This window comes from Phalacrocorax aristotelis, chromosome 1, assembly GCF_949628215.1.
Source record: "Phalacrocorax aristotelis chromosome 1, bGulAri2.1, whole genome shotgun sequence".
NCBI classification, from domain to species: Eukaryota; Metazoa; Chordata; class Aves; order Suliformes; family Phalacrocoracidae; genus Phalacrocorax; species Phalacrocorax aristotelis.
In genome coordinates this window covers 97,492,021-97,724,089 of record NC_134276.1, presented here as the reverse complement: position 1 = coordinate 97,724,089, position 232,069 = coordinate 97,492,021, and the positions used below count along the sequence as shown (strand labels likewise).

Sequence of the window (232,069 nt, the reverse complement as noted above, 5' to 3'; positions counted from 1 at the left end):
GCCAAGAGTTAGGCTCTCCAGGGAGGTGAATTCCACACACCCTTAATTTTTTAGGGACCAGATCTCATTCCAGTCTTGAGCCACATTTTCATAGGCTTTGCCACTATGGTAAACATCTGGGAGACATCTGCCATAAAATGAAGGCTGAAACTGTAAACACTTGTATAATCCAATAATGTGTACTTGTCTCGGCAGAGTATTGCCACAGAGTAATTTTGTTTCTGAAGAGAAAGCCTTCAAGACTTTCTCCATCATTAGTCCCTTTGAAAGGAAGAACAGGAATCATTCATGAGATCTGCACTGCCTTCAGACAGACTGTCAGAGAGGAGAGAGTGCCCACTGTTTTGTGCTGAGAAATCCACTCTGGAGCCCTTTATGGCAGGAGGGGAAGAAATTGCTGTTCGACATTCTCAGGCTGCAAAATTGGCTATTGAGGGCCTGAACTCCAACACAGTTGTTTGCCACAAATAGGAAATACTGTATTGCAGTGTAACACCGGGCGCAGGAATTTGCCGTTGACCATTGGCATGCTTAGGGCTTGCATATGATACAGACATTTTTGCTGATTGTTTCGAAGCAGCCATGGTCAATGATGTTAATTTGCCAAGGAGCGTACCATTTATGCTGATAATGATAGGCAGCTCATGTACCTGCCAGGCCCAGGTGGCAACTTTTAGTCTTTGCCCATCTATCTCATGCAGTCTTCATATCTCTTCTGTATCTTATTTAAATATAGAGACAACTAACAACAGTTGTCCTGGAAAAAAACCTTTGCTATCAATCCTACTGGTACCTTGCTGGTTGTATTTCACTATGTGGTGTTGGTAATTTTTATGTAAAAAGTTTTCTCTCCTTCAATCCTTGGATACCAAATTAGGGAAGATGAAAGGTCCACATAAGAAATAATCTGGTATGAAGCATGTATTAAGCTTTCACTTAAGTGAAAGACTGAAATGAGTCCAAAACAACATTCTGGTTTCTGGCCCTCCCTTTCCAGAAGGCCGAATCCAGATTCTGTGGCTTGCACACGATGGCATTGCTCATGGTATGCTAACGGTCTGTAGCCTTAGGTTCTTATTTTCTCCCTTTTACTTTTGCTAGAGTTTTGGGGGGGCCAGGGGCCACCTTGGAATTGCTGTTGTTTGCTGAGAGAATCTTAAGCTGGGTTTATCTTCAGTTCTAGGAAAGAATTAGTTATTATTTGTGTTCCAAGAATAGAACTAATGATTAATTTCCTCTGAATTTTTGTAACTTTGGCTATTTGTTTGAATTGCAGTGCTGGGGGGGGGAGGGGTGTTAGATTTTTTTTTTTTTTTTTAAATAGCCATGGGTGCTAAACCAACAATGTACTAGTAGATGCTAAATATAGCAAACCTAGGATCATCCTGAGACTCCTGATGAAAGTTTGGTGTGAAATCCTAGTCCCACTAATGTCTGCTAATTTCATCCTACTATTATAGTTTTATACTAAGAAGGGAAAACTTTCAGAACTATATAGGTTAGCCATTGCTACTTGTCACAATGGTCAAAGCTACAGTAGTGGGGAGAATTCTCCCCTAATAACACAGGCAAAAGGAAGAGCAAACTAGAAAGGAACTTCCAGCCTGCAACAGAACTAACATCTCTCATACTCCTGAAATCTGCCCTCTATTGTCACTATTTTGCTAATTAGTGAAATGACGCTAACGGGAAAGAAATTACATAGTTTCTGAACTTTCTGAATTTCATTCAGGTTTTTAAAGGTTAATTGAAAGTAGAAAATCTTTTTGTAACCACTGAAGAAAAAGAACAAAATGAAATTACCATTACCCAGGTAACAGGACTAGAAATAGATGCAGAATTAGTCAATTTAGCACGCACTCCCTGAAGCTTGAACTCAAATGCAAATCTGTTCTGTTTCGAGCATAGCAGTGGCCTGACTTCCCTCTGCTTTGTGTGCACATTTCCCCAGGGAATAAGCTGTGTAGCAACATAGCTTTGCCAAGCTGATATCCCTGAGCAGTGGGAGCTGAAGCAAGTGACTCATGACTGCAAGATGATAGCATGTGATGTAAAACACACACAGGACAAACTGCTGAGAGATGCAGTTCATGACTGAGAGGTTTATTCCCACTGCCAGGAAAGGCCTTGTTCTTTTCCAGCTGTGACCATGTTTTATAAAACAAATATACATAGTATGGCATTTCTTATCTGAAATCTATATCAAACAGTTTTCAAGGTTAGATATTAAAAACCAGGCACAGAAGTGTCTGTGAAATCAAATTATTAAATGCAATGAAATAACACCGATTTCTTCACTCTTTCCCCCCAAGTGCCTTAAAAATGAAGCAAAGGCAACATGAAAACATTTGTATGCATTTCTGTAAAGCTGTTATCATGACCACATGCCACGTTGTGCTGTATTGCAGCGTAACTGCTTGCAGCTCCTAGCCCTTTGCTTGCCAGAACAGGGCTTCAGTCTGCTTCTAGAAATACATTGTTGGCAAAGAGGTATGTGTGCTTTCCCTGCTACCTCTTTAATGCTGGTGGATGGTTATTCAAGGACAAAAAGAGGTAATGGGGATTAAATTCCTGATAATAATGAGTAACTTTTCCCCAGTATTAGGGAGTAGATGCTAAGTGCAATAGGACTGGATCCTGAGGGCACGAGGATTAGCGTTCAGGACACAACTGCAAGCTGATCCTAAGGACTGTAGCTCCCTTAGCCAACCGAAGGAGGCCTTCTGCTTCCCTTTCATTAACTTCAACCATTTTGTTAAATGGACACTGGAACCAAAATGTGCAGGCATCAGCACCAACCAAAATACTTGTGTACAGTTGCTGAATTGTACCAGTACAAGGAGTCTTTTAGCTTAGAATTCATGGCAGAGTGGTCTTGCATTTTTTTAAAAAAGAGGTGTATTTTTAGGTTTCTCAAGGAAATGAGGAACAAGAATGCCACGCTATACAGTGCTGTTCAATGGTGACAACTTGTGTCAGTGATAGCATATTTTAAAAAACTTTGTTATCGCTGGCCTGTGTCTCAGCTTGACACCCAGCCCCCTGAGTGTTTTTTGTAGGAGCAGTTCCGTTTACTTCAATAAAACAATTGACGTGAGGATTGCAAGACTGGGCCTGACATCTGCAGGCTGGTACGTTGCATGATCTCCTCCCTGAGGCCCCATTTTGCAAAAAAGCTCAGAATATGTGGAGCTTTGGCAAGTGAGGCATAGAGAACGGGTTCAAGTCAGAGGTGTAAGAGAAGGGATAGCCTACAGTTACTCTGATTGTGTCATCTCTTACTATATAAAATGGCTACCACGCCAGGCTACTCTGGGGTATGGGAAAAACTTAGGTCCCTGTTCTGCAAGTTTCAAAGGCCATGAGAGAAGAGAGCACCCAGCAGTTTGCATGATTGGATCTGGAGTACAGACTTACACGTACCACTTTCATTATTTACTGCCTGATAGGAGGACTGTTTCCCTCAATTCTGTTTAAAGAAGTTGGGGCATCTATGAGTACTGTTCTCTGCATGATAATAGCTAGTGGAGTCAATATGGATTGAAGTCCAACATTTTTTCTGCAGGCTGTTTTTTCACCAATGCTGAGAGTATGTCAGCCTTGCCAGTTTGCAGTTCTATTTCATGATAGGTTTTGGAGAAACAGCACTGATGAGCACTCTTTTTGTGCTAGAGGCAGCAGCCCCTGCTGCCTGTCAAAGGGTTTAGAATGGCCTTTCTAATTCCCCCATGCAGAACAGCTTTGATGGCAAGGTCAGGTTTCAATAATCTCCTTGCTTTTTGCTGAGAAGATGGCTCCTTCTCTGCCATTATTGGCAATTCCTGACACAGTTAATCATTTTAATACAGGCCAAGTGCAAATTTGGTGTGAAACAAGAATAATGGCCCCCTCCTACGTCAAATGCTGCTAATACTTCATTATTACTACTACAATCAGAAATTGGTACTTTACAATCTGTCTTAGCAAACATCCAGCTGACCAGCAGAAATCCATATCTTAAATACAGATGGTCTTGTGGTTGAGGAGTGCACAGTTACAACTCTGTGCTGGTCCTATTCTGCTGCTTTGAAGACTTGTTGAGAAAAGGAGAGGCTACTGATACGACTTTTACATAAGCTTGACCTTTTATTTTCTGTCAATGCCTATGATGATTCAGAGAATCCATATACAGTTTACAAAATCTGATTTAAGACCCTCTTTTTATGCATCTTTTATCAAGCTGAGTGTGTCATATTCTTGGCAGCCCCACAGCTTTTCTGTTGTGCTAATATAGCAAATCTGGCCTTCAGGAGATCTTGGTAGTTAATGCAGCCTGTCCCCCATTCCAAGACCAACTTAAATATAGCTATCAGTATTTATAAAAATCCTTCTTCCATGGTTATGAAAACCAAATAAACTGAAGATAAAAACTCATCAAAGCAAAACTCACCAAAGCAACCTCTTCCTGGCCTTTTCAAAATCTTTTGCATAATGGAGCTAAGCCCTCCGTTATGGACATTAGTTTATTCCCTTCTGCTCTTTCACAGCTCTGCATTGTATCTTTTTGTAGGCTGTTACCAGACCTGAGCTTTCATTAAGCTGAAGAAATAATCTCCTCCTAGGTTGTGTGTCCTGAGCCTGGGATCCTTCTTATGGCCTCTCGCATTGTCCCATTGTTTGATTTTGAATGAAATGCCATTTCAAAAACTTGGCAGTGTTCCACCAGAGACCTACCAGTGCTGAATATGCTGCAAGGATTGCTTCATATGTCTTGCAGACTATATTGTTGTTTTTGCAGACCAAAAGGTGATTATCTTTATTGCAATATTGTGACATTGTTGACCCATGTTAAGCTTGTTATTCACTGTAATCTCACGATTTCTTCATGCATAGGGAGCTGGAATTCCAAAGGGTAACAACATAGACCTAGGAAGGCAGCAGCCTGTGCAACAAATGGCCCATAAAGATGTTTGTCCTGTCTGCCCAGGTGCAAAGAAGGCAGGTAAAGATGTGTATCTTCCTGGGTTGTTGGCTGGCCAACTGTCGTGTGTATTATTTTAAGAGAACAACCCCCCTTCGGAAAGAAGGGGTATGGTATATGTTTAATTGTCATGAATCTGACTCCTTTCTTTTTGATCAAGCACTGTTTCATGTTTTAGTATTTAACCAAAGCTTAGGGATGGGATATCTTGGCCATCAGTGGTTATCCATTTAATCAAGGACAAGCGTTCCTCTCAGAAGGAAATTAAGGAGAGTTGGCAAGAGAAAATAGCCTTAAATTGTCCTTGTGTAACACACAACCATATATGGGTAAAAAAGGCTAGGGTACTTCATCTGTAAAGACCACCAAAGACCCCCAAAGAGAGGAAGGCATGCGCAGAAGAATCTGAAGTGGAGCCAAGAAGAGTGACTTAATGCCATTATGCAACCTATGTAGATTAAAATTAATATATATTAAATAGGCAGAATATGTGTGGACTTATTGTATAAATATAATGAGGTAGCCAGCTTCGATGTGCTTGATTTGTGGAAAACCATGGAGCACCCAGGCTTGCACAACCCTGAAATAAATTAGCAATGTCTCTTCTGAGTGTGTGATTATTGACTCATTGCATGCCGGGCGATGAATCCGTTTTTCAGACATTATTGCCTCAGGTCTGCCACCGGGGTGTATCGCTTTTTGGTGCACTGACAGGCTAAGCAGAGGAGTAGGGGAGATGTGAGGAGAGCAAAGGAGGAACGAGGAACATTTGTGGAAGAAACATTGCCATGTTGATAAACTGTGGTCTTTCTGAATATCCTCCCTCTTGATCAAATTATTATAATCTTCTACTCAAAATTAATGATTTCCAGAAAAAATATTCTGCTCTGACCGAGGAGAACTGGTTTGAGAGGCCAAGTTACCTTAAAGAATAAATCATAAAACTCCATGCACAGCCCAGTGCCAAGGTCAGGAGCTTGAGAAGGTATCATCCCAGCAGTACCACAACAGCAGCTGTAGTAGTAAGCCTACGACAGCTTCTCTGTTGCCTACATTTGATCCAACCTACCCTGCCTTTTTCTTTTATCCTAATGAAGCCTTTTGTCACACACCACATGGCTATTTGCTCTTCAAACAGCCCTAGTAACCCCCAGATTTGGAGGAGTACCTGGGAGTTCATTGTTTTTCAAACAGAATGGTCTTGAGAAGGATAGCATAGCAGAATGCACGATGACTAGGGAGTTGAAGTCTAGCTTCACCTTCTGAAACACACACACTTTTTTGTGAGGAAGGGGCCTGATTTCTTAAAGAATAAATAGGGTAAAATCTGTAAAAAAACACTGCTCAGAAACTGGGTGCTTACTTTTAGATAAGCTGCTTTCTGGAAGGGAAGGAGAATTGTTTTCTGGCCTTTGTTTTGCTTGTGGCAGCTTTTTTAGTGTATAGACATAGGTTCCCCCATATTTTAAAAAATGTTGGGGCTTGATACTGTTGAATCACCCCCTTGCTTACTTTTGGTTGTGTAGGCAGGTTCTACTCCTTAATACATGAAAAAGAGCTCAATTTTTACAGATTAGAGTATAAAGAGAGGCTTCAGATGTTACTCTGGGATAAGCATAAAGATCGCTAGAAGTACTTGCCTTTGTTGGACCTTTCAGAATATTAGGAAGAAGGCAGCAATCCTGCATAGAATGGGTTTCTCCACATGCTTGGAGAAACAGCATGTGTTCCCCTGTAACAAATACTCTTTCACTCTCAGCAGCTGCAAAGGAAGGCGAAGCTCTGCCTTTGTACCCTCCCTGCCTTCCTACATTATTGTCTTGCTGAGGCCTCTGCATTATTGCCCTCGCAGACCTTATTGCTCTCTACAACTACCTGAAAGGAGGTTGTAGGGAGGTGGGTGTTGGTCTCTTCTCCCAAGTAACAAGCAATAGGACAAGAGGAAATGGCCTCAAGTTGCATCAGGGGAGGTTTAGGTTGGATATTAGGAAAAATTTCTTCACTGAAAGGGTCATCAAGCATTGGACCAGGCTGCCCAGGGAAGTGGTTGAGTCACCATCCCTGGAGGTATGTAAATGACATGTAGATGTGGTGCTTAGGGACATGGTTTAGTGGTGGACTTGGCAGTGCTAGGTTAGCGGTTGGACTTGATGATCTTTTCCAACCTCAAGGGTTCCATGATTCTATGATTGCTATCCACGCTGCAGTGTCCTCACTCAGGTGTACAAGCAGCCTGGTATCAGCTGTGCTCTGCCATGTGAGACTTCGTTGAGCCTACTCCTTGCTTTGCCTGTGTGGTCTACTTGTTGCAGGAGTAGCAGCTGTACAAAACCTAAGGGCAAGCATTAATAAATGTATGAGCTGTGCGTTCCTTCTTGGGGGAGGAACTTGCTCCAGTGAGAATGTCAGACATGCTTGGGCAGTTTTTAGAACAGCTGTAAATGCCAGAACACTTCCTGGCATCTTCTTTGGACAGTGTTTCATTATCAGGAAGGAAAAAATAGAGTTGGCCTAGGCACTACAGAGACAAACCATTAATGTCACTACACGATTGTCTTAATTGAGGCCCAGCCCCACCTAACAATGCTGTGGAACCCACAAGATAGATCTTCAGTTATCCCCAAAAGGAACACATGCCAGTATGTACGTATCATATGCTTACATGGTCAAAGTGGAGCATTAAGCCTTATTGCTGGGGAAGGGAAGAAAAGCAGGAAAAAGGACATCTGTATTCCAACAATTGCCCTCCAAGCTAACGAAAGGCTGAAGGAACTTTATTCTTCAGTGTATCAAGAGATACGGAAAACCACAGGATAATAGTACTTCAGCATTTGTTGCATTGAGTTTGTGGAGGCTTCGAAAGCAGCAAAATGGAGGCACAGATGCCTTCCATTCCAAATAACATGCAGTAGCCACTCCCTTGAAAAGCAAAGGACACATACAGCAATTGCTGTTAAATGAAAAACAGTGGTTGGACTTTAGACTGAATGAACAAGCTGTAAGCAGATATCATGTTAACCACTTGCAGTGTGTATCTTGTGCAGGTATGTATTACAGAACAGGCCATGTCCTTTGGATGTGCATCACGGGAGTGGCACATGGATGTGGCAGACAGCTTACTGCATATATACATTTTTCTTTATAGTGTGTGCATTCTGTACTCATTTATTATGATGAGTGTCAGACATAAACAGGGCTGGAAACTTCTGTATGGTTGCCTGCCTTTTCCACGTGAGACCTTACTTTTAGTTGTCTATAATTGCCAGCCTTTGAGTGTTTTCACAGACATTTTCTGTCTCAAGGTCATTTTCGGGTAAGAGAAGGAGGGAGGACAGAGGGAAAGAATATAAGCTAGAAAAATTGAGTCATGTCTAGAAATGAGTCTTACAGAAGATACAGAATATCGCCTTGCTGCATTTTTTGCAACCTTTCTTTTAAAAGATGGTGACATCTTAAGCTTGGATTTCTTATTTGGGGGAAGGCAATGATTTCATGTCAAGAATCTGTATTTTATTCAACTTATGAAAAGCAGCCCCATATGTAACTCAGTTCTGTTAGCTTTGGGGGTAGGGGGGAAGTAATCGTCTGTGCTCTGTTAAGATTTGCTAGTGCTTTAAATTCTTAAAAGTTTTGTCTTATTTAAAGTAGATGTGACCTGCAGGTTGAGGGATGTGGCAGGTGACTCAGTGGAGAAAAGCAGGAAAAGAGCCTGGAGGTGGAGAATGGAGATGGGTAACCAGAAAGCGAGGAAGATCCCACCCCAATATATGCCTCTATCTCTAATTCTTCTGGCTTACCCTGCCTTCCAGACCTGTGTCTCCTTGAGATAACCTCTTCACGTGAAATGCTGTTTTGTAATGTTTTCCCAGACTGCTGTATCTGGAGCATATATGGTGTAGATCATTCATTGTTCTGACCCTGTCTATACTCTATGGAGATGCACCAATTTCTACAATTCAAGAAAATGCCTACATTTATAAGTGATGAGAAACTGTTAGTAGTAAGGCCAGCCTAGAACAAGTCCTAACTTTTGCTACTGGAGTGACAACAGACAAGAGCACAGTATGTTCCCTCATTTTCCAACAGATTACTTATGATGAGGACAACATGCTTTCATGTTGCTGAGAAATAATCACACTGTTTCAAGAGTTGATTTAAAGCTAACCACTAAGAAGAACAAGAGGCATCGGGTATGAATTCTTGTGAAAGGATCTTTGACTGAACCTGTGATGGTCAATAATGACAAATGGCCAGAGGAAGATGAAATTCCCAAACACATTATCAAGTCCTAACTCAGCAGAGTCTTGATGTATTGTAGCACTTGCCAGCCAACACATCTTCTTTTACTCCTTGGCAGCCCTGCGAAGAGGTTTTTTTTGTGTGTGTGTGTGTCAATAACGTACAATTGCACTCACTTCAAAACCTGACTGCAAGGGTGGTGCTCTGTCAGACCGCCTGCAGCTCGGGCCGGCATGCCACTGGGCATGCCATCGGGCATCATGTGGGACTGCCTGTGGCATCCGTGGCTTCATGGTGGGAAGCAGTAGGACTGTCAGGATGTGCGCGTTCTAGTAGACAGAGGGGCAGGTGTGGCAGCACCGTGGTGGCGGAGGAGCAAATGGTGCTTAGCGCACAGGATGGGTGGCATGGGAAGGTTGGGTGGCCGATGCTGTGTGTACTGGCCAACGTTCAGACATACCTATGGGCACTGGAAGTGTGCTTGAGGTACTGGGTGCTGCAGTGCTGTGCAGTGAGGGCAGGAGACAGGCGATGGTGCGGCCAGTGTGACCTGTAAGACCGGGCAAAGTGGGGTCCACGTGCGTGAGCCGTGGGTACCTTGCGCATGGAAGGGGCGTGGGGCCTGGCGCCTGAGAGCGCCAGCGCACACAGGGCAGCAGTCGTAGCGGCCGCCCTGTGCCGGGGAAGAGTGGGCGCCATTGGGGCAGCGCCTCTGTGGGTGCCAACGAGCGTCTCGCCGCAGGGCGGGGTGAGGGGCACGGCCTCTCCGCCGCGGAGGGTGGGCTAAGGGAGGTGGGGGTGTGGGAGCGCTGAGGCGGGGACGGTGGGGCCGCTCTCCCTGCGGGATGGCGCATGTGACAGACAGCAACGGCTCCCGCCGAGCCCGGGAGGGACGGCCGTTGGGGCGCGTGACGGCGTGTGCCGCGTGACGGCGCGGCGGGGGGTGGGGGGGACGGCGTGCAGCAGCCACGGCGGGACCTGCACCGAGCGCGCCGCGGGGAGGGGCGGTTAGCTGCCGCCGGTGCGCGCTGCGCCGCGTTCCGCTGCGGCGGCTGGGCCTCCCCCTCCCCGCCCCTCCCCAGGCAGTGAGACCGGAGGCGGCCATTACGCCTCCGCGCCCACCGCCTGACAGGCTCGGCGCGGCGGCGGGCCCCCGCGCTCCCCGCCCGCGGGGGGGCGGGAGGTGTGTGTGACAGGAGCGCGTGACGGCCGCCGCGCTCCGCCCCCTCCCTCCCCCCCCCCCCCCCGCGATACTGCTCCCGGCGCCGCCACCTCGGCCCCGCGCGGTGCGGGAGGCGCAGCCATGGAGCCGGAGCGCGAGTGCCGGGTGCTCTCCATCCAGAGCCACGTCGTCCGCGGCTACGTGGGCAACAAGGCGGCCACCTTCCCCCTGCAGGTAAGCGGGCGCGGACGGGCCCTCCTCATCCTCCTCCGCTGTTGCTTTAGCGGGGCGGCGAGGGGAGCCGGGCGGGTGGTGTGACTGGCAGGGTGAGTGCCTCCTGCCCAACGGGGGTAAGGTCCGGGGACGGCGGAGAGCAGCCCGCCCGGTCGCCCTTCCCGCCCTCTCCAGCGCCAGAGCGCGGTGCTGGGGTGGGGGGAGCCGGGGGGCAGTGACCGTCCCGGGTCTCTGCGCATCCCGGCCAGACGGTGTGGCTGCGCCTCCCGCTGGCTCCGAGCCGCACGGCACGGTCCGGGGCTCCCGTTAATATCATGTCTTCTCCCTGCTCGCCTGAGGGTGTGTTACGGCGGGCGGACTTGAGGGGGTGAGGGATGAGGGGAGTGCTGCTGGGGGCTTTGCTCGGCCCCACACCGCGGTGCTCCGCGGGCGCCTGTGCCTCTGGCCGAGGCGTGTGCTCCGGCATGGGCCGGGTGTCCGCGCCGCTGGGCTTGGTGGAACGGTGGCCTTGTGCTGGTACAAAGCTAAGCCCTTCTAGTCCTTGTGAGTGGTAGAGCTAGAAAAACCCGCACCCCTCGGTTTCTGAGGGTCTAGGGAAGCCGTCGTAGAGTATAAGGACCACTTAATGACTGCACAAGGCTGGCCCAGAGTAACTAGCTTACATGGCCTGGGGCTTGAGGGCATAATTGAATCTTGGCCGTCGTGGCTTTCATGTGCTGACTTAAGGAGTTACTTGCTAAGGTCTAGCTGACAGTGGGAAAATATTGGCGTGCTTTGGGAAGAGCCTTTGTACATCTCACTATTCTCCCCTGCGAAGTGTCTGTATCCGAAGGGGCTAATCTGGGGCATTACCATCAAGAGGTCTTTGTTCCTTGGCACCCGTGTGGCTGTACAAAGCTTGCTGTCTAAGAATCTCATTGCCAGAACACAGTGTGTTGTAGTATTGGTTATCTCTGTACACACTTGACAAACGATGGTGTAATCTCACTTGACTCAACACGGAGATGGTATATGCTGATAAATGATGCACTTGAGACCAGGCCTGCAACAAGCTAACATCACGCCCCCTTATGCAATTACAATGCAACCAAGTCTCTTGAAAATTAGTGTATGATGAAGGGTGAAGTACATATAAAATCCATGTATTATGGAAAAATCTGTCTATGTGGAGACTCATGACTGAAAGGCGGTCATGATCGGCACGCCAGCTGTCCCTCCTTTCCTAACAGAAAGATCCCTAAACTGTGCTCTTCCCCTCCCCTCCACTTCCCCCAGCTATTTTTGTGGTAGCAGAAGGGCACACAGTGGTACTTACTCCAGAAATCTCCAGGTCTCTTAAACTGTTGTTTTCATTTTAATTCCGTGTCAAAGGTTCTCTCTACTCTTCTGTAACTCAACCTTTCTGTGGCATATGAGCCTATGTGTGGGTGTCTCATAGGACTTGGCAAATCGGTTCCTGTAAAGTGTCTTCTTCCTTGAGTATGATGCTAGAAAGTACTGCTTTAGTTAAACAGTCCTACTGAGGTTGTAGCTGGATTCTCTTTAGGAGGCTATCCCACTCATACTGTGTTCCTCACTGTATAGTGTAACAAGAAGTTACTGGGGTGGGGGGAAAAAGGCTAGTTGGGGAACAACTGAACACCTGTTGTTACAAGCTGCACTTGAAAAGCCTATGTAGGCAACCGTTAATGAGGCTGTGCTTGCTAGAAAGTTACTTAAACTCTGGATTTACTAGAACATCAGATATAACAAGTTGCCACCAAGTGAAACTTTCCTTTTTTTTATGTTTTCTTGAAACAAGGAAAGGAATTACAAACTATTTTTAAAAAATTTATTTAAAAATGAAACCTGATACTAGTCTTGAGGATGGGTGCAAATCTGGCATGCTTACGTTACTTCCCATTCTCTTTTTACTTTAGTGGTCTTAACCAATAATGGTTAAATGAGGCTTCTTTCTGAGCTGATCAGTATTGAGTTTGCAAGGCAAGAGGTATGTAGGTATATATGTGTGTGTGTGTGTGTGTGTGCATGTGAAGTCTGATGGGCTGAAATCCTGCCAGAACAGTTCAGGAATCTGCATTTGGACAGCAGCAGCCAAATAGAAAACCAGATGTGGTTTCACCTGCTGTTTGCAGACTTCTGCATAAACATCAGTCATGTTTGAATGACATTACCTTTGGTGGAAGTCTGTGATGCTATTTATTAGTAATAGCCAATGCAGCACTGTGCACAGCAGAGAACTCTTTAGTGTCTTTTTTTAACCAGTTGGTTTTCCTTTGTCAGGCTTCCATTACACTAAAAGCTAAAGTGTTTAAAAAGTATTTTAAAAGTAGGCGTGTGGAAATACTTTCTCTGTGAAGTATGTGGTAAATGCTTTCTATATAGCAAGCACAGTGAAAGAGAGTTAGACCATATATTAGAGCAGTTACAATAATGGAAGTACTATAGCTGAGTGAGAAATGCTGGAACCCTTTATACCATTTCAGGATAAAATATGCTTAGGTAGTTTGAGATTCTAGATTAACTAATAGGTCTTAGAGGAAATGCGCACCTGGATTTTCCAGGTGGTAAAATGCCAGGAAGTGAACTGTCCTCAGCTGTGCTTTAAATTCTGCCTTGTCAAGAGTTTTAACAGGTTTTACTATCTCTTTAAAAGTTCTGGAGGTGGTTCTGAATTATGTTTAAAATAGTCACAAGTTATTTCACAGTTGTGTAACCTGGACAGCTTTTGGTATCAGGAAATGGTTTAGGATTGTCCAGCCTTTAAAAGAGGAAGAGCAGTAGGGTGTACATTAACTTAGAGGGTTGCCACTGTCAGTCAGATAAATTGTTTTAAAACAGCAAAGAATGTTTCTCCTACTTGACTAATACTTTTTGTGATAGGAAATAAAAATGTATGTCTTCACCATGCCAATTTTAACTTACCTTTCTACATTTAACTTACCTGTCCCACATTCTGGGTAGGTAAAATGTGGCAATAAGTAAAGGGTGCAGTACTGGCAAGCAGAAAGTTACTGTCTTCCTCAAATCACAGAGTGAATACACAAGGGCGAGCTCATTTCCGTTCTGCAGAGGTACTTAATTCTGACCATCAGGAAAATTTTGGTAGGCAGGTGAATTTAAATCTTTAAGATGCATCTACTACGCCCATCATAATATCAGCTCTTATGAATGAATATTTCAGTCTGTATGTTCAGTCCTTTGGGCCTCGATGAGTTTCCAAGAAAGAGGTTTGAAGGTACAGGGAAGGGACAGGAGAAAGTCCCAGCCGATTTCGTCTGACATTTGCCTGCCACTGGACCAGGTTATACTCCTGCCTGAGAGCCAGAAACTGTTGATCTTATCTTATGTGTAGGTAACAATGAGATCCAGAGAGTTTTGTACTTCCTGTTCTTACCTTGTTCGATAATGCTAATGGAATGTGATTATGAGGGGTTATTTTTTGTCTGACGTAACACTCGTAGCATTTGAGAAAATCTTGTCTCTGTTTTGAGTATTTAGTTCTTGACTTCCTTTTATATTTGCTTGCATTGAGGATGGAGCTAAAAGTATGGACAAATAGCATTAATTACTTGGGTCTGGAGAATGAAATTGTCTGCTCTGAATAGGATAAGGATAAGATGGCCTTTTGAAATATGTTCATGATTTTCTTTCTGGGTTTTTTTTTATTCCCTGCTGAATGGAAATAGTTGTTTGTTCAGGTATTAATAAAGGCAGGTGATTCTTATTCTTACGCTAGTCCTCAGTGATTCTCTCCTGCAAAAGAAACAGTAAGTCTACATTTGTAACTCCTCAATTGTAAAAAAAGATGGGGATGCAACTCAGCACAGACAGTAATTTATCTGATATTTAAGGACAGTGCTGAACTGCATTGTTTAAGGCCAAGGGTATGATTTGCTTTCATATGCTGAGACCAAAACCATTGTCAACCTATCTTTAATGATTATCTGCTGCCCTAGCAAAAAAGTTTAAGACTTTTTTTTCTTTCTTTATTCCATTGAACAGTGTGGTCAAGCAGATTAAGTATTGTACAGAAAGAGAGGTAGATAAAGAGTATCTTATTTAAGGTGACTACTTGTTCTGTTTTTCAAAACCTACTTCTATTGTGTTAATTATATGAGTCAGAAGAAGGATGAATCAATCAAAAGTCTTTATAGAATAACAGTAAGAAATGTTCCTGCTGGCTAGCCCTTATTTTCATTACAGATCAAAGGCTGAAAAAGCCTAACCCTTAAAGAATAAATACAATGATAAAATAATATATCTTCTCTTTGTAAAATCCAAAGATTGTCCTAAATTACATATCTGAAACAAGAATTGTGACTCTAGATTCACACTTCAAATGAAGCTTGCGGAAGCATGGTTTTCTTTCTTGCCCCTTTTTGTTCTTATAAGAAAGGTAAACAAGGGACAGATGAGGTTAAACAACAACAACAACAAAAACCTCCTGACCCCTCTTGGGAGGGCTTATTCATAGCTATGTAAACAGCATTTTCCTGTTATTTGGGTGTCAGTATGTGTAGTTGCTGAAGTCTGGTGAATACGATGTGCAAGGCGAGGCCCTGAAAAAGACTTGTAATCCAAAAGGTCCTAACAAGGTGGTTCCTGGCAGTCTGCACTTCTAGGAAAAGGCTTTACCAGAACTTTCCAGAAGTGCTTGTCCAGATTAACCCACCTATGAAGAAAAGGATGGCTCTGATGTACTACGAGAACTTTGAACTTGTGAGAAGATTGTAGGAGATGGACTTTCGACCTGTATGATAAGCCGGGAGGGGAGTAGGACAGGTCTGAGAGAGGACAAGAAAGTAGACAACTCCTAAATAAATAATCTAAATAAAATAAGGGTGGTGGTCACTCTTCCAGCTCTTAACACTGCTTGAAGACAGACTAGACTGAGGCAAAGAACTGGGAAGAATATAGGGATCTCACTTAACAGTAGTAGTTTATGTTTGTGTAGCACTGTAAACTAAGAGATCGTAAATTTCTTTACAAACTTTTTACAGAAAATAGTTTCAATTACTAATGCAAAATAATCAGTTTGGAAAATTAGAGTAATTTCACCCTGCCTAAAAGAAGTGCAGCTAGGACTGCTGATGCACTATGGACTCTAAATTGCAAGACTGAGCAGAGTCTCTAATAAACAGAGAGTGGGACTGATGGGATAGTCATCATCTGAGGTCTAGTCCAAGTGTGTGATAGTCGTACCTCTCACTGTTCCTGCAAATCGTTTAATTGTGGCAACTTATTAAATAAGCTTTTGTCATGAGAATACAGTCATGAAAATACAGAAATGCTGAGGGATGTTCCCACATGGTTCCCACACATTTTTAATATTACAGTTGAAAAGCTGAAAAAAGCATTTTAAGATGCATTAATTTGGTAGTGTGTCTATGGGGCCAGTTGGCCGTCTGCCATTTTAAACTTTTTTAAAAGGAGGTTATAAATATTTACAGTGACTGATGATTATTTGCTGACTTTTTCATGGAACTTTGTGAAAACTGAAACTATGCAGATGCATAGACTGATATTTGATGTAATATTACGGCAGAGTATGTGCCGTAGTGAAGAAATAGTAACCTTTTTTTGGGACCTAAATGTAATCTTTTGATCTAACACATCACAGCAAAGTAGAAAGATTAAGGAGGATCCCATTTGGTGTCTACAAGTGTGTGCAAATGTTTGACTTCAGAGCAAGGAAAACTGCCTTACCCTGTTCCTTTGGAAAAAGAGTCGTCAAGAAACAGCAAATCTTATTAAAGGACTGGGAAACCTTGCCTAAGGGTGGATTTGCACTGTTTGGAGGATATCACATACTCAGAGACTCGGTAGCAAGTGTTTACTTGCTTAAGGCATTTTATTTGTTAGGAAATGGCCTTATGTTCTATCTTTAAGCCTTAAATTTTTTTGATTGTTTGAATTCTTGCAGTTATTTTGTTTTAGTTCTGCTCCAAATGAAACAAGGGAGAGAATATTTTTTTCCTGTATAAACAAAAAGGACAGACAACAGTCATTGCGGATCAGATTCCTGGAAAAAGTGAGCTTTATGTTAAAGTAGTATATTAATATGTACTGAAATAAATTTTTAAAAAAGTATAATTTGAAATAATAAAATGAATCTTTAATTTTAAGTATGAGGATGGCACAAAGATAAACCTGAGAAAAAGAGGTGACATACAAAGCTACGGATATTTCTCTAAATTCTCTCTTTCAGTACTGTTATCTCTGTTCATTTTTTTCTACTTATATCCAAAATTATGGTCACCTTTCCCTGAAGTGCATATTTAGTCATTTTAAATAAGGGATGAAGCTGACTGATCCATGGATGACTGAACATATACCAGGCAGGTATTTTTAGCCTCTTTAGGATGAAAAGATGCAAGTGGAAGTTATTGTGTGGAAAACAGGCTTGAGTTGGTGAAGCAAGGTTAATGTGAGGAGTTGGGCATTGGTCCTGGTACATAAATGTCCATTCTTCTGAAATTACTATGTGTGATAGAGTATGCAGCTGTACAGTAATCTACAGAGGAAAAAAAATGATGAGGGTAAAATTTGAAACATGCCAAGCAGATCCATGCTGATAGATAATACGTGCCCCAACAGAAGCCAGAGTAGTTCATCTCATGGCTTGGCAGCTGTGGGGTAAATTGTCATAGCAAAAAAGTACTACTGAACTGAAATTTGGCTATGTTGAGCTACGTGAATGTTTTTCAGGCCTTTGTTAAGGACTTGTATTTATTGATGCTGATTCATCTTGGATACTTCTGAGCTCCAGTTCCCTTAACATCTGGAACAATCATGCATAGAATCACTAAGGTGGGAAAAGACCTCTAAGATCAAGTCCAACTGTCAACCCAACACCACCATGCTTCCTTAACCATATCCCTAAGCACCACATCTACATGTCTTTTAAATACCTCCAGGGACAGTGACTCAACCACTTCCCTGGGCAGCCTGGTCCAATGCTTGACAACCCTTTCAGTGAAGAAATTTTTCCTAATATCCAACCTAAACCTCCCCTGATGCAACTTGAGGCCATTTCCTCTTGTCCTATTGCTTGTTACTTGGGAGAAGAGACCAACACCCACCTCCCTACAACCTTTCAAGTAGTTGTAGAGAGTGATAAGGTCTCCCCTCAGCCTCTTCTTCTCCAGATTAAACAACCCCAGTTCCCTTGGCCGCTCCTCATAAGACTTGTGCTCTGGTCCCTTCACCAGCTTTGTTGCCCTTCTCTGGACACACTCCACCAACTCATTGTCTTTCTTGCAGTGAGGGGCCCAAAACTGACACAGTATTCGAGGTGCAGCCTCACCAGTGCCGAGTACAGGGGCACGATCACCTCCCTGCTCCTGCTGGCCACACTGTTCCTGATACAAGCCAGGATGCTGTTGGCCTTCTTGGACGCCTGGGCACGCTGCTGGCTCGTGTTCAGCTGACTGTTGACCAGCACCCCCAGGTCCTTTTCAGCTGGGCAAGTGTCCAGCCACTCCTCCCCAAGCCTGTAGTGTTGCACGGGGTTGTTGTGACCCAAGTGCAGGACCCGGCACTGAGCCTTGTTGAACCCCATACCGTTGGCTCCAGCCCCATGACCCAGCCTGTCCAGGTCCCTCTGTAGGGCCTTCCTACCCTTCAGCAGATCAACGTTCCTGCCCAACTTGCTGTTGCCTGCAAACTTACTGAGGGTGTGCTCGATCCCCTCATCTGGATCATTGACAAAAATATTAAACGAGACTGGCCCCAACACTGAGCCCTGGGGAATCCCACTTGTGACCAGCTGCCAACTGGATTTGGCTCCATTCGCCACAAGTCTCTGGGCTCGGCCGTCCAGCCAGTTTTTTCTTCAGTGGAGAGTACACCCATCCAAGCCATGAGAAGCCAGTTTCTCCAGGAGAATGCTGTGGGAAACAGTGTCAAAGGCTTTACTAAAGTCTAGGCAGAAAACATCCACAGCCTTTCTCTTATTCACTAGGTGGGTCACCTGGTCATAGGAGGAGATCAGGTTGGTCAGACAGTGCAGGAGAGGAAACTGTGTTAAGAAAACCTCTTCGGTGGTTCATTTAAAAAGGAGAAAAAAAAAAAAAAAAACCAAAAACCAAACCTCACTTTACTTTCTGTCATCCTATGTAAATTTTAAGTGTATGGACTAGTTTGGGCTGAGTAGAAATCCTTCCATGGTGATTCAACTTCTCTCTCTTGGGAATGCAAAGCACCTCTTGCTAGAGAGATGTGTGGGATTGAGGAGCATGTACTGAAAAATGGTAAGAGTCTCCCCTGTGGCAAAGCAAAAGCTGGAGAGCCACTTTCTGATGCAGTTGTTTCTGAAGAGAAAAGTATCTGGTTTTCCTGACCAGCAAAACCTTTCTAGTCTGATCTTAACTGTTCTCCACACTGCAGCATCCAGTCATGTTTTACTTCTCAGAAGAGGATCTATGTGGAAATCTCAAGCAAGGATGACATAGCTGTCAACGACATTAATAAGTTGAAGGGAGGAACCCATGGCAATCTTCAAGAACAGCATTTGTTAGGTCATCATATTTGAAACTACCAAAGTGAAGTGGTGGTCTGTCCCACAATATCAGAATAAGGCAACATTTTTTCTATTGCTTAACTTGGCAGATTGCTAGCTAATAAAGCCAAATATTTTTTCTTTCATACTCCCCTTAATAGTTATTTATTTATTGTTAACATTAAATTATTTGGTTTCTTCCTGAATTTTACTGTGTTTGTTCATAGCTCCTGTATGTGGTAAGTCTGTCCCCAACTTCAGGAAGACAAAAGAAAAAGAAAATAAGTTTTAATAGAAAAGACTGTTGGCTAAATTATCAAAATTTGATACAGCTTTTACAGAATTATACACCAGAGTTTATGGTCATGTATTTAATAAAGTTTGGCCTAAATCTAATAAATTAAAATATATATGTATTTTTTATGAATCTGTGTATCTTCATGTATTTTACAGTGTTTGCTTTGGGTGATGAGTACTACTGAACAAGTTTAGGCTGAAGGAACACTTTTTCCATGCTTCAAGCTGTTCACTGTGGTTACTCTCACTTTTCTGGCAGAATACAGACCCCGCCTCATAGGGGTGGGCACCGCATTACCTGTTGAAACCATCAGATGGTCTAAGCAGCTAACAGAAATGGAAAAAAATGTTTAAAAAGTAGTTAAAACTGAAGCCAGCAGGGACAGTATTTCCTGCAGCACATTAATTATTTGTTGTTACTGTTTGTGGCCCAGCACAAGCTACAACCTGTGTCACAGCTCATTCCTTTTGTAGTCAGATATTGCTGGTAGCTGGAAGTAACATTGTGCTGCTGCTCATTCATACAACAACCAGACAAATATATGGCAACTTAGTGTTTAAATTTGAGAGATTTTAGTCACCTATCCTCCAGGGTATAGTTTCATGATCTGCTGCCTTCAGTAGCAAAGTCAGCTTGAGAAACTCTTGCTCCCCACCTTACCACCACCAGCTGGTTCTTCCACCTACACTATTTTTCTGTCGACTTTAGCTCTTCAAGGAATGTCATTTTGTGAGGTCATGTGGTAAACTACTGAGAAACCATCCAAGGTTATAAATAACTTGGCAAAGAGGGAAAAGAAGAAAATGTTTATTTACGTTGTGAGTCAATTTCCTCATCCAGTTCCCTACACAGCCCCACAGACAGGTTTTTTTGGCATAACTGAGGTGCCAGAGCAGGAGCAAGCCCCAGGCTCCTGTACCTGGCATCTGCTGAAGGAAGCATTCCTCAAAGTATGCTCTTATCTAAGACATCTGCTTGCTCTGAAGGAATTGGTGAGACATTTAACTGTTCTCTAGGAGCTTCATTCTTTCCTGCGGTGGTCTTGCTGTGATCTTTATATAACATTGCGCCTCTTTCAGGGAGTTGTTTCCTGTTCTGTTTTTACAGGCATCTGTTTTCTTGTTTAACATCTCAAGCCTTTGTAGGAGACTGGGATCCATTCATAGTCTACGTAAGAAGGCCAAATAAAGCATATGTGTTGGATAAAACAAATCGCTTTCTTGTAGGATAACTGTGCCTTAGATGTGCCTAACGTGCTTGCCACACCTTGCTGATGGACTGGTGGTTAGAGAATTAGCTATCCAAAATACAAACAGCAGAGTTAAAAAGAAAATAAAAATCAGAGGAAAAGAATGAGTCCCTTCCAGTTCAGGACATTCTATGATAATGTGTTGTGGGATTCCCCCCACTGCACTGCCCATCTCATTCACTGAGTAATCTGCATCTCCTAATCAAGCATTTGTAAACTTCCTTGCCTAGCACTGTGCATGATTCCAGTTGGCAGGAGTTTGCAGTGACAAGTGCCGTGTCTTTGTCAAATTACATCCAAGTGTAGAAGTAAGCAGCATGAAGATGCGGAATCTGAAATTTTCAGAATTTTCAAAAGAATATGTGAACTGCAACTTCTCCAACTGAAATTAATATCTAAAGTCACTCTTACCTAACAGTAAACAGAGTCTCAGGATGGGGGAAGAATGTATTTCTTGGGTGGAAGGCAGCACCACCTCATTCTCATTTTTTTTTTTTTAATGTTTGCCCTTCAGTGGGAAGAATGAAGGGGGAAGCAGAAGCTGTTATTTCCTTGTCTTTCACTACCTTAGCCTTTACAAATCTGTGTATTGCAGATCCCAGTCCAGATGGAAGCAATGACCACCTGCCCATGGGAATGTTAACAGAGCAGCTATGCCACAAATCTTTTGACTCTGCAGTAGGGTTGATCCTGAACTGGTGTAGTACATGGAGTAACGGCAATGAGCATGTGTGTCTTGCAGGCGTAAGAGGCTGTTTGTTTGAGTAGCAGAACTATGAAAAAATGCTGATGACCTAGAACAAGGAATTCCTTAGTGCTGAACAAAATGGCTTAGAGGGAATTTTGATAAAGGCATGCATTTTATGTCATATTAGTACCTTGCATTGAATAGTTAGCAATGCATACCAGCCTTTCGGGGTGGAAAGTAAAACTGAGTGGCCTGATGGTATTTGTTCTGAAGCATTCCTGTGTCTCCAAGGCTTATTTGGAGGAGCATCTTTAAGGCACTATTATCCTTATCTTGAGTTTGGCCTGATTATGTTTTAGATACATACTTATATTGTAAGCCTTTTCAGAAAAATCAAGAAATAAACTATTTGAGGACAAATTCACTGCAGGCTCAGGCTGTTCTAGTCTTTTCTGTTCAGATGGTCACATTGTTGCAGCTAGATCAGCCCATCTGCAAATCCTCAGTAAGTACCAATTTTGCCAGAGCACTTAAACAAAAATTGCAGTCTGCTCTGGCATGAGAGAGGGGCATTTGTTTTCTGCTCCAGTCTTTAGTATGTTCTCTGTGGTGCCCAGTGCTAAAGTCAGCCTGTAACTCCTGAAAATTGGTATGCAGCTGATCAGAGGAGAAAAGGGAATATCACTCGAGAACAGGCATTAGGCTACCTGAGGTCGTCTTGTCTTGTTTTTGCTGATGTGGGGCTAGTTGTTGTTGGCCACAAGTTCTCAGGCCATAGAGCAACAATGAAGTGTCAAATAAATGTGGCTGCAGTGTATATAAAATATACCAGACTCCTCCACACCTAGCTTCTTCTCCTTTATGTTCTTTTGTAACTGGAAAGCTAATCTGGGAAGGAAAGAAAACAGTTTGAGATGCATGGAGCTTGATTTGAGAGTATAAGAAGTTGAGATGGAAGGTAGGTTCAGGTAGGGAAAGGCACGGTGGTTTGTGGTTCTCCAGGGATATTTTTTTTTAGTGTGAGGGTAAACTGTTCTAATTAGGTAGTTTGTTCGAATATTTTTTTGTGTGTGTATTGTTTGTAAAGTCTTTGTAGAGTGTATTTTGTCAGTTGTTTTTTTTTTAAAAGTATAAAGTTCTCTTGTTTTTAACAAGTATCAGATGCTATCCAAATACTGTTATTTTATATCTGTTATAGCCTTTCCTGTGTTTCCTATGTCTGCCTTTGTCACTGGTAAAATAACTTTTTTTTTTCCCCCCTCAAGGTCATCTGCTGTATTTTTTTTTTTTTATTGGCTGTTTTGTAATTGTCTATTTCTAACCTCAGAATTTGAAGTGGCCCGTTTGGTACCTGACTCCGGATTAATGAATCACCAACAATATCTCCAGTATCTCTGTTCCTAAGCTAGTTTATTTGCTCTTGTATTTTTCTCCTGGCACAGTATCTCCGATATCATAATGATTTTTCTTTGCAGTGCTTTGTCAAATGCTGCAGTAAAATACAGCTATATTATACATACAGAGTTCTCATTATCTACTTCATATGGTTTATTAAAAGCTCAGAAAGAGAAGAAAGAGATTGGGTTAGTCAATAGCAGTTTCAGTTCAGTTTATCAACCCACGCCAGCAATTATGCCTGCTTCACTAATTGCCGGGACATGTCTTTTCTTTTTCCTAACTTCCTTTTCTCAAACTGAATTTGTGTTCTGATTTTCTATACCCAGTAAAATATATGGGTTTTGGTTCAGTATCAGATGGAAGGAGGTGCAAGAGCTGGCACACAGTGACTGAGGTGCAGGCTGCAACTGGGAAATGCTGTTTCTTTCACCCCATCCAAATTAACAGAAATTCTGCCTTTTTAAATATTTCTGTTCCATGTCCAGAAGAATACAGTGGAGCAATGATGTTCACTGGAACTACAGCAATGGCTGGGTAAGATAAAGTTCCAAACTGTAGTACATAAACATCAACACATACATGCAAACCACTTGTAATACAACGGATACACAGAGAGTTCCATGGCCTGATACAGACACTTTCTTACTGGAAAGTATTGCCGCCTTTGCTTAGCAAAAAAACCCCCCAAAAACTCAGTTACCTTGTTTGAAAGGGTAATTTTAAGTGTGGCATTAAAGTTAATTCTGTTAATGACTTTCAGTTAAGCTCATTTTTAATATATCTAAAAAAACCCGGAATGGATGGAATGGTTTTGATTTATGTGATACAGTGATTTTTGTAGACAAATACAGGTATTATTGGCTAATTCAGTATGTGGATTGTACACATGCTCTACTAAAAGTCAGCAGTTTGGGGGCTTACTACAAGATTTCTTGAAAATTCCTCATAAATTATGCCTGTTTAAGTCTCTGTAACCCCCTTTATTTATAAATGTCTTTATGCTATAAAACTTTGTCCTTTGATGCGTCTGTCAGTGTTACATTGCTACAAGAGTAATTTTCCTTATATGGGCCTACCATATGTGTGTCCTGTAAACATCAGTAAAGCCAGCTGGCATCTAAATTTGGATGAGGAGGGAGGTCCTCTGGAAGAAAATATCATATAGTGGGCTTGTCAAGCCTTTGATTGGTTTTGTATTGTTGCCATGTACACTCAGATAAAGGCCCTCTGAAGTTAATCAGTGTGCCTTGTGCAGTTCTGAACAGGGCAACTTTTGCTTTCAGTACCACTATTCTGGTGGGCTACTGTTTAATACTTTTGAGATGCTCTGCCTTTGCATGGGGCATCGGATATGCTCTGTTAGTATACCTGTCTGCCTTTAGGTTCTTTTGTTTGGGCTAGATCCATTTATTTGTCTTATGCCAACTCACCTTGTTGTTGAGTTTCCTTATGTTAACGGTGTTTGTGGAGGCAGAGAAGTAACTGTAATTAGGCAATTATTATGTATGTCAATTAAAATTCATAGCACAGTTAAGATGTTTGTGTTGGGATAAACTTGACTTATTCTTAAGCTTAATAAAAAGTTGTGTGTGTTTATTTGTATTTTGTGTGTGTACATTAGTGATGCAGGATTTGCTCTTAAATATTCTTTTTTTTAAAAAAAATGCTACTGTGTGCTTTAAATTATATAAATCAAAGCACTTCCCCATTACTTGGAAAGCTTGACTGGCTCTTGAAACTGAGGACTTTTCTTCCTTTCTGTAAAGACCCTAGGCTTGTCACATGTTTCCGTTAATTCTAAAAATTAACACTACATTTTGTTTTGTGTATATTGGAAGGTCTCCATAAAAAGCCATTAATTCCTGGAGAAGAACAGTGTGGTTTTTGGGTCTGCTGTAGTTGTCGCAGGAGGAGGTGGCATGGTGTATGTTCTGAAAAACAAAGTACAAGACCACACATATTATACAGTACTGTACAGACCATGGCAGCACACAGGCAGAGTACATATAGTGCAGTATAATTGATTCTGCACAGCATAAATTCCCTAAGCTGTTCTCTGGCAGCTGGGGAAGGACCAGTGTCTTGTTCCTAGCTGTATTCTTACTGTGTGTGAGGAATAGGGCATTGGCTTTTACATCTGAGTTCAAGTGATACTAGTTGAAGCACAATGCTTTGCGAAGTGATGGCATCCTGTCTTTGTCACTGTTTACTGATAATATTGTTTCACATGAGCATAACGCTTGTCCAGTTCACAGGGCTCTGTGAAGACTTATATTTTCAATGCTTTAAGGAGGCAAATGTGTACTATTCGAAACAGCATTTATTTTTCACAACTTCTGTTACTGAAATCTGTAGTACTGCTATGTTTAAGATAGCAGGATGATAGACTCTGTTCTCCAGATGCCTTCCTTCTACTTTAAATGACAGTACAATGGTTAGAAAAGGGTTTGGAAATAAAAATTATCTGGAGGTCAGACTCTGATGATCTCCTTGTGCTTTAGAACTTACATGTCTTGATCAAGAGTGCAGCTCACTGAGAAGTCTTTCAGTGGCACTAACTGCTTATTTTTACCAGGAGGATGAGTGCATACACTAAAAGGTATGAGGGTAATATACCCTTTTAGAACTGGTTTAAAACAACATCCTAATATCTGTCATGGTTCCTTGTTTCTCAGACTTTCTGCAAGGACGTATTTTCTCTGCAGAGACAATCATTCTAAGGTCAGGCAAGAGATTTTAGTGGAGCGTAGGTCAGAGACTAAGCCAGCTTGCAATAAGGACAAGCCTGACCATCACTTCTGAGTGAAAGCAGTGAGATCTGCCTGGGCTTCATGACTTTGTGAATCATTCCACAGTTTAGTCATGGAGTAGGAAAGCAGCTGAAATTAGTGGTTGTTTCTGAAAACATACCTGCATGTTGATCTTGCCCAGTAAAGGAAAATTAATCAGTAACACAGTTGAGTTTACATACCTGAATCCTTGATTTGGAATCCTGCATGTAATTCACTGTGCTGCCTTTTTAGGCTCTCTCTGGATGGTTTTGGTTCACTTGTCTAGTCTGTGTTAACCTTCTTCTCACTATTCTTAATATTTACTGCTACTTTGCTCTAATTCATCTCTCTCTTACCATCCATTGGCACAAAGGACAGGACATACCTGGCTTGGATGGTTCATCCTTTGAATATTAATTGAAAAAGAGTAATCTTTTTTCTATAAACTTATAAAGTGAGTGTCTTCCTACAAAGCAGAAGAGTTGAAGTGCAAGGAAGTTAAGTGTTATAATACAGTGCTGCATTTATTTTGGAGAGAACTACATGCATGAAAGTCAAATCCTCCTTTCAAAAGTGGAGTCTCAAAGATTCCCTTCTGGTGAGCAGAATCTTGTTCCTTCTTTCTTCTTAGCCAGTCCTCTTTTCTTGTCAAACTGTGTTCCCCTTGGCGATAAGCTCACCTTTTAGAGATGTGAACAAACAAATTATATAGCGAGATTTTCACCTGTGGCACATCTGTAACTCGAATCTGAATGTGAAACTCTAATTATGCATACAAGAAATCAGATACCTTGTATTCATAATAAAAGAATTTGTATTAATGATTGGCCGATCTTCATTTGCAACAACCTCTGATATTTTCCCTGGGTTTGTGGTTTACAAAACATTTCGTTTGTGGGCTCACCTGGGGAAATTGGTTTTGATGTGTCCTGCTATGGTAGAGTTAACGTTTTCCAAAATTAAGGACTTTGAAGGAACTGGAGAGTTTGTATGGAGGTCTCAGCTTTGTTTCATGTAATATAGGTAGCAACCTGTGAACACGTATCAGGGTACAAATGCTATGGAAGAAGTGTATGCAGTTTACAAAGTCTGATTTTATACAGTCCATTTTTTTCCTCTTTTCTTTCCCACACTGCTTCCTCCCTGCCCCCCTTACTCTGCCTTTCACTCATTGTTCCGGATTTTTCCTCTAACTTGAGCTGTAGTACTTTCTGGTTTTCGTTTCAGACCTTAAAATGAAATGCCATTGGAGGCAATGCTCAAAGGTGGAAATGTGTACTGACCACATTGCAGAATAGGAAGGTATTTTTAATTGAATTTATTCTTGCAGAACTAGGTCATTGTTCTCTAAGGTTGTCTAAATTAAGTACAAACTCAAACATTCTGGCTAAATTGATCCACTGATCATTTAACAGCAAAGGATGTAACATCTTTACTGACAAAGCTGGCATACTTAATAGTGTAAATATATCATACCACTGATTTTTATCCTTATAATCAGAACTTTGGGATGGGTAGCAGGTGATGCTGAATGACAGGACAAGGGGCAATGGGCACAAACTGGAACACAGGAAGTTCCACCTGAATATGAGGAGAAACTTCTTTCCTGTGAGGGTGCCAGAGCAGTGGCACAGGCTGCCCAGGGAGGCTGTGGAGTCGCCTTCCCTGGAGACATTCAAACCCCATCTGGATGCGTTCCTGTGCCCCCTGCTCTAGCTGTGCTTGCTCAAGCAGGGGGGTTGGATGAGATGATCTCCAGAGGTCCCTTCCAACCGCTACCGTTCTGTGATTCTGTGATACTTTGTGTAACTTTACACATAGAGTTCTAGAGCAGGTGAAGCTGAGCTTTTTGTATGTAGCAGTTTGATCAAATGACAGAGTGACTTGGGCTGGAAGGGGCCTCAGGAGGTCCCCAGTACAGCCTCCTGCTCAAAGCTGGGTCAGCACTAAGTTCAGCGCAGGTTGCTCAGGGCTTTGTCCTCTTGGGTCTTGAAAACCTCCAAGGATAGTGATTCCCCAGCACCTCTCTCAGCCCACTCAAAACCTCTGTTTCTCTAAATATGTCCATATAATGCATTGGAAATTGTTTGTTTTGTTTGTTTCTCATGTTAAGTACCCAGGAAAGCAATAAAACCTAGTTCAGTTCAGTAGTTCATGTAATTCAATTTTTTCTTGCACACTTAGGAGACTTAAGATACTTACATCTTCTTCAAAAATGTTTTTTCCCCCTGAACTGAATACAAGCAAGGAAAAAGGAGAACTTCTTGAGTACTATAAAGAATGTGATACTTTTGAAAATTTACCTTTTCCCTGCAGAAGCATAGTACAGCTGCAATACAAATTTTAAACAGAAGCATTCATTAAGGAAGAATTAAACACAAACAGAAATGTGAAAAGCAGTAACTTTTCACATTTCTCTAAGCATTTATCAGAGTAAATAATTATTAAATTAGAATTTATATTAATATTTACTCTGAGGCTGAGCTAATCTTTGTAGTTAACAGTTTTCAGTCTCAAGTGATGTTAACAATCAAATAACAAATAGGATTAGGAGGTAAAAATGAGTACTTTTATTTGTCTCTGGACCATTGGTACATAATGTAGATTACACAAATATAAAGATTAACAGTCATCAAAACTGAATTTGAGATGTTGCATTTGCTTGGAAAACTTCCTGTTAATTTCTCTGTTGCTACACTCACAATTTTCCATAATGTGGAATAGTTTTCTTTCTCTCGTTTACAATCTGCCCCTGCCCCTTCATATAACCAGCACAACTCAGGCTGTCCTCTTGAAGGAAATGTATGTTTGTAACCTTTCGTTTCTAACAATCTTAGGTACCAGTTCTTCGCGGTGAAGAAATAGCATGTTTCAGTTTTATGTGTGATTGAAATGTTTTCTGGAAGGGAGAGGAGGAGAGACTGTAAATTTTAAACAAAGCTGTAATGTATGCATTAACACAGTGGCAAAGTCCAAAATGTTGCATTTTTAGAGGTGAACCACAACTGAGATCCAGATATATATATATAACCTATATAACCCAAGACATTTTCCATCTGCCTAGGTCTTTGGGTTGTTCTACCAATAATTGGTATCATTTGTAAAATTTGAATCCTGAAGGAGATCCATTTCTTTTGACTTCTTATTTGTGGCTTGGTGGCTGGATATAAGTTCAAATTACTTCCGTGCTGTCAGAAGAACTAGGCTGTTGGTCCAGTTTTCCAAAAAGATCCAACACTTTTAGAGTTTGTCCATGTATTTTGAAGCCTCTTCCTTTCTTGTGTGTTGATTTTTCCCTTGGGCTCTTGCTAGTTCGAAGACACGTATTTTAATAGTTCTGTAGACTAGATGCCTGCACAGGTGATGCACCTTCTCTTTGCAGATCTGGGATAGCACTTTCTGCACCGTGGAAAGAACTGGATGACTTTTGTCCCTTTCCTTCCATTATTTGTGAGGAAGAACTAAGCCAAATTGGATCTCATGCATGATGTTGGAGTATGTGTTTCATGCTAGCTGTTTTTTCAAATGCAGTCTGCTCCAGTGTGTGTATTTTGATTTAATCTTCCAAATATTTTTCTGAAATATGTCATTCAGATGTGCCAGCCATGCCTTCCAACTGCAAAACTCCTCCAGTTTTGATGTTTTGTGATTTATTTTTAGAAATGTGACAGCTCTGTCTCCTTTGCTTGAAGATACTTAAAAAATATGTTGGAATCACCCGTTTTCCTCTGAGACTTCAATCACAGTGAATGTCGCTATATGATGTGATATAGGCAGCTTTAGTTTGGGCCTTAAGAACGTTGTTTGACATGTGCTTAGACTGGAGGCTGAGAGGATGAACTTTCCTTTGTGTAGCGCTTATCATCCTTACCCACACTGGCTACGGGTTTAGATTTGCCCAGGATTTGTAGTTCTGTGGGCAAATGATATTTATACAGAATGACAGCAGAGGGAGAGTGTGGAAACCAGAAATTGTTCTCTACTGGAGGGCCTGTGAGAGACCAGATAATGCAAAATGGGATGACGGTAACGTAGATGATGATGTGTCCCTGGCAGCTGGAGCCCTGGACACTTGCAGAGTATCTGCTGTGACCTGCATTTCCAAAACCAGAGGCAGGAGTATCACCACAGGACTTTCTTTAGGGAGCAGGGGAGGTAACACAGTTATAGACTATTTACAAGCTGGTATAGAGAGGCAATAAATTAAACATTACTGTGCATTTCTTAGTAAGGTCAGTCCTCACACTAACCAAATAGGATGTGAAGGCTTTAGTTCTGACATAGGCAAAACACAACTGGAATGAGGTCCTTCAGTTTATTTACACTGAGGTGCAAGGAACACATGTGTGTACACACACATAAAAATGACAATTCTAACACCCAAAGTTGGGTCATTTTGCAAATGTGGCAGACTGATATGCAGAGAAATTCAAGAAGCAAAGGGAAAGTGGTGCCTCAGTGGGTATAAGGTGAAACTTTCAATATCACAACAAAGGAATTTGTCCCACAGGTGGACCTGGCAAAGTGCTACTTGTGGCTTCTGCTGTATTTTTTGAGCAAAGCGTAGAGACAACTGGGGACTTCAGTGAACCATGATAAACCGTTACCAGCTGGAATTTGTTCGCTGTTGACTGAACGCCACAAAACTACTGTGTAGATGTTGCTTAATATTTCTTTACCATTTCACGTGCAGTCTTTAATGAATTACAGCATTTTGATTGCTCAGAAAATAAGGGAAGGTGTTGAGATGACAATTAACTGGCGTATATGTATGTACTTCAGAAACACGGAGAGGTTTCTTTCTATATGTAGAAAAAAGGTCAGTAACTGGAGTGGAGTGATTTTAAATCCATGAATTAAATAACTTCTTTTAAATGTGTTTCATATCAACAAGTGAGAAACTTGATGTAAATAATTTAGTCTTGTTTTGAATATGTACTTTCTAGTAATTTTCTGAAGGAAAGATTGATTCTTACTGGTTTGTGACACTGGAAGAATTGTTGATATCCAACTAAATGCATAATTTCAGGCGATCTTTGGTACTTTTGTGTGCAAATATGAGAGGTAGACTTTTGTATGATTTATTTGATTCAATATGTTTGCTCTCATCTTCAATTTTCTAGGTCTGTACATGTGAAAATCATGTATTTCTAATTAGGTAGTTAACTTTCACTTAAGATTTATTTAACCTCTGGTTTGGGTAGAATTAATTAAATTTAAAAAAACCTCAGAATCAATGCTTTTAGTTAGCTCTGCCCAAAAATTAAAAATACAAGTATATATTAAAAAGATTTAACAAGATGTCTTTTGAATATAGCTCCCTTTCTAAGCAGGGAAAGTATTTAGCATTCAGTGAATCAGATATGTATGGTCCTTTAGATATGCAGGGATGATAGTTACTAGTACTGTTGTTTAATCCTTGATTGGAGGAGGAAGCTAACATTTCCTTATCCGCTTTAAATGATCAGGTTGTCAAAACGCAAACAAAAATTAAGACACGGTTTTCTCTGTAGCCATAGAAGAGATGATTGCTGTCAAAAGATGCTTTTAGCCATTCAATATACCCTGTTTTCAGGTCATCTTCTGACGATAAAATTCTGAGAGATTTTCAATGCAGTTTGCCTTGGCAGCAAACACATACTGGCTTAACATGACTTCAACGTTCTTTTTGATTATGTTAATACTTTATACTAAGGCCTAGACCTCAGCATCTGTTACTCTCGTTCCAAAAATAGTACTAATTATGGGTTTTAATTGTATTTTGATTTTAAAATGACACTTTGTCTTTTAATTATTCTGTTTCAATAAGAATCTTTGTAAAAGAAAATTCCTGGAAGTAGAGCAACCTTGGCTTATTTTGCGGGTTGAATCAGAACTGGAGAATTGTATTAAATAGGTGTGTTATATCACCGTCACACCCATTTATTCAAAACAAAACTTTAGGGCAAATTTGAAACTGACAGAGTAGACTGACGCCATTAAGTGATTGTTAGGGAGACCTTTAAAGGCTTTTTAGCCTGTTTTGCACTAATGAGAAAGCTCTTTTGCTGAATTTGAGCTGTCCGTGACTATTCCTTGACTATTCAAAGGCACTTTCTTTTTAACCCTCTTTTACCAAGTGTACAGCTACGCTCTTGGAGACAGCTGGGTATCAGGTTAGAGGTGGCCTCCCTTGTATTTTCCCTTCTGCTGGTTGAAGAAGATAAACTGGCCAAAACAAACCAAAAATCCCTAATCCTACCGAAAAGCTGGTTGAGAAATCAAATGATAGCTAGTGCTGGTGGAGACAATAAAGGACTGCTCTTTCTGGTGCCCATCTGCTGGTACAGTGCTTACTGTATTATAAAACAGCCCTGCCTACAAGCAGTTGGGCATGTTGTTCTTCCCTAAAGCACTAGGTGTAAACCCAAATAGCCAGTAAATCATAGGGTGTTCTGTAGTGTCAGGTGTTTAATAGTTGGAGAGATGTGATCTAAATATTGCACAGAAGTGGATTGGTTCGCAGTTGTTGCCAAGACGTTTGAAGGAGATCAGAACCTTTTAAGTCTGTTCACTGCACGGAGGGGAATTGAATATGGGATGACAGTCCTGTTAGAAGCAGTATTCTCATGTATTTCTTTGAAGAGCATGTGCAGACATCAAGGTTAAGGCCATAACAGTATTGCCATGTTCTTGCCCCTTTCATTCCTGGGTCTTGGAAAATAAAATCCACCAAGGTGAAACAAGAAACTGGGGTTAGAGTAGAAGCTGAGATTAATTTTAATTTGATCAGGCTGAGACAACTCACCATTCTGTCTATCATTAACATAAGATTACTTTGCTCTCCGGTTAGGAATGAACAGAAACTTCTATGAATCTAATATATAATAAAATAGTTTGGGTTGGAAGGGACCTTTAAAGCTCACCTTGTCCAACCTCCCTGCAGTGAGCAGGGACATCTTCAACTAGATCAGGTTGCTCAGAGCCCTGTCCAACCTGACCTTGAATGTTTCCCAGGATAGGGCACCTACAACCTCTGTGGGGAACCTGTTCCAGTGTTTCACCACCCTAGTTGTAAAAAATTTCTTCCTTAGATCTAGTCTAAATCTACCCTCCTTTAGTTTAAAACCATTACCCCTTGTCCTGTCACAACAGGTTCTGCTAAGATGTCTGTCCCCATCTTCCCGGTAGTCCCTCTTTAAGTACTAGAAGGCTGCTATAATGTCTTCCCAGAGCCTTCTCTTCTCCAGGCTAAACAACCTCAACTCTCTCAGCCTGTCCTCCGTTCCTCTGATCATTTTTGTGGCACTCCTCTGGACCTGCTCCAACAGTTTCATATCTTCCCTGTGCTGGGGGCTCCAGAGCTGAACGCAGTACTCCAGGTAGGATCTCACCAGAGCAGAGTAGAGAATCACCCCCCTTGACCTGTTGGCCACGCTTTTATTGATGCAGACTGAAAGAAGAGACTTGTTCTGTAGAGACCTGTGTGGAGTTTGAGCTGTAAAATGACAGAAAGGCAGCAGCTGCAGGCAGAAGGAACTACCCGTTGCAGCACATACCTCCATCTTGTAATGGCCCAGGGCTTGAAACAAGGGGCTTATCATTGAACGGCTTTCATGTACGAGTCAAAGTACATGCACAGGGAAAACCTAATGTCTGGCACCATACACTCAGATTTTTAATATATGTGAACAGGTTGCCTTTGTGATGAAAAAGGAGAGGCGTGCATGTCAGTGAAGAACGTGACAGGCAAAAGCTTAGTGTGTTCGTTCCCCCCATCCCCAGCAAATTGCCTGAAAGTGGATCATAAACAGCGATGCATCATTACTATTATCTCCTAGTATGACTCACTGAGCCATATATAGCAGCTCATCTTTTGAGGAGAATTCTTACTCAGAGCAAGTAGGATGTGGAAACAAATATTAAATCTCAGGCTGTTATGTCACTGTAGCTTTAGAGGTTCTTTCGTGGCAGATAAAAATGTCTAAAAATAGCTTGAACGGCAATGCCTGCCTGTCTGTATTAAGCAGGTGTTGCCAGATGAAAATTCCTCATTAGTTTTTTCCTGATTAGTGGTTCTTATTTTCATAATATTTATCTCTTTTGGGCAACAACAATGTGTGTGTTTTATTGCACTAGTGAATTCTTGGATATTTCAGTATTTGGATTGCTGATAAAAGAAGGTAGCAGGTGGCTTTTGGAGCGTGCTTTAGGCTTTTTTTTTTACTTTGTGTTTTTAAGAGATCTCTCCCTTTGCCTAATCATGCCCCAAATTAATTTTCTGTGATTTTTTTTTTCTATTCTCTTTTACTTGTAAAATCCAAATATAGCTCATAATATTGATCTCTTTTAAGATTCTTTTGTCCTCCTTTTAGAAAGATTTAGAAAGATTGCCTTTCTGGAATATGGCATTCTCCCTCATTATTTTGTATTAATTTAGTACCTTGAAATTTAGACTGCTTTTCTTGTAAAGAAAGACTGTGCAAGACTTTCTTCAGGGTTTCAGTGACTGCTGCTGGACCAGCCTCTCCGTCCTTACCCCTAGATGAATGCTAGCCTGAAGATCCAGTGCTCTGTTTTTCTGGTGCTGTTGCCAGTGTCACTTTTATTCCATGTCTACTGCTGTAGTAAAGTACTGCATTGTTTGTTTATGTTGCATGTATGTTGACTCGGCTTTTGCTTTAAAACAATGCTCAAGTTTTTAAAATATGCACTGGAAAATCAGAATCCTTTGTTGTGTTTTGTGATAACATATTGACAAAGCTGTGTTAGTAAAAGAAATATTCCTGTGTTCTGTTACAGGTTTTGGGATTTGAAGTTGATACGGTGAATTCTGTCCAGTTTTCAAACCACACAGGTAAAATTTTACATGTGTCTTCAGATACAGCTCTACAGTCACTCAGCTCTACTTACCACGACAGTGGAAGGGAGATCAGTCTTATGTTTTCACTCACATTTTCAAGATATAGGACAGAAATGTAATTTTCATGTTTTAATTCAAGTCTCACAGAAGTCTTGGGATTAGGATTTGATATGACATGGAAATGTCCTGTTCTGCTGCTTCAGAGTGTGAGTTTCTTTTGTTAGGCAGTAATCTAACTAACTCAGTGAAATAACACAAATACAGCCCTCCTGGTTTCAGCTGGGATAGAGTTAATTTTCTTTCTAGTAGCTGGTATAGTGCTGTGTTTTGGATTTAGGATGAGAATAATGTTGATAACACACCGATGGTTTAGTTGATGCAAAGTAGTGCTTACAGAGAGTCAAGGCCTTTTCTGCTCCTCACCCCACCCCACAAGCAAGCAGGCTGGGGATGCACAATAACCTGGGAGGGAACATGGCCGGGACAGCTGACCCCAGATGATCAAAGGGATCTCCCACACCATATGACATCATGCTCAGCATATAAAGCTGGGGAAAAGCTGGCTGGGGGTTTGCTGCTCAGGAACTGCCTGGGCATTGTTCAGTGGGTGGTGAGCAATTGCATTATGCATCCTGTGTTGTGTATATTCTTTTATCTTCTGTCCTATTGAATTTTCTTTATCTCAACCCATGAGTTTTACCTTTTTTTGCTCCCAGATTCTCTCCCCTGGCCCACTGTGGGAGGAGTGAGCAGAGGGCTGTGTGGTGTTTAGCTGCCTGCCAGGTTAAACCACAACAATGTCTGTCTACAGGCATGCCTGGGAACAGGAGTGTCTTCAGTACTGTTTTCTGTGCAGTATGGCTCTATGACACTTACCAGCCCAAATATCAGAAGAATCCTGAACTAGATGCAGTGATTCATCTCTTAAATGTGCCCACCGAGAAGGCTAGCAGTTACTCTAAAATTACAATCTGGAGGGAGGAAGGGGATGGGGTGTTAATACATGAACGCGATGTGCTCTCATTGTATTTTCAGACTTCCTAACACTCACAGTGCTAGAGGACATTATTTTTCAAAAGAAAGCTGAAATTTATATTTATTCTAGCAATACCTTTCACCCGTAAGGGAGCTCCAAGTGACTTGCTATTTTTGAATCACTAGGGATTCATGTACTGTCATGGTGGTGGCAGGTTGTTTGAGGGGAATCTACTCTAAATAAAAAAATTCTCAGGGTATCTTAAAAAATAAACAAGGAACAAATTTTGATTTTACCATCTTGTAAAACAGCAAAAATTGTTTCTGACAAAGAAAAAAAAGAAAAACCAAAAGTAGAGATAGTTTCCTAGTATCTCACAGGTACAGCTCTATTAATAAACTGCTAAATTTTTGGAATAGAGAGCAGACTGGGAAACCTCTGTCCTCTCTTACTATGTTGAGCTCTGTGCAGCTTTCAAAAGGTTATAAGATGTTCCTATGATGGAAGGAATTTAGCGTCACCCTGGGAAGAAGAAATTAATGTTTCAAAGGTAGCTGGAAAGCCATCACTGCTTGTTGAGAGGCACGAAAGAGGTAATAATTAAACAAGAAGTGGGGGTCTTTCCTGGCTCAGGCAAAAAGCTGCTTATTCTGCTTGTACCCTTTAGCACAGTACAAAGGTTCTCTCATGTTTTTAAAAGACATTTAGATGTGATTTTTGTTTCTTTAATGTATTTAGTTTTGGAGTTAGAGATTTTTCGTTGTTTAGTTTTTGACAGCTAGGTAAAACTGTTGTAATCTTCCAGAAACGAAGCAATTTTTTCACGTGAAATTATTTGGCGCTCAAAATGGATGAGCACCTGTCATTTGTTGGCTTTTGGTTTCAAGATTAAATCAGCTTTATAGGGCATTAAAAGAGCTTAATAGAGTTTTTATTGGACCATAAACTGAATGTTTCTGAAGGTAGGAAAATTACATTACCAATAGGATGACCAGATTCTTAAAGCAGAAAAGAGGGAAGATTTTTTTTTTTAAATAGTATTTCAGCTGGAGAAAGTCCTTCATTCAGGGTTTGGCAGACAATGAAGACAGAAGGAACAAATTAGTGATCTCTGCCCCTCCCACCCCAAAGGCCTAAATGAACATCCCAAAACCATAAATGTCTTGAAGATCACAAGTCTTTAAAATGTTTGGAACTTTTATTTTGTCTCTTGGTGTTTAGGAGTCACATTATCAAGTTTTTTCTAGAATCTTGATTGTCTTAGTAAAGGTATTAAAATATCTCAAAGACTGGTGCACAGCCTCATGACTTTGGGAAGCAGAGCTTTCAGAAAAAAAATCACGATACAGTAAGTACCGACTTCAGCAAGGCTTTTGACACTGTCTCCCAAAACATTCTCATAGACAAACTAAGGAAGTGTGGGTTGGACGAGAGGACAGTAAGGTGAATTTGAGAACTGGCTGAACAACAGAGCTCAGAGGGTCGTGATCAATGGGGCAGAGTCTGGTTGGAGGCCGGTGACTAGCAGTGTTCCCCTGGGATCTGTGCTGGGTCCAGTCCTGTTCAACATATTCATCAATGACCTCGACAAAGGGACAGAGTGTACCCTCAGCAAGTTCACTGGTGATACAGAACAGGGAGGAGTGGCTGATACACCAGAAGGCTGTGCTGCCATCCAGCAAGACCTGGACAGGCTGGAGGGCTGGGCCAAGGGGAACCTGATGAAATTCAACACAAGCAAGTGTAAGGTCCTGCACATGGGGAGGAACAACCCCATGCACCAGTACAGGTTGGGGGCTGACCTGCTGGAAAGTGGCTCTGTTGAGAAGGACCTGGGAGTGCTGGTGGACAGCAAGTTAGCCATGAGCCAGCAATGTGCTCTTGTGGCCAAGAAGGCCAACAGTATCCTGGGATGCATTAAAAGGAGTGTGGCCAGCAGGTCGAGGGAAGTTATCCTCCCCCTCTACTCTGCCCTAGTGAGGCGACATCTGGAGTACTGTGTCCAGTTCTGGGCTCCCCAGTTCAAGAAAGACAAGGAACTACTGGAGAGAGTCCAGCGGAGAGCTATGAAGATGATCGGGGACTGGAGCATCTCCCTTATGAGGAAAGGCTGAGAGACTTGGGTTTGTTTAGCCTGGAGAAGAGACTGAGGGGGGATCTTATCAAAACTTAGTAATATCTGAAGGGTGGGTGTCAAGAGGGTGCAGCCAGACTCTTTTCAGTGGTGCCCAATGGCAGGACAAGGGGCGATGGGCACAAACTGGAACACAGGAAGTTCCACCTGAATATGTGGAAAAATGTCTTTCCTGTGAGGGTGCCAGAGCAGCGGAACAGGCTGCCCAGGGAGGCTGTGGAGTCTCCTTCCCTGGAAATACTCAAACACTGCCTGGACACATTCCTGTGCCCCCTGCTCTAGGTGTGCCTGCTCAAGCAGGGGGTTGGACGAGGTGATCTCCAGGGGTCCCTTCCAACCCCTACCCTTCTGTGATCCTGTGAAGTGTTTGACACTTGCAAGCATGAGTAAAAGGAGGATGTATTTAGAAGTCTTGGTCATTTGGCAGAAAGAAGAAGGAATAGAGATGAAAGGAAGGGCCTGTATTCCCTTTTGTGACCAGTCTAGTTTTCTAACACTGCAGTTTAACCATTAAATTCTTCCTATACTTTCTTAAATAGAAGGGTAGATTCTAAGCCCAGTGGCATGTAGGAACATGTGGTGTCCTCATACAAAGACTTTTCCAAGTTTAAACATTTACACATGCCTCCATACAAACTTGGACTGTACCTGAAAATCAATGTACGTGCAGTCTGTGCCACTGCGGGGATTAATGAACAGAAACTGCTATGCTGGGCTGTGGCCTGTGTCGGGAGCAGTGCAGGAATACACAGGAATCGTATGCTGGATGAACTGAAGAAGATAACTTGATTTTCCCACAAGAGCATAATCTTATGAGAACCCTTTCTGTGATAATCATTAAAGCTGAAGGACAAATTTTTGCTTCAAAACCTGTGAACTCCAGTTTCTAAAAGAATGTGACATACCAGAAGGGGTACAGGTAGCAAAGTATGTGAGGTTTTGGACATCGCTTCTTTCTTTCCCCATCCCTGTCTTTAAACCTGATCTTGTCAGCAAAAGATGCAGAGAGAATTTATGACTAACAGACTTTCTTTGGTGAATCATCATTGCTTTTTTTTTGCCCTCTCTTTAAATCAGTAAGACACCTCAGGCCTATTTCTGCTGACTTCTGCTCAGAAAATTCAGCTTGCTTTAGTCTCTCATAATCCTGAAATTCAGAAAATGTGCTTTAAATCAATCCCCCTAGGAGAACAATTTGTCTTGTTGCTTGGTGAGGAACTTTTATGATTAGAGTGACTCACCCTTGAGTGGCATCATGCTTCATGTACAAATAAAAGAAGCTGTCATGCAATCTATAAAGGTTCTGTGCTTTTTATTCTGTTTTACTGTATTGTTGCAGAAGCATCTCATCTGATGTGCAAAAATAAAAATCTAGATTTTTTTTTATTGTAGCGTTGATTTTTTGGGGTGCATTTTTAATTCTTCAGTGATTTGAATTTTTGTTTTTAATTCATAGGTTAATGGTAAGCATATAATGTGCTGACATTGCCATCAAAATCCTACCTTTGAAACTGCTCCAGAACAAATAGCCTGTTTTTTTTTTTCCTGTTCCTTTTCATTGTTTTAGCAAAGCACTTTTGGACTTCCACTTAGTGGGTGTGTAGTGGGTGGTTGGGTTGGCTGGTGGGTCTAATACATGAGAAGTTATAATTATGTGTTGTTGATGTGATTCTTCATAGTCTACCGCCCATATGCAATCATTCACACCTGTGCAGTGTTGGATAAAAAAAGATCTCCAGTTGTGCCTAACACCAGTAGTATTTTACTCCTACACTGACCAGCTGTAAAAAACCTAGTGGAGAATTTGGTACTGTATTTCTGCTTTTGTTGAAGGCCTCCTGGTAGATGAAGATTAAGTCGTGTTTAGATCAGGTTGTCTGCCCGAGTTTGCATGTGAATTTTTTGGCACAGCTGGGACCAGATTGCCTGCCCATTATATGCCTTAAACACTACATCTTTCTTCCTTTTTCCCATGGAAAATACCTGATTACTGAAGCCACTGGAATAGTTTTGCAGGGAGCACCACCGGAGGAACTCAGACTTCAACAGAATGTTCTGGGTTGGAAAACAAAGAACTCTTACATGCCTTGCTATACTTAAATGGTACCTTTGTTTTTATTTGGGGTTTTTTTTGGAGGGGTGTGTGTGTTTGTGTGTGTGTGTAAGTTGTTGTTTTGTTTTCTTCTAGTATGCCTGGGATTTTTATTCTTTTTCTTTCTTCCTTGTTTATGAAAGTAATTAAGAGACTTATAAATACATTCCAAGTGAGAGAAAAAAGATGTACCAGTGGAGGAAGGCAAGAAAGAAGAGAGTGTAAATTCATCTTGGGTGCAGTATCAGCTGCCTCTTTTAGTTGTGGTTTTGGGATTTTTTTCTTTTCCATACAGATGAACTAAGACATTTCCTTGAAGGCTGAGGAATAAGTTTATCACTTTAGAGGGATAAGTGACAAAAGGCATCGTATCTTAGCTGTTTTTCCTTTCCTTATCTGCTTAAAAGCAAATATATAACATTTAATTGCAATAAAAGGCCATAACACAGATAATCAGAAGGGTTATAAAGATGTTTAAATGTTTATGTTCATCTGTGTGTTTAAAATTATTACTAATCTGGGACACTATTGCAGTGGGTCTGAGCCAAGTGCAGTACTGGAAGGCTGTGTCATAATTTGCAGTGTTCTGTCTGCTCTCTCACTGTAGCACTGAAGGGAATTACTGGGTGGTTTTGTAACCCAAACAAGGAAGACTCAGCTTTCTTCCTCTGTGGAAGATGCAAGCCAAGATCTCACTGCAATATGCAGGATAAAAGAGTAATAATTTGATCCAGCTGCTCTGCCTAACCAGCTCTGTAGTCTCCAAATGGGATGCAGCTGTTTTGCCAAGTACAACCTTGAAACTCACTCCTTAGTTTTCTAGGCTGTGGTTCCTGTATAATGTGTATAAATAGCCAGATACTGTGAGACTTCTGTGCTGTTGAGTGCCACAGTGGAAATATTGCTGCAAGCTAGGAGTTACAGTAAGTAGGCAGTTAAACAGAAGATTTCAAGTTTTCTCTTGCTGTTTTTCAGGTATTCACATTTAGTGGTGTAGGTATAGGGATAACATTTCTAGGAAACTGACCGTCCTTTAGGTCTTGCAACGCAACTTTGGGCCTTCAAATGTGCTCGTTGCTAGCTGAATTCTTATGTCTAGCTGAGGAGGACAGAGATTCCTTATCATCCTTAACTCCAACAACTCATGCTTTTCCCTAAAGCCAATTGGACCTCACATACTGAAGCTTGCTGTTGGCATTCCCTGCTAACTAGTTTTCGGTTCAGGGCTATGCAGTGTTTTTTTGACCACACAGTGTCTATCTGGATTTTTTGCCTTTCAAGGCAGTCTCTCTCCCTCTTCTTGGGACCCCAAGGTATCCATTCTTCAGTTAGTAAAACCCTTTTTGAACATCAGTAACTGGCTTTTTCTTCTGTCCCTCTACAGAAGCTGCTTTTTGGTTCTATATTCCACCAGGAGAGTAGGATAAATGCAGGGTTGTGGGATTTGCCCCTTGTTCATCATGTTACATGAAGTTACCCTGGGAAAAGGGCTTATGGTGGTTTCTATCTTGCTGCCAGTTTCAATTTTGTTTGTTTCTTCTTACTTGAACGTAATTCAACTCCTAGTGCAATCACAGATTTCTGCAGATCCAGTGAAGTCATGGTCCTTTTCCTTCTGTCTGAAAAGCCAGGGCTTCTGTGAGAGCTTCCCTAGTTTTTTTTTTTCGCTCCAGCTATCATGTGATTAGACTTTAGGCTGTATTACGTATATTACCAGGTGGTAAAAAGGATCTTCTAGATACCCTTGGAACTCATTGCTACAGAGTTTGAACAATGTCCCTGCCCCATGTGAGCTAAGCTGGGCTGCTACCTAACATTTTGTTTCCATATTTAGTTCCTTCCCTCGGTGGAGGATCGGTGTGACATGGACCCTGTACATTGCCTGTTTAGGACAGCTTGACATAAGAAGGTGAACTTTTAGTTAGATAGTGGATGTGCAGGGTCCCTCTGTAGGAATGACTCCCAAGAGTATCTAGATTGTCTGGACAATCTTTCATAGCTATTTTAACGGCCAGGTGTAAGATGAATGACTGCTCTTTTGCCAGCTGACCTTGATTCTGCGTGAAAACTGCACTCAGTTTCTTTGGTGGGCTTAATGGAATAAAAAGGAGTCTGATCTGTCCCTAGTTGGACTGGCTTTGCAGTGCTAATAGTAGTAGAGATTTGGGGAGGAGGAGAGGGCAGATTAATTCTCTCTGAAGCTGCAGATGTGACAGAAGAAACATCTGCATATGTGTCAAATAAGCCAAATACTTGAGTTAGTTGTAGTCAAGGGTTCCTCATATACTTGGGTCTAGACATGTGCCTGGGTGTTAGGTGTTGCCATTTTGACTATCACTACGTTCAGCAGTGGAACTACAGCCCTAATATATGGGAATCCCTCACTTCAGCCACTTCTTCACAGATACTTTTTAAAAAACATTTGCTAGGGAGAGAAGGGTAGTGACTGATGTGAGTCAGTCCCCCAGCCAGCTGGCAGTGAGAAGTGTTTTAGAGGCTAGGCTTTCGTGAGCTAAGGAGAACAAAATGATCCATCTGCTCACCCTACTGTGGGTGTATTTGCATTCATAAGAAGGAAAACTGAAAAATGTGCTTATCCTAGGCTCTAGGCATCTTTTGGCAGTTACTTTAATGTTTAGAGTGATAATCAAAACCAACAGTTTTTATCACAGGATTTTCTAAGAGCAGAAGTTAAACAAAATAGCATTGTCTTCACACAGGGGTGGTGTGGAAGAAGATACCTCATTTAACATTTCACTTTTCCTGATTCCAGTTAATAAAAAGATAATCTTTTTAACAAACTCTGTATTTATGGAGGTTGGAAGAGTTCAACTGTGGGTGCTTCACCTAATATCCTGGAGTAAGCCCCGTTCTTCTGTACAAGGGAGTGGTGGCTGCCATCTAGATGGGCAGGCTTGTATGACAAGGTGTAAGGTGCATTTACATTTTTCAACAAATATTTAGAGTTTGTCCAGGAAGACTTTTTCCCCCCTTGAAATTGGCTGCTGTGGACCTTGGTCCATTGTTTGCTGAAATCAGTTCAGCTTCTCCCAAGTAACTTCGCCTTCTAGCCGCTTCTCAGCAAGAATATTAGCATGTAATTCTTAGAGGTCATTCAAGGAGAAAAGTGTATGGATATTACTTGTCTGTCTGTAGTATCCTTCTGATAGTCATTTGCCTCTTCCAGGATCCTTGGCATTAAAACTGTGCTATTTTTGGAAGAAAATCTGTCAGATGGCATCGTATGTTTAAAGAGCATCCATGACAATGTTCTGCTGAGGTCACTGGATTTGTTATGTGCAGGTTCCAGTGTCTGATGGTGCTGCATGCCTGTGTCCAGACAGATCTACCAGCCTGTTTAAGCTTGTCATCTAGCCTACAGTGAAGTCTAAAACATGTATGTCCCCCACAGGAAAGGGATAGCTGTACAGGCTCCATGGGAAAACTTGCAGGAGCTTGTGTGTGTTCTGCTTGATTTGCTGACAAATGGACAGTCTCAGACTCCAGTGTAGTCACTCTAGTTCCTCTGGGAAACAGAGGTCCTAAGAAGTTGTTGAGCATGTTAAGTGTTCTGCTGACAGCAGCTTTCATTCAGCAATAACGTTTTACAGAAGAGGAGGTGGAAATGCTTTCTGGTGCTAATATCTGATACGATCCCTCCAAGTGTATAGTCTTTGTGATTCTGAATAGAAAATCTAGCTCTTGAAAAACTATCTGACATTTACTTTGCAGGTTATGCCCACTGGAAGGGTCAGGTGTTAAATTCAGATGAACTTCATGAACTGTATGAAGGACTTAAGCTGAACGAGGTCAACCGGTACGATTATGTACTCACAGGTAAGAAGAGCTTGTTGCGTGGGAGTTCCCATGAAATGTAGACAAAGTAAAGAAATATAAATCATATCCCTCCTTATTCCAAATTAAGCAATTACCTTTTCCCTGCTTTGATTCCTCCTGCAATTTCATCTGTGTGTTATAGTCTCAACTGCCCATTCTGTTTAGTTTGAAACAGCCAGTGTTCTCCAGCCTGAAAGTTGTAATTGGGTGGGTAAATTGATCCCCTTGTATAGTTCACAGACTTGTACAAGCTTGATTAATGTTTTGGGAGTGCCTCTGCTGAAAAAAGGATGAGGAACATCAGAGTATTATTTTCAAATGTATTATGAAGACATGAGTTTAACCTTTTCTCCTAAATTTGCAGTACTGGCACTCTGCGGTACTGTAGCATGATTTTATACACTGTTATCTGTCCTTCTTTTTTCTCCTTTAAGGGGTAGTGCTTTGGATACAGAGCAAAGTATAAGCAGGGTAGGCTTTTGGTTTCGACTGTCATGTCTCTGGATTCTTTTGCTCTTGTTACTCTGTAGGTCCTCTGAGTGGATACAGTTCTGCGGGACCTACAGAGTGTTCCTTTGCTTGCCATTAGTGTTTATAAATATAGGCAAAGGGAACTTCTTGTAGGATGCTTTATAGAAAGGAAGGATTCTATGTGCAGTTTTTATTAAAAACTGTTTCTCACCCAGTTCCTGTTTCCCAAGTGTAGATTACTGATAGGGTTTCACCTCAGTAAAAGCTCTGCATCTGGTTTAGGTTACAGTATCAATTTTTTTATAACAGTGGACAGTCGCTTTTTAAAGGTAAACAGAAATGTATTGCCAGATTTGATTGCTTTCATGGCTTCCACATGTAGGAAAGTGCTTTATATACAGGGAAAAACTGGAGACTTCAAGTAGCAGTCATTCCGGCTTGAAGGGTGTGGCATGTCTGAAGAGTTACTGTCAGTTACTTCTCAGGGAATATCTCCAGAGTAAAGGAGACTGAATAGAAAATAGATTGAACTAAGGTTAAGGAATTAATTTCAGCATAAATGGGTTCTTTGTGATTGAGAAATAGAAAAACTTGCTGCTTTTCCTTGAAAGAACTCACACAGGGGACATTCCCAGGAAAAGCACACTGTGTTGTAGGAGTTTTCAGGAGGTGTTAGTATGCAAAATTTGTAAATAAAGTTTGAGTATTCTTTCAGCTGAAATGTTGCTTTTTTATTTTACTTTCCATTCTTGGAAGAGGCCCCAACTGCTTTCTTATCACTGTCTTGTACTGGCAAAGTGGATGTAAGAGGTTAAAGAAGGTAGAAGGAAAAATAGAAATCTTCAGCAAAAAGCAATTTTGGAGGTTTTTAATAATTTATTAATACGCCTTTTAAAATAGGATAGATTTGTGGGTAGATGGTCAGTGGGTGGTTCATTTTCAAAAATCTCGTTCAGCGTAGGCATTTTCAGTAAGGACAGAAGGAAGGCATGGGTAGAAATGGCACTAATTTCTTAAGATTTAATAACACTGTCAGTGTTTCAGTGTTCAGTTGCACTGTGGCTGAACATAAAATTCATTTATTTTCATTTAGGGCCAAGAGACGGATTTTTCTCTTCCAGTAGGAATAGCCATTCACTATAGTGCACAACTGTCTGTGTGCCTCCAACAACCTGGATATGATTATTCAAACACTGACCGCAAATGAATTTGCCAACAGATGGGATTTGACTGTAATTATATGTCTGACTGTAGATATATTGGCTGAGGAAATTATTATCTTTAGGCTGATTATACAAAATAACATTTCATTAACTTTTGTGACTGTTAGTTACTTGTAGATCATGACATATTTCTTTCATTTACAGTAAAACACTCAAGGTAAGAAAGAAACTCCAATTCAGTGTAATTTTTTGGAAACACCTCTGTTAATAATGTTAATCATACTTGGTATTTTTTTTCAGCCAGCCTACCATCACAGGTCATTTTGAACAAAAACCTTTACTTGTCTTTTTTGACTGATTGTAATAATTTCATAGACATAAGAAAAAGCATTTTGGCCAAAATTCTTGGAAACTTTTTCCATTTCTCTGCAACATCTAAGAATTGATCAATTTTGTGAGGTTTTAAAAAAAAAAAAATAAAATCTCCAAAATGTGTTTTAATATTTCAGTGGAGTGGGCATTTCCAAGCTGAAGGTTTGAAGAAGCTACCTTGCTAAAAATAGTACTATTAAAAGAACTAAAATAAATTAAAATTAAATTATTAATTAATAAATGTTGTAAATAAAGTCAATGCATAAAATAAATATACAGCTAAAGAAACATCTATAAAATAAAGTAACAATTAAATAAGAATATTGTGGTGCTAGCATTGTGATTATGGCCTTAACATATAATAAAACTTATTTCCAATTTATTTCACTGCTAAGCCTGAAAGTATGAATTTTAATGGTGCATTGGCCATTGCTCTAAAATATTCAACATTAATTCTCCATTGCATTAATGTGTTGGACTGTATCAGCACCAACATTAATAATAAAAAAACCTGCTTCAAACCAGAGTATGAGAGAAGTATATGGAATTTAAAATATTTCTTATAGTAATGATTCATACTGCTGTGTTGAAGAAAAGGAATGTTTTTTCCTTTCAGCCTGACTTTTTTGTATATATGTTCAAGCATTTTGAAGTTTTACGAGCCCTTCACATATAACATACTTAGTAAATGGATTTTTAAGGTTATATTTGTAGTTGTGCAAGCAGAGTCTGTATTTGTCTTCCACTTGCTATTCCTGAATGAAATACTAAAACGCCTTTGTTCTAAAAATGCGTTGTTGCAAAGGATGAGAAGTATGCAAAAAAAAAAAGCATTCATGAAAATACACTTCAAAATTGTCTTTTTTTTCCCTCCCAAAGGGTATACAAGAGACACGTCATTTCTTGCAATGGTGGTGGATATTGTCCAGGAGTTGAAGCAACAGAATTCTAACCTAGTATATGGTAAGGATGTGTATTATAATCCTTTTTGCTTCATCGTTGCATATGCCCATCACTTTCACGTTTTGGGAAGAAAACGCTGCTCTGATGCTACCCAGCATTTCACAACGATCTTGTGTTCTGATCTGGCTAGGACCAGCTGAGGCTGCAGTGGAGTTTCGCTTCAGCATTGCTTAAGTGTTGAGAGAATTGTTTTTTTTATCTGTCTAATTTTATGCCTTTCAGTATGTTTCTTGCATTATGCCGTCCAAAGGAGAATGTCCCTTGAGGACTGATTGTCTGTATCAAAGGCAGGCTTGTAAAATCCCTGCCGGCTGCTGCTGGTTGTTCAGAGATGTAGGCTGTAAGTGCCTTCATCCAGGTAAAGCCTCTCCTGGATTTCCAAGTCAGTCAAAAGCAGGGTAGACACTCCTGTGTTGCCCTAGCGTGGTTTCATGTTACATCCCAGAAGCAGTGTCTTACTGTACCTTACATGCTTTATAATTTAGCTTAAACTCCAAGAAGTTTTTAACTCTGCCCTCTGCTAAGATAACTTAGGAGCACTCAAAGAGCAACAGACTCTATTAACATGTCATGTCAGGCTTCAACCTGTGAGAAAAGATTCTCCTTTTTCCTTCTGAACTCTCTTAGTGTTCAGAACTTTTGAACATAACCAGCATAGGTGTGAATTGGGGAAAACATTTAGAGTGACAGGGCAAAGTCCAGGGATTTAGTGGAACAAAAAGCTGTGAATGATGGTTTGAGCCCATCATCTTCACATTCAGTGAACTGTGTGGTCAGGAAACATCTAGGATGGTTCACAGGATTTGCAAGGTGTAATATGGCAGAGTGTGATATCTGACTTAAAATTAACAAAACACAGTTCTCATTTAGAAAAATGTAGCAGAGATATCTTCACGAGCTCGGATTTTGTTGCTTTTTAGCCTTTTTTAACACTGTTGCATTGTCAGATTCTCCAGGGCCTTGTACTAGAATGTGAAAGGTAAAAGAATGTTGGAGTGTGAGCAGAAAGCAACATCTAGCTGTGTAGAATAGGAAGGAAGTGGTCAGATGGTGGGAACACAGCTAGGCTTCTAAGGTCCTTTATTTTTAAATAAATAGATTATAAAGTAAGGAAAATACTTTTAAAATGTAAAACAAATTACCTTCTTTTTAATCACAGAAACTTCCTTAAATACTGATTATACATTGTTTTGATACCTTTGGTTTTCTATTTCTTTTTTATCTTGCTAGAAGCTCTTCTAACACAATGAACAATGTTCCTTTTTAAAGTACAAGGCTAGGCTGTTTCCATCCTCACTTTGAAATTGAGGGCACTTGGAGTATGTGTTAATACTGCTAATGATTCAGAACCTGTGCCAAATGTGGGTCAATATTATTACAGCAAGTATGAGTTTATGTACTTTGGCATGGATTTTCTTCGTGTTTCATTATAATACGCATAACTTTTTTATGGGTACACACAGCGTTTTGGGTGTGTACGTTTGGCATGTATCCTATGCTAAAGTAAAATTAGGACTCTTCTCACAGCTGTTAGCTTCTCCCATGTTTATTCCCCACCATGCTACTGTTCCAGAGTTTTGGTTTGGGGAGTGAAGGATCTCTGCGTTTTCCATAACTCCCCTTTACTCCCAGCAGCCAGACCCTCTCATCCTCATCACCTGCAGACATAACAACATGGAATTGGATAGGAGAGGGTGACTACAAGCTTCTGACAATGGTTTAAGACACACAGCCTACTCTTTCAGAATTGGCAGCCACCAGTTATGAATTTCGGGTTGAGTGTGCTGCAAGAGCTGTGGGAGTATATAAGTTATCAGGTGCTTCGTGCTGTTATGTAGCCACTGCTGTTACCTAAAACTTTTCCCTTCTACCAGGGTCTCTAACTGTACCCCATTTCTAAAGCTAGGTTTATTCTGTTACAGTATGCGATCCAGTGATGGGTGACAAGTGGAATGGAGAAGGCTCTATGGTTAGTACTTACCTCTTTGGATTCTCTGTATAGTGAATATTTGCTATATAAAGATGTATAAAGATTTATTAATTTTTAAACACCAAAACTAATCTACTTTACCGAAGTGTGGCTTTGGATCCCAACATCGAGTACGTTTGTACATTAATTTCCTCTGTTTAAATGAGTGTAGTATCTGGGAAGAATGATGGCTGCATAGCCCTGGGATTAATTCTAACACTCTGCTGAGACAGCAGGTGGAATATGGACCCTGTCCGCAGGAAAATATCCCCCTGCTCCCCCTCCTTGTCTCACTGGAGTTCCCTCATCATCTGTCAGAGTTCTGTTTTGTCTGGTAGCCTGGCTGGCATTGTCAGTGATTGTGTGAATTGACATACCACTCAAACCTAAATTAAGATTACTTATTTCATGTGAGATCCAACAGCTGTTAGGCATTGGGCTGTGATCGGTGACAGAAAGATTCTGTGTGCCAATACCAGACTGCATGCTGACAAAGAAACATTCCCTCTTGATCACGACTAGCAAATAATTTCAGTAAAAATGCAATGTGGGAAGACATCAGTAATAATGGCATTTTATGTTTTCTTCTGCCTTAGCTAGTCATGCACTATGAATTCCTCTTTGTCTGTGTACCTTTTTACAGTTTACCTGCTCATAAAACATCATATGAACTAGCACTTAGTAATCAATTTGCCATTGCTTTTGTGTTCTATTCTTTCATTTTATGTCTATTGTAATACTTAACTGTCCTCGGCTTTTTCTAACAAGGCAGAGAATCTAGCAGCTGTCAGGTCATTTTGCAAAGCTTTAGCTCTTGGGAGAAGTCATAACCATGGGCCTACCTGTGTCTTTTGCGTGAAGGACAAGGTAGATGGAAGAGGAGAATATTTAACGTGCAACCCACCAACTCATTCCTGCCATAAGTAATAAAATAATTATTTAAAATGCCTTGGTTTAGACATGACCTAGTCTTGCATTTCTGTCCAAAGGTGGAGCCCCTGTGCCATCATCGCTTCACCATGGCTGCATGAGTGAGCTCAGTATCAGTTCATACTGATGTTCATACTGGGTGTTCTGGTCGTACCTGGTGGTCAACACTGTGGTGGGGTTGTACCTGTTGCTGATACAATTGGAATGGGAGACAGTAACACATGGGCACACGTATACATGCACCCTGTCCTGTGTAGCTTCTGAGACTAACAGAGAAAACAAAACAAGGACATAAGGGGGATGAATCCTGATTTAACAAATGGGGTTCTGTCAAAGAGTATCAGCTACTAGTAAACAGTGAACTTTTAATAAAGGTTTTGTTAAACTGAGTTACAGCAGGACTCAGGAAGGTGAGGTGACCCCTCTACCTATCTAACCCAAACTCCTAGCTGAGCTCCAGTGTGTGCCAAAACAGCTGATGCTTTTCAGCTTTGAGTCTGAAGAATGTACAGGGTGGTGAGCTCGTGTTACGTCTTAGTGTGTCATCTGCTTAGACAACCAGTCTCGCGTTGCTGATGGGCCGTATTTAGCTAACGAAAACAGGGTGGAGATGGAACAAACAGGCAGAAAGGGAAGCATTGGCCCTCATTACTTGAAGAGCTGATTCTGCAGGCAGCAAAGTGTGCTAGGATTTTGTTAGGCTTGGGCGCAACACAAGCAAAATACTTTTAATGTCCTTATCGGAGCTGCTTTATAGATTAAGTTGTACCAAACAAATTACAAATCTGATTCCCATTCAGGCATATTGATGTACAGCACACCCTAGAAATGCTGCACTGAAAGGAGGCGGCAAAATAATGCATAGCATGGATGTTACTTGTTCCTAAGCCCCCCAGTGTAATACAATGTGGGCACACACTGCTGCAGCAAAGGGCACCTGCACTGCCAGTACAACAAACAACTAGTTTGTTTTGGAGGTAAGGGCATGAGAAAGGGTTCCCCGTGTTGGGACGCTGTATTTCCTAATGTTGTTGTGTCACCTTGGTGAGAGGGAACCCAAAGGTTCTTCAGCCAGGAACCACTTCCTTTTAATGCTGCCAGTTTAGGCCTGTCTGCTTAGCGGTGCTTCCCATGGCCTCCAGTGAAAGAAGGGCTGTTGGTTGTGCTGTCAGCAGCCTGAGGATGCACTAGCGCTTTAGTTACTGCTCCATAACAGTACACTGGGAGCTGTCAGGTTACACCATGACAGCATGAATGGTGGTTGAGGGAAGGAGGGTTGCAGACCCACATGTCAGATGCTGCTGACATTTGATACTGTTTTTTCTCCCCCAGTATGTGCCCAAGGATCTCCTCCCAGTCTACAGGGACAAAGTTGTACCAGTTGCTGATATAATTACACCTAACCAGTTTGAAGCTGAGTAAGTACTTGTTTTCTTTTATAGCCTAATAAACTTGGGGATAAAAGCAGGGGAGACTGATACCTATTCTTTTATGTGACACAATACAAGGCCGTATGTATATATGTCTTGGGTTTTGTTTTTTAGCTGTGACTTTCAAGTGGTGCTTTGCAGCAAAACTCCAACTGTTCCATACTGAAACCAATAAAAAATCTGGGAGTTATGTGAGGAAACAATTTCTCTTGTTTTCACCAGTCTCTCATTTTTATGATTACTTATTGTTGTCTCCAGAGGCCTGTATCTAGGGCAGGTTATAAAAATACCTCACTTCCCTTCCCCATCCTTACCCATTTGTAGGAAAATTTTTATACGTCAGAATATTAAAACTGAAATTGTTTGACTCAAACTCCCAAAATTAGATTCAGAAATACTACCATGGCAAAATCAAATGCCTCCTGCCCATCCCATCTACATAGCTGTGGCTCTTTGTTCAGGAGTTTATCTGTTGTGATACGTCACAGGCTGTCCTCCTAAGGGGAGGGAGCAGCTACATGGGAGATGGAGAGAAGACACTTGTGAGGGAATTTTATGATACAGGGATCTCTACAGGAGGCTGGTGTGAGTCTGCTTCAGAAGCACTGTGTATCTGTGTACATAACTTTCAAAGACAGTGGTCTGGTACAGCAGACCATGCAGCTACAAACAGTTTAGGCCTGTATGGTGCAGTCCAAGCTTTCTTCCTTTCAAAGAGTAAACAAAGCAGTCATTGCCTAGAGAACTTGTGCTCTTCTAAGATTTCTGTTTCATTCTCAGGTTACTCACAGGCAGGAAGATTCACACAGAAAAAGAAGCTTTAGAGGTAAGTAGGTAGGGGGTAGGATGTGTAAGATCTCTTTCTGTATTCCTGCCTGCACTTTGGCGTCTATCCGTTCTCTCCATTTATCATTAAAGCTTGTGCACTCCCCGCACAGAACACTTCCTGTTCTAGTGCCAGACTCCTGAAGAAACTTCCCAAAAGAACTACAGATAAAGGCATTACAGGGGTGATGGGTAGGTCTCTGCAAGCTTGTTTTCCTTAAGTGTAAGAAGGGTAGCAGCAGCACACATGGCAAGTAACCACACTCTTGTCAGTGCTGTGGGAATCCACTGGTTGCTGTGAAAACGCCGGGTGACACGGGGCATTAGAAACCTGCATGAGTCGCTCCCTCTGCTGTCTACATGTGAGTCGTGCAACAGCCATGCTAAGTTTCAGGACAGCCGTTTCTCATTCTCCCATACAGACTGTAAGGAAGACAGCTTACAAGCAAACTCTTACAAGGACTGGTTGAATACACTCTGAATCTCTTCCTGACAGTGTTTGCTGCTTCTTTGTTTCTCTTCCTTAAATTGACTCAAATGGGATGAAAACTTGGTAGCAAAAGGATAGATGAGAAACCAGACTGGGAGTGATGGCCTTCAGGTACTTCCTGGTGAAAGATGGACAAGTCCACAGCACTGATAGCTGCTGTCATCTCCACAAAGAGATAATAGATGGTCCTGCGTTGAGGTGTAAGGATTTACCCTTTTACACAAACTGAAGAAAATAAAAAGCTGCAGGGCTTGGTGATGAAGACAAAATCAGAATATGGTTTTATTGGTGTCTTGAGAAGAGCTGAGCTCTTTGTTTTATTGACTCATCAAGTGCTTTCCTAATGGACTGATATTATTTCTTCCAGTGTGGTTTTGAACTTCAAAGGAACACAAAATCTTTAAACAGCAGCTGCAGTGGCACCCCAGAGAGTAGCTGGGGTCTGTCAGCCCAAATGTTTGTTGGTTTTTTTTTGTTTTTTCCTCCAGCAACGTCATGCAACATGGGTTGATTACCATCTCTTCATGGCAGGAAGCAGCTCCAAAGATTTCAACTCTTAATTCCTCCCCCTTCTCCCTGCTCCCCAAGTCTTATGTTACCCCACTGTGCTGGGCGAGGGTGACAAACTGTGCTTCATGCCACTAGCTGCTAACTAGAACTCAGTTTTTCTATTCTCATCCTCACCTTGAGAACAACACTGTTAGCTGAGCAGCCATTAGTTTTAGGTTTGCATATTTCAGCTGCAAACAGGAGTTGGATGTGCTAAACAATTTTACAAGGCAGTTTTCTGACAGTGTCTGATTTGAGTGATAGCTCATCCTTGTGACAGGTTTTAAAAAATCTTGTTCTAAAGAGATGGAATTATACTTAGGAATGGAAACATTTTAAAAATAGTTGCTTGCAGGATGTTATGTTTTAATCTGTCTGTCTCCCCAGCTGCATGTCATATATTGGTCTATCTTTCTGAGTAATAATCCATGCTGGAATTTGTCCCCTTTGGAGGTGGTAGGAATTCTGGCATTGATTTCCATGGTGACATGTTTTCATTCATTTCTTTAGCAAGACTAGTGACAACAGTATTGTCTCCAAACATAAAATTAGATATGACCTAGGACTTAGCCCCTTTACATTAATATAACAACTGGAAATACTGGTGATTAGGTTCTTGGTGAATTGTGACTGAGAAAAAAAACTGAGTTTAATGTTACTTCACAGGTTGATTATGTCAGCATATGCTGGTGGACTTGCTGCTGCTTTAAAACCCAACTGATGTCTGTGCAAAGAGGTCAGACAGTTGAGGAAACTTGGAAGCTTAGAGAAGAAAGAAAAGCAATAGAGAATTAAAATATAGCAGAAATAAATCCTTATCATTCAGCTGTTCGTGGGTTGTAGCTAGCCTGAGAGAATTTTTAGTTAAACTCCTCTGGGAATATTAATATTTTATCTGTGTTTTATGCTAAACTCATTATTGAAGTCATTCATTCTTCTGTGAAATGAAAATCACTTCTGTAGTAACCAGTTGTGATATCAGAAGCACAGTATTAATGAGTTTAAGTGAGCAAACAGAGTGGAAATACAGCTGCAAAGGTACATAATTTAGAGGTGTAATTTGGGGCTCGAAACAGAATGAGAACAGAAGATTGAGACAGACGCACGTGTGCCTCTGATTCAGCTCTTTAATTCTTTATTTTTGCTAACTTTTAAAGTTAGCAAACATTATCTTATGATAATATGTTCTGAAAACACAATGCAGGCAAAAATTCTGATCACAGCTGAAACAGAGTATTCTTTCCAGAGGAGCATCCAAAGATAACACAAACACAGGTGCTTGTATGTTTTAACAAGTGTGTATGTTTAAATACAGAAGTTTTGATTCCCCTATTTCAAATTAATTCCCCTAAATCAAGTTAATTCTTGGAGCAGAAGCTGTTTCTTCTTTTTACAAAAGATGCCAAAATAAGGTGCTTGTCAAAAATCCTCGGTACTATGAATGATGCAAGGTTTAATCAACACACATTGCAGTCACTAATTCCTGGCTTTTTGCACACGGAAAGGTAATGGACATGCTTCATGCCATGGGACCAGAGACTGTGGTGATCACAAGCTCAGATCTACAGGCACCTCTAGGAAACGACTACCTAATTGCTCTGGGAAGCCACAGAAAAAGTGAGTCATGAACTCCTTCATTAAACTTTCTTTTAACCTGTTCCATGCTTTCAGTTACTTTTTTAAGAAGGAGTTTCATCAGACACATCTGTAGTGCATGGAAGGAGCTTAGATCCTTAAGTGAGCTTCGCTACAGTAATATCAGAGAGCAGTAAGAATGGGGCTGCTCCATGAAGGAAGAGACCTGGGAGCTGAGCGTGATCATAGCACGGACAGAGCACTGCCCTCACCAACAGGGCACAGGGCCATAGTATCTGAATAAGGTGAGCAGAACAAGGGTGGTGATGGCAGAGAGGTGCCATTGACAGTCCAGTGATCATCAGAGAAAGGTGAGATAAGCCAGGTGTGAGATTGATCTGGAAAATCCAATCAGTAAATCACAACAGCAGGGCTGTACACAGGTACACCTACAACATAGCTCCTGCTTGCACCCGGGCCTGAACTTCTGTGCAGCTGCTGGGCAAGTGGGCAGAGGGTGTGTGGATGGAGGGTGTCCTAGGTGAGTTTGATCAGCACTGTTGAAGCCTCTAGTAGTGGCCCTGACAAGTAGTAGTGGTATGAAACAGGAACTTGAATGTTTTGAAAGCTTTTATGAAAAGTTACACTGTCCTGCTAGCAGACTGTTCCTCCCCTGATAGGTTGTAAAATGTCCTGCTTCTTCTTTATATCCCTTTCTATACCATCACCAAGATTCACAGTGTGTTTGGACTGTCACAGGACGTTTTTAGCTGAGAAGGGCATAGCTATGTGGGATGGTATATGATCTCATTTTCTTGTTCATCTAAGGGATATAAATGTAAGCATCACATTCTGGACTGCTGAGAGACCAAAAAAGCTTTGATATTTAAAACAGATTCCACTAAGAATCACTCAGGTGGTCTTAGCACTCAGTACATGCCAGGTTTGGAATAAGTCTGGTCACTCCAGTGGTGATTACAATATGGCACGTGGATCAGAGATTCTCTGCTCACGTTTACAGCTGCTCTTCTGCCTCCATACAAGCTAGAGATACTCTAGATTATGGTTTGGGATGTTCCATCTAGGATCAGTAGTCTCCATAAATATGCGGTTTCCTGAGCAAGCTGCTGTTGCTGTCTAAATGAAAATAGGTGGCTCTCAAGCCTTCATGAAAATGAAGGTGCTAGCTACCTGCTCTCTCCTAAGTGAAGTACGTACAGTATTTAAGTTGTAAATGCTATCCCAACTTGGCAAAGTTTTGAAAGGTTGCACCTTTTTACAAGAGCTGGTACAAAGTTTACAATACTTGTTAGCATCTTTACATTCCAAACAACAAAATAATTCAAACCTGGCGATCACTTTTAAATTATAGTAAATGCTGTTGTATTAATTGCTGGGTCTGTTATGTAACTGTCTGTCTGTGTTGTAGCTGCAGCAGATGGTACCAAGATGACACAAAGAATTCGAGTGGAGTCTCCTAAAGTGGATGCTGTCTTTGTTGGAACAGGAGACTTGTTTGCTGCTATGCTTTTGGCGTGGACACATAAGCATCCAAACAACTTGAAGGTGTGGGAGAAGTTATTTGTTTCTCTGCAAGTTTAGACTGTTTCTTTTTTTTATAAATTAGTTTTAATCTATTGACATTATTTAAAGACTGTCTTTTGGTTTGGCTTTTTTCCCTCATCTCAGAGGAAAAAAGGCTGAATTTCCCTTTTGCCAAAATATTTTAGCTTGTACAACTTCAGACAGTCGCATTTCAGTTACATGGATTTTGTAATTTTACGAAATAAGATGTTCTCCTCTCTAGAGAGAGAGAGACTGTGTGCATTTTTGTAATAAATTATTTTCTGTGCTTATTTTGAAGTGAGGGTAAAAAATGTTATCAGATCTATTTTTCTGTTTCTTTCCCTTTAGCACATAGTCCTCGATATGGGTGTATGGTTTCTAATACCCATTTTGGGAGAATTAAGAGAGTCTAAAATTTTTTTTCGCAAACTCTACATTACATAGTTGTGATCTGTTTGCATTGTTAGTCATGTTTGTCTCTTAATAGCAGTGTTTTTGGAATAATAATATTAAACTAGGCAACTGAAACTTTACTAAAATGTGAATATATTGTGTTAATGCAGGTGGCGTGTGAAAAGACTGTGTCAGCCATGCAACATGTTCTGCAAAGGACCATTAAGAGTGCAAAAGGTAATTCATTCAAATGTTGTTCCCTTGTTCTGTTTGGATTTGCATCAGAAGAAACATTCACAGAATCACAGGTTGGAAGGGACCTCAGGGATCATCTAGTCCAACCTTTCTAGGAAGAGCACAGTATAGACAAGGCGGCCCAGCACCCTGTCCAGGTGACTCTTGAAAGTGTCGAATGTGGCCAAGTCAACCACTTCCCTGGGGAGATTATGCCAATGGTTGACTGTCCTCAGTGCGAAAAATTTCCCTCTGGTGTCCAATCGGAATCTCCCCAAGAGCAATTTGTGTCCATTCCCCCTTGTCCTCTCCATGTGACTCCTTGTAAAAAGGGAGTCTCCATCTTCTTTGTAACTACCCCTTAAGTACTGGTCAAAAAGCTTTCTGGGTTTCCTGACTAAAGGCATCCCTTAGTGCAGAAGCAGCCAGAGAATTTACAGAATGAGAGCTTGGTACTCTTGTGAGTGCACGTTCCTGACTCTGTCCTCCAAGCCTATTTTTGACAACACCCGACTGAAGATGTCACTGTTCAGCTTGTAGTGGGACTACAGTTGTGCTGACTGCACTTGACTGCTTTGCAAAACAGTGGTGGAAGAACTTGTTTGACATGCAAGAGACATTCTGTTTTAAGTGTAGCTAGTTCACTTTCCCTTTGAGTGCGTGTGTTTAGTATTGGGAAGGGTTTATCAACTAATAAACTGTCTGTTTGCTGTGTTGGCCATGTGAAGAGAAATTTTTTTTTCAGCTTCTCTCCCCTTGGAGTTCCCATGTCTTTCATTTCCTAAGGAGATCCAGATGGGACCTGTGGGTTCTTGGAGCATGTCTGTCACTTTCTAATAACCACAGAGCTGTGTTTCTTTCCTGGAGAGAGGCGCAGAACAGGGGTGATAAGAAATCACAGTGCTGACCTGGATCTTCCACTTTGGAAGCCTTTAGCAGGGGGCAGTAAGAGAGATTGGGGAGGAGGGTAGGAAAACAGTGGGGTAACAGAACAATGTAACTTGTCGCTTTTTATACTGCTGTTTTTAATGCCATTCTGATGTCATCTTTCTAGCACAAGCTGGAGAAGGAAACAAACCAAACTCAGCCCAGCTGGAACTGAGAATGGTCCAAAGCAAAAAGGACATAGAAAACCCAGAGATCATAGTGAAAGCCACCGTGTTATAAAGGCTGTACGTCTCCAATAACGCACAATGTATTGATGTCCTCATTTCTTTCCTGTAAATTGTAATATTTGCCTTAGATCTGTGACAGAAACCTGACTTTCATGAACTAGTGCCCAGCATAGGCAGATATCTACTCTAAAACATATGTGCTGGCCTTGCTCAGTTTTAAAAATAAAACAATTAGCGTGCATTGAAGCATATTACCAGGTATCAAAATGGCTGTCAAAATTCACTTAATCTTTGTAATTACCCAGGGCAAGAGAGTACAATGTTCCTGCCTTGCCAAAGACTTTAGATGTGAATTTGCTAATGGAATGCTTGACTGTCTGGAAAATATATTTCAAGATGGCATCTAGTGCCAGTGGAGCTGGCTCAAAGCTCTCTTTTCCTGGAGATATCTGGTTACCTACTCTGGTATTCAGTATCTCAGCTGCTATGAAACTAAGCAGGGTTAGAACTACACACAGAGCTCTGGTTGTGTGTAGGAGTACTTTGAAGATGTTTGGCATTTAAGTACTCTGAAGTGACCTTGAGGTGTCATTCATGTTACTGATAACTGCTCCTGTTTCTTGTCTATGAACAGCTGCACAGTTTCAGTTTCTGTAGGTACTGTCTGCTTATTTCTAATACTGCTAATCTGTGGGTGCCCACATGATTTTCTTCCAAAAGCTGCTCCAGAAACATCTTAATTAATCAGATAATATCTTTATTCAGTAGCACTGATTAGAAGTTTGTAGTTCTACCTCCGAGGCCAGCTTTGATTCTTTGTTTAGTTTTTATCTAAGGACAAGCATTCTGTAAGGACGAAAGAGAAAGCAGCTCTTACCCTGAAAGCTGGCTACCCTAGTTTGTTCTTCATGGGTGGATGTATTTACAAACTACTTGGGGGGCGCTTCCACTTAACAATAGTGAGCACTACTGGCAGGCTTATTAATGGAGCAATGTGGTAAAAGTAATATTTCTAGTTTCGTAGGGTTTAGTAAGTTACACATGTTTACCAAATGCGGTGAAACATGCAAAATTAGTTTGTTCATAATGTCTCTGCAGCCTGTGCTGATTAGAGATGGCAGAAATGCGTTATCATTAATGCTTCTTTATTTCAAAAGTCTGCTTCGTAAGGCTTCAAAATGGGATTCTTAATAATTTCAGCACCCTGTACATCACAGACACATATTATACCCTTAGGGCAGATATACTGACATGTACTGACCACTCATACGTCCATATGATTTCTATGTGGGACTGAGGTTCTTGCTTCTCCCAAGATGATGTTTAATGTGTTGTTAAATCCAAATTCAGTTGATGAGCTTTATTTGTCTCAGACAGCATCAGAAGGTTAAAACTGCGTTTCTGCTTGCAGTGACACAAAGCAAATTTGTGTTAGAGGAAAGGGCTGAGGTTTTCTTGCTTACCTCAAGAAACTCACTTGTGGGTATGTCCCTTTCCTGCATCTTCCTCATCACCCCTGCCTAACTGATAGTATCACTTGCATAGCTTGGGAGTCCCCAAAAGAGCTGGTTTGGGGATTGCTTTGGCCCCTGAAGTCTTTGCTTATGCCACCATTTTTGTGGATTTTATGCCATTGTAAAAGTTAATTGGTTTCACCTAGTAGAAGAGGTCCTTAAGGTGAATTTTTAGCAGAATAGATTTTTTCATAGAGTAAGATTTCATAATGAATAAATTTCTGAAATCCCTCATCTGCAGCATCTCTGAAGGACATTAAATTTAAGAGATGAACATGTTTTGCAGTAAATATAAGAGGCAAACTTCAAGATTTCACTCTCAACAACTAATAATAATTTTACTTCCTCTCATGCATTTGGCATTAAAAATGGAAATAAAATTCATATGACTTTAGAATTTTAAGGGACACCCCCACACACACACACCCCCCCACACCCTGAAATGACCTACAAAACGTGACTCTACTGCCACAGTTTTTAGTAACCACTGCCATGAAATAACTTTCTAGCAATAATAATTTTGGTGATATGAACAGTTGCTAAAATTAGCAGTCAGTAACAGAGATGAGCTCATGGCTGATATCCAACATGTCAAAAGACGTGGACTATCTTAACAGTCTCTATAAATATATGATGGGAAGCAGTGAAGAAGGAGGAGCCAGGCTCTTCTCAGTGGTGCCCAGTGAAGGGATAGCCGGCAATGGGCACAAATTGAAATACAGGAAGTTCTGTTTAATCATTAGAAAAATATAATTCACTGTGAGGGTGATCAAATGCTGGCACTGGTTGCCCAGAGAGGTTGTAGAGTCTCCATCCTTGGAGATGTACAAAACCTGACTGAACATGGCCCTGGGCAACCTGCTGTACTTGACCCTGCCTGTGCAGTGGGGTTGGACTAGGTGATCTCCAGAGGTCCCTTCCAACCTCAACAGTTCTATGAAGTACGACGAATTGCCTTTCTTTGCAGCGCTGTATTTTTAAATTGATGCAAATATTCTTTTTTTCTTCCTGAGACACAAACTTCTAGATAGGCTGGGAAATAGGTGAGTATTAATAATTTGCTCCCTTTTTAGATAAGCTGCTTTTTGCTCGGGCACTTGTGCCAGGTGTACAGTTGCCTTTTTTAAGATAGTTGCTTTCAGCAAAGATATTTAAATACTGTATCTGGGGATGCATTTCAACAGTTAAACACAAAAGGATTTGAACTGTTTCTAGCATTGATTAAAGAAGTGTTGCATGCCATATTCCAAACATAACTAGGAGTTAATTTATCTTTTAAAATCAGACTATTTCACATGGAAGCGTATAATCCCTACCATCCTCTTGGGAAGAAGGGATCAACATACTGAACTTTCCTGCCTGTACATGTCATGGTTGACTTTGCGCCATTATGCTTGACACCCTCAGGCAGCTGTATCCAGTTTTGCAGCTCCTGTGGGTCACATACAAAAATCTTCAGGTGGCCAAGCTTTGAGATCTCTACTGTGTCCCTCAGGTTGCCAAGATTTAGATGAATTCCAGGAGCAGTTCACATGCAGTAAATGACATTCGATTTCTCTGGTCCCGTGGCTCTGGCATAGATCTTGGATGGGTCTGGAAGTGGCTCCTGGTCACCATCTCCTATAGCCAGGGCTGTGGATTACCCAGCACCCCTGTACCAGCATTAGATTCATTGCCAGTCTCGTAACAGGGCCTGGCTTGGGAGCTGCATGGGGCCAAATTGAGAGCCAAATGGTGGCCATCCCTGCACTAGTGCAGTGCAAAATTGGGGTTCCTCATTTCTTCATACTAGGGGATCAACAGGTAGAGGGAGACTCAAAACTGGCCTTTTAATTTTTTTTTAAAGCAACAATAAGTGTGCACTGTCAAAATTTGCTGTCAAAGAAACCCTACCTGTTGCAAGCACGTATTACAGAAAAGCCCTTTCAGTGAGATGGCACAATTTTTTTTGCCACTAAAAAAAATAGACTTTCACAAGGGAATTGAGAGAAAGGCAAGGGCTGGTTTTCTCTGAAATAAAGAAGCTTGCAATTTAGGAAACTTAAACCTACTTTGCAAACAAGGTTTTATCTGTAAACCATAATGAACCGTGATCTTGCCATAAAAAAGAAAGCGATATGTTTGTTGGAGCAGCTTATACCTGTTATAACTGCTTCAAAGAATGGATCAGTTCAGTAATTCACACCTTCCTCAGAATCTGAGACATATCCATGTTTAGTATCTTTTTTTTAAAATGTGCTCGATTTGCAGAAGTTCATATTTGGCAATAGCTGGATTCTGTAGCGATGGGCTGCTAGTTGCTTCTGCTTGAGTCCCCGGGAGTTGCTCCTATAATACTTGTTTTAAACGCCCACTGACCTGATCTACATTAGGTCAGGTTTATGTCTTCAGTGAAGAATTGGGCTTAACATCTCTTGCCAGAAACAAACATCACAAGTTATCTGTAAATAAATTATGTAGCTTACATTTTGTAGTCACAACAGGCTAACAGGTATTTTTAAATGTCAAGATATACATACTTAATACCTGGATGCATTTTTTATTTGTTCAGAGTTACACAGTGCTTTTTCATAACGTTTCCAGAACAAAATTCAAAGACTCAGCACAGTCCTTTCCAGTCTTTTATTCCCTCTTCTCCTCCTGCATATAATATCTGTATCTATTTCTGAGTTCCTACTGTCTTTCTGGTGCAGCTGGAAAGTATCTCAGTATTAGACAGCTGCCCACTATTTATTTAAGGGCTTGGAGGGGACTTATCAGGGTTGTCTGATCTACTTGTAGATCCGTAGGTAAAGAAAAATGGTTAGCCTAAACTAGTTTAGGTCCCAACTGATTACAGAAGAACAAGCACTTTAGTCCAGAGAGTGGAGTCAATAACTAATGGATAATCTCCCATGACCATCCTAACAGCATGACAGGTGTCTGTAACCCACCAGTCCAGCATTCACCAGTTAGGGACTGCTGACTTCACTGCCACGCGTACTCCCACGTGTGCGTGTGAAGGTAGCAGCAAAGGACGCTTCCTTCTAGTGCTGAAGCATCATGTATGCATGGGAGCGGTGAATGCTTTGTATTTGTGTCCAGTCGACATCCCCACCGTTCGTTCTTTTCACTTACTGGGAGTAATTTGTGTTGGATCCCTTTTTTCTAGAATGAACTTTCCAGTGTATGTGGTCAGCCATTTTGATTACTGCAGGTGCACTCATTTGCAGAGCCATCGTGCAGGAGAGACCAAAAGTTGTTTACAAATGATCTACTCTATTCTGGGCCCAGATTAGTCTCTACACGCTTAAAATTCCCATGTACCTCTTCGGGAGATGTGCGTAAAGACATTGTGCTAAAATCAATGCTATTCACAGTTGATAAAAACGTTTAAGAAATCCACAGTACGAATTGTTAATGTTTGTTTGGTGATTTTTATCATAAGAGAGAGAAATCGATAATCAATGTGCTATACAAAAGAATCGGAGGACCAAGATTTCCAGCTACTCATACTGCCTGTTTGAGTGTCTTAACTGTGTCTTGATTGGGTGGTGTTAATTTGTTGTCTGAGACTGTTATGGTGATTGTATTGATTTATTTTATTTTAAAATATGTGGCAAGGAAGATTGTAATAAAAGTATCTACATTTAATATACCCCGCACACACAAATTGTTAGATCCTATTTTTGAATATGTTAATCATTTTGGAATTAAACAGAACAAGAACAGTTTGGTAGACTTGCTGAATAAAGTGGATGTTTTCTTAGTTATATCTTAGTCTAGGAAAAGGGTAGCTGATGGAAGACTGCACATTTGTGTGCTGTAGTCACCTCACTGTAAGAGAGTAGGTATGTGGAATTGAGTAACATCCTTGTTGTCTTATTTTTTGGGTTTTTTTAAAGAAGTTTCATGGGAAGACAACTGCAGGCATTCTGCACCACAGCTCTCGTATGCCTCTTACTTTCAGGTGTAGAACCTCTCTGTGTAGTGCTCTTTATTCCTGCATACAAGGTGAGAAGGGGGCCTTGGGATAAGAGGTCTGTTTCATGTGCAGCGTTTAGCTGCACTCCCCTTCACGGAGTAATTTTTATCTTCCTACGTAGGTTAGAGCATACAAGACTATATAGTAGGAAGCAATTGTTCCTGCATGTCAGAACAAGTGCTTCTGTCAGTACTCTGCAGCGTCTCTGCTGTGGCAGGGTTTTGCAAGAGGAAGAGAGTAGGCGTGCGGTTTAATGAGCGCACTGGGTTTTGGAGAGGGTGCTGCATCATTATGCTTATGCCTGGGACGGAGTCTGGCTTATATTTATACTATAGAAAACCACCTCTCCTGAGTAAAGGTCCTTGCCCATTTAAAGAGTACTTTTAGAAGCTGAGACACGTTACAAATTTTGGTCACTCTGAAACCAAAATATTGCTTCATAAATGGAAACACAACGCCTTCTTTTATATCCCATTGCAGCCTTATCGGCTCATGGACTAGTCATTCAACTCCCATTAGAGCCACAGGATAAGATTATTCAGAGACCTGTTCTTCATGAAAGACATTTGCTTCTGGTAAGTGAGAGCCTACTGCTGAACAGTTTTGTAGCTTTCTAAAACACGTCCATTAAAGGCACATGTCAACCATGGAAACTAAGCTTTGAGATGTTCAGTCATGGCCCTGAAAATAGCTCTTCTCTTTTAAATAGACGAATAAAGCAGCGAGTTTATACATGCATGCAGGAGCAGACTTAAGGCAGATCCACAAAATTCCATCAGGAACTGGAGGAGTGTTGCCCTTAAGCGCCTGGCGAAGGGCGTTGAATGCAGAACGCAAGGGAGCTGCTATAGTTAGCACACTTTTTCAGGAGAGCCCAAGCTAGTTCTCACATTTTCCAGAAGAGAAGAACGCGGTTTGGCATGCAACAGCCTAGGAAAGCTCCCGTCTGCTTCACCAGGAAACCAGTGCCAGGTGCCAGCCCCAGCGCCACCAGCCACCAGTTTGGTGCTTTTACTGCTCCAGCAGCAACGGACCTCGAGGCAAATTCCCAAGCATGCTCCTAGATAAGCCCGCGTTCCTGACTGGGTGCCTCCACGGTGCGCATAGCAGTAATAAATCCACATTTTGCAGAGCAGTGAATAGGGCAGCACATGACTCGGAGAAAACCAGCAATATGAGAAGGCTGTGCCATATGTTACATCACATGTATTCCTTCCCTACAGCCCTTGTGGTTTCATTGCTATTTAGAAAAATCTGTGTGTAGAAGAGTGTAATACATGTACTCTCTGTGTGCGTGTGTGTGTATGTTGAAGCTTTATTTGCAATATGGTGGGGGTGGGAAACAGAATTTGGGGGCTGGCTGTGTAGGCCTTCAGGATGTGAGCAGAAGGTCTTAAAGAATTCTATTTTTATAGATTGTGCTGAAGCTTTGGGTCCCAGCCACACATAGCCTTTTCTTCCAGAAAAGTAAAGTGTTTGGCGAAAAAAAAGTCAGGTGGCTGTAATATAGTCGGGATAGTACAACCCCACCAGCCCTGGACAAACTGAATAACTTAATAAAAGATGCCTTTTTAAGTAATATTTTTTTAGTGCTGAATTGTTAAACAAAAAAATATTTATGAGCAAACTTTCTTTGTATTTAAAGTTTGTGTGGTGCTTTGTACTGACTAGGTAGACCTGTTATATGTTTACACATCTTAATGATTGTCCTCGAGGCGTACGTAGTAATTCAATGACTTCTATGCCAGAAAAACAGTGGAGTTCTGTTTAATAGCAAATGATTTAATTTCTAATGAAATTGTAGGCTTTTGTAGTGTTTGTGTATTTTTCTGGTTGGCGGTTATGAGTTCTTTCTGCAGTAAGGCTTGTACGCTTAATCGTAGAGAGAGGCAACAGGATGGTAGATACCATTATTTACAAAGAAAACCCTAAATATTGCTACCTTATGCGTTATAAAATCAGGTAAGTTGTGGCATAAGCCTGAAATTTAGATTTTGCATTGGAATAAAATACCAAATACATTTGCTTGTTTAATTAAATAAGACTGGGGGATCTTACAGGGCCTTAATAGCGACTTATAAAGGGACAAGTCGAGAGAGTGGAACAAAACTAATTCATGTTTTACGAACCCAGCCGAGCTATCTTCATAGCTTGTGCTGAACGCGTGCAAGAGAGAGATGAGTGGGCTAAATGGGAGAAAGTAAAGACTTTTTTCCCCTGTAGTTTGTCAGTTGTAACGACGTGAATAATTTTAGTAGGATGCTCTGAATTTAAATGCATAAGTGTATTGGCTTTCAGAGGAGCTGGGTTACCAACAAAATCCCATTCAGTCAGAAGGCAAGCCATTAGCATGTTTGAAAAGCAGAGCGTGATTTTTTTTGTCTTGCTCTACTTGAGTCTTTGTTTCTTATTGCTGGGAGACCAGGGCTAAAGCAGAACCGTCTAGATATATTTATTTTTTTGGTTGTCATCTGGGCGCTGTCTAGCAAGTGGAAGGGTCTGCAACGTAAATCACTTTGCGGAGCATGGCCGTCCGCTGAATGTTGTGCTCCTACTGCAACGGTTGGTCATCCAAAAAAACTGAGCGTCATTTATTACGTCTCTTTTAAGAAACATGGGAGTATCCTCACCACACTAACAGATAGATCATTACTGTCAAAAGCAGAGGATAATTCATCGGAAGTTTTTCTCTCAAGAGTTCCCAACTTCTGGGTATGTTAAAAGAGAAGTATTTCTGCTTTGCTGAGTTAGCAAGAGAAAGATCACCGAGATTAATAATGCATTGTCGAGGAGCGAGGCTACGGATGGGAGCAGCTATGTTTTGCATGCTTCGCTCTGCCTGCCTTTTCCTCCCCAGGGAATCTGGGTGCAGTATACCCGCGGCTGTGGCAGAGGGACTGTTTTGCCTGCACGCTCCCTTGGGGGAAATGCGGGGAAGTTCTTCTGAGCGAGTGGGAGATGAGGTGGGTCTGGGTGAAGTTGTTGGGCTGTTCATTTTGAAGTGCTGTACCAAAGGTCTGGTTTAGCACGACTCTACGTGCTTCTAAGCACGTGATGGACAGCACAGTGCTTTCCAGGCTGCGCTGTAAGGCAGCAGGGTATTCATTCCCCTCCCTCTTTTAGGAACCTAGTTTAGCCGTGTAATTTCCCTAGTCCATATCTCTAGGCCATGGAGAACAAGAGACTCTAAAAGTGAATTATACAGATGATTTAGGCTATGCTCTTGTTCTTTGGAAAAGAAAGGTAGAGAATTATCAGCTGCTGTGACAGAACTAACTTGTCCAGCTCAGCTACACCATAAAACTGCACCCGAACCCTTCCTCTCCCATCACTTGTGCTGGTACTCACCCATAATGAGTGAAGTGAAGGAGCTAAAACACAAAGGTATTTATCCAGCCCAAACCCCGTAAGGTTTCATCTCCTTTATTTCCCATAACCTTCTCAGCCTGGGAACAGATAAGCACTTGTGCTGCTGCCAGGGAGGGGTTGGGAAGATGCAGCTGGACAAAGTGGGGGAGAATGGGGCCGCCTCTTTTCTTGGCAATGGGGTGCGGGGTAAGCAGAGGCTAACTGCAAAGCTGCGCTGTAAGTGGTGAATAAAAGAAGTCTTCTGTCAGCTAAGTACCTGAAAGAAGAGCTGCAGATTTACTAATCAGTTTGGTGTTCTCAACCCAGCCCATCCCCTGTATCGCAAAACCGTTATAGTACTAAAAGATTTTGTGTGACCATTCTTAATGATCTGTGTGATGCTTGTGCCTAGCAGAGCAGAAAATAGCATAGAATAAAGCGGTTATCTAACTAGGGAACGTTAGTGGGAAGATCCAGGTGGAGAAGGTTTCAATTGCGCTTTCAGAGCATGTATGTGGTGTCAGAATTGTCCAGGTCTGGCTCTTTTTTGTCCCCGTCCCCTTTAAGGAAGAAAGAAATCATATAAATATGTAAGTAAGCAAACAAATTAAAAAGGGAAGTTACCTTTTTTAATTTAAGTGGCATTAGTATTTATTTTTGCCTACAGATTTTTAAATCTTGCCACACCAAAGGTCTCTAGTTCAGAGAATTCTAGAAGGGGTTTTTCAGAAGATGCCGTGCTGAGTGATGTGATACAGCGTGTCCCGGCTGGCTTGGAGCACAGCACGCTTCTTCTGGTACGCCTGTGACAAATGTCACGGGGATACCACCTGCAGACAGGTACCCCCGTCCTGTGGCCTGCATTTAGTGCAGCACATGTATTCACGTGCCTAATATGCGCTGTATGTGAATACGTGCCTTGTGAGGGAAGAAAACTGTGGGGCTTGTTGCTGGCGATGCGGTGATGGAAGGAAATGCTGGGGAATTTAGCACCATCCAGTGATCTTGTCATTAGCTCTTAGTGATTGTCAGTGCAATGTATTCCCTTCAGTATTGTTTTCTTTCTGGAAGATGGGAGGGTGACAGCCTATATGGCATTTTTAATAGGCTTTTAGCTGGCTGAATGGGAAATACAAATCAAGATTATTAAAAATGGAGGGGAGGGAACAGCCATGAGTTTGCCTAAGATCTAAGTGAGTAGAGGAAATTTGAGATTTGTCTCTAATTCAGAAATGATTCAGTACTAGCAAATGATGGTCCATATGGTCGTAGATGGACCAAAACTATGTCTTCAACGGGGAGTAGCATCTGGAAGAGGCCAATATTTAGGGTTTTTCCCAAAGCACATTTAGTCCTGCTCTACTGTTTAGTGAAAACGCCCAGTGCAGATGCCACCAGAACCTCATCTCGTGGAGTAACGCTGTAATAAAGAATGTGCTTTTCTTGTGAAAGTCTCAACCTCTTCTTATGGAAATAACACACAATTCAGTATTTTCATGGTGTATAAGTGAAATGTAATTTTTTTTTTTCAATAAAATATATTTCCTTTCCTAAATGTTGGTGTGTTTATTTTTCCTTGCTGATGTTCCTCTTTCCCCAGTTAAGTGGGAGTGCCCAGTTTTTACCGCACAAGGAAATCTCACTCCCTGCTGCAGTGCCCTGCTATTAACTGCCAGTTGCCCCCCCAGATCCTGTGGCTCTGGGTAATTTCAAATAATTATTGTGAAGAGCGCCTAAAACCCAGAAGAAAAGTATTTAACCCTGCTTGTGCCAGGACATTTCAAAACCTCACTGTGAGGAATAAGGTTGGGTAGAACATGCTGCATGCCTCTGGGGATTTGAGGTATTTAAATAGCCTCTGTTTGCAGTTATTGAGGTTTCACTGGTTGTAAATTATATGGTAAGATTGGACAGTGAATCTCTGGCCAGTGTCAGAAGCAGGACTGGCCTGCTGCCTGCTGCTGGGTTAGGTCTCCTGAACTGCCTCTTGAATGGCAGGCCAAGAGGAGAGGTACGATGACACCTATACCCCCTCCTGATCCTGTCTTGTGAGCCTTTATTCGATTTTGTTCACATGGCTAATCCAGACGTTTTGTGAATGCTCATCCCAGGTGTAGGTGTGCTCTTGAATGAGCAAGGTGTCTCCCTGCCAATGATCTGACTACATCTGTCATCACAGACGAGAACAAAATTTAGAATAGCATAGAATAAGCATTAGAATAGAATATTTCAGTTGGAAGGGTATGTCTAGCCAAGGCAGCCACCTACCATCACATCTCCCACGAGTCCTCTATCCACAAATAGCAAGTCTAGGGTGGCATCTTTTCTACTTGGCTGAGTATCTGTGACAAGAAGTTATCTCCTACAAACTTCAAGAATTGCCGAGACCTGCTCATCTCAACAGTATCATATTCCCAGTTGATGTCTGGGAAGTTGAAACCTCCCATAAGGATAAGGGTTACCGAGCCAGAAATGTCTCCAAATTGTCTATAGAATAATTCATCAGTGCTTACATCCTGGCTGGGTAATCAGTAGGAGACACCCACTACATCATCTCCTTTGTTTTCCACCCTCCTAATCCTCACCCAGAGGCTCTCAACCACACCGTCACTAACTGTAAGGGCTGTACAATCAAGCCTCTCCTTTACATATAGTGCAACACCTCCACCTCGCCTGTCCTGAACAGCCGCAGCCCTCCATCCCAGCACTCCCGTTGAGGGACTCATCCCAGCAAGTCTCACTAATACCAATGATACCGTAGCTCTGGGAGCTGACCAACGCTTCAAGTTCATCCTGTTTGTTTCTCGTACTGCTCATACTTCTTTCTGCTACTTCTCATACATATTAGAAAGTCGCTTTCTATGCATTCATCAGGGATACTGTCATCAGTCTTAACACAGAAAATTTCAGCCTTTGTAATCCCAGGGTCCTCCTGAAATGCTCCCTCTCCAAAGCAGGTGCTGCCCCTGCAGGCGCTGCTGTCGCCGCTGCCTGACAGCCTGGTGACAAGGCCTTCTCTACCAGCCCACACTCCAGCACGTGCCTGATTTATGGCAGCAGCCTGTCTCCACAGCCTTTGGAAGAGATATGTGTTGAGCCAGCCTGGCTGGCTTCCCCAGCTGATGGACAGAGAGTGTGTGGAGGGGAAGTGAGCACGGCCCAATTTCCCCTGGCAGCTGTTGGCTCTGGGCAACAGAGACAGGGAGCCAGGGGAAGGGGCTGAAAAGGCTATTTGAATGTTTTGGAGGGAAGTGCTGAAGCTGCTGTCCTCTTCATAGCCTTGTCGTCCTCAAAGATGGGGCACTGCACCAGCTAGGGAATCTTGGTTTTCATGAGCAGCAGCCCTTTTGTATTCTTCTTGTCCTTCTTTGCAGTTTGCTTAGAAGAACTGGAGCACATGGAAAGTAAGGAGAGACTTTGGAAGAGTGGTACCTCCTCCTGGGGAAATCTAGCAGAGCCTCCAGCAGGTCCCTCTGCAGCAGTAGGGGCTGCCAGGTGTTCTCTCCATCTCCCAGTCCCACCTGCTCCCCATGCCAGCAATACAATCTGGGGGGTCTGTAGGGGCATGCCAGCCCCGGGGGGAATCTGTGTGGCTGACATGAGACACAGCTTTCATGTGTCCCAAAATAAAGAATGTCTCCTGAAAAAAGGAGCATCTCATGCATGCACAGGAGGTCAGCAGGGCAGTCAAGTCTTTCCCTGAGCCAGCTGGCAGCACAGAGAGCCAAGAGTTGGGTAACAAACGCTGTTCTTGCTGCCTCCTTTGCAGGTTTGAATGCTGCCATCATGGTATAGAGACGGACATCGCGTTGCTTATCATCTGAGTGGTCTGAAGAGGCAGGGAGGCAGTGAAGCTGGCAGGACACAGGAGCTGTGACAGGACCAGGCAACAAGGGGAAACGAAAGGGGGAACAAAATGAAAGGGGAAAAAGACATAGCAGGCAGGTGTGACTCCAGGGAGTATTTCTGGATGTAACTCAGTTTCTGAACAGGGAGTTTGACTGCTACAGAAAGGCCACGTTCTGCCTTTAAGCTCTGCTCATCCTATTTGTGCCCCAGGAGTGCTGCTGCAGACGAAGGGAGCTGGAGTCCTCATGTTCCTGCCCCAGCCATGGACCACAGCTGCCCAAAGCCAAGCTCCCCAGAGCAGGCTGGTTAGCCCTGCCATAGAAACATGGTGGATTTTTTTTTTTGTTTTTTTTTTTTTTTTCCTGTTTTCCTCTGGTGAGTAAGGTTAGTTTCAAACACAGCAGAAGATTGTTGCAGGCCACGTAACCAAGATGAATTTTAAGGAACTGATAAAAGCTGCCACCACCTCCACACCCCCTCGCCCCCCTTTATTCCAAAGACTAGCTTGAATAATACAAAAAGACATGTAAAAAATTAACAGAAGGGTAACACACATCACTGGCAGCCTTCTGAATTGAGCTGAATTATGAATGAGGTCCGGTGAATGGCTTCAGGAAGGCTGGAAAGCCGTGGCATTATTCATAATGCTGGTTAACTGCACCTGGTAAGACAAAGACAATTAAGCCACTGCTTTCAGCAATACCTTAACTGCAGGGAAGCCAGGGAGTAATTTAACACTCCCCTTCACTGGTATCCAGCATTTCACAGCTGGGTCCTGGGTGTTGAGGGTGACAATACTGCACTAACCCACCTGAGTATCTTCAGCCTGGGCTCCTATAGCTGGGGTTTTTAAGCTATCACACACTTTCCTGGGAGGTGTCCAGGAAGACACCCAGCAAAAAGCCTGTCCCTCCCCCTCCAGCTGCTTATGGGGTATGAGCCAGAGCTTCCTCAAAGTCCCTCCCCCAGCCCAGCATTAGCAACAGGGAATCTGCCCCGAGCTCCCCAAAGTACCTACCATTTCCCGGGCTGTGCCCAAGCAGCCTCACCTGCTCATCGGAGTCTCAGGTGGATAAAGACTATTCTCAACACCTGGCTGAGCCTTTGACAACTCGTGAGCTCGCTGGGAGGCCTTGGGCTGGAGGAGTGGGCATGACTCAACTCTCAGTATAAAGGCTTTCTGCAGTCAGCCTGGTATTTCATGTAAAGATACATGGTGAGACCCTCGCTTTGTACAGGCAGATCAATGGGGTTAAGCAGTGGGTTGTTCCTGCCTTTCCCTTGGGACCAGCGACATAGTGATTTTGGGGTGACCCCAGAGAAGGGAGATGACTTGTTCCCCAGGCCCTGCCTTTGGGGAATATTGTGAGAGAGCCTGGGTGGAGCTGGCTTACCCCCGTGCACCCCAGGGACTGTTTCATTGCCTGTTAAATGTCTTCCTGCAGAGCAGAGTAAGGCATGAAATAATAATGCTGCAATAGCTGAGAAATTATGCAGCCACTGATTTATTAGCTAGGTAGGAAAAGTTTGACTTAACCTTTGCCATGGCAAAGTGCTCTGATGGTTGCCAAACCTGGGCTAACCAGTGCCTGCGGGGCACCTGGCTGGTGAAGGATTCCCTGGTTTGGTGCCAGTGCCCCAGGGAGAGCCTGGGCAACGTCTCTCTCTCTGCTCCCCTCTTCTCAGAAACCCCTGAGAGTCTCCCCAATACTGGGATGCTCTGCACTGCCCGGAGGCGAGGGGTGCTCCTTGTTGCCTGAGATGGAGGGTTGTGGATAACCCCAGGAGGTGCATACCCGGACACCCAGAGTTGCTGGAAGTGGGTGGGAATAACTTTTTGGAAAAGGGGCACGGAGCACTGGAAATAGAAGATGTAATGGAGAAAAAAATAAAAAAGCCAAAAAAAGAGCAGTTCTCAAAGGAAAGAAAAAAAAAAGTCTGAGCATTGTTCCCAAGGGTTCAAAAGAAAAGTACCTTTAATGTGGTGTATTTAATGGTTTTGGGAAAATGTAGCAGAGCAGTTAGTTTGCATTTTCCTGGTCTGTCATGGTAGCGCTGCACTTGCAAGCAGGCTGGAAATACCTTGGTCATGCCGCAGAGCGAAGGCAGCGCGGCCGGGCTCGGTGCTTGGTGGCAGTGCTGCTGCTGTCGCAGCCCTGCTGGGTGACTCTTCCAAAGGGAAGTGGGGACAGTGGGGTTTTTCCCTCCATGGTAAAAATGGTATGTCCAGGTCATCCTGAGCTACCCTTTCTCTCTTCCCTCCCAAAGTCTCACATACTTGAACTGAAGCTGAGGAGTTTTCCCCAGAGAAGTTAATGGCTCTTCCCCACCATAAAGCTGAGCACATATGTGTGTCTGCAGGGTCCGTGTCTTAGCTGAGCCTGGTATGGGAGCAACTTTCAGACAAACAAGTATTTTAAAGCTTCCTCATAAAGGAAACCTGCATTTTAAAACTTTTATTTATTTACAAGTGACAGATACTTAGTTGATGTTTACCAGTAATGACTATTTCAACAACATGCTCTTGCTTTGCAGGAGCAGCATCTTCCTCCCATGTTACCACAGCCTGAGGCAATCAGGTTTTGGATTAAGGTTCCTCTCTTGTCCCCCACCTCCTACTTTTTTTCTTCCTTGTTTTATCGCTCCCAGATTTTTCCACCTTGTCTTTTTTTCAGCTGTGTTGCATATTTCTATTGACTCCTCTCCCTCTTCCACTTCATCTTGACCCAGCACTCAGACCACAATATCCTCTTTCCCTTGCTCACCCTTCCCCAAGTGCCCACAGGCTGGTGAGCAGAGGGTGTGTGGTGCACAGCTGCCCCTGCAAGCCACCACACAGCATCCCAGGTGCGGTGGGAGGCTCTTCAGCAGCATCCTGCTCCTTCTTAAACAAAGATGTGGTACCCTGCTCTGGTGGTTTTGTGAAGGTAACAGTTGTGTGATCTTAGGTACTCAATGTCTCTGTGCCTCCTTGTTTCTGTGTCTGTAGAGAAGGAATAATATTTCTGTGGGTTAAAGAAGAGCTATGGGGTAAACTCACTTCTTTGCAAGGTTTCTGAACATCACAGAGATGAGGGATTTGCAAGCAGGCGAGCAAACATGGCAGTCAGTGGGATGGATTCATGGTGTCAGGGTATGCTTGGGGTACCATCCCTCACCCTCTTTACTTTGGAGCCTGTGAGCAAGTCTGATGCCCTTTTTCTCAAGCAAATCCTGGCTGTGCTCATCTTTAGTGATTTCATAGTAAAGCTGTTCAGATATTATCCTTCTATCTTCAGCCTGTGAATGAACAAAAGCCTCCCTAACCACCCTGTCAATGTTATGGCACTTATATCTGCCACCTGTGGTCAGGGTTTACTCCATCCCTTTGTATTGCTTCCAGAGTCATTTGGAGGGTTAGTCGCAGCAGTATCACTGCCAGGGGCTCAGGAAAGGTCGGTGATCACTCCTCAGGTAGGCAGGGTGGAGCTGGGTATGTGCCCACTGTCTGCCGTGGGACAGGAGGTGCCAAACAGGTCCCCAATCCTTGGGTTTGGTGGCATAGCCGTGCAGATTCACTGCAAGCCTTTGGGCTGGGGCTGCCTGCCCTGCCCTCCCAGCTGCTCTGTGCACGCTGCAGGACATGTCGGGGGGCTGTCCCCCAGCTGCATCCCTGTCCTACCTTTCCCTGTGCTGGGCCATATCTGTCCATGGTGGAGTCGGGCTCGGGCTGTTTTTACACCCCCGCGCTGCACATCCACCTGCCCTTGGTGGCACGATACTAACCTCCACAGGAGCTTAGGCAGCTCTTGAGATTTGGTTTGCTTTTCTGCTCAACTGCTGAAAAGGCAGATGAGAACCCTCTGCTTGATTCCTGTTGACTGAGATGTCCGGCAGCAGGTTGCAGGGCATTAGCCACACTCTGGAAGAGGAAATGGGTGAGAAAAAGCCATGGGAAGGTGACTTCAACCTGCTGGTGATGTGGAAAGAGGCTCTAGCTGAGCCAACGACCAGACAGACACCTCACTGTATTTGTGCAGGTCTCAGACTCCCGCAGTGCTGGAGGCGGGACAAAGGGACAGAGGGAGCAGTGGTGGGTTTCATTCCCCTGCCAGAAGAAGGGGGGAAAGAGCAAATGAGCATCCAGCTATCAGCTGCCTCCCTCTGAGCGTTGCAGAGCTGTGGCCCAGGCTTGGTTTCTCCCAGACAGAGCTGAGTCCCGCTGTCATCATTAATGTGCTCCTGACATGTTCCCTGGGTCTGATGAAGTCAAAGGGAGCATTTCTCTGGGCTCCAGGGCGGAAACCAGAGCTGGTCAGCCCTGGGATGTCCCCCTCGGGTTTGTCGTGGCTGGGATGCTTGCCTCCACAGGTTTTGATTTATCTCCCTTGAACAGCAAACTAAGGACAGCTGCACTGGCATGGGATTTGTGCCAGGCTGGACTAGCTTGCTGGAAAGGACTGTCTCTGCTGCTGTGCCCATCTTCTTCTTACTACCCGTATTAGGTGGCTAAAGGAGGTTTGTACCTGAACCATCTCTTGCTCTACTGTAACATCTCTGTAACCTTGGATTTTCTGTGAAATGAGTACACTTTTCCTCTCATAACTCTACTAACGATTCTAGGATGCTCAGGTACCTCAATAACGTGTGTGTATGTGTATGCATTCATGCAGACACAGGCATTCGTCTGTGCCATATCCAGCAAATTTCTTTTAGGCACTGGAGGTCCTTGAGTTTCAGAAGAAAAAGTGTTTGGCTATAGACCAGGTTGAGTACTCTTACTGCAATTTGTTTATTGTTTAACTTTCATTAATCTGTGGTGAACACACAATTTAAGGGAACAGGGACAGGCGATAAATGCTTTAAATTTTGGTGCAGGAAAACTGTTACTGACTGGGCCCGGAGTTTACCCTCCAGAGTTATCATTAGAAGAACAGGCTAATTGTGTTGATCTGGCACTGATAAACTCTTCATGTCCTTTGGAGGTCGCCTACCAGTCCTAGAGAGCAGAGGGGAGAAAAATATCAAAGGGCTTTAATTAGCTGACTGAGGAAATTGCCAAAGAGTATACAAAGTTAATCTAAAAATAGAAAGTTGTCATTATAATAGAGATTCAGAAAAGCAGGATAGATTACAATAAAGTAAAAGTTTCCCCCACTTTAACAAAGCTCACTCAGGTGAGTCTTTCTATCAAATATGACCTTGATGTGTAAAGCATGCACTTAATGGTCTAAATATTCAGTCCACATGGGAAGTCCCGATGCCTGGCAGGTGCCTACTGTGGCAGTCCAGGACCGTGTATTTCAAGGGTGCTGTGTAGCCAAGAAGTTTGAGCTGTGGTTCAGCAATTAATGGGCCTTATACTAAAGCATTGACTTTGAGGACACAGCATGGTCCTGTGTGCTGTCCTGAGCACAGGAGCTGCAGCGTATCACGAGGGTACTGGGGAGCGAGACAGAAGGTGGCTTTTGGAAAGTCCCTTTACACTTTTTGCATCCCAAAGGGCCATTTTAATTGGCTGCCATACAGACTGTGTGGGCTTGCAAAAGGCCAAGGAAAGGCTGAGAGGGAAAAAGTGCAAGGTTTGTTTCCACTTTAAAGTTAAGTGACTCATAATTCAAGGCATTAATTAATGACCTAAGTAATTATTACTTTAATTTGGTCTCAGCTGTTTTTGTTAGTTAATTATTAATAATTGTAAATTGGCAATTGTAATTGTTAATCAAATCAATTAAATGACTGGGGTTTTCTTAATCTTTTTCTTGAAGGCTCTTACCCCGCCCCAGAACCATGGGATCAGCATGGGGAAATCATTTATAAGCTTCAGGGAGGGAAGATGGAGTAGCAAGAAATGGTCACAGTATGCATTGGCTTGCCAATGCCTACACGTGCCCATGGAAAGTACCTCTGGTGCTGCCTCTTGGAAGTGTTTGGGCTGCAGCCAGCAAGTTCTGCTCAGGTGCTACAGTAACGCTTCCCAGATGATGCCCTGCGAACAGAAACCTCTGCTTTTCTCTCACTGCCCGTTCAAACACATGCAAGTGGTTCGGGTGCTGTTTCACACTGACCTTGGGAGAGAGCAAAGGCTCTCTCACCTTGCTGAGCTCTCATGTGCTCTGAGGTGATGGGGGTGTTTAGTCGCGTGCTTGAGCCAGGAGCCAGGAATGGGCTAAACAATAACGTGGGAAACAGAAGCTCAGCAGTTTTAAAGAAACGCAGGGCAGAATTTTTCATGCGGCAAAGAGCCTGGGGAGCTGATAAGTATAACTCAGTTAGAGTGACTGTGGCTGGGCACCAGCACCTAGACCTGCTTTGCTGAAGATCATCAACACCAGACGATTCTCATTTTAAACTGATTGATACAGGACCACAGGCAGTATTTTAAGCATATATGCTTTAACAGTGGTATCCTATCCACAAGCTGTCCTGGGTCAGGTTTTCTGCCTACCTGCTTAAACTCCCTTGAGTTAAATTTTCTGCTGGTTTTCACCTACCGGTGGGAGCTTGTGTGGGTCCGTGCTGCTCTGTGCTAGTAACTAGCTATAGCTGTCTACGCTTAGCATCACTGAAGTGGTATGGAGAATGACTCCTATATTTCTGGGGGCTTGGGGTCAAATTTTTCCTTTAGACAACCAGCTGGTGGTGGCCAACACTGTCATCCAGAGTTTACTGGGCAAACTCGTTTTGGTCCACATGATGGGCTTAGTTAAGGCAAATGCTGAGCCATCTAATGCTTTGGGTAGACTTGTTTTAGCTGAATATTATTTGGGGGGATGGGATGTGTAAGTATATGTGTATGACTATGTGAAAAGGTTGAACAAGCTTTTGTGACCCAAAGAACAGGCCCTGGGAGGGACCAGGATGTTGGCTAGAGGGGTTTTAGCATGGCTAGCAGGAAATTTGATGATTTCTCCATCGAAGCAGGGCTCTGTGTGGTTGTTGGTTGTTAACAAATAAGCTGACATCAAAGTAATCTGATGCTGGTCTCTGTTTCTTCTCACAACTAAAATAACTTGCGCGCCTCACTTGGTCAAAAATGACAGCAGGTGAAAAAAGACTGGGGTGCCAGATCTATCCAGAAGTTTAACAGTGCTCTGCTTTACTCAGTGGTGAAAACCCAAGCCTTTCCTACAATCCCTGTCAGACAAAGGATATAGAGGCAATGATGTACATTTCTCATGGGGAAATGAGAGCTCGGAAGTGTTCAGGAGGGGCCCTTGAGCCAGCTGAGGATGGGGACTACCACTAACCAATTCAGCGTTCAGCTGGGGGAAAGGCTGCTATTTTTAAAAAAAAAGTCATTTTTTCAGCCAAAGATTGCCTCCTCCCCACAGGGCTGCAGGTGATTTTTTTTCAACCTCCTCTAAACATTTATGGTGAGAGCACAGACTGGGCACAGTATGCCTGTGGGAGGAAGAAGGGAATTCAGGTACCACTGGAAATTTTCTTATGTTATAAGAAATTAACTGGACCTAGATACCCAATGGAGCTGCCATAAAATCCAGTTAAACTGAAGTTTTTCTCAGGAGAGCTTGGTTTTTACCCTAGGCACTTTGAAATGAGAGGATTAAAGTAAAAGGTTTTGTTGCCGAACCGTACATAAAATGAAGAGAACTTTCATAACTAGTTTCACGGTTTCAGCTACTTTGGAAAAGCCATGCTGGTTTTCTTTTTTTCTAGTAATAACCCTTGATAACCTTGTCCTGGCTCCACAAAGAGCGGATGTCTCTGCCGGTGCCCCCTGCCAAGTGCCCTGGGGAAGCAGCTCTCCTGCACCGCTGGGCAACGGGCAGCTCGTCTGCAAGCGCGGCCCAATGTTTCTGGTTGATCCGAAAACAGTCCTCTTTTTATGTCTTCTGCTTTCACAATCTTGGTAGAGGCCTGCTAACCACAAGAGTTTTGTTCATCTGCCAGAAACCACCCATGGCTGCTAAGTTGCCCACAATGAGCATCAGAGGCTCCGCTTGCCAGCGGTGCCTTGGTCACCGCCACAGAGGCAGCACTGCAAAAATGAGGCAGCGCTGCAAAAACCTGGCAGTTTTACAATGGGACAGCCTGGGTAGCTTCAAAATGGGTTTTTCTGTGACCTCTGGTGGTATTTTAATAACCTGTTCAATGTGCTCAAATGTTTTTTTCTTACTTTATTTTTTCTTTAAAAGCTCAGCCTGTGCGTTGGCCCTCAGCAAACCATAAAGATGCAGAAAACCACAGATGACTGCTAACCAGGAAATGAAAGGCTTCATCTAGACTGATTCCATCTATGCCACCATCCTCCACCCTCCCAAGTCCACCCGTCCCCCCTTTGGTTCCCCGGCAGCTGCAGAAGCTGCCAAAGCTGCAAAGACCAATGTCATGCCTAGACCTGCTTTGCATAACTCCTGAAGAAGGGTATTTCCAAAAACTTCCCCCAGGAGCCTGCACCACCCTTCACTGGGTTTCGCTCTGGTTATGATTAGCTGACCCTGTTTATGCTTCGTCCTTCGGGGTAAAACGGGCAATTCCCCTTCCTCACTGCCAAGCCCATACTTTAAATAGCTGTGGAGTTTTACACCTTCACTTAACCAAGCTAGATATCTAGTGTTTTCGTCTCTCCTCATCAATCCATGCCTAACCCTCTGATCTTTCTTTGCTTATCTCCACATTTTCCCACTGTCTGTTAGTGTCTTCCCAAAGACATGCCGCCTCCAGAGGAGGGGGTGTCATCGGGCCATTTGTGCAAGGACACATTCCCCTCCTCTTCTCCCGCGGGATGCCCCTGCAGCGCCCCGACGCCACGGGACCCTCGCCAGTGGATGTGAATAAGCAGAGTTGACGGCTGTCCGAGCCCCAGCCTCAGAGACAGCCGGGCGTAACAGACTTTGTTCATTGCTTTGCCACACAGCATAAATCTGATGCACTAGTATTCACCAAAGGGCTGGGTTTTGTTTTATCTTCTAGGACCCTAAAAACATTTGACTCAAAACAGAGGTGCTTTTATCTTGCTAAAGGCTGGCTGGGTTTTACTTTCTATCTGGAAATGAAATATTGGTGTTATTATAATCTGGCTTGGAAACCTGCCATTGGATTTAGTGGGGCAGGAATGCTGAGTTATATTTTAATACTGTTGAGGTATTTTGATATACAAAATTATTTTTCTTTAGAAGGAGAGCTAACTAAATGAAACAAAACAACATTTGCCACCATGAGAAATGCCTTATGGCATTTACTGATTGTTCACTACATCCCTGCGGCTTTTGGCTGGTTAAGGAGAGGTACAAAACCTGTATTATTCTCTATGAAGTTCTGCAAGCTTTCAGTCACTTGTGTAACTACCTCTCATATTTCCTAGGGTGGTGTCTGCATGCAGGTCTCTAGACGTCTCTTGAGTCTTGCCATAGCCACCTTAACACTTGTGTTCATTTTACCGCGTTTATTTTCAGCATGTGCACATTTCTGTGAAATGAAACTTGTAACTCAAAGCATTTGGTAGGAAATGTTATTATTTCCATAAAGAATTTTTTTCTCTGGAAAAAATAAATGCTCTCGCTACCAAGCAGAGAGTGGGTAAGTATGTTCAACGTAAAACGCTGTCTAGATAATTTTAATACTGAGCCAGTTAACTTTTGTCAAGTCAGGCATGACTATGATCCAGTCCTGTTAATATAATGCAAAGCATGTTGTTATTTTGTGAAACACATACGTTACATCTCACATATACTTTAAAATGCGAACTGATCATACGTGCATACATGGTGCATATTGGACAGCTCATCTTTCAAATGTACTGTAGCTATAAGCTGATATGAAATGTTGTATCCTATTCTTATAAATTCAACTTCAGCCCTTCTAAGCGATAACAAAAAAAAAAATAGGTAACTGTACGTCTAAGATTAAAAGATATGTATCAGGAAAGACTTTTGCAATACAATTTTTTTTTTTTAAAAAGAATGTCAAACTCAAAATGGAAGATCAAATTACCCCTTCAAAAACATTTCCTATTTCTGATTCAATAGCAGCACTTTCTTGTTTTCTGGAGGAGAGAATTCGTCTAGTGACTTGACCATGAAACTCTGCATGATGGTCCGTAACCACAGCTCCAGGCAAAGGCACAGCTTTGGTGCTGTTCCCACATAACTGACTTGTTTCAAAGGGCACCAGTCTAAGCAACGAAAGATCCAGACTGACTGATCAGGTACAGGAATCTTTATATAAGTAACTGAGAAAATTGTACAAAATATGAGAATGAGCTATTTTCTGATACTCCTTCCCACTACTAAAACACTTAGCAAGGTGAAGAGGAATCCATGTGCATTTCAAGTGGCTCCTAGAAAGCTCCCACACTGTCATCTAGGGCTGCCCTGAGAACCAAAAGCCAGGGCCTGGCTCCCTGGAACAACAGCAAGCTTCAGCATATGAGCTTGCATTTAGCCATCACCAAACTAGGCAGCGTGAAAAAAAACCCACCCATTTATCAGAGTGTCTGTGTGACTATTCTTTTTAATCCTAGGCAAGAAGTCAAGGAGCACGTGAGCAGAGGGAGTGAGCCACCCTCATTAGCCCTGGTGGTTCTCATGCATCTTTGGGGAAGATCATTGAAAGCTTGAACTGAAAGGAAGGCTATACAGGTACTGCTCCCCAGTCGTATAAAGGTGTCATTCTCTAGACCTGTTCCTCTGACACCTTTTCCTAGCATTAAAATCAGTGGAGTAGCTGCAGATGAAGATGGCTGGAGAAATTTAAAAGGCAGGAATAAGCAGGAGGGTTACTTAATGTTTTTAAAGTTGCTGCTTTTTGACACGAAAGTTGAGATCAAGGAAACAATTATTTGGTTTCAGGGGTTTCCCTGCTCTGCTTCTTGGTGGGCAGCATGTGGCAGGAATAAGGTTGTTTTCATCAGCATACTGCTCAGCAAGTGGGGAAACAAGCATTAGGTTTAAAATAGCTGCAAGTTATTTTCTATGCACCCTTTCCCCAACCTTGGACCAACACTGGCTTTCTATAAACGAATGAATTATTTTCTCTCTTCCACACCAGAACGCCACAGCTGCGCACGGGGAGTCAGGTCATGCACCCTTTTTGTTAATCTTTGACTGCCAGGTCCTGAATAGGCTTCCTCGGTAAACAATATCTTGTTATAATAAGTGTATGTTACCTATATGTTTGCTATGACTCCACAGTTCTTCCTTACTGTGACTCTTGTGACACAGCTGAAGCTGTCCTTGATGCTTAAATCCCAGTGGCAGCGTGTATCTGGCACACACTGCCAGCTAATGGCCTTATGGTATAGCACACACTCTTTTTTTAAGTTACAGAATACTAAATGTAACCTTTTAAAATAGGGAGAAAAATATGTGGGTATTACTTTTTTTGTCCTGACAGTGCCTCGTGGTTGCCTGCACTGTGCTGCCCTAGTCCAGGTCCTCTCTCTCCTATCCAGCTTTTGTAGACATTTAGGCAGGGCTCCCACTACAACGTACTTACCAGGCGTGTTTCTGAAGAGTGACGTGCTTGTCTACATTACGCTGTTCTTCCTCAGGTGATGGTCACCGGTGACTTCCAAATCACTGCTTTTTCTTTCTTTTCCGTCTGTCCTTTCTTCTACCACATGGTGCAACTCCGGAAGGCACAGAGGGCCCAGGACAGGCGACCAGTCACACGCAATAGCCATCCCTTGCTATTCATACCGTGGCTTTGTGGCAGTGCGTTCGTAATGGACAAGATAGAGGAAAAGGAAAGGAATTAATTCTGTGGGAGAGAATAAGGGAACAAGGAAAAGAAGGAAAGCACTGACTGGGGCTTTGGCTGCCCTGGGCTGTGGAGCACCTGGGAACGTCCTTTGAAAGGAAGCAAAAGGATATCATAGTACTCATTTTACTTGATAAACCTTTCATTTTTAGGAATTTTTGGGCATGTGGAAGGTAGGAGGAGGAGGTTGCTGCTGGTAATTACACAGCTCCTGCGGAGTGTATTGTGTGTGCCGGTAGGATGGTTTTCAATATCTGTGCAGTATGATTTTTAAAGGCTAAGGACAACGTTATGGTCATGTCATGCAAGCCAGATAGTCAGAGCTCAGCCTGCAGTCAGATCTGGTCAACCACTAAGAGGGGCAAACAATTGATTGTCACTGAAGTAACTTTTGGGAGGCTTCTGGGATTCAGTTCGATGCCTGTGGTCAGACTGTGGGACTTCCCTTTGCAGGGCTGGAGGAATAGATGACATTCAAGGCAGGGGAAAGACACTGAAACACTGGAGGGGCATTACACGGACAGTGCTGGGCCATCAGCCTGCCTGGATGCAGGAACTGACCACAAAAGATTCCTGCCACAGATGCTGGACATGTCTGCTTGTGTTCCTTGGAGGCTCAAACAGGCACTGCACGATGCAGTCCCTCAGTGACAGCCCTCCATCCAGAGCTCCTGACCTGCAGTAACACATTGCTAAAAATCCCGTGTGTTCAAGTAAAAGTTGTTTTCTTGGCTCTTTATGCTTCTGGGATATTCTTCCCCCTCTTTTTTTTTTTTTTTTTCTGGATGGGTTGTTTTGCCATGGCTTTTCTCTGTAACAAAAGCTATTAGTTTCGGAGTCAGTTAACCGGACAAAAAAACATAGTTTGTCCCCAATCTTTAGGAAGTTTGAAGACAATATTCAGCGAACTGAGCGAGAAGGGCATTAAGTGAGGTATGTGGAGGTGATGGGTAAATGATTTCTCACTTTTTTTTCTTTTTAAGTTTTAAGATACACATGGAATACAAACACTCAGAAGGAATGGCTCAGGAAATGATCTTGGGAAATTTGAGATGGACGCAGGTACATTCAATAATATGTGTGTTGCTCTAAAAATGTGGGCAGAGGGAATGTTGGCCGGAAGGAAATTTATAGAAACAAAAGGGGAGGGGGGAATAGCTGAAGAAAATGCTGTTTCTCTGATTCATAAAATACAGGCATTAGCTGCTGAGTTGGAATAGTTCAGACTTTCTATTGAGTGCCTTAGAGACATGTCCCTTTGCAAGAGAAGAGAAGCTGGCTCCTAAAGCAAAATATATAAAACTAAGAAGTTGAAGCCATTGTCATTGTAGCAAGACTAAAATTACAGCAGTTGTTTTTAATTCACTGCCCCTGTGTATCTGCACTGAGTTCTACGCTTATAGGAATTAACACCAGACTAGAAACTGAAGTCTGGCAAACCCTTGTCTGCAGGCTTAGCTTTGAGCCCAGGACTAGTCTTGTTAGCCATTACAGGGGTGAAGGTAAGACACAGGGGGCAACAGGACATCTCAGGAAGTGCAGAAGAGGAAATAAGTGAAAATTCATGCATTTACTTATGCTCTTTCTTGGGAATTGTCCTAGGAAGGAATCTGTAGGAATACAGAAGATACTGGTAACTTGTTGAATCAAATTAATGCAGGCATAAGAAGGCATTGGCTTTCAGAATTTTGTAGTTGAAGTCATTGCTTCATTTCATGTGTTTTCTATCCCCTGAGTCACTCTTCTTTTTCAAACACACTGTGAAATTAAAAATCCTCCAAATCTGTGCAAAGCCTGCTTCAATCTGGGAAAGATGTAGGAAAGAAGGGGAATGAGAAAGGGAGAAAAAAAGGCCTGGGATAACATCCAGAACTATTTGACTACAGGAATCTTCATCTGCCAGGAGCAGAAGAATGCCTTTCTACAATGGATAGCAAGCAAAATGCTGAAAGAAGTGAGCATAAGAAGCTCTATTGAATCAACAATTTTTTGGTGAAAGAAATACAATTTTTCTGGGCTGAAGTGAGCTGAAATGCTTAAAAAGTCTGTTGCCTATATTACATCTGGAGAACTGCTGTGGCGTATTTTGCGGTGATCTTTCCAGGTTTTCATTCTGCTAAGATTCCCTGGGAGAGCTGCCTCCTGGTGTGAAGATTGGGGTGCTACCCCCAAAACTGACTTTAAAAAGACGATGAACTACAATGCTTACAGTCAGGTTTTGGGGGTGCTCTGGGCACTGTAAGTCAGAGAGAAACCGCAGTTGTCCTCATGGTCAAAATGACGTTGTTGCAATCCTCTTCATCCTCCAAGGCGTGCAGCAACTGGTTTTCACAGGTCTGCAGACTGTAGGTGTTCATGTGTACGTTTCCCACCCTAGTGAAAATGAACGTTACAAAAAAAAGTGAATATACCCTAAATCACACAGTCCTACAGTCTTTGAGTTACAGAAGTCCATTCCAAACATGTAAAAGTCAAGAAAAAGCAAAAGTTATGTTTCTTCTTGGAAACTTTTACTGCCCCTAATCAATACCTGCTGCTTTTCTCTGAGGAACAAGGATGCTCATAAAATGAAGCTGTACACCATGCTTTCATTCATAAAACTCTGTAAAGTTTTGGTTACGTTCTTGAGAAACTTTCCAAGTCTTGGCCTAGGGATGTGGATAAGAAAGAAATTCCCACCTTTCTCAGAGCTCTCTTTAGCTTTATTTTAACAAAGAAGCTTCGACCACTGCCTCACAGCAGCTGCCCCGGCCCCACACACCATCTCTGGGGCTGTGCCGGGGTGGATTGTGCGAGGAAGTGAAAAGGGAAATGGGGAGGCAAGAGGATTTCTAGAGCAGCTGCCTTGGCATGGCTTCCCATCAGCTGCGCTTGGCAGCCTTCAGATGGGTTTAGCTATGGACAGTGAGAGCCAGAGATCAGGGTCTGAGCAAAAATGAAGTGGACAGGTCGTCTTCTTCGCGTTGCAGGTTTTGGACAAAGCATCCTTTATCTCAGAAAAGTACCGGTATGAAATATGCCTGCCACTAATGAGGCCAAGCAGAGCAAAAGATGCAGGATTTGTGATGCTCCATTTTGGCCAGCTTCCCTTCTTCGGGGCTTTGCTGAAATACGAGGGCCGTGGCAGAACTGTTGTAATTGGTGCGCTCTTGAAAACGGAGATGCTATAAATAGCCAGATGGAGATTGAAGTGGAGGGGATGCCAGAGCTGGTTTTTTTTTTTTTAACTGTTGCTTGAGGTGAACAGAATACTAATTAGTCTGGGAAAACCAATACTATTCGGTCAGGTAGTTAAATAGTTGCAGCATGCTGCTTTATTTTTTATTTGCCTCCCTTTAGAAGTCTCTTTCTCTGTCTCCTCCCTGATTCCATCTTTGCTGGTATGGATTAGCTGCCTAGGCTTCCAGGTGGAGGAAGGTGCCTGCTTTATTTGCCCCATATTTGTCACCTTTGTCCCAAATGGCATGTCCCCTTGCCTTTTCCTTTGTCCGTGTTCTGCAAGGAGCAACAGCTGTGTGGTGTTTGGGCAGTTTTAATGGAAAAAAAATAGAACTGGGAATTAATTTACAGAGTGACCGTGTGCTCTGTGCAGAGTCTGCATGGGAAAGGACTTCACTAAGCAACAGGAGATGGTTATGTTCATGTCTCAGAGATAAAGAAACAGCCCGGTAGCCCACCTCTCCCCACGCACATAGTGAACATGAGGTTACCTTGTCCCTTGGTACCGGCAGTATTGACTCACCCAGGTATTAAGAAACTCTTGGTTTATACTCCCTCCACAACCACAGCTATGATACAAAGCTCTGAGCTTTAAAAAATGTATAATATATTTTTGGTTTTTTATTAATCAGCCTCCCGATTTTTGTATCTTTAAAGGGTTATGACATTTTTCCAGGATTTCATCATTCATTTCATCAAAGTGAAGCTTTGGTCAGTCCAGTCCCTGGCTTCTCTCTTTTCCTTTTTTGTATTTTGTCTTCTTCCAGACCTCATGGTATCTCCCATGCGTCACTGATGGAGTCTCAAAAGTACATGCTAATAGCCTGAAGGATGCCTCAACCAGCTCCTTTGGTGGCTCCAGAACTGCTTTGTCTTCTTCTAGGCTGACTTCTCTTTCCTCTGCTAGCACATCAATTGCATTAGCCACTTGATCACGGTTAACCTTTTTACTATTGAATTAAAGTAATACAATAAAAGGGCAAATGAAAATCACTAGGAAAGTCTTCACAATCCATCAGTAAATCAGATGAGAGTCTCAGCAAGGCAGCGAGTAAAGCGTTTTACAGACTGTAAGCTTCTTCTCTTGAATTAAAAACTAATGAGAAATAATAACTGGAAGACTCTAAATGAGCTGTACTCACATCTGGCCATAAAAAGGAAGATTCAAAGGAGTCTCTTTACAAGGCATTTGGGAGGAGGGTGGTTTGTGAAGGGAATTTAAATACCTTCCTACCACTAAACACCTTCTCAGTGCCAGAACTGGGACAGCCCCTCTCTGGTGTTGAAATTTCACCACAGAAGAGAGGGTGGCCCAAAAGCCTGGAGCAAGTGCTGCTTCTCAAGGTCTCCAGGAGGTCCCTAGCAGATTCCTTCTGTGCTGAGGGGAAGGTCTAGCCTGTCCCTCCATACCTGAAACCATGACTGTGCTGTGGGCAACATGACTCTAGAGGAGCTCTGGGCCAGGATCCTCCCAGGGAGTGTTTTTTCTTTATGGAGATATTTCTATCATGGGATGGGTGGGATGAGAAGACCTCAGCTCAGCTCCTTTATTTCTTCTGCCTCCTCCCTCTCCCTCCTCTGTCTTTTTTTTTTTACTCTGTAAAAGACAGTAATTTCATAAGCTGTGGAGCTCACACAAGTGTCTGGGCCTGAAGGAGGAATTGCTTCATTACTGGAGGGTAAAAAAAGTGTTAAGGTGCAGGTTCAGCTCATCACTCTCCATAGAAAGCTATCTTATTGCCACCTTTTGACTTTTTAATGGATTTTTTTGAGTCATGACACTTGCTGGTAGACTGTATCTAATCTCAATAGTTTATAAAAACACATCCTTTTATGTATTTTCCCCCATAGCTCTCCTCACAATGAGCAGTTGTTCCCTGCAAATACACATGAACCCAATTCTGTGTTCTGCAAAGTATCTTTTGCCAGAAATGAACTTGACAACAAGTAGATCATTGGCCTGCCAAGACGACTGTCAGTCGTGTTTGCCGATCCTCTCTCTCCCTCCCTCTGTGTATAACCATCGAGTGTCACCTGCCTGGAGAGTACGTGTGCACTGAGCTGGGTGCAACGTAACCACACCAAGGCCAGCTCTGAGCTAGCTGGTGCTGCTCCTCCCAAGCAGAATAACCACAGCGGCACTCACGTGTTCCAACCACACTGAGCGCTCGATGAGTTTCTCAGGGCCTTTTGCATCCCGTGCTGAATTTGATCAAGGCTAGCTAGCAAGCTACATAATTTAAAGAGCATTATATGCCTGCAGTGCACTGACCCATAAAAAGGCCGGCACTCTCTACAGTAATATTGTGTTTTTACAGCCCCCATCATAGTGGGCTTCAGGTCAGTGGGAAGGTCATCGCTGCTGTTGTTACATGAAAGGTGAATAACGATAACGCGCTAATGATGGCTTGCAGCGGGCTGACACGCAGGCGGAGATGCGACAGATGGTGCACAAAACTAGTTCCTGCTGCCGTAGTGAAAATAATCTGTTAAAATCTGTAGCTTTTGTCATGTAAGGGTAAATAATGTGCTTCTACCCTGGGGCAATGAGATCTGGCAGGATAGGAAGTGCTGTGTGATCATGTCTCTGGCGTTAAGTGGGGTTTCTTGGATGTTTAATCCTTTTTATTTTTCAGTGACCAAACTTCTGGGAGATTTTCTGACAGAGCAAGCCCTGAGATGCCTGTTTAGGATGACAACCTGTCAAACCATCAGTTCTCCAGCTCTGCTTGTGTTCGTGTCACACAGCCACAGGTTTTCTTAGGCTCTGCTGCTGGAAGCCCAGACATCGGGAAAAGTCTATACTTTGTTAGCTGTTTTTCATTAGTAGTCCATTTTGAGGATACAGCATAAGCATTTTCAAAGCTATCCTGCTTGGTTTTCTTCTTGATGTGACTGATTTTGCCCAGTTCTGTGCTACTAATTATTAAGTAATAGCACAAAATGGTAACAGATCGCACTGCAGGAGCCAGGGACTGGCAGAGTGCTCTCCAGCTTTTTTCAGACATCAGTGAGCAAACATCCTGTAGCTGTCTCTATTTACTTGAAGATCTTTCCTGACCAATTACATCCCTACTTGGGAATAATAACGGCAACAAAACCAGATAAGGCTGAAGCTGATTAATTTAATGAGGGAGACAGCTAGGAGCAGTCATGAATAAAAAAAACCCAAATCTTGATCATCAGAGCCAAGAACTGATATGTGCTGGCTTTTCTACAAAAGCTGGAAGTCCAAAATTTAGATGGATAGAAGCTAAAAATTAAAATGGATGGGCTCTTAAATGATGATTTTGAAGCAATGGACATACCAGAAACTTGGAAAATAAGCCAAGCCATGGGATAGCATAGTTGTAGCCTGCGACTGCTAAAGGAATTGCAGATTACATTGTGCTACTCTGTGTTTAAAAAGAGCCTGGAGTCAAACCAGGTAAATAAGTCATCTGTGGCATGCAGGTAATGGAGAATCCCTGTGGTCTGAAATACTGTGCCTAAAAGGGAAGAATATTGATTAGAGGGATGCTCTCAGCCACCTGACCAGGTTGGTGACCTTGACTGAGAAATGGGAAAGGTAATGAGAAAGCATGAAATGGCAGAAAACAAAGAAGATTGGAGGTCTCAGTGATGTCCTGCAACCTGGGTAAAGGTTATGAGAAAGTATGAGGCAGAGATTATATTTGCAGATGCCATAAATAACTGCTTGTTACAGCAGCTAGGCAGAGAACACAACTGAGGGAGAACAGTGGCCAGTTTTGACTTGAGTCATGAGAAAAGCATTGCTGTGGACACAAGTATCACCCAAGCATTTTAGCACGGTGACCACAGCACACCCAAATTCAGCAAGTGCACAGAAATAAAAAAAAACCCAAACCACAAAGACCACAGCGTAGAGCTTCAGAAAGGACAAAAAAGTACAAATGAGAAAACTTTTTTAGAAATTAACAGCACAGTTAAAAAAGTAAAATGCTTGCATATGTCATGGGCACATTTCAAGCGAGATCGAAAATTCAGAGTAGGGATATGGTATGTGTTGAGAAAAGACTTTTAAAGTTGACACAGGTAAGAGGAAAGTAATGGAAACCAGAAGAAAAAAGATATCTGGCAGCATAGAGGGAAAGGCACAAATGAGAAAAATAGAAGAGAATACACATTTTGGGAAAGGAAATGTAAAAGCATAACAAAGCAATAGGTAATAAAAAGGGTCTTGGTAGTAGCACACTAAAGGCATGTAACTAATAATAAGAAAATTTTCAAACATGTTAGAAACAATGTCGCTGGCAGAAACCCAGTATAGCTGATAAATGATCAAAGTGTAAAAGAAAGGCAAAGCAAGAGGAAAGCCAATCGGATTATTTGCATTGGTGTTTGCTCCAATTTAGGAGTTCAGCGGAGCTGCCATATTGAAAACTTTAATTGGGCAAGTTTGATGAAAGGTCTCAAACTGCAGTGACATTAAAAGCCTTTTTGAAGAAAACCAATAAACCGGAAAACAACAGATCAACAGGACCAGATGGCACCTACGCAGGAGTTTCAGAGCAGCTCTGATATGAAATTGCCAAACTATTAACTGTGGCGAATAACACACTGCTTAAATTAGCCTCAAGGTTAGAGGAAGTGGGCCATGTGATACTGACTTCTGAAAAGATCCCCAGAAGAACCCAAGGAACTGCATACTCATAAACCTGATTTACATTTGAGGGGCATTTATGAAAAGCATTATAAAGAAAATTAGTAGGCATATGGAGAAATACAAAATAATGGAGAAGAGCCGGCACAGCTTGGAAACCATGGCTCATAAGTCTGTTGTTCTGGGGATTTTTTTTGTGAGGATCAGCACGCGTGTAGATCCAGTAGACAGAGTGTACTTGGATTCCTCAAAGCTTCTGGTGAAGTCTCTTCCTTAAATAAAGCAAGTCATCGTAAGGATCAAGGTTGTCTTATGGATTAGCAACTAGTTTAAAGAAAAGAAACTAAGGACAGGAATACCTGTCAGTCTACACAAGAGGGCAAGGTCACCGCCCAAGGTCATACAGGGATGTGTGGTGGCCACAGGGCAGCTCAATAAACTCATGAGTGGCCTGAAAAATTATTTTCATTGGAGGTGACAAAATTTGCCCACAATATTCAGTGACTTGGAGTAATCAAAATCAAAACTGATTGTGAAGAGTTACAGAAAGAGCTCATAGTACTGAACAGTCTGAGAATAAACTAGCAGATGACAGTCAATATTATCAAGTACAGAGGAGTAGACTTAATTTTAGTGCATGTAACTTTACACGCACAGTGGGCTCTGAAGAATTACCACTGAGGAAAACTATCTTGGTGTTCAAAAAACTTTGGGCTAAACCCACAGCAGTTGTCAAAACGCAAACAACTGAATAATCAGAAACCATCAGGAAAGAAACAAGAGCATAAAGCAGGATGTTTTGCCATTCTGTAGATCCACTGTGTGCTATCATCTTGAAAGGTTCATGTTGCCCTGCTTGTGTCATCGCAGGAAAGATGTAAGAGGAACCAGAAAAGACAGCGAAAAAGGTGGCAAAACTGGTGAGAGCTGTGGAGCAATTGCTGCATTAAGTAGAAATGAAAAAGACAGGGACAGTTCAGTCTGGCAGAGACAGCTAGAGAGAGAAGGTATGACAGGGGTACGTTAAATCAAACACACCATGGAGGAAGAGAAAATGAGGGGTGATTACTTGCTCTGCCCATATTCGGCAGCTGCCGAATCATTCAGATGCAGTCTCCTGCCGCTGGCCCTTCACAGAGACGTGAGCTACTTAGTCAGCCCTTTGCTCCGAACAAGTATGAGCAGCCACGCACGTCAGTGAGCTCGGAGAGAATCCCAGCCACATGGACCTTACCCCATCATTCCTAGCAGGAAAGAGGAAGAGCTCAAGCCCTGAACTGAGGATTCAGAACTGTATTTGTGTCTGATAAAGCTGACTGACCTGTGGCCATTACATGGCTCCACTACCCTGCTCTCTCTGCCGAGTTATGCACGTCCTGAAGCAAAGCTGGGACTGTCACCTGTGTCAGGATGGGACACCCCACCAGAGAGCCAACTCACTAGGTGGGCAGCCACACAAGTGGGGCAGGTACCGATCTGTGGTACTGACAAGTCACTAGGGGCTCTCCCTTAGTGGCTCGCAGGCTTGTAATCTGCTGCTGGTCTTACCAGGGAAACATCGAAACCACAACCTTTCCTTCTTCTGGGAAAAAATGTGGTGGGAGAAAAAAGGGTGATTTTTATTGTTTATATTCAACAAGCATGCTAACTCAGGGGTTGTTTACTGCAGGAACTCTTATATTTCCATTCAGAAAGAAGTGCCGACAAGGACAGATATAATTAGGGTATGTGGATAACTATTTAATTATATGAACACCAGTGATGGAAGGGTATCTCAGTATTGAAGTATGACTGATCAAACAGTGCTAGAAAAGAGAGGCCTCGCCATCCATCCCCTCTTTGTCTTCATTTCTCTTACTCTAAGAAGTGCCTTACACATTCGGTACTCTACTCATTTCTGCACAACTCTGTGAGGAGTGAGACACTCTTCAGCTCAAAGAAAGGCAGACTTGAGACAATCAGTACTAAAAGCATTTAGAAGTCATTCCTGTGACATGTCCTGGTCCAAACATAAATGTTCAGGCATTGGCTGGTGCTCATGCTTTCTAACAAGGCTAATCTTGGGCACATAACATGCCAGCGTGATGAGAGAAGTAAAGGGCAGTCAGAAGCAGATGGGTTCCCAAGCTACCCTGCAGGTAGAGGTGCTGCCTCTTAAAAGCTTCTGTGACTCCAGATGTATGCAGGGTAAAAACTGTGGGATGCCCAGAAACAAAAGTAAGTCTGACAAGGAGACTTCCCTCCAGTAACTCTGTGAGTGCTTGCAGTCATATTAAATCTTGGTTTTGGTTTGGTTTGGTTTTTTTCCCAGAGCAGTTATGGAACTGATGTACTTGTACTAATATGATAAAAAATTCAACAAATTTTGTATGTAATAACTAGAGGAACTTAAATCTCATATGCAAAACCATAGAGAACGCTCAAAGAAAATCAGTTGTAAAGTGAAGAGAGAAGCAGTTCCGTTTCAGATGAGGTTTAGAGCCGTTATTCAGAGCTTTATCTACACCAGATTTTTTTCAGCAAATACCAGCAGTTATAACTAAATCTCTTCAGTATGCCCACGTGCAGCAAGAATCCTTACAGCTTTGCAGAACTCACAGATAATAAACCCGCTTTCCACTTCAGTTCATTACAAGAGGACTACAGACCAAAGGCAGAATTGTTTCTGCTCCTACGATTCTAAAGTAACCTTTCTGTCCCTGTTCCCCCTTCAGAGGCTGACCAAAAGGTGAGCAAGCGGGACTGATTTCAGTCTCAGTGACCCTCAGAAGATGCACTCGTAGGCCTGGCAAGAGTCTGATCTGATCTGTGAGGCAGGAATTAGGGTTGCTTGAAAAAAGAACAACTAGGATAGTGCTGTCTATATAGGTGCCGTGTTACCACTTTCCAAAGTGAGTACAGGAAGATAATATATACTATGTAACAGGGCAGAAAGTACAGCAATGAAAAATGATGCTATGCGTGAAGCCAAGTCACCCCAGGGATGCAGGAAAGAGTCAGCATAACATTTGGGGCTTCACTAGAGAAGACCCAAGGGAAAATTATCACCAGGTTTAGACCTGGATGCACCTAATGGTCTCTCTAGCATTGTCTGTTTGAATACTACTGAGAACTGTTGCTAACCTGACAGCTTAAAGTACATGCTGTCTATTATAGTAGAATCCAGACATTCTGGGAAGTGAAAACTAACCTATTCTTTCCCAAACAGCTGCTGAACAAATTAAATGTGTGGATACATTGAAGTTTTGATCTGGTAAAAAATAAGAATATTATAATGCACTGGTTTTAGAAATTAACTTTGGATCAAGTGATTTCTTCAAATTAAATTAAAGGAATAACAGGCATATAAACAATGCTTTTGATTTTAAAGGGCTAACCTTTGTGAAGTTGGCTGTTGTGGTGGGCTTTGAAAGTTTTTGCATCTTTGATTTAATGACAATGCAGAATTTGGATTCGAGTAAATGGGGAAAGATGTTTAGGAAAAGGCTAGGGTCATCTGAGAATAGTGGCCACAGGATAGACGTTAAGAGTAAGCAGACAGCCTACAGCAAGACTGATGGCTTGAGATTAACAAAGTGCAGGAAGAAAATAAAAATTGCCCAGAATCAAGCTGAGAGAGATGTTGCAAATGTTTCTATATTAATAGAAATAGTAAAAAACCCAAACAAACAAAACCCAGCGAAAACAATATAAAAACTTCAGACATCAGGAAAGTGAAGAAGTGGGGCTGTCACGTGGTGAGGGCAGGATGGAAATAAATACAGCTTTTGTTCTCAGCAGAACCAGTGAGGAATACAAATAAGGAAAAAGCAGGGTGACTAGTGGGAATGGGAGCAGAAGAATATAATTTCTCAGATGAAGGCAAATTGGAAGTTGCTCAGCACACTTATTTCCAAGAAACGTTGGGAATGGTGGTGTCTGAGGTGGGTGAAGAGATGGCACACGACCTCTGAACATCCCGCCTCAGGGCAAAGGCAAAACAAACAGAAAGGATCTACTGATCTGACCTTACAGTCCACGAGATATCAGGTGGTTTGATTTATTTTGTTTTAATGATAAGTATGATGAGAGACATATTGATATTATAGCAAAGCTCAACACTCCTTCATGAGAGTTACATGACAACACCCTCCCCTGACAGCCGTCCTGGGAAGACAGTTGCTTTCCCCAGCCAAGGGAAATGCAGCAGAGCTACATGCAGTGCTGCATTAAAGGGAAAACCACAGCTTTGGAGCTAAATGAGAGTTGCCAGGGCAGCCACTGACCAGCTGGGAGAAGGCAATGGGCTGGATTGAAGGGGAAACCGGGGTGCTTTCCTAATTCTTGGTAATTCCTACGTGTCCATCCTAAGAATTCCTACAAATCTACCCAGGACAGATCTCTCTGTGACACTGGTACACCCAGAAAAGACAGAGGTGTTGTGCCTTGCAGGCAGGCAAAAGCAAGGTGGGACTGTGGAAGGTAAGACCTGCAGTCACAGGTGACTCCCACATTTGGGCACCAAAGTCCCATTAGTATCACATTCACATGGTTTTGCCCTTGGACCCTAGCAAAGGGTTGGCAGAATGTCCATCCAAGGGTATTTTAAATCTGGCTTGCTTTCTTCCCTTCTCCCATAGATGTGATTTTAGAAGGCTAGAAGGACTTCTTCTGAGAGCTGTAGGTTTTGAGGGCATTGTGCTTCAGGAATATTTTAGATAAGAGTCTTAAAACTTTGCAGAAATGTTTTACCATTGTTTCACATTTGACTTCATCAGTTTTGAGACAGCTTTGGAGAATAAATAGCTGTCAGAACAGGGTGCACACCACAGAGGCCATCATCAATCCCTAAGAGCTCTTACAGTGTGGATTTTTACGGTTTTCATTCACACATTGGCAAATAAGATAACACAGCTTTTTCCTCTTCCAGAAAGGAGGAAAGCAGTTCTAGCGTTTCACCTACCTGACTATATAGGACAGCAGAGCAGCCAATCCTGCTGCGTCTGAAAGTTCCTGCCTGGTGTCTCTGTTACTCGGCATTATCCAGCTCGGCAGGATCTTGAGGCTTGCAGAAATAGCTCTGGTTTTCCATAACATGCAGCAATACCATATATGATTTGCCTCTGCTCTGTTGGGTTTTTTTAAATCTAAATGTTAAGACTAGTCCTCCTGCCCCATGCCAAAGATGTTCATTTTCGAGGCTTTAATTAATTCGTGATGCATTTTAAAGAAGAAAAAAATTCTCTTTAATGGAGGAAACACTCTGAGATTATCTAACGGTTCTCTCTTAATTTTTCTTACCTGAAAACACACTTATCTTCTCTACAGAGAATATAATTATACAAAGAATAATGATTTTTCTGTGGTAAGAGAAGGCTGAGTTCCAGTTCAGTTGATCACAAATGAAACCCAGCTGGTTTAAGGGAAAGTTTCCTGTGATGCTGATGAGAGCTGGGGCAGCCAAGTACTCATTTTCTGCTTGCAGAGATTCTTTCTGAGCAATATTCTAGTAGTCTTAATGTCCAAACTGTGAAACAGCCAGATTGTATAAATCAGTGGTTTCATACTAGGACATTGATTGGTGCTAAAATGTGTTGAGGTGGTACAAAAAATAACTGAAAGGTTTAGGTTTATTTTAAGTAAAATACAACATGCACACACTGATGCATTCAAGTAAGTGGAAAAAAAGAGGTGGGGGAAAGGGAAATAGATGCATTTTAGTTTTGCTGGAAATTAAAGTCCTTTTAGTGATCCTGTCCAGGTACTTGGGTTTTTTTCTTTCTCAAAGAGTGAAGAAACCTTTTAATTAAAAAATATTGAGAAACGCCATGTATGAGTGTCCAGTGAGAGAAATCTTGTGTTGGGTTGCAAAGTCATGTTTAGGACAGCTTGTTGCTTTTCATAGCACATGCAGAGGAATGAGGCAGAACATGTTCATGTTCTGGCTCTTCTAAGTCACTGACCCTCTACTGTATGGATTTGCTGCAGATCAACCTTGACTTCTACAATAGCAAAGCTATCAACTCAGCTGCAGAAAACACTCTGTCCAGACCTCTCCCATTTAGCATCCAAATGTTACTTCACAGCTAAAAAAATGAAACAAAAACCAACGGAAGACGTGCCTTTCATTGTGTCAGCAAGCCTACACCATGCCTCTAATATTTTGAATAAGCAACTTCCTCTTGTGTAGGTTTGCTGACACATGGTCTAAAACAGTTGCAAGAAATAATATATCCACCCTATTATTCCAGAAATGTGAGTGCTGAAAAGATGATTCTATCTTTTGTGGCTCAGAGGAGTTCTCACCTTCTGAGAATCATTGGACAAATGCAAAGTTGTTTTTTTTCCTTGCATATAATATGAATAATATGGGAGAGAAAAAGATCTCTGTTTAGCCAGAAGTACAACAGCTACCACAGGGGACTCCATGGTCCAGAGTGGTGATATGGATTATGAGAACTCATTGACACTATTGCATAGCTGAACTATTCCATAATTTACACAGGTTCAGATGAAAGTAGGCAGAACTGCCTTCAGCTTGTGGAGGCATTAGCTTTAATACCTTGGCCAAGTTGAATCCTGGCTGTACCCTTATTTAATAATACGCATCAACGTTTTCTTCTGAAGTGACGTACTGTCATGCATACATAAATATTTAAGATGAAATGTGAAAGTTGACATTCATTCTGGAAGGCCTGTCATTGTTGTGATAGAAACACACCATTGCTGCTGAGCAAAGAGCAGCTTTCAAAGCCAGAACTTGTTTCTACAAAGCACCTGGCAAGTAAAACCATAAAACAATTCTTGCTGACTACAGTAAACCATAAGTTTGCACTTACACATCCTTTTCCTTAACCAGACTGTTCACATTTCTGCAAGCTCATGCTGGCTGCAAACCAAATAGCGTATGTATTGTTTGTTTTTTCTTACCAGTAGGTAGAGGGGGGACATTGATAGGTTCACATACACAGTCACAAAGCAAGTCTGTGAAAAGGCGGGATCGAATCAAGAGACTTTTTCCCTGCTCCCGCTATTTTTATCTACAAGAAGCTGCAGCACAGATATAAAGCTTATGATCCCCCAGCAAGCATACAGATAAGGATTCGAGTAGGTGATTTTCTGCCTAGACTTTGACTTGGCTTCTTGCTATTGTACTCCACTGGGCAGCAAGAAAAACCCTTAGCTTAGGTTTACAGATAAGAGGGCAGGAAACTGTGCAGGATCTCGAGCTGGTCATGGAGGTCTTCAAGAGGACAGGGAGGAATGGGGAGACAGCAGAGTTCTTGCAAAAAGAGGAGACAAGTGGTTAGTTCTGGATCGCCCCAAGGTGCGAGGGGAGAGGGGAAGAGAGGTGGAGAGCCTGGGGAGCTGTGTGTCACTGCAGTGAGCAGCTGGGCACAGCACAGTGGGACCTACATGGGGAGATCTCCCACTTCGTCTCAGTCAGTTCTGACCCTTGCTAAATGCCTTTGTCCCACTCCAGCTAGGGCATGTCTCTGCTTTAATTGCTTCTTGGTAAAAGCCCTTTCACACCTCGCATTAAAAGATGGCAAGATGCCCAGCAAGATGGTAGTTGTTCTCTAATGACCCTGAATCTCAACTTCCTGCAAGAAAAGCCACTGAATCTAGGATAACTCTGTACCTGTTAAGTGGAGAAAAATGACCGATAACCTGAGAAATGGGGTTCATGTCTTGTGTATAACTATCACGGAATATTGAAGATTACTTTAAGCATTAGGAAGACTCAGGTCAAAATAGGGTAGGCACTGAACATAAGAAGGGACTCTGCAGGAAGTACTTGTTTTGAAGGGCAATTAAAAGAAGGTTACAGAGGGATTTGATAGGTCACAGCCTGATGCTTCAGTCATCCTGATGGAAATCTGGCTTCTTGCAGCTCCGTATTTTGCTGCTTTCACCAGATGAAGGCAGAAATGGGAAACTCTTAGGAGAAAAGGATCATCTACCTTGTTGCTGTGACAGTTCCCAAACACTGTGGTCTATAGTTGAGATGAGGGATGAGACTCAGGAACATGGGGCAAGGTTCACCCCTTCCAGTAAAGCAGCAGAAAAAAAAGAAGAAAAGACCTGGGAGATGAAAGAGACGGACTTGGAAATATACCAATTTTTAAACCCTTTCCACTTTTAAACCCTTTCTACTTCTTCAGATATAGATAAAGATAAGTGCTAATATAAAAATCAGCTAGTAAGTGTAATCATTTAGGAGAGCATAAAACAATGAGCGAGGGAACTAGCTGGTGAATAGGTCAGGTCTGAGAGCTCTGAACCTTTTTATTTGTTTGTCTTTATGCTTTCAGCTGTAGGAAGCCAGTGTAGACCTCAAAGTGAGATCTTAGGAAATATAAGGGATTTCATACTAAAAAAAAAATCCCTGATTTCACTCACATTCATTCTTGGCCAGATTTCATCCACTACACTCATACCCTGTTATAGTCATGTGCAGTGAGGTATGATGCATGATGCGTGTGCTCAAGCGGTCTGGCCAGGGACCACTTGTGTGCAACATGGAGAACAGGAGACAGAGGCTAGCAGTTCCTCCTCATTGGTGATGGCAAACTGGGTTTGAACAGGCCTTTTATACCCATTAGAAGCCAACAGTTATGGTAGGGCCCTTTTGCTTCAGAATTTTGCTTGTTCCTCCATGAATGTTGGCATGTGCTCTGTCTGTGCTTCCACACTTGGGGTATCTTAGAGGTACCACCAAGAGGAATGGCCCATGCAATGTACTGTAAATCTGTTGCCTTACTCCTGTGGGATCTGCTCTTAATGAACCATCCCAGCTGTGATTTTATCTGAGCCCAGGTCTTCTGGTCTTGGCATAAACAACACCTTCATTAGTATATTGTTGCTGTCAGTTTGTCCTTGGTAGAGGCTACTCTCTTAACCTTTACTTTTCTGTTTTTCTGGTGCTTTCACACACTCATTTCCATTCACACTTAATTCAGAGCACACTTATTTCTATTACAAACCTCCACAGAGGAGTAACTTTTGCTTGGTGATGGACATGCTGTGTGCACTTAGTCAACTCACCACTTCCCAGCCGATGTTTTAAGAAGTCCCTGGGCTTTTTGTGGGATTTTTTTTTTGTCTGGTTTTTTATTTTTCCATCTGGTTGAGGATAATCACCTCTGTTTTAAGCAATGATTGCAGCTGCTCTGCAAGTCAGGCTTTCAAGCCTCAGTGTGTCCATGCAGCCTTTTTTTGCAGACTGATGTGAGCTGAGTTCGCTCATGCTCTGAGCTACAGCAATGGGACATAGGTCAAGCTCAGTCTCTCAGACAGGATTATAAGCTTGAGCACAACACAATGCTGATGAAGGCTCTGCAGTGTCTTGTTGCTTCATTGCTTGCCTCTGCACAAAACCCTGGGTAGAAACGCAGGCAAGAAATGCAGCCACTTTTCTTCTCCCCTAAGGGATAATACAAGTTTGCATTAGAACAGCTAACATGCTGAATTTTCGGGTATCTTTTCAGTCACTGAGGTGTGTTGTTTCTTCTTTCCCTTTGCTATCGTTGCATACAGAGGGGGCAGAGGGGCTCAGCCAGCTGCTTCTGCATCATGCTGCTTTGCCCCCTGCCTCTAACAGACTTGTAGGAGGGCAGGGGTACTTGCAGCTCATTCTTTCTTATTTTGGGCAAATGACCAAGGACAGTATTAGGCCAGCTTTTACCTCCCTGAGCTCTGAGGATTGGGCCCCTTCCTACGTTCAGGTCACATCTGATGAACAACTCCTTGGCAGTGGTGCTGGCTTAAGCAATTACTGCCATGTACTCTGTTGCTCCCAGGCCACTTTTGCCTACCGCATTTTGTCCCTCACACAACTGTGCAGACACCTGAGTCAGCCCTGCCTGAGGGGCTGTTACAAGAGGACAGACATTACAAGAGGCGGATGAGTGCAACTCTACTGGGGAATATTAAGCCAGCTTAAAGCAGTGGTGACAGCAACAGTGCAACCACAGCCTCAGAGGTCAGGGAGCTTTGATATGGACACAGAAGCTTTAAAGAAGGCAGGCAAAAGAAAGCCAGACAGATTGGCTAGGTAATGTCAGGCAGGCTTGGGCCTTGGCATCACACGTGCATGACCACAACTGCAAAACCCCTTGTGCTTTCTAGGCAGGTCTCCTAAAGCCCATGAGAACACACTGTCTGTCACTTTCCCCCTCAAAACTGACCAGTTTCATCCAAATTTGAGAGATGAGTTGAAGACACAGAGATACTGAAGCTCCTATGTGTGCCCGGCCTTTGGCAAAGATTGCAGTCTGCACTGGCAGTCACTGGTTTTGTTTGTCCTGTGGAGGAGTCAGTTGGCAGATGCACCTGCCCAAGCAATCAGCACGTCTGTGGCTTGGGACTGGCCACAAGAGAAACTGCCTCTGACTTAGACAGTATGTGGGCATGTGGGAAGAGGTTGGAGGTAGAATGTGCACATCCATGGGATGCAGTGATTAGTAGATGTGAGGGGGGCTAGAGGAATACGAGGAAAAGGGTGAATCTTGGGGGACATAAGGAATGAAGAAGGGAATACTGTGTGAAGAGCAGAGAGTAGGGTTGTAGCATGCAAGACCGTAGAAAACCAAGCTTCCTCAGCTCTGCTTCTCACAGAGCAATATTTATTTTCCTTGATGTCAGCTCAGGGAGCTGCAGCTACACAGCCTGTACCTCATTAAGGATTATGACTCAGAGGCATAGCATAATTGAGGTACTTGGTCTCTAACATTGCTGAGTTTTGGCTACATGTGCAGAGGCACCATTCTAGCTGTTGCAGTGTAATGCTTGTCTTGCTTGCAGTAGGTTAGCAGGTTTGGAGCTATATACAAGTTACTGCATTTTCATCTTTCTTAGGAGACTTGCTACATTAGGAAAAAGAGACTGAGTTTCAGGGGCTTGTGCAGGACAGTGTGGCTATAGATCTACCGCTTACACCTATCACCCAAGAAGGGAGCAATGAGATTCTGTCTTTTCTGAACCGCACAAATGATATAGTTTTTTTTTCTTGGTCATCTTGCAACAATATTTCTAGCTATTCACCTCACATTGCCCTTTTCAACTGATGAGTGGGCTAAGCATATGTACTGTGATTTTTTTCCTTTGGCTCCTCAGAGGAGATGTGACTAGACACAAAGCCCTGGTGCCTGTGTACAAGGAACTCCTCAGCTTTGTTTTCTGGATACCCCTGTTCTTGCTGGGACAGAGAGCAGCGGAGTTGTCTCCTCTGTGCAAGAGGCACTTCTACCTTCACCAGGCGCTGTTGGATTGGTGTTGCCAAAATTCCTGTTTGCAAACCTCTCCATGATTTAAGCTACATGCTCCAAGGAGAAACACTCCTCCTGCTCAGTGGCTGCAGGGAAGGTCAAGATAAGTGGGTAGTTGGATTCCTCAGCCCCCTCTGCTTGTGGGGCAGGGACTGTCCAGTGATAGCCAGAGAAAAGCTGGATCCCCTTGTCAAAGCTCTGCTGAGATAGAAGATGGTGAAAGTTATATGACCACCCTCCTATTCAGAGCAGGGGGTAGGCAGCGGGAGAATTTGTCACTCCCCAGATAGCTAATGGTGCTATCTGGGATGGCTAATGGTGTTGATGGGCTCTTCTCCAGGGGTCTGCTGGGCTGTGAGAGCAGGGCTGGGCTTAGACAGCTGTCACCAGCCTCCTGCCCCCTTTTCCTCTACAGACAACAAACTTGCCCTCAGGGCTGGTGGGAAATGGGCTTCTCCTATGGAAAAGCCATCAGCCTCTGTCAAGCCTTGTCTCCTTTGTGCTGAAGGCGACCACTGTACAGTGTGGTTTCTGAGCGCTGCCTAGGAGCTTTGCTTTTAGGCTGCTTGCTCAGCTGCTAGTTGGGGTGACTGCCCCGGCATGCTGCTGCTCAGCCTGGCACCTAACTGCACCTGCGCCTGAACTGCTGACCTGGCTCCTGCTCCTGCCCTGCCTTGTCCCCCCAGCCTCTCCCTGATGCGGTTCCCCTCATAGCCTCATGGCTTCAGCTCCTTCAGCACACTTTTACTCAGCTGTCATGTAGCATGCAGAGTCTCAGGATTATTCCGCCTGGCTTCTGGTCTGCTTTGTATCTCATCATGCTCCTCAACATCCTGCTCACTGTTCCCTGTAAGCTCCTGGTCTAGTTGCCCCCTTCCTGGATGGGAATACCTCTCAAAAGACAAATTTCTAACTACAGGTAACTGTTTACTCCATTGAAGGCATGCATACTTGGGGGGAGCGGGGGCTAGTGCGTGCCAGGGCATTGTAAACAAGGTGGGAAAGGAGCAAGGGACATGCAAGCGGGAAGCAGAGAGGAATGAGTGGTTTGGTGCTTGTGTGTAAGCACACGTACGTACATGTGTCAGACCAAAGGTCTGCCTAGCCTAACACCCTGTCTCCAGCTCTGGACAATAGCAGGTAGGGAAAGAGCACGAGATAAACACGCAGGCTCTTTGCAAAGACTGTGAATGTTGCTGTGGTTTGTTACCTGGCCTCCACTCAAACATTTCCTGTGTTATGTTACTGTTAATACATATTTTCTTCAATGAGTTATTGTCATGGTCAACAACTAAGCACCACACAGCTGCTCGCTCACTCCCCCCACCCCAGTGGGATGGAGGAGAGAATAGGAAGAGCAAAAGTAAGAAAAATAATGGGTTAAGATCAGTTTAATAATTAAAATAAAACAGTAATAGTAATAATAATAATAACAACAATAATATAATTAAAATTAAAATAATGTGTGTGTGAGAGAGATATGAAACCTGTGGAGGGAGGAAAAAACCAACCAAACAAGCAATGCAACAGCTCACCACCCACTGACTGACGCCGCCAGTCCCCGAGCTGCAATCACTGCTTCCCCCCAGCCAACTCCCCCCAGTTAATATACTGAGCATGACATCATATGGTATGGAATATCCCTTTGGTCAGTTTGGATCAGCTGTCTTGGCTGTGCCCCCTCCCCTCCCGGCTTCTTGTGCACCCGGCAGGGCATGGGAAGCTGGGAAAATTCTTGACTAGTACAAGTACTACTTAGCAACAACTAAAACATCAGTGTGTTATCAACATTATTTTCATACTAATTCCAAAGCACAGCACTATGCCAGCTACTAGGAAGAAAATTAACTCCATCCCTGCTAAAACCATGACAGTTATTTATTCACGATCAGCAGTACAAATTAATGCTGCACTTTTGGGGAGTAGTCACCTGCTGAGAGTTAGAGTCAAGTTTTCTGTAGTCTTAAGTTTCCTGCAGCCAACAGGATGCACGGAGAGAAGTATTACAAATGTATACAACAAGATACAGAGCCTGCACAGATTGTCTGGTCTCCAGGTATCAAAAATACTTACATTTCTTATTGTCATTGTTGTGTTTTGACAACATCCTGCTCAATTTCTATTGCCTTATAGCAATCACTGTCACAGCTTTTGAGTCAAGGCTAATAAAGGATGACTTTATTTGTGGCCTCCACCACCCATAACTCACTACAAAATTAAGCTAGACATTTATAGAGGTGCCCATCAGTGCTGTAAATAAGCAGAATTTGGAATGTGCACATATCATTTACCAAGCTGGTTGAACGAACTCATTAGGAAAAGAAAAAAGTAATTATCTTGTCACAAAAATTACTTTAATGCAAAACTACTTTAATGCAAAACAGGAAAGGTGTGGAAATAAGAGTCTTGCTGATTACTGCGGCAGTCCTTGCAGTTCTAATTCATCACGAATTTCTAGTTTGTTACTCAAATTTGGGAATATCTGCATAGGTGACAGGTGATGGGTAACAACAGAAAGTCATCATAATACGTAAGCAAAAGGTCAACGTATACAATCCTGACATCCATCAGTTTTACAGTACGGTAGCTTTGGTGCCCTCTGGAGTCTTCTGATTACCACAACCCTTCAGTATCTCTCAGCATGACGATGGCCTATGCTAGCTTCTTGGTTTTCTTATTTTTTTTTTAATTAACAAAGTCATGTACGGTTTTCATTCTCAATATCTTACCAAACCTCTTTCTTAACATAGCAGTATGACAGTAGTGGGGAGGCTCATTTCCTGGACGTTAGAGATAAGACACCAGATGAGCTTGTGGGAAGAGTCCACCATTCTAGAAGTAGGTCCGTGTGCAGATTAAACAAAACTGAGACTTGTGACCTTCAAGTGTAAAACCGAAAGTCAGGCTAAGGTTTGCTTAGACTTGCTCGATGTGGGTTGTGTTGAAATAGTATCTCTGGAAAAGAGGATGCACCAACAATATCGTGCCATGAGACTGCTTTCCCCCTGTTCAGCCCACAAAGTCAGCGGAGAGTTGTTCCTGACCACTGTGAGGTCAAGGTTTCACCTGGGAAATTTATCCAAATCATAAGCCCTCTGCAGTAACTAGTAATACTTAATAAAAACACGCACTGTCTGCCCTTTTTTAGCCTGTATATTTTAAAACTGCTTTACCAAGGAGGAAAACAGTATGCAGCCACAGCAAAATGAAAGAAAAACTACTCCCACAAGTGACAACAGTGAAACTTTTCAGAAACAGGTTTCCCTTTTCTCTTGTGTCCATATTTAAAAAGCAAAGCAAGCAAATTCTCTGAAGAGCCTCAAATAATAGCCAGTTTTAATGCGGAATCCTCCATATGGATCTACTGGGTTGTTGACAGAGCAACCCATATTACCCTCAGAGGAAATGTCTGAGTAATACCCTCCACAGCTATCTAGCCCTCCCAATTAAACCCTTTGCAAGACTATGCATAAGCAACTTTGCGCCAGGATTGTTAAACAGTAATATGTGACTCTGCAATCTAACAACATGCTTACATTAATTTTATGAAATTATTGTTTACATTGCAATAATTCCCAGATACTCCAGTCAAGAGCAGAGCCCCTATAGTGCTGCTCAATTGTAGATTAAGGCTCAATTTAGGCCCTGGGGAGCGTGCCTTCTGAAGCAATAAAGAGTCCCCGCTGGTGCACAGAGGGAAGTTTAATTGCCTTCTGCCTGGGTGTGCTGCATTAGCCTAGCTGAGGGTACAGCCCAAAGGGGCTGGGAGAGAAGGGGAGCAAATGCCAAGGGCTTGGGCTGGTTGTACGCACAAGCTGTGTGCATTTTCCCCTTCCTTTTTGTATGTCACAGCTATGTCATTCCACCTCATCCACCTGTTCCTCTCTTCTCCAGCTACCCCACATGTGTTCATTGATTATCCCTTCTTTCTCTTTATATATATGCCTAGCTCCCAAAGGCATGCTCTCCTACCGTGGCCACCTCCAAACAAGACTGTCCCTTGCCCACGGTGGGAACTCTCTCCAGCTGACCCCTTTCCCACCAGAGTTCCTTCCAGCAGGGATTTTGTGGCAGGTGGGGCAGGGGTTCCCATAGCCCTAGGGAATTATTGCTCTGACCCTGATCCTAGCATTACTTCAAGGGCTCAGGACCCATGCTTTGCTCCAAGACACAGGGTTGGCACCCTGGGCAAGGCTTTGGGCAGCGCGTGGGGAGGAAATCGCCCTCACCACCATGCATTGCTGCAAATCACCTGTTAATTGTGCTGAATGAAAAGCAAATACTATGACGGTATTGCTCAGCAGGATCTCACCCTGGGAATCACAGCCTTTCTAATTGAGACAGAATAAGGGAAATAAAAGGGGAGTTTTACTTCACATTTTTGTTTTCCCAAATTACGGCGAGCTCAGACACGACTGCTTACACAAGCAGTAACCCCACTGTTTAAATGACAAGTTAAAGCTCCAGGGTTCAGCAGCCATGGCTGCTTAAAAGTACCACAGTGCTTGATTTTGATTAATATGACTTTTGCAAATGGAACTGGTAGAAATGTCTTATTCCCTGTTCCCTCCTTGGCTGCTGATGTATAATGCTGTAAGCTGACTGGTTTGTTACATTCCTAGAAGAGGAGAAAAAAGATTGGTAAGAAAATATCCCAAAATATATCAGGCTGTACTAGGGCAGAAAACCAGATTCAGTTTGATACAATGGGTAGAAATGTTCCTTCTCAAAGTCTGACTGCTATCACATTTTAGTCTGAATTTGTAAAAAGTGCATAATTTTTATCTTCCTAGGTGACACAACATCACCTTTGCTACCGTCCCAGCAACTTAGCAAAATCCTAGCTACGTTTTTAGCATTGCTGCTTACCTGCTGTGACTCACACAAGAGCTGTTCCACTAGTATTCTTCACAATCAGAGCTAAAAATAATTCTCTCTAAAGAGACAAAGACTCTGTCAGATAGGAAGAGTTTTTATTAAGCAATGGGAATTTCTTTCGTTCTCTTTTAATTTTAGGAGACTCACTTAGAGAAACAGCTTCTTTTGTACATGATTTTTCTAGGAGCAAATCAACGCATTTAATTTGATTTTGAACCTTGCTGCACAATCAATAGTGCCTCCATTCTGGAAGCAAATCTCATAGAAAGTTACTTCAATCTCACATTTCAAATCATGTGCAAAATTCAGATGTGGACTCCCTTTCCCAAAAGCCCAAGAGCGGTTTGCTTTTGATTGAATCTGTATTAAGAAGAGGGACTCTGGCACTGTTCTGAAAAGCTGCAAAAATAGGGTGTAGAAATAACCCAAGGAATGCACTCCATGTTTTGGTAGTCCTATAGGGTAGTCTATTCTTATAGAAGGACATATACTTCATATGCCACCGATGGTCATGCGTGTTTGCACAAACCCTTGGGCCCTATACTCTGTAGTAACGTGCTTCTCCATGCCTTGATGGGGAGGGAGAATAGAGGCAGAAAACTGCTCCTTTTGATTGGATCGCTGCCCCGATTTTTTGCAGATTAAGGCAGATCCCAGATGTGTTCACACTTTGCATGACCGGGCAGTGCTATTGGCCCATCTTACTGCGCAACCGCCTCATCCACAGTACTCACTGTAGGAGGCTAGAGATGTATTCACTTATGCTGGGGCTGGATTAAGCTACTGGCCAGTGTCTGCTGAAACTTTTCTTCTTTTTCTAAAACATCAATTATCAAGCTTTTAGCCTCCCCTTCAACCTCTGTCCGATTGCCTCTATCCTCTTGTTACTTATTATGGTCTGTTTAGCCCAGCCTATCTATTTGTGACAGGTGGGAATTTGGGAATAATTCTTGATTAGTGTAAACTACTAGGTTTTTGTCCATAGATTCGATGGATGTGACAGTTAATTTCAACTGCAGACCTTCCCCTTTGTCTTTTGAACAATTTAAGTTTCTTTCTGTTTATACCTAGTTGAGAAAAATCTCTACAGAAAATTGTAATTTTACCAGTGATGGTCTGCATGTTTCTGGGTCTTTCTCACACACGTTTGTGACTTTAAAGGGAACTATATTTAATGAGGATGCCTTAGTGAAGTGCTGCCAATATTTGACAAGCAGTTCCCACAGAAATTTAGCCCTTTAACCTGTGACCGATCCTGCTAAGCACCTTGAATGGATGAGTTTGCACAAAAGAGGGATTTGCACATTATAAATTGAGTGGAGTTGTGATTACGTAGGGTGAGCATCTCTATAACACAATCTACTTTCCCCAAAACTATGTTAGAACCATGTCTTTTGGGGAAAAACCCACTAAAAAACTCCAAACAAACACAGCTTTTTTTTCAACTTCAAGATTGTCAGAAGTAGGAAATCCACCACAGCCATTGGTACAGCTTTCTAATGGATTGCCAGAAACAGGAAAGCCAACATTAGTACAGCTTGGTAATGGTTATCTAGCCTCATTTTTCAGATTTTACATGTCATTTTCAGTTTGAGTTTATAGCTTTAGATAGTCAATTGGACTTTTCTGTTTGAAGAGCCCTCACTTAGCAGATTTTTGTTCCCATGTAGATGGATATTTACAGCCTATGATCTAATTATCACTCTTCCCTTATTAAGCTAAACAGCATGAGCTACTTCAGAAATCCCAGATCTTATTTATTACCCAGTCATCAAGAGCTGATGTATAGGAAACTGAAGATATTATTCTTGTTATGTCTGTGGCATCTTGATTAAATTTGTCTTCAGGCATGGTTTTGTGCTAAACCAATGCTTATCTGGTTTTTCTTCTTTCCCATTAGTTGTTACCATGTTGCCCTCCTGAATGATTCAGTCAGTTTTACTTCCTTGGAAGACAGACCTCCTTCAGCTGCAATAAGGCCACCCTGACTGCACAGGTTTCTGCCTACATACAAGTTGGAGCATCAAAACTGACTCCCTCAGCTCACACCACACTTGCTAGGTGTGCCTCGTATCCAAAGCCGCTGCCTGTCCAGGCTCCCCTTCCTAATTCAGAAATTATTTTCTTTCAGTAGCCTCCAAATTCCTCAAAGGTCCTAAAATTTGTTACGTGTCATGTGAGGCTGTGATGCTAACGCTGGTGTGCGCTGTTAAAAATGAATGGCCTATTGAGTTTGGCAGGCTGTGTAGTCTGGGTTACATCACGAGGCTCAGCCCCAGGAGAGGAAGAGCACTACTTCTGTGGCCTCTGTGTTTGCCTTGGGCAGGATGTTGGTTTCCTTTTTCTTAGAGTGAACTTCCCAACAGGTATTGCCTGTCTTTCTTGGGTAGCCAGATTGCCGTTTTGAAAGCCAACTTGACTGTTGAACAGTCGTCAACAATTTTATGCCATGCCACTCTTCGCTGTCTTTGATCAAGTGTCTCATCAGTTATTATTTGCTTCCTAATAATGACTTCCGGCTGTGCAGAATTCCCCAGACCATCTTCCCTCAGCTTGTGGGCCTCTGCTCACCCTCACCACACAAAACACCACTTCATCCCTTTGGCTGCCAAGACCACCTCCTTCCCCTCCTCTCTCCATGATTCGTTCCTTTGTGCCTGTGTTCAGAAAGCATCTTTTGCCCTTCAATTTAATATGAACCTTTTCTTAATTTTAACTAGTGGGTGAATTCAGGCAAATGGCAAACAAAACTGCCATATACTGTGTCTATTTACTGTAAATATTTGTGCATAGTTTCTGACACATTATAGAATATAACACTACCACGCAAAAATACTTAGTGTACACAAAATGGAAAAGAAAGAAAGGGAAAATGAAGGTATTTTCTTTGGAGAGAGCTGTAATACAGGGCTCCTTGGAGCTGCCTCCCGCACTCCCTGCGCTGTGCCACGGCCGTATGCGTGGCAGAGATTACAGCTGTCACTGTTTGGCACAGCCGCAATATTGTGGCCAAATGGGAGCTGTGATTGCATCAGTTTCACTTAATTCCATTTCTTGATTTAGGGGAAGAGAAAAACGACATGAACATGACATTCCCTTCCTCTTTCTGACAAGGCAATTACACTGAATTAATCTTTCTTAAGACCTGTCTTAATTGTTTCTGGTTTTCTGCACTACATTTGTCTGTGTTGCTGGGTTTCATTTTTTCTTCTGAGAGAAACTGCCCTTAAACTCCTCACTTAATAATTTCAGACTACTTTGAACAGTAGGTTTTGTAAAACAAGAGCTATAAAATTTAATGCTGTTAAGGGAATAGTTAGGTATATCCATATATTATCATCATAGATGCATATGAGCTTCCGGCAGTGAGCCTAGGAAATATTTAACTCAAGACTGCAGGTATTTCCTCTTATCCCAGTGACATTTCAAAGCATAACTTAAGCAAAGCTCCTCTCTTCTGTGTCATCCCATGCTGATGGCCAGAAACTCCCTACACAGGTACAGCACTTGGTAGTCCAACATTGCTGGTGAAGCTCTGAAAACCTGTTAACAACCCAAACCCAAGCAGCCCAAGCCTGCTGCACCTCCTAACGTGGTCAGTGCAAGGGTTCCCATTGCTTTAATAGGTGTTGAATCAGGCTCACAGGGAGCAAATCTGAGTTAAAATACACCTGCATGCAACAAGGTAAAAACCACCTCCATGCAGATAGCCACCGTGAGAAGGTGTCTGTATCCCCCCTCCCCAATAAGCTGTCTATATGGACCAGCGACAGGGCCAAGGTTGTGGAGCACTGCTTGATGAGACAAGCCAGTTACCAGCAGCAAGAAACGCAGCAGGGAAGGGTAAGTTCAGTATGTTGAACATCCTTGAGTGAATTTAGGATTGCCTTTCCATTTAACTAGTGCGGTGGCCACACTGGGGCAGCTTGGGAGAATTTACTTAAAAGGCAATCAAGTGGCACAGGAGACATTTTTCAGGCACAGGTGTCCCACTGTACTTCACAGTAAAATAATTAAAACTAAAAACTAGGAAGACCATCCCAAGTGTATAAGTAGGTAAATAAACATGGAGATGCTGGTGTGCATCATCCTCTGATTTAATGACTGCTGTAACAGCAGAACTCAGTAGTCCTGAGCAACGACACCCAAGGAAAAATTATAAAAAGCGGAGTAGATTTCTTTTTAAAGTCTCCAAAGAGTAACCGAAAACACCCCCTGTGTTAAATATGTCTTAAATTTAAAGCAAGGCAAATAACCCATACCAGTAACAGCCTACCTTGGGATATTTTTGCCTTCTTGTTTCTCCCTCTTGGCAGAATTTAAGCTGACCTTATGCCTTTTAATGAGCTCTTTCCCAGCTGGAAATGGAAGCTTCTACTGTTTTTCCCAAAACCCCATGTTCAGACCGTTTTATGAAACACTCAAATCATCAATACTTGTTCTGTAAACTGCACGGTGGAATATATTGTAAGAAAGTACTATTTTGTTGATCTGAAAGGAGAAAAGCAGGATATTAACTTTACTATCTACATTCTCACTACTTCCAACTGTTAGTCCTACAACTGGAAAGCTGGTCTGCACACACATGAAACAAAAGCGGGTTGATATATGACATTAGGACAATAATTTTTTGTTCCAGGATCCAAACCAGAAGGATTTCACAGAATCCCAGGTTGGGAGGGACCTCAGGGATCATCTAGTCCAACCTGATTTGTTTCTCCCTTGTGTTTTATTATCACTTAAATAAGTTGGGAAAAGCTGATGGCATCACAGCACTGTACCTCTAAGGTGACCTTTCAGCGTGCCAGGAGCCATGACACATAGCTCAGCTTTCAGCCATGACTTGAAATTGTTCAGCCGGCTGGAAGGCACAAGAGGTTGTGATCGATGGCTCGTTTCGACTAGTTTCTCTCTCGTTTTGTCACACCTCTTTTCCCCAGACGTGTGATGCAAACCCAGCCAGAGCGGGCAGCCCTGGGCGAGGCTGTGGCTCCCTGCAGCACACTGCAGTAGGTGCGCAGGCGGTTGTGCTACCCGTGCATCTGAGCCTTCCTTTCTGTGCCCCGTCTGGCTCCCTGGGCTGTGTTTTACAGCCTGCAGGCGAGAGGCTGCCTGGGCTGCCTGCAAGGTGAGGGATGCAGTTTGCTCATCTCCAGTCTACGTATTTCTTCTGTCTCAAAGGTAACTGGGAGCTGCGAGCCAGGCAAAATGTACCTGCATTTATTCAGGTGTATGTGTACGTGCCTGTATCACATCTTTAGCGTTTCAACAGTCAGCATTTTAAAAGCTCTGTTGCAGGAAATATTCCCATATCAAATTCTGTATGAGGAAAAAAGCCCTTTTTTATAGACACAAGTTTATCATAGATTGGAAATTGTGGTACTCAGTTATTCTATTTTGAATCCATAGTCATTTAGCTCATGACTTAAGGCATAGTTGGATGTTCACTGATCTATATAATCAATCTTAATCTTTTTTTGTCCTTCATCTTTTTGCTCTTTTCATTTGGAGAAGTTGATGATTATTGCATTGAAATTATTAATTATGCAATTCATTATGCAAGTCATTATGCAATCATATATAGTTTTACACAACTTCATACATCTTTCTTACAAATAGAATCTGTATGTATACTTACTAAAATAATTACCTACCTTTAATGCATTTATCCAAATAATTAATTTTTACATTCTTAATATACTGGTATAATGTCAGTAAAAAAGAAAATGAATTTGATACTAATTTGTGCCAAGGATTTTTGATAAAGAATGGAACTCATTTAAAACTGTGTGAAAGCCAATATTTCATATTTGAGTTATTTGCTATAGAACCTTCAGTGGTACCTGTCTGTGTTTAAATTATTAAACAAAGGAAAGACTACCCACTCCTTTCCTCTAACTTAAAAAAAAACCAGAAGGTATTTTTCAGATATTCTAATTGCTCAAGTAATTGGACTTCTTCATATTTTATGAATTTGAAAATCTTTCAACGACACTTATTCCAGTACTGAACAGCTGCTGGTTGTAACATCTTGCCATGTATTCTTTTTTTTTTTACTTCACATTTTGAGGATACTGTCATTTTTAACACGGGCAAGTGTCTCTTCATGAAATTATGTTGAGATGGTAATGCAATAAGAGCAAAGCCAGACCATGCTGCTTCTTTTACTCTTTACGGGTCATGCGAAGAGACAAGTTTGAAAATTTCAACTCTCAGTATCACTAAACGCAGCAAATTCTAAAGATGTTTTTTGGAGACATCTATGTTTTGGTTTAGATATGATAACCTCCTCTTTGTTGTAGTTTATTAGTAATTAATATTTTTTGTGGTAACATCCATCAGTGATAAATGTATTTGGTGCAATAATGATTAAACTTCAAATACTTATAGTTAAAAGAGAAAATTTTAATACAAGTAACCATATTCTTTGTTTAAATGCACCATAAGCAAATGACATATTAATCTTCCCTTGTGAGAGCCTGTAATGTATACTGCAAAGTACTTCTATTACACAAGATCCATAGTTCAAGCAACACTGGAATTTTTCTTCTCCTTCAAATCTCCACTGGAATTAACTAGTGCACACACTATACAGCTGTCTATCATAAGACTTTGGCCTGGTCTGGACGGATAACTTGCACAGCTCGGTGCACTTTGGTCTGCTTGCTAATGTGTTCTCATCCATCAGTTACTATTCCATCTCACCAGCCTGAGGGTGGCTTTGGTTTGCGGTGAGCCTGTCACACAGGGTTCACCTGCCTGCATATCCCTTGAGGATCCAGCCAGCACAGCCGGTCCCATCCCAGGGACTGTCTCCAGTTTCCCACTTCCAAGCACCCATCCAAGGCATGCTGAGTGCTGGCAGCTGTTGCATAGTAATAAGTGGCTAGAGTTAATTCTTGTCTCCTGGCTCTCCCTGCATCCGTGTTTGGCACAGACGAGAGTCTGGCAGCACCCAGTGGCACCAGCCGCTGCACTTTGCACTGCGACATGGGAATCCCACAGTTTCTGGTGGGAAGCCCCATGATTATCCAAGCCTGCAAAAAGTCTGTAAACAGTAGGGCTCCTGAGACTGTGCTGCCTGAAGAAACGTGAGCTGTGTCTCATCCCAAAAGCCACTCAAGAGGGAATATGCATTATTATTATTATTGTCAGTGAGTCTTGCCCAGGACTGTGTTTCAGAAAAAAAAACAAAACCAAGAAAGCAGCAGCAGTTTTCCAATACTCCAGTGCAGTACAGCATTGCTGAATCCAAGGCACCATGCAAAGCTTGTTTTTAGTGATGATTAATTTAGTCCCATCATCCTGAAGAATGTGAGAAATAGTACGTCTCTGTGTAGCCTCCTGTGATGATTTATAAAGCTCAGTTTCCCCTCAGTGGTCTTTGGTGAGACTGAAGCAGGATTCATGTGTGGGGTAGTGAATTTTGTCATGCAGCTTCTTGCTAGTATCTTTTCCATTCTTCAAGTGAAAATCTGATTAATCCTTACTTATAAATAGGGCTATAGTAAAAAGGTCTCTGTTCTTAGACAATGTGCCTCGTGGGTGTGTTATGGAAGAGGAGTATCCTTTGCTTCTTGCAGTGCCATTATCAGTCTCTCCTTGCAAATGTCAAATGCCATGTCAAATCTACAACTTCCAGCCTCCCTTCTGGAGTGCTTATATGTCGAGATCTTCTGGAAGATCTGTGAATATCCCCTCATCCTTTTGATTAGATTCACTCTGTAATGTAGAGCTGTTTCCTGGGATGGTTTCAGTGGGCCTCCTGTTCTCTTCTGCCTGTCCCCTTTCTCATAGTGATTCACATGGTGTTAGTAGTGAAGTCAACTCTTAGCCATAGCACTACTCTACTCAAAACCTCTTGCCTGTATGTTGCTTTGGATTTGATTGGTTTAAGCTTTGAAATGTTAACTGTCTTTACCACCAGATTATCTATAGCAAGTGTATTAGAAACAAGTTATCTGGATGTATTTTTTTTTTCTGTCTTGACAAGGATGTTTCAGAGTTGTCCCCCAAACTCAGGCTCTGGTTTACGATGGAAAGAGCTTCTTCCATGAATCCTTTAATAACAGACTCATATATCTGATTTCATAGAGGTATAAATCTTACTGTGAAGCCAGTCACACTTCTTGCACTTGGAATAACAGATATACTATTTATAACTGGAAAACATTTGCGTTAAGAAGCGCTTTCTAATCTAGACTCCAGATTACCAGTCCCACACTTATTTTGCTATAATGATCTCTTCATTCCCTGTGTATATATGAGAGCAAGCACAACAATAACAGACTTTTGCAGCCCCAATCTCCCTACTGAAACTTGTGAAGCACCTGTTGTCCATTTTCTTTGCAGCAGATTTTCTTACTTGGGCATTTGATTGCTGTGAATTACACTTAACCAGCACTTCATGAATCCCTGGTTCTTTCAAATAAGTTTTTTTTTCAACTGACAGCAAAGACAGACTGCTTCATATGATGATCCACTTGGATCTGCCTCAGAGACTCCCTATCAGTAATCGCTGCTTTTCTCTTCTGACACGAATGCTTTCAAACGTTCCTTCCCAACTGCAGATACGCTAAAGCGCTGCTGATGACACCAAATCTGCCATACCTTACTCTCATTTCCATTTCTGGCAAATCCAGGCTGTAACATGACTGTGAAACTGGCATTTCTCAGAACTTGTGGTTCGTGAATGTAGATTTTGAATGCAGATTTTGAAGCAACGCTCCATTGGCCATGGGATTTCTAAGGCTATGTGAATTATAAATGCCTTTCACACTCGCTGCAGGGTGGGAGGGGGATGTCCACTGGCTGCCTTCTCTTCTCTACTTAGTGCCAGCAATGTGACAATTGTATGGAAATCTGCAATAAAAAACTGTGTACTCGCACTGCACAACAATTCACCAGTATTATGTAAACCAGAGCATCAGTAACAGATGTACAGACTAAACAGATACTGTGACATTCAATTTTCATTTCAATATGTCTTGGGAAAACTACTCATGTGGAAAGATTAACACATACAGAAAGACTGTATAAAAACCGCACAAATAAGCCCGTTTGACGTAAATGTTGCCACAACCTTGCATACTAGTTCCCACCTGGGTTTGGGTGGTTATCTAATACCCTTAGCCTATGACATTAACTGATGGCACAAATAGGGTCTTGTTTTCCTCTTGGGTATATTCTTGTAATATCAGTCCAATTCTGCTAGTGTCACCAAAGCCGCATCTGAGAAACCAAGTAAGAAGTCAGGTCCATAGATCAGGGATTGTATACAATGATGACAGATAATATTGGACAATCCTTTCTGGCTTCATTCATACATTAATAAATCAAGAGAGATGTATTTTACAATACATACAACAATACCACTAAATCCTTGTCCTTTTAAAAGCATGTTTATTGAGTTTCAGGCTGGCAAAGATGTGCATTACTCAAGAAAAGCATTTTGAAGTATATCAAAAACCATAGTGGGAAAGCATATCCCCTTCCATGTAACAGCATCTTACTGAAGTGCAAAAGCTTCCAAAACCAGGAAGAAGAAACTTCTTCCACACAGAGGCAGGAAATCAAGTTTTCACCTATATCAGGGACCTAGCACATTGCAGTCTTTATCTTTTCATAGTATCATAGAATCATAGAATGTCTTCAGTTGGAAGGGACCCGCACAGATCATTGAGTCCAACTCCCGTCCCTGCACAGGACAACACCAAAGTTCATACCATGAGTCTGAGGGCATTGTCCAAATGCTTCTTGAATATCATCAGGATTGGCACTGTGACTACTTCCCTGGGGAGCCTGTTCCAGTGCTCCACCACCCTCTGGGTGAAGAACCTTTTCCTAATATCCAACCTAAACCTCCCCTGGCACATCTCCCTGCCATTCACTCGGGCCCTATCATTGGCCACCAGAGAGAAGAGATCAGCACCTGCCCCTCCTCCTCCCCTTGTGAAGAGGCTGTAGACCACAACGAGGTCTGCCCTCAGCCTCCTCTTCTCCAGGCTGAACAAACCAAGAGACTTTAGCTGCTCCTCATAGGGTTTCTCCCCTAAACCCTCCATCAACTTTGTGGCCCTCCTCTGGACACTTCCCGGTAGCTTTATATCCTTAATATACTGTGGTGCCCAAAACTGCACACAGCACTCAAGGTGAGGCCGCACCAGCGCAGAGCAGAGCAGGACAGTCCCCTCCCTCGACCGGCTGCATTGCAGCACTTGATGCACCCCAGGGCACGGTTGGCCCTCTTGGCTGCCAGGGCACGCTGTTGGCTCATGTTCAACTTGCCATTGACCAGAACCCCCAGGTCCCTCTCAGCAGAGCTGCTCTCCAGCCTCTCGCTCCCCAGTCTGTATGAACATCCAGGGTTGCTGTGCCCAAGGTGCAGAATCCAGCACTTGCCCTTGTTAAACTTCATACGGTTGGTGATTGCCCAGCTATCCAGTCTGTCTAGATCCCTCTGCAGGGCCTCTCTGCCCTCGAGAGTGTCAACAGCTCCTCCCAATTTTGTGTCATCAGCAAACTTAATTAGTATTCCTTCAAATGCTGCACCCAAGTCATTAACAAAGAGATTAAAGGACACCGGCCCCAAGATGGATCCCTGCAGAACCCCACTAGTGACTGGCTGCCAGCCTGATGTAACCCCATTTACTGTAACCCTTTGAGCCCGACCCATCAGCCAGCTGCTCACCCACTGCATTATGTGTTTATCCAGCTGTACACTGGACATTTTGTCCAGGCGGATACTGTGAGAGACAGTATCGAAAGCTTTACTGAAATCCAAAAAGATTACGTTGACTTGCTTCCCTTGATCAGCTAGGTGGGTAACCTTGTCATAGAAAGAAATTAAGTTTATTAGGCAGGACTTTCCCCTAGTGAACCCATGCTAGCTGGGGCCAATGACTGCGTTGTCTGTCAGGTGTTTTTCAATATCTCCCAGAATAATGTTCTCCATAATTTTGCCAGGCAGACAAGTAACACTGACGGGCCTGTAGTTACTGGGGTCATCCCTGTTGCCCGTCTTGAAGACTGGGACAACGTTTGCCAGCTTCCAGTCACCTGGGACTTCGCCAGATTCCCAAAAGCATTGGAAAATCATTGAGAGAGGTCTCACTATGACATTAGCCAGCTCTTTAAGTACCCTCAGACAAATCATATCAGGCCCCATCGCCTTATAGGGATCCAGCGGGGACAGCAAGTCCCACACAAGTTCAGGGTTGACTGGGAGTTTATCGTTCCCACAGTCATTGTTCTCTAGCCCAGAGAGGGACCTCCAGAGCCCATCATTGATGTTGAAGACCAGGATGAAGACAGCATTAAATGTCTCTGCTTTGCCTATGTCCCTGTTTTTGAGGTGATTGTGCTAACCAAGCAACAGGTCAATGTTATTTCTGGCCTGCCTTTTGCCATTAACATATTTTTAAAAAGCCCTTTTTATTGTCCCTCACAGTACTGGACAGCTTCAACTCTAATTGAGCTTTGGGCACAAGAATTTCCACCCTACAGTGGTGAACAGCATCTCTGTAGTCCTCCCATGTCACCTGGCCTTGCTTCCACTGGCCATATACTTTCTTTTTTCAACTTATTTCTAGAAGATCCCTGCTCAGCCAAGCTGGCCTTCTGCCTCGCCTGCTTGACTTCCTACATTTTGAAATTGCCTGCTCCTGTGCTCTTAGGAAGTGGTACTTAAAAAGTGACCGGCATTGATGGACCCCAGCACCCTCAAAAGATTTTCCCCGGAGGACCTTACTAAGTAGTTCCCTAAGCAACCTGAAGCCTGCTCTCCTCATACCCAGAGCTGAGGTCTTGCTGGCAGTTTTCCTCCTGTTACCACAGATTTTAAACTTGACTGCTTCATGGTTGCTGTGGCCAAGGCAGCCACCAATTGCCACGTGTCCCACGAGATCCTCTCTGTTAATAAGTAACAAATTGAGGAAGGCACCTTTCCTGGTTGGTTCCCTTAGTACCTGTACCAAGAAGTTATTGCCCAGATGGTTGAGGAATCTTCTGGACCTGTTTGTATCAGCTGTGTGTTATTCCAGCTGACATCTGGCAAGTTGAAGTCCCCCATAAGGACAAGGGCAGATGACTTAGAGGCATCCCTTAGCTCCTTAAAGAATACCTCATCAGTGTCATCATCCTGGCTCGGTGGCGTATAGTAGACTCCCACCACATCTTCTTTATTTGCCTGTCCCTTAGTCCCTACCCAGAGGCTCTCAACTGTGCCATCGCCAACTGCAAGCCCCGTGCATTCCAGCTCCTTTGCTACATACAGTGTCACCCCCTCACCTCGCCTGCCCTGCCTATCCCTCCTGAAGAGCCTGTGACCATCCATTGTGGCACACCAGTCACAGGACTTGTCCCACCAGGTTTCACTTAGGCCAATAATTTCATATCTCTGGGACTGGGCCAAGGCTTTCAGTTCCTCTTGCTTGTTCCTCATGCTGCGCGCATTTGTGTAGAAACACTTCAAGTGTGCTTCATTGTGCCTGTCACCACGTGGAGCAGTCAGAAGAATCTCGCTGGCACGCAGCTCCTCGAACTTTGGCGTGCCATCCTGTTGCTCATCACTGACTATCCTTTTCATGTTTTACGTGTTTATACACAACAGGGCAGCCCGCCAGCAGCTCTGGCCAAAACCTGCAGCAACAGCTGAGCTCTGAGTGGATAGGTTTTTGCTGGAGCAGTGTGTGAAATAGGTATGTTGGTTTGTCAACACCCAATTGTAAGTACGGAGGCACTGCCTACGGTGCTGACTGCCATTAAAAACATAACAGAGCTGAACAGTATGCGAGTGCCACGAGAGCTAGAAGGCAAGGTACTGCAGCTGATGGAGAAGCTCCTAGCACGGTCCTGAAGCTGAGGAATTTCATTTGCATTCACATTTTGGCCCCCATCCACCGTTCCAGCAATGCAAAGGAAAATCAATTGACTAAGCTTCCAAAATTGCTTTAAAGACTCAAATAATGTCAAATCCATTTCCTACGTCCACAGCAGTTATCAGAAAATTCAGAATTAAGAATCCCCCATAAACTCGGCACTGTCTCCTTGATCCTATGCGTTAAGTGGGGTTTTCATTACCCCATCCTATTTCTTTGCAGAGATGCGCTCTATAGATCAGCTGGACTGGACTTTTCCACACTTCGTCTGGGAACCATGCATGATTCATAAGCTGTCAGAAGGTGGTTGATGGAACAGGCCACCAAAATTCAGTATCAAACGTACGTGCATCTTTCCATGCATGCAAGTGAGAAAATAAGCAAGTTCATGAAAGGAAACCTAGTAAAGAGATACTCAGATCTGAACCTAAGGCTTTCTCTTTGTAAATGGAAATCACCGTGGGTGCATTACAAGAAAAAAAGCCCTTAATTTTACCCGAGGTGGTTATGTAGCCCTTGGATAAGACAAAAGAGAATTGGGCTAAGTGATCTCCAGGGTCCCTTCCAGGCCCACACTTCTGCAGCCATACAACACAGCATGTGCTCGCTTCATTTCACCTAACACTCAGCATCTACAGTACAGATGTTTACACTGAGCTGGGCTCCCTGCGTTATCAGTGGGAAACAGGCCCTGCTAGGAGAGCAAGCCTTGCTCCGGCTTTTGAGGTTGCAAATATGCATTTATCCAACATTTCCTCAGATCTAATTATGTATATGACTGTGATCCTACTTTCCTTGTGGAGAAAAACTCCCACTAACATTAATGGGTATTTCTTTCCTTAAGAAGGTGCACAAGATACAGCCCTTAGATTACAGGGGGGGAAAAAAATGCAATTTCAATATAAGTCAAGAGTGTTTGGTTTAGCTCCGAGTGCCTTGTGAGAAGAACAGAACTAAAATTCACCTCAGGGCATCCAAAGATAACGAATGTAATTTCAAGAGAAAGCATAGGGATCTGCAGTTGCAGCAGACTGTGGTTTGTGTGTTTGCATTGTGCAAGGTTCTGTTCTTTGCTTAGCAGCATGACCTATTTCCCAGCATCATGTGATTTTTGTATTGGAAGACTCTTCTGTAAAGAGGTAGAATTAATTTTCCAGTGGAAAAGATATAAATCTGATTGTCCTTAATTCTGCCCAATAAAATAGCATAACATTGCATTTCTTTGTATTTGTTTAGTGATTTAAACTTCATAACCCTTTTGAAAGACAAGTATGTGTAGAGCATATGCACCTCCTTACCCGTTGTTGGCAGTACGCAGTTTCATTAAGTTTTTATTCAACAAATGTACAAGGCATCAGGAAAATCCAAATTAAATTACACTTGGATTTAATACGGTTTAAAGTCCGTCTCCCACCACAATGGCAGTTACGCGCTTAGGCGTCTAAAGTGCATGAAGGGAATTCACGCCTTCCACCTCGCTCTGATGCCTAAGTTTTCTGCTTGGATTTTGCTCAGCTGCCTGAAGTTCTTTCAACTATGCACACGGAGATGAAAATCTAGGGATGCCACCTCTGGCTAAAATGATCTGGCATTCCTAAATCAGGAATTCCTGTCCCCCAGTCACATAAGCAACCCTGTCCATCAGACTTTCTCAGTTCATTCCTAATGGAGACCAACACTAGGACTGAGAGAAGAGAGAAACAAAAGAAAATCAAGCTGTAATGGAGACACCTGGAAGGGAACTGTTTATACAAACTCAACAGCTTGTGAAAAGCTGGCCCTTTAAAGTATGCACAGTTAGGCACTGCAGATAGGCAGTCCCTTCTGAAATGCTTGCTGTATATGTATTTTTAGCTTGTGGCTTCTTTATTTCTAGTCATATTTCTTCTAACGTACTGGAAGCATTCATAATTATGGTGACAAGACTTTTTTTTTTAAAGCTCGTATATGCAAAAGTGACCAAATGAAAGCTGACTTTCCCAAAGGAAAAAAAATGCTTTATGAGTTGAGAAATTTCAGCTCTAACAGTAATTAACTTTCACGTAATTGTTAGAAGGCTGCATTCATAGTACACGTTTCTGTTCGTTTGTCAAAATCAACAGCACAACACTACCGAGGTCACAACAAAGCTGAGAATATTGTAGATATGAATATAGAGGAAATGTTGACCATTTGGTAAGCTAAGAGGATATTCAGTTAGGTTGGATTTAAAGTATTAACCTCTTCAGGAGACGAACGCTGGCTTTCTGTATGTTTTGTATCACATGCACATTAATGCATTCTGTCTATGTGGGTTTTTTTTAAGACCTGCAATTAATTAGGAATTTGAGCTTATAGTTAGGATAGGATGTGTCAGCACTAGAAAATAACAGTGTTGTTGCTAGGTGGTGCTTTCACTTGTGCATGGGCCCAGTGCTGTGTACCTGCGCTTGCCGGAGCGCCCTCAAATTTTCAAGTACAGATGAGACCCAATTCAGCATCTGCTTCAAGTCCCTTTGACCTTTCAGCAGCTGACGTACCGCGGCTCGTGCAGTACCTGCTGTACAACACTGCAAACGGTTGCCTGGCTTCCACTCACTCCAGAAGTTAATCAGGCCTTCACTGCAGTTGATGGGAAGTAACGAGGAGCTGCCTTTGGACCGAGGTGTTGAACACGACTCAGACACAGTTCAGTATTGAGAACTAACATGGAAATGTCCTCCAGTGATTTCTGACTAACACAGCTTGAGAAACCAGAATGAGATTTGGAGGTGGTGGTGGGGTCTATAGCAGGTGCAATGGCTACAAAAGGGGAACATTTCAAACCCTAGGAGAACTGAACCTCCATTAACATTCAAAAGGCAGTCTCTTCAGGTGGGGAGAAATCTGCTTCCCCTAATTACATTCACGTCCTCAGGAGAACTGGTGAGTGAAGATCAATGTAAGGGACTTTCTTTCCAGCAGACCCTGCAGACCTGTTTGGGTGATCTGAAATAACTGCTTTCCTGATGCTCTTAAGTATATTTCAACCATTTTGATGTGTTAAGTGGTTTTTGCTCAGTAGAATAGACTAGTAATGCTCTATTTGAAATCTTGCTTCGTGCACATAACAAACACTGCTTCTGCAGAACATCTCATTTTAAGCCTGGGGATGATAATGGATGAATATGAGAACAGCTGCTCTCAGTTTCACTCCAGAGGTGCTGGTCAGCACTCCACAGAGCTCTTTTACCAGCTGAGAAAGAGAAGCTCATGGTTTCACCCCAATTGGCAACCAAGCACCACACGGCCACTCGCTCATCCTCCCCCTACCCCAGTGGGGTGGGGAGAGAATCAGGAAAAAAAAAAAGTAAAACCTGTAGGTTGAGATAAAGACAGTTTAATAGGACAGCAGAGGAAGACAAAATAATAATAGTAGTAGTAATAATGATAAAAGAACATAAAAAACAAGTGATGCGCAATGCAATTGCTCACCACCCACCAACCGATGCCCAGCCAGACGCTGAGCAGTGACTGCCACCCGCCGGCCAACTCCCCCCAGCTAATACACTGAGCATGACATCATATGGTTTGGAATATACCTTTGGCCAGTTGGGGTCAGCTGTCCTGGCTGTGCCCCCTCCCGGCTTCTTGTGCCCCTGGCAGAGCATGGGGAGCTGGAAAAGTCCTTGACCAGTGTAAGCACTGCTCAGCAACAACTAAACCATTGGTGTGTTATCAACATTATTCTCACATTAAATACAAAGCACAGCACTATGCCAGCTGCTAGGAAGAAAATCAACTCTGTCCCAGCCAAAACCACAAGACTTAGAAGCTGAGAAAAAGAAGATGCCATTTGCCAGTAAGATATCAGAACACAGCTGAGCAGAAAGGTGGAAATTAATTTCTTGGTATACTTTATAGGTGCTACCTTTTGGGATTTTTTTTTGCACCCTGTTTCTGTGTCCACCATTTTTATTCTCAAACTTTGAATGTTTTTTCTTTCTCTTTTTCTTCTGTATCTGTCTCATGCTAAAATACCCCATGAATGCACCATCCTTTCAGATTTTAGTTTTGATTATTTGACTCTTACATGCACCACACTCTCAGTGGACACGATATGCACGTAAGCACTGTGAAGTAGGACAGCCAGTATATTAAAAAAATAGGGAATTTATACTTTGCTGTAGTTAAAATTCAGGCAGACCAGAAACAGGTCAGGCAACCTTAACTGTCCTCCTGTTAGTGATACAATCTCAAAAGTCTTCTGACGGAAGAAATTATGTCATGCTTTGTTTCTGCAATCAAACCATCATCAGCCACTTCTATTAGAAGCTGAATGAGCTATTTCTTATTTAGAAACAGACTTGTGAGGTATACTAAAAGCTCACACTGAGAAAAAAATGCAAGCTGTACTCTCCGTGCATTGTCGTACAAACCCAGAAGTTGCAGCAAAATAAGCTGCAAATAGCTGTGTACTACCAGCATGGGAAATAAAGACAAACAGGAGGCTCAGCACCGGGACCCTTAGAGGAAAACTAAATTGCCTTTGTCCTGCCTCAGTTCTGAGCTATGCAAGGAACCAAGATCACCTGCGATGTTCTCCAAGAAGCCACGGAGGCTGCTGTAATTTATGGCAGCCTACTACAAAGCTACACCAGCACAGGAGACCAGACAAAGACTTTGTGATTGGCCAAGCTGGCATGGGCTGAGCAGCATACATAAGGCTGAGCAGAACTGCTGGTAAGAGGCTATGCTGGAGGAGACAGGAAGAGAAAAAGCAGCATATGCATCTGACCTAAGGGCAGGGCCTCTGCCTCATGCTAGAACTCACATACAACTGGAAACCAGTACTGAGTTCTGCGACGACTGTAAAAGCACAGCAACTGATTTAAAGGCACTTCAAATAAACACAGAACAGAAATATTTAGATATTACTTTTGTGTACTTCCCTGAAGCAGGTCAAGTTACAATGTTCTGAATATCACATACTGCAGGCAAAAGAGGGGAACATTTGGAACCTAAATAACTGTTAAAACCACTTTTTTTTTTTTTTTTTAAAAACGGGTCTCCCTAACTACTGAGGGTAGTATTTGCTTTACTGTGATGATCCAGAGAGCACTGTGACCGCTGTCTTTCCATGTCCCTGCCTAACACTAGTCTCCTCAAAATCCATATTCTGGAACCAAAAAAAAGGAACTGATTTTCAGAGGTAATGAACGTATGCAATCTTGAACAAAAAGCTTTGAGAGTTGTAATCTCTCATCACCTTGAGAAGCAAAAGCAACTATTTAGAGGCATCAGTAAGGTGTTTGAAGGCTACCACTAGATACTGGCATTGGAAAATGTTGTTTCAACTTTAAAGATTTTATGTAAAAGATTTGTAACTTTCAAGCTTTGACGCTTCCTCATACTGCACCCAGGAAGGGAGAGGAAGGTCTCGCCCATGGGTTATCGCCCATGAAAGAACACCTCACTGAGTTAAATTTCTCTGGCCAGGACAAACGCAGCCGCTGCAGCCCCCACATGCAATCGTGTCACACTCTGAGGACAATGACTAAGACTCCAAACAAAAACGTTATCTTTCAAGACTTATTCTGAAAAAAACAGACCAAACTTGTATTCCCTTCAATACGTTCCGACCGGCTTCTTTGTGGTACACGCAGAAACACAAAGATCTTATCGGTCTATGGCGCTGTATTTCTTCAAAATCAAATAACCTAGGTGAGGTCCTGCTCCTTTCGTGAAGAGCTTCTTCCACCAAGCCCAGTCCTTCGCAAGGCAGCCCATTTACCGCATGCGGAGCGTCGCCCCTACAGGCGAGACCCCCTGCTTTACCGCTTTCTTCTTCGTTCGGACCCGGGATTATTTCGTAATTTAACAGCGTTACATAGCGGGTTCCTACGTTATGAGAATTTCTGTTACTGATTCCTCACGGTGCCACCTCCGTGTTTCTTCCACACGGATCCCTCCGACCCGAGAGCTTCTCTTACCCCTCCCCGGCGGCCGCCCGCCCGGCGGGGTGCCGGCCCCGCGGGGCGGCGGGGGGCCCCGCACCTCCTCGCCGCGGCGGCCCCGGGGCCCGCTGCCGGGCAGGCGGGAGGACGCAGACCGCTCTCCCTCAGGACAGCCAGCGGGAACGGGAGCCACGGCTCCGGCCAGCGGCCGTGCCCGGGCGGGCGGCGCTCCCGCCTCGCGGAGGGCCCGGGGGAGCGGGGCCGCGGTGAGGGGCGCGGCGGGCGGGAGCGGCGGCGCCCCCTGGCGGCCGCCCCGCGGTATGGGGGGGCGCAAGCGGCGGCTGGGCGAGGTGCGGGCGGCTTCGCCGCATCGCGTCCCGGTGCGGGGCGGTGCGGCGAGAGCGGCCGGCGGGGGTCCCGCCGCGCTGGCCGGGCCGGGGCAGGGCGGGAGGAACGAACGGCGGCGGCCCCCGCTGTCTGACCCGACCTTCCCCCTCGCCTCCTCCGCCGCCCGGCTCTCCTGCCCCCAGCGGCCCGGGAGGAACTGAACCATCGCCGCACAGGAAGTAGCGGCTGCGGGGAGCAGCGGCGGCGACAGCTGGGGCTGCTGCACTCAATGAGCGAGGCTCCCGCAGCCGCCGCCGCCCGCCCCGCTCGCCCCTTCCCCGCCTCCCGAGGGCAGCGGCGCCGAGCCAGCCTGCCGCCGCCGCTGGGGGGGCACCGCGGACAGCAGCAGGCGGAGGCGGGCAAGGCCGCCCGCCCCGGAGCCGGAGGCTGAGGCGGGTAGAAGCAGCTCCGGTTTTTCCCGAGGAGGAGGAGGCGGCGGCGGGGACTGCAGGTTGGTGCCGGGCTGCGGGGGGAAGGCGGGCGGCGGACCCTACCCACACCACACCACGCCACGCCGCGCCGCGCTGCCCCGGCGGCGCCGGGGCAGCGCCCCCCGCCTCGGTGCTCCCGCGGGCGGCGGCGGCTCCACCGGGCGACCCTCTCGAAAGGCCCCAGCGCGCCGCCCCCCGCTGCGGCGGCGGCAGGAGGAGCCGCGCCGGGCCCCCTCGGTCCGGCGGTGCCGGTGCCACCGGTAGGCGCAGCCCTTTGTGAGCCGACGGGCGGGGGGGTGCCGGCCAGGCCGGGCCCGGCGGCGGGGGGTACCGGGGGTGGGGGTGGGATGCGGTGCGGGGAAGGGCACAATGGTCCTGCCGGCGCGGCCGGGGGCCCCGGCTGAAATGCATCCTCCCCGCCCGGGTGAGATGGACGCCCTCCCGGGGGGCGCGGAGCGAAGGAGGCGCAGGCTGGCGGCTCGCTGCTGGGTGGGTGGCAGCTGGCCTCTGTGGGGAGGGAAGGAGGGATGGGGGGAGGGATGGGGGATGGATGGATGGGTGAAAAGTGGGAGATCGGTTTAAAACAAACAAACGAGAAAAAGAAGGAAAGCCTGTTTCTGAAGAGCCAGGCTGTACCTGGGTGCAGGGCTTGCAAGTGCAAGATGGAGAAGAGCAAACCCAGTTGGTCTGAGACCAGCAACCAAATCGGATGCTGTTGTGCCTGGATTCTGTTCGGATGATGCTGATGGATTTAATGAGCTGCCCACCTAATGTGTAGGCTTCTAAATCAATAAGCAGGTTAATTATCTCTTTATAGCTTTTAATACATTGTATTCTAAGGGAACTTTTGTGTTCAGACTTTTACCTACTTGATGCCTCACTTGTATATTCTTCCCCTCCAGTATTTTTTCCTCTTTGAATCTTCATCTCCCCTCCTTGATTAGGTAGAGAGCAGGTGCGGAACGAGAAAGGAAAGCGGCAGAGTTTGCAGTAATCTTGCAGCTCCTTCTTCAAACAATAATAATCTCATTAGCTCACCGTGTTATCAGACTCATTAATTTCAAGTCCAAAATAAACTTCGCGGCCTTTCCCCCTCTCCCTCTCTAAGGGAAATAGGCTGGAGGCCAAGAGCGCGTGTTTGCCATTGGTGAATTGCTGATACGTACAAGCATGTTTGGGAGTAAGGCGGTAAGCTCTCCACTTGTCTCAGCAGTGCTCCTTTCGCAGTGACGTTCTTCACTTGAGGCTCTTTGCTTGAACTACGGGTGGTTTGAGTGAAGTTCAGCATAATCACAGATAGGTACGTGTATTTTTTTTTCCCCCAAGCTTGATTCTACGAGCAGTAAAACCCGTACAGTTTCCATTCACTTTCTTTCAAGACGGCAGCTGTATATGAGATGATGAAGTTAAATGGAGTTGTTCTTGTAACCTGCAATGAACTTGCTCTGCTGCGGTGAGCGTTGGGCTGTTACAGAGCTCCTCCTGCCGTGAGGATTTTAAGCATAAATATTGTGGTCTTTCCTGTAAATTTCACAGGAGCCTTGGGTTTTGGTTCCCGTCTGTGTACTCTAGTGTTCTTCCCCTTCACGCCTACTGTTACGGAACCTTTGCGATTAAAATCACGTGCATTCCGTTCAATACCTTTTTCCAACCTTTTTTTAAGGGCAATCTTACATACTCTAAGAAGATCTCATTACCCCTCTCTCTCTCGATTCCCACCTTCACCTTTGTACAACTGTACACACACTTAATTGGAGAAAGCAGGATAGAGAACAGTTGGTCTCCAAATATAGCTTGAATTCAACAAGCACAGGAAAAACACCTGACCAGATTGTCCCTGCTGAGCACGATTAAAATGGCAGGGCTACTTATCAAAACTTTGTACTGCAGTTTCACAACACATTGCAGACAGCTCATTCGAGGATGCGGGAGCTGTACCTCAACAGGGCTGAAAAAAGAATGGGCTTTAGTTGAGGTAATGTTGGAGAGAAGTAAGGAAGCTATTTCCTCTTCCCAGTGTGATTTCTTTTATCTCTGAAGAGATGCGTTAACAAACAGGACAAAATTCCGCTTACGATTACAGGGAACTCTACTAGCACAAAGTGTATGTTCTCTTCGCAGCCAGAGCCAAAGCTTTCTGCCCTGTGTTAATCTTCTTACAAAATGAAACTATGGCATAGTCCTGCACTAACTTAATTTTTTTTTCTTTCTGCCCCTGTTTGCAGAAAGATGCATTGTTTTCAAATCCTAAATGGTGTTTTGTTTACTTACAAAACTGTTATGGAATAATTGGATTTGAGGCTTACATTTTGTGGGGAACTGGTGTGAATAAAGTATTGCTGTTAACTCTAATGAGTTCACCTATACTAAATTTATGATAGCCATAAATTACGGTAGGCTGCTTCTATGCTCTATACAAATACAAAAAGCCCCAAGAAAGGTTGCATTCAGTCTCACTCCTTTGGCTTATTAGAACATAATTCTTGATAGGAATCGCCAAGATACTGACAAAGAAACTTAATTATCATCTGTAATAGCTAAAAATGTCCTATTCTTTCACTGGGTTTTTTTAGTGTTAATACTGAGTGTTGGTGCATGCGTATTAGTCTGTTTATAGTCAGTGCCTGAACAAAGAACAGGTGACTAGGCAATGGGTACCCTTAATATTACAAGATAAAGAACAAAAGAAATGACAAAAAGCAAAGGGAACCCAAAATTGCGTTGTATCTCAGACTGTTCAACCACCTTCTGGTGCGGAGCCCCTAATAATAAGGATTCGCTGCCTACACTTGCGTTTCAGGCTAAGACCAGGGAATGTTTTTTCTGTGGGTAGTTCTTAAGAAGTAATCGATACCATCTTTTTTAAGTAAAACTAAAAGGAAGGGAATGGAGAGGCATTAGAAGGCGTTATCCAAATTTCTTGTTTACCTATGATATTAACCAACATAAAATGAGAAAAAGAAGCACTAATCCCAAGGCCTCTGCCACATGCGTGATGAAGATACTTTAAAAAGTGTTACATTAAAATCAATCTGTCATCTGATACGTGACCACGACAGGATTCCAGGATTGAGTTAGCACCTAAGCTGGGGGCTGATTATCACTAGGGCACAGGCACCTATAAGTAAAATCAGGATAATCTAGGAAGTGTTTTAATTTGTTGGTGCACCAAACCAATAACCTCTGCTTCCTGTTTTGGTTTACTAATTGCAGAAGTCCAAATTTCAAATGGCTAAAAAGGAAACATACATATACCTTTTTTTTTTTTTTTACGGACCTTAAATTGATGGATACTTATGATTTACCTGTAAAATTTCCTCGTGCCTCCGATTCTGGTCGCGTTTAGGAGCGTGCGAGACGTGACAGTGATGAGAAGCTCGGCACTTAGAGCTGCTACACACACGTCATCGCAAAAATGAAAGACATGCTTGTCTGTCTTGCAAAGACTGATCTGTGGGCGCTGCCTTTGGATGTGGTCCTTCACAACAGCACCTCCTTCTGCTGTGTCTTCGTCTGTAGCTATCTAACCTTGCACGGGTTAACATAACCGTGTGGTTTAGTAGACAGGATGTTCATCTTGGGGAGCAGGAGGCTTGGGTTCTTGTCCTTGTCCAAATGAGTATTTGGTGATGTAAAAAGGAACCAAGAGCCACAGTGACTCATTTTCTGTCTGTAAAACTATGAAAAACCCATACAGTTTTAGTAGGAAAGGGCAGTGACTGGCTGTGCCAGGGTACCCTGGTACATTACCAAGGAAGTGCTGGGTGAAGGTTATGATACCTTCCAGGGAAAAGGCAAGGAAAGCTGTATAGAAATGAGGTACAGCTCAAACTATGTGAGGATGCTGCCCATCAAACTCATGGGCAAAGGAGCCAATCAGCCTCACCTTTCTGTTGAATGCCTGTGTTTTGTGAGGGGGTCGGTATAGTCTTGGCACCCTGAACTTTCCCCTAAAGTTTTTGATTTCTACCAGACATAAACCTGAGGAAAGCTGGGATTGATGGTACATCTGCTTGCTGTGTGCTATTGGTAAATCAGCCCAGCTGCTCATGTTGGCTTTTTTTTTTTTAGTCTCCTGTCTTTACTATTCTTGGGCACGCAACTTTCTCAGTGCATTTTCTAGGGAGAGCAGGCATGTAATTTTGGGCTGCCAATTCCCTTGGGAATCAGGGAACTTGAGACTGGCTTTGTAAGGCTTGTTACTGCAATGCTGTATTTTTGGAGGAAAGCTAGGATGAAATAAAGGCAAGAAGAAGCTTTCTGTCACATCTTGCATGGGGAATGAAAGCTGGTGTACTGACTAGTCCTAATACTGTTGTTTGTCTTGCAGTAGTATCAATAATGTGGTGTTTTCTTTCCAAACAGAAGTTGTGGTCTATGTCCCAAAAAGCTTAAAGATCCTTTGAAGCTTTGTGTAGTGGAAATGGTAGGTGTCTCGGACAGATCAGGTTCCTCTCTAGGTACAAGCTTGTTGCCCAATTGTGATTTCCAATGTAGTTTGAGACTGCTTGAACCACCCCCCCTCCCCCGTTTGTCCTTGAAGTAGGTGTTGAGCTCCCTATGTTTTATGAGAATGAAGGGGCACAAAGATTCCTTAGACATCTGGAGCGACCCACTAGAAATTTTCCTTACAGAAGTGGTGGATCTCAGTGTATGGCAGAACACTTAGTATCCAATTCCTAGTCTGTATTTGTGTATTCATGGGAAAAAAACTATTTAAAACCTTTACAATGTTTCTGCGTCAGTGTTAAGAGCTCTTTAATGGTCAGGAGTAAGCGGTATGACATTGGCCCCTTTCTGTGTGTAGCACCTCTTCTGCATAAAGACAGAATTTCTCATTTACTGTAAAGGAAAGGGATTTCAGGGAAATTTTTAGTTGCCTCCCCCCCCGTTGTTGTTCTTGTACATTAGCACTACTGAGGTAATTATAGTGTGTGCGTTAGGATCCCCGACAGCCTAAACTGAGTTCTTTGTCAAAAATACAATGTTTCCCTTAATTAAGAAAGACTGGAAACAGCACCTGAATCTATTAATTAAATAGTCAAAGCTGATATCTGTTTAGGATATAGTAATAAGCAAACCAAAATACATTTCTGACTAACATGCTGCCCAGAGTAATGAGCTTCTGTGATGCCTTTTTGTGGAGAAAAATAATATATTGGTGCTGCAACTGTCACACACGCACGGTCATGCAAAATTCATGTGAGATCTTTCCAAGTTCTATGGTACTCAGAACAATAGCCACTATTTCTTCTTCAAAGCTTTCCAGAGATGTTAAATAATCCTTGTGACAACCCTATGAAGTGACTATTGTAGTAAGTTTTTATGGATGGCAAACAATTAATCGGCATTGTCTCCAGCTGTACTGCCAAAGTGGGATTTTCAAAGTTGCTTGCTGCTAAAACTTGTGGGTGGGTGAGCGTGTCTTTCTGCCTCTTCTGCTAGCTGTGCTGATGAAAACATTTTGCAGATACAGTGGTTGTGAGCATGCAGGTGCGTACATCAGGCTGGACCCTTTGTATCCTCATAAAGGATGAATTTAGCTTGTTCTAAAGTATTCTGCCCATGTTACTGGCATCACTTCTTGGAGGAGAGATGTGCAGAACTGTTGCCTGTGCTGATGTCTGTAAAGTTTGTCTGCATGTGAAAGTTGAGTTGCTCAGACTGACTTCAGGGCACAAGTTTGCTAATTTGTGGGATGAAGTCCTTGTCAGACTCTTCTCGGCAGGCTCTTGCCAGGCTGGCCTTGCTCAGGATTATGAATTGGCTTGAGGTTGGACTCCTAACTCCCTTGGATCCGAAAAGGCTTCAAACTCAGCTGTTTCCTCTGCTGTGTGAACAATGGCGGTATCTGCAAGCTGGAGGAGGTCTGGATAACCAGGATGTAAGTTCTTGTTCAGGTCAGACCAGCATTGCTGCTTTTCTTCGCAGCCTGGCTTTGGTTGCTGAGATATGCGTGTGTCGTCTTCTCTTCCACCAGCTCTGCCTGCTGCCCTTCCAGGAGTTATAAATGCCACAGCAGATGGCTTGGGGAGGCAGTGTCTCTAATTACTGTCGCAAGATTTGCCTAAGCTTGACTCTGTTCAAAGAATGCTTTTTTTTTTCCCCTGGAGATTCCAAGTTATCGGTACTTCAAATGCAGATTTGGTCTTTTCAGGGGAACAGGGTGGTGGAAATGCGTGCATTCTGTGCTGGTTCAAAACCAGCCTGTCTTTCGTCTTAATGTAATTCATATGATGGTTTAGTGTTATCAGTTTTCAGTCTCCTGCTGGGTCAGCTTTCAGGTTCCTGGTAGTGATAAAGGCTAGACTGCTTATGGACCCGAATTTTGATAATGGTTGACACACCATTAAGTAACACAGCTATAATCAGTTTATTTCATAAAGGTAGGTTTTTAAACCCATTAGCCTGACTGGTAGCCTTCCATCAGGTTTCAGTGTGAATGTTGTTCCTCTTCCTGGCTGAGCAGAGATGAGCAGCTATATGGTTGACACATGCATCTTTAATGCCTAATGCAAGCATTCATTTCCCAGTGGCAGTTGTGATTGATTGAGCCAATGTTTCACTGCACAGTGTGTACTTTTCCGTGGGCCCCTTTGCTTCAGATGCCTTCCTGCAGGCTTGGGCTCTCTACCAGCATGTCTGAGCTGAACTTCTCCTCTTGCATCCATCTAATGCCTATAGCCCTTGGGTTATTAACCGTAGAGCCAGCCTCTGCTTTAAGTTTGAGTTGCAAGAGGGCTGAAACCAAAGAGAAAGGCAGGCTTTAATTTTCTCGAGGTCAGCGAAGATGTTGTGACCCAAACCACCCAGGCCCGCTGAGCAGTGTTGTTTTTCCTTCTGGTGGTCACGGCAGAGGGTGACACCTCTGGTTCCTCCGGCAGCTTCCTGGGGTTGCTCACGGTACAGAGGGTTGGAGCCCGTCTCTTCCTAGGGAACATGAGGCTCTCGTCTCTATTTCAAGGATTTATTTTTTTTTATTAATTCACTTCGCCTGTAAAGTACCTTTGGCTAAAATTATAAGCAGCAGTGGGAATTTGGGCCAGATTCCCGATCCTTACCAGTCCCCCCCCTTCCAGTGAAATATTCTCATTACTGGGACCATGGGATTGAGGAGGCTCTTGGTATTTTGTGTTTTGAGGTTTTTATCTTGTCTTTCGCTTTCCTGGCCAACCCATGGCAGGGGGACAGTGCTATCCCTTTTGGCAGTCTCTGCTCATAACTAACCCTTCTGAAACTTGTAAATGTTTTCCACATTGAATTCGTGTGTGGTATCACTCTTATCTGTGGAGAGGACAACTGTAGTAGTTGTGTTTCATATATAGCTAGTGCTGCCATAAGGATGTTTACATGATCTCTCCTAAGAATTGAGAATGCTTAATCTGAAATATGATGTACCTTGAGTAATTCAGTTTGCCTTTTGTTGTCTCAAGTTGAATTGTTTTTGATGGTGGAAACTGAACCAGCTAGCTTAACTCTCCAGTTGCATTTTCCCCAATGTCTTTCTGTGATGGTACAAGACCTATCACTGCCAAATGCTGCTGGATTGCTTTCAGGCTTTCATGCCCCAATACTCATCAGAAAGCACTCAACGAGCCCCCCGCCCCTGCCGCTGTGAAAGGACAGAGTTTGCCTTCATTTTCTAACAACCTTCCAGTATGTCTTAAGCTGAACTGCGAAGGCAGTGGCGCTGCTTCTACCTTGAAGTGCCTTGGCTGCAATAGCTAGGCACTGGGAGGTAAGGCAGCAGCAGGGTCGCAATATGCTTGTCCGGGTCCTCTGCTCTTCCCTGGCCATTGTTTGCTGGCTGCTGACGGGGATATGTTGTGAGATGGGGTGGACCTTGGCTCTGACCTGGTACGGACATGCTTGTTTGCTGCCAGGGTCCTGCTCAGGCCTAGAAAAGGCATTCAGCCTTGCATTTGAAATGGAAACTTTGAAGCAATGCCATGTTTTAACCAGCTTGCTTGTTGCAGCTGTAGCTGTGGCTGTGAATTGAGGACTATAACTTAATTCATGGGAAAGGTTTTTGGAGCAAATAGTCTTAGAATGAAGATGTGTCTGTTAAACACATATGTATGGTATTAGATGTATACTGCTAGCAAGCTCTCCTGAGTGCAGCTGTGCCTATACCAAAGCCCTCTTGATGGTACTTGTCTTTTTTTTAATTTATAAGCTTTTGCTAGCAACTTACCAATATGGAAATAAGGTTTACTGGCTGAGAAGTTTCATTTCAGTCTGTACGAGAGGTTTTTTTTTTAATGGTATGCTCCAGGACGCTGCTGGAGTAGCATATTGGCTTTTCAGTAGTAATATCATGCTGGACAAAGAGAGCTGACCGAAGTAGTGGTGATATTAAAGGGTATTTTATGTAGTAGCTTGGAAAGCGGGTTTTGTAGCTTTCCAGGATCCAAAGGTATCACTAGCTTTACTGGGAGATAACAAGTTTCTGTGTTTTGCTGCTTACCTGATGAACTGGCATTCAGAGCATAGTCTTGGTTATATTTCACAGTAAAAACCGCATAGACAGTGTTCATCGTCACTGAAATAACAGGACCTGCTGTATGCAACCCACTATGAGCCTTACCTCATTCAGGTAACGTGCCTGTACCTTTCTTTATGGCAAAAGAAAGTGGTATAATCCTTTCCTTTCTTTTTCTTTTGCATTTTTTGGAGGTGTCAATTTTTTATGTCCTAAACCTTAAACGTTTTCTACAGATGCAGTGATCTCAGCATTTGTAAAGCACCCATATGGCAGGTCTTCTTTGAAGGTTGAACCTTTGGTTTTCTTTCAAGGCATTATGGGTGGAAAGGCAGTACTTGGCATCCACCTGCACTAATTCTTCTGCCACCAATTCAAAAGCTGTCTTGATGGATCCTAAAGGAAGCTATGAACTACTGGGAAGGATTATCTATGGAAAACTTGGCTTGCTGGGCCTGAGAAAGGCAGAGGATGTGTTTTTGTATGAGGGAAACAGGCAGAAGCTTTACTGCACCTGGTGTTGCATTTGACATTAGCGCTAGTTGCTCTCCACACTTGCTGCTGCTGCAAAGGAAGGCACATCCACTGAGGACATAGCTGGGTTTATAATGGCAGAGTGAAGACTTATTTTTCAGTGAAGAAACATCCAAAAAGAATGTGGGTTTCAGATTGGTTTAATGAGCATTTCCTTAGTTGATTTATTTTAATAAAACTTGCCTAGATGGCTTTTTTAATTGAATATTTAGCAAGTTGAAAGCAGGCATTTTACTGTCTCTCTTTAATTTGTGCTGATAGGTGGTTTAGCATAATTATTTTTTAATCTCCTTTTTAAAAGTATGGTGCCCTCATCCTCTTGACCCTTCTCCTTCAAGAAAAAGTGGATTTAATTTGTTTGCAGAGAAATGTCTACTGTATCACTGCTCTGTGACAAGGAGGTGTGTGGGACGGGTGGGCTTGGTGACAAAATTGCTGCCTTTTAAAGTGATGGGTTCAGGCCAAAAAGCTTTAAGAATGGTCTGAAGCATACTGTGGTGTTTGTAAGCCCCTTTTCTGAACCTCATGAATTCAGTTCTAAATATGAACCTTGTAGCATTACGCAGACGCTTTGGTTTTACTGGGTGACCTAAAATAACCACCTTACAGCTTTCTTCCCTCCCCCCCGCCCCGGCTCCTCCAGCAGGCCTGTCCTTTTCTTGATCAGCATTAACTTTCCTGAGAGCTGGGTCCCTAAAGAGGGAACAGAGCCATATTCTTTTGTGTTCAGGTTTCTGCCTGATCCAGTGTGGGGAGTAGTGGAATAGTGGAGTACTCCTGGGTGGGAGTATTTTGTCACAGGGCAGATAAAACTGGCTGCTTACCTCCCATCTAGTTGACTCCTTGCTCCTTCCCAGTGCAGTAGGAATATCAACAGTGAGAAAAGGTTGGCAGCATCTTTTCTAGTGGGATTGCAGTTTAGTCTGGAAGGGAGGAGTCCATTTGCTGGTACTCTTAATCCCTCTCTTTGAATAAGATCAACCACAGCAGTCTCAATTTTTGGATATCATTGCCTAAATTTCTTTGTGACTCTGTACTTATGCTGGAGTCTCTTCTTTAATGCTATTCATTAACACAGCTAGGTTGGCAAAACATCTAAGGGGAAGGAAAGCCCTAGGCTTGCCTGTATTCCTACCAAATACATGTTTGGATACTAACCAAAAGTCTAGTTCTTCCACTTAGCAGTTTGCAAACTTGAACATGAGTCAGTCTCAGGTGGTTGCAAAAAAAAAAAACAACAACAACCCCAAACCCTTCCCTTCTCTCTGGCCCCAAAAGAAAAAAGCAAGCACACTAGATGGGGATACACGCACACTCCTGCCAAATGGTTCTACTAAGCATGGGCTATGGCATGCAACTGAAGGCATCACCTTTTAAGAAACACCTTTTCCTGCAGACAAAGTTGTAGGAAAACTTGATTGAAAAAATTCATAAGTATGTCTAGAGAACATTACCAAAAGGAAGGCTTACAGAATGAAGGTTGTTCTACGTGGAGAACACCTGAAAGCCTGCTGCAGGAGGAGAAGGGAGTGAACTGCTCTCTGTGCCCACTGTAGAGAGGACAAGTAGTTATGGATTTAAGTTGCAGAAGGGAGAGCTGGAAAGCTTTGGAAAAAACTTTTCATTGCCAAACGGGAGTTATGAAATCTCTGTTGCTGGAAAGAACTCAAAAAGAAAAGATCCCAGCAGATGCCTGTGGGAAGGGTTGGGGTTTGGTGCTCCGGCACTGGGGACCAGAGTACTGGCTCCCTGGTGGGAAATGCACCCTTGCAGCCTTATGAGATGTGGGCAAGGGGCAGGGAGGAGCCAAAGAATGTAAGTTCTGGCTGTCCCTGCTCATCCTTTATGTTTCTGTGAAAAAACAAAACAAAACAAAAACCCAGGGTGGGGGGCAAGAAACCAGCGTTCATGATAGAGAAGTTAAAGGTGATGAAGAAGCTTAGCTGTCAAAGATTGGGGACAGCCGGTGACCTCAAAATCCTCTTCAGCTGCGCACATGCAATATTATTTTGGTAGAGACTCATGGTCCAAGCCTGCTCTGCTCTAGGAGCCTTGCATGCTGTGAATTCCAGCACAGGGCAATGCTGATCAATCTGTGCATCGGACTGAATGACCCCGGGAAGGGTATTGGTATTTTCTGTGAAGGGGTCCTTTCAATTAGTGGCTGCTTCATATCTCCCTCTTCAAGTGTGAAAATGATTCACTTGCGGTCCACATTTGTTCCATGCAGAAGGTGGAGCAAAGCCTTGAGGATGTTGATTTTACAGATCAGCCTCAAACTGGAGCCTGAACCCAACTACCGCAAAGACTGTGGTGCTCATTTCCTTTGGCTTGCTATTTGTCAGCCATTCAGCTCTCAGTGAGTTTCTGTGGCACAGAATTAATTCCTGACGACCAGCCAAAGTACCTTAGGGTTGCTCTGGCCAGAAGTGGTAACTGCCAGCAACGCGTGGAGGGCACTAAACAAAAGCTGAAAGGCTGGGTAAACCTCATTCAGAAGCTAGCTGGTATGTGCCCGCAGAATTTCAATGCAAGTACGGGCTCTCTCTACAACAGAGTACTGCTTGCTTTTTTGGTGTTACAGACATTGCACGAAGCTGGTGGGTGCTGAAGTAGTTTTGCAGAATGATAGGCAATGAATTAAAATCTGAGTCAAATTCCTGGCTCCCTGTACTGGCAAATGCTTTGCTAGCAAGTATTAGAGATGAAGTACCAGAAAATTTATGGACTGCGATGGTCTGTCACTCTGTACGGACAGAGAAGAAATACCATCCAGCTTCCTGAAATGCTTTCTTTTATATGTAGTGCACCTAAAATTGTTTGGCAGGACATATGGTCTTTACATGTTGGTAAAACACAGGCGATCTAGGATGCTGCACACAGGGAACTTGTTGTTCTTTGAGGTCTCTCCCCAGCAATGGCCAGTGCCGAACCTCGGCAGTGCTGAGCTGTCATCAACTGTGTCTGAAAAACTGAGCAGAAGTGTGTATATCTTTAATATAAATGAGCCACAATTTGCCTCCTTATGACCACGAGGAACTTCAGTCTTCTGTCGCTGACTATGGAGCATGTGCCTAGGTAGGAGAGACAGAACTAAGATAAATTGAGTTTCTATTGAATGACTCAGTAGCTGTTGGGGGAATTTGTAATGCGCTGCTTTTTAAAATGCCATATGCTCTTTTGAGAGGGGAGCCCTGCTGTGTTTCTGCCTTAATTCCAGAACAACGTTAAAATGGGATTCTGTATGTTGGAAGCATTTTGGATGTTAATTTGGTGAATGCACCCTGTATCTTGGAAGACACTGTCTTTTGCAGATAATGTAATATTTGGAGTTCACAAATCTGGTGTAATCCGGTAGAATTACTCCTATGAGAGAGGATATAAACAGCAGAGGGCGAGTACCTGTACTTTGCAATGCACGTTTGCTCTGGCTAGCCAGTGAGTCCTCATTAGCTATGTGCTTCTAAAGCTGAGAATAATTGTTACACAAATTAAAAAGTTACTGCAGTGATACAGGCCCTCTCTGCAGGGGTGTCTGTCCAACAACAACTGTGTGTAACAGGTTCCTGCAGTGTCAAGCACATGCAACTAGGTAACAAAGTGGGGATTTTTTGCCCCACTGAGTCTTTTGCTTGAAACTTTAACTTGCAGATCTTCTCTAGAAGAGGATGGATCTTCTCAGACAGGTGAATTTGTGCATCTCCAACTTACCTTGATCTCGTGCTGTAATTTTCTCTTGTTCACCACCTCCTCTTCTTCCTCGTTTCGTCCTACTTCTTGTGAGTTTTGTCAGGGCTCTTTTTTAAGCATTTGATTCAGTTGCCAAATTACAGTAATGAAGAAGGTAAGTTTAATGCTGCGTTGCATGGTAGATGAAGTAATTGTACTAGCAACGCTTAATCTTTGTGTATTTCATTTTTGTACTTCCAGTGTAATTAGATCAGGTTTTCTTTATTGTACCTCTAACCATTTTTCTTCTGTACTAAACATACCTGGGGAAGGGAGGGGAAAGAGGAGGAACATGAAGGGAGTGAAAAGGGCTTTTAACTATCCCTGGGTTTTCTTAGATGTACGTTTACGTAAGTGTCTCTGTCTCAGGTGGGGGCTGCGGTTCTTGTCTCTCAAGCCCGTCGTGTACATAGCCAGCAGATCTGCATGTAACAGTAACCTGAATTCCATGTTTGGGTAGATGCTGCCATTATTTCGGCTATGAATGAAGCTCGTGGGTTTTTTGGAAGGGGTCTTGGCTGAAACAGAGGGTGTGAGGAGAGGTGCTAGAGGGGACTGTTGCAGGTTCATCAGTTCAAGCCATTGCTTTCTGGGACTCCATGTTGCCTGCTTTGCTCCAAATTCCTACAGTGCATCTCTCCTGGTCTTGCTTACTGCTTCCCAGGACCTGTCTTTTAGACCCTGAATTTGCTTTTTTTCAAATTCTACTTCCTCCACCATGAACTCATGGAGCTGTTTCTGCTGCATCCTCCACCCTGTACCCCGCCAAGGCGCTTTCCGCTGCTTTATCAGAAGGTGAGAGGCTAGCACTGTTATCTGGAGGGCTCTCACAGGCATTTAAGAGCTGCTGCCCATTTTTTAGGATGGCAATATCTCTTCTTTTTCTCAGGAGTCCTAGTTTGCTGCTTCAGGTCTGGATGCAATCCTAATTTATGTAGAGATCCTTTTTTAAGACTTGTTCAGATGTGAGCACAGACAGCTTTGAAGTTCTTGCAATGGAAATGATAGTTTCTTTGCATGGAGGGAGCTGTGTAAGCTTGCTAAAGACCCTGGTTATATTGGCCAGTTCTTGACTGCAGCCTTTTTAGTTGTTTGGTGAGAGGTTATTTGGGGAAGGGGACTGTATGATCGGGTCAAAAATCAAACTTAAGCCAAGGCTGATGATTTTGAGTGGGTATGTTTTGGTTGCTGGGTATTGCTCACGAGAGAAGTTGGAAGAACTGAAGTGCTCAAACTGATTTTTACAAGTGGTATTTCCTGTTGGCAATTTGTGGCTTTCCTGACATGGCTTCATTTCAGATTCCTGAAGACTAACTTCTGTTTTGTATTTTGTTTCTGTTTTTGCATTTGTACTTTTGTCTAACAGAAATGCTTTAGTGAAAGTAATAAAGCCCAAAGGGGAACAAAACCATTTCCTTTTGGCTTAGTGTGGTTTTTTCCCCCTATATATCAGCTATAGCTATGTTTTGTTTTGACCTATTTCATTCCTGGTATTAATCTGAAATTTTAAGTTCTGCAAACAAGCAGTATAAACTTAATAAAACACTCAGGTAAGATAAGGTGGAGTACTTGGAGCTTAAGCCATACTTAAGTCACCTTTGTTCATAGTATCATGGTTCACATCAGCAATCGCAGTGGTCTTGGAGAACAGGGTAGCAGCTCTGTGCAGGTAGAAAACACTTCCTGAAAGTGTGTTTATCAGATAGCTAATGTCTATAGTTAATGTCTTTTGATACCTAAAAACATTTATTGAGTTCATAATATATGCTCTTTCATATTGGAGCCTGATTTTGCTCTTCTTTTAATAAAAAGAAACTGCCATGATCTCTCACAAAGTGATAGTGGGAAATAGTGTTGTAAATCCCTTGATGTGTTGTGAAAGCCTAGTCCTTTCAAGCTGCCATCTTCCATTTGCTTTCTGTGCAGCTCAGTTTTTAGTGTGTGCTCTTCCACTTGCAGTCGCTATTCTCAAAAGTTTCTTCAGTTAATTGTCAGACCGATACCATGCAAAGTATTACACATATTTACTCTGAGAAAGCAGCTTTCTCTCCTGCACGTGGAAATTGTGTGGCCATCCACCAAATGAACTGGCTTGAAGGGGTAGGATGGAGGGACTGGGCTGATTCTGATTCCGTTTGTAATCTTCTCTGCTTCTCTGCTGTAGAGACTAATGGGGTCACTCAGGTATCTGGACATCTAACGTCACTTTAGGCACCCTAGGCTATTTCTCCTGGACTAGAGGCACCACTCTCAAAGGGTATAGGTTTCCCAATGGTCTGGTGTCACGTCTGCCAGTCCGACATGTACCTTGGAAACAGCCTGTGTTTAGAAACCTAGATCTCTTCCATAACTGTTGGTAAGCATTTCAAGGAACATTTTTTTTTAATGCCTGTTAACCTAGAAGCCTTCATAACTAATGGATCTTTCCTCAAATCTCAGTTGTCTTTTCACCTTCCTGCCTCAGTGTTTGTCTGTGTTTAAAGCCAAAACCTTCAGATGCCAATAAGCAAACACACACACACATAAGTGTGAGTTCAGTTTGAGATTATTTGACTCTCGTGAAGATGTAATTGCATTGCTATAAAACTTTTAAAAGTTGCCCTGAAATGAAGATTTCAGAGTAATCTATAATAAAGGAATGTTCCGTGGGTTCAACATTGCAAAAATGCAGATGTCTAAGCTTATGACTAGTGTGCCTTCAAAGATACAACCTTATGGGACTGCAAGTGCTGTAAACCTTTAGAAGACATGCAGATGTGGTGCTTAGGGACATAGTTTAGTGGTGGACTTGGCAGCGCTAGGTTAACGGTTTGACCTGATGATCTTAAAGGTCTTTTTCCAACCTAAACGAGTCTATGATTCTGTGATTTTCACTGTTGGCAGGATCAAGAATTTTATTATGCATTAAATCGTTTCTAAGCAGCTGACCAAAGTAGTGTCATATTGTTTGCTTTCTTCCTGGTTTCTGGCCACAGTGTCATACTCATTTTAATGAAATAGCGTGCCTCTGCTATGATGAAAGCAAAATGAATAAGGTAGTGAATGGACTGGTATGGTGAGATTTGTCATGTGTGTGTGTCCTGTTTCCCACTGACCTTTAGCACAGTACTTCCAAACTAATAAATACAGTGGAACACTGTGTGATCACTTTGTAATAAATCTGACATTCTAAAGAAACAAGAAAACATCTCCAAAGGTTTCCATCTTTGGAAGAATATTTGTCATATGAAGAGCAAAGTCATTCCCGAGCAAAAAGTACTTGCATCTCTGCGCTTTCCAGTCCGCTGTTATTCATCAAAACACTCAGATGTACGTTTAAGTCCTATTGATTTCAAGATTCCCATGTGTCCTGAATGAGGCTGCTTTATTATTATTAACATAATTGTTCGTAAGGAGTATTTTGGATTTTGATAAAGGGGCCATAGTTGAAAAAACACCTAAAACAGAAAATGAGAACCATCTTGAGATGTGGAAAGAATGATTAGTGAGAATATTAAGAGAAAGTCCAGCCTCTGAAAAGCAGTCCCATCAATGATGTAAATTCAGGCAAGATTCATGGAGTCTCTGAATGTTGTTGATCTCGATAGCTGAATACTTATCTGAAATGAAGGTGATGCAGGTTGCTTGGTCACTAAGCATTCAGTTTTTATTAAAACTCCTTGTGTGTAGGTGCATATAGATGGTCTACATAGATTCAGTTGTTTATTATTTTGAGTAAGAATTTGATGTTTTAAATAGCTTTCTAGGAGGGAAGAAATACAGTGGAAAGAGAGAAGGGTTCTTTTTAAGTATATATTCCTTTTCTCTTAATTTTTTCCATGTCCAAGAGAAAGACAGGAGCATAGTTGGCTGTTTTTAAGAATCAAGCAATAGGCAGAGCTTTATGCCTAGAAATAAACAATCAGAAACCTTCCACCCAGCTCTGTAATGTATGCCCATCTCTGTAGTAACCAGCACTTCAAATGGTGTTTAATCCAGGTTATCGCACTGCTGTAAGCAAACATACTTCCCTTTGTCTAAAAATCAGCGAGTACCTTGTATATGGGTCAAAATATATTCTAGTCACCAGTATGTAAATTGAAAAGCAAAAAGTCTTACTTATGACAGCATGTTATAACATTATAACGAAATGGGTAAATAGTACTCTAATTTCCGCTTTCTAAATAGTTCAAAGTGTGTTTGAGGATTGTAATCAAGTGCTGCTTTGTGGCAAAACAAACCACAGGCTGTGGGGCTGAGTATGCTTCCAGGGGCTGGATGTAGCTTGGGTAGGAGGCGGCAGTGGAGCCTGCAGCACTGTGGTTGGGGCTGGGCGGTGGGGCAGGTCGCCGGATTGAAAAATCAAGTGTGGCACCTGGCAAAATGCCCTTGTGAGAAATCATATCCGTTCCTTCTGACCGTAAAAAGCACTGAAAAAGAGAAATCTGTTTGTACTGACTTGTGCCAGTCAGTAAAACTTGCTAAAGTCTATGACAATATTTCTCAGATTCATTTGTCTCCGTATGAACAGTGCCAGGGCTGGACTCATCAATCCAGGGGGCATTTGTATGTTTGCTTTACCTGTGCACTTTACCCTGATTATGTGACTTTTCAAAATGGTATTTATATTTTAAGCAACATGAGATTGCGGCTGGATCTTTGAAGGATGCGAGTGGTGTTGCACACACAGAAGAGTCAGTCAATACTTGCTGTTTCTCTCCGGATGAGCTCTGCACCAGCACAGGTTCGCGCCAGCCATTTTAGCAATACCTTCCTAATATTTTGACACACTAGCGGCGCATGTGGCTGGGCACATCTGGAGGTGGCAGGGTGTGTAAACATGCAAGCATCTGACCAGCTGTCTCTTGTGCTGGTGATGCCATGAGGTGATTCATCTGCAAAAGAGCCCTGGATGAAGGAGAACACATGAACATGGAGTCGGCCATCCCTTCAGGCCAGTGAGCCTGAGCGGTGGGAGGTTAAGCCTTGTGAGCCGTGTGAGGGGCAGGTGAAGTCCTGGAGGCCCTGGCCCGTCTGGGTGGTGTGTGGTTCCCCTGCTTCTGAAGCAGCAAACCCTGCGGCGAGTTGGCCAGCAGCGCTTCTCATGGACCTCTCTGGGGCCCACGCCTGCCTGCTTAGGGTCTGCAGGTCTCTGGTGCTGCAGGATTACCTGTTATCTGGCACGAATGGTGCAACCTTATTTCTCTGTTTGCTAAAAGTGGATTTGGATTTGATATTTTAAGATGATGATTGTGCTGGGCAGGGATGTGAAGCTAGGAACTTGCAAAAGAAAAGCTGTAATGCCCCTAGGTGTCTCCTCTGAAGTGTGCATGAGTTCTTAATCCACTTACCACTGAATACACTATACTTAAGATGCTCTGTCAACATAGAATTTCATCTTCCATGTGCCAATGAATATTTTAACCTTTAATTATTAACATTGTTTTATTGGTTTTTTTTGGGTTCCGTATTTCTGAAACAGCAATCCTTTTTTAAATCCACTTAAAAAATGCTGTCTTTACATATGAATTTCTGTTTCTCATGAGGATAATGAGACTTTTTTGCCTCCCATGATATATGGAAATAAACGAATGCGATGGATGTAGAGAGGCATCTCACTTTTATTTTTTTATTTTTAAATTTTAAAAAATCTTTTAGTTTCTTAGTAGGGTAGGAAGTGGCTCTACTGTTCCATTTTAGCCTCTTGTGGCATGTGGGAAATGAGAATGAGAGGAAACCTAACCCTATGCTTAGCTTGACAACGAGGTGTGAAAACAGGCTTCTCATATGTAGATGCCATGACTGTCTTTCCTGGGGCTTGATGGCAGACAGTCTTACTGCAGCACCCAAATCTGTCACACTGAAATAACAAAAAAAATAAAACCAAACAAAACACCAAACAGAGAGAGAGGAAAGCCTGGTTCCTCAGTATTTGACTGTTCATGTCTCTCTTCCTCCTTTTCCTTTGCCCTTCTTCGGGTTTAAAAAGTTAATTTTCTTATTGTCTTTCTCCATATAAAAAACCAGCTTATTTGCACAATGTTATTTTGTTACATTTAAATGTTGTGTTATCTTTTTTCTTTGATTTTAAAATGTTAAAAACTGTGCTGTGAAATTAATCTGAAGAGAAGTAGGTAGAATAAAAAACAAATACTCTTTTTGACACAAGTAGCGGAGCTCCCAGGAGCAGAGCGACTGGGAAGCACGCACTGGAGGAGGAATGAATTTCTTGATGACTATGCTGTTGAACACTTAAAAGCCTTTCTGCATGGGGCATGAGTAAACTGCCAGCTGTCTTTAGTGTTCGGGAAGAACTACTCCACTTTCCCTGAGTCATTCTGGAGTCATTCAAGTATATGTATACATTAGCAAGGTTTTTTTAATATCTCTCCTCCCAATACGTCCAGAGTGAGCACTGCTTGGGATCACTTCATGCAGCGTGGAGATCACTGAGCTGATCTGGAGCAGTGTCACATGAGTTGTAAAGAGACTATTTGGGATTGGTGGTGGTGGGAAACATGTCTCTGAACGTCTGTAGTTATTGGGGGAGGGAGTTTGTCTGTCTTTTTTGTGATTTGTTTTTTAAATCTCGAGTGGAAGAAGCTGTGTGGATGAAACATAAATGTAGGTGGAAGCAAAAGGGGATGTACCAAAACAAACCCCCTATTTCTACTTCCCTAAGACTTTTAGGAGGCTTATTTTCCCTAAGTTTGAGTTTTGCCCATGACTTTGTGTTACGTATATGATGGTGTGTGTATTCTCTGCCTTTTTCTGCCTAATGATAGTGCTCGGTTGCAGAAAATGTGTTTATCCACTTAGAAGTTTCTGTGTGTGCTTTGCTGGATGTGATTTTTAGAGCGAAGATAGGAGTAAACTCTGATCTGATGAGGGAATTGATCCCTCCGCCTGCCTCCTCCAGCAAGTTACCATCCCATGCCTAGCAGAGGTGAGAGGAGTGTTCTGCACTGCCCTAAATAAACTTTCTTGCTGTGTTCCAAGAGGCTGATTGCTTTCAGTGATAGAGCTGTAAGTGAGACAAACCAGCCTGCTTTAAAGCCTCCGTGGCTAATGAATTGGTCGATATGTTTTGATCTGTCCTATATTGTTTGCTGCCTTAGCCACCCTGACTATAAAGTTGAGATCATTACACCGTTACGTGGCAAACCCTTTTAATTTGGCTATTGCTATTTGATCCTGTACCTGTTGCGTGAAGAAGCCTACAGAGTGAGCCCAGCTAGGTAGTCCCTTGCTTCCTGTGCTTTTGTGTATCAATACCTGGTGTCCTGGTATCTCCTTTCCTTTTGCATAGATCACAATGCCCCCACACATCTGATCCTCCATAGAGCTGGTGTCCAGGTAAAGTTTTGCTGCTGTACCTTGTCACAGATCTTGAAACAACAAAGTAAATAAACAACGGCTGTATTGATCAAGGAAGCATGCAAAGGAATACAGTGGCTTTAAAAGAGCATCTGCTTCCACGTTTCATTTGGACAGGGGATCACCATGTGTAAGGATTTGTCACCTGGAAGATTCAGGCTGTGTGTGACTGGGGGTGTGTTTTAGATTTAGCATTTTTCTGGCTTATTGTCTCGTGGCATTGTGTACACAATGCAAGGCCAGTTGGAGTACCGCATGGCAAGCTGGATCTGGGTTCTCTGGTACAGGAAATTTTGTGCTTGGAAAACTCACCCTTGAAGTATTTGGTGATCTGAGGAAACAAACAAACAAAAAAAGTTGTTGTCTTTTCCCTCACGGACCTGCCTTGCCCATTCTCCAGCCCCAGCCTCCTGCACAGAACTGGTTTATCTTATTCTCTTCCTTTTCTTCCTCCCATGCATCTTCAACTAAAAGAAATAAAATTATTATGTACATTCTTTTGCTTTCTCTTTTTAGGCTGCTTTTATTCATTCTACTTCATTATCAGTATGCTTTCTTTGTTTCCCTCTATATCTTTTTCTGTACTTTCTCTTACTTTCTTTTCCTGACCCTTTTTCATTCCCCAGCCCCTTCTCACAGCCACCACTTGGGTTCTTGGGTCACAAGCCAAAGGTAGAGGGTGTATGAATTATCCCAGGGTTAACCCTATGTCTCATAAATCTGTGCTCAAAGTAGAACTTGCCTCCAAGAAAAACTTCCAGACTCAGTTTAAAGAATGATTACTCATGATGGCTATGGTGGACTTGGCAGTGATAGGTTAGCAGTTGGACTCGATGATCTTAAGGGACTTTTCCAACCTTAACGATTCTGTGATTCTGTGATTCTATCCTGGTCCTCAGTAAGTTGTTCCAGTGGCTAGTGATCTTTGCTGAAGTACGTGGCTTGTGAATTTTCTTTAGTGTCATCCAGAAGCTGATGGCTCTTGCTCACCAAGCTTTACTCCAACAGCTGAGGTTTAATCTGCTGTAAAACTTGGTTCCGTGCAGGGACTTAGACTGTGATTAAATTTGTGGGTTTTCTTTTTTTCCTTTAAACTTGAAACTGTTGTCCTTGTTGAGTCTCCTGCCGAAGACTTGTCTTCTGGTGGTTGAAACTGTTCGTGAAGCTCTTCCATACACTTTTCAGCCTATGAACATAATCCTTAAACTACCAAAGGCAGTACTCTACATGGCAATGTGGATGCATGACAAACCTGCCTCCTGTATCAGCCCCTCACTACAGCAAGGCCCTGTTTCTTCCATTCCTCTCCACGCTTCCTGACCGCCGCCCTGCATCTTCAACATCTTTGCTCTTGTTTCTTCTCCTGCCTCTCCTATGGAATTTCCTTTACCTGCTTTGCTTCCCCTCACTCAATGAGTGCCCCAGCCTCTGATGATGTGTTTTCCTCTTCACCTTTTTCCCAGGACCTAATTTTCATACCTTTTGGGTAGAGGGACTGACTGGCTTGAAAGCCATTGAGCAAATATTGGTAGACTTAGCATGGTTTTACTCTTCAGTTTGGCTTTGGAGGAAGCAATGATCCCAAGTCATGAGGCTCACCAGGCTTGGGAATGACCTATGTACATAGGCCCCTCCCTTTGTTTTCAGTGGTTCGGTATTTAGAATTTAAAAAGCTACCTCTTTGCTTTTCCACGTGCCTGTCAAGGCTTTTGTGGGGAAGGAAGTCCGTTTGGTCACCTGGAAGAAAAACAGTGAAAAAACCCAACCAAGCTTATACACAGGATTATTAAAATCTTGATAGGTCAGCAGAGTGTAATAGTTTTATTTGTAACGCAGCAGTAAGGCCCCATTTGTTTTAAGCCTTATAATTTGCAGGGCTTGAAATAAGTCTTGGAGGCTGTTGGTTTCTCAATTCACAGAGGTAGCAATGGAAGATATTTGAGGAGAGCAAGTGGGTTTTTTTTCCACTCTTCAGTTTGACAGTTGGACTAAGCCTATTCTGGGGAAAACTGTCACTTGCCTTGGAAAGGTCATTCATGTATTCAAATAACAGCACACAAGAACAGAAAACTCTTTCAGAGCAGGTGTCCAGAGATGCAATAGAAGATATTTGCTTGTCTCCTATTATACCTGTCATCATGGAAATCTGGTAAATGAGTCTCCAGTTGCCAGCAGGAGAAAGAAGTTACAGCAAACAATAAATAAGAGGCCCACGGGGAGCACCCAACGTATCATCTTTCACACAGACTGAAAGCTCTTTCTTGCCATGCAGAAAGAGAACAAATAAGTAAAACTTTAGTATGCCACTGATGGGACACACGTGAAGCATTAGGAAAAATTAAAAGGTTGGGTTACTTGCAGTTCTTGCTGAAGTTAGATCCTTATCTCTATGCTGACAGAATTGAGAGCAGGTTTTATTTACTTTTCAAAGAAAGGAGAGGATCTGCCAGTCTGGCATAGGAATACAAACCCACTTTTGTTCCTCAAAGTCTAAAATCACTTGGTGAAAGAGATTGTATTATGTGAAAAGTCCTTGGAGCATATGTATGATTGCGGTTGTGATATTTTTTAATTAAATGGTTCCTTGCCTTTGCACGGAGAATACATCAGTCCTGGAGGTGGGATATTATCAGTCATTGAAAATGTTGCAGGTGGGACAACGATAGTACTCCAGCGGTAAACTAGTAGTTTGTTAAACAAAAATGTGAAATACAGTTTGTTCCATAAGATTTTTCAGTCCCAGTAAGGCATCTTGGAAATAAAAGCCATCAAAGCTGAAGCTGGCTTCTTCCTTTTATTATGGGTATCGTAACTGATCTGTGACCTGATCTATGACCCTGAGGGGCAGGAGGGTGCTGATCAAATCTTTGTAACCAAAAAATGCCAGTTAGAGAACTGTGCCTATTTGTCAAACTTCCTCTTACAGGCAAGAGTACCTGGGAGCTTTAACTTGTGTGACGAATAAAGAATTCAGCTTGTGCATGGTTTATTTTTTAATAGTGGCGGTAGATTTTCATATGAAGTACTGATAATATATTTTACATAAGGGCTTGTTCCGCATAAATACTCCTGTGCAGGTATGTATTTGCATAAAATTTGTCATAAAAGTGAAATAATTCAGAACATGTCTACCTGATGGCTTTGACCTGCCTCCCTGTGAATCAACATGCTTGCATGGCAGCTTGGTTTTGCAAGATTAGCAAGTTGTGCGCTCTTCACTTACCTGCTGTTTGGTCTCTGTGCTCTGGGATTGACTTTTCAGTGTGTTCTAGGCAGCTTTTCTAAGGATGCCAGATTTTTGCAAGTGCAAGTTCAAATACCGGTCCCTGCGATTCTTCTATCCTTTCTTTCCATTTCCATTTTTGTGTTATTGTCAGACAGCAAGGTGGAACCATTGCTTCGTGACACGATCCTGAGGCTCATTAAGATATTTAAGCTGCAGCACGCATGAGTGTGATTGCGCAGCCCGGTTGCCCAGGCTGTTCAGCTGCTGCGGCTGCTCGGTTGATCTGGGTGGAGGAAGAAAATGAACTGCTGCTTTTGGATGGCCTTACCTGCACTAGCCTCTCCTGGCAATGTTTTAGCATATGGAAATGAGCATGGCCTGATCAGAAGAGATCGCTGCTCAGGCAAGGGCAGCTGCTGGTTGGAGCACAGCCTCTGCGTGCTGAAGGTCAGCTTGGCAGTGCTGGTGCTGGTCCAGGGGAGCTCTGCACAGGAGCACGTGGATGTGATAGTTCCCTTCTGCTTGGTGCTCTGTGCAGCTGTTGCTGCCTAGGAAATTTCGGTCTATCACTGTTCCTGATCCGTTGCTTTCCAGTACAGTGTCTACTTTTGATGTAAAGAGCTGCATGGCAGTATGCTGAAGGGTATTAGTGCAGCAGTGGCTCCAAGAGTGTCTTGGGGTCACTGATAAAGCCGTTAGCCTTGAGCCTTCCCTTTTCCAGCCAGGCTTCCTGGTGTGTCAGTAGAGAATTGGCCTTAATCTTTTTGGGAATTCTCTAACTAGCAGAGGTTTATGATGTCAGGATCCTTAAACTCATTCTAGCATCTTTGTCAACGAGAAGAAAACTACTTCTGTAGAAAGACATTTTTCCTATGGTTGCTCTGGGCAATGGCTTGCTTGCCATCCCCCTGACTTCAGTGCTTCCCAAGCAGTGTTTTTCTAGGGCAGATGGCAGCCTGGAGGATTGCAGGGGCAGCATTCATGGTAAGGCTTGGTACTGTAGTCTTGAGGGCTGCTTTTTGGGTGCTTGAACTTGTCTGTGAGGGGGGTGGGAAAGGGGAAAGGTGGAAGCCTCATTTAGCAGAAGAGGTGCAGTAACCTCTGCAACACACCGAAGAGGCAGGAAAACTGCTTCTGAAAATTACAGCAAGTCTATTGGACTGCATAGTGGCCTTACCTGGGGCTTTGCACGCCTGTTTTCGTCTGAGGGCTTAAGGTCTTTATAAAATAGTTTTATGGAAAACACTTGGAGTTCATTTTGCATTTAATCTTACAAAAAGTTACTGAGTGAAGTTAACTGTTTTTGCAGCAACTTGTGGTCCACTGGCTAAAAGTCTGCACTATCCTCAAACTACTACAGGTTTCATGAAATACAGGTGTAGGTATGTTACAAGTTCATTGCTTTTGGATGCATGTGATTGGTACTACCCTTGCAAGGACTGCATCAATATGGGTTTCCCTTGACCATGTGGTAGAGAATGTTTTCTGTCTTGCTCTTACTTGTATGTACAGTAGCAAAAGCCTTGGGTTTTGCTGTTCCAGCATTTTGGAGTTGGATATCCTGTGGATTTCCTAGGGGAATGTGCGTGTTCCTTACGTGCTGTAGGATGTGCTTGGCTGAAGATGATGATTTCGGCCAAGAACACTGCACCAAAATGTTTTCCATATGACGGGCCGCTCCCGCATCAAATTCAGCAGCTGTTTCCTCATATTGCTATCTTCTGCAGTGCTGTCCTCTGCCAATTCTCTCCCAAAGGAGAATGCACACTGGTGAGCTGATTCATCAGCCCAGTGATTAGCTGTGCTCAAGTGAGTCCTTTCTCCAGGCTTCAGAGTATTGTCCAAACATGAACAGAAGTGGATGGTACTAAGGTATTAGTGTACAGCTATGGTCAGGATTTATCTTTGGTGTTTCTGAGGGTTCTGTATCCCATTTGGAGGTAGAGCCATTTCTGTCCCCTTTTGCAGGCAGCTGCCAGATCTGCTTAGCCCATATCCTACATTTAGCTTTTTGATTCCTTTCATCCCTGTCCCCCAATTTGGCTCTTCCCTGTTGTCTGCTACTTGAACCCCTAGAAGCGAAGTGAGCTGCCTGATAAAGATATTTTTTTCCTTTTGTTCTGCAGCTGTTTCACCCCTCTTTGGGGAGCAAACACTGAGGTCCGCTAGAGGATTTACATCTAAGTGGTGGTAATGTGAGTGTGTGTGAGATCTGGTATCCCCCAGATATCAGTGGCTAATAAATGCTCTTGGTTGGGGGGATAGGTCAGCATACACATCTAGTGCAGGAGCTGGGAAAGCATAGAAATAGGGCAAGAAATTACTGAAAAAATATTCCGGTCTCTAGAAATAAAGATCTGGGTTTCTTTCCCGCCTCGGTTAAAGTATTGCTTCTCACATCTCTCAGTTTTGGAGAGTCCTTATAATCCTCTCATGTCAGGGTGAGCCTGGATGCGAGGAAACATTCCCTCCACCCCTTGGTATCTCCTTTATGTAGGATCCAGGTAGCCGTCCAGAATCGTGGCGGACAGGAAGGGCCAGGTCAGTAGACATCTTGTGTGCGTGTCTGTAGAGGAGTCTCTGTGTGGGAGGCTGGTGATGGTTCATGGCAAGGTGGAAAGGGGCCACATTCAGGAAGCAGTGGGTTGATGAGCAAAGCACTTGATGGTGTTACTTGCTGGGGTGCTCTGGACTGCTGCAGGACCCAAGAGGGCACTTCTGCAGAGAGGTCCAAAAGATGGTCATAAAGACTGGGGCCTTTGTCATCCATCCTGCTTAGCTGTTGGCTTGCCACCTGACTTCTTTTGGACCAGGCTTGGCCTTCTGGCTTTTAGTGGCATCAGTCTAGCTGTAGAGCAGTGCCTCAAGTAGCAACGGCTGCATTGCCTTGCAGGGTGTGTGCCAAAATGGAGTCCTACCCTTGCCTTAAACTCTTTGTGTGGCTTGTGAATCAGCACAAACTCCACTGAAGAAGAAACAGGCTTCTACAGCAATTTGCCCTGAGCCCATGGGATTCAGATTCGAAGAGGCTGATTTGACAGGCTAGCTCTGTGTTTGATGACCTCTAGGTTTTTGAATGTCGTGTTTGGAGGAGGAAGGGGGAAAATACACCCATGTGTATGTTCAGAGTCAGGATATTGCTCAAACTGGAAATCAAAGGCCTATATGGTACGCTTTTCTGTCCTTATCAGTTGTTCAAGCAAATGTGCTAGTTCCAGTTTTTTCTAGCAGTTGTGGTGACTATAACCACAATAACAAAGGTATGTATTGGAGGGAAGGGAAGATTGAAAAGGCACCTGTCCATCAGATTGTCGCAGATGAGTGGACTGCACCTCACTCAAGAGAGAAGCAGCATTATGTTTCATTGAGGTAAAATAATAATATGACAGAGTTCAGTAAGTTCAATGGAATTTAACAAAGATTAACAGTGGTTTACCAAGGTTCAATAAGTTTAATGGCAAGGTTCACCTTATTAATTACTGCATGGAAGAAGTGTACAAAGGAAAATTGAGTTAGAATTGAGTTAAAATGATTGACACAGAGAGTGGAGATGCAAAGGGTAAGGAAGACCCTCCTGTTGAACCACGAGGTTCAAAGTGGACCCCTTTGCTTTCTAAACTCCTGATGGAGCTTAGGTATGTCCAGGACTAATCTTAGTTTCAGATTTTGACAACAGTTTATGTCTAATGGAAGAAATACAAAGAGTAAGAAAGATCCTCCAGCTGAGTCATGAGTTTTGGAGTGGACCTCCTTGCTTTCTCAACTCCTTATGGATCCTGGGTGTGGCTAGGTGCAATCTTAGTCTCAGACTTGGGCAATGGTTTATGTATAATGGAATTATCTTACAAAGTTTATAATAATATTGAGTAGGAACATGGATTAGAATTTTTCACTAGTATTAATTCAGCATGCTATCTATCACTTACTGAGAATCTGTCGCAAGTAAGGGACAAGGAAGGATCTCTTAGTGTCAGGTAAGGAATCTCAAACCTTGAGAGGCATTGCTGCTCAAGAGGAGAGTCACCTGGCATGCAGTCCAGCTGCAATTCAGGGAGAGCTCAAATGGGTCCCATCCTGAAGGTAATATTTACAGAGTGAAGTTGCTAGTCAAAATTATAGACGAGCTAGCTATCTTTGTTTTAGCTGTGGGATCTTGTTCTGTACTCTGGTTTCCTTTCATTTTTGGGCTTCGAAACTGCTTTTCAAAGTATTTTTTTTGAGGCACTTTCACTCCCTTTTGTGTGAGGCAGGAGGTTTCCAGCTTGCAGGTTCACCACAGGGCATGAGGTCTGTTGCTCCTTAGCCTGAACCAAAGTACAGCAAGGAGTAAGTGTATCTGTCACACAGATACCTGAAGGAAAAGTTTATTAAGACAAACACAAACCCCAAGCAACAGAACTGTACTGCAGTATGGCACATAAAGCTCATAATGCTTTGTGGCAGAAGTTGTCTCTTCCCCGCAGTGTCGATGCTGGGCTTTGGCCAGGATTTTGGAGCTGCTCTCTGTGGATTCTTCTCTATGGGGGAGAGACTCTCTTTGCCAGGGGAATCGTGGCTGCCTGTTTCTGCATTAACTGCATGTGCAGTGCAGTAGGAGCAGGCCAGGAGATCAGATTTCAGTTTTACGTGCTTTGTCTACTTAATGTTCTTTGAATTTGAGTTAGCCTCCTCCCTGGACTGACTGTCTTCACTCTGTGTGTGCTGCAGAGCTCTCTGAAGGAAAGCTGTCCCACTAACCTCTGACCTTTGGACTGTTGCTCCAGGAAGTGTCAAATTGTCATCTTCCCTGTTTTGCAGGGATGATGCTAACATGTCATTGCCCTGTCAGTAGTGTCTGTGTAAGCCTCTTGTGAGAACAAACTTTATTTCTCTTCCTGCTCGCTTAAGTGACCTATGCAACCAGCTGCCTGGATCCCCTTTTGACTCTTGAGATTAGTGAGGGGAGACGGGTGTTTTTCACCATCAGCTGCTCCAGGAGCAAGCCCAAAAGACCAGAATGTCATCCTCCTGGACGTCCTGTTGTTTGGGGAAGAAGGCAGAAGTAAGGGTTTTCTCTGAAGTTTTGCAGCTGCTTTTTCTCTGGCCCTGGTGGAGAAGCTCGGTCTGGTCAGGTGCCATTGCTCTTGAGACATGAAATGACCGGCAGTGGGCACAAAGCTTTTGTGCGTGAAGAGGCACAGTCAAGTCCTTCGGCCCTCAGATGGTACAGCATCTCCACTGTCACCAAATGAAATTTTAGCAGCCCAGACCTTGCGCAAAAGAGTGACTGTCATCTGTAAAGTCTCGTGATGCTCAGTTCCTAAAGCTAGTGGTGAGCTGATGTGGGGTGAGCAATTCCGGTCTGGGTGTAGTTATGATAAAGGTTTCCAAGGTTATCTTCCAAACCTTTTACCTCCATGTAGTGGGGGTTATCAACAAGATAACCTGGGTGTTTGCCCTCTGTGGATCCCCAGGCAGTGTGAGCAGTATTGATTCTAGCCGGGTGCCTGGCCCAGGACCACCATTAAGTAAACAGTGGGGGCAGCCCTTTGGCAGTCATGCCAGCTTTGGACCATGGAAGGGTATTTCTGGGCCATGGCCTCATATCTTGCCTTACTGAGGTGGAGCATGCTGTCTGGTTCTACCTGCACAAAAGGTGAGACACAAATATTTCTAGAGCCCGCTGAATCACAGGTGGCTGCTGTGGACACTGAGGATGTGGGTGAACCTTTTCTGAGGCTGTAATTTCAGCCTCCCACATCTGCTTCAAAAAGTTGGGGCACCCAGCATGACAGTCATCTAGGACACCTACCACAGAGGAAAACCACCATGATGAGTGGCTGGGAGCAGAGTGGAATGGAGTAACAATACTATTTGCCATGAATTATTAGTGTGTGAACATGTCTGTGCTGCATAAAAAGCAAGAGATTCCAGATGCTACTCTGGATCTGCTTAACCTGCCCTCCTCTTGTTTGCATGCCTGTGCACACACGTGTGCGCACTCTGTTCCTGGTGGCACTCAAATCAATCACCCCTTTTTGTCTCTTTTGATTAGTCTTGACAGCATTTTTGCTGGGCTTCCAGGCCTTTGGAGCTTCTTCGTGTCCAGGTTTGTGCCTGTGACTGCTGTCACGTTCCTTTGAGAATACCTTATCTGACAAGGTGATCTGCCATTCAGAGGAAGGGGAGCAGTCTTCAGGGGCTCTCACTGCTTTGCTGGGGTGGGGAAGGGAAGGCAAACTTGGTAAGATTTATATTAGCTGTGGCACCTCAAGGGAGGAGGTTGGTGAGGGAAGGCAGTGGTGCCTAGAGGTTTTTAGGATGAGGATAGTCAATGAATATGACAAACCATATGGGTGTCCCATATCCCAAGTGTGCCTCTGGGGGATTAGGCCAGGATTATTTTTATTAATGTTAACTAGAAGGGCAGACACCTCTTCCAGAGCTGTAATAACAGAAGTAGTCTTGTCATTCATCACTACATGGAGCCTGTTGTTATGCTGTGTCTTCTTGGCCCAACTTAAATACTTAGGTAGAAGCTCTGTGGATTGGGGGAAGATGTCAGCTGTCTCTAGGGCTGACAGCCTTCCCCTCGCTCTTGCACTGCTGTACCTGCTGGTGTCTGTGTTTGAGATGGGGACTTTCGATGGAAATGAAGGACTTTGCAGGAGCTGACACCTCACTAGGGTCCCTGCCCATCTGGCACTGAGCTGAACAAAAACCCTTTGTTGGACCTGCTGTGAGTCCCTGTGCCAGCCCAGGGTCTCCCTCCTTTCTTCTCTCCTCCTCCCCCCCCTCAAGTACCCCCTCAGACTAGAGGTGCTACAGTGGGTTGGCCTGCTACTACTTACATTGCCCCCCTGCCTCCAGGAACTTCAGGATAAGATGCCTGGGGTTGGTTAATGGGGGCTGTCTTTGCCTCTGAGACCTCCTCTACATCAGAGGACCTTATGGAGGAGTGAAAAACCAACTGTTTAGTCCTTGCTATATAGATGTAATGCAGGGCTGTGACTGGTTTCCCCAGGTTTGTAAAGACAGATTTCTGAAGTGTAGTGGGAACAGCAGAAGGAGATGGAAGGCAGTATAAACTGATAGACCCATATTTGCTCCTCCTGTAAGGAACAGGTAAAGTTGAGCTCTGAATCGGATATCCTACAATGCACGGTAATTACCTCTTTGCTATGGCCAGTGCTGTAGTGTAGAAGTCTGTCCTGCGATCTGCTCATATTTTCATCAGGGAGGGCAGAGAAGCATGGGGTGAGCAGGAAGAAGGGGAGAGGCAGACAGCAAAAAGGAAGGAAAAGGGCTCCTTCAAAAATGTTGATCCCTTGGTGGTATTTTTTTGCTGGACTGTGCTGAAAGGAGAGCTAGTTGGGAATATCTGGTTGTCTTTGAGAGCATCCCATCAGTAACTGTTGTGAATCTGCTCTATGCCACACAAAAGCCCACCCGGATCAAGGGGTGACCTAGGCCTGTGTACTTCTGGGGTTGTGCCACTTTGCTGGGGAAGGAGGCGGCCATAGTCAGGGCCTTTGTGGGCTGTGTTAGCAGAATATGCTGTGTGCCAGTGTGCTTGGGCAGGACGACTGAGCGAAGCTCTTGTACAGGGCAAGGAGTGGAGAGATGCTTTCGAGTTTAGCTGCTGGCCATGGTATGAGTCACAGCAATCTTCTGCCCTAATGAAATTGCTTTTAAAGGCATGACAGCCTTCCCATTCAGACTGCTGATGTTTGGTTCTCTGCAGACACAAGACTAGCATGCTGTAATTCAGCCTGAAGACTCGTGCACACATCTTTCTTCCCTAGCAACAAGTATAGTAAAACAATGCACTTAACTGGGTTGGAATCAGAGGTGTTAATGCAGGAGGTTGCTGATGTTGGCTATGGGGGCGAGAATGGACAAAGGGAAGTGTCCATTTTGTGAACATTGATGTTCCTTCATAGGAGACCTGCAGAGTCTGGGAATGGGGAGCATAGAGACTGTGTTGTCTTACAGTATCTCCTGTGTGATGACCCTGGTCCCAGCACATACACATCCTGCGATCAGGGGTAGGGTTGATGATGTGCCCAAAGATCTATTAGAAAATGTCTGTAGCAAGGGTATGCCTGCCATGTTGCCCCCATGTTCTATGGCCTTTAAGAAAGCAACCTTCGTCCCCTTGATCTTTGTGACACCCATCACCAGTCCTCTTGCATGTGCAAGTCAGCAGTCTTGCTTCCTGGTTGGTTAGTTTCTTCTTGCCACTGGAGAAGTCTTGTCACCTTTCAGCATTGCTTGATGAGTGGTGGTGTTTCCATGCAACTCCAGGTGCCACTGTGCTGGGTCTTCTGTGAGTCTTAAGGAGGTTGATTTTGCCATAGGAAGAGACATTTGGAGGGAGTAGAATACAAAATAAAGCTGAAAGAACTGGTGGCATTCAGCAATGGTGAGGAGGGCAACAGAAGGCAGGGCAGGTATTGAGAAAAGAGAAATGGCACTGAGGCAAGAGAGGCCTCAATGGAAGGCAAAGTGGATCACAAATAACTGAGAGCTGGTGGTTAACATCAAATACCAAAGTACATTACTTAAAAGTGCAAAGGGCACAACTTAATCCTTTGTTTAGCATGAGGTATTCCAGGTATTGCATAAATTTGTGACAGCTGAAGAGTCTCCTACTGCATAGGACATGCTGGAAAGCATTGCAGAGGTGTAGCCTGTCCTTTGCTTTGGATGGTTGTGTCACCAGTGGGATTTAGAGTGACACTCTAGGTGAATATTCTGATTTGGTTTTATCCGAAGGGAATCTGGCTTGTGTACACCAAAATCATTCTGTGGTCCAAGTTGCGGAAGCAATAGGGCATTCCCTTCAAAAGCAGGCTGGTGCTGTGGATAATGTGCTATTCTAGATCAGCTGAGTTTGTGGCTTCCCTGGTGCCTTTGATGCTGGCTATGGCTATGACAGTGGTGTCCTTGCTGGACCTCCCTTGTTGCTTTTTCCAGCTTTTCACGGTAGGGGCAGGTGCTGGAGGTCTTGCTGGAGTCTTAATTACTCTGGAAGAAGCAATTTTTGTAGCTCACATGCTCTTGATGGCAGCATGGCTGTCCTGGGAGTGACCTCCTAAGTTATTTGTTTGGATGGGTCCTTGTGAGTCTTGTGTTCCTGGCCGATGTTAAGGAAACGGCTCTTATCTGCCAGATGTCTGCATGGGTCTGCTCAGATAAGCACATCAGACAGCTCTAGTGCTGAGTGAGCGACTCTGTAATTATAAATGGGTTATACCTAGCTGCATATTGGCCTGTCAGTGCACAGGTTGGTTATATGTGGTCAGGTTGACGCCCGCGTTCTCACAAAAGCCACAAAACTGCTTAATTTGGGCATGAAATAAATATATAGTTTTTGCCAGAGGCAAAACGCAGTTCATTCACAGTGCATGTTTCTGGACAAACTTTTCTTGACATGCTTATTCTGAAATTTAATCCACTTTGAAAAAAGGATTATCCAATTCATGAAAGGTAGATACATTGTCTAAAAAAAAGATTGTCATGTGAGCTTAATGGCTTTTAATCCAGAAAGTAAGAATAAATTAGATATGTTGTCCCTTCTCCCACAGATGTACTTCCCTTGAGCAAACCTAACTTTGTTTCTGTTAGAGTATGTAGTTTTTGTTTTGTTTTTAATAACCGGAGTGGGTATACAGCATTTGGTTTCTGTCTTTCAAAGGTTTGGATGTTTCTGTTGCCTTGCTTTGGTGTACTGTACAATGATAAACTCTTTTTTTTTTTTTTTTTGATAGTAGGGGAGGAGCTGGTAACAGTGAGAGAATTTCTATTTTTTGTAATATTATGTGGCTAAGAGGAGAGGATTCTTGAGTTTGAGCTAGCTATTTCTTTGTTGTTAGTTTTCTACAGAAGACTAAACTGAAACCACAGCTATGTGGGAAACATTTTAATCAGAAGGGGAAAAAAAAAGTTCAAAACTGGATAGGACAGTTAGGTGGGTTTGCTCAGTTAAAAGCCTTCAGACCAGCTTGTTTTAAAGTTGCGTAAACCTGAAGTCTTGCTGCCTTCCATCGTGCAATAGTGATGCAGTGCAAGGTCTTCAAAGGCAAATATACAAGGGTCAGTCTGAGATCGAGTTAATTGAGGCACATATATTTTGAACTTGGAAAGGCCCCTAAGTTTTTGAAAATCCATACTTTTACCTTGCAGCAAGTTGCAGACGCAGGTAATTTTGCACTGTGTGAAAGTGTGAATAACCTGTCACAGAACAAACTTAATAATTTGGTATCAGTGTGTGTGCTGTTTCTCGTTCTGTTTCTGTCTGATGTTCCTGGTATAGTTTCGTACTCTGAATTCCCTCAACTGTCTGTTGTTCACCCTGAGATCAGAGAGCTGTCAATGTGTAGGTAATACCAGTTAGGAAAATACTTGGAGGGTATGGCTGAATGATGGGACATGTCTGTCTTGTAGGTAAGGAGTATCTGAAAGGAAGACAGAGTCTCCTTCAAGGTCAGAGGAGAGAGGAGTTTCAAGTTTATATAGACGTAAGTATTTTACCAGTATCTTCCCATCTTCCCCTTCTGCCACCCCTGCACTTTTGTTACTTTCATGTGTGCATTGAGATCTACCATAACTCAAACATCTAAAATAACTGTGGGTTGGTACCAGGTATCTTTCTGTAGCAGGAAATTCAAATACTGTTAGCTTCAAAATAGAAATTATCTTCCAGTTTTTGTGGATGTAAGACCCTGCCTTAAATGCCTTTATTTTCTCTTTTAATGCAAGTTTACTACAACTAGGAGGAGCTTCCTGGACACAGTTGTGCTTTTCCTTCCCGCACAAATAACCCACACCTTTGATAACCTGTACCCTGCCCTTGAAAGGAAATATTCCAGTAATTTGCATAAGATGAGAGGCACAAGGCTATTGGGATAGTGTAAACACTTTGGAGGTAATAGGGCAGGGGTCTTTGGGGCAAGAAGGTGACAGCTATAAGGAAACAGAATAAGGAAGAGATAAGCAGTCTTTTATTGCCTGGATATTTATATGACCTGAGCTGCTGCTGTTGCTGCTGACATGATGTTTTCTTGAAGGATGGTGTGTCCTGGAGTTGGGGGTGGTGGGTTTGTTTTAATAGCTAACCCATAAGGTGGGTTGAGGTTTTTGAGGGTTAGACAATTAGAAACACTTCAAAGCAGCAGTTTTTAAGCATGAGGCCAAAGTGTTGCATCTAAGCAGAATGACAAAAAGATTATACTGAGGAGTTTACTTTCTGGGTTGCTTTATTTGTTTGTTTGGTTTTTTTAAGCACCTCTTTGAAACTGAGGAAACATTATTCTGTGTACACTCCTAACCCTTAAACTCCTGTGGTTGGATGGGTGGCATGATGTACTACTTGCAGTGCTCATGTAGCTAAGATTCATAAAGCAGGCTTTCCAGCAGAATATATTTTCTGGTAATGCCTCATCAGAGATCATACTTTTTTTTATATAGACATAAAGGAATAAATATAGAACAACTTGGGTGCTAAAAATATCCACTTGCATTAATGTCTACTTTTTTTTTTTCTTTGAGACCTTTTGGATATTTAGCAAGATGCTTCATGTCTGCTCAGAATAATTTTGACTGCAGTGATTTCAAGGGAGAAGACAAGTGAGCTGGTCTTAGAAAACAGCTTATCATGATTTGATTTAAGAGTGCAGTGTGGGCATAGAGCAGATGCCGAGGAAGAGACTTGATGTGGGTAATGGCATGAGAAGTTGGTTTAATTACTGCAGCTGTAGAAGCTGGGCATTTGCAGTCTTGGAGATTAGAAGACTGCTCAGCTCTTGTGTTTATGGAAAAAAAAAAAAAAAAGAAAAAAGATACTAATTACCTCAGTCAAACCCTAAGATATATCTAATGTATCTCACTGAAAAGATAGTCTCTTGATAGGAAAGCTGCTTGCACTGAATGGCTTCAGTTACAGTCCAGGATATAGTAATTCTGGCATCCTTTTAAGTGTGAGATGAGGGAATAAATAATCTTGTAAAAGATCTCTTAGAAGCTGAGATTTTCGTGGCGGGAGAATGATTTACTTGCAATGGATTTTGAAGTAATTCTCAATTTGCAGATGATCTGCTGCAGACATGATTCCTTGCGCATAGTTAGCCGCTGATTACGTTCTAAATAGTCCTTTGAGATCTGTGTTGCGGGGAAATGAACTGGTGAATCAGTTAACACGTTTAAGTCAGTTTAAGATTCGACTATTCAGTGCTTTGTCATGTAGAACTTATAACTCCTTTATTTACAAACTATGCACACATTTTGGTACCTAGAAACATTGAGATTGGCCCAAGCCACGTATGTGCTACCCACAGTCTGGTGCTACCAGAAGTTGTTGTGTGATGCATGGGGAAGAAGGGGTAAGGGCTTTTTGGCATCTCACAGGATGTACAGCGCTGGGCAGCCACTGGATTACAGCAGATGGAGCAGACCATTCCTGCAGCCCACCACGTGTTTCAGTCATGACCGCATGCCCCCTCCCAGACGTAGCCTCCCGTTCTCCACTGATGAGCTGGGAGGACATCGTGTTGCCTGACTGGTGGCGTTGCTGTGGCTGCTTCTGTCTTTGAACTTAATAACAGGTCAGATGTAAATTGCAGTTTAGACATAAAAATAGCTGGCACCTGCTTCAGTCATGCTTGCCAGGGGTGAGCTGGGGCCCTGCTGCCGCCCATGCCAGCCCCAGCTGGCGTGAGCAAGAGCAGTCTGGTGAGGTTTTCTCTGCCTCTTACAGGTGGAGCAGCCTCAGCCGTGGGGAGGGGTGTGGACAACCCCTTGGCAGGGTCATTGGCTGGACTCCTGCAAGATTAATAAAACACCTATGTGGTTGTCACCCTTTGAGCCCAAGTATTTTCTCTCTCCTCAGCCACGTGCTCTTCTATTTGACTTTGGTTTTTTTGCTCTGCTTTTAACCTCTAATGCAGCCATTTAGTCTCTTGCTCTGTTTGACCAAGACCAAGCTAGGACAATGTAAAGATAATGCATCTTCTTAGGAATGACATTGTTAATTTAGGTTACAATTAGCTCAAGTTTCATCAGGCTTCTGAGAATGTATTTATGTATATTTCTGATTAATTAAAAATGCTGTTAAGGTGGCATTAAAAAACTTCCCTTGTGTAAACAAGGGGAAAAAGACATTAGTTCAAAGGTCCAGTGCACAGGTTCTCCGGAGAAGATAAGCTGGGCCTTTTGTGCTTTGGCAGTCAGCTCTGAAGATGATGATGATGATTATTATTATTATTATTATTTATTATTATTATTATTATATTGTTGCCTACTGTTCCTTGGAAAGGAGTATGTGGAACATCTGTAATATTTTTGAGATCCTGATGAGCTGATGCATCCAAAATGATCAACTTGTTCACTGCAAAGTGGCTTCACCCATAACAAAGAATAATTTTTTTTTCTCCCCTCAGGATATAGGTGTATTTATCTGCACTTTCCTTGTTTATGCTACTGAATGAGATAGGATAGCAAATGTAGTTAGTTTCACTGTTGCTTTTTCAGATCTTAGCTGCAGCAATTCAGAATTTTAAAACTTTATTTAAAAGGCTTTTCCTTTCATAATGCAGAATGCGAGGGATTCTGGGCAGGCAGTAAACTTTTCATTAGTTCAAGTGCTTTATAATAGACTTTATTTCTAAAATGCTATACACTTACATTAAAGTTCTTAAATAGATTGCTGTCATAGATACTTTTAATTTCACTTGTATATGAATTACGAAATGTGTATAAACAGAAATATATGTAGTTAGTTTAGTCTAACGGGGGGTGTGTGTAAAATAGCTACGGAGGTTGAGGATCCCTCAGCTACAAATAGCTGCCACACAGGTCTGTGCCCAGTGCTAGGACGTGGCCGCCTCCTGGGGTTTGCTGGTGCTAGCACTGATAGTAGTAGGTGCTTTGCAAACAACTTGGAAGCTTGAAGGATTTCCAGCGTTAAGGCAGAGGAGTACAACAGCGAGGCAGATGAGGAGCTGCTGGAGAAGCCTGCAGGCCTGCTTGACCCATGACCCTGGTGGCAATCTCGTGATAAAAGGACTTAATGTGGTGAGGGAAGGGTTGTGTATGGGTGAGCTCAAGGAGGTGACGTGAGTTTGGTGTGCTGGGCAAACACAGGTTGCTGGGAGTTTTAATCCTGATGTGACTAACACTTCATATACACGTTTTCGTTTTGGAACCTTACAGACTTGAGGCCTGTGAAGGAAAGGTATTTCTGCCAAAGACTTGCTGCAATTCTCAAATCCCACAAGGTAACTCCTTATTAACTTTAGCTGTAAATACATAAGAAAATTATTAATTTGCAGTAGCTGGAAAGTCTGCTTGTGGAAGGTCAGAGCATGAAAGTTAACGATCAATTGCTTCTTGTTAGTGTGTGAAGAATTGTGTTTTGGGAATTTTTTATTTTCCTGACTGAAGGTCATTTAAAGACCTATAGTTCTAAAAGTTTCCTATAAGTCTTTTGCACACCAAAGAAAATGTCAGAGCAGCACTGGGAGACAAAAGCTGTGCGATGGAGTAACCCTCGGCCCCAGGGTTTGGGCTATGGTGCAAAATGAAGCTGGTGGAAGAGCACCGTAGCGAGAAGAACGTGCTGCTAGAGGTCAGCCAGAGGAAATTAGCAGAGGGTGTTTGCAACTGTTTTGAGGTTGTTTTTTTTTTAAGACTTGAAAAGTGAAAGAAGGAGGGAAATTAGGAAATTAAGAGTATCCCTTACCCTGCAGATCGTTCCTGTGTACGTTTTCCACGCATGCTCCACAGCAGGTCTCCCTCTGTAGTATTTAGACACTGAATACAGCACCTGACTATCCTTGTTTCTGCGAAGGCAGTTCTTTATGTAGCTCTGTGTTAGTCAGAACTGTGTTCTGCTATTGCCATGAACATTTTTTTATAATGAGCATATTCTAAGCAAAAGAATATTCCAGTGTTTAAAAGATAAACAAATCACTGGACTTAATCTGAAGATGACAGAGTTGTTATATATTGTGGTAGGAAAAACTTATGTTTACAATTAAATAGCTGTTTACAAAACTAATCTAGGTCCTCTTTCAGAGTCTACCTCCTCACAGAAGCCAGTTTAGGCAATTCTATAAAGCATGGATGAGCTTGCATCAACATTCAAGCTTTATTCACAATTTAAATTTCATTAATAAAACTGACTAAAACCCAGGCGCTCCCAAACACAAGGAAGTACAGAAACCTCTCCTGAACCTACTCAAATTCCCTTCTTACGCTTATTCTTTTATGTTGTCTTTTTATCTAAGCCTTTAGTCGGGGTTAAGTCATGGCAACACTCCAGAGGTAAGTAGTCTCTAAGAAAAAACAGATAAATTATTAGATTTCTTTGGAGTAAACCTGTCTGGACTGTAGCTGGGGTAACATTTCCCAAGCCAGGGCACGCTCAGTTCAAAGATGTTCTGCCCTAGTTGTTTAGGGCAGCTGTGGCTTTCCCAGCTTACATCATTTCATATGGCCATGGTTTCCTTTCCTATATGTCACATTTGAAGCTAGGAGTAAGATAAGAGCTTTCCAACTAAGCACGATAGTGCTATACAGACATCTGAGTTAACTGGCTGAGGACGTATCCTGTTTCTGGTCTCAAGTGTCAGAAGCCTTATAACCTTTTTAAACAAGAATAATTCAGCCTCTTCAGATTGGACCAGGATTGTCTACCAAGTCTTGCTGCAATGATCTCTGACATTGCGTGTTCCTCCAGATGTTACCAGCCATTAGCACTGCAGAAAAGACCATATGCAGGTGCTTCAGCCCCAGCAGTTCACAGCTGGAAAATCCTAGTGGAGTTTGCCAACTTTAAAAAATGTTAATAAAAGAGTCATGGTAAGAACCTACCTTCACCAGGAGTTTAAACTAACATACCGAGTTGTGAATTGGAGCAGCTAAGTTGCAGGCGATGAAAGTGTTCCAGCTGTGAAGCAGTGATCCCTACCAGAAGGCCAGGATGAACAAGAGGGGGCAGTAATGTTTTAGGCTGCCACAGCTGAACATGCTGGAGGATGTTAATTAATCAGAGCCCTGGCTCCGTAGAAGGCTAGGGACGGAGTCAGATGTAACTGGTCTTCTGCTGGTGCTCAAGTTTTCTCTGTGAGTGAACAGAGAACTTTGCAGTTATGAGGCCACAGGTACATTCATCCACTTCATTCTTGCTTATCTGTTCACCAATTTACAAAGAGAAGCCCAAAACTGAAGGGTTTGGTTGCAAGATGCAATGGAAAGTTAAATGTTTTGTTTGCTGCAGAAGTCTAATTTCCTTCTTGAAAAAGTAGAGAGTCTGTCATTGGTTCATCTAGGTCAGTTATAAAGGATGCCTTACAAAAGGATTTACAGTCAACACAATGACTGCTATTTGCTCTGTCTTATCCTCCTAATTTCCATTTCATTAATAATTCTGGTCCCTCTCTTTTTCAGTCTACTTATGCTACCTATATCAGCCATGGCAAAAAGGTTCGCAATTCAGTTATGCATTATGGGGGGGGAACCACTTCTGATAGTTTGTTGTAAACCCCATATAATTTATAGACATTCTCCTAGTTTTTCCTACTATGAGTGAAGACCTCTTTTTTTACTGAAAGCACTTTCAAAGTAAATAATTTCCAGTTATCATTAGAAAAACATTTAGTTTTTAGGGGCTCTGTTTTAAGAGATGATGGGCACAGTAGTAGGATGGTGGCAGGAAGTAATTTCCTGAAGCCATTCTGTTAATATGATTCTATAAGACAGGGAGAGAGGTTTGCCATGAAACAAGTTTTACCACCTAGGGAGAAAGTTAACTTGTGATTAAAAACACATTATCAAGCCTTTTTGTTTTCTTCGCTTTTTTTTTTCCTAACTGCCATTCCTCCATCAACATTGGGTTATTATTATATGGAAGATGGTTGTTAGGGAATCGATGGAGCTGTGGGTCAAGCAGTTAACCAGGAGATTCAAAGGTATCGATACTTCCTATGGTGAGGAAGAACACTGACCAGAAAATGGGTTCAGTAGTTTTAATAAACTATTAAAAAAAACCCAAGACCAAAACCACCAACAAAACCAAACCAAAACAAAAAAAAAGAAACAAACAAAAGGACAAAAAGGAATGAAATGTTCCACTTGTGAGATGATGCTGAAGACAGCATTGTGTATGTCCACTTTTGAGTCCTGTATGTCATAAATGTGAGACCACTGAGAATATATTTTCAAGGCTGTGGTATTAAAGTAGCTAATGGAAACATGGTTTTGAAGGTTGTCATATTGAATTCAGTGCAAGGTACTATGCAAGAGAGAAACTGCGTACGTGTTTAAGTACGTGCACATGCATTTATATTTAATTGGGGAACTTTTTTTGAAATGGAAAAATGTGTGTACTTAAATGTGACTCTCTTATCCTCAATGTACTGCCTAAATCTCTTCAATCTTAGAAGACATCAGAAAAGCAATGTGATACAACTTGCAGTTTCCAGTTCATGGTTTGACATCTGGATTTATATAGAGATTTTTTTTTTTTAAAGTGGGGAAGATGAGGATCCTAAATGGGAAGAGCTTCTCCCTTTTTCTTTAGGGCTCAAGTACCTCTTATGTAGGCACCAGTACAGACCAAAACTTACTCTCAAATCCTGTTCTCTTGCATAACACTGCTGTGCTTCAATATTGAACCAGAAATTATTCTCCTACCAATTGCAGTGTTTCATTCTGGGAACTTTGTCCTCAGTTTTATAAGTTTTATTAAAACGTCTGCATGAAAGATGCTGTAGACAGGCAACGAAAAGGCAAAGATCCCATTGATATGCCATGAAGGCAGTGTTCGGGAATCACTCCAAGACCAGTGAACGTGCTTGTTCCAAGGAGCAGCTTGGCTTAAATGATGTGACTTGTTGAACTGTGGCACACTCTTGTTGCATTGGTTCTACAGATACCTTTCTTGAGGGGTACTGGGAAGTAGGATTAGATGATGTTCATGACTTGCTGAACTTCTGTGCATTAAAATGCACACTTTTTATTGCCATAGTTTTGTGTGAGGATTTTAATGTAAACAAAAAGGATAACATAATTGTTTTAAATTAGGAGAGGTTTGTTTGCCTTTTAGGTATGCAGGAAGGTTACGGTGATTATTTACAGTTTCCCCTATAAATCAGCTTTCCCCCTGCCTAACTCACACGCCATGTACCACTTTCCTCCACCAGCACTGAGAACTGAACCAGCTGCTTTTGCTGATAGTTTCATAGACCCTTCAAGGAATGTTTAGATGGGACAGCTACAAAGATGGTTGGAGTTATAGAAAGCAGATAGTGTTTTGTAGTGTCCTTCTCGTAACAAGGGCCTCGTTAAGCACATAGGTTTATTGCCACCAAAAGCTTTTCCCAGAGCCTTGCTGTTCTGATAGGTTCCAGCCTAAACTTACTGCTGGCCAATTGATACCTGTTTGTTCTGGTATCGGCAACTTCTTTTGGCTCACGTGGTTTATTTCCATTCCTAGTGGTTATCTTTACTGTCTTACAGGGAACAGTTGTATCCCCTGTAGATCCCCCTGCATCCCTCTGCCACACATGCTGGTCTCCATGCATGCTGTCGGCGCTGGAAATCCTCCTTCACCTTCCTGTGTTTCTAGTGCCTCATTTTTGAACATGGGCGGCCTCTCTTGTGCGGTATTCCAGACGGGGTTTTAGCAGTGCCTCCCATGTACTTCCCTGTACTTCAGTATGTCTGTGGGAAACGTTTCTCTGGATACACCCTGGGGTTGTGTGTGTGTTTTTCACAGCTGCATCTGGTGGTGACTCACAGCCATTTTGTGCTAGGATGGGGTAGCATGTCCAGACCCTTCTGCTCCAGGCAGCGATCATCCTCCAGTGCCTAGCTGGGGCTTGTTTATTTTATATATGTGATTGTGCATTCTATATTAGTAACTTTCATCTCACTTCTATGGCTCCAGTTAAGATCATGGTGCCTGTTGTGTAACAACTCAGTATACCTTCACGCTCAAATTGCTTCCCAGCTTTGTCCTCAACTGCCATAATTCCTTTTTTTGTATGCAAATCGCTTAAAAATGAAGCAGAAGACTGATTGTTGGGTTTTGTTTAGTGTTTTCAGTAGCAACTTCCAGGATGTCTGTAGCTTTTTCTTCCCATGCTGTCTGTCACCATCTCTCATGGGCAGGATCTTCACTGCTGTCACTTCCTCTGCTGGTCTCCAGCTGTGCATATTTAATGCAATACCACATGGAAAAGTATTAAAAAATGTTTGCTGAAAATCCGGACAGCTGAGACTTATATTTATTTTGAGTTATCTCCCTTCAGCAAATCTGTTGTGTCCTGTTCTCTTTGTAGCTCTGTGACTTTATTCTTCTTTGTCAATCTTTGCTGAAATGAGTTCTGTAGCCTTTCTTCTGTGTGGCAAGTCAAACTGGATCATAAAAGTACTGGCATTGAAGTCCTGAATTAAATCTACATCTTCCACGTTTATAGAGGTTGTTCTCTATGGGTTTGAATATGGTTGAACTTAATTGAGTGTTGAGCAGCTGTGTGTGGTTTTTTTGTCGGACAATTTTGAGGACAAAGAGTTACAAAAAGTGGTGTATGTTTTTAAAATGCTTGCCTCGTCATCTGTTTTCCTTCTCTCTAATGGCAGCGGTGGAAGATGATACCCTTTGTTCCAAAAAACAGCAAATGTGTTTTGACATAAAACTGGCCTTGGGCAATGTGCCAGCCCAGATGGACTGGCAGCTAGTGATGCTGTTAACTGTATACAGACCTGAAGCTGAGCTAGATGGGTAGTAGCTAGCTGAATGGCTAACTGGCATTTCCTGCTATGGTTTGGGTTCAACAGCACGTTTACACAAATTTGTCTGCAGTAGGCTAGAATTAAGCAGTTTTCAAGTGGTATGATATCCAGGGTAAATCTATAAGGTATGAACCTACGTGCCTGGTCTTTATTTCTGTTCCTCTGATAACACTATCACAAAAGTCTTTGTTAGGCATCCGGACGATTCTGTACTGGTTACATCCCGTGGCAGATACCTGCTGGGCATCCTAATAGGCAGGTGCATTTTCCTGTAGACCTTACATCCTGGTTAAAATAAGTTGTGAAGGAAGTGATTTGTGTGAGAAGAGCTTTTCTTTGTTGTTACGGCTTTAAACTTTGCTACAGGTAGTGGTGAGTTAAAGAAATGCTTTATATTAGCTTTTGTGATACATGTGGCTCGTTGCACAGATGTTTAAGAATTTTTTTTTTAATTTTTTTTTTTTAAGGAAAAGCAGGTTTGCAGTCTGGTAAATCTGAGCTGCTTTGGGGGTTTTCGCTTTTTTATTGAAGTTTGATTTCTGCACAAAACTTTCATAGCACAAGGCTTGTGAAATTAGATAACACTTTAAACAATCCACCTCTGGGTAAAGTACATCTCTAATTATTGAGGCTAAATTATGTGGAAAGTGAGCTTGCGTCTGAAGTAAATCTTCAGTTCAGCAATCTAAAATTAAATAATGATTAACTTAATTGCTTCAGGATCATAAAAACGGCTCTTAATAAAATATAGGGATTAGGTGTGTGTTTTGGGAGTGGATAATTGCTTCTGCTTAATTTTCAGTAACTTCTATCAAGACAAGGTTTGTAGGTAAAAGAAGTACCTTTTGTTATGCTGATTAGTAAAGCTAGGAAAAGTAGGCTAGTTATTGAGTATGCGAGCCCTTTCTCCATTCTGAATAGAAGCTGCAATTTCACTACTAAATATAAATTGAGAATGCTTGCCTTTAATTTTATAGATATGTGCCAGTTAGACCCTCTGAAAGCAATAGGAGCTGGTACCTGTGGAGCAAAGTATAATATTAGTACATGGGGAAGAGGGATTAAGTAGGGTTTTTCCCCCCCAGAGAAAAGAGAAAGATGGGTAATTTTAACAAGACGAGTTTGAGGTAAAGAGTTTGTGACCTGGCTTAGCAGCTGCACGTTGTTTGCATTGTATTTTGCTTCTAAACAAATTATTTTTACCGTCATTCATTGAAGAATGTCTTTTTTGCTTATAGGCAAATGAGAAAGCAAATATCTTGAAACATAAACAGTGGTACTTCCCTGGAGGGAGGAGATGGGAATTCTCCTGTTGCTCTGAGTGTTGCCAGGTGCCAGAAGTGGTCCCCAGTGGTGGTGGTAAGAAAGAAATCTTCCCCCACGTTTCTGTATTTGCGTTTTGTCTGTAGCAATAAGATGCTTTTAGCAAAAAATGGGGGTGCAAATTCTGCTCTTTTCATAGAGCTGTATGAATTGCTGGGAGAGGCGTCAAAAGTCTCCCACTCAGAGAATTTTAATTTAGGGACAAAACCAGTGCTTCAGCTTGTTGCTTGCTGTAGTGTTTGCTCCTGCTCTCTCATGTATGCTATATCTGTTGGTAGTTATTGCAGCAAAGACTTAACCACAAATAAACCTCCAGAGGACTCTAGAAATACTTAACTATCGCTTCCCCCTTGAATGTAGAAGGGGAACTGTGGCCGTACAGTGCTTTGAGGACCTCCTTTACAGAGTTCTTAGAAATCTCTTGGATGCCGACTCTGGGGTCATCTTAGGCTGCCTTTAATCCAAACATGCTTAAATTTTGTCCAGTAACCAGATATGGAAATGTTAAGTTATAGCAACAAACTTCCTTCTTTTTGCCCTTTTTTGTAGCCTCTTTTACAGTTGGTGACAGGAAAAAATGGAAAGCTGATGAGACCCCACTGATGCAGCAATAGGACAGGGTTTTTCCAGGACAAGATTTTAAAACCCTGGAGTGGTTAGTGTCAGATGCTGACATTTTAATTATGATCTCTGATACCCTGCCTCCTCATGGGCTATTAGTAGCTTTTTGAATAGGAAAGTAGTTTAATCTCTGTGATTTTGCAAAGACCCAGAGTGTTTCTTTAGTATTCTGTAACCTTTCAAGGCCTATTATAGGACAAGCAGTGTCCCAAGAAACTTTCATTTCTGGGAGGTATTTCTCAAAGCTCTGATTCACAGGGCAGTACATACTGGATCAGCCACAATCTGTGTTGAGGGCATGTATCCTGACCCCATGCAAAGGTACATCCCTTTTGAAGATGTACATTTTCCTGCTATAGAAGAAGTTAAAGCATTTACCCCAGATCATATTAGGTGGGCAAATAACTAATTTCTGCGAGCCCCAGATATTCTCGGATCAAAATTTTAACACCCAAAATCAGTTACTGCAGCTGAATCTGGTTAATGCTGACCATCTGCAGTGTTGGTGGGTGGAGGGAGACCCAGGAGGTTGACTCAATGAAAGTAGCCTTGTTGCAGTGTCATGGTGACCAGATACTTTCAAAACTGGTTCTGCAAAATGCTTTTGCCTGAGTTCATTGCCATCCATGTAAGAGCAATGCCCCAGAAATTCAGAAAGCCTGTTTTTATGCGTTTGCTGTTTGGTAGCATGCGTTTTAAGCTTACATGGCTGTAATTTTTGCTTTTCTTCTTTGTGTGTAAGACCTGAAAAGGTCATCATTGTGAGTGTTACTGAGAAGCTAAAATATGCTGGGGGGGCACAGCATTTTATGAATTGTGCACAGCTCTTGAATTTTCAAGCTCTGCTTCTGTTTGAAGAAGAGAGAACTTGTGCTTCTCGTACCCAGCTCTGCAGGCTGCCAAGCCTTGTGTGCCTGTGCCCCTTGTGTAGTGCATGCCTGGGTGCCTTATCTCAGTTTCACTAGAATCTGAAATGAGGAATAATCTGGAAATGAAATGTTCTGGATGAAGTGGATGGCCATGCTGGAAGCTGCATGGGTTGAATAATCCCATGAATAATTCCTTCAGCCTTTACCTTCTTGATTGCTCAGATAAATCCTGAGTGGGTCAATGGATATTAATATGGATTAGAGAAATTGTACTGAGAGCTTTTCAGTGTCCCAGTGGGGGAGTGCTTCTGCGGAACAGATCTCCATTTCATGAACTAAAGCACAACTGGTGCCAACAGGCGCACACAGTCAAGGAGGTGAGGAACTGAATTACAGAGCGGTCAAATTTGTCATAGCATTTGCCGTAGCAGCCACCCCCCTCCTGTTGGGGTTTGTGCATAGGCAGAGGCCCTATAGGTATCACCTGCTGCTGTTGTCCTTATTGTCTCTCTTCGTGAAGGGATTTCTCTTTCTCAGACTTGCCAGTGTTACAATCTGTAACAATTGTTGGAAGATTCAATTTTCATATAAAGTTATTTGGGGGCCACGGTGGGGGGTGGAATCTTTGCAAAGCACTTGTGGACATAAAGATCCAGCAGGCTAGACCAAAATGCAGCTCACAAAAGCAGTCATGGCAGTCACAATTTCAAGAGTTTTCTATAGTTCAAGCAAGAAGAAATGTAAGGTACATCGGAAAAACAGTTACGTTCTCTGCTTTAATTTACCTATGTGGGGGGCTGTGGTAATGGGCTATTTCAAAGCCCATAGGACAGAGGCCTCTTCACCGGCAGACCAATGTTCTGAAAAGCTGCTACCAGAGGTACGACGCCTGCTGTTCATCTGATGTGGCGTGGTTTTCAAGCTAAGAGTCAACTTTGCACAACATGCAGAAGTAATGTTCTCTCCTGTTTTTAATAGATAGTGCGCTAAGTTGGGACATTATGAAAATGAGAAAGGACTAGTTTTCCTTGGTAGTCTAGAAATACTCGAGAAGGTCTGGGTGTGTTGTGTGCATTATAGCATGGAGCACTCTTCTGCAGGGTGGAAAGTGTTGCTCTGAACTCTTTCAGGACAGAGTGAATATTTTTCCCATGTCCTTCACTTCAGTATGTCTCCTCTAACTACTGAGCCTATATATAAGAGGCGGGTGCCAGAAGATCAGCTCCCCTTGTTCTGACTTCTATTTGGAAGAAGCAAGCATGTGTTCTGTGAAGCGCTCAGTCCTCTTGATCTTTCAAAACACTCGGACTGTGCCCCACTAAGCTTTGCTCCCCAAAAAGCTTCGGGAAAGAGCAGCTTTGTCAGACGATGCTGGCTATGCTTGTGCCTGGGACCCACCACTGCTCAGCCCTGCCAGGGCTGGTCACTGCTCTTGGCCGGCACAGGGACTACTTCTGGCTGGGGGATCAGCTGGTGGAAATCAAGGACCAAGGGCCTATAAAGTGGACCTTCTAGGGATGTTTACTTTGAGAAGAAAAAATAATCCAAACTAAAGTGTTTTATAAGAAGCTATAATGGCATTTACTCTTACTCTTTTATAATTGTTTTGAAAATGTCAGTGTTGCCATGGGAGCAATTGTTTTCACGTGTATTTTCTTTTAAGTTGTGAAGGCCACACATTCAGGACCTTTGACAGTATTTCCAAAGCAGCAGACAGTACAGATGGGGATATGAATGCTGTCGCAGCATGTGTTTCAGTATATTACTATGCCTTATCAGCAAGGCCAGTTCTGTATCAAGGGTTCATTTGCCCAGTCTCTGCACCTGTGTCTCCCTCTTAAGAGATCCTCCCTTTCCAACTGGGTTGTGTTCAAGTGTAATGGGATAAGTAGCTTGATGCGCAAGAGAGGCTTGGCCTGATACTGAGGAGTTGGAGATCACACAACCGAATATATTTGTGATTGAAAACAGCTAGCAAACAAAGGCACCCCTCCAGAAACAGAGCAAGCCTTGCTCCTGCCGCGATGTAGGGAGGAGAACAGAGAGAAGGAAGCTCAGTGTGGTGTGAGCCAGTGATGCAGCTGCTGGGCTGTTGTGGCAACTGCTGGTGCCATACCGTGGTGGAGAACCGGTGTAGGTGTCAGAGCTGGCTGGGTGTACAGCAGCAGCTGTGGGCTGCTCATCTGCGCCGCGGGGCCTGGCTGTGGTGGCTTGTTTTGCAGGTTCCTTCTGGATGGTTGTCAGGGCAGATACTCCTTCCCCCACTTTGTGAGCTTTTTGCCTTGTTCAGTCAGAAATCGTCTGGGTACTTTGGATCTTTTTGTGCAAGATGGGAGGAGAAGAGCTGAGCATCTCCTCATGTGGTTCTTTTTCCTGTACTGAAGGTAAGCAGTGCCACTTGTTATTGTCATGTGTGCCGCAGAAGGAAAACGTCTTCACTGTTTATGACTTTGGGCCAGTGTAGTGCTGGGATATTTGGTAACATAAACTTATAGCCCAGTTGCAGGTGTTACTGTGTTAAGGCTGTTCATCCTTCTGTGCCTACCACTACCAGTTTCTCAGCTTTACTAGGTTAGCTGTTCCCTAAGCAAGTCTACCAAAGTAATGCATTTGCTAAAAAACATTAAACAAAAATTAAAAAAAATACCAAACTAGTTTAGCTTAAGTTATATCTTGTTGGTACAGATGTGGGATGAGTAATAACTGTAAAAGCAGGATATATGCTGACCTTAAGCATGAGTTAAGAATGAGACTTTAGCAGTGACTGGGAATAGGGACTTGTCAACAGTCAGTCAAACCAGGCATGGGATAAGCTTCCACTTGCCTGGAAGTAATGAACTTAGTTACAGAAGAACACTTATTAGTGCATTAAAGTCTCAATTATTACAGGTATTTCCAAAATCTCGCTTACTATAGTAAAGGTAAACAGAATGAACCAAAAGAAGTAATTCATGTTTAATGGCTTGAAAGTGAACAGCACAGACTGCAGACTCAAGAAGCAATTATACATTGCTGAGAAAATAGCATGAAGGTTCTTTGTTATATGTCTTGATTGGAGAAATATTGATTCTTTTAGATTAGTTCTGGTAATTGGGCCAGTCTGCTTGTTTGTTTATTTTAAATTAAGCTAGCCGGGTTTGCTAAACTCATTGTCTATAAGCGTGTTCTGTATTAACACATTGCAGTGAACTGCAGGCAGTCTTTAATATCCTTGATTATCTGATTTTTTTGGGGCATGTATTTGCAGATGAGCTAAGGGTTATTCTGGCAGATAAAAATGAATCATAAGAGCTTAAATGCTGCTTCTCAAACCACTACTCTGCCTGACTGAGGAGCTTTTGAAGAACAGCGCCGAGCTAGGAACGGTGACATCCAGAATTCGAGTGTGGCACAGGCTCATTTGAATATGAGGCTTTGCTACAATAAACACCTCTGTTTACTAATTAGTTTCTAATTTTTCAAATGATGGGGAGCAATTTTGACTTGGCAGTCCAACTGTTCTGAAACACTGCGAGCTCCAAGGGAAATGGGTGCCTGCTTTTGTACTATAATCTCACGTTTCACATTTCTTTCAGTGCTTTATAACTGTGCCAGGTAACAGAAAACAACCTCTGCTCTAGTGATCTTGTGTGTCTGCAACAGAAGTGGAAACGATGCGGTGGAACATACAGAGACGTAGAAATTTCCACAGCTGTCCACCAGGCTTGGGTTAGGTCACTGAGAAATTTCCCATGGTCAGATTAATATCAGTACTGTGGCACTTGTAGGACTGAGAAAGGACACACAGCATCAGAATTGTTTTAATGTCCTTTTCTCTAGGTCCAGTCAGAGCTAGTTTACATGAAACAATGATAAAAGAGGAGAGAGCATCTGTGAAGACTCCTGTGCTTTTGCTGTCAGTTGTGGAGCAGCCCTCATGCAAAGCAGCTGTCTGAATTTTGCTGGTGCAAGGCAGGCGTGCATTTCTAGTGGGCTAATCATTTCAAGGATCCCTGCAGCCTTCAGTAAAAGGATATTTAGGTCACCTCCCTCTCAAACACTGCATTAAAAGGCTACTGTTCAGAAGCAGCTGAACAAGTGAAACTGAATCGCGACAACGCTAACCAGTCCTGGATTTCTGATCTTTGTCGGCAGCATCTTTCAAAGACTGTGTATGTTACCATAGAAGGCTCCCTTGCTCTGCAGAATTCAGAACGGTGTGAATTAACTGTATTTGCCACAAGAGGCTTATTTAGCAATATGATGCCGAGCTACCAGGAGATGGAAGATCTTAAGAACTGGGGAGAGCTGTAGATGTTTCTTTTCAGGTCTTTCTCTTTTGTGGATTTTAAGATAAATGGGTGGTTTGCAGAACGGGCTGCCCTTCAGTTTCCCAGCTGAATGGCTGACAACAGCCTGAACTTGAACAGCGTACAGACTTCCCACTTTTAAGTTAATTTTTTGAATGCGTGAGATACTGTATTTATAAAGTGTTCTGGTTGTAATTTGTAAAGATTTCAGCATGTGCAAAAGCACACATTCATGCGCATGTAGTTCATCTTTGCATCCAAAATGTGATCTTCAAATTTGTATAGGAGAGAAGAGCTTTTTCTTTTTGTGGTGGTTTGTTTGGGGTTTTGGGTTGGGGTTTTTGTTGTTGTTCAGGGTGGGTTATTTTCCATTTACCCTGAAAAGATTGTGTGGTGTGTGGCTGCTGCCAGTGTTGGTATTCAGGCCAGAAGGGGCTGGTACGATCTTGTCTGAAAATGCAGAACAAAAACTTTGTCCAGCATGTATTTGTTTTTGCTATCAGTCTGCTTGATAGTCTGCTCTATCTTTTTAGAAAGATACCAGCTTTTGTGTATATGCAAAAAGAGACCTGACCACAAGGGTAATTATGAATTCAGGCTGATAACAGCCTTGTGAAATATTTGACAGTGAAATAATCCAAAAAAAGTATTGCTGTTGTGTTCAGGTAGGAACGCACTGTTGATGGCAGCTGAGGCGACAGGAAAGAGAATAAAAGTTGGATTCCGCACAAGGAAGAAGGCGGGTGATGTGGGCCCCTGCCCTGCTGTATAGCTGCACCTTTCTTGCTCTCTTACCCTTTGGGTTGTGAGTAGCAGACTGCACACAGCACTGTACAAAGCAGCATTGCACTGAACACCCTCCTCCTCCTCTTCCTCACCAGGATCAGGCTCCCTGGTGCAACTGAGGCTGCTAATTCAGCTCATGTGAACTGAGGAACTGTTTGGGTTGTGTACCAGTTGGTTTTCCGAGCCACATTTTTCACCTAATATTCCTTCCTGACTGCAAAACAATGGGGTTTTATCTTAAGCTGCCTCAGTGACAGTCACCCAGCAGAACACCTACCGCTTCTGCTTTTAGTATTTTTACTTGAATCCCCCCACCCCACCTCCTCTCCCTCCCCTCTGTGATGAAGATCTTCCAAACCCAGATACTTCAGTACTTCGGGTGGCTTTCATCTTCCCTCCCCCTCCACACACGGCCCCCACCTCCCTCCTGGGTTGAACCCCCACAAATTTGCTGGTGGAAGTGTAGACTTCCTATAATGAAATGTCTGGAGGAGGTATCCTTGTCCGTATGACAAATGGCAGTCGGTGACAGTAGGCTGCTTGGTCTTTCTCACTTGTCACATATTGATCAAGAAGGCTGGGGACCGTAAAGTTACAAATGAATGGAACATAATCTGCTTCTCAGCTACCTTTTAGAGCAGCCTTTATCCATTGCTGGTAACCTGGGAGCAGTTTGCAGTTTGGAGGTACGTTTGTAGGGTGACGTAATGCAAATGCTTTTCTGGGGAATATCTGGGTTTAGTGTAGCAGAGCACTCACAGGGGAAGGCTGTCTCTCCTTGGTTTTGCAGCTGTGATTCTTACAGTGTGTGGATAGCTGGGGTGTCATCTGGGGCCTTCACTTTGTGTTACTCATTTACCTATTTATTTAAGAATCATCATAATAAATAATTGTATTTATTGAAGCTTTTCCATCCTGGCAGTTCAGACTGTAGTAGCAAACACTGGAGCAGAGGCACAAGGTGAAGCGAGCAAAGCCAATGTGCTGAGCCTTGCATCTCCTAGCGTGCTTTCGGGAGGGAGTACGAGGGAGGTGGTGCGTTTGGTACTTGACAGCCCCGAGAGCCTGCCTGCCTCTGCCGGCTCAGTTGCACTGGTGATCGTGCGTTACTGTGGATGCAATCATAGAATAAATCATATCGCTCCTCTTTTGCAGAAGGTAGTGTTTTATACCTAAACCTTAAAGCAGCTCAGCAATTCTCAAAAGACAGACTTTCAGTGTCTTCCCAGTCAGTATGCAGTACTTCAGAGGAAAGCTTTGAATTTGGGTAGGGGCATGTAGGCTTGCACATGGTGTTTGCGGAGACTTCATTTAGCAGCAGTCAGAAGCTTCTCCTTGTTCAGCCACAGCACATTTGCACGTTGACAGATATCTCCTGTTGGCTCTCTTTGTTTCTTATGTTTGAGAGTTGGTTTGTTGGGGTTTTTTTTGCATAATTTTCCATCCAGAAAGCAATGTATATCATCCTTCTTATAACACTTACCTCAGATGATCGGAGATGAGACTTTTTTATTTATCCTTTAGTTTGCATCCCTGCTTTAACAAGTAGGGAAAGTGTGCCACAAAGCATTTTCCAGATTCACACAATCTATCTAGGAGATGGGTCCCTAGGTTTCACAGTTTGGTGCGTAGATGCACTTACAGTCCTGAAATTTCTTTTGTAGTTTATTTTTATCTGTATACAAAGGATGAATTCCCACTTGCCTTGAAAATTCGACCACTTGGAGAGAAGAGGAACATTTTGTGTAGTCTTAGAGATGAGTAGACGCTATAGAGGTTTTTCTTAATCATCATAGACTAAGATTGGCAACATTATATAATTACATAACATTGATCTATTTTATACAATACAAGGGCCCTATTACTCAAATAATTTTGTACTAGTAGGGCTTCTGTTAGATAACTCCTTTTCTGTTTGTTATGTAAGGGGTGGTATTATAGAAGCACTGTTTGAATACCAGCACTATAATTTTAGAATTGCTTTTATAATAGAAATACCAAGTAAGCCTTGCTCCATATATAGGCAATTATTGCAATATCCTAATTAATTTTTTTTTCAAATGAAGCCTCTTGATAATTGCCACTTTGGTTTTGGATTTTATTTACAAAATCCTGAGGCCGTCCTGTCCCCAGTCATATTCCGTTATGCATTTTCTGTAATGAATATTGTGCACTGGGGAAATATTGATCAGCAGTCCTGGAAACTGGTGATTGAGCTTCACCTGTAAAAACATTGCAAGTGCTGGTTTACAGACTCTGCATGTCTGAAGCCCTCCTGTCATTTTTGAAGTACATGTGTGTTTGTCTCTCGGGTTTTGGGGGTTATTTTAATATAATTTAATATAATTTTATTTCTGTAATTGAGAACAGAAACATTGTGAGCAGTCTCAAAATGAGATTGGGGAACACAATCGGTAAAAATTCCTTTGGAGCCCACAAAAACTGATTATTTGCAAGTAAGCAATTTATTTGCAAGCTATCTCCTTCACTGACAAAGATGTAGATAGTAGTAAGACTTTTATCTGTCTAGTCGCTTGAGAAATGCAGTTGAGCTACAGGTGAGGTTAGAAAAGGTTTTACAATAGACCTGGACTTCACGCAGGATAGAAGAGGCCAGGAGGACCTATTGACTGGGTGCGTAGAGAGCACCCAAAATTTTCCTTTAATTCATGAGTGCTGTGATGCTTCTGTCCTTGTTGAGAAGTTGGTTTCCACTGGACCCTATTCACCACACTTCCTGGAGTATGTAGTATTTATTCTGTGTGTGCTTTTGAACTCGGAGACAGCTGCTTATATTCTTTATCCGCTCAGTCCCACCAAACTTCATGCCAGATCAAATTCCTATTTGGCTGTGATTTTTAAATTCACAGCTTCTTTTTTTCCTTTTTGGCCAAAGAGTTTGAAGTATTGTCTGTTTCTTTAATTGTAAAAACTTCCTATTTATTGTATATTAAGTTTTTTTGTGCTATCTCTTTCCACTTTCTTGAAATCTCCTAAAATCTCTGACTCCATTTACAGGGCAGCCAAGGGTTTAAGAGGAACGAACAGCATGCCATAGCTTTCTGTAGTGGTGCTGCTGCTGAAGTTTGGTCAGAAAATGGGCGGGGGTGGGGGCTGTGACTACCACTGTAATTTTTTTTCTTTGGCATTTAAGCTAGGTTTTGTTTGGATTTTGTTTCTTCTTGTTTCTTTGAGAGTCCTAACTCTTACCAGGTGAACTGTATGTGCACAAATGGCTGTGTCGGTGTAATGGTAGGTGGATGGGAATCACACTCTTTGGCCTGACTGTGTCCCTGTGCGGATGTGGCCTCAAGTCTTTCTTTCTCTGGACTGTCCAGATTATGGTGCAGAACAGCCAGCTGGGCCCCTGAGCCTTCATTGCACTGGCAGCACCAAGTTCCTGCCACCTGGGTAGGGTGTAACTGCTGCCGCCTCTTTCCCCTCTAGGCTCTGGTATCTCCTGTTTGTTAACCAAGCTGTTGGAGTGTGCCTGCTCTGTCTCAGGCTTCCCGAAAGCCCTGAATTTGTGGCAGGGATGAGAGAGAGAGAAAATATTGTCACCTTTAGTTGGGTAGAGCTCTCTTCTGAGACCCACAGAGAAAGGGTAAGGGCAATGGAGTCCCAAGGCCCCCTCCAAGCAAAGCACGTGGGTGCCTGCTTTCTGGCTGGCTGCAGAGTCCCTCTTTAGTCTGCACAGTTGAAAGATGTCCCTTCATTGCGCCTCGAAGGCAAGCAGTCCTTCTGCCCTGCAAGAACTGCACTCTGGTTGCAGACCAACCCCCTTCTCTGCCATGATGTTCTCTCAAGCCTTGTGTTGGCTCTTCATGGAGAAGAGAGGCTTTGATGGGGCGGGACGTTCCTTGGTTAAAAATGTATATTTTATTAAAATCTTTTGTCAGCTCTTGAAGTGTGAAGCAGCAGTGCTGAACATACGTACCTCACCACCCGAGCGAATACAGTTGATTGTAGCCTGGTAATTTGCTGTAAGAAGATTATCGGATTAGAGCAAAAGCTTGGTTTGTCAGCAACACCACCTGACAGTAATAATAATTGAGAAGTATTACCTATTTTAAATATAAGTCTGCTTATGCCCCAATTATACCTTCATTCTTGAGGTAAGAGGGTTTTTTTAGTTCGGTGTTTTACGAAGCCATGTAACGAAGAGGACACCCAGCTTTTTTTTTTTCCCTGCTGCTGAGCAGGCAGTTTTAGTAGCTGCCGCGCTTCCAGATTTACCTCGATGTGCTTTTGTCATCATAATCCCTCCTCCATGTCAAGACTGATTTGTTTTCCTAGCCAAGACTCACATAGTCCATTTTTGCCGTTCTGTTTCTCCTCCTCCTGTTTTTGGTTTTATTATCAGTAACTAATTGGGAAGATGTTGGTAAGCCAGTCAGGTATATGCTTGCTAGCTGGAATCTGCACTACGCTCATCACCCTTGCTTTAGCCTATTACTTGTATTGGTAAGTTGGATTTTGCACTGCAACTACAGTGGTGGCTTGTCCTTTAAAATGCTTTCTTGGGGTGGGCTGGAGAGCGGTGGTCCTTTTGAAGTGTTCTTGAAGCTGATGTACTTACTAATATGTGGCTGGGGTAGATACCTTCCTTGATATGTGCCGGTACCCTCTTTATTTGTCGTTGGACTCAGTTTTGCTGTTGTTGGAGTTTTTTGTATGTTTTTATTCAGCTGAGAGCATAGTAGGTAAGGATGCCGTAGCACACATTGGGTAAGGTGGCTATGGTGTCTTTCCAGTTTGTTGTGAGAGCCTTTTAAAACCTCTTTTGCTCTTATTTTGCGCTCTTGCTTCAGCGTTCGCATGGCTGTCTCTCTTGGCATAAAACTTGGAAATCAGGCTGCAACAGGCTGATAGTGCTTTAGGGTGTTTTTGGGGCACCCCTGTCTTCAGGACTTGAAAAGAAATGTTTCATGCAGGTGCAAATTAAGGATTGCCATAGTTTTCCCCCCCCCCACCAGGAGATCAGCAGGTTGCTTCCCCTTGGGGGTGAGCTGGGGCCCAGGAGGGTGATGACATGGAGCCCAGGTGTACCTGGGTTTTTCGCTGCCCTGGAGGAGCATGCAGTGATGGGCCTGCCTGGGTTTGGGAAAAGTAAGGGCTGTGCAGGGCTGCCGGAGATTTCTGGGCTAGCTTTATTGCTGTGTGTCTCTATGTATGTCCAAGGCTTTCAGCCAAAATAAATTTTGGAACTTCTTAGAGCTGCGTCTGGGGCAAATAACAACTTTTTAAAACCCGAGCGCAACCTGTTGACTAGTTTTAGTGGAAAAATTACATGTCACTTCAGCTGTAAAAGAAAAAGCCTGCTGGAGTTGTAATTAATATGGCCACGACTGGAATACTTTCCAAGGGGTGTGATGTTGCTGAGAACGAGTCTCTAGCATAACATGTGGGTTCTTTTGTTTGTTTGTTTGTTTTATAAGGCGATGAAGAGACAAATAAATGAAAATCTCTTGGGCGATCTTCTTGGCTTTGTTTTTGCCAAGTAATTCCTCCAGGCAGTTTTGCATATGCTATTTACAAGCCTGCAATCCTGTGTGTGTATGCACACACTTGTAATATTAATGAGTTTGTTTACATTTAAGCTTTACAGTGAATCTCTGCAGATATGTAGAGTGTGGCAGCTCAAATTAAAATGTGTGTGATTACTAGCCTCTCTTGTCCTCAAAATGTTCAAGAAAACAGGGCATATGTAAGTGACTTTACAGTTTTAATATTAACAAACAGGAAATACAGAGCTTAAGGATGTTAACAGCTGTCTAAATGTTTGGGGTTTTGGTTTTGTATTTTTTTAACCAAAGAAAATACATGTGTTAGGAGTGTATATATATGAACACAGTGTAGTTTTCAAATAATTCTGCTTGACTTGAATTAATACTAGGGTGTAGTTTATGCATCTGATATTAGTTATGCTTTTGTAGTGATATAAATTTGTGTGCATGTTATACATAGGCATGGCATGTACATCTTTTTTGTAAGTCTTATTTTTAATCCCCTATTTTCTTCACTCTTAAAATTCTTGACTTGAATCCAGGTCAGATCTAGTTTGCAGGAGAGATTACAATTCTGCACACAGCAGGAATTAACTGGTATTAGGTCAGATCCTCTTCTCCAACAACCTCAAGGTTCAGGAGAAAATGAATGACATCATCTATTTGTGAAAAGAAAGCTCATTCAAACCTTTCTGATTAGATATGGATGAGACCTAATGCAAGTACCTTACTGTGGTTTTTTGGCTTTGTTGTTTCAGGTTTTTTTAACTCTTTAATTTGTTGATGCTTGAAGAAAGCTGACTTTGGTAAATATTTTAGGTTTGGTTGTTTGTTGTTTATTTTTTTTTAATATAAATCTGCTCTGCAGGAAGTAACCAGAAAGACTAATTTTTAAATTTTTTTAATTTTTTCTTTTTCTTAAATATGTTGGTTAGGCTGTTGCAATTCCCTTAGAATATTCTCAGACAGAGCTGAGGTGATTAAGATCAGAGATCACCTGTTCAGCAGGGAATCAACTTTGCGTATTGAGAGATTAACCAGTTTTTTTCTGTAATTCCATCCATGATCTTTTGCTTCTCCTGGGTTTGGAGCACCCTTATTAGCTTGCTGGACAGGATGTATTTTGGTCACCTTCTGGGCTAAATTTAGTTTGTACTCTCTAAGGAATTCATCTGAGGAAGTGATGAGTCTTTGTTCCTCTGGGATTTATGTGGCACCCTGCAGGCCTGGGGCTGGCTCCCTTGCAGCGTGTCTGATGCAAGAACACCACCAACCTCAGAAACAACCTAGGAAATTCAGCATGCCCCTTCCATACCCAAAAATGAAAGAAAAAGTTGTGGGTTTGTTTTTTTTTTTTAAAAAGCATTGCTCAGATAGGTGAAGGCTGGTGCTCAGGCAGCAAAGATGTGTGAGGGACCATCACAGTAGCAGTCTCCTGAAATTACAGGCAGCTTTATAAGAAATAGTCATGGGGGCTCATATGCATCTACCAATCTACGTCGCCACACATAGGCTCGTTCTGATATCAGGTATGAATGCTTTACAAGATATACTGCAGCAATCGAGTGTTTAACCTGTAGTGCAAAACTGAAGTCCGCCAAAATTATAAGAGCATAAGACACATTTTATTCTTTGGTCAGTCTTTACTGCCTCAGTGAGTTTGGTGAAAGTCTCCCCACAACATGAGACCCTAAAAGAATTATCCTTTTTCACCAATCAGCAAACTTAACACATAACAGATTTATCATTCTGTGCATGCTTGTCATCACTTAATATGTAGGATAAATGCATAAGAATCCACCGCTCTAATTTTTTGTGGTTTTTAATTGACCCATTCCAAGCTACAAAATGTGTGAAACAAATGCCTTTTCCTTTCTTTTTCCCCTGTTGCCAGATTTGCCCTTTTAAGTTTCAGCCTCTGGCCACCAAAGGAACCCAAAATACTAATGTGTACTTAGTCTGATTAATTGTTGTCATTTTTATTAGAATTTAAGGTAATTTAAGTTGGTGGTCTTAACACATTCCTAACCCTGCCTTGTAGATTGAGTGATGTGTTGGCACACCTCAACTTGTCATGAATGTTTTGATTTTGTTAGCGTGCTTTGAGTTAAGAACAAAATAATTCAGATCATACAGGTTTTGCTACTGTGTATTTTGTACTGCAAAGTTTAACATTTTTTCTTTACACAGATTGAGAGAGGGGATGCCTATGCTAGACTTTTATGTATATTAAAGCAGTTCTAATGAGCTGTGTAATTTCACTGCCCGTTTATTTTATTTGCTTATTGACTGTAATTGCGCTTTGCTTTCTGGGTTTCAGGTGTTTGAAGCAAGTTTAGCACATGATCTCTAATAATGTCTATCTTCACTTGGATTTTACTAGCATTTCCCATGATTGTATTTTTGGAGTCAAAGCTTTGTCTGTTATTTTAGGCAGAATAACCTGGAGATTCCGAATTTGTACGCACCAGAGGGGAGATTTGAGCACAGCAGGGGCAGGTCGTTTCTGTGTTGGCGGGGAGCCCAGTGCCACTGGCCGTGGGGATGGGTAAGAGCTCTGGGAAGTACTGCAGTGTAAATGCTAAACGGGTCAAACATGAGCTTTAAGCCCTGCTCCTGTCAAGTTAGTGTTTGGTTTATGTTTTTCTTCAGAGTAGCACTACAAAAGACTGCCTGGTGACTGCCTATTAGAATATTATTTTAAAGAAAGATTGACTTTCGAAGGAGGTAAATAGGGAAAGATGAGTATCCAGGTTGGCCATGAGTGTTCCTGCACCAGTTCTCCAGCCCTGAAGGGTGAGGCAGAGCAGACGAAGAGCACTGCTCCGCTGGTGGGCCCTGCCATCTCTGCTGGCTGAAGGGGAGAGAGGACACTCAAGGGTGGGAGACTCTTGGGAGAGATTTTAAAAATGTCTCATTTATACTTAGCATATTATTCACCTATTGAAATGCTAGTCCACTTCACTGATGCTTTCTCAAAATGGCGGGGGAGAGGAGCATTATGCGTTGGCTGGCACGTTCTCTGTCAGGCCTGTGGAGTGCAGCTGTCTGCACCACCATTAAGGGAGGCTGAGGAAGAATGGGCAGAGGAAGAACAGGCCCGAGCCTGTTAGAGGAGCGGTTCAGTTTTCTGGGTGCGTCTGTACAGATAATCACTTGACACTCAAAGCACCACATGATATATTTCTGGATAACATCTGTTATCTGTGGATAATGTGCCCATAGTCTATGGGCTGCTGTGCTTGAAATATTGCCATGTTGGTGTAAAAGCTCTGCTGCTTTATTTAGGCAGCTTAAACTGAAGTACTGAGAAGATAGGTGTCCTACATTGACTGCATAGTTGACTATGAGATTAAGCGCCCAGAGATTAAAACAGCCAATGTCTTCCTAACGCACCTGTAGCAACAAACCATGCAATTTTAAGAGTGTAGAGTATTCAAGTAAGTTAGAAGTTTGCAGAGAAGTTGAAGCTTTGAGCAGTGTTCTCAATGTGGATTTCAGGGTGGTTTTTTTCTGTGCTGCTCATGGATCTGCAAACATGGAAATCTTGAATATCTAAAAACTCATTACCCAAAGAATTTTGTGACCATGCCCATGTGTATAAACAATGAGTTTATCCGGGCTAACATGGCATTGCTGTGTATTTAAATTTGATGACCTGAAGAGGCTGAGCTTGGCAGATTTTCATAATGCTTTGCTATGGAAATAAAAATCAGTGTTGGCTGTTCAAATACATCTGTGTCCCTCTCCTCAGCGATATGTTTTGAACCCGTTGAGGGGTTTCCAGCCATGCTTCACTGGCTGGTGGCAGCGAGGGTGTTTCCAAAATAACCAGAACCCTACAAGTTTCATGGAGGTAGCCAGGGAGAGGAGAAAGGGGCTGCTAAGAGCCTCACTTTAGGGAAATGTTATGACATAAAGTTGGGTGTTCTTCTCTACGTGGACGTGAGCTTGTAAAAGTGTCTGTCAGCACTAAAATACAAGTTTTTAGGGAACCAGGCTGCCTTCTACTAATCAAGCTCTTCTCTGCAACCGGAGCAATCATTATGCATGAACTAAATGAAGATTTCTATGTATTGGTCAGAGTTGGAGCTTAGGAAAAATGTGAGATATTAAAGGCTGGAGGAAAGACTGGAAAAGCAGCTGTTAACACTGCAGAGACTATTTTTTACTCTTGAACACAAAACATGTTGACCTGAGGGACTTTGCGGATCATGCCCCTTGCAGTGGTTGCTCTGCCACAGACCTCTAGTCTGGAGAGGCAGGCACTGTTCCTGTTTCACTGGGGATGTGCAACAGTGCAGTTCTCCAGGCACTTGGTCCCCAGTGGCTGATTTGGTTGCCCCTTGCAAACAAATGATGTCAGACTGTGATGTGAAAGAGATGTGACTTAACACTCTGAAATTTGGAAGATACAGTGAGAGAGACCCGTCATTTTAATGCTAGCAAAGAGATTAAGAGTAGCGAAACAAATGCTCTAAGTAATACTTAAACTTGCATCTGTCTTAAAAATTATGAACTTGCTTTAAACCAAATCTTGGATTTGCAGAGCTGGTAGAGGAGAAAATGAATCTGTGTCTGAGTTACCTGATAGGGCATGTCTGTACTGCAGCTGTGATGTGATTAATTTTAAAGGAGGGGTGAAATGCTTGTAAGAGTAGCCATGGCAACATAAGGCTCACTGCAGGCTGCGAAAACCACCTGGGAAGTCGAGTGAAAACTCAGGCAGTTTGGTCTTAATTACTGTTGCTCAAAGTGCATTGCCTTACCTTCCTGTAGAGCTCACTTGATGACATTTCAAGAAGGAGGGAGTTCTCAGAATGGTTTCCCATGGTCAAACATGAGGTCTCGGCATCCTTTTTTCTATGGAGATTGTAATTGTGGGCTTGTAATTTTACAACATTCATTATAAAAATAAAAAAAATAGAAGAATATAGTAGGGTGGGGCCTCTGGAGTGTGCCATTTGAGTTTGAGACGGCTTTCAGCAGGGTTTATTTCACAAATAGGTTGGGTTGCTCGGGGCTTTGTCCAGCTGGGTTTTGAAAATGTCCAAGGATGGAGCTTCCTCAGCCTCTCTGGAAAGCTTGTTCCAGTGCTGAACCACTGTCTGTATGTTGTTAACACAGTTAGCAGTAATACAAATAGGCATCATATTTTAACGTCAGAAAGAAAGAAAGGAAGCCTTGGTGAGGAGCAGGCTTTGCTGTTAAGTCCTTTCAGAAGAAGTTCTGGGAATGTGAAGGACTATTGTTACTGAGAATTTTCTGATCTTCCCAATGTTTGTGTTTGGGCTTTATGAGTTAGACCCTTGTGAGCTGTCACTGGAGGGTGCGTGTGCCCTGGCAGGACTTGGCCCCTAATACAGAGAGTACGTCTGTGATGGCTGTCCTGTATGTGCCCATGTTGATGACAGTGGATCTGCCCAGATCCAGTACTGTCTCTCTTTGCACTGGCCATATTCAGGTAGTGCAGCCAGACAGATGGTGAACGGGTGAGAGAAGCTGTGTTGGTGGTTGGGCTTTGTGACATGACATCCCAAGATGACTTCATACACATCCAAAATTTGGGGAACTGAGATGCCATCTTATTAGTCTGTGTCCAAAGATGAGTGATAGGTCACCTTTTCTGGAGGCTGCTTCTTGGGAGAGGCCAGCTCACAATGCAGGACAAACATGTGAAGCTTGGTGGCCTTGAAACTGAAGTAAACCTGGAAGCAGCCCATGGCTTTTCTTTGTTGGTGGCCTCTTTGCCTGGAAAGGAGAGAATCAAAGCATATGCAGGTGTCCATGGTTTGGCCTTGTCTCTGAAGAGCTGATGCTGCATTTGGAACCTGCCAGAGAAATGGGCACTATGAGCAGCTGGGGTCACTTTCCTTCTCCCGCTTGTCCTATAGAAATATATGTTAATTGGTAATTTTTCAAAGATTATTTCCCCCACATCACTGTCATGCATGTATTCTGTTTGTTTTCACACAGTCTGATTTATTTATAAAATTAGAACCTGAAAGCAAAATTTTGAGATGTGTAGCAAAGATCATAAAGTGCTCACAGGACCTGTCATCCAGGGAAAGATTGAGGAGACTAATTGGGTGTGTATATGGGAGTAAGTAAGATGACAAAAATGCCGTCAAGGTTGTACATATCAAGAATGCATTAACACAGAGGACAGGGAGAAGCTTTGCAGAGAAAACTAACTAGAAATAATAGTATGAAATGTCAGGGAAAAAAAAATGTTGTTCTTAAAATATGACAGCTCTTGTTCAAAATTTTTTTTAGCAGAAAACACAACTGAGGAAGTGGCTTGTAATGACAGAAAATTGATGGGGACTTGAGTTCTTGAGAAATTACTGTAAAAATAAAACTTGCAAACCATTAGGATACTATTTTGTATCTTGTGTTCAGAAATAGCATCAAATGTGCTTTACTAAATAGACCATCTTTCTACTTGATACACATATTGCCATGGCAAGGGGAGAACTAACAACAAAACCTCTGTTGTTCTCAAGAGATCAATAATAGAAGCTACGCTTCTGAAAATAGACGATTACATGGAGAAGGAGACAAGATAAGTCAGGGATATTTCAGGTTTACTATTCTCTTGATGTGTCTGAGAAATTTTTGGATTGACCAGTGATTGCTTTGCTCATCCACTGGGATCAGATCTGGTGGAAGGAAGCTGATGCACAGGGCAGAGCTGAAGAGAGCTGCACTGATATGACGTGTGTGTGCATGTGGGTGCGGCTTCCTTCCTGCACCCAGTGAGTTAGGAAACAAATAGCCCAGTTTAGAGTTTTTTTTCTGGCATTTAGTAGGCTCCTCCTGCCTGACTAAATCAAAGTGTTGTAGTGGTGACATTAACTATGTCTCTGAGGTATGGTAGAAGCTAGCTATCAGGTTGATGTCAGAATACCAGATTGTCACTTTATTCTGTGGATTCAGCAAGTAGGGGGAAAAACTGAAGTGACGAGGATTTCTTTGGACGTATAAATAACTCCTGTAGTTACATGTAGCAAGTGGAGGGAAATAACATGCTAAATACACTGGCACGGAGGTGGAGAGCGATGGATGGAAGACTTGTTCACACTGTGAATTCAAACACACGGGTTGCAGGGGGGGAACATGGTCTGGTGGTGATCTCTGCTCCCCTGTGCTGCCTTGTTCCTGTACTCTACCTTAGTCTCTCAGCTCTTCACCTATCTGCATTTCAAGACTGCTATCTTCCCCTTCCTTTTAGCTCCCTGAGCCACTTGCAAATCAGGTTTGGGCATCCTTCCTGCCCTTGACTCCATAGGAATGCTGGGAAGCTGCTGTTTTGAGGGAGGTTTGTGCTCTCCCTGCATAGTGCTTGGACTGAACTTGCCATTGACCTCGGCAGTGGCAGTACCATGCGTTAGGCTTTCTGTTTTGTGGTTGCATGGCTCATTTTGGAAAACGTCTCTTCATTCAAGGGAGAGACTCCAAGGGACAGCTGGGAGCTGTGCACTTTTGTCATTGAGGAAATCATACACTGATCAGGCAATGTTTGCCGAAAGATGCCTTTTTATACAATATTTAACTTGTACTTCTCTAGACCCTTTGCTGTTCTCTTTAGAGTGCTGGATTACTGGTGTTATGAAATGTATTTGGTTCATCTAGAAAAAAATCCTAGTATTTTTAAAGAAATCACTTATGGTGGCTAGTTACTTTGTTATTTGCCACTTCAGCTAGCTACTAGTTGGCTAGTGCTCTGGGTACTTGCTGTCAGCAAACCCCTCTCTTCAATGAGGATGGAGGCACTCTGAAATTGTTAGCAACTTAGGAGTTGTACAATCAGTTGTACAAATCAGAGCAGGTGATTCAGGAAGGGGTGCCCAGCAAATTTTCTGTCACATAGTAAAACCCTGCATTGAAATACAGAAATACTGAAGTTTCTCACTGAAATAGTTGTGTCTTAACTTGTTGGGTTTTCTTCTTTAAACAAACAAAACTTTTTAAACCTGATTAAACTTCAGATGTTGGGATCTAGTGAGAGACTTAATGACTAGATACAAAGAAGATGCTAATCTCAAGACAGAAAGTAGGAGTCAAGGTGATGACAAACCATCTAAGTGTGTTTTTCCCTGTAGCGTTCATTTAATGCTTAACAGTGCCACTGTCAGCATCCAGACATAAATCTGACCAAACCCTGTTTTATGGTACCAATTGTAATTGTAGTAGCTTCAGACTTTTGTATTAGTAAAAATGAATTTTCACTTGTGCAGGCACGCTATCTGGCTTAATAACTTCAGAAAGAATGAGAGGTTTTGTAGGGATATTGAAATACTCTGAAAATCCACTCTGGACAGTATTCTTCTCACTAAAGAGAGTAGCCACAGCTGGAACATCTTCACTTTAAGAACAGAAGCCTACTATAAAGGGAAAAAACAAGATGTAAGTACCAGGGAAAGTTTGGCCCCATTTGAAATTCAGAGACCTCATTTTCTTCCACCTGTTTTTTATTCTGAGATTGCAAGAGGCTCTCTACTTTTTCAACTCCCAGTCGGGCCTTCAACTTTGAATGAACTAGTAGAAACGAAGAACATAGTCTTGCTACACCTGCTAGCTCTATCAAAACCAGAAGTAATTGGGGCAAAAAGTCTTTCTTCACAAGAGGAATTAAAAATGCTTACATTTGGAGGGAAAATGTCACTGTCAGCATTTGCTCCATAGGAAAGGCTGAAAATAATAGAACTACTAAATGCAGAGTGTGATTTGCTGGTGGTTAAATCTTTACTTGACCTCTGGTCAGGTGGGGCAAAAGTCCTGAGCTCTTCAACATGACAAAAGTGCCACTTTTTTCAGCTATATTGAGAACTCATTGAGACAACTTATAGCTTCAGCTACTTCTGTGGTTAATTACATGTTTGTAAGAGATTATATAGTAAGTTTTGGTCTCAATCCTTCATAATTTCAAGCAACCTGAGTGTGTTTCATTTTTAAAAATCATTATTAATACTAATTTTAAAACCAAACTAAAAACCTGGCTTGTATGTCTGTCTCACAATATGTACATATGTTGTTGCTTTTGCGCACCTTCACATAAACTGGAGAGGGAGTTTGCAGGTCTGAGGCTGGGGCCGGTTCGGGTGCGAGGCAGGCTTCTGCACTTCGGGCCCTGCTCTCCCAAGCCCCTCCTGGCCCATCACAGCCGTGAGAACTGTGTCAGCACCCAGGATGGACAGTGCAGCAGTGCTCCCCAATATTCAAGGTGTTTGTGAAGAAAAATGGTAACCTGCAGAGAGAGCAAAAGTAGGAGGAACGAAAGATTTATGACAGATACATTTTCTATAGCCTTTGTGAAGTTAAATGCATGCCAGTTCAGTGCTGGGAAGACTTACTTTTTGTGTGTCCTTTGTGGGAAAAGAGTATATAAACTGTTCATTCTAACTTTCCTATTACTCTGTATTTAATAATCTATGTTTTGGCTGAATAGGAAAATTCAACTTGCATCAATTACTTTTGTGGAGAGGGAAGAAACTTGATATTCTTGCCACATTAACTGAAAAAAGGGGATTCATGCTTCTGTCAAACTGCAAATTTTATCACACATCTGTGGGATCTTAGATACTCTGTAGCAATCGCATAGGTGTGTTAACTGCAGTGGGATAGAATAAATAATGAGCTGACTTGAGAAGAACATTGATTATGGCCACCCCAGCCTTTTGACGTTACTTGTAAATTGTGGAGTCTCCTGGTTTCCACTTCCCACCCTGTCTCTGACTATAATGCTAATTTTCTATGGACTATTTCTTTCCAAATACTAGCATAACTACTGGGTTAAAATGAAATTCTATCAGACCTACGACTGCTATCCTAGAAATTGCTGGTATGTCCTCTGCGTGTTATATATATGTAATTTTTAATATATATACACACATACACATTATGTATTTATATGTGATTATATTTTTATGTATAATTTTATATATCTAGTATTTAAGATATAAATTTTATTATTTGATTTAAAAATATATTAAAAATAAATCAGCAAAGTGTTTTTCAAAACAATGCCCATGTGGAATTTTGCCCTACTATACTGAGACCTGCTGGTAGCTGAGTAGTGTTGTTTGGGGGTGCCAGTACAGTGTTCACCCACCAAATCTACGAAACCTCCAGCACATGCATAGTGTGAGCCATAAACCTGGCTAAAACAGGTCATCCCTTCCATCCCCTTCCTTCCAGTGAGAAGCATGTTGCTTCCTGCTCCCCTGCCCAGAGGTGTGGGGTAGTCTGTCATGGGGAAAATGGAGGTTTTCTAGCCCCGTCTGCAGGAGTGGTTGCGTGTATTTTGAGTTGCTTAATCCTGCTGCTGCACAGTGGAGGAGTATTCTATGTCCTTTCCTTTCTGTGAGAGAGGGAGGTCACTCAGCTCCTCCTGAGGCTTAAGGAGAGGTGGCAGTGGGGGAGTTAGAGCAGATCTCTGGACAGCTGTGGGCTGTTGCCCCACTCTGTCCACCCTCCACTTTGGCCAGCTGAGACCCAGAAATCTTAAAGCCACATCAGAATAGTGCTACGCACAAACTAGTAAGTCACAGCTTAGCAGCAGAGAGCATGAGCAACACAAGCAAGCGGGCAATCGACAGGTACCTTCAGGGATGTGCTTTACATCTGCAACATCCTAAAGGTGTATGCAGTCATTAAGGAAAAGATTTCCCATGCCTGCAGTGTAACTTTGGGAGTAAGTCAGAAGCATGCAGATACCGTGGTTATTAGAGGTTTGGTGGCTTATTTTCCATGACAAGCATTCAAAATTGCTTAAATGTGTTGTGGTACCAGTGGCGATTTTGTTCATTGCAAGTGCAATGGTTCAATGATGTGTGAGCTGCTGCCGGGCTATGCAGTAACCTCCATCTAGCTGTTGCCTCTCACAAGTATCTGTTCCCTTGCATATAGGGGTAAACAGATGCACAGTGTTTACCAAAGGTGCTGCTGAAGTCCTTTCTTAGATATCACTGATGGAGTATGCCTGGCTGGGAAAAGAAAGGGAGCTTTTAACACCAAGAGCATCCCAGGACTGCTTGGCAGGAATTGCATCCCAGTATTGCCTGTCATCTGCCACGCTTGAAATTGGGTAGGATACCCTGCTGTTGCACTCAAAGTGAAAGTGCAGAGAGCAGGTAGCAGGGCAGAAGATATTTGGCTGTCCTTTAGAGAACTGGAGTGGGCCTGTTAGACCCACTGGAGTGTGCTGAGTTCTCCAAGGACTTCTCCCACCCTGCTTTTGGTCACAAAGCCTGTGCAAGCTGGAAACTTGACAGCATTTTTCAGGTTTTGGGGTTGACATACAAACTGAATGCCAGATGGGCTGGTAATGCCTCTAATGCTGTACACAGTGGCTGAATGGCATAAATCCGCTGTGGCACCCAGTGGGACTCTTGCACAGGCCTGGGAAGTTGCTGGCATCTGTAACGAAATAAGGACAGTATAACATGAGGGAAGGAATAGGGAACTGGGGAGCTAGCAAGGATTAGCATCCTGCTTCTCCCTTGAAGGAGTTTTATCTGAAGTGGTAAAGGGGGGAGAATAGCTGCCCCCAAACAAACAGAAAGAGCAGGAGTGAGGTTTACAAGCTCCCAAAAGAAGGAGCAAGACTGGCAGAAGGTGTTTGACAGCCATTTCTGAGTGAATCACGCTTAACTGTCTGTCTGGAGCCACAAGGAATTTGCAAAACTGGATAATTGTTCCTATTTATTTCTTAAAATATACAGCATATGACAGTGTTCTAGCTCGTGCATTTCAGTGTAAAATGTCTTCCTGTGGGCTGGTATTTTCCCCTGGTTTTATCCCCATTTCTTTTAAATGGCAGTTTTGCTTACCTTTTCCCCCTTGGCGTAAGATCCAGGTCCATTTCTGCTGTGTCTTGCTGTGCCAACAGGCTGGTGTGAACATGGCTCCCCATTGCCCCTGCTCGATGGCTGATGTCTCTGCGCATGGCTGCATCAGGGAGGTTGACTTCTGTAATGCTGCAAAGAAAGGCAAACACAGAGCCCTGTATGGCCCCCAGGAAGGGCAGTCAGCACTGGGGAGGGAGGTGGGACCCCTGTTGTGCTCTTGGGTTACTAGCACCCTTTAATGGGGAAGCTGGTGCATTAAAACATGCGCATTAACTTGTGGTTTCGCTTAGCTCTGCTGCAGTAAGGCTTACTCAAGTGAAATTTCTTTTTGGTTTAGGTGACCAGAATTGAAAAGCTCTTATTTTTTTGTCCCTGACAGTTAAATTTTCCCTTTTACATTAAAGATGACACCAGGAGTAATGTGTGTCTACCTGCCTTTGATTTTCAAAATGAGGCTAATTGTGTGCCATTTAGATCAAGATAAGTTATGTTTGTGGGGTCTTCTCTTAAGCAAGCAGGTCAAAGAAGAAACTTGAGTTCAAATGGTTAGAGTCTGGTAAAGCTTTGTAATCAGTAATAGTCAAGTTTAGGGCAAAGTATACTAAAGTTGAGTTCTACAGCTCTCCCAAGTATCTCTTAAATATGCATATACCCACAAAACCCATCTGTATCTATGAGAAATGAGGCAAACTTGCAGAACTTGCAAATTATTATCTAATCTAAATTTAATATGCAATTAAGGTTTTGTAATTATAGCTTTAGGGGAAAAATAACTTTACGTGTTGTTTATACTGAAGCAAAAGTGCCAGACTGCAGACCAAATGATGACAAGTGGCGTGCATGTATACAAGGGAGAAACAGCACACAAACACCTACAAGCAGTTGTAAATGACATACTATAATAGAAACTATCCTAAGTTTACTAAACCATAAGGCAATGTTTGCCTTCCTGAAATAAAAACAAGTTACATGCATGCACAACCAGGTTTTGAAGTAGAGGGACTCCTTCGCTGGAAAGCTCAGTGGAGAATCCTGCAGTGTCTTGCAAGTACGGTGAGGCTGTTCTGTGGAAAAATTGATGTCAGCCTAGCTCAGTGATGCTCAGCCGTGATATCATCGAAATTGTCTGGGCTAGTTTTACCCAGTGAACTCACGGCAGAATCCCTCTAGTTTCCCTGTTGTGAACAGAAAATCCTAATGAAAATACCATTGTTCTCTTTGTTGATAGAGGTGCTTGCAGTGAGGGAGGTTTCTCAAGGAGTCCTGCTTCCTTGTGTTGGTTGCCTTGCATCCAGCAGATTTCTAAGCAGGTCAGGATTCATTTCTGTTATCTGGTCCATTTGTTTAAGTAGAGGCCGAGTTAACTGAGTGTGTATGATGAGGAGAAATTGAATTTGTGCACACTTGATCTCTTTTATTTTTTTTTGTATGTGCCGAGTGCAATGAAAGGAAATGGTTGAAATTAAATGTGGAAAATAGCCATTTTAATATTGCTTGTGTTTTCAGCTGTAATATTGTAGCAACATTAGAAAAATATAATTTCATCTCTAGCAGAGGCATAAGCACAGTGCTCTCGGCAGCTGGTGAGGAGGCTTAATCATGTCACTAACACTTCGTTTAGGGTGGGGAAGAGGGAAAACTGCCCCTCAAGTGCCGTGATATGTAGTATCAAGAGCTGTTTTATCCCCTTCTGGCTCCATCAAGTTGTTTGAATGTTTTTCTTTGCTTTGTTTACAGATCCTGTGGTCTTTTATCTACAAAATACAAGTTAAACAACTGCTTATCTTTACTTTTTTTTTCTTTTTAGAGCAACCCATATCTTGATAGGAAGCTGCCCCACATTTTAAAAGCAGGAAGTAGCGCTGGGGCTGAAGTCCTGCTGGGGTGTGGACCTCTTATGGATGCTCTTCACAGGGCAGTGGGGGGGGGTGTTGCCGTGGCAGGAGCTGCTCTGAGCACATAAAGGCCTCCCCACAGTGGGGCTATGCCCTAATGCGGCATTTGTGGGGTGAAGGAATAACTTTGTGTGGTCACTCCCCAATGGGGGTCACTGGTACACATACACTATTCACGTATGCATTTTCTTTTGTAACTTACTCTCTCCTAAAGTTTAATTGGTGAACTTATAGTCTTGTAATAATAAAATTAAAGATTTATAGAGTGGAGGAGGCATGAACAGGGACTAGTGTTTCTGTTAAGGATGTGTGCTTCTCCCATGGCTGTCATTGTTCTGAGTGACCATCACATCATACCTGGACTTAACTCCTGTGCTTTACCTATGGTGAAAGAATATGAAATAACTTTTCCAGGACCTCCCAGTCTGTTAAATGACAATGAACATCAGAGCAATGTGCACAGCTTTTTTTCTTCTCCTTTTTTTTTTTTTTTTTTTCCCTTTTTTAACCTTGAAGTACCAGCCTCTCATTAGGATGACAAGTTAAACAAAAGGCTTTCTATTTGATGGAAGTAGACTAATCTCATGAAAAATCTCTACAGATACTGAGCCAAACCTATTGACGCTAGTGGAAGTTCCTATTATTTAATGGACTTTTAGATTAAGACCAAAATAATAACTATATTTCAGACAGATAGTGGTGATAATCTTTTACTCCTGTCCTTTTCTAGAAGCTGGCTCTGGTGCTGTTTCAAAGCCAAATTTCAAGGAATAAGCTCTCACCTAATTTCATGATGGTAACTCAGTAACGTTTTTTCTTATTGAGATCATACTCCTAGTTCTCACAACTCAGAAAAAATATTTGCATCTTTGTGACCTAAGTTTGGCTTAAGGTGCTCTTCCATACATTTCAATTTTAGAAATTCATGACAAGCAAGATTTTTCATGAACTCTGAATCAGCCTTGCTTTTCATTTGAGGGATATGCAGGGAAATTAGACCTATATTGTGTCAGAAACTAAGATAGTCTTCCTGTCATGCTTAGGTTTAAAAGGCTAGGTCTATAGTAGACAGTTCGTAATGGTATGTGGGATGTGATTGAAGAGTTGACTATTTTTACAGCATATCTGGAGAAACCTTGGAAGAGACTGTTCAAATGGATACCAAAACTGTTGTTACACCTTATTTCCTTTCATTTGCTTATTAGCTATACTGACTCACTGTTGTTGATATAAGCTACATTTTCTCGCCTCCTTATACACCTGTTGTTGCCAGTGGTTCTTCTAAAATGATATTTCTAAAATAAATCAGGCCTGAGTGGAGACTGCTTTTAGTGGTATAATGGCAGAGTGGACAGGAGCCTCATGTTGCTTTTAAGTCTGGGGCAAAGCCCTGTGTAAATACTCTGTTGGTTTTGTATGGCTTTTGCATCCTGTGGGTCATGCTCCCAAATTCCTCACCCCAGAAAGAGATGCGGTACAATGTATGAAGTGGAAGACCATCAATTACCTACTTTCTTCCAGAATGTTTTCCTATAACAGGGGTATTTGCTATTAATATACTTTTAAAAGCTGGATAGACACTGTACTTTTGTCTTTTAGCTAGAAAAGTATTGCGTATTCTGCAAGGAGAAATTATTTTTTAGAGGTAATTGAGGTAATTACTTCTAAGCATTGAACGCAGCTCACAAGGCAATAAACCTGTTTTTGTGTGGTACGTCCCAGAAATGTCCAGGAAAACAATCTGCTGCCCCTGTGGCCATGTAATGCTTCTGTGGGATGCTAGAATGAACAGACTGGCACTTGTACTTTTATTTATCTACCAAACAGGTATAGGCAGTGGCATTGGAAGCTTTCCCTCACATCTCTGCCTAGACTGTTGGGTAGCTGGTTAGTATTCTTGGGTTTTCTGATATTGTATGGGGAGGTGAGGGAAAAGATGCTTATGCTGATGATTTTCCTAGCTGCTTTTAAAAGAGAAGTAGCCTGAGTCAGGCTATCAGAAAAATCTGGAGGGTAGAAAGTATACTGAGACAAGAGGCGTTTTCTTCAGCTCCTGCCTACTGCTATTTGTACCTGCCCTCTTCATACACATGAAGCAGCTCACGGAACAGATAATTCTCGCTTTGACTAAAAAAATGGGTTTTAATTTTCCATCTGTTTTCAGCAAGCAGAGTTTGTAGAGTTCTGAAAAATGGTGAGGAAACTCTTTGTTGGCCGCGACTCATGAAATGCCTTTTTGTACTGCTTCTGACTTGCAACCTTATTAGCCTTTCTTCATAGACAGGGTCTGCCAAGTTTATGCAGACATCAGGAAGGCTTACAAAGCTCAGTCTGAAAAATACAGTATTTTAAAATATGATGGTAAAAGGTAGAATTCAGTATTTGTAAGGCTTTCACACTGGAACAGGCTGCCCAGAGAGGTGGTGGAGTCACCATCCCTGGAGGTGTTTAAAAGACGTGTAGACGGGCGCTTCAGGGCATGGTTTGGGAGGCATGGTGGTGTTGGGCTGACGGTTGGACTTTGATGTTCTTAGAGGTCTTTTCCGACCTTAATGATTCTATGATTTTATGAATTCTTCAACTGGTGAAAATGTTGGGAGGTAGGTAAAATACCAGAATTCAGGGTGGCAGCAACTCATTCAGAGTAAAAGATGTCTGTAATTAGTTTCATAAGTGGAGATAAATACGGTACAGTAGAGCGGAAGCAGCTGGAAAAAGGCAACAGACCATGCTCAGAAAAACTGGAGGCAAAAGACTAGAGATGTAAGCAGTGGCTGCTGCAGTTTTTGTTGTTGTCAAACTCATTAATTCTCACTGGGTTGGAATATTAGAATCAGTGGACTGATTCCTAATTTCATGCTCATATTTGTGCAAATGTCATGAACTTCAGAGGAATTGTATGCACATGATAGCAATAAATGAATTAAAACCTGGAGTTTGAACTGGAAAAACTGTTACAGAATGACTAGTGGCTGAGTTTTTAATTGAGTTCATAAATAATTACACATTTCATGAAATGGCTGTAATGTTCTTAGGGCATGTTGTGCATCTGGGTTATTTTTAACCTGATTTCTTAATGAAATGAAGCTGATGCAATCATGCCGTCTTTGTCATTCTCCCTTCTCATGGCTTTTGAACTTGGTGGCACGTTTCAGTGGCATTTATCAGAGGGGTAGAAGTCTCAAAGCAGTTTAATCATTGACTTTTATGAATGTAGAAAGCTGGGTAAAGGAAAAAGATTGTATTACTCCTGCTGCTGAGAGGCACATAGTACCTTTTAGATACCAATGAATCCCTGTGAACATGGAGCCTCAAAATGCAACTCTGTACCCAAGAAAGCTGTAGGACATCTGCCTCCTTGCCCTTTACTTGAGAGGTATATAAGTAAGGGAAGGAGCACAGAAGGATGCAAAGCATTTAAGAACTTTTTCATCAGAGAAGATAAAGATCAATGCTATGGGAGCAGCCTCTGACTTTGACAGTCAAATGACCCTGCAGGATAAGGCAATAAAAGGCAATGAAAGCGTGCCATTTGGTTTGACCTGGGTTTTACACTAGTGCTGTCCTGCATCTTGACTGTGAAGGGCAGGCACTTGGCAAGGGTGTGAAAGCAGAGAGAGTACTAAAGTAGCCCACAGTTCCCAGTGCGGCTGCACAGGAGGAAATGGGGGGTTGGTGGTGAAAGGTCAATGTTGTGAAGTTACAAGGTGCTTTAGGAAAAGAAAGGTGAAAAAAAAGTTTTTTACCAGCAGGTCTTTCAATATGCACATGATATGGGTATACTTTAAAAAAGCAAAAATGAATAGTGCTGAGACTTGCTGTCTTAAGCTAGGGCAGATGTTTACTTCCTAGGCAATTAGCTGATCTTAATATATGTGTCAGATTCAGAAGTGTTGCTTCTCCTCATTCCAGCAAATACTGATTTCCCCATGCTCTCCCCAGCCTGACCATGGGATTCAACAAAACAGCCGCTGACCACCCTTTGCCTGTTAGTCAGTCCCTGAATTGCCTGGCTGTCCTGCATGGGCATGGCCTACATGCAGAAAAGTCAAGAATCCCTGGGTTAAGATTAACTTCTAATTACCTTAAAAGTCAAGTACCGTTAAGTGAAAGATTGGCAAAAGGGACACTGGCAGGTTCTGTGCCCAGCATTGAAACTGTAAGGATCAGGCAGACGAGCCCATTTTTTAGTTGATCCCTTGTCCATTTTAAGAGGAAGTGCAAGTAAACCAGCTATGCTTTATGGAGCAGTTGGGCAAATGCTGTCCTCAAAAGGTGCCAGAGAGGAACCGGCTGTGCTTTGGCTCCTGTCCTCTTCACCCTGTAGCAATACTGGTAAGACTTGCAGTCCCTGGACGCACAGGGGTGCAGGGAGCCCGGGTGCAGGTGCACGAGGCGGCTGTGCCATGTTGCCAGCCAGAGCCGTGCAGCTCTGGAGTCCTGCCAGAGCAAGACCAGTACCCAGCATGTGGGGCAGGGTATTGGCGCACAAGTGATAAATCCTGCTTTCCACACATAACAAAGCCAGAGAAGCAATATGCTGCAATGTCTCCAGCTTTCTGTCTGGTAAAAACGATGTGTCCTTTTGGGTCCGTAACACAGCAACGTAATGTAATGGACAAATACCAGAGTGCTCTAGACTTTGCTCAAAGCAAAGAGGCTGTGGAAGTGAGGCCAAACCATTTTATTTCTATTTTTCCTCGTGCCATTTGTATGTGCTTTGGGCCCTGTCCAGAAGGGGCCAAGCTGAGCACTGAAAGGCGGTAAGTACTGGTCTAATGACTGATAGACATGGTCATCAGCAAAGCTGCTTGCATGTGGCTGTACAGAAGCCACGTAGGGATTCAAAAAATAGTTGGGGGGGAGGGGGTTGGGGAGGGGAGATTGTTCTTTTCTGTTTTGTTTGAACTGTTTTTTGAAAGAAACCAGATGAAGAGAATGACTCTGATCTTGGAAGTGAACAACTTGGTGTTTAATGTTTGGTGGTGCTTAATACAACGGCTCGAAGAATGTGCCAGTGGAAATTATAGGATCCCACTGCTGTGCTAGGAAGACAAATGCTGAATACCATGGCTACCTCCCATATGGTATGTGTGAGCGCTGTGCGGTGTTTTGGCTGTATGAGGCAACTGTACTCTGCCACCCTTAGAGGAGGGGAGAGGAAGGAGGGCTTCACTTGTTTCTTTTTAAACACGAGTCTCTGCTTCCCAAGAGCTGTTCTTAAAGTAATTTATTAGCGGAAAAAATGTTTCTTCCATTCTTACAGGGAAATATTGGGAGAACGTAGATTATTCATCATAAGCTTCAATATTGGCCTATTCAACTTGCTTTGCTTTCTGTGGTGGGCACAATAGTGGCTCTGTTGAAACAGACTTGGGGTTTTTTTCCCCTCTCTAATGTGATTCTGAAGTGAGTAGATTACTAATGATGCAAATAGATTTTAATTGCGCAAAAGCTAGACACACTGTGCCTTGAAAGGCAGTACCTGATATGTAGAAGAGATAGTAGAAAACAAGCTTTCACAAGTAAAATTCCTGTTGGGTTTTATAAATAGCACCAAATTGTAAACAGGTGGCAAATGAAAATGGTTTGGTTGCTCACAGCTGGCAGGTACTTTATTTTCAGGCAGTGGGAACTTCTGCATCACCTTTGGATGCTAGACTTGTCAAAAGTATTTGTTACCATCTACTGGTTGGTCTGGTCATTTGCAACACTTGTAAAAGCTGAGCATAAATCCTGTCAGCAAGCTTTGGCTGTGCAAGAAAACCAGGGCCATGCTTTTGGTTTTTTGGTGAACACTGAGGCTGTGGTTTGACAGCCTGGGTGGTTTCTGGTACTCAATGGGTCAAGAAGTCCTGTGCCAGGTAATGCAGGGTTTGGAATAAATCTGGTGGCTTGGTAAACACATTTTATTGGGTTAACTTTGTACTGCAGGATTTGTACTGGATCAGACTTGGCTGTCTAAACTACTGCTGGTTCAGGTATCACCCGTCTTTCTGCACCTGGTATTAATATGGCATATGCTCAGAGTTAAGTGAGCTGGCTAGTTCGGTGGAATCAAGATTCTGTGCCAAAGCCCTTTCCAGGTCAAGTTTGTACTGCTACATAGCCTAAGGTTTTTCTTTTATTTTACTTTTTACCTCACACTAAATGGTATATTTGATCATGGAACTGTGGCTTGACAAAGTGAGACATAATTAAACTTGTTCCAGCATGAGTTTTGGATGTGGGAATACCTGATTTCCATTTCCATGCCTTAGTGTTTGCCAGACTGATGCTCTGTCTTACCAGCCCTGCCCTCTTCGTCCTGAGATTCTCTTCAGGGTGACGAGCCTGTTCCCCAGATGGACTGCTGTACTCTTCTAGTTAAAGCAAATGCCCAACAAAGTCTCTGTAGCCCCCGGCAGCCCTCGTTCAGCACTTGTTCGTGAGAAGTATGTAGAGAGCCATGACTTTGAAGGCAGGCCAGGAAGTCATCGGTTCGTTTACGCAGCTCCAGAGGCTCGGCATGCCATTTATTGGGTGCAGGGTGCTGAGGCTCCTGTTGCAGTTCAGGGACAGCAACCCGTGAAGGTACAGCAGTCACGGTACAGCTTGTTTACCGACTGGGGCTCGGCTGCTTCACTGTGAGTGCAGGGGACTGTGTTCCCCCCGGCATTAAGTCCAATTATATGATCTTTGTTTGAAGAGAGGTGTGAGATTCATCTTCAGCAAACAACAATCGTCTTGGTGGGCTGTAAATTGCAAATAATGATTCCTTTCTATTTTTTGGAAGTGATTTGCACCATCAAGAGTTTATTGTGTGAAGACCTGAATGAGGCAGGATTGGAGAGTAGAGTGTTTATTGGGTAGGGTTCTGTTGCTGAAGTGGCATGGACCGTTTCAGGGCTCCCACTTTGCTCTTCCTCGGGGCATGTAAATCCAGTCTCTATTTGATTCTTTGCTTTCTCTTTCAGGACAGTTATTCTGAGTGACGGCCCTTGCACGCGCTTCTGAGTGGTTATCATGGGCTTCATTGCCTTCCTGAAGACCCAGTTCATAGTTCACCTCCTCATTGGGTTCGTCTTTGTTGTGAGTGGACTGATCATTAACTTCATTCAACTATGCACGCTAGTCCTCTGGCCCATAAACAAGCAGTTTTATCGCCGAGTAAACTGTCGCCTTGCCTATTCGCTTTGGAGCCGTGAGTATGCTTGAATGGAATGTGAGGGCTGGGGATGGAGAGGGGTGTGGGGTTTGTTTCTCTTTGTTAATTAAAGAAAAAAATATATATGTGCATGTATATGTATACACACAGAGACACATGAGAGAGAGAGAGAGAAGTGCTAAGTTAGAAGTAGTCTCTTTCAGAGCAGTTCAAAGCAGCCATCTTTTCTGAAATCTTGGGAAAACATACAAAAGTCAAGTGACTGATACATATTGTCATTGTGTTATTTAAAAGAAGTGGGAAGTAAAGCTCCTCCCCACCCCCAACCCTATCTTGACTGGTAGGAAATAGCTGTTTCTGTCTCAATACCATCTTTATCCTGCATCAGAGCCTGTGCTAAATGATGTGGAAGGGGGAATTCACAGGCACTGCTTCAGTTATTGAGCATATGTACAATATTGACCACTTAGGAGCACAAGCCAACTGTGTAGTCTGCGGAGAGAGATATCTGTCTTAAAGTATCTAGTGTAGATGCCTTTGTAGCTGAACTGTGTGACAACTTCAGAGTCCTCTTAAACCCTACAGTGTCAATCTGTGATGCCAGTGTCTCTGCTTGTGAGGAATTTGTCCTCTTCTGCCCATGGGACAGCTCTACAGTGAGTGCAGCTGCTTTCCTCTCCTCTGTCAGACCTTTGCAAAACTTCTTCCCGGTGGATGGCTTTTTTTTTCTTCTTGTACAGCTTAACAGGGGATTAGATTTCTGAAACGAATGTTTAGAAGGCCCCTTAGTCCAAATGTCACCTCCTGTTTCAGCAGTGAATCATCTAATTCATTTCCATTCTCCATCCCCTCCCAGTATGCACGGCCACTTACCTTAGTGCTCAGCTCAGCATCCAACTCCCACTTTGGGTAAATGAGTCACCTAAATGAGTGCTTAAATTACAGTTGAGCGGTCCACTGACAGGCACCCACATTTCTTAAATCATTGATGTGAAGTACTACCAATAAAAACTCTCCAAAGTATCTACTTCGGTTTCTTTTTAAGCTTGTTGTCCTTGTCCTTCCTGTGCTTTTTGTCCTACCTATTGAGAATGTTGTCTGAGCACCACAGGAGAAAGGAAGTTAAATAGAGAATGGTAGGCAAACTGTCAGGAGAAAGGGTATTGTAATGGAAGAACTTATAGTTGGACACTTCAAAATTAGCTTGGTTGGAGGGGAATGGGGATATATGGGACTTTTTTTTTTCCTTTTAATTTGCTTGTAAGAATTTCTTAATGTGCTTTTAATAATCTAGAAGCTGATCTCATCCTGAAAACTATTGTTGCACTGATACTCTGTCTTTTCTGAGGATATGAGCAGCTTGTGTCTGTAAGGCTGTAGGTTCACACCCTTGATTTCTACAAATTAGCATTGTGCATGGAAAAACCACCTTTAAAATGCTGTTATCTTATCTTGTATGCACTGGAAATAACCTACACTGTTCAAAAAGGTTTGGAGAGGCTAAGTAGATAATAGGGTTGTACCTAGGATAACTCCTCTTGTATAGCCTGTTATAAATTAAATGATTGAGAAATTAAGTTATGAAAATCAACATAAATGTTATATGGGATTGCAGAGTACTGATGGCCTGCAATGGAAGAGCTGACAGAATATGCACTTAAATTGTGATGTATAACGAATTAAGTAAGCCGTGTAAATGCAACAGTTCAAATGTTGCCATTCATAATGAAATATATTTCATTATGGGGAAGCCTTCTGGCGATGAAACTGTAAGTTGGTGTTCTGTTCCAGATGCTCATTTTGCTCGCTTACACCAAAGTGTTTAGGTTTAAGCTGAGGGTGTTCATGTGAGAGCTGTCTATTAGAACAGAAGCTGCTCTGCCCGTCCAGCAGAGGATCGGTGCGCAGGGGTAGATACACAGGTGATCATGTGCCTGGCAAGGTTCTATAGCCCACTGAAAATCAGGCTGTATTCTTACTGTATCTTTTCTCAAATACATAAAGCACAGCTTCAGAAGGGGAAGGAGGTAGACTCTGTTCAGTGTTCATGGCAAACATTTAGGAAAAAAATGTCTCTCGGGCTCTGGCCTCAACGTAAACCCTTTGCAGCACATGTGATTCGTGACGGGTAGTCTGTACTTCAAGCTCTCCTACATCAGCTCCTTTCAGATGACTCACACCTTTGGAAAGTACAGCGCATTTGGTTTAGTCCAGTTGCAAAAATAATCTCTCAGATGTTAGTACTTTAAACTGAGGGGGTGCGCTGTGCCTCTTGCTTGCTTTGTTTCTGGGTGCTTGCAAGGCCATAAACCCAGCTGCTTTAGCATCTGTGAGCCCCAGCCACAGGAGGGCGTTTGTTGTGAGGTGTTGCTTGTCCTCTATAGGAAGCATCCCAAGCAGAGCAAGTGTTACCGTCCCTTCGTTCAGAAGGGTGAGCTTGCTGTAGCATCAGCAGGATCAGTGCCACGCAAAATAGCTGTAACCCACAAACCAAAAAAAGCAAATGGGCCCACTCCCAGTTATAATTACATCATTTACCAGTACACTTGTAAAGGACAATCTGTTTCCTCATATTAATTCTCTGGCTCATCAACCCTCCTCTCTCAGTATGAACTCTGGCAAATCTCTCGGCAAAGCTTCCTCCACTATTTTAGAGTGAATGATACAAGAAATGCTCTGCAGAAAATCATCCACACCTGCCGCTGCAGAATCTTCCTCAAAATCAGAAAAAAAACCCACTTTATTTTTTATAAGAAAATGCAACAACTGTAGCAGGTACTGGAGATGTTCCTCAGTACATAGACAGCAATGGAAAGGGAAAATCGCTCAGAGTACCACGCTGTGTTTGGTACCACTACTCCATTCTCCTGGCCATCTGCTTGGAAGAGCATAGGTCTTGACTGAGGGCACTCTTGGTGCCCTCTTTCCCCTTTTACTGAGCCAGGATAACCACAGCAAGAAAGGTAAGTGATCACATTGTTTGCAGAGGATGCAAAGCTGGAAAGCAATGATACAAACCTCTAGCTGGTCTAAACTATTCTGTCTTTCCTCTGCTGTATTTCCAGCTGACCAGGGTGAGTCTTGAAAATTACATAGGGGAATAACCTGGTGGATAAGTGGTCACATGGGGGATATAAGTGAAAAAACTAATGCTAGAGAAGCTATGTAATTTCAGCAGACCAGGATGGGTTTTCCCTATCATTCACCCAAATACTGTGTTTGCCTTATCTCTGATGTGGTGCAAAACTGGACCCAGTCTTATTTAGCAGCATGGATAGATTACCCTGTCGTGATCCCACTGGTCAGAAGCCCTTCTGCAGGAAAGTGCTGCTCCATTTAGCAAAACAAAGGCCCCTCAATGGAAAGCTGAAATACTACGTGGCAGAATCTGATGCAGAGAAGGAAGTGGGTGCCCTCCAGTTTTGACCCTGCAAGTTGGTCGTAGTAATGTGGGAAGAGTTGGACTTTTTAACTGCCATAGTTGTACAGCCAGGTTTTGATTGCATCTATATCTCATTGAAATGAGAAAATACCAATGACTATAGTTTGTATGGAAGCAAATCTTCCTACTGGGAGAATGAACTATTCTCTTACTTTTTATAGTTGTCCCATGATACAAGCAATGCCTACCATCTGCCTGGTTGTACTGAAATGAGAGAAATAGGCTAACCATAGCAACTACATTCAGTGCATGCTGAATTTACGTGGAAAGGGTTTTTTTAAGATAAAGAAAGGGAAGGAGGTTTTAAGAAGAGTGGGTAACAAAGGAAATGTTCAGGGTGGAGTAAGAGAGATGTTGGGATATTGAAAAGCTAGAGAAGACAGAGGAGAAAGGATGCTTTTTTTTTTTTTTTTTTTTTTTTTCTCTCCAATAAAAGACAGACATGATTTACCTTTCCTGGCTTTGCCTGGGTATTTCGATGAATTAGCTCAATTATCTGGTGCTTCTGACTCTGTGTTGATGACCATAACCCAGAACGATCAGAATCCTGTGTTCTAATATTAAAATCTATTGCAGAAGATCTATGGCACTGTATCCCTTTAAAAGCCCTTTATTGGTCTGTTTACCTCCATAAAGCTTGTTTCATGTTGAGTAAAAGCATTAGACGGTGTCTGTGCATATTTTGTATTCCACCTGAGAGAAACTGTACTCATTTAGTGGAGCAATCAATGGCTCAACTGTCTGTTTTCAGGCACAAAGTTTTGGTTTTTTTTCCAGTGATCATAAAACTTCACATTCATAATATCAGGCCCAAACTAATCACTGTTAAAAACTTGTTAAATTATCCATAATGCATATACCTAGTGCCCTAAAGACTGCTTAAGGATGGTGATGTTATTTGGTCTATACCTGTCTAAGCTGTCATTTCGTCTCTGCTGGGTTGGATTGAAAAGGTGACAGTGTTGTTGGGAATCAGAAGAGAATAGGCACTGAATAGGGCTGGAGATGAAATGCTAAATACTTTCTGTAAGCGGCACCCTAACTCCTCTTTCCATCTTTGTCATGTTTGTCAGAGTTGGTAATGCTGCTGGAATGGTGGTCAGGCACAGAGTGCACCTTGTTCTCAGACGAGGCCACGGTGAACACCTTTGGAAAAGAGCACGTCATCATCATCTTGAATCACAACTTTGAAATCGACTTCTTGTGCGGCTGGACTATGACAGAGCGCTTTGGAGTGCTAGGGGTATGTGGGGCCATGAGCTTTCCCTCCACCTGGAGGACTATAGGTCTGTTTAAAACCCATGCACACAGAGTTTCTTTGCATTTGAGTTTCCAGATATAACTCCATTAACTTCATCATCTTAACTTGAATGTCTTTGATCTCATTGTACCAATTGGCAAATGTCATTTTTGAATTGTTATTTTTGGTTTTCTCCAAGAGTTCCAAAGTTCTTGCTAAGAGAGAGCTACTATATGTGCCCCTAATTGGCTGGACGTGGTACTTCCTTGAGATTGTCTTCTGCAAAAGGAAATGGGAGGAAGACAGAGATACCGTTATTGAAGGATTAAAGCAGTTGGCTGATTATCCTGAATATATGTGGGTAAGTGTCAAGTTCCTCCTCTAGTGCTGACTGCTAGAAGTGGAATGGTGATGGAGATAATCCTGTGGTATCGTAGCCTGATCTGTCAGGAGAGGGTTGCTCACTGCTTTCTTCAAGTGTTTTCAAGAAAAACCTGTGTTTCAGAAGGTCTTTTGGGATATGCTGGTAAAGCGTTGCTCTGTTTGCCTGTTGGTAAGGGAAGTCATTTGGGAAACAGTTCAGAAGCTTGCATAGATGATTAGAAGCTTGACAGTAAATTATAAATCAGGCTTGTGTAATACTTGTTAATTTTGTCTGAACTTATTTTTACCTTTGAAAAAAAAATAACAGCCCATATTTGACTACTAAATCTATATAACCCTAAGCTACATTTTCTGAGGTAGGCTAAAAGGACGCCTAAATAAAAATGTTTTTTTCCTGAGAAGTGAGTGAATTTGGAAGGGGAGGGGGAATGCACAGACCATGGATTTTGGTAGGAAGTTCTTGTTAGTAGGTTCATTGATCTGTGAAATGACAGGTTTCCCAAAAAGTCTCTTTGCGAACAAAATGCAAGCTTACACCAGCTTTTGCAGTTAGGCTTTTCCTTTTTATTTTGACATTATTTTAAGTCAAAGGTGAAACATCTATGTTTCATTATGTGCAATGTTGTTAGATTTTACTGCAGCAACACAGTGGTATAATAAACCTATTAACCTTCTTTAGCTTTGAATGCAAACATTTTGATAAATTTAGTGGTTTGCTTTTATAGCAGCATGCATGTAATACACAGTTATTTGGCTCATAAAACATTTTAAGAGGCTTTTTTGTGCATTTTAAGTGATTTTTCAGTATTATCCAGTACAGCTTGTTAAAATGAATAGTGAAATAGTAAGCCTTAACTAGTACATTGTGAATGTGTCATTCGTGATTTTCTGTCATTATAAAGATATAAAAAATAAGAATCTGGAAAATGTATTTTAAACTACTTAATTGCTTGAATATATGGATGTGAACTACATTTAGTATATCCTCCTGATTAGTGTTGTGAAAAAAAAGAAAAAATAAAAAACCCTACCAATTAAAAATATCTCAAGACTGTACTTTAGTTGCAAATCTATAATTTTAATGATTCTACAATCGAGAACCAAGGACTAGTCTCTAGGGAAAACAACTAGAAAAAATAAATGCAAAACGTAGTTAGCATTGATTATTTAAATCAACGCTTCCTGCTTGGTAATTTAAATCATGATTAAAATTGGCTTGAGTAAATCAATTTCCTAACTGTTGTGCATTCTAAATGCCACAGTTAGGACTGTCTGTGCAACCTTCCTTCACGAGGTCTTTCTCACACGTGCACTGCAGCGCAGTCTCTACCTCGCTCGCATACTTGGTCCGGAAGGGTCACAGCGCTGTTAAGTAGAAGAGGGTGAGAATTTGATAAAGAGGAAAGCGCTTGCATTGCAGACTGGGGTTGAGATTGTGGTGTTACCCTCTGTACCTTGTGCTATCCTCGCCACTTGATGGTGATGGTTGGTCAGATTTTCATAATGAATGTGCCCTCAAGGGCCAAATAAAGATTGCAGGACCAGCTCCCGTTCTGCCACTGCACTCTGGCAGGTCTAGCTCTCGTGTCTGTGGCTTCGTGGTTTTAACATTCATTTGACTTACCTTTTCTGGTGCACAGTATGTAGATAAACTACAGAGAAATAGGCAAGCAACCACAGTACTGACAAGTAGCAGATGTACAGTGATGCATTCGACCAGTCTTTCTTCTGAGTTGCAATGTTAGGGTTGCATGATATTGCTGTGAGAAAGTAGCAGCAGCCTGTGCTTTTTCCCCCCGGTTGCTTGCCAGGGATGCAGACATTTGTGCATTCAAATGCAGCAATGCTTTTCCATTGCTGGTGCAATGGGAATGATATACATCCTTCAAAAAGGCCAGGGATAAAAAGAAACTCACCCTAGGGCCCTCAGAAGGGCTTTGTTTTTCTGTTCTTGGTGTTGCATTGCTTCTGGTCTAGAGCAGAGGCAATACAGAGGCTGGAGAAGGACAGATCAATGTTTTGTGCTGCTTTAAGTCCATATGGAAGGATTTAAGTCTTCTTAATAGTTACTTAGGATACCACAGTCAGATTGGTGCCCTACAAAATGAAAAAGGTAAAGGTTTTAGGGAAAGGCACCATTTCTTATGAACAGAACTGATAAAAATGCAAAAAAAAAAAAACAAACCAAAAATAGAAAAGCTTTCAGACAAACAAGTCTGTCCTCAGATGAGTAATTCTGGTTCTACAGTACAAATTTGAAATGAAGTAGCTAGTGATTAATGTGGTTTCTTCCTAAAGTGGTAGTGTACTGATATTTGGATTGCTTTTTCTGATCTGTAGATTAGGTCGTTGCCCGCCAGCCAAAGGCTTCAGGGATTTTTCTAAGTAAATGTTTCAGGTGTAACCATTTAGACTTTTTGTTGCCTTAAATTTGGTACCAGTGTTGTTAAAATTAAATATAATTGTAAATGAGTTGTGAGGCGGTGCTTATGCCTAATACCTGATGCTCAAATGAGACAACTGAAGCATGTGCGCATGCATGGATGTATGTTTATGTTACACAAATTTTCAGTGTTCTGCTTGGATTCTTGTGACCACAAGATGTCCTTCTTTTCGCCTTTTGTCTCATGGCACTAGTTTCTCCTGTACTGTGAAGGAACTCGTTTTACAGAGACCAAGCATCGTATCAGTATGGAGGTGGCTGAATCCAAGGGGTTGCCTAAACTGAAATACCACCTGCTGCCCAGAACCAAAGGTTTCACCACTGCTGTCCAGTGTCTCAGGGGAACAGGTACTGGCAAGCTGCTACTTGTTATTTGCATTAATTGTAATGTGTCGTTTAGTATACTCTGTGTAGCTTAGTGTAGTATACCCTATTGTTCATTACATCCGTTACAATTAGTCAGTTGGCAGTGATAAGCGTTCAGCCTGTCAGCCATTAATTTGTGCCACATAACTCTCAGATACCAGTCTTAAAAAATAATAAACCTTTCATGTATGTCACTGTTGCTTAGTTGATCAAGTTGTCTTGCATTTTGATAACACACCTGCTGCGTAGATGGGAATGTCAGGTGGCTGATACAGGTAAATACAGCACGTAAACAAAGTAGCGAAGGACTCTGCTACCTGACATCATTAATGCAAGGCTTGCACGAGGCCCTGTTGCTGTCTAATGCAAGGATGCTGGCAACGTGGTTGCTAGGATCGCTGATATAACAGCCATATTTTCTTTTTTGTAACAGTTTCAGCAGTGTATGATGTAACACTAAATTTCAGAGGGAACAAGAACCCGTCTTTATTAGGAATTCTTTATGGAAAGAAATATGAAGCAGATATGTGTGTAAGGTGAGCATATAATGATGGAGGTGAGCCCTAAGATGCGTGCTTTGGCATGTTGAAGTGTATTCAGATTTTACAGGGTAATGTCCTTTGCTGTAGTCTCCTTTTCCTTATCCTTCAAGTTTCTCTGCAGGCTACAAAGACCTCCCCGTTTCCCCCCCTGCTTTAGTTTGCTTTCGTGCGTGAGATCCCATGATATCACCTGCTCAAGTCAGAGAGCACTGGGCAGACATTTTAAGCCTGGGTATGACCACATTGTCGTTATGGAGTTTCCCCAACTTTTGTGCACTGAGGGCACTAGTCCACATTTTTCCTTTCTCTGCTGGGAAGAGAAAACCATCTGTTCTGCTCCCCTCCCAGTCCCCTGTGAGCATATGCGTAGTATAATTAGCCTGTCCGACATGAGTAGTCTCTTGTAATGAATGGCATAAAGCTCCTTACTCTGCCAGTTTCTCTCCTTCTCTCACATGGTTTGATTAGCAGATTAGAACTTAAATAATGCTGAAATTCAGACATTGTATGAATGAGGTGGTACATTCCTCACATTCCTCATTATTCTTTGCCTGAAAGAGTAACTGCTCCACGCAGCACATAAACACGTGCATGCACACGCACACGTGCATGCACACACACACGTGCTTTCTCTTGCTTGCTTTCTCCTAGTTGCCGCCTCCTTTAAAGGCTTCCTTGTGATCATAAAAACTACCAACCCTTTTCTGTTTAATTTCTTCCTTTCCATTTTATGTTTGGACCTGACAAACAACTTGGTTGGTCTTTCCATGGTTATTTTGGCAGTTCACTACTTCTCTGGGGTCCTCACCCGCACTTTGGAAAACATTGCTACTTCCTAGTGATGAGGTTGACGTTTTGTTTCTAAAAGGAAAAAAAAAATTTAAAAGCCTTGCTGTTTCCCCCCACACCGTTCTCCTCTGGCCGTGAGTCTCTGCATTGCAGATGCATGGTACTGGCTCTAGACCTTGTCCTTCTAACGAAAGCAGGTGGGTCTTGCCAGAGCCTGCAACAGTGAAAGACTTTGTAGGGAATCACTGATTATCCATTGTGTCGAGCTATAGCAGCAGCAGTTTTGTGGAAGAAATGCTATCCCAGGAGAGGCAGAGCGCTGCAGCCCTAGTGGGGAAGGGAAGGACACATGTTCCAGTTCTGTTATCAGATACTGCAACTTCCACAACATTTTAGTCATTCAGTTGGGAAGAAGGCTGTGGAGTGGTGGGGAGAGAGGTGGGGTCACTCATTTGCAAGGGGTTTCATTTTGACTATTTATACTTGCCACACATATTCCTGATGAGGAGGAAGGTGAGCAGGCAGCTTACCAGCTAGCAAAACAGCTGGTCAGGCGGTTGTCACCTGTAATTCCATACTGATGGCAGATGCATGTAACATGTCTAGTTAGATCTGGGGTACCCATGCATAGATGTACATCTGTATAATTACACACTGAAGAGTGACTGCATTCAGTTAAGTATCCTATGGATTGCTAATGAAGAGGCAAGTTGGTTTTCTTTGTTGGTAAGATAGTGGGAGGAAAGAAGAGAAATGTAATTTTCAGTAGTTGTTAGAAGAGGTTTGGGATCATAAAACTTTGTTGAGGATAATGTTGCCAGGTAAAATTACTAGTTGTACCCTATTTAAAAAACTAATGACTATGTTCAGGTAATTTTGGTTTAAGAGATTGGTGGACTGAATAAACATTCTCAAGATGCTTTTCTGCGCTTGAAGCTTTTTCTCTGTTTTGGAGCGGAAGCTGTGAGAATAAGGAAACTATTTTTATAGTCTTTTTGCTGAAAATTGAACGTGTCCTTAATGTGCCAGCAGACTTAGCTTAGCTCAGAAAAAGGAAGCACGTAAGCTCTTGTTCTTGTTATATGCGTATGCAATTACCTGTGCAGAGGTAAGAAGCTTAGCTCTCTGTGGAGGATCCAGTCTTTCTCCTGACTGACTTCAGAGAAAATAATCAGCTAAAGTACCAAACGTTGCTGTGAGTACCCTCTAGTGGCGATAGCAATACAGCAACAACTTTACCAAAGAGCTTTCAGCAAATTATTTTTTACTGAGCTTTTATTGCGCGTTGTTTGTATTAATTGAGCCGCTCCTTCTCATAGAGCTAATGAAAGTAAATCTGTGAAATCTGGTGTTCAATTCATTTATGGGATGCAGAAATTTTTAGAAATGTATTAGAATACCTTTCCTCTGCAGCTGCAGACTCGAAAGCTTTAGTTCGTACTGTGGAAATGCATTTCCTGGTTGAACAGCAGCAAATAAGTTGTATCTGGGATCACTGTTTCTAGAGCCCTCCCAGAGGTCACCCTTCTATTCTTACTGCCCTGCTGTAGGAGGGCCCCGATACAGTCCAAATGTTGCCAAAATATGTTTGAGCTGAGGGTAAGGTGTGTGCCGGCCCTCTACACACTGAGCAACTTCTTTCTGAATTGATCAGGAGTGAGATGTGTGCCACTGAGAAAGGAGACAATACCTTTGTGAGCGTGTTAGTGGCCTACCTCAGAAAATAAAAGAAAGCCGGTTGGCTCTTCACCACTAGAAAAAGGTTCTTAGAAGGTGCCTGTTCTCAGTGGGGTCGGTCAGTACGTAGAGCTGGGCATAATTTTCATATGCACCCAGAACTGCATGCCTGAATCTGTAGGGCTGGAAAGGCAAGGAAAGAGAAGTGCAGTCACTGTAGAAGATGATATTTTCCTTAGAATTGGTACGAAGTGAATTTTTAACCGTCCCTCCCATTCCTTCCACAGTGGGGTTTTCACTAACAAAATGTAACAAACCGTTATCCTGGGGTTTGCCACTTTCTTGTCTTTTCCCAGCTCTGGGTGCCTCAATCTGAGCTCACTGGGAATCAGCCAGTGGCAGTTCCAGTGAAGGAAGAACAGTGTTTGAATGGGAAATGCTTGTTTTACTGATGTGCTCTGAAATTGATAGGAGCTTGTACAGTTTCTTTTGTCTTAGGAATCTGAGTGTGAGGTAGAGAATCAGGTGTTACTTAAGTCGCAGCTCTTCTCTGCATTTAAGACCTCTGCCATCAGTGACAGTATTACCTGTAGCTTATGCCTTTCATTGCATAGAACAACTTCCCTAGTAGAAGTCTAGATTCAAATACCTGGATTTTCCCTTAATTCTCTTTTTTCCCCTTTTTTAACCTCTCTACTAAACTAGGAGATTTCCTTTGGAAGATATCCCCCAAGATGAAAAGGAAGCTGCAAATTGGCTTCATAAGCTTTACCAGGAAAAGGTAAACAGCTTTGCTTTTCTTTTGTTTTCTTTTCTTTCTTTTGGGACTTTCATGGGGGTAATGTATTAAAGTAATGCACACTCTCCACTGGATGGAGAGAAGAGATGGAAAAATTATGTACAATTTGGCAGCCACGCCTCACACTGCTGGAAGGAGCAGTACAGAAGAGCCCCTTTGCTGCAGAGGGCTGGCTAGAGCATAGGTCTCAAATTGCTGGGAAGCACAATGGGGTTCAGAGGTACGCCTGAGTTGCAGAAGACTAATAGTAATCCACAGTTTTTTATATTCTTCAGCTCTTGAGTCTCTGTCATACTTTTCTAGAAGCTCCATTTTCCCTGTGGGTGTTTTAGGGCAATCAAGAATAGTGATAGTAACTGTGTGTCAGGGACAGCCAGTCCCAGCTCTTAGCTGAAATTGTCCTTTGCTTTCATGTTTCTTCCACTGTCACTTTCCTTCTGCCTCCTGGTAATACCTCTGCAGTGGTGTGTGACACAGTACAGACAGTGCCTGGGATCTCCTGCCAGGGACTGGTGTAGCACGTGGCCACCATACCTTCAAACAGCTCAAAGCTTTTCCTTGTGTCTTTTCTTTTTTTACCTTAGACGGTTAATTTCCTGACCCACAGATTTAACAGTTCTGTGGGGAGGAGAGAACTGTCATTAACGTTGCCCAGCCCTAACTGGTGGATTGCTGAACTTGAGATGTGTGTCTTGATTTTTGTGTTGCTTATTGTTGTGGGGGAACAGAGGAGCACAGAAACTTGAACTATCTCAGGCTTTCTTCTGCTACAGTGACCTGTGCTGCAGCATTTCCAAGCTTACGCTTAGCCTGTTGGTAGGCAGCAGGTTGTTTATAAGGGTCTGGAAGTCCCCTTCTGAGTTTCATTTTGTTCATTTTAAGCTAATTTGTTTGAATACCTAAGCTGTATTTCAATTAAGGGAAGAGGAGTTATCTTACAAAAAGCAGGAGCCATCATCGCCTTCCCACCTCCCATTAGCAGATATATCAAACTATCTTGTGGGTTAGTTCGTGTAATGTGGGATTAGTGAGCTTAAAAAAAAATAAAAATTAAAACATTTGGGATCCTTGAATCCCGCCTCCTGTTATCTGGGACATGCCATCATGTAATTTCCCTTGTGAAAAGGCTCTTAGGTGCAAGAATTCCTTCTGATATTGCCTGGCTGGAGGAGCAGACGTTAAGGTGTATGTTACAGGAGTGGTCTTTCTCTGCTTGGCTCCTGCTTTGTTAAACAGTAAATGCAGAGCTAAGCAGATGCAGCACGGAGCTTTCACTCCACTTGGTGCCATTCCTTAGGCAGAATGCTCTGATTTGCTTGCAGATGGGAGGGCTTGGTGTTCCTTGCTGGCGTTGGCTGTACCTCCGTTCAACTTTGGTGTAAGGTGTTGCTGGGGAGGTATTACTATATATATATATATATATGGGTATTTTATATACTGATCTTATGGTGGTAGCAATATGTTGTAACTGGAGTCCTTAAAGTGCTCTTCCCACACAAAGGGTATGTCCTCAAAAGGCTGTGTTATTGGCAAGGAATGCCTTGCACTTCTCAGACCTTTATAAGGGAAGCTAAAAGAAAAACCATTTAAGTGGGAACAATAAGAAACCGCCAAACTTGAGCCATCCTTGGTAGGGCCTTGGAAACCTTACAGAACATTCTTACAAACTGAGGGAAGACTGTGGGCATGCTGCTCCTTTGAGTGTTATGTTTCATGCTTGCATCTCTCTGCAAGCTCAGCTCAGGATGCAGCTGCTCTGTTGAAGTCTTGGGGTTATGGCTAGGACAGTGCTGTCTCTGCTGCATAGCTTGTGCTTTGCTTTCCTCTTCTGGCTGTATATACAGGAATTTTCTGCTGTGCTTTGCTAAATCATGCTGACCTTTTTGGAATTAAAAATGGGAAGAAAAAGCATCCAGGAAAGAGGCAGGTAGTGTCTGAACTGGCCTCTGGCCTGATGCTGCCCTAAGTTCCGAAACAGTTAAGAGAAGAGATGAAGGTATTTGGTAGTGGAGGCCTGATATGGTTTCAGTTTCTGATGGTGGCCAAGATTGCCTTCAAAGGGCTAATACAGCAGCCTTGGCAGTCAACAGAGATGCCCAAATGAATGACAGAAGATGGACATGGATGCTGTGTACTCTTGATGGGTATTTCCCACGGATACTGTCCTTGATGTTGTCCTGGAATTGACTAGTTTTGGATTGCTTGGTGCAAACATATTATGAACATGTTTTCTTCTATTTTCTCTTTCTCCCAGGATGCTTTGCAAGAGATGTATAATCAGGAAGGCATATTTCCTGGCCAACAGTTTAAACCTCCTAGGAGACCATGGACTCTCCTAAACTTCCTTTTTTGGGCCACAGTTCTCCTCTCTCCTCTCTTCACCTTTGGCTTCGGAGTTTTTGCAAGTGGATCACCTCTCCTTATCCTTGCATTCCTGGGACTTGTTGGAGCAGGTAATAAAAGCAGAGGAGATGCCAAGCCTAGAGTGACATGTAACAGAATCCATTACCTCCAATAAGTTCTGTGTATTAATTAATATAAATGGGGCTTGCAGAGAGTATTTGGAGCTCACTCTGTAGTCCTTATGTTATATAGCATTTTTATTACTTCAGAAGCTTTAATCCAGGCAGGCTTGCCTTCAGATCTTAGGCAATTTCTGTAGCAATCAATAGCAAGTGAGTCTTGTAGCCCATTATTATGGTGCCCAAAGGAAGCAACACTCTTACTGCACACCTTGTCTGTGAATTAAAAAAAAAACAACACCCAAAACCAAACCACCCAAAAAACCCCAAACACCCAAAACCCAAATGGGGGTGGGGGTGGGGATATGCTTCGGTGTTCATACTTCCCATTCTGTTAATCAACATAGAAGCATTAATTATATTTTTAAATCTGGATTGTCCTCCTCTTTTAGTGACATCTGACCTGTGATCCGTGTGCAGCCTCATACAGCACACTGTTGTCTGTAGTAACTGCTGCCTTCAGGATTGGGTTAACTCATGTTGGTTCTGCTTGTGTGTTTACATGTAACTTCCTAAATCCTTGAACTGGTTTTAATACGCCTCCCGTTTCTCTATTATTTCTTAAAGCTTCCTTTGGAGTTCGTAGACTGATAGGAGTAACTGAAATAGAAAAAGGCTCCAGCTATGGCAACCAAGAATTCAAGAAAAAGGAATAACTGACAGATACAGTTCAGCACATGTAACCAGACTATGGTATCCGATTAACTTCAGTTAAAAAACAACAACAAACACTTAGAAACTATCTTTTTCTTAATAACTGATGACTAATATTAATGAATAAAACTTGAGCCAAGAATGAAGAAGTCGGAGGCATCAACTGAAGAGAACACATCAACCTTCTGCCTGTTTAAGGATTACTGTAGTCAAACTGTGGGAGAAAATCTGGGGTGGGGTGGAAGAAGAAACTAATTTTTCTTGCTTTGTTGGGGGACTTGGGGGTGGGGGAAGAAAAGAGGGCATTGGCCATGGCCACAAGCATCTTCAGATGACTGAATACACTGGTTTCTGTCAAGACCACTACACTCAGTTTTACAGGAGCCACCGAATGTTTCCTCTTGCTAAAGCCAACGTAATGTTTGTTGATTTCCAACTTTTTTTACTAATGAGCCAGGAAAATAGGACCCTTTTTAAACTAATTGACAGATATTCATTGGGTTAGAGTCATTTTGGAAGGGCTGTGTTGTCATGGCTATAGATGAAATCCTATTTGTATGTTACTTTTTATTTTCAGGCAATGTCTTAAAACTTCTGTAATGCGAGAGAACGGATAGTGGAGTTTGGAAGCAGTGCATTATTGATCAGTATGTACCATAGAACAGATCCACTAGTATTAAAACAGTATAAAGTTCTCATCATATCTCCTGCTAACTGCTCAAGGCTGTTTAATTTCGAAATGTTACTTCGGTCTTGAGCGTTGTTTGCCCTGTTTCACATCATACGTGTACGATAATCTTGAATCTGTTTGGGTTTGTTTTGTTTTCTGAATTAATGGTGACCATGGGATTTGGAATTGTGCAAAGAAGAAAATTTATCAATTGTCCTGATGTTTTATCCTCCTTTTATTTCTGTTTGTATCTCTCATCACCAAAGTCCAGTTCAGCCAACCTCTCTCAGTAAACTGGGAGGCAGAAATCAGCACAATAGTTTGCAAAATGTCTTATTTACAAAAATTTGAAAAGGAGAGGTCTGTAGCAATCGGATTTTGAATACTGGCATCTCTTGAACTGTTAATGAGAGTTTTGACATTGATTCAAATGGGGCCAGGATCTTACCCTGTGTGCTGTAATGATAGGGTGTGCTGCACTTTCTACTTGGTCGTGCTTTAGATGTTAATGTGAAGTATATTACAAGGTGAGCTGTGCTGTTAAGCATTAGAAAGAGAATGGGATCTCTTCAGGGATTTTAAATACCTAGTTTTGCTTGTTGACCTTCGGTTTTTTCCACTGAAAATTAGAGACAGAATCATGGCTGTACCTGTCTTTTTTTTTTTTTTTTTCCCCCTTTTTTACGAATGCACAGTCTGAGATTTTTGTAGATTGCTGCTGTATGCGTAGCTGGAGAATTATTTGCAAACAGATGGGAGCTACCTGTTTGTTCAAGTCTGAAGGCCGCAGTCTGCATTTGGCTATGATCAGGGGTCGGTGAAATGTGTTGCAGATCTACGGCTGAGGGCAGAAGCTGACCCTGGGGCTCTGTATTTTCAACCCAGCTGCCACTAAAATATTTCTCTCCCTTCTGTAAAGAGCTGATCTTATCAGAGCACTGGTCGTTATTTTCGTTTTTGCTTTAGTAAGCGAGATAAGGGAGTAATAATGTACCTTCTTTTCGTATTTACTCTAACTGTTGGAATGTAACCTCTTCTCCCAAAGGTTTTTCTGTTTTCAAACACTGGAAGAGCAATTTTGTAACTTAGAAAAATACTTTACTTGGGGTCATTAATCACTGTTCTGTCATGCACTTGATTTTAATTTGTGGTCTTCTCAACAAGAGGATTTGAAGGATGACATACGTTGTCTGTCTCCCATTAGACATCCTCACTGAATCACTGTACCCATAGCCCCAGCATTAGTATGTCATCTTTTTCCCCCTCAATAAATCTTCCCTAAGATAGGGGATGAAAAACTGTTCTTAATGTTAGTGGAATTTGGAATATGCTTTGGGAATTGAGAACTGAGCCTAGCCATGACTGTTTTCCTTGCTGGATGTGTTTGTACTCTGTCCTTAAATAGGGTTAGACTTCCAAATGCCGATAAATATAACTCTGTGACTTTTCCCTGTGTTTTAACTGGAGGACTAAAAGCAGCGGGCTTTTCTTTCTTTTCTTTATTCTTTTTTTTCTTTTTTCTTAAGTAATTCAGTAATGGATGTAATTCTTGCTTCTTAGAAAGATGTTACAAATGCTGTATACTTGCTTCCTGAAGATGATATTGAGTATATATAAATTGTACTGGCTTAGCAGAGTGAAGCTTGCAAAGCAGGCTGACCATTGACTATGTTTTATAATTATATTTTGAGCAGTATACTAATGGACATGAAAAGAATTTCGCAAAATAAATCCCTTCTTAATGCTGAGAAGAGGGGGGATGCTTAAAGGAGGAGGGAATTAATAGCCTTTTCTCTTCACAGGATTCTTTTCTCCTCTTAGTGCATGTAACTTCCTATTAGGAATCACGGGATTAGTGCATGTACATCAAGGGGAGAATAATCAACACTTCATATTTTCTTATAACTTATTGGTCATGCTTTCTTTTTGAAAATATAATAAATACATAATCAGTTACTTACATTTTACTCTTCTAAACAGACATATCAGTAACGATTTGGAAAAAGAGAATACACAGCAATGCACAAAACAGTAAAAAACCAACACAAAACTCTTAATTTTGAATTTTATCCCCTCAAATAGGGGTTTTTATACACGCGCGCGCACACGTACACAGACTATGTATAAATTTAAAATGACTGGAAATAGCTGAAGTTAATGTCACTAATGAAGATTAGCAGGTGGCTTGGATTGGAAAAGTGAGCATAGATTTTATATCTTATTTTCTTCTGGTTTAATAGAACATAGCTTGTATATTTGACTACCAAGCCCTTGAAGAGCAATAATAAACAAAAATATATCCTGGTTTTTGTCTTCTGCTTTTCAACCATGCTAGGTTTATTAAACTTAAAGCTATGGGAGCGTTTTCTCTCTCCACCTTTCAAAACTTTCATTTATTCCTTGATTGTTTAGACTAGATACCATGTTCTCCAGTACAGACTTGCAGGCTGACTGCCATGGAGTTCAGCACTGACTCCGAAGATGAATGTTCTCAGACCAATATGGACAGATGCTATCCTCTTGGCCTTGGCAGCGCTTGTCGTCATCATGAAGAACAATGATGCTGCTCTCAGAGTGGGATTTGCTGTTCCAAGGTAGCATCATGTTGATCTACGTCTAAGAACCTGGTGGGAAAGCTCGGAGACTGCTGGCATTGTGGCATCTCTGTTAGGAAGGCACAAAATGCTGATGCTGAAGAAGGACCAGACAACTGGTACCCAGAGGTCTTGGCTCAGTAAGGATTACAGTTCTCTGTTGCTGATTGTGGGCTGAATGTGCTCTTGCAATTGACTTGGCGTCACTGAGCAAAATATCTTGTCTCCGGCACAAAGAGTACGGGCAATGTTCCTTTGTTCTGCTTTCACTTATCTTGAAGGGCTCTACACTTAATTGCTGACCAATGAATATGACTACTACCTTTGTCCTAATTGCCTAGTATTCACAGAAAAAGTGAGTGTGTCTGTGTCTGCTCACTTCCACGTGATACCACTTGTCTCCATCTGCTGATGTCTGTATATTTGCCTGCCTGTATCTTCTGCAGATGGTTTGTTTACGACCTTTTAGCTGGAACTTGGACCTTTCCAGTTCAACCAGTACTATAGAAATCATCTCACATAGCTGGGGTTTTGTCTTCCTGCATTTTGGCACTGGTTGCTGTGCTCAGTAGGTCTGAAGTGACACAGTTGTGTTTCAGTTGTGTTAAGCGATAATGCAACTTTGCTGCTTCAGAGCAAAAGTTTCATTAGGGAAGAGAGGTCCTTCCCAGGGCCGCTCACATTGCGCCATCATGACCTGGTAACAGGTCCCTATGGCACTGATGAAACTAATAGAAGGGAGTTGGGGCAAGGTCTCCGCTAACAGTTTGAGTAACTAGCAAGTGGGGGTCACTGTACATCTGATAATTGCTAAAGGTACAGCTTCTGTCTGGGGCTACCCCAGAATCTGGTTTCGCTTCATGTGCATTTTGATTAAAGAAATGTGGAGTTTGAAGCTTTTAATAATGCTGAGTTCACACTATGCAGAGTGTTCCAGATTGAAGACACAATATTCACATATTTTGGCATCTTGGAGAAGACTGTGTTAAGAAGTCTAAGGCCAAGGTTGGACAGACCTAGCCTAAGAGTGTATTTAATTCAGATGCTGGAGGGCAATACAGATAAAAGTGAAAAATCCATTCCTAGATTCACTGTGAAAATTGGACACGCTGGTGTAGCTCGCAGCGTCTCCTGGATGCCTGAGCGCTTATGTCACTTGGTGTGAAGTTTCCGGTTCACAGCAAGCAATTACTGCACATTCTGGTTTACGCCTGTGGGAAGAAGCCCATCCCTGTAATGGTAATGCTGAATTTGTACTTTGACCCAGTTTGTCACAGCTGCTCATTTCCATATTTCTGAACTTTATGGTCCATAATGGGCTGCACCAGAGCTGCCAGAGCTGAGTGAAGCCGGGGTTTGAAGCAGGTAACAGTCATGCTGAGCGCTGCAAGGTGCATCACTGGAAGGACGAGGAACAGCACAAGGTGCATCGCTGAAGGGAGGAGGAGCACCGACAGATCTGGCCAAATACTTGCCCTGAGAAAATGGTGCGATGGCCAGGAGCTTTGCAAACCAGAGATAAGTGTGTGTGTGGGCAGGAAAACTCTGACTCTAATACCAATGTGAAACCTCCCTGTGACAACTTAGGAAGTAACCCTTGCCATGTTCACGTGATTGGGGTCAAAATTTATCTTGAAGAGCTTATCTCCTTGTTACAGATGGCGACTGCCACACTTCCCCCTATTAATCTTGAAGACTAGTTTATCTGATTGTCTCAGCAATCTCTGCATCAAGATCCTTGCAGATTGTTGGTTGGTGGTTTTTTTGGTTTGGTTGAGGATTTTTTTTTTTGTTTCTGTTGGGTTTTTCTTCTTGTTTTGTGTTTGGTTTTTTGGTTTTTTTTTTTTGGGGGGGGAGGGTTTATTGCCAGCTATGGTGTTGAGGGAAAACTTTCTGGAAGTCAGCATTACAGGACCTGCGTCCCATTTGGTAGCCACCAGAAAATGTGAAAATATTTCGTGCTTTGGTATTGGGAAGATGGTGGATTGGCACCTCTAAGCCAAATGTGTCATGTTTCTGCTATCCTCGGCATCTCTAGGTTTATGGAAGGCTGCCTGTATTTCTTAAAATGTTATACCCATAGTTACAAGGCACTCTTCACTTTTCAAAACTGGTGAGAAAGTCAGTTGGTTCACTTTCACTTTTGAGAGTATTTGAGTGCAGCTGACTGTTTCTAAAAAGCTTTACATTAGCAGAAGTGGCATTTTAATCTTTTTAGGGGGAAATGTATTTTTAAAACAGACACTCTAGCAGAAACTGGAATATAGTAGTACTTTTAAAATCTAAATTGGAAGTATTCTGTAGTCTGGAGGCTACCACCACCAATTTGCAGTCTTAGACAAGTTTTATTTCCTTTTTTATTATTTTTATTTTGGCCAAGGTGTATTTTCAAGAAAAAGGCGGATTTACTAGCCACACTAAAATCTCATTTGTGAAGGGAGGAAGAGTGGGCAGCAGAGGCTAATCGGGAATGAATCACTTTTTTTCTCCATGGCATGCACTGATTCTATGGGCCTCCTTTATTACGTGCATGTGCATCTGTGCAGAGCGCCAAGCTGTGCCCTTCCACGTTGTTTTGCTTCAGCTTTGTCAGAGCTGTACCTTGTGCCCGCTGAATGCTACTTGCCTGAGCGCCAGGCAGCCACTGTCAGCTGGTGCCTCGCTCACTCCTAAAGATCACCAGCACGTACAGTAGCTTTAATGAAAACCTCTCTGAGAAAACTCACCATCCTTAACCTGATTGATTTGTTACAATCTTGTCATTTGCAAGGAAGTGTAAGTACCAGACGATCATTATTAGCCAAATCTAACGAGTAATAAAACTGTATACAGGGTACACATTTACTGTGCACGTGTATATATTTTTGTACATTTTTACAGTTATTTCCTACACTTGATTTTATGACGTACATAAGAGATGCGTCTGAATCTGATTAAAAACTAGAAGCTATTAAGAAAACCCAACTCTGTCACCTACTGTAGTTTCTACTAAGAACTGTGCCCCAACAAATACGCAGATTTACAGTGCTATGCAAATATTACTTTGTAAGTTGTCTCTTAAATTCTGCTTGAGTAGCTCATGCTGTTTTTATTGGGCTTTCAGAAAAAGATTAACGCGAAAGACTCATCATGTAAAATAAAATAGCTTTGGCTGTGTGAAAGTACTGTATGTTAGAATCTCATTCACAATTTCAGTTGCTTATTTTAACTGTACGTGATTTCGTACATAATATGCTGCGTAGAGGGTTCTTTGATTGTGCTTGAATGAAAAAGGCTGACTGCCCAGCATCCGGTGGTTTTTGTTTTTGTTTTATTTTTTGCAATGTTACCGAGTGAGTAGCTGACACTGTAACTGGGAGATCTGCATCCTTTTCCTATTTGCCACTCTGGTGTTTTTTGTGGTTTTTTTTTTTTAACTAAACACACACTAAAGGCTATTTTCTTTTTGTTTTTCTTGGGTTTATTTCCATTTACGCTTTTTTGTCTCAGTCCTGCAAACTGATCCATGCGAGGGGCCATGTGTCTGCAGCAATAATCTGGGTGGATCGTTTTGTGGGGGCTGGGAGCCTGGGAGTGAAGAAGCAGCTTAACCCTACAGCCATTCCCTGCACTGGGCGAGTCCTCGAGAACTGCAGACAGATGGCGCATCACTGCAGCATTTACAGAAGCAGTATATAAAGTTTTGCGTGGTTCCTCCAAATGACCAGGATGGAGGGGAGGGATGTTCCTTTCCTGAAGAATCCACCAAAATAAACCTAAAGCTGTGCGATCTGAGAAGCTGAGGCTCCAGCCGGGTAAGCTGGCTGTACGGATGCATGCTGTAGATTAAACCAATTTTTCAAATCTGACGTCTTTCAAGTTTCTATTTTTCACTGGAAGATAAAGACGTTCCCCCTTCTTCAGCTGTGTGCTACATCATACAGCCCCACCTGAAAGCAAGCCAAGACCCACTAGAAGATCACTTGGCATTTTTGCTCCCTTTCCCAGATTTTTGTCAGAAGGCTGCCCATCAGAAGTAGAGCTCTCCAATTTCTACTTCGAGTATATCCCTGGCCTGCTTCTCTACTGGCTTGGTCCCCAAAGGCATTAGCTCTTCGATATGGTATTTGTGCCTGCAACAACTGACAGGCGTATAATACCCTGTTCCTTTGTCATCTTTTTGTTAGACTGTGCAAGGGCTGAGTTCTTGGTTTCTCGTGTAGGTTTTCCCTTCTCTGATCCTTTGCTCCTTTGAATGTTCCAGGTTGTGCTGAGCTGCCTTAAAATGAGAGATCAGTTGCATCGTGTGTCACTGTATGGGCAGACTCTTTGTGGAGAGGATGGACACCAATTCTAAGAGTGTGCAGGCAGAAACTTACTTTTTGTTACTTTTCTAGTTTGCACAAATACAGCTTTTGTTACCTCTGTGCCTCCATTGAATCTCCCCAGATCCCTAATTCATTTTTAAAGGCCGATGGTTTTGATCTGGAATTTTTAATGCTCTCCTCCAGAACTACTTTTTTTCAGCTTTAAGGTGAAAAATATGGGTTGAAGTTTTTATCAGTACAGCATAATAAAGAATTCATTTAAGATGGTTTGATCCTTAGGACATGCATGCAAAAGCCAAACCATGAAAAGCAAAGCCCCAGCTGACGGCAGAGCTCTGTTCCTTAATGTGCGTTGCCTTGCCGTGCGCTAGAGAAGAGACATTACTGTTGTTAATTCCTGTCCTCAGGGGTACCTGTCTTCCCTCACTGCCTATCCACCTGCCCTTCGGCAGGCCCTCTTTCCTGAGCTGCTTTCCCTTGTTGAACCAGCCAGTGTCAGAATAAAACTACACGTCCTGGAGAAGCAGAAGCAGCTGGGCAGTGGGGTGTATGGACAAAGTAGGTTAACGGGGCAGCATGTCACCATGGTGTTTGATGGGCAGCACTCTGTAAGGTAGCTGTGGAGATGGAAGGAGAGGTTTGCTACTTCGATGAAGGCACAGGGAATGTTGTTAGGTGGTTTGTTTGTGTACTAGCAGTCCACATCACAGTGACCTCTAGGTTGTGGGAGCTTTTTACATGTCCTCTCTTTAAATTGTAAACACAGTAGGAAGTTGACTGTGGTGGTGGTGGCACTTTCTGGGTATAGCTCTTCTCGATTCCTTAATCTCACTCACTCCACCCTTTTTCTTCCAATACTGTGTTAATATATTTGGGAAAACAACCTGGAATTCCATAAAAGCAAGGCTGTGTCCTCAACACCAGACACAATCAGCTGCTGCATTGGGAGCGAGTTCATGTTTTCAGATGTGCTACGTTCCTGACTACAGTTATGTTGGGGCACAGGTGAATGCACTTTCTACTTACTTCTAAAATGGGAATCTGTTCCTGAGAGGCTTGACAGACTGAGTGCATCTATAAAACAAAACTTTATGTAAGTATAACAGATTTTTATAGGTAGATATAAGCTTAATAATTGCAGTATGGGTTAATGAAATAGTCTTCCGGATTTTGCCACCCTATGAGTTCACATCCACAAAACTATAATATTTTTTTATATATATTTTTTAATAGGAATATATATGTCAGCTTCCAATACTCTCTGACTGGGTTTTTTTAGATACTTCTCATGTGGAGGGCGTAATGTTTAATATCAACTTTACTTATTTGAAGATAATTGTTACATGGGATTTCTGATTTATAGAATCATAGAATCATTAAGGTTGGAAAAGACCTCTAAGATCAGCCCAACACCACCATGCTTCCAAAACTATGTTCCAAAGTGCCACGTCTAGATTTTTTTTAACACCTCCAAGGATGGTGGCTCCACCACCTCTCTAGGCAGCCTGTTCCAATGCCTGACCACTCTTTCAGTGAAGAAATTTTTCCTAATATCCAATGTAAACCTCCCCTCATGCAGCTTGAGGACATTTCCTCTTGTCCTATCCCTTGTTACCTGGGGGAGACCAACACCCACCTCACTACAACCCCTTTCAGGTAGTTATAGAGAGCGATACGGTCTCCCCTCAACCTCCTCTTCTCCAGACTAAACAACCCCAGCTCCCTCAGCCGTTCCTCATCAGACCTGCTCTCCAGACCCTTCACCAGCTTTGTTGCCCTTCTCTGGACATGCTCAGCAACTCAGTGTTCTTTTTGTACTGAGGGGCCCAAAACTGAAAGCTACGTGATAGGAATTATAGTGAAAACACAACTCAATACAAATTTAAGTTACACTCAGCAATACAGAGCAATTGCAGTGTGATCTCTATTACCAATATCTGTAATACGCTCACTGTCACGATGCTAGGCGTGCCCAGTCACTGGTGAAGGAATACATGGGTTCAAGCCAGCTCAAGCCCTCTTTGAAATTCTTTTAGTTTAGTTTTTGTATTTTATGTGGGGCTGCGCTACAGATTCCTTCCCCCTGTGCTGGTCTGGCTAACTCAGGGTGATGTTTACATCACCAGTTGATCCACTCAACTGTTGATAGCTGTTTATCTAAAAGAAAGGCCACCCTCTTGGCCCCTTCGTGTTGAGCTAAAGTCAGCTTGCTTTGCAACAGCTGTGGTCAGTCACACCCTGCATTATTCCCTCAGCTTCATGGGCTCATCACCCTTGCCCATCTCCACTGAAGCTTCTTCCCTTCTAGGGGTTTCTTGGTCAGCCACAGTAATATCATATATGATATTGGTATATCATGATACCAATATATTGTGTGATTGATAGATTCAGGGTCCTTGAATGCGTCCAGAGGAGACCAACAAAGCTGGTGAAAGGGCTGGAAGGCATGTCCTGTGAGGAGTGGCTGAGGACTTTGGGCTTGTCTAGTTTGGAGAAAAGGAGGCTGAGGGGCAACCTCATTGCTCTCTACAGCTTCCTAAGGAGGGGAAGTGGAGAGGGAGGTGCTGAGCTCTTCTCCCTGGCATCCAGTGACAGAATGCATGGGAACAGGGCAAGGCCATGGCAGGGGAGGTTTAGACTGGACATTAGGAAGCATTTCTTTACTGAGATGGTGGTCAAACACTAGAACAGGCTTCCTGGAGAGGTGGTCGATGCTGCAAGCCTGTCAGTGTTTAAGAGGTATTGCCCAAACAATGCCCATAATAACATGCTTTAACTTTTGGTCAGCGCTTGAATTGTCAGGCACTTGGACTAGATGGTTGTTGTAGGTCCCTTCCAACTGAAATAGTCTGTTCTATTCTATAGCTATATCCCCTATAATGCAAACGTCATTATGGTCCTGCTGTGATAAAGGGGGCAGGATCCTTTAAGCAGACCTTAAGGGCCTGCTGCCAAAGGGGCAGGATCGTCATGGGTTATACGGTGAGCTTGCTGGGGCTGGAGCTGTGCCACCTGAGGTGGTGTGGCTGGAGCAGGCATTCCTGCTCAGTGCTGGAAAGGCAAAGCACGTTGCTTCCCAAGGCATTTGCTAGAAAGAAAGCAGACTACCAAAAGCAGATACCACCTTGCCATTTGCGGTAAATGCCTCTGCGCAGACACTGGCACGTAACTGACAGGATATAACAGGCAGAGACTGATTGCAAAGAACGCATTAGAAAGCACAGTTGACTGAGGAGAGGTTGTTTTTCTTTTCTTTGCTGTGACTTGTGATGTGAACCACCTTTGATTTTCATCTCGCCAATGTAGGGCAATATTTGCAAAAGCTGAATTCAGCAGTGGCCTAGTTGTCTTTTGACATCTCTTTTATTTACTTGTCCAATGACATTATAAGCAGTTATATGCTAGTAGTTGCTCCATTTATGATGAAAATCAGTAGAAGAGAGAAACTAGGCAGGGTTTAAGAACACACATAAATCTTCTCCCACCTTGGCTGCAATGAAGTACAAACTTTACAAGTTTGTTATGTGTTTACAAGTTTCTTATACGCTTCCCGTCGGCTCAAAGTTGCCTGTCAAAGGCAAGAAAGTGCTACACTCTCCTTTTTCCCCATCTTTTAATTCAGCTGTAGCAAAGTTATATACTCAATATTAGGGCTGGAAGATGCATCTTTTAATCGTAGACCACTACCATGCAGATACACTTAAGTATACTGTTACAGGCTGTTTCTTCCAGTCTGTGGAGAGAAGGCTGTTGTGGCAGTGGCTGGCATTCGTGGTTCCCCCATCACACCTGGGAAGGGTGACCCCTTTCATGGTGGTTTCCAGAAAGGAGGGCAACACTGCGCCTTGTTCCATCTGGTCAAAACTCTCTACTTTATGAACGACCCAGGCATGACTCATGGTGCAGAACATGAGCCCTGCAGCTTGTTTGGCCATCAAACCTTTCCATTTATGTGCTGACATTTAAAATGATGAGATTATTCGAGCTAAATCCTGTTCAGACCATTGTGGTGAGTGGGGGGTGTATAATTGCCTCCTTAGGGATTAACAGCCAGAAAATAGCCCCATACAGCTGTCATGGTTACTTTTGCCTCTTTGTAGGCAAGAGAGGACAGTAGATGGAGGACTGCAGACCCAACAACCACTATCTTCTGCACTTTGCCTCTGTGCAGCAAAGCTGGTTTGCAGGCTGCAGAAGTGGGATCCACTGTACCACAGAACTGAGCCGATCTCCTGATGCTTCCCGGGGTAAAACCCTTCCCATTGTGGTTACTCCTCTCTTCATACAACCTCTGCAAGCATCATGTTTGAGCAAATGAGGCCAACTCGTGTTATGCACAAGTGGGCTTTCTTCCAGCTGTAAGGCATTACTTTACGTAATTGCACAAAAATGAGGCGTAAGGAAAATCGGAATCGATGCCAAATGGGCAGAGTAAGATCTCCCTCTTTGTTAGGTCTTTTTCCCTATTTTGCTGCTTTGTTCCTCCCATGTTGTACCCAGCACATAATCATGTAATTCCCGTCATTTACAAAGCTTTATTCCAAATCTCCAGTATCTTAAAGGTTTATATTTTTTTTTTTCTTTTTTTAAGAAGTTGAAGGTTTTCTGTACAGAGCATTTATGGGGTTGATAATGGTATCATCTGTCTTTTCTGCAGTACAGATGGATGGGGAAGCATTGCCTGCTGTCTGTGCCAGCAGGTAGGTTCAGAGCAAGACTCACTAACTGAACATCATAAATGAATTTGCCTCATAAATCCACTATTTCTTAACTGATTAATTTAATGTTAATGGCTCACTAAAGGATGAAGAAAACCTTCTCAAACTGCTAAGAAATGCTCCCGTGAAAGGGCTTTTGAATACTGTGCAGCTCTGAGGTGTGGACAAGACACAGCCTTGTGTTGCAGAGTGGAACCCTGTTTTTTTGGGGAGGGAAATTTGCTCAGACCAGGGTTAGTTTCCTGTCAGATGGGAAAAAACAAACATTCCCCCTTCCCACCCCCAGCCCAGCAAGATGGAAAACCTGCAAACTTGTTATTTCCTGAGGCTACGCACTCTTTTGCTGGCAGCCATACAAGAAGGCAGCTGGCCTATCTAAATTAAGTACCGCACATAATGGAACATAAATTATTCCTGTTAACTCCAATGCGATAACATGGTTAGGGAGAACAAATTGCACTGAAGCAATATTTTTTTCCCCTACTCTCAGAGGGATCTCTCAGTGAAGCAACCTCTGGAGCTAATATTAGGTCTGGGATTTTCACAGGCTCTAACAGGATTAGGCACGTGACTTCCTTTTCAGCCTGATAGGACTCAAGTGTTTAATTCCCTTGAGCTTCTCTGAGATTTCAGCACTGATTCAGAAGCAGCGCCCAAACCATCAGCACACCCATATTTGTCTCTCTGACTGTCCCTCAGGCGAGGAGAGATTTGTTATTCCACCCATCAGAAGGGTAAATAGCCTTTCCAAGGAAGAGGACTTGGTGAGGAACCTGGTACAAAGCAGTACTCGCTCCCACTCAAGATGTAAAACAAAACAAAATACTGTAACTTCGTATAGTACCTTTACAAAAATGAAATAATAGAATTATGCTCTTTGACTCACAAGAGGAAACCTGTTCTCACGCACCAACAACTTGTTTGGTAGGTGGGGTTCAAGCTCAGCCTGACTCAGCTTTGATTTGGTGCTTAGGGCAAGATTCGTGGTGCCTTTCCATCTTCAGACACAGCTGGAAAGGACTAACATTGAATGGTAAAAATAGTGAACAGTTGACTGCAGTGCTACTAGAGGATTCTGGATGTAAGTCACATCATCCATTAGAAATGCTTACTGCCTTATTATTTGGGGAACAGCAGTGGTCAGAACAAGAACTGATGAGAGATCTCATTGTCCTTTCTTGTCTGTCAATGATATCTTTTGTTTTACAGCTGACTTAATAGCTTTACTAAGAGCATCAATGTCTAATAGGATCAAACCCTCAAATAGAAATCTGTGGCGGAAAAAGCCCGTGCCGCCTAGATGTCTTTGTGATCTCAAAACTTACAGTACTGTTGTGTCTCTTGTTGCTTAGTCCTCCTCCTCTGTGAAATCACATATACACTGAAACTAAGAGGCAGCAACTGTCAGTTTAAGCCTCTGTGAGGTGTACTGTTATCATAGTAATTATGGTATCAAGCCTTTTCTTCAAAAGTGAAGGCTAGTGCTAACAGAGCTACTTACCATTTGATGGTGGTGTAAGAAAAGTCTCCTCCTAATGGGACTCACTCCTGTGAACACTTCAGATATCAAAAACCACTCTCCATGCCTGCTCCCGCACATGAAAACATCTGACATCTTCATAACTACATTCCAATGCACACATAAAAGCTGTCCTCTCTCCATCCAAACTCAAGATGAAGAGTTTGATTTTTACCTGTCATGTCACTGCAGAATGCAGTTCTACTGATCCACAGCAAGGAAAAAAACATAAGGACTCTGAAGTGGAGGATTCTTACCTGAATATTTACTTCTAGGCTTATCATGATGGCTTTCTGGGCCTTTTCTTCAGACTTCATTATTCTTGTAGTACTTTCATTTTGCCACCCTGGGAGAACTTCCTTAAGGTAAGCTTGCGGGGGAATATAATTTCTAATTAATATTGGATTTTAATTTAATAACTAATAGCTTTTTGACATGATAATTTTGAAATGAGCTTTCCCTTGATGAATTCAGTGAAGAGTATTTAAATAATGGTGTAACTCACTTTGAGATTCCCTCCTTCCCTCTTCCCATCAATTTTTAATTATACCTTGGACCTGTGGGCTCTTCCCCAGGCTGGTGTGAGGGACAAACAGAGACACTTATTGCCTAGAAAATCAAATT

General features: G+C 42.8%; 2 protein-coding genes and 3 long non-coding RNA genes across 11 annotated transcripts; 3 read left to right on the top strand and 2 right to left on the bottom strand.

Moving 5' to 3' along the window:
* The first annotated feature begins 10,144 nt into the window (after nucleotides 1–10,144).
* On the top strand, nucleotides 10,145–57,674 carry PDXK (pyridoxal kinase). Its single transcript, XM_075098793.1, has 11 exons — nucleotides 10,145–10,595; nucleotides 34,284–34,338; nucleotides 43,279–43,383; nucleotides 46,269–46,352; nucleotides 48,275–48,321; nucleotides 50,584–50,669; nucleotides 51,462–51,507; nucleotides 54,051–54,162; nucleotides 55,550–55,686; nucleotides 56,250–56,316; nucleotides 57,368–57,674. The coding sequence occupies exons 1-11, from the start codon at nucleotides 10,503–10,505 to the stop codon at nucleotides 57,478–57,480; spliced, it is 945 nt and encodes a 314-aa protein (XP_074954894.1). The 5' UTR covers nucleotides 10,145–10,502; the 3' UTR covers nucleotides 57,481–57,674.
* A 16,942-nt stretch (nucleotides 57,675–74,616) lies between these two features.
* LOC142052130 (uncharacterized) lies at nucleotides 74,617–84,299 on the bottom strand. Its single transcript, XR_012658731.1, has 3 exons — nucleotides 84,016–84,299; nucleotides 81,543–81,806; nucleotides 74,617–75,081 (listed from the first exon to the last, which is right to left on the bottom strand). It is a non-coding gene; the product is annotated as an uncharacterized LOC142052130 (long non-coding RNA).
* Nucleotides 84,300–101,590: 17,291 nt separating this feature from the next.
* On the top strand, nucleotides 101,591–119,871 carry LOC142052129 (uncharacterized). The gene is made up of 2 exons (XR_012658730.1): nucleotides 101,591–101,817; nucleotides 118,877–119,871. It is a non-coding gene; the product is annotated as an uncharacterized LOC142052129 (long non-coding RNA).
* A 5,443-nt stretch (nucleotides 119,872–125,314) lies between these two features.
* AGPAT3 (1-acylglycerol-3-phosphate O-acyltransferase 3) lies at nucleotides 125,315–220,611 on the top strand. 6 transcript variants are annotated; one of them, XM_075098735.1, is made up of 11 exons: nucleotides 125,316–125,407; nucleotides 159,143–159,216; nucleotides 169,729–169,849; nucleotides 202,589–202,815; nucleotides 207,295–207,464; nucleotides 207,661–207,822; nucleotides 210,483–210,636; nucleotides 211,088–211,190; nucleotides 214,368–214,443; nucleotides 216,716–216,914; nucleotides 217,551–220,611. In XM_075098735.1, exons 4-11 carry the CDS (start codon nucleotides 202,638–202,640, stop codon nucleotides 217,637–217,639), a joined length of 1,131 nt encoding a protein of 376 aa, XP_074954836.1. In that variant the 5' UTR covers nucleotides 125,316–125,407; nucleotides 159,143–159,216; nucleotides 169,729–169,849; nucleotides 202,589–202,637; the 3' UTR covers nucleotides 217,640–220,611. The 6 variants fall into 6 exon arrangements, with proteins under 6 accessions (XP_074954843.1, XP_074954836.1, XP_074954829.1 ...); XM_075098728.1 differs by lacking the exon at nucleotides 169,729–169,849; XM_075098742.1 differs by lacking the exons at nucleotides 159,143–159,216; nucleotides 169,729–169,849 and having other exon boundaries at nucleotides 125,315–125,407.
* On the bottom strand, nucleotides 182,351–194,167 carry LOC142059754 (uncharacterized). 2 transcript variants are annotated; one of them, XR_012661509.1, is made up of 4 exons: nucleotides 193,720–194,167; nucleotides 193,190–193,306; nucleotides 190,937–191,135; nucleotides 182,351–187,773 (listed from the first exon to the last, which is right to left on the bottom strand). It is a non-coding gene; the product is annotated as an uncharacterized LOC142059754 (long non-coding RNA). The 2 variants fall into 2 exon arrangements; XR_012661510.1 differs by lacking the exon at nucleotides 193,190–193,306.
* Nucleotides 220,612–232,069: the final 11,458 nt, after the last annotated feature.

Bases quoted from the DNA above. Each gene is read 5' to 3' on its own strand.
- AGPAT3 (XM_075098742.1), top strand. From the start codon at position 202,638: ATGGGCTTCATTGCCTTCCTGAAGACCCAGTTCATAGTTCACCTCCTC. The intron at 207,465-207,660 runs GTATGTGGGGCC...GTTTTCTCCAAG, and splicing joins AGCGCTTTGGAGTGCTAGGG to AGTTCCAAAGTTCTTGCTAA. The intron at 210,637-211,087 runs GTACTGGCAAGC...TTTTTGTAACAG, and splicing joins CCAGTGTCTCAGGGGAACAG to TTTCAGCAGTGTATGATGTA.
- PDXK (XM_075098793.1), top strand. From the start codon at position 10,503: ATGGAGCCGGAGCGCGAGTGCCGGGTGCTCTCCATCCAGAGCCACGTC. The intron at 10,596-34,283 runs GTAAGCGGGCGC...GTTCTGTTACAG, and splicing joins CGGCCACCTTCCCCCTGCAG to GTTTTGGGATTTGAAGTTGA. The intron at 51,508-54,050 runs GTAAGTAGGTAG...GCACACGGAAAG, and splicing joins CAGAAAAAGAAGCTTTAGAG to GTAATGGACATGCTTCATGC.